Genomic DNA, 288,358 nt, shown 5'->3' on the forward strand with positions numbered 1-288,358 from the left:
TTCCTAAGTTGTTGTTACCTTAAGAGGTGATTCTACTGTACTTTCCTAAGTTGTTGTTACCTTTAGAGGTGAATCTGCTGTACTTTCCTAAGTTGTTGTTACCTTTAGAGGTGCTTGTAGCCTCTCATACCGGTTGCCCTTTTACATCTGCAACTTCTAAAAATCATGTACCCTCCTGGGTCAGACACTAAGGAGAAAACAGAAACGTGTTTCTCACTAATGCCCAGTGCTGGATTAAACCGCGTGGAGGCCCCTAGTCAGATTGTCTCCTAATACATTTTTAATTTACCAACCACGAGTCTATGGTCGATGTGAAAACTGTAATGTGAATCTGATGTCTATAGTTTATGTACTTTAAGTTGTTAATGGGTGCATTACATTAATACAGTATTTTCTCTATGGAGTCTTTAATGTAAAGTTTTTGTTTCTTTGAGTTTATTCAGTTTTTCTGTCATTTGGAAACAATGTAAAAAAGCTTCATTGTAATTTTCTTTTAAGGTCAAATCAATATTATTTTGATCCATTGACACGGGCCTATAGGCTGGCACTGCTAATTCCCCTTGTTGCATTATTTATTAATTTATTTATAGATTTATTTTTAAATAGACAATTCTTTGGTGATGTACATTGTTAGTGGTCTCTTGTACAATGAGAGCTTGAGTTCCATGGCTTATCTTTGGTCAAGACTCAAACTGGCAGTGATGCATCACCATCCTCTGTGCATCTTGTGGTACATTCCTCGACATCTAGATCCATGATTGAGACCACTGAGGTCACAGCAGGGTCACTGCCTCCAGAATGTATGAAACACTTTCTTTGATTCATCTTGTGACATCTGTGTGTTTCTGGGCTTCCGCAATCATACCTGTTGGACTAGGGTCAAGTCATTAAAATGTATTTGAAAACAGTTAATTGGTTAAATTGGTGACACCTTCATTAGGCCATGATCTGAAGAGGAGTAAGTCAGGAACTTCAAACTGGTCTTTACATGATATTGACATTATATTGGTCAGAAGCAGTGACATTTTTTTTATCACCTTTAAATATAATTTATTTTATCAAAATGTATTTTTGAATACAATGTTTCAAGTTTGTTTTTTTCCAAAAATGTTATTAAAATAATGGTACACGAGCCTGCGTAGCATCAGTTTAAAACCAATGGTACAGGTGTTGCTTGGTTCTCACCAATAGAAAGAGGTGATTCTGCTGTACTTTCCTAAATTGTTGTTACCTTTAGAGGTGATTCTGCTGTACTTTCCTAAGTTGTTGTTACCTTTAGAGGTGATTCTACTGTACTTTCCTAAGTTGTTGTTACCTTTAGAGGTGAATCTGCTGTACTTTCCTAAGTTGTTGTTACCTTTAGAGGTGCTTGTAGCCTCTCATACCGGTTGCCCTTTTACATCTGCAACCTCTAAAAATCATGTACCCTCCTGGGTCAGACACTAAGGAGAAAACAGAAACGTGTTTCTCACTAATGCCCAGTGCTGGATTAAACCGCGTGGAGGCCCCTAGTCAGATTGTCTCCTAATACATTTTTAATTTACCAACCACGAGTCTATGGTCGATGTGAAAACTGTAATGTGAATCTGATGTCTATGGTTTATGTACTTTAAGTTGTTAATGGGTACATTACATTAATACAGTATTTTCTCTATGGAGTCTTTAATGTAAAGTTTTTGTTTCTTTGAGTTTATTCAGTTTTTCTGTCATTTGGAAACAATGTAAAAAAGCTTCATTGTAATTTTCTTTTAAGGTCAAATCAATATTATTTTGATCCATTGACACGGGCCTATAGGCTGGCACTGCTAATTCCCCTTGTTGCATTATTTATTAATTTATTTATATATTTATTTTTAAATAGACAATTCTTTGGTGATGTACATTGTTAGTGGTCTCTTGTACAATGAGAGCTTGAGTTCCATGAAAAGGCTGGAAGGGGTTGGGTATGGGATTCCGGCGCTTGGGATGCTGGTGGTCAGAAGACCTACAGCGACATCCTGACGTGCAGAATGCTGACAACTGCTGGGTAAAGTATTCTAACTCTCTTCCCCTACCCTAATCCTTCCCCTGCAGCCTAGCCCTAACTGTGCCCCCTTAGTGCCTAACCCTAACCCTCCCTTTTTAGTGCCTAACATTCCCCCTCATGCAGCCTGAGCCTTACCTCCCCTGTACTGCCTAAACCTAACACTCCCTTTCCCCGCGGCCCTAACCAGCACCGGCATACTTACATCAGGGATGCCAACAGTTTGGGATTCAAGCATCGGCATTGTGACCGGTGTCGGAGTTCCGGTGCCGGTTTTCTGACCAGTGCCAGGATTCCGGCTTCGGTATTCAGACTACCAGCATACCGAAAACTGGTATCTCGAGCATTTCCCGCTGAAGCTGTTTTTGAGCTTTGCCTTTAAAATAGTACGTGAATCATTTTTTGCTACATTTGCTATGGAGAATATTGTGCTGCCATAAATCCATTAAGCTAAAAATTTTGAGGTAAATTTAGGCATTATGAGATTTATCAATTTGCTGCAACTCTCTTGGAAAGAACTTATCACAACATTTTATCACTGTACTATGTAGTGGATTGTGCACCATGTATTTAGCCAAATTAAAACAGTGCTCCCATACAGATGAGAGCATTATATACAGAATTCCTGAACTATGTTCTCTTCCAGGCCGGGTTCTAAGGAGAGCTAAACTCTGATGAGATGCTTTAAATCCACCACTCGTACCACTTGCACATTATTACAAGGGCCGGGGTAGATATATTCTGCTTGGCTCCTTTCTCAAAAGTTTTCATAAGAAGAAAACAATGTCTGCCGAGTCCAACCTGAAGCTCTGGATACCAATCAGATAGGCTTATTGCCAGTAAAATAAGCAATGCAGCGGCTAGTGATGACCACCTAGATTTTTCTAAATAAAATTACTGTGAATGCTTATTAAATGGTTTTCATTTCAATGAAAACTTAAAATCTCACAATAAGTATGTTACTACTAAAAACTGTCCATACAGAAGATCTACAGCAATAGTATTACACTAAATTCAAGTACGGTTACTCAATCATCAGTAAGTGTCCAGTACAAGATCAGTAAAATGTTTAAGATAACCAATCTCTTTTCTGGAAACAAAGCCTTCTAAGCCGCAATTAAATATGCACAAAGGGCCACATTGCCTGGTGTAGAAACAAATGTGGATCTCTGCCTGTATTCACAGTTGGCCTCTGGCGTGCGGGAGATCTAGAGTGCGCACTGGGTGTCACCACTTCCCAGCCCTCTGGGTGACACCTCTGCCCAGCCCTCGACGATATCAGATGGATTTCTGTGTACAGTACGTACAACTCTGCATAGCTCACTATTCTGCCATCATGTCCAAGACACTCCTTTACTCAACTCAGCCTAAATGCAAAACCCCTTTTACACCCATTCAGCAGCAGTTGCAAAAAACAAATAACAGCTTGTAGTGAATACAATCGTTGCACTTGGTGAACCTTGACATGTCATTTGTTATATGTATACAAGAAACATATATATATATATATATATATTTCTGTGTTTGCTCCTTAATGAATAAGTGTTTAATCATTAAAGAGCAAACACAGAAATATATATATATATATATATATATATGTTTCTTCTATACATATAACTATTTACATTTCAAGGTTCACCAAGTGCAGTGATTATATTCACTACTATTTTTGTTGTCTTGTATTGGGACCCTTGGAAGGCCCTATTTTCATTTGCAGCTGGTGATACTCTGATTTAATATTTATTACCTGATTACTAGCGAGAGGTGATGGTTAATTCCACTACTTTAATTTTTGATAAGTGCTTGTAGTGACCCTAGATTCAATAATAGATTGATTAATAGACTAATAATGAGTCAAATAATTAAATCATATTCATTCACATGTTTATTAATATCTATCTATCTATATATCTATCTAGTATCTATCTAGTATCTATCTAATAATACTACAGAAAATATACATGCCGAAAGCACACTGTAACTAAGGACCCAATTCAGTATGGCTCACATCTAAGATGTAATCACATACTGACTATCTTGAAGCTATTGTGCACGTGCAGTGCCCGATTTGCACGTCCGCAAGCCCAGCAATGCGTTTGCATCACATTGATGCGAACGCCACTGCCTCAGTGACAGGCAGAGGTGTGGGGTGGTCGGGGGCAGTGATGCAGTGTAGCGGGGCGGTGATGTGGTGTTGGGCAGGCATGGCGTCGGAAACGGGGGCAGGTTTGGGGCAGCCAACTAACATTGCATGCGGCAGCTGCAACCTGAAAATGGCTGCTCTGTACCTGGCTGTGGAGGCAGCCACAATTTAGCGATGTACTTGCCCTGTGCTAGGCCGCCCCCAGCATGCGATCGCAGCCAGTTGCAGTAAAATAGCAAAACTGCAATTGAAGTTGAGTAAGGTCCTAAGTATTTTAAAAGTCCTATCACCAGTCTAAACTAGGGAAAACTTTAGAGGCGTAAATCCAAGCTCTGCGATCACAGCCCAGAATTAGGAAAGGTATCCAGTTGGTATATATGATTGTGACTTACTGATTCATCTCCAAACAGTTAACGAGTGGTGGACATGCATAGAACTGTCTAGCAGTCACCCATAGGGGGTGAGTCAGACCTGATCGCTGGGCTGCTAACTTTGCTGTCCTGCGATCAGATAGTCGCCGCCCCCAGGGGGACTGTAAATTCGCCGTGCAAATGTGTACACCGAGCTGCAAAAATGCACTGTGTGCAGTCTCTGCGCAGCCCAGGACTTACTCCTACAGTGCGATGAGAACAGGGTGATCGGGGCCGGAGCTGACGTCACACACCCTCCCTGAAAACGCTTGGGGACGCCTGCGTTTTTCCAGACACTCCCTGAAAACGTATATATTGGTAGATGCTCAATTAGCTTAGTGATATCATTCAGGTGCTCGAAAGGGAGGGGTATTTCTAAGCAAGAAAAAAAGGCATTTGTTTCCCCCAGCACCCTGAATGATAACCGTAACCAGATATAAATTCCACATGATAATAGAATTCAGAGATCTTCGTTACACATATTTGCGCAAATGTGTGAATAAGCCCCAAAGCCGCATCAAGGCGTCTCTGTATATTTGGGGTCCCTAGAGCTATATCTAGGTGCAGGGTGTGGCACCCCAAAACACCAGCATAAGCCAGAAAGCCCAGCGTAGCATACCAGTGAAAAAACTATAGTATTAATAAATTAGTATTTAGGAAGCCGAAGCTATAGAGAAAGTGATAAAAAAATGAAATGCAATTAAAATAGAGAAATAGTGTTAAAAAATTAATAAGTGAAAAGTGTTAATAGAATGTAAAGGTATGCCACACTAAGGCCATCCAGCTCAGCCAGTCCAGAGGCACCACACCTCACACCTCCATTACCCTAATCTGGGTCTAAGATTAACCAGCAAGGAGCCACATGATAATGGCTCCTTACTACAATATGTCTAAGCTAAGAGCTACCTACCTTGGAGCAACCCCATAATGCTCCATGTGGCATGTCAGGGCCTGCACCTCCTCCTAATGCAGGAACCTCTCTGCCTCTCACAACAAACATATATATTGGTAGATGCTCAATTAGCTTAGTGATATCATTCAGGTGCTCAAAAGGGAGGGGTATTTCTAAGCAAGAAAAAAAGGCATTTGTTTCCCCCAGCACCCTGAATGATAACCGTAACCAGATAAAAATTCCACATAATAATAGAATTCAGAGATCTTCGTTACACATATTTGCGCAAATGTGTGAATAAGCCCCAAAGCCGCATCAAGGTGTCTCTGTATATTTGGGGTCCCTAGAGCTATATCTAGGTGCAGGGTGTGGCACCCCAAAACACCAGCATAAGCCAGAAAGCCCAGCGTATCATACCAGTGAAAAAACTATAGTGTTAATAAATTAGTATTTAGGAAGCAGAAGCTATAGAGAAAATGATACAAAAATGAAATGCAATTAAAATAGAGAAATAGTGTTAAAAAATTAATAAGTGAAAAGTGTTAATAGAATGTAAAGGTATGCCACACTAAGGCCATCCAGCTCAGCCAGTCCAGAGGCACCACACCTCACTCCCTGAAAACGGTCAGTTCCCACCCAGAGACGGCCTCTTCCTGTCAATCACCTTGCGAACACCTGTGCGATCGGATTTTTCGTACCATCCTGTTGCTGACTGGCAATGCCTGTTGTTGTTTTCTCATGCGCATGCGCATTGCGGCGCATATGCATGCGCAGTTAGGATCTGATCGCCAGCTGTGCGAAAATGCACAGCAGCGATCAGGTCTGAAACACCCCGATAGTCATTTAATATTCAGACAATGCAGATAATACAAAAATGGTAGTTCCCCCACAACTAGTATTTGAATGATGCAGAAAGATATGTGCAGATAATTCATAAACAGCAGTGGTCAGTATTGCTGTTGTCCTTACCAGCAACTTGATATTCAAACAGTGCAGAGAGATAAGAGGATATAACCAACAGGTTCAGACATGAAGCAAACTGGAGTGGGATCGTTGGGTCGACACTCATTAGGTCAACCATTATTGGTTGACAGGCACTGGGTCGACACCTGGAAAAGGTCGACATGGTCATCAGGTCAACATGGAAAAGGTTGACATGTGAAAAGGTCGACATGAGTTTTTAAAAAAAATTGTGTCATTTTCTTCGTACAGTAACCGGGAACCCCAATTAGTGCACCATGTTGGTCATTCCGAGTTGTTCGCTAGCTGTTTTCATTCGCAGCGCAGCGTTTAGTCAAAAAAGCGGCACTTCTGGGCATGCGTAAGCGGCGCAATGCGCACGCGCAACGTACTTTCACAACAGCCGATGTAGTTTCACACAAGGTCTAGCAACGCTTTTCAGTCGCACTGCTGGCCGCAGAGTGATTGACATGAAGTGGGCATTTCTGGGAGGTAACTGACCGTTTTCGGGGAGTGTGTGGAAAAATGCAGGCGTGTCAGATACAAACGCAGGCGTGCCGGGGGAAACGCAGGCATGGCTGTCCGAACGCAGGGCGTGTTCATGACGTCAACACAGGAACTAAATAGTCTGAAGTGATCGCAAGCTAGGAGTAGGTCTGGAGCTGCTGAAAAACTACACAATCTCTTTTTTTTGTAGTCGGACTGCGATCCTTTCGTTCGCACTTCTGCTAAGCTAAGATACACTCCCAAAGGGCAGCGGCTTAGCGTTTGCATGGCTGCTAAAAGCAGCTAGCGAGCGATCAACTCGGAATGAGGGCCCATGTCCCCTCGTGCTTCGGGCAAGGTTACTATTCCCAATTGTAGTCTACGTGAATCGTAAAGTATAAAAAAGTTCATGAAATGAAAAACATTGTGAAAAACTCATGTCGACCTTTTCATGTGTCGACCTTTGCCATGTCGACCTACTGGCCATGTTGATCTAATGCATGTAGACCAACAGTGGTCAACCTAATGACTGTTGACCTAAGGACCGTATCCCAAGCAAACTAGTTTATTGAAGTCTGATGCATTTTATCATGACACACATGATTTTGTCAAGAAAAAAGATTCATACGATACAAATTAAAAAGAAATACATTACATATCAACTCACTGATTAGCATTTGTATAACATTATAATAAGTATAATAAAGAAAACCTTTTTAAATAAGTTTTATTATGCATTAGATACGTATTATAAGAAACATTAACAAACAAGGGGGTAATTCAGACCTGATTGCTGCGTTTTCGCACAGCAGGCAATCAGGTACAAACTGCGCATGCGTATGCACCACAATGCGCAGGCGCATCGCACGGGCACAAAGCGGATCGCCGCTCAGCAATGGGTTTGTGCGACAGATCCGTTCGCACAGGTGATCGCAAGGAGATGGACAGGAAGAAGGCGTTTGTGGGTGTCAACTGAACGTTTTCAGGGTGTTTCTGGAAAAACGCAGGCGTGTCCATGGGTCTGCAGGGAGGGTTCCTGCAGCAGCTGAGTAAGTCCTGGGGTGCGCAGAGACTGCATTTGTACAGCTCTGCTACACATGGGTTCGCACACTTGCACAGCTAAAATACACTCCCCCTGTAGGCGTGACTATCTGATTGCAGCAGTGCAAAAATCGCTTGCTAGCGATCAGGTTAGGCTCTAAAATCAAGTGCATCAATGCTTGATGCTCCCCTTCCAGAAAAAATATAATAGGGATAACTGCTACTGGTAATGCAGATGAACCACACTAATAAATAAGAATTGAACCCAGTTTTCAGCAAACACAAGAGTCAATCAAACGTACAACCAATTGAGAATCAGTAGAAGAGTGTAATGTAACAAACTGGTTTGTGAGAGGTCTCCGACGAGCTGACCAAAGCTGTCAGGGCCTCAGGGGGATGAAAACGAGGAGGCCGGATGTAGTTCTTCCTCATGGACCTTAAGCGTCCCTGGAAGCACGTGAGGGCTTGAGTGACTACAGCTGGAGAGAATTATGGAAAAGTAGTCTGGATACCGAATAACTGTCACTTGGAAACACAGACTGCTAAAGACTGGTTACTGGATAGTTGTGACTGAGAACACGTACTGCAGAAGACTGGGTACTAGATAGCTGAGACTGGAAACACGGATTGCAAAAGACTGAGTATTGGATAACTGGTTTGAAAACATGAACAGCAGAAGACTGAGTACTGGATAACTGTGTCTTGAAAACACAAAGTGATGACTGGGTACTTGATAATTGTGGCTTGAAAACACAGAATGCAGAAGACTGAGTACTGGGTATCTGTAACTGGAACCGATGGAGCCACCAGCAGTGCCATACCACCGACGAAACCCACCCACTATGTGGGTGGTCTGTGAGGAGTGCCACTGACCCCATGCTCCAGACTGGAGTTCAGCAGGGAGCACAGCAAGGCACTGAAATAAGAGCAGCAGGAGCACAGAGATGAGATGTTTGCCTCTGAGAAGCAACTTAAAGCACTGGCAGCAGATGAGGAACAGGGATTGGCTGAGAAGCCAGGGTGAGCTTCCATTGGCTAACAGTGCTCATTTTCGTCTACAATATGGGGGCGCCCATTCCCCACCACCTCTCACCAGGAACGGAGACCAGCCGCCTACCACCACAACACCAACAGCACCCGAAAGGGTGGTCTCACGGACCCAACGCCGCAAGTAAATTCCCAGACCCTGACACTGGCAGACTGCAGCTCCTACTTACTGAGTCTGTTCACTGGCTCCTACTTTCGTAGTAACAAGGGTTGCCAAACTTCGATTCTTGTGCACCACCATCATGCTTTCACTTCCATGTGCAACTAATCAGTCCCATTCCTGTATGTCTGGACAGCTGAGTGTTATCAACCAATCTTGCCAGGCATATTAGATGAGGCCTATTTAAACTAGTGATGAGCGGGTTCGGTTCCTCGGAAACTAAACCCCCCCGAACTTCACCCATTTTACACGGGTCCGAGGCATACTCGGATTCTCCCGTATGGTTCGGTTAATCCGAGCGCGCCCGAACTTCATCATCCCGCTGTCGAATTCTCGCGAGATTCGGATTCTATATAAGCAGCCGCGCGTCGCCGTCATTTTCACTCGTGCATTGGAAATGTTAGGGAGAGGACGTGGCTGGCGTCCTCTCCGTTTATTAATAATATTTGTGCTGCTTATTGCTTAATTGTGGGGACTGGGGAGCAGCTGTATTATATAGGAGGAGTACAGTGCAGAGTTTTGCTGAACAGTGACCACCAGTATACGTTGTCTGCCTGAAAAACACTCCATATCTGTGCTCAGTGTGCTGCATATATCTGTGCTCACACTGCTTAATTGTGGGGACTGGGGAGCAGCTGTATTATATAGGAGGAGTACAGTGCAGAGTTTTGCTGACCAGTGACCACCAGTATACGTTGTCTGCCTGAAAAACACTCCATATCTGGGCTCAGTGTGCTGCATATATCTGTGCTCACATTGCTTAATTGTGGGGACTGGGGAGCAGCTGTATTATATAGGAGGAGTACAGTGCAGAGTTTTGCTGACCAGTGACCACCAGTATACGTTGTCTGCCTGAAAAACACTCCATATCTGGGCTCAGTGTGCTGCATATATCTGTGCTCACATTGCTTAATTGTGGGGACTGGGGAGCAGCTGTATTATATAGGAGGAGTACAGTGCAGAGTTTTGCTGACCAGTGACCACCAGTATACGTTGTCTGCCTGAAAAACACTCCATATCTGGGCTCAGTGTGCTGCATATATCTGTGCTCACATTGCTTAATTGTGGGGACTGGGGAGCAGCTGTATTATATAGGAGGAGTACAGTGCAGAGATTTGCTGACCAGTGACCACCAGTATACGTTGCCTGCCTGAAAAACACTCCATATCTGTGCTCAGTGTGCTGCATATATCTGTGCTCACACTGCTTAATTGTGGGGACTGGGGAGCAGCTGTATTATATAGGAGGAGTACAGTGCAGAGTTTTGCTGACCAGTGACCACCAGTATACGTTGTCTGCCTGAAAAACACTCCATATCTGTGCTCAGTGTGCTGCATATATCTGTGCTCACACTGCTTTATTGTGGGCACTGGGGACCACCAGTATATTATATAGGAGGAGTACAGTGCAGAGTTTTGCTGACAGTGACCACCAGTATATATAGCAGTACGGTACGGAAGGCCACTGCTCTACCTACCTCTGTGTCGTCAAGTAACCTATCCATCCATACCTGTGGTGCATTTCAGTTGTGCGCAGTATGCTATTGATACTGGCATATAATTCCACACATTAAAAAATGGAGAACAAAAATGTGGAGGTAAAGGGAAATATGGAGGTAATAGGGAAAGATCAAGATCCACTTCCACCTCGTGCTGAAGCTGCTGCCACTAGTCATGGCCGAGACGATGAAATGCCATCAACGTCGTCTGCCAAGTCCGATGCCCAATGTCATAGTAGAGAGCATGTAAAATCCAAAAAACAAAAGTTTAGTAAAATGACCCAAAAATCAAAATTTAAAGCGTCTGTTGAGAAGCGTAAACTTGCCAATATGCCATTTACGACACGGAGTGGCAAGGAACGGCTGAGGCCCTGGCCTATGTTCATGGCTAGTGGTTCAGATTCACATGAGGATGGAAGCACTCATCCTCTCGCTAGAAAAATGAAAAGATTTAAGCTGGCAAAAGCACAGCAAAGAACTGTGCGTTCTTCTAAATCACAAATCCCCAAGGAGAGTCCAATTGTGTCGGTTGCGATGCCTGACCTTCCCAACACTGGACGGGAAGAGCTTGCGCCTTCCACCATTTGCACGCCCCCTGCAAGTGCTGGAAGGAGCACCCGCAGTCCTGTTCCTGATAGTCAAATTGAAGATGTCACTGTTGAAGTACACCAGGATGAGGATATGGGTGTTGCTGGCGCTGGGGAGGAAATTGACAAGGAGGATTCTGATGGTGAGGTGGTTTGTTTAAGTCAGGCACCCGGGGAGACACCTGTTGTCCGTGGGACGAATATGGCCATTGACATGCCTGGTAAAAATTGTTATGCACACCAGTGCCTGCAGGAAAGTACTGGTGTCAGGACTGTTATGCACTCCAGTGCCTGCAGGAATGTACTGGTGTTTGAACTGTTATGCAAAACAAATGGACTTACAGACAGACTGGGGAATATGACATAACGTACACAGAAGGTGATAGGGTAACAAAATACACACAAAGTGAACAGAGAAGCCCAGAGGCTAAGGAACTGGGTATCTCCCTTGTATTAGAACTGCTCAGATGAGAAAAGCAAGATGTTGTGTTTTAATACGTAGAGAACCCGAAATGCTGTTGCTAAGGGCAACAGCAAAACCCTAAAGGGTTACCAACGGGTGTGGCAGTAAACTCCTTGGTCAGAGATGGAATGATAGACACAAGGAGAGTCTCCACAATCCTAATTCTCACTTGCAGTGCACAGGTTCAGCTTACTGCCACTAAACTGACCCCTGACACCTAGCAAAGTGAGACAGGATTAGACAGGCAAGTCTTAGAATACAGCCGCAAACTTGCTAAGTTCACAGAGTAGTAACAGAACCCCAGCAAGCTAAACGACTGACTCCAGTCTTACTGCTAGGTCTGGATTGGCAGAGTGTAATACCAAATCCCCAGGCCTATTTGCAGTAAGCAACAAACAAATACAAAGCTACACAGTACTGGCTAACTTTCAGAAACTGACTAACCAACAAAGATTCAGCAGCATCTGCTTACCCTGAGAAGAGGCCTTATAAAGCAGGTGCTGTCCACGCCCCACTCAGACCTCACAGACTGTGAGCACAAAAACCAGCACCGGATCCCCTGCCATGCACAGAGCCTATAACCACTGCACAGCAAAAGACCCGAACCGGAGTATCAGCTGCGCTCAGGTCACTCCGCTAGCACTTGTCTCCCGGTTGCCATGACGACGTGGCAGCACAGGGCCCGAGACCCTAACAGTACCCCCCCTCTGACGAGGGGTCAAAGAACCCCTACCACCGGGTTTATCGGGGAACTGCGAGAAGAAAGAGCGTATCAGTCTGGGGGCATGAAGATCACAACTGCGCACCCACGACCGCTCCTCCGGGCCATACCCCTTCCAGTGCACCAAAAATGACAGCCGACCCCGAACCACCTTGGAGTCAAGAATCCTTTCAACAACAAACTCCCTCTGGCCACGTATCAGAAGAGGGGAAGGTCTTCCACTGGAAGAAGGATTACTAATCGCCCGTTTTAAAAGGGAACAATGAAATGTTTTATTGATACCCAAAGAACGGGGCAGATCTAACTGAAATGCCACCGGATTGATAACCCTGGTGATCTTATAAGGGCCGATGAACCGGGGGCCTAACTTATGAGATGGCTGTCTCAACTTCAAATTCTTGGTAGACAACCAGACGAAGTCTCCTAATTTGAAGCTGCAGGGTCTTTTCCGCTTATCAAAAACCCTTTTGGTCACTAATGACACAGACACAAGGGCTTTCTTCACTTTCCGCCAAATACCTCTAAGGACCGAAACCACAGAGGAACCACCAGGCGTGGAGTCCAGGGGGTCAAAAGAATTGGCCTTAGGATGATGCCCATACACACAAAGGAAGGGAGAGATCCCTGTAGCAGAGTGAGCCGCGTTGTTATAGGCAAACTCCGCCATGGACAGATGAGCAACCCAGTCAGTCTGACACTTGGAGACATAACACCTGAGGAACTGCTTCAAGGACTGGTTCACCCTTTCAGTCTGCCCATTAGACTGCGGATGGTAGCCCGACGACAAGCTGACAGAAATCTTGAGATCGGAACAAAATGCCCTCCAGAATTTGGCCACAAACTGGGATCCGCGGTCAGAGACCACATCAAGTGGCAACCCGTGGAGACGCACAACATGCAGCATAAATAATTCAGACAGGCGTCTGGCCGATGGCAGCCCAACCAGTGGAACGAAGTGCGCCATCTTCGAAAACCTGTCAACGACAACCCAGATGGCTGTCATCCCCGAGGATTTGGGCAAGTCCACCACAAAATCCATTGAAATGTGGGTCCATGGCTTAGATGGGATAGAGAGTGGATGTAATGGGCCAACAGGAACCCCTCTAGGAGTCTTATTTCGGGCACAGATGTCACATGCCCGAACCCACTGATCCACATCCTTAGCCACCGAGGGCCACCACACCGCCCTAGATAGCAACTCCCGAGTTCTGGCAATACCCGGGTGACCTGCCGACTTCTTGGCATGGAATTCCAGGAACACTCGCTGTCTTAACCTAGGAGGCACAAACAAAAGACCTACCGGAAGGTCTGGAGGAGCCTGTTCCTGTGCTCTAAGGACTAATGATAAGAGGTCCTGGGTAATGCCCACTTTAATACATGATGGGGAAACAATGGGCAACGGCTCCTCGGTGGTCTCCTGGATTGGAGCAAAACTCCGCGAGAGCGCATCAGCCTTGATGTTTTTTGACCCAGGGCGATATGTTATCAAAAAATTAAAGCGAGCAAAAAACAAAGCCCATCGTGCCTGCCTGGCATTGAGACGCTTCGCTGACTCTAAATATGCCAGATTCTTATGGTCAGTGAGAATTGAGACCACAAACTTAGCCCCCTCAAGCCAGTGTCTCCACTCCTCGAGTGCATCCTTAATAGCCAACAATTCCCGGTAACCCACGTCATAATTCATCTCGGCAGGCGAAAATTTACGGGAAAAGTAAGCACAGGGATGAAGGCGATTATCAGACACTCCCATCTGAGAAAGCACTGCCCCAATACCCATCTCAGAGGCATCCACCTCCACCAAAAAAGGACGCTCTGGATCTGGGTGTCGCAGCACCTTGGCCGAAACAAATGCCCTTTTGAGACGGGCAAAAGCCGCTTTAGCCTCACAAGACCAGTGAGCAACATCCGCCCCTTTCTTAGTGAGTGCCACCAAGGGCGCCACTATAGACGAAAATCCAGCGATAAATCGTCTATAAAAATTCTCAAAGCCCAGGAAACGCTGAAGCGCCTTCAAACTAGTGGGCTGCACCCAATCCAGGACTGCCTGTACCTTGGAACCCTCCATTTGGAAACCTTCTGGGGAGATAATATATCCTAGAAATGCGATTTGCTGAACTTCAAATTCGCACTTCTCCAGCTTCGCCCCAAGCCGGTGGTCTCTGAGTTTCTGGAGGACTAAGCGTACATGCTTCCGATGTTCCTCCAGGGAATGGGAGAAGATTAGGATGTCATCTAAGTATACAACTAAGAATCTATCCAAATATTCCCTGAGCACATCATTCATGAAATCCTGGAAGACTGCCGGGGCATTACAGAGCCCAAAAGGCATCACCAAATATTCATAATGCCCTGAGTGGGTATTAAAGGCAGTCTTCCATTCATCCCCCTCTCTTATTCGGATTAGATTGTATGCACCGCGTAGGTCAATCTTAGAAAAAATGGTGGCAGTACGAAGCTGGTCAAACAAGACCGAAATGAGAGGCAGTGGGTATGAGTTTTTAATCGTGATACGGTTCAATTCCCTGAAGTCGATGCAGGGACGCAACGAACCGTCCTTTTTACCCACGAAGAAGAACCCCGACCCAACTGGAGACTGTGAAGGTCTGATAAATCCCTTAGCCAAGTTCTCCTGAATGTACTCTGCCATAGTGTTAGGGTCTCCTGCCCTGTGCTGCCACGTCGTCATGGCAACCGGGAGACAAGTGCTAGTGGAGTAACCTGAGCGCAGCTGATACTCCGGTTCGGGTCTTTTGCTGTGCAGTGGTTATAGGCTCTGTGCACGGCAGGGGATCCGGTGCTGGTTTTTGTGCTCACAGTCTGTGAGGTCTGTGTGGGGCGTGGACAGCACCTGCTTTATAAGGCCTCTTTTCAGGGTAAGCAGATGCTGCTGAATCTTTGTTGGTTAGTCAGTTCATGAAAGTTAGCCAGTACTGTGTAGCTTTGTATTTGTTTGTTGCTTACTGCAAATAGGCCTGGGGATTTGGTATTACACTCTGCCAATCCAGACCTAGCAGTAAGACTGGAGTCAGTCGTTTAGCTTGCTGGGGTTCTGTTACTACTCTGTGAACTTAGCAAGTTTGCGGCTGTATTCTAAGACTTGCCTGTCTAATCCTGTCTCACTGTGCTAGGTGTCAGGGGTCAGTTTAGTGGCAGTAAGCTAAAACCTGTGCACTGCAAGTGAGAATTAGGATTGTGGAGATTCTCCTTGTGTCTATCATTCCATCTCTGACCAAGGAGTTTACTGCCACACCCGTTGGTAACCCTTTAGGGTTTTGCTGTTGCCCTTAGCAACAGCATTTCGGGTTCTCTACGTATTAAAACACAACATCTTGCTTTTCCATCTGAGCAGTTCTAATACAAGGGAGATACCCAGTTCCTTAGCCTCTGGGCTTCTCTGTTCACTTTGTGTGTATTTTGTTACCCTATCACCTTCTGTGTACATTATGTCATATCCCCCAGTTTGTCTGTGAGTCCATCTGTTTTGCATAACAGTTCAAACACCAGTACTTTCCTGCAGGCACTGGTGTGCATAACATATTCAGCAGCCTAATACTCCTGTTGAAATTTTGTGGGAATATGGAGCATACCCCTCAAAATACGTTGCAACAGGTGGTCGATCAGGTGCAGGTCCTGACTCGACAATTTAATGATTTGTCCATTAAAATGCACACCTCCCAGGCTGCTGGCGGAGCTCCCGCAGCAGCAGCACCTGCAGGGGTTAAGGAGCCGAAAGTAAATCTCCCGGATCGTTTTTCTGGAGATCGCTCGCAGTTCTTTTGTTTCAAGGAGAGCTGCAAGCTATACTTCCGGCTTAGGCCTCAGTCTTCTGGGTCGGAGATTCAGCGGGTGGGCATAGTGATTTCCTTGCTACAAGGAGACCCACAGGTCTGGGCATATGGGTTGCAGCCTGACTGTCCGTCGCTTAAAAGTGTTGATGCTTTTTTTACGGCACTGGGCATGTTGTATGATGACCCTGACAAGACGGCCTCAGCCGAGGCTCAGATTTCGATCCTTAAGCAAGGGCGAAGGCCAGTTGAGGTTTACTGTACGGAGTTTCGGAGGTTGGCCCATGATACCCAGTGGAATGACCCAGCCCTGAGACACCAGTACCGAAGAGGTCTTTCTAACCAGATAAAGGACCAACTGGTACAATATCCCTTGCCTGATAGCTTGGATCAGCTCATGCAGTTATCCATCCGGGTGGATAGACGGCTGAGAGAGCGTAGGCTTGAAAGGGAGACTGAGATTTCCTTCCTTCCCAAGGGAACCTCAGACTCTGAGGAATTTTCTGAGGAGCCTATGCAGATTGGGGCTACCCGCCTCTCCTCGCGTGAGAAGACGCGGAGGAGACAGCAGGGGTTGTGTTTGTACTGTGGGAATAAAGGTCATGTGGAAGTATCATGCCCAGAAAAGCCGGAAAACTTCAGGGCCTGAGGGTGATGGGAAATATCCTGTCAGGCCAGAAGTCAGAATTTCCCAAGAAGACTTTTATCATTCCGGTGACCTTGAAGATCCTCGGTCAAACTGTCAAGACTGAGGCCTTTGTGGACAGTGGGGCCGACAGGGTTTTTATGGACCGCCAATTCGCCCTGAAACACTCTGTTCCCTTAGTACCCTTGGCATCGGAAATTGAGATTTGTGGGTTAAACGGGGAACCATTATCCCAAGGTAAAATTACCTCTTGCACTAGCCAGATTTCTTTGTTTATTGGAGCCACACACTCTGAAAAATTGTCCTTTTATGTGACTGTTTGTACTTTTGCCCCATTGGTGTTGGGGTTACCCTGGTTAAGGGCCCACAATCCTCAATTTGACTGGGTCTCTGGGGAGATTCTTAGTTGGGGTACTGATTGTTTCAGGAGTTGCTTGAGCCTTCCAGTCAGGCTCTCGCAGCTAAGTTTGCCAGGATTGCCAGGGTGTTATGCAGATTTTGCGGACGTGTTCTCCAAAAAAGTTGCAGAGGTACTACCTCCCCATCGCCCCTATGACTGTGCCATTGATTTGTTGCCAAATGCTAAGCTTCCCAAGAGCAGGTTGTACTCCCTGTCACGTCCTGAGACTCAGGCTATGGCAGAGTACATTCAGGAGAACTTGGCTAAGGGATTTATCAGACCTTCACAGTCTCCAGTTGGGTCGGGGTTCTTCTTCGTGGGTAAAAAGGACGGTTCGTTGCGACCCTGCATCGACTTCAGGGAATTGAACCGTATCACGATTAAAAACTCATACCCACTGCCTCTCATTTCGGTCTTGTTTGACCAGCTTCGTACTGCCACCATTTTTTCTAAGATTGACCTACGCGGTGCGTACAATCTAATCCGAATAAGAGAGGGGGATGAATGGAAGACTGCCTTTAATACCCACTCAGGGCATTATGAATATTTGGTGATGCCTTTTGGGCTCTGTAATGCCCCGGCAGTCTTCCAGGATTTCATGAATGATGTGCTCAGGGAATATTTGGATAGATTCTTAGTTGTATACTTAGATGACATCCTAATCTTCTCCCATTCCCTGGAGGAACATCGGAAGCATGTACGCTTAGTCCTCCAGAAACTCAGAGACCACCGGCTTGGGGCGAAGCTGGAGAAGTGCGAATTTGAAGTTCAGCAAATCGCATTTCTAGGATATATTATCTCCCCAGAAGGTTTCCAAATGGAGGGTTCCAAGGTACAGGCAGTCCTGGATTGGGTGCAGCCCACTAGTTTGAAGGTGCTTCAGCGTTTCCTGGGCTTTGCAAATTTTTATAGACGATTTATCGCTGGATTTTCGTCTATAGTGGCGCCCTTGGTGGCACTCACTAAGAAAGGGGCGGATGTTGCTCACTGGTCTTGTGAGGCTAAAGCGGATTTTGCCCGTCTCAAAAGGGCATTTGTTTCGGCCAAGGTGCTGCGACACCCAGATCCAGAGCGTCCTTTTGTGGTGGAGGTGGATGCCTCTGAGATGGGTATTGGGGCAGTGCTTTCTCAGATGGGAGTGTCTGATAATCGCCTTCATCCCTGTGCTTACTTTTCCCGTAAATTTTCGCCTGCCGAGATGAATTATGACGTGGGTAACCGGGAATTGTTGGCTATTAAGGATGCACTCGAGGAGTGGAGACACTGGCTTGAGGGGGCTAAGTTTGTGGTCTCAATTCTCACTGACCATAAGAATCTGGCATATTTAGAGTCAGCGAAGCGTCTCAATGCCAGGCAGGCACGATGGGCTTTGTTTTTTGCTCGCTTTAATTTTTTGATAACATATCGCCCTGGGTCAAAAAACATCAAGGCTGATGCGCTCTCGCGGAGTTTTGCTCCAATCCAGGAGACCACCGAGGAGCCGTTGCCCATTGTTTCCCCATCATGTATTAAAGTGGGCATTACCCAGGACCTCTTATCATTAGTCCTTAGAGCACAGGAGCAGGCTCCTCCAGACCTTCCGGTAGGTCTTTTGTTTGTGCCTCCTAGGTTAAGACAGCGAGTGTTCCTGGAATTCCATGCCAAGAAGTCGGCAGGTCACCCGGGTATTGCCAGAACTCGGGAGTTGCTATCTAGGGCGGTGTGGTGGCCCTCGGTGGCTAAGGATGTGGATCAGTTGGTTCGGGCATGTGACATCTGTGCCCGAAATAAGACTCCTAGAGGGGTTCCTGTTGGCCCATTACATCCACTCTCTATCCCATCTAAGCCATGGACCCACATTTCTATGGATTTTGTGGTGGACTTGCCCAAATCCTCGGGGATGACAGCCATCTGGGTTGTCGTTGACAGGTTTTCGAAGATGGCGCACTTCGTTCCACTGGTTGGGCTGCCATCAGCCAGACGCCTGTCTGAATTATTTATGCTGCATGTTGTGCGTCTCCACGGGTTGCCACTTGATGTGGTCTCTGACCGCGGATCCCAGTTTGTGGCCAAATTCTGGAGGGCATTTTGTTCCGATCTCCAGATTTCTGTCAGCTTGTCGTCAGGCTACCATCCGCAGTCTAATGGGCAGACTGAAAGGGTGAACCAGTCCTTGGAGCAGTTCCTCAGGTGTTATGTCTCCAAGTGTCAGACTGACTGGGTTGCTCATCTGTCCATGGCGGAGTTTGCCTATAACAACGCGGCTCACTCTGCTACAGGGATCTCTCCCTTCCTTTGTGTGTATGGGCATCATCCTAAGGCCAATTCTTTTGACCCCCTGGACTCCACGCCTGGTGGTTCCTCTGTGGTTTCGGTCCTTAGAGGTATTTGGCGGAAAGTGAAGAAAGCCCTTGTGTCTGTGTCATTAGTGACCAAAGGGGTTTTTGATAAGCGGAAAAGACCCTGCAGCTTCAAATTAGGAGACTTCGTCTGGTTGTCTACCAAGAATTTGAAGTTGAGACAGCCATCTCATAAGTTAGGGCCCCGGTTCATCGGCCCTTATAAGATCACCAGGGTTATCAATCCGGTGGCATTTCAGTTAGATCTGCCCCGTTCTTTGGGTATCAATAAAACATTCCATTGTTCCCTTTTAAAACGGGCGATTAGTAATCCTTCTTCCAGTGGAAGACCTTCCCCTCTTCTGATACGTGGCCAGAGGGAGTTTGTTGTTGAAAGGATTCTTGACTCCAAGGTGGTTCGGGGTCGGCTGTCATTTTTGGTGCACTGGAAGGGGTATGGCCCGGAGGAGCGGTCGTGGGTGCGCAGTTGTGATCTTCATGCCCCCAGACTGATACGCTCTTTCTTCTCGCAGTTCCCCGATAAACCCGGTGGTAGGGGTTCTTTGACCCCTCGTCAGAGGGGGGGTACTGTTAGGGTCTCCTGCCCTGTGCTGCCACGTCGTCATGGCAACCGGGAGACAAGTGCTAGTGGAGTAACCTGAGCGCAGCTGATACTCCGGTTCGGGTCTTTTGCTGTGCAGTGGTTATAGGCTCTGTGCACGGCAGGGGATCCGGTGCTGGTTTTTGTGCTCACAGTCTGTGAGGTCTGAGTGGGGCGTGGACAGCACCTGCTTTATAAGGCCTCTTTTCAGGGTAAGCAGATGCTGCTGAATCTTTGTTGGTTAGTCAGTTCATGAAAGTTAGCCAGTACTGTGTAGCTTTGTATTTGTTTGTTGCTTACTGCAAATAGGCCTGGGGATTTGGTATTACACTCTGCCAATCCAGACCTAGCAGTAAGACTGGAGTCAGTCGTTTAGCTTGCTGGGGTTCTGTTACTACTCTGTGAACTTAGCAAGTTTGCGGCTGTATTCTAAGACTTGCCTGTCTAATCCTGTCTCACTGTGCTAGGTGTCAGGGGTCAGTTTAGTGGCAGTAAGCTAAAACCTGTGCACTGCAAGTGAGAATTAGGATTGTGGAGATTCTCCTTGTGTCTATCATTCCATCTCTGACCAAGGAGTTTACTGCCACACCCGTTGGTAACCCTTTAGGGTTTTGCTGTTGCCCTTAGCAACAGCATTTCGGGTTCTCTACGTATTAAAACACAACATCTTGCTTTTCCATCTGAGCAGTTCAAATACAAGGGAGATACCCAGTTCCTTAGCCTCTGGGCTTCTCTGTTCACTTTGTGTGTATTTTGTTACCCTATCACCTTCTGTGTACATTATGTCATATCCCCCAGTTTGTCTGTGAGTCCATCTGTTTTGCATAACAGTTCAAACACCAGTACTTTCCTGCAGGCACTGGTGTGCATAACACATAGCCTGAGTCTCAGGACGTGACAGGGAGTACAACCTGCTCTTGGGAAGCTTAGCATTTGGCAACAAATCAATGGCACAGTCATAGGGGCGATGGGGAGGTAGTACCTCTGCAACTTTTTTGGAGAACACGTCCGCAAAATCTGCATAACACCCTGGCAATCCTGGCAAACTTAGCTGCGAGAGCCTGACTGGAAGGCTCAAGCAACTCCTGAAACAATCAGTACCCCAACTAAGAATCTCCCCAGAGACCCAGTCAAATTGAGGATTGTGGGCCCTTAACCAGGGTAACTCCAACACCAATGGGGCAAAAGTACAGACAGTCACATAAAAGGACAATTTTTCAGAGTGTGTGGCTCCAATAAACAAAGAAATCTGGCTAGTGCAAGAGGTAATTTTACCTTGGGATAATGGTTCCCCGTTTAACCCACAAATCTCAATTTCCGATGCCAAGGGTACTAAGGGAACAGAGTGTTTCAGGGCGAATTGGCGGTCCATAAAAACCCCGTCGGCCCCACTGTCCACAAAGGCCTCAGTCTTGACAGTTTGACCGAGGATCTTCAAGGTCACCGGAATGATAAAAGTCTTCTTGGGAAATTCTGACTTCTGGCCTGACAGGATATTTCCTATCACCCTCAGGCCCTGAAGTTTTCTGGCTTTTCTGGGCATGATACTACCACATGACCTTTATTCCCACAGTACAAACACAACCCCTGCTGTCTCCTCCGCGTCTTCTCACGCGAGGAGAGGTGGGTAGCCCCAATCTGCATAGGCTCCTCGGAAAATTCCTCGGAGTCTGAGGATCCCTTGGGAAGGAAGGAAATCTCAGTCTCCCTTTCAAGCCTACGCTCTCTCAGCCGTCTATCCACCCGGATGGATAACTGCATGAGCTGATCCAAGCTATCAGGCAAGGGATATTGTACCAGTTGGTCCTTTATCTGGTTAGAAAGACCTCTTCGGTACTGGTGTCTCAGGGCTGGGTCATTCCACTGGGTATCATGGGCCAACCTCCGAAACTCCGTTCAGTAAACCTCAACTGGCCTTCGCCCTTGCTTAAGGATCGAAATCTGAGCCTCGGCTGAGGCCGTCTTGTCAGGGTCATCATACAACATGCCCAGTGCCGTAAAAAAAGCATCAACACTTTTAAGCGACGGACAGTCAGGCTGCAACCCATATGCCCAGACCTGTGGGTCTCCTTGTAGCAAGGAAATCACTATGCCCACCCGCTGAATCTCCGACCCAGAAGACTGAGGCCTAAGCCGGAAGTATAGCTTGCAGCTCTCCTTGAAACAAAAGAACTGCGAGCGATCTCCAGAAAAACGATCCGGGAGATTTACTTTCGGCTCCTTAACCCCTGCAGGTGCTGCTGCTGCGGGAGCTCCGCCAGCAGCCTGGGAGGTGTGCATTTTAATGGACAAATCATTAAATTGTCGAGTCAGGACCTGCACCTGATCGACCACCTGTTGCAACGTATTTTGAGGGGTATGCTCCATATTCCCACAAAATTTCAACAGGAGTATTAGGCTGCTGAATATGTTATGCACACCAGTGCCTGCAGGAAAGTACTGGTGTCAGGACTGTTATGCACTCCAGTGCCTGCAGGAATGTACTGGTGTTTGAACTGTTATGCAAAACAAATGGACTTACAGACAGACTGGGGAATATGACATAACGTACACAGAAGGTGATAGGGTAACAAAATACACACAAAGTGAACAGAGAAGCCCAGAGGCTAAGGAACTGGGTATCTCCCTTGTATTAGAACTGCTCAGATGAGAAAAGCAAGATGTTGTGTTTTAATACGTAGAGAACCCGAAATGCTGTTGCTAAGGGCAACAGCAAAACCCTAAAGGGTTACCAACGGGTGTGGCAGTAAACTCCTTGGTCAGAGATGGAATGATAGACACAAGGAGAGTCTCCACAATCCTAATTCTCACTTGCAGTGCACAGGTTCAGCTTACTGCCACTAAACTGACCCCTGACACCTAGCAAAGTGAGACAGGATTAGACAGGCAAGTCTTAGAATACAGCCGCAAACTTGCTAAGTTCACAGAGTAGTAACAGAACCCCAGCAAGCTAAACGACTGATTCCAGTCTTACTGCTAGGTCTGGATTGGCAGAGTGTAATACCAAATCCCCAGGCCTATTTGCAGTAAGCAACAAACAAATACAAAGCTACACAGTACTGGCTAACTTTCAGAAACTGACTAACCAACAAAGATTCAGCAGCATCTGCTTACCCTGAGAAGAGGCCTTATAAAGCAGGTGCTGTCCACGCCCCACTCAGACCTCACAGACTGTGAGCACAAAAACCAGCACCGGATCCCCTGCCATGCACAGAGCCTATAACCACTGCACAGCAAAAGACCCGAACCGGAGTATCAGCTGCGCTCAGGTCACTCCGCTAGCACTTGTCTCCCGGTTGCCATGACGACGTGGCAGCACAGGGCAGGAGACCCTAACAAAAATACAAAAAAAATTACCGCTTCGGTGTGGAATTATTTCAACACAAATGCGGACAACTGGTGTCAAGCCATGTGTTGCCTTTGTCAAGCTGTAATAAGTAGGGGTAAGGACGTTAACCACCTAGGAACATCCTCCCTTATACGTCACCTGGACCGCATTCATCAGAAGTCAGTGACAAGTTCAAAAACTTTGGATGACAGCGGAAGCAGTCCACTGACCACTAAATCCCTTCCTCTTGTAACCAAGCTCCTGCAAACCACACCACCAACTCCCTCAGTGTCAATTTCCACCTTACACAGGAAAGCCAATAGTCCTGCAGGCCATGTCACTGGCAAGTCTGACGAGTCCTCTCCTGCCTGGGATTCCTCCGATGCATCCTTGAGTGTAATGCCTACTGCTGCTGGCGCTGCTGTTGTTGCTGCTGGGAGTCGATCGGCATCCCAGAGGGGAAGTCGGAAGACAACTTGTACTACTTCCAGTTAGCAATTGACTGTCCAACAGTCCTTTGCGAGGAAGATGAAATATCACAGCAGTCATCCTGCTGCAAAGCGGATAACTCAGGTCTTGTCAGCCTGGGTGGTGAGAAACGTGGTTCCGGTATCCACCGTTAATTCAGAGGCAACTAGAGACTTGATTGAGGTACTGTGTCCCCGGTACCAAATACCATCTAGGTTCCATTTCTCTAGGCAGGCGATACCGAAAATGTACACAGACCTCAGAAAAAGAGTCACCAATGTCCTAAAAAATGCATTTGTACCCAATATCCACTTAACCACGGACATGTGGACAAGTGGAGCAGGGCAGACTCAGGACTATATGACTGTGACAGCCCACTGGGTAGATGTATTGCCTCCCGCAGCAAGAACAGCAGCGGCGGCACTAGTAGCAGCATCTCGCAAACGCCAACTCGTTCCTAGGCAGGCTACGCTTTGTATCACCGCTTTCCATAAGAGGCACACAGCTGACAACCTCTTACGGAAACTGAGGAACATCATCGCAGAATGGCTTACCCCAATTCGACTCTCCTGGGGATTTGTGACATCCGACAACGCCACCAATATTGTGCGTGCATTATATCTGGGCAAATTCCAGCACGTCCCATGTTTTGCACATACATTGTATTTGGTGGTGCAGAATTATTTAAAAAATGACAGGGGCGTGCAAGAGATGCTGTCGGTGGCCCGAAGAATTGCGGGCCACTTTCGGCATTCAGCAACCTGCCCTGCCATCATCTGAAGAAAGAGGTGGTAACGAGGTGGAATTCAACCCTCTATATGCTTCAGAGGATGGAGGAGCAGCAAAAGGCCATTCAAGCCTATACATCTGCCCACGATATAGGCAAAGGAGGGGGAATGCACCTGACTCAAGCGCAGTGGAGAATGATTTCAACGTTGTGCAAGGTTCTGCAACCCTTTGAACTTGCCACACGTGAAGTCAGTTCAGACACTGCTAGCCTGAGTCAGGTCATTCCCCTCATCAGGCTTTTGCAGAAGAAGCCTACAGACATTGAAGTAGGAGCTAAAACAGAGCGATTCCGCTAGGCATGTGGGACTTGTGGATGGAGCCCTAAATTTGCTTAACCAGGATTCACGGGTGGTCAATCTGTTGAAATCAGAGCACTACATTTTGGCCACCGTGCTCGATCCTAGATTTAAAACCTACGTTGTATCTCTCTTTCTGGCAGACACAAGTCTGCAGAGGTTCAAAGACCTGCTGGTGAGAAAATTGTCAAGTCAAGCGGAACGTGACCCGTCAACAGCTTCTCCTTCACATTCTCCCGCAACTGGGGGTGCGAGGAAAGGGCTAAGAATTCCGAGCCCACCCACTGGCGGTGATGCAGGGCAGTCTGGAGCGAGTGCTGACATCTGGTCCGGACTGAAGGACCTGCCAACGATTACTGACATGTCGTCTACTGTCACTGCATATGATTCTGTCACCATTGAAAGAATGGTGGAGGATTATATGAGTGACCGCATCCAAGTAGGCACGTACGTATACTGGCAGGAAAAAGAGGCAATTTGGATGCCCTTGCACAAACTGGCTTTATTTTACCTAGGTTGCCCCCCCTCCAGTGTGTACTCCGAAAGAGTGTTTAGTGCAGCCGCTCACCTTGTCAGCAATCGGCGTACGAGGTTACTTCCAGAAAATGTGGAGAAGATGATGTTCATCAAAATTAATTATAATCAATTCCTCCGTGGAGACATTCATCAGCAATTGCCTCCAGAAAGTACACAGGGACCTGAGATGGTGGATTCCAGTGGGGACGAATTAATAATCTGTGAGGAGGGGGATGTACACAGTGAAAGGGGTGAGGAATCGGAGGATGATGATGAGGTGGACATCTTGCCTCTGTAGAGCCAGTTTGTGCAAGGAGAGATTGAGTGCTTCTTTTTTGGTGGGGGCCCAAACCAACCAGTCATTTCAGTCACAGTCGTGTGGCAGACCCTGTCGCTGAAATGATGGGTTCGTTAAAGTGTGCATGTCCTGTTTATACAACATAAGGGTGGGAGGGCCCAAGGACAATTCCATCTTGCACCTCTTTTTTCTTTCATTTTTCTTTGCATCATGTGCTGTTTGGGGACAATTTTTTTGAAGTGCCATCCTGCCTGACACTGCAGTGTCACTCCTAGATGGGCCAGGTGTTTGTGTCGGCCACTTGTGTCGCTTAGCTTAGTCACACAGCGACCTTGGTGCACCTCTTTTTTTCTTTGCATCATGTGCTGTTTGGGGACAATTTTTTTGAAGTGCCATCCTGCCTGACACTGCAGTGCCACTCCTAGATGGGCCAGGTGTTTGTGTCGGCCACTTTTGTCGCTTAGCTTAGTCACACAGCGACCTTGGTGCGCCTCTTTTTTTCTTTGCATCATGTGCTGTTTGGGGACAATTTTTTTGAAGTGCCATCCTGCCTGACACTGCAGTGCCACTCCTAGATGGGCCAGGTGTTTGTGTCGGCCACTTGTGTCGCTTAGCTTAGTCACACAGCGACCTTGGTGCGCCTCTTTTTTTCTTTGCATCATGTGCTGTTTGGGGACAATTTTTTTGAAGTGCCATCCTGCCTGACACTGCAGTGCCACTCCTAGATGGGCCAGGTGTTTGTGTCGGCCACTTGGGTCGCTTAGCTTAGTCACACAGCGACCTTGGTGCGCCTCTTTTTTTCTTTGCATCATGTGCTGTTTGGGGACAATTTTTTTGAAGTGCCATCCTGCCTGACACTGCAGTGCTACTCCTAGATGGGCCAGGTGTTTGTGTCGGCCACTTGTGTCGCTTAGCTTAGCCATCCAGCGACCTCGGTGCAAATTTTAGGATTAAAAATAATATTGTGAGGTGTGAGGTGTTCAGAATAGACTGAAAATTAGTGGAAATTATGGTTATTGAGGTTAATAATACTATGGGATCAAAATGACCCCCAAATTCTATGATTTAAGCTGTTTTTGAGGGTTTTTTGTAAAAAAACACCCGAATCCGACAAAAAATTTTCAGGGAGGTTTTGCCAAAACGCGTCCGAATACAAAACACGGCCGCGAAACCGAATCCAAAACCAAAACCCGAAAAATTTCCGGTGCACATCACTAATTTAAACAGCTCAATTGCACTTACTCATTGTCTGAACTTCAACTAGCTTGCATGGTCAGTAGAACTATGACTACTGCTCCCTGGATAACCTTAGTGCTCCATTGCTACTATATTTTTCGTCTGGAATCCACATCAAAGTTTTGAAGCATTATTCTATTTCTGGCTTCCTTGTGTTTCCAGAATCACTTCTGCCTCCTCCTGGAAATCTCCTTGTGAGTCTTCCAGTGTCTACTCCAGGAACAATCCCAGTGCATGGTCTCTCTCACTGCTCCTGCAGTTCAGCAGCTGCACCTGTGTTTTAACCCTTGCATATATAGTGCATAGTCTCTACCTGCTCCTGCAGTCCTGCAGCTACATCAGAGATTATTTCCTTGGTCTACTCTCCTGCGCCTCTCCATCTCTAGTATACTTTCAGTGACTCTCACAAGAGTATGTGTTCTATTTCTCACAGCAATTTCATCATGTGGTAGTCTAGGGGGCTGCGACCATTAGACTCCACACCTCCAGTGTAGACATGCTTATCAGGTTAGATTGGGTCACCTGACCACTTGAAATCCCTGTGCTGTGATAAAAAAATGAAACCATAAAATCTGAAACTATCAGATATAAATGAGAAATTCATTACATTTTAAATTCTCATTCAAGCCTAAACCCCCCCCCCCCCCCCCTTCTCATTTACTGCAGACTCAATAAGTTAAATTCCCATTTATATTAACTCAGTGGGTTCACTATCTGCAGCAAGATAGCAATGTTATAGCATCCCAGTCCCACCAAGGGGTTTCCTGCTCTGGTGCCTTCCTTAAGAGGACAGCTCCCCCAAATATACTGCCGCAGGGGAAGGCGGAACTCAGAGTCTGTAGTAACGGTGCAAAAAACTATGATTTATTTATCAATGTTTTGGGCATGTGCTCCCCTTCTTCAGGGCATAAGTGACGCAGCAAACAAAAAAACACTGAAATAAGTGTACCTCCAAACATCCCATCAGCGGTCTTCATGGCCAAGCCATGTGGGTTTCCGGTCAATGGAAGTGATGTCATCCAGACCCAATGTGCGGCCTTGGGAGCACTGTCTACAAACACTAACCATTAAAAAAACAAAATACACTGTGCAGGCAGGTCAATTTTATCTATAATGTGTCCAATATAGTACATTGTATAGTCAAAACTGATCAAAGCAAAGATTGCCCAGGATCAAAATCGCATCGTGTGTATAGTCAATAACAGTGGTTCGGGGCTCTGGGGAAATTGCATAGTGCAAATCTGCCACAAAGGCAGAATCGCACCGTGTGTATGTGTACCATTACATATAGTCCACATACAGTAACAAACGTGATGTGTATATAAAAAAAATCTTCTACATAAACACAGAAATGTATAAAGTACTATATTGGTAAATATATACATACATATATCCTAAAAGAAATTGCATGTGCTACAACAAGAAGGTTATACTAAGCACTGTGACATATACAATAAATAGTGCAAATTACTAAATAAAATATGTGAAAGAAGCTGTCGCATACCTGGCATAATAAAATATGTGAGCTCCGGAATATAACATACAATAGATCATTTTAAAAACTCTACGCTTCACATGAGGTGCAGCTTTATTCTTGGTGTTCTTTAAGAGAATAAATGTTAGGGTCTCCTGCCCTGTGCTGCCACGTCGTCATGGCAACCGGGAGACAAGTACTAGCGGAGTAACCTGAGCGCAGCTGATACTCCGGTTCGGGTCTTTTGCTGTGCAGTGGTTATAGGCTCTGTGCACGGCAGGGGATCCGGTGCTGGTTTTTGTACTCACAGTCTGTGAGGTCTGAGTGGGGCGTGGACAGCACCTGCTTTATAAGGCCTCTTTCCAGGTTAAGCAGATGCTGCTGAATCTTTGTTGGTTAGTCAGTTCTGAAAGTTAGCCAGTACTGTGTAGCTTTGTATTTGTTTGTTGCTTACTGCAAATAGGCCTGGGGATTTGGTATTACACTCTGCCAATCCAGACCTAGCAGTAAGACTGGAGTCAGTCGTTTAGCTTGCTGGGGTTCTGTTACTACTCTGTGAACTTAGCAAGTTTGCGGCTGTATTCTAAGACTTGCCTGTCTAATCCTGTCTCACTGTGCTAGGTGTCAGGGGTCAGTTTAGTGGCAGTAAACTGAACCTGTGCACTGCAAGTGAGAATTAGGATTGTGGAGACTCTCCTTGTGTCTATCATTCCATCTCTGACCAAGGAGTTTACTGCCACACCCGTTGGTAACCCTTTAGGGTTTTGCTGTTGCCCTTAGCAACAGCATTTCGGGTTCTCTATGTATTAAAACACAACATCTTGCTTTTCCCATCTGAGCATTTCTAATACAAGGGAGATACCCAGTTCCTTAGCCTCTGGGCTTCTCTGTTCACTTTGTGTGTATTTTGTTACCCTATCACCTTCTGTGTACGTTATGTCATATTCCCCAGTCTGTCTGTGAGTCCATTTGTTGTGCATAACAGTTCTGACACCAGTACTTTCCTGCAGGCACTGGTGTACATAACAGTTCTGACACCAGTACTTTCCTGCAGGCACTGGTGTACATAACATATTCAGCAGCCTAATACTCCTGTTGAAATTTTGTGGGAATATGGAGCATACCCCTCAAAATACGTTGCAACAGGTGGTCGATCAGGTGCAGGTCCTGACTCGACAATTTAATGATCTGTCCATTAAAATGCACACCTCCCAGGCTGCTGGCGGAGCTCCCGCAGCAGCAGCACCTGCAGGGGTTAAGGAGCCGAAAGTAAATCTCCCGGATCGTTTTTCTGGAGATCGCTCGCAGTTCTTTTGTTTCAAGGAGAGCTGCAAGCTATACTTCCGGCTTAGGCCTCAGTCTTCTGGGTCGGAGATTCAGCGGGTGGGCATAGTGATTTCCTTGCTACAAGGAGACCCACAGGTCTGGGCATATGGGTTGCAGCCTGACTGTCCGTCGCTTAAAAGTGTTGATGCTTTTTTTACGGCACTGGGCATGTTGTATGATGACCCTGACAAGACGGCCTCAGCCGAGGCTCAGATTTCGATCCTTAAGCAAGGGCGAAGACCAGTTGAGGTTTACTGTACGGAGTTTCGGAGGTTGGCCCATGATACCCAGTGGAATGACCCAGCCCTGAGACACCAGTACCGAAGAGGTCTTTCTAACCAGATAAAGGACCAACTGGTACAATATCCCTTGCCTGATAGCTTGGATCAGCTCATGCAGTTATCCATCCGGGTGGATAGACGGCTGAGAGAGCGTAGGCTTGAAAGGGAGACTGAGATTTCCTTCCTTCCCAAGGGAACCTCAGACTCTGAGGAATTTTCCGAGGAGCCTATGCAGATTGGGGCTACCCGCCTCTCCTCGCGTGAGAAGACGCGGAGGAGACAGCAGGGGTTGTGTTTGTACTGTGGGAATAAAGGTCATGTGGTAGTATCATGCCCAGAAAAGCCGGAAAACTTCAGGGCCTGAGGGTGATGGGAAATATCCTGTCAGGCCAGAAGTCAGAATTTCCCAAGAAGACTTTTATCATTCCGGTGACCTTGAAGATCCTCGGTCAAATTGTCAAGACTGAGGCCTTTGTGGACAGTGGGGCCGACGGGGTTTTTATGGACCGCCAATTCGCCCTGAAACACTCTGTTCCCTTAGTACCCTTGGCATCGGAAATTGAGATTTGTGGGTTAAACGGGGAACCATTATCCCAAGGTAAAATTACCTCTTGCACTAGCCAGATTTCTTTGTTTATTGGAGCCACACACTCTGAAAAATTGTCCTTTTATGTGACTGTCTGTACTTTTGCCCCATTGGTGTTGGGGTTACCCTGGTTAAGGGCCCACAATCCTCAATTTGACTGGGTCTCTGGGGAGATTCTTAGTTGGGGTACTGATTGTTTCAGGAGTTGCTTGAGCCTTCCAGCCAGGCTCTCGCAGCTAAGTTTGCCAGGATTGCCAGGGTGTTATGCAGATTTTGCGGACGTGTTCTCCAAAAAAGTTGCAGAGGTACTACCTCCCCATCGCCCCTATGACTGTGCCATTGATTTGTTGCCAAATGCTAAGCTTCCCAAGAGCAGGTTGTACTCCCTGTCACTTCCTGAGACTCAGGCTATGGCAGAGTACATTCAGGAGAACTTGGCTAAGGGATTTATCAGACCTTCACAGTCTCCAGTTGGGTCGGGGTTCTTCTTCGTGGGTAAAAAGGACGGTTCGTTGCGACCCTGCATCGACTTCAGGGAATTGAACCGTATCACGATTAAAAACTCATACCCACTGCCTCTCATTTCGGTCTTGTTTGACCAGCTTCGTACTGCCACCATTTTTTCTAAGATTGACCTACGCGGTGCGTACAATCTAATCCGAATAAGAGAGGGGGATAAATGGAAGACTGCCTTTAATACCCACTCAGGGCATTATGAATATTTGGTGATGTCTTTTGGGCTCTGTAATGCCCCGGCAGTCTTCCAGGATTTCATGAATGATGTGCTCAGGGAATATTTGGATAGATTCTTAGTTGTATACTTAGATGACATCCTAATCTTCTCCCATTCCCTGGAGGAACATCGGAAGCATGTACGCTTAGTCCTCCAGAAACTCAGAGACCACCGGCTTGGGGCGAAGCTGGAGAAGCGCGAATTTGAAGTTCAGCAAATCGCATTTCTAGGATATATTATCTCCCCAGAAGGTTTCCAAATGGAGGGTTCCAAGGTACAGGCAGTCCTGGATTGGGTGCAACCCACTAGTTTGAAGGCGCTTCAGCGTTTCCTGGGCTTTGCAAATTTTTATAGACGATTTATCGCTGGATTTTCGTCTATAGTGGCGCCCTTGGTGGCACTCACTAAGAAAGGGGCGGATGTTGCTCACTGGTCTTGTGAGGCTAAAGCGGCTTTTGCCCGTCTCAAAAGGGCATTTGTTTCGGCCAAGGTGCTGCGACACCCAGATCCAGAGCATCCTTTTGTGGTGGAGGTGGATGCCTCTGAGATGGGTATTGGGGCAGTGCTTTCTCAGATGGGAGTGTCTGATAATCGCCTTCATCCCTGTGCTTACTTTTCCCGTAAATTTTCGCCTGCCGAGATGAATTATGACGTGGGTAACCGGGAATTGTTGGCTATTAAGGATGCACTCGAGGAGTGGAGACACTGGCTTGAGGGGGCTAAGTTTGTGGTCTCAATTCTCACTGACCATAAGAATCTGGCATATTTAGAGTCAGCGAAGCGTCTCAATGCCAGGCAGGCACGATGGGCTTTGTTTTTTGCTCGCTTTAATTTTTTGATAACATATCGCCTAGGGTCAAAAAACATCAAGGCTGATGCGCTCTCGCGGAGTTTTGCTCCAATCCAGGAGACCACCGAGGAGCCGTTGCCCATTGTTTCCCCATCATGTATTAAAGTGGGCATTACCCAGGACCTCTTATCATTAGTCCTTAGAGCACAGGAGCAGGCTCCTCCAGACCTTCCGGTAGGTCTTTTGTTTGTGCCTCCTAGGTTAAGACAGCGAGTGTTCCTGGAATTCCATGCCAAGAAGTCGGCAGGTCACCCGGGTATTGCCAGAACTCGGGAGTTGCTATCTAGGGCGGTGTGGTGGCCCTCGGTGGCTAAGGATGTGGATCAGTGGGTTCGGGCATGTGACATCTGTGCCCGAAATAAGACTCCTAGAGGGGTTCCTGTTGGCCCATTACATCCACTCTCTATCCCATCTAAGCCATGGACCCACATTTCAATGGATTTTGTGGTGGACTTGCCCAAATCCTCGGGGATGACAGCCATCTGGGTTGTCGTTGACAGGTTTTCGAAGATGGCGCACTTCGTTCCACTGGTTGGGCTGCCATCGGCCAGACGCCTGTCTGAATTATTTATGCTGCATGTTGTGCGTCTCCACGGGTTGCCACTTGATGTGGTCTCTGACCGCGGATCCCAGTTTGTGGCCAAATTCTGGAGGACATTTTGTTCCGATCTCCAGATTTCTGTCAGCTTGTCGTCAGGCTACCATCCGCAGTCTAATGGGCAGACTGAAAGGGTGAACCAGTCCTTGGAGCAGTTCCTCAGGTGTTATGTCTCCAAGTGTCAGACTGACTGGGTTGCTCATCTGTCCATGGCGGAGTTTGCCTATAACAACGCGGCTCACTCTGCTACAGGGATCTCTCCCTTCCTTTGTGTGTATGGGCATCATCCTAAGGCCAATTCTTTTGACCCCCTGGACTCCACGCCTGGTGGTTCCTCTGTGGTTTCGGTCCTTAGAGGTATTTGGCGGAAAGTGAAGAAAGCCCTTGTGTCTGTGTCATTAGTGACCAAAAGGGTTTTTGATAAGCGGAAAAGACCCTGCAGCTTCAAATTAGGAGACTTCGTCTGGTTGTCTACCAAGAATTTGAAGTTGAGACAGCCATCTCATAAGTTAGGCCCCCGGTTCATCGGCCCTTATAAGATCACCAGGGTTATCAATCCGGTGGCATTTCAGTTAGATCTGCCCCGTTCTTTGGGTATCAATAAAACATGTCATTGTTCCCTTTTAAAACGGGCGATTAGGAATCCTTCTTCCAGTGGAAGACCTTCCCCTCTTCTGATATGTGGCCAGAGGGAGTTTGTTGTTGAAAGGATTCTTGACTCCAAGGTGGTTCGGGGTCGGCTGTCATTTTTGGTGCACTGGAAGGGGTATGGCCCGGAGGAGCGGTCGTGGGTGCGCAGTTGTGATCTTCATGCCCCCAGACTGATACGCTCTTTCTTCTCGCAGTTCCCCGATAAACCCGGTGGTAGGGGTTCTTTGACCCCTCGTCAGAGGGGGGGTACTGTTAGGGTCTCCTGCCCTGTGCTGCCACGTCGTCATGGCAACCGGGAGACAAGTACTAGCGGAGTAACCTGAGCGCAGCTGATACTCCGGTTCGGGTCTTTTGCTGTGCAGTGGTTATAGGCTCTGTGCACGGCAGGGGATCCGGTGCTGGTTTTTGTACTCACAGTCTGTGAGGTCTGAGTGGGGCGTGGACAGCACCTGCTTTATAAGGCCTCTTTCCAGGTTAAGCAGATGCTGCTGAATCTTTGTTGGTTAGTCAGTTCCTGAAAGTTAGCCAGTACTGTGTAGCTTTGTATTTGTTTGTTGCTTACTGCAAATAGGCCTGGGGATTTGGTATTACACTCTGCCAATCCAGACCTAGCAGTAAGACTGGAGTCAGTCATTTAGCTTGCTGGGGTTCTGTTACTACTCTGTGAACTTAGCAAGTTTACGGCTGTATTCTAAGACTTGCCTGTCTAATCCTGTCTCACTGTGCTAGGTGTCAGGGGTCAGTTTAGTGGCAGTAAACTGAACCTGTGCACTGCAAGTGAGAATTAGGATTGTGGAGACTCTCCTTGTGTCTATCATTCCATCTCTAACCAAGGAGTTTACTGCCACACCCGTTGGTAACCCTTTAGGGTTTTGCTGTTGCCCTTAGCAACAGCATTTCGGGTTCTCTATGTATTAAAACACAACATCTTGCTTTTCCCATCTGAGCATTTCTAATACAAGGGAGATACCCAGTTCCTTAGCCTCTGGGCTTCTCTGTTCACTTTGTGTGTATTTTGTTACCCTATCACCTTCTGTGTACGTTATGTCATATTCCCCAGTCTGTCTGTGAGTCCATTTGTTGTGCATAACAGTTCTGACACCAGTACTTTCCTGCAGGCACTGGTGTACATAACAATAAAATAGCGATTGTGGGTGTCATTCCGAGATGATTGTAGCTGTGCTAAATTTAGCACAGCTACGATCAGTCACACTGACATGCGGGGGGACGCCCAGCACAGGGCTAGTCCGCCCCGCATGTCAGTGCCGCCCCCCCAGAGAAGTGCAAAGGTATCGCACAGCGGCGATGCTTTTGCACTTCAAGAGTAGCTATCGACCAGCGCAGCTGTAGCACGCTGGCCAGGAGCTACTCATCTCTCCTCGGGCCGCGGCAGCTGCGTGTGACGTCACGCAGCCACTGCGGCCCGCCCCCCCCCCCCCCCCCGTTTAGTCCGGCCATGCCTGCGTTGGCCGGATCGTGCCCACGAAACGGCGGCCAAACGCTGCTGTTCCGCTCCCCGCCCAGCGATTGTAGCGGCCCCACGGCCTTCGGACGTCTGGCATGCACCGGTGCATGTGCAGTTTTGACCCGATCGCACCGCTGCGATAAACTGCAGCGTGCGATCGGGTCAGAATGACCCCCGTGTTCTCTAGCAATGCAATGCATAGACAGCGCAAGACGGAAGGAGCAGTGATGCACTTCCAGACACGGCACAGGAAGTAAGACAGAGCGTTCCAGGATAGATGGAACACAAGAAAGATTAAGTGGTGTCCGGCAGAGGATACCAATAGAAAGACCTGCAGTAAGTATGTACTTCTGGTAGCAGAAATGGGAAGTATAATGAATAAAGAACCACTGTGGAATGCAATTAACCTTTATCTATTGAACCAAGTTGGATCTAGAGATCAAGGAAGGATTAATATGATCACTGCGGTTAGGTAGAAAGATTAAAGAGATTTATAAAAAAAAAAAAAATCTAGGGGAATTTGATGTGTTTTAAGATGTTTACTGGAAAGGTCACTCCCCCGAACAAATCCACCAATGTGTGATCAGAAGGGGGCATAACTATAACCATAAGCCCAGCAGTCCAATTAGAGCCGAAATGAGTTGGTGAGAGACAGGAGGGAAACAGTCAATCCAGACTAGGAAATTCATGGTGGATTTCCATTCTCGGGAGGTACCTGACTATTGTCATTAAACGTGTATAGCTTAAATTTTCTTACTGAATTTTCTTGAATAAACAATGCTGTACTATATTGCCATTTTTGTCTCCCTTTGAATATATGGGTAATGAAAATTTGCCACAAAGACGAGCAATCCACAGCGTAGCCGGATTTATTCAAGTGACTGACTGGCATGGAATTTATGGTCTTTTTGCGACCATTGGAGCTTGGAGGAAGTAACCACAGTGGTATTGTACATATAAGACTAAAAAAATAAAACACCTTTTTTCTGGACTATTTCGTATTGAGATACTGAGAAAGAAGGTATAATAATTGATATTGGGAACCTCAAACCTACTCCCATTAGAGGTTGCACTTTTTTCTACATATTTTGTTCAGGAATAAAACATGTACAGGTCATGTCACTGTGACCTTAGTAGAATAACATCAATTTGTACAATAAAAAAACCTAGTTAAAAAATGGGAAACATTGGATCTAGCCACTGTTTTGTTAACTCTTGCATGTGAGGAGTGGAGCGTGAGTAATTTTTTGTTAATTAGAACAAAGCTCAGGTAATATTTGTGATGTTATCACTACATGGATGATTTGATAAGTTGGGTGATGAGAAAATGTCAGCATCAGTGACTGGGGCCCAAAATGATTCCTCTAGCCCCATCAGCCTGACTATGGTGACCAGCCATACAGATATGTGTTTTCTGGATATACACATAAAAGTACATGAGGCTATAATACAGACTACCCTATACACTAAACCCACAGGCAGAAACACATTGCTCAGACCCAACAGTTTTCACCCGCTAGCTACTATCAAGGGTTTATCCCACTCTCAATTTTTGAGGGTTTGTAGAGTTACAAGTGATGTACAGGAAACGAAGAGACAGATATTATGTTGGAGAACATTATACAGAAAGGGAACCCTAGAAATCAGCTATTAAGGGCTAAGGTTCAGCATATAAGTGGTTTAAAGCATGTCTCTAGGCGAGATGAGACCGTCCGGCATCACTCTAGTAAATGAGGCGGAGATAAATTATGACACTTACTTACAAATGTCACTTACCAAGCTGTGATGTTTGGCACAATTGTAACATCATATGTTGGTGCTGAAATGGAAGATGCCCCAAAAGTGGTATACTACACTGGGGAGGAAGAAGAAGAGGCTGTCACCAGTGAGACGAGCTCCGATAGTTATTACCCAATCGTCTATACTGGTGATGACAATGATGAGGATGATGGCAGAGAGGCAGACACACCTGATGGGGATACAGATTACATCAGTGCAGAAGAAGACATCTGCAATACTGAGAGCTATGACACCGTTATCATACTCCATGACAGCGATGAGGAAGACATCATTGAGGCAGATAATTACTACCCAAAAGTAAAATGTTATGTGTGGGACGGATGGCTGGATAACACCAACAAGAAAACATCTCTAGACAAGAAAAGACCTCCCGGCCTCACTCACATAGAAGAAGCTGAGCCACACATAAATGATTGTCATGAGGTTCTGGACAACACCACCCAGAAAACATCTCTAGGCTGGAGAAGGCCTTCCAGCCTAAATCTCATGGAAGTGGCCGAGCCACATACAAACATCTCCCATGAATGTCTTGACACCACCACCCAGAAAACATCTCCAGGTGAAAAAAGACCTCCCCACTTCACTATTATAGAAGAGGCCAAGCCGCACACAAGCGCCTGCCATGAATTTCCAGACAAAACCACCACGGGTGTTAAAAATAAAAAGCCCAAATCCAATGTCAGGACCTGGATTCAAAGCATGCTGGGGAGAGGATTTAAGAGGGAAGACACCGAGATAGTCAACAGTACAGAGAAAAAATCCAAGAGAAATGTTTTCCAATGGATCAGAACAAAGCTGGGCAGAAAACCAAAGAGCTCTAACTAGCCTACTTACAGCGAGATACTTACATCAGCTCACCATCTTACAGATGTAAGTAACAACTTACTTATTATTTACCATCCTAAAATACCAACTGTTTAACATCAAAAAATAACATCTATATCCAACTATAATATAACAACTTCTAACAGCAATAAATAAAAATAACAACTACAATCGTGTTTCAGTGTTTATGCTTTGTGACCTTTACTACCATGTATGTGGTTTTGGCTCCAATTGCCACTCTGTTATTTGGGTATAAATGCAGAAGTCTGGTAAGGTGACAGGGTGATAGCTGCCCTGATGCTATGTAAGCACGCTGTCATATGGGGGAAATCATTTTCCAGATTCACCTTTGATGTAGGCAGTGTCTGGTCTGAGGCTTTATGGAGGTCACATTTGTGACTGGCAGACGTAAGACAATGCACATACTGCATGACCTGCATTAATACTATAATGAATATAGTGTATTCTTTTAAATGGTCTCATATTAATTTCTAAGCACAATCTCTGTTGCTTTTATCATAACGTGGAGTTCTGCAACAAATTACAGTGGTGAGACTATTATATTAATCATAGTATTCATCTGACATATTATATAGCTGCAGAAGTTCATTTGAACATTTTTAGTTACTGGTTGACTTCATAATGATTCCATAATTTATTATTACACACATGGCTTTATTAAATAGTAACAAATCTTTATAAATCACAGTTTTATGTATTTATTACCATATTGTCGTCTTGTGTATGTGATGGGTATGTGAGGGGCACGGTACAATAATAAGGGTGATTGCAGGGATTACAGGTAACGCACTGCAGACAGTGCCATGGAGGATATAATGGTATGTGGGACAGATGTCAGGGTGGTACATGCAGAGCCACCCCCATTTTTCCATTAGGGACATAAGGCACATGCCTTGTGGGGAAGAGGCATGACAAAATTGATCCCAGAGAGCGCATTATATATATATATATATATATATATATATATATATGGGGTTGGGGGGTGGGGGGTTGAGGGTTAGGTTTAGCCATTAAAAGGGAGGTTAGGGTTCAGGTATGAGAGGGTTAGGGTTAGGTACCATGGAGGGAGGATAGGGTTAGGCACCAAGTGGGGAGGGTTAGGTTTAGCGCATTATATATATATATATATGTATATGTATATATATATGTGTGTGTGTGTGTGTGTGTGTGTGTGTGTGTGTGTGTGTGTGTGTGTGTGTGTGTGTATATATATATATATATATATATATATATATCTGCTTTCTTATGGGCGGCACTCAGAGACTTGTATCAAACGGATTAAGTGAAAAAAAGACCCTACCGGGCAGTTTTATTGGTAACGTTTCGGGGTATAATTCCCTTCCTCAGACCAGAGGAAGGGGTCTGAGGAGGGGGATTATACCCCGAAACGTTACCAATAAAACAGCCCGGTAGGGTCTTTTTTTCACTTAATCCGTTTGATACAAGTCTCTGAGTGCCGCCCGTAAGAAAGGAGATATCTACAGATGCTGATCTGAGGGGAGGGCACCGAAGCAAGGTATACGTAAGACCGGAGTGCCAGGGACCCTGTATGCATTGCTATATATATATATATATATATATATATATATATATAAATTGGGAGAGGTAAGGCACTCCATACAACTTACTCACACAACACCGGTGCCCCCATATAGCGTAGTAAGTAAATCAGGAAGAGGACGTGGCACTCGTAGCATAAAATAAAAGTTGCGCACCACATTTCAGTGGACATACCACTGTCGTCAGGCTTTCAGGAAAGCCTGATGACAGTGGTGTGTCCACTTAAACGTTGTTTATCACATTTGAGTGAGCAACTTTTATTTTATGATACAAGTGCCACGTCCTCTTCCTGATTTATATATATATAATCAAGCAGATCCATGCAGTGTTCAGCCACACATCCAATCCCTGTGCAGCCACACACTACATAGATCTGCCCAGCTGTAACACTGATGACACCTTTACAAAGTACAAGGTAAACTTCAAATTGTTAGAACTCTCCAGCTTGGAATTCTCTAGCTTTCTATGCAAAGGCAGATAGGTCAATGAATAGAGTGTCTGACTGCAATGTCATAGGCAGCGGGTTTGTATCCTGGGCACATCAGCATCCCAAAATGTAATAAAGGACAGTGCAACTGTACAACAAGGAGCTCTGAAGTCCATGATTGCTGTATAGGTATTAGCAACAAAAGGGGTAGGGGCAGGAGACAGGGGCGGTCAGGAGATGCTGGGCTTTAAAAAGGGTGGAAGCTGCAAGTGAAATGAATTAGATAATTTATAATTGACAAGTGCTGCCAACAGCGCCCCCTACCCTGCAGCACTATGTGCGGCGCACACTCCGTACACATCTAGTTACGGCCCTGGGTATAGGTGTATGCTCACTGACACAAGTTGGAGCCTTGTGTATGTCATGCTTATGTGAAGGGTATGGTATAATCATAAGGAAAATTGCTGGGATTGCAGGTAAAGCACTGCGGACAGCCACGTGGGATACATGTTAGGGTGGTACAGGTGCAGTCTCACTAAAATATATTGGAGTCTTGTGTATGTGATGAGTATGTGAGAGGCCTGGTACAATGATAAGGCTGATTGCTGGGCTTACAGGTAATGCAACGCGGACAGCGCCATGCAGGATATACAGATACATGGGAAACATGTCAGGGGAAAGCAATCAGCTTCCCGATGGACGGGAGCCCGACGCTCAAAATAACGATGCTGGAATCTCATCCGCCGCAGTAACACCGGCATCTAAAGCCAGACAGGACTCGGGATCCCAGCATCCATATACCGATGCCCAGAATCCTGATCCTTCTTTTAGCGGGATGCGCTTGAATCCCACCGGTGGGGTTGGAGGGTTAGGTTTAGCAATTAATAGGCAGGTTAGGGTTCAGGGATGAGAAGGTTAGGTACTGGGGAGGGAGGGTTAGGGTTAGGCACTTAGCAGGGGAGGTTAGGGTTAGGCAGTTAGCAGGGGAGGTTAGGGTTAGGCACCAAGCGGGGAGGGTTAGGATTAAGCAGCGGGGAAGGGAGGTTAGTATTAGGCACCATGAGGGAAGGGTTAGGGTTAGGCACCCACAAGGGAGTGTTAGGGTAGGGAATAGGTGAGGGTTAGGGGGCTTACTGGAGGGCTGTTGGGATTCTGATGGACGGGATGCCACTGTTGGTATTCTGACCGCTGGCATCCCGTCCATCGGGAAATCATATTAAACCCACGTCAGGGTGGTGTAAATGTATTCTCACTAGCACATATTGGAGCCTTGTGTATGTAAAGGTTATGTGAGGGGCACGGTACAATGATATGGGCGATTGCTGGGATTACAGCGCCGAGCAGGATATACAGGTACGTGGGACAGCTGTCAGGGTGGTGTAGGTGTATTCTCATGAACACATATCTGAGAATTTGGTAATTGGAAAAAGCAGGTAATTGAAGCATTCCCCCCTGATTTATGCTATGAAATGGTCACAGCACCTATGGTGATACGGGGATTGCCACAATAATGACTAAAAGCAGACAATCTGAAGAGGGATAGGCCTCCAGAGAGGAAGGTATGATGGACAGGAAGATACGGAGTAATGGACAAGCCTACACACAAAGATAGTGGATAGTCCCAACCTTCTGGATAGAATTGGTCAGTCACGATCACTTTACTTTCTGCTAGAACTTCTCCCAACCCCCTCTTCTCCATACCTGAGTATTAGACTTGCATCGCTTCTACTCTGGGCCCTTCACCTGCATGCCTAGAAGAGAGACACCAGCCGTCAGGACGTTACATCATATAAGCCCCACAGACAGCAGAATGGACATAGTATGGAAGAGGCAATACATATATCACAGAATTGCTGGGGCTTTTCAGATGGACAGTGCACCCACTATTCAGAACAACCCCACCACAAACAACAGAGATACAGGGGCCACATGCCCAGACCCCCGCAGATAGGGAGATTATCCAGGACACACGGCACTAATCAGGGTGGTCAGACAGGTTACCACAAAGTATATTTGTCTCCTGCCCCCTCCAGTGCCACTCCATCTTATTGTAGTTCTATAGCCCCAGCATGCACTGTTGCCCTGTACAACTCTCACCTTCCCGGTGCTCCAGCTCCCCTAACTTCCCTCCATTTTCACTAAAGCCACAACCCCCTACTCTAGTTCCCTCATTCTCCTCCCTTATCATTCCAGACCACCTATTGTACCCAGACAGCTCTCCCTTCCAACCACAATTATCCCCACTACAACCCCACAACCAATCACCTCACCCTTCCTCTATTATCGCCAATTCACCTCCTTCATCCACCCTCTATTAACTCCACTGTCATTCCTTTTACACTCCTGTCCCCTGTACCAACCTCAAAAGTGTAATTACCCTCCATCACCCCACTACCCTGACCATCCTTCTCTTAACCCTTCATCCTTTATTACCTCAACTCCTGTTCCAGACACCTCCCCCCACCAAAAAAAAACACCTCACCCAGCCTACTCTATTACCCCAATGTACTCCACTCTAATTCTTCCATGGCACCACTACAACCTACGTCCCATTGTCTCAATTTCCCTTATTTATCTTTCCAAAAATCCAAGACCCAACCTCTAGTTCCTCCATTACCCTTCCCAGACATTACAGAGCCCAGTTCCCTTCTACTACTGCTCCAACCTCCTTTACCCCACACTTATTATACCATTCTCCCTCTTTTACCCCTCTAATACCCCACTCACTGCCCTTTCTGCTGCTCCATGTCACAACTGAGGGCCTGAGCTGACGGGAGGCAGCCTCAGTTGTAGGGGCTGAGATGTACCGGAACCTGGGAGGTTGTATCAGACCCCTGGACATGTAAGTAACATGAATAATAACTGCCCGAAGGCGTGACCACGACAACTTGGATAAAAGTCAATGATGTTTATTATGACAACTCCGCAACACAGCAGCAGTAAAAGAAAACGTAAAAGTCAGCAAATAATAAATACAGTTCCTGGGTACTACAGGATGGCAGGAGCCACAGGGCACTGGTAGTGTGAGATAGTTCTTATGATCTTCTAGATGGAAAGTCCTTACCAGGCCCGACTGTAGCAATGGAGATAACCCAGGATTGTGCCAGCTGGTGTTCCAGGAAAAGCTGGGTTGCTGAAGGTAAAACAGCTGCTGTGGATACTGGCTGGAACCAGACTGTTGTTAGCACGGAGTGGATACTGGCTGGAACCAGTTAAATAATAAATGAACTTGGGAGCGATGAAATATGAACTGAAATGTAGAACTTGAGAGCGGAGAAATAATAATACCGGTGGAGAGTGGTAAAGTGTAGAAAGGACACCGGCCCTTTAAGGGAAGCTGTAATCTGCTGGAAGCTGAGCTGGAAGCAGGTAATGTTGTAGCTGGAAACCTGGAAGACAATCACAGGAGAGAGACAAACAGGAACTAGGTTTGACAACCAAAGCACTGACGCCTTCCTTGCTCAGGCACAGTGTATTTATACCTGCAGCAAGGAAGGGATTGGCTAGGCAATTATGCAGATTATCAATACTGAGAACAGATTGGTGGAAATGATCAGCTGACAGAATCCAAGATGGCTGCGCCCATGCAGACACTTGGAGGGAAGTTTGGTTTGTAATCCATGTGGTAATGAAAACAGTAATGGCGGCGCCGGCCACCGGAGACAGGAGGCGCCAGGCTGACAGATGCACATCCAACCACGCGGACACAGCGGAGGCCGCGGCTGACGTAATCGCCACTCAGACACTCTGCATGCAGAAGTTCAGGGACGGCGGCGGAGGCCGCGGGAGACGCCATGCCAGGTGTAATATGGCGTTTACTGTGACAGCGTCCCAGAGTGACAGGAGAGGATACAGGAATGTACACATCAGGATAACAGATGGGATCCGGTCCTGGAGCGCTGAGCCAGCCTTAGGAGGCATCTGATGGGTAAGAAATGGCGTCCAGATACCCGGATCGTGACAGCACCCCCCCCTTTAGGAGTGGCCCCAGGACACTTCTTTGGCTTTTGAGGAAACTTGGAATGGAATCTCCGGACCAAGGCAGGAGCATGGACATCAGAAGCATTGGTCCATGAACGTTCCTCAGGACCATAACCCTTCCAGTCAATAAGATATTGTAGTTGACCGTAACGGTGACGTGAGTCCAGGATCTTGGCCACTTCATACTCAACGCCTCGTTGAGTTTGGACTTTCGGAGTTGGAGGAAGTGAGGAATGAAACCGATTCAAGATCAGCGGTTTCAACAGGGAAACATGGAATGTCCTGGGTATTTTTAAGAAGGGAGGCAACTGGAGTCTGTAAGCAACAGGATTGATGACTTGTTCAATCTTGAAAGGACCGATATAGCGAGGTGCAAACTTCATACTGGGAACTCTTAACCTCAAATTCTTCGTGGATAACCATACCCGATCACCCACCTTGAGAGCAGGAACTGCTCGACGCTTCTTATCCGCAAACTTCTTGTACCTGAACGATGCCTTGAGCAGAGCTGATCGTACGCTCTTCCAGATATTGGCAAACTGATGCAAGGTTCCAGCAACTTCTGTTCCACTGCGGGAACAGAAGTTGCTGGAAGCGGTTGGAACTCAGGGACTTTAGGGTGGAATCCAAAGTTAGTGAAGAATGGTGTTGAAGCAGATGAAGAATGATACTGGTTGTTATGACAGAACTCGGCCCAGGGAAGTAATTGAACCCAGTCATCTTGAGAGGAGGACACATAGATGCGGAGGAAGGCCTCCAAGTCCTGATTCACCCTCTCGGTTTGACCATTGGTCTGAGGATGGTAAGCCGTGGAAAACTTTAGCTTGACTTGGAGGACTTGACATAAACTTCGCCAGAATTTGGCTGTGAATTGAACTCCTCGATCTGAGATAATTTCTTCAGGAAGACCGTGGAGTCGGAAGATCTCTTGTATGAATACTTGAGCCAACTTGGAAGCTGACGGAAGACCGGTGAGAGGAATGAAGTGTGCCATCTTGGTGAACCGGTCAACTACCACCCAGATGGTATTGAACTTGTTGCACATGGGTAAGTCTGTAATGAAATCCATCGACAAGTGGGTCCATGGTCGACGGGGAACGGATAGTGGAACCAGTTGCCCCGCAGGCGACTGGCGGGATACTTTATGTTGGGCACACTTTGGGCAAGATGCAATAAACTCCAAGACGTCTTTTTTCAGAGTTGGCCACCAATAGGACCTAGAGATAAACTCCAGGGTTTTTTGGATACCTGTATGTCCGGCAAAACGGGAAGCATGGGCCCAATGCATGAGCTTCTTCCTTAGCATCGGCTTCACAAAACTTTTCCCTGATGGGGGCGTAGAGTCCATCCCTACCGTGGAGAATGCCAACGGATTTATAATAGGATGCTTGTCTGAAGACTCTGACTCATTTTCTTGCTCCCATGAGCGGGAAAGGGCATCGGCCTTGCGATTCTGAGAGCCCGGACAGAACTGGAGTTTAAAGTCGAACCTGGAAAAGAAAAGTGCCCATCTGGCCTGACGAGGGTTGAGACATTGTGCGCCCTTCAGGTATAAAAGGTTCTTGTGGTCTGTAAGTATGGTGATTAAATGAGAAGCTCCCTCCAACAGATACCTCCACTCTTCTAGAGCGAGCTTGATGGCTAGCAACTCCTGGTCGCCAATGGCATAGTTGCGCTCAGCTGGGGAGAACTTCCGGGAGAAGAAACTGCAAGGATGTAAATGGCCATCTTTAGCCCTCTGAGATAACACCGCTCCTACTCCAACGGAGGAGGCATCCACCTCTAGGATGAAAGGAGAGTCGATGTCAGGCTGTTTCAGGACAGGTGCAGAGATGAACCTCTGTTTTAAAAGATGAAAAGCTTGCATGGCTTCTTCAGACCACTTGGACGGGTTAGCACCCTTCTTGGTGAAAGCAGTAATAGGCGCCACAATGGTGGAAAAGTCTCGTATAAACTTTCGGTAATAATTGGCGAACCCTAAGAACCTCTGGACCCCTTTGAGGGTTAAGGGTACCGGCCAATTCTGAATTGCTTGTAGTTTCTCAGGATCCATCTCTAGTCCGGAACCGGACACAATGTACCCTAGAAACGGAATGGACTTGACTTCAAAGACGCATTTTTCTAATTTGCAATAGAGATGATTGACACGGAGACGGGACAGAACCTCTTTAACCCAAAAACGATGTTCCTCTAAATCGTTGGCAAAAATGAGGATATCGTCTAGATAGACCACGACATGACGGTATAGAATGTCTCTGAAGATCTCATTGACAAAATGCTGGAAGACAGCTGGAGCATTGCTCAATCCGAAGGGCATGACGAGGTACTCATAATGTCCGTCACAGGTGTTAAAGGCGGTCTTCCACTCGTCACCCTCACGGATCCGGATGAGATTGTATGCACCTCGCAAGTCCAGCTTTGTAAAGATGGTAGCTCCGCTAACTCTGTCAAAGAGCTCAGTAATCAGGGGTAAAGGATAACGGTTCTTGATGGTAATGTCATTCAAACCTCTGTAGTCGATGCACGGCCGCAGACCACCATCTTTCTTTTTTACAAAAAAGAAGCCTGCGCCGGCTGGGGAAGAAGAAGGTCGAATGAACCCCTTTGCTAGGTTCTCTTTAATGTATTCCTCCATAGAATGCGTCTCAGGCAGAGACAACGGATAAGTTCGGCCTCGAGGTGGAACCTTCCCTGGAACGAGATCAATCGGGCAGTCCCATTCTCTATGAGGAGGAAGGATATCAGCAGAAGCTTTACTGAACACATCCGTGAAATCTTGATATGGAGGAGGTGGAACATCAGACGACCTGGGGGAGGAAGAACAGACAGGCAATACTTTAAACAAACATGTCTCTGCACAGGAGGAACCCCATGCCAGGATTTGCGTAGTCGTCCAATCAATTGTAGGATTGTGAAGACGGAGCCATGGAAGGCCCAGGACCACAGGATGTGTGGCTCTTGGAATCACTAAAAGTGAAATAAGTTCGGAATGAAGAACTCCCACTCTCAGACGAACTGGTAGAGTCCTTAGAGCAATAACAGTATCAAAAATTTTACTGCCATCCACGGCAGTTAAGGAAAAGGAGGAAGGAAGTCTCTCGGTGGGTAGGGACCACCGTTTAACATAGGCTTCAGTAATAAAGTTCCCAGCTGCTCCGGAATCAAGGAGGGCAATGACGTTCCGATAACGTTGAGCAACTTGAAGCGAGACTGGGAGATTACAATCATGAGGAGATGGAGAGGAGATCATTACTCCTAGCCGGCCCTCTCCTGGGCGAGCTAGGGTTTGGAGTTTTCCCGGACGTTCGGGACAGGCATTGATGGTGTGAGACGGAGCTGCACAGTAAAGACAAAGAGACTCAGAGAGACGTCTTCGGCGCTCAGCAGGAGTTAAACGGGAACGGCCAATTTGCATGGGCTCATCTTTAGATGGTGACAGTTGACGAGGAGGAGGAGCAGAAGATTTTGGAGCAGATGATCTTCCACGCTCAGTTGCTCTCTCTCTGAAACGTAAATCAACTTTCGTGCAGAGTGAGATTAGCTCATCTAACTTAGAAGGTAAGTCTCTGGTAGCTAACTCATCTTTAATAAGCTCAGATAAGCCATGCCAGAATGCAGCATACAGGGCCTCGTCGTTCCATGCCAGTTCGGATGCCAGGATCTGGAACTGTATCAGATATTGTCCTACAGTACGTGACCCCTGGCGTAAACGGAGAATCTCGGATGAAGCTGAGGTTACCCGGCCTGGCTCGTCGAAGATGCGCCTGAATGTTGACACGAATGCAGTGTAAGAAGATAGCAGGGTGTCGGACCTCTCCCATAACGGTGATGCCCAGTCAAGGGCGGAGCCACTGAGAAGAGAGATGATGTAGGCAATTTTTGTACGGTCACTGGGAAAATTGCCAGGTTGTAGCTCAAACTGAATCTCACACTGGTTGAGAAATCCCCTGCAGAATCTTGGAGATCCGTCAAATTTTGCTGGCGTTGGAAGATGAAGACGTGGAGCAGAAATGGGTAAGGTGGGTGGGGTTATAGCTGGAGTCACTGTGGTTGACGCACCAGATGCGCCTGATCCACGGAGAGTTGTCTGAATCCCATCCAGCCGAGTAGAGAGATCCTGGAGACAGCGGATGATGTGGCCCTGTGCAGCCTCCTGATGTTCTAGTCGGGCTGCCAGTTCTTGCATCGGCCTGGCCGCTTGATCCTGGTCTCCGGCTGGATTCATTTGGTCAGTGCTTACTGTCACAACTGAGGGCCTGAGCTGACGGGAGGCAGCCTCAGTTGTAGGGGCTGAGATGTACCGGAACCTGGGAGGTTGTATCAGACCCCTGGACATGTAAGTAACATGAATAATAACTGCCCGAAGGCGTGACCACGACAACTTGGATAAAAGTCAATGATGTTTATTATGACAACTCCGCAACACAGCAGCAGTAAAAGAAAACGTAAAAGTCAGCAAATAATAAATACAGTTCCTGGGTACTACAGGATGGCAGGAGCCACACGGCACTGGTAGTGTGAGATAGTTCTTATGATCTTCTAGATGGAAAGTCCTTACCAGGCCCGACTGTAGCAATGGAGATAACCCAGGATTGTGCCAGCTGGTGTTCCAGGAAAAGCTGGGTTGCTGAAGGTAAAACAGCTGCTGTGGATACTGGCTGGAACCAGACTGTTGTTAGCACGGAGTGGATACTGGCTGGAACCAGTTAAATAATAAATGAACTTGGGAGCGATGAAATATGAACTGAAATGTAGAACTTGAGAGCGGAGAAATAATAATACCGGTGGAGAGTGGTAAAGTGTAGAAAGGACACCGGCCCTTTAAGGGAAGCTGTAATCTGCTGGAAGCTGAGCTGGAAGCAGGTAATGTTGTAGCTGGAAACCTGGAAGACAATCACAGGAGAGAGACAAACAGGAACTAGGTTTGACAACCAAAGCACTGACGCCTTCCTTGCTCAGGCACAGTGTATTTATACCTGCAGCAAGGAAGGGATTGGCTAGGCAATTATGCAGATTATCAATACTGAGAACAGATTGGTGGAAATGATCAGCTGACAGAATCCAAGATGGCTGCGCCCATGCAGACACTTGGAGGGAAGTTTGGTTTGTAATCCATGTGGTAATGAAAACAGTAATGGCGGCGCCGGCCACCGGAGACAGGAGGCGCCAGGCTGACAGATGCACATCCAACCACGCGGACACAGCGGAGGCCGCGGCTGACGTAATCGCCACTCAGACACTCTGCATGCAGAAGTTCAGGGACGGCGGCGGAGGCCGCGGGAGACGCCATGCCAGGTGTAATATGGCGTTTACTGTGACAGCGTCCCAGAGTGACAGGAGAGGATACAGGAATGTACACATCAGGATAACAGATGGGATCCGGTCCTGGAGCGCTGAGCCAGCCTTAGGAGGCATCTGATGGGTAAGAAATGGCGTCCAGATACCCGGATCGTGACACTCCAGTCCCATTTACCCCACACATCCTCATCTCATCCTCTCTCCATTACCACCTCAATTACAGTTTACTGCTAAAAAATGCAAAATCATGCACTTGGGTCTCAAAAATCCAAAGGCTAAATATAGTATTAATGACACTATATTGGAAACAACTGAAGAGGAAAGGGATCTAGGAGTCATTATTTCAGGTGACTTAAAGGCAGGTAAGCAATGTAACAAGGCAATGAGGAAGGATAGGCAGATGCTTGGTTGCATAGGGAGAGGAATCAGCAGCAGAAAGAAGTAATAATGCCACTGTATAGGTCATTGATATGGCCTCATCTAGAATACTGTGTCCAGTTCTGGAGGCCGTATCTTCAGAAGGATATTAATACAAGAGACTGTACAAAGAAGGGCAACTAAAATGGTGCATGGCCTACATCACACAACTTACCCAGAAAGACTAAAAAATATCAATACAGTATGTACAGTGTGGGGCAGAGAATTGAAAGGGGGGACATGATAGAAACTTTCACATATATCAAGGGTTTTACCGCTGTACAGGAGGGAGACATTCTTCAAATGAAGAGAAGCAATAGGACACGAGGACATGCACTGACACTGGAGGAGGGGAGGTTTTCATTATTATTATCCTTTATTTATATGGCGCCACAAGGGTTCCGCAGCACCCAATTACAGAGTACATAAACAAATAATCAAACAGGAAAACAGCAACTTACAGTTGATGACAGTATAGGACAAGTACAGGGTAAATGAACATAGTTACATCAGCAGATGACACTGGAATAAGTATCAGGTGGCAGAAGACTGCTGGGTTTGGTGCAGTTGAAGATTATTAAAGTAAGAAAGGATAAGCACATGAAGGAAGAGGGCCCTGCTCGTGAGAGCTTACATTCTAAAGGGGAGGGCTAGACAGACAGGGGTGACACAGATGGGGTACATAGAGAGCGTAGAACAGAGGGTTAGGATGAGATTTGGCTGGGTTTGGTGAAGAAGTGGGTCTTGAGAGCCCGTTTGAAGTTTTGTAGAGAGGTGGAGAGTCTGAGGGGGAGAGGTAGGGAATTCCAGAGAAGTGGTGCAGCACGTGAAAAATCTTGGAGGTAGGAGGGGGAGGAAGTAATCCGTAGGCAGGAGAGTCGGCGTGCATTAGCAGAGCGAAGAGGACAGGTGGGAGTGTAAAGGGAGATAAGGTCAGAGATGTAGATGGGAGAGGAGTGGGTGAGGGCTTTGTAAGCGAGTGTGAGAAGCTTGAAATGGATTCTGAAAGGGAAGGGGAGCCAGTGAAGGTCTAGTAAGAGAGGAGAGGTGGACGTAGTGCGTTTGGTGAGGAAGATGAACCGGGCAGCAGCATTGAGGATAGATTGAAGTGGAGAGAGGTATTTGTCAGGAATGCCAGTCAGGAGGAGATTACAGTAGTCCAGTCTGGAGATGACCAGTGAGTGGATAAAAGTCTTAGTAGCATCCTGGGTCAGAAAGGGTCTGATCCTGGAAATATTTTTTAGATGAAAACGGCAGGTTTGTGAGAGGTGCTGAATGTGTGGTTTGAAGGAGAGGGAGGAGTCAAGGATTACTCCAAGACAGCGCACTTGGGGGCTAGAGGAGATAGTAGTGCCGTCAATAGATAATGAGGTTTAAGGTAAGGTTGAGGAAAAATTACTTCACAGAAAGGGTAGTGGACAAGTGGAATAGCCTCCCATCAGGGGTGGTTGAGGCTAAGACAGTAGAGCAATTTAAACATGAATGGGATAGACATAAGGATATCCTCACACAGACGTTAGGATCAAATAGGGCTCCTGGTCAGAGGCGTAACTAGGGTTTTTGGAGCCCAGGGCAAGATGTAAAATGGTGCCCCCCCCCCAAAAAAAGCACACAAAAAGAGGCATGTGCGCTGAAAAGGGGTGTGGCCACTGAAAATGGCCCACAGTGCCAGTTACATTGCCCCACAGTGCCAGATACATGCCCCGCAGTGCCGGATACATGCCCCACAGTGCCAGTTACATTGCCCCACTGTGCCAGATAGATGCCCCACAGTGTCAGTTACATTGCCCCACTGTGCCAGATACATGCCCCACAGTGCCAGTTACATTGCCCCACTGTGTCAGATACATGCCCCACAGTGCCAGTTACATTGCCCCACTGTGTCAGATACATGCCCCACAGTGCCAGTTACATTGCCCCACTGTGTCAGATACATGCCCCGCAGTGCCGGATACATGCTCCACAGTGCCAGTTACATTGCCCCACTGTGCCAGATACATGCCCCACAGTGCCAGTTACATTGCCCCACTGTGCCAGATACATGCCCCACTGTGCCAGTTACATTGCCCCACTGTGCCAGATACATGCCCCACAGTGCCAGTTACATTGCCCCACTGTGTCAGATACATGCCCCACAGTGCCAGTTACATTGCCCCACTGTGCCAGATACATGCCCCACAGTGCCAGTTACATGCCCCACAGTGCCAGATACATGCCCCACAGTGCCAGGCCCCACTCAGTGCCAGTTACATGCCACATTTTGTGCCAGTTACATTGCCCCACTGTGCCAGATACATGCCCCACAGTGCCAGTTACATTGCCCCACTGTGCCAGATACATGCCCCACAGTGCCAGTTACATGCCCCACAGTGCCAGTTACATGCCCCACAGTGCCAGATACATGCCCCACAGTGCCAGATACATGCCCCACAGTGCCAGGCCCCACTCAGTGCCAGTTACATGCCCCATTTGGTGCCAGATAAATGCCCCACTGTGCCTGTGCCCCCCCCCCTGTTCACTCACCGGCCGCTTATGTGAGGGGAGGAGAGCGCAGCGCAGCGCCTCTCCTTCCCCTCACCGCCTCTCCTTCCCCTCACCGCTCCGTCCAGGTCTCCCGTCCCGTGTCCGGCGGCTGTGTCTAGCGCCGGTTCGCAGCCAATCAGAGCTCGCGGACCGGCAGCCAATCAGGAGCCAGTCCGCAAGCTCTGATTGGCTAACGCCGGAGACCGGACACAGCAGCGCTGCTGGCAGCGCTGCTAGTGCTGGCAGCGGCGGTGAGGGGAGGGAGAGACGCTGCGCTCTCCTCCCCTCACATTTAGGATTGACGGGGGCGAGTGGGGCATGACGCCCTGGCCGCCGGCGGCACCCCCCTCTCCTGGGCCTGCCAAGGTGCCCAGGGCACGTGCCCCACTCGCCCTACCCTAGATACGCCTCTGCTCCTGGTCACCCTGCCAGCTCCATATGTGCAGTGATATAGCAGTTTTACATCACCTCAGCGCTCCTGGTCACCCTGCCAGCTCCATACATGCATTGATATAGCAGTGTTACATCACATCAGCGCTCCTGGTCACCCTGCCAGGTCCATACGTGCAGTGATATAGCAGTGTTACATCACATCAGCGCTCCTGGTCACCCTGTCAGCTCCATACGTGCAGTGATATAGCAGTGTTACATCACATCAGCGCTCCTGGTCACCCTGCCAGCTCCATACGTGCAGTGATATAGCAGTATTACATCACATCAGCGCTCCTGGTCACCCTGTCAGCTCCATACGTGCAGTGATATAGCAGTGTTACATCACATCAGCGCTCCTGATCACCCTGCCAGCTCCATACGTGCAGTGATATAGCAGTGTTACATCACATCAGTGCTCCTGGTCACTCTGCCAGCTCCGTACGTGCAGTGATATAGCAGTGTTACATCACATCAGCGCTCCAGGTCACCCTGCCAGCTCCGTACGTGCAGTGATATAGCAGTGTTACATCACATCAGTGCTCCAGGTCACCCTGCCAGCTCCGTACGTGCAGTGATATAGCAGTGTTACATCACATCAGCGCTCCTGGTCACCCTGTCAGCTCCATAGGTGCAGTGATATAGCAGTGTTACATCACATCAGCGCTCCTGATCACCCTGCCAGCTCCATACGTGCAGTGATATAGCAGTGTTACATCACATCAGCGCTCCTGGTCACCCTGCCAGCTCCATACGTGCAGTGATATAGCAGTGTTACATCAGATCAGCGCTCCTGGTCACTCTGCCAGCTCCATACATGCAGTGATATAGCAGTGTTACATCACATCAGCGCTCCTGGTCACCCTGCCAGCTCCATTCGTGCAGTGGTATAGCAGTGTTACATCACATCAGCGCTCCTGGGCACCCTGCCAGCTCCATACGTGCAGTGATATAGCAGTGTTACATCACATCAGCGCTCCTGGTCACCCTGCCAGCTCCATACGTGCAGTGATATAGCAGTATTACATCACATCAGCGCTCCTGGTCACCCTGCCAGCTCCATACGTGCAGTGATATAGCAGTGTTACATCACATCAGCGCTCCTGGTCACCCTGCCAGCTCCATACGTGCAGTGATCTAGCAGTGTTACATCACATCAGCGCTCCTGGTCACCCTGTCAGCTCCGTACGTGCAGTGATATAGCAGTGTTACATCACATCAGCGCTCTTGGTCACCCTGTCAGCTCCATACGTGCAGTGATATAGCAGTGTTACATCACATCAGTGCTCCTGGGCACCCTGCCAGCTCCATACGTGCAGTGATATAGCAGTGTTACATCACATCAGCGCTCCTGGTCACCCTGCCAGCTCCGTACGTGCAGTGATATAGCAGTGTTACATCACATCAGCTCTCCTGGTCACCCTGCCAGCTCCATACGTGCAGTGATATAGCAGTGTTACATCACATCAGCTCTCTTGGTCACCCTGTCAGCTCCATACGTGCAGTGATATGGCAGTATTACATCACATCAGCGCTCCTGGTCACCCTGCCAGCTCCATACGTGCAATGATATAGCAGTATGACATCACATCAGCGCTCCTGGTCACCCTGTCAGCTCCATACGTGCAGTGATATAGCAGTGTTACATCACATCAGCGCTCCTGGTCACCCTGCCAGCTCCATACGTGCAGTGATATAAGAGTGTTACATCACATCAGCGCTCCTGGTCACCCTGTCAGCTCCATACGTGCAGTGATATAGCAGTGTTACATCACATCAGCGCTCCTGGTCACCCTGTCAGCTCCATACGTGCAGTGATATAGCAGTGTTACATCACATCAGCGCTCCTGGTCACCCTGTCAGCTCCATACGTGTAGTGATATAGCAGTGTTACATCACATCAGCGCTCCTGGTCACCCTGCCAGCTCCATACGTGCAGTGATATAAGAGTGTTACATCACATCAGCGCTCCTGGTCACCCTGTCAGCTCCATACGTGCAGTGATATAGCAGTATTACATCACATCAGCGCTCCTGGTCACCCTGCCAGCTCCATACGTGCAGTGATATAGCAGTGTTACATCACATCAGCGCTCCTGGTCACCCTGCCAGCTCCATAAGTGCAGTGATATAGCAGTGTTACATAGAGATGAGCGGGTTCGGTTTCTCTGAATCCGAACCCGCACGAACTTCATGTTTTTTTCCACGGGTCCGAGCGACTCGGATCTTCCCGCCTTGCTCGGTTAACCCGAGCGCGCCCGAACGTCATCATGACGCTGTCGGATTCTCGCGAGACTCGGATTCTATATAAGGAGCCGCGCGTCGCCGCCATTTTCACACGTGCATTGAGATTGATAGGGAGAGGACGTGGCTGGCGTCCTCTCCATTTAGATTAGGAGAGAGAGAGAGAGATTGACCTGAGGCTGATACTGTAGAAGAGAGTGCAGAGTTTAGTGACTGACCACAGTGACCACCAGCAGTGCAGTTGTTTTATTTAATATATCCGTTCTCTGCCTGAAAAAAACGGTACACACAGTGACTCAGTCACATACCATATCTGTGTGCACTGCTCAGCCCAGTGTGCTGCATGCCTGCATCATCTATGTATATATTATATATCTGACTGTGCTCAGCTCACACAGCTTATAATTGTGGGGGAGACTGGGGAGCACTGCAGTGCCAGTTATAGGTTATAGCAGGAGCCAGGAGTACAAGACAGTCACATACCATATCTGTGTGCACTGCTCAGCCCAGTGTGCTGCATCATCTATGTATATATTATATATCTGACTGTGCTCAGCTCACACAGCTTATAATTGTGGGGGAGACTGGGGAGCACTGCAGTGCCAGTTATAGGTTATAGCAGGAGCCAGGAGTACATATTATATTAAAATTAAACAGTGCACACTTTTGCTGCAGGAGTGCCACTGCCAGTGTGACTGACCAGTGACCTGACCACACTGACCACCAGTATAGTTAGTAGTATACTATATTGTGATTGCCTGAAAAAGTTAAACACTCGTCGTGTGACTTCACTTGTGTGGTGTTTTTTTTTTTATTCTATAAAAAACTCATTCTGCTGACAGACAGTGTCCAGCAGGTCCGTCATTATATAATATATATACCTGTCCGGCTGCAGTAGTGATATATATATATTTTTTATATCATTATTGATCATCCAGTCGCAGCAGACACAGTACGGTAGTTCACGGCTGTAGCTACCTCTGTGTCGGCACTCGGCAGTCCATCCATAATTGTATACCACCTACCCGTGTTTTTTTTTTCTTTCTTCTTTATACATACATACTACTACATCTCTTTATCAACCAGTCTATATTAGCAGCAGACACAGTACAGTACGGTAGTTCACGGCTGTGGCTACCTCTGTGTCGGCACTCGGCAGTCCGTCCATAATTGTATACCACCTAACCGTGGTTTTTTTTTCTTTCTTCTTCATACATACATACTACGACATCTCTTTATCAACCAGTCTATATTAGCAGCAGACACAGTACAGTACGGTAGTTCACGGCTGTGGCTACCTCTGTGTCGGCACTCGGCAGTCCGTCCATAATTGTATACCACCTAACCGTGGTTTTTTTTTCTTTCTTCTTTATACATACATACTACGACATCTCTTTATCAACCAGTCTATATTAGCAGCAGACACAGTACAGTACGGTAGTTCACGGCTGTGGCTACCTCTGTGTCGGCACTCGGCAGTCCGTCCATAATTGTATACCACCTAACCGTGGTTTTTTTTTCTTTCTTCTTCATACATACATACATACTACGACATCTCTTTATCAACCAGTCTATATTAGCAGCAGACACAGTACAGTACGGTAGTTCACGGCTGTGGCTACCTCTGTGTCGGCACTCGGCAGTCCGTCCATAATTGTATACCACCTAACCGTGGTTTTTTTTTCTTTCTTCTTTATACATACATACTACGACATCTCTTTATCAACCAGTCTATATTAGCAGCAGACACAGTACAGTACGGTAGTTCACGGCTGTGGCTACCTCTGTGTCGGCACTCGGCAGTCCGTCCATAATTGTATACCACCTAACCGTGGTTTTTTTTTCTTTCTTCTTCATACATACATACTACGACATCTCTTTATCAACCAGTCTATATTAGCAGCAGACACAGTACGGTAGTTCACGGCTGTAGCTACCTCTGTGTCGGCACTCGGCAGTCCGTCCATAATTGTATACTAGTATCCATCCATCTCCATTGTTTACCTGAGGTGCCTTTTAGTTGTGCCTATTAAAATATGGAGAACAAAAATGTTGAGGTTCCAAAATTAGGGAAAGATCAAGATCCACTTCCACCTCGTGCTGAAGCTGCTGCCACTAGTCATGGCCGAGACGATGAAATGCCAGCAACGTCGTCTGCCAAGGCCGATGCCCAATGTCATAGTACAGAGCATGTCAAATCCAAAACACCAAATATCAGTAAAAAAAGGATTCCAAAACCTAAAATAAAATTGTCGGAGGAGAAGCGTAAACTTGCCAATATGCCATTTACCACACGGAGTGGCAAGGAACGGCTGAGGCCCTGGCCTATGTTCATGGCTAGTGGTTCAGCTTCACATGAGGATGGAGGCACTCAGCCTCTCGCTAGAAAAATGAAAAGACTCAAGCTGGCAAAAGCAGTAGCACCGCAAAGAACTGTGCGTTCTTCGAAATCCCAAATCCACAAGGAGAGTCCAATTGTGTCGGTTGCGATGCCTGACCTTCCCAACACTGGACGTGAAGAGCATGCGCCTTCCACCATTTGCACGCCCCCTGCAAGTGCTGGAAGGAGCACCCGCAGTCCAGTTCCTGATAGTCAGATTGAAGATGTCAGTGTTGAAGTACACCAGGATGAGGAGGATATGGGTGTTGCTGGCGCTGGGGAGGAAATTGACCAGGAGGATTCTGATGGTGAGGTGGTTTGTTTAAGTCAGGCACCCGGGGAGACACCTGTTGTCCGTGGGAGGAATATGGCCGTTGACATGCCTGGTGAAAATACCAAAAAAATCAGCTCTTCGGTGTGGAACTATTTCAACAGAAATGCGGACAACAGGTGTCAAGCCGTGTGTTCCCTTTGTCAAGCTGTAATAAGTAGGGGTAAGGACGTTAACCACCTCGGAACATCCTCCCTTATACGTCACCTGCAGCGCATTCATAATAAGTCAGTGACAAGTTCAAAAACTTTGGGTGACAGCGGAAGCAGTCCACTGACCAGTAAATCCCTTCCTCTTGTAACCAAGCTCACGCAAACCACCCCACCAACTCCCTCAGTGTCAATTTCCTCCTTCCCCAGGAATGCCAATAGTCCTGCAGGCAATGTCACTGGCAATTCTGACGAGTCCTCTCCTGCCTGGCATTCCTCCGATGCATCCTTGCGTGTAACGCCTACTGCTGCTGGCGCTGCTGTTGTTGCTGCTGGGAGTCGATGGTCATCCCAGAGGGGAAGTCGTAAGCCCACTTGTACTACTTCCAGTAAGCAATTGACTGTTCAACAGTCCTTTGCGAGGAAGATGAAATATCACAGCAGTCATCCTGCTGCAAAGCGGATAACTGAGGCCTTGACAACTATGTTGGTGTTAGACGTGCGTCCGGTATCCGCCGTTAGTTCACAGGGAACTAGACAATTTATTGAGGCAGTGTGCCCCCGTTACCAAATACCATCTAGGTTCCACTTCTCTAGGCAGGCGATACCGAGAATGTACACGGACGTCAGAAAAAGACTCACCAGTGTCCTAAAAAATGCAGTTGTACCCAATGTCCACTTAACCACGGACATGTGGATAAGTGGAGCAGGGCAGGGTCAGGACTATATGACTGTGACAGCCCACTGGGTAGATGTATGGACTCCCGCCGCAAGAACAGCAGCGGCGGCACCAGTAGCAGCATCTCGCAAACGCCAACTCTTTCCTAGGCAGGCTACGCTTTGTATCACCGGTTTCCAGAATACGCACACAGCTGAAAACCTCTTACGGCAACTGAGGAAGATCATCGCGGAATGGCTTACCCCAATTGGACTCTCCTGTGGATTTGTGGCATCGGACAACGCCAGCAATATTGTGTGTGCATTAAATATGGGCAAATTCCAGCACGTCCCATGTTTTGCACATACCTTGAATTTGGTGGTGCAGAATTATTTAAAAAACGACAGGGGCGTGCAAGAGATGCTGTCGGTGGCCAGAAAAATTGCGGGACACTTTCGGCGTACAGGCACCACGTACAGAAGACTGGAGCACCACCAAAAACTACTGAACCTGCCCTGCCATCATCTGAAGCAAGAAGTGGTAACGAGGTGGAATTCAACCCTCTATATGCTTCAGAGGTTGGAGGAGCAGCAAAAGGCCATTCAAGCCTATACAATTGAGCACGATATAGGAGGTGGAATGCACCTGTCTCAAGCGCAGTGGAGAATGATTTCAACGTTGTGCAAGGTTCTGATGCCCTTTGAACTTGCCACACGTGAAGTCAGTTCAGACACTGCCAGCCTGAGTCAGGTCATTCCCCTCATCAGGCTTTTGCAGAAGAAGCTGGAGACATTGAAGGAGGAGCTAACACGGAGCGATTCCGCTAGGCATGTGGGACTTGTGGATGGAGCCCTTAATTCGCTTAACAAGGATTCACGGGTGGTCAATCTGTTGAAATCAGAGCACTACATTTTGGCCACCGTGCTCGATCCTAGATTTAAAGCCTACCTTGGATCTCTCTTTCCGGCAGACACAAGTCTGCTGGGGTTGAAAGACCTGCTGGTGAGAAAATTGTCAAGTCAAGCGGAACGCGACCTGTCAACATCTCCTCCTTCACATTCTCCCGCAACTGGGGGTGCGAGGAAAAGGCTCAGAATTCCGAGCCCACCCGCTGGCGGTGATGCAGGGCAGTCTGGAGCGACTGCTGATGCTGACATCTGGTCCGGACTGAAGGACCTGACAACGATTACGGACATGTCGTCTACTGTCACTGCATATGATTCTCTCACCATTGAAAGAATGGTGGAGGATTATATGAGTGACCGCATCCAAGTAGGCACGTCACACAGTCCATACTTATACTGGCAGGAAAAAGAGGCAATTTGGAGGCCATTGCACAAACTGGCTTTATTCTACCTAAGTTGCCCTCCCACAAGTGTGTACTCCGAAAGAGTGTTTAGTGCCGCCGCTCACCTTGTCAGCAATCGGCGTACGAGGTTACATCCAGAAAATGTGGAGAAGATGATGTTCATTAAAATGAATTATAATCAATTCCTCCGCGGAGACATTGACCAGCAGCAATTGCCTCCACAAAGTACACAGGGAGCTGAGATGGTGGATTCCAGTGGGGACGAATTGATAATCTGTGAGGAGGGGGATGTACACGGTGATATATCGGAGGGTGATGATGAGGTGGACATCTTGCCTCTGTAGAGCCAGTTTGTGCAAGGAGAGATTAATTGCTTCTTTTTTGGGGGGGGTCCAAACCAACCCGTCATATCAGTCACAGTCGTGTGGCAGACCCTGTCACTGAAATGATGGGTTGGTTAAAGTGTGCATGTCCTGTTTTGTTTATACAACATAAGGGTGGGTGGGAGGGCCCAAGGACAATTCCATCTTGCACCTCTTTTTTCTTTTCTTTTTCTTTGCGTCATGTGCTGATTGGGGAGGGTTTTTTGGAAGGGACATCCTGCGTGACACTGCAGTGCCACTCCTAAATGGGCCCGGTGTTTGTGTCGGCCACTAGGGTCGCTAATCTTACTCACACAGTCAGCTACCTCATTGCGCCTCTTTTTTTCTTTGCGTCATGTGCTGATTGGGGAGGGTTTTTTGGAAGGGACATCCTGCGTGACACTGCAGTGCCACTCCTAAATGGGCCCGGTGTTTGTGTCGGCCACTAGGGTCGCTAATCTTACTCACACAGTCAGCTACCTCATTGCGCCTCTTTTTTTCTTTGCGTCATGTGCTGATTGGGGAGGGTTTTTTGGAAGGGACATCCTGCGTGACACTGCAGTGCCACTCCTAAATGGGCCCGGTGTTTGTGTCGGCCACTAGGGTCGCTAATCTTACTCACACAGTCAGCTACCTCATTGCGCCTCTTTTTTTCTTTGCGTCATGTGCTGATTGGGGAGGGTTTTTTGGAAGGGACATCCTGCGTGACACTGCAGTGCCACTCCTAAATGGGCCCGGTGTTTGTGTCGGCCACTAGGGTCGCTAATCTTACTCACACAGTCAGCTACCTCATTGCGCCTCTTTTTTTCTTTGCGTCATGTGCTGATTGGGGAGGGTTTTTTGGAAGGGACATCCTGCGTGACACTGCAGTGCCACTCCTAAATGGGCCCGGTGTTTGTGTCGGCCACTAGGGTCGCTTATCTTACTCACACAGTCAGCTACCTCATTGCGCCTCTTTTTTTCTTTGCGTCATGTGCTGATTGGGGAGGGTTTTTTGGAAGGGACATCCTGCGTGACACTGCAGTGCCACTCCTAGATGGGCCAGGTGTTTGTGTCGGCCACTAGTGTCGCTTAGCTTAGTCATCCAGCGACCTTGGTGCAAATTTTAGGACTAAAAATAATATTGTGAGGTGTGAGGTATTCAGAATAGACTGAAAATGAGTGGAAATTATGGTTTTTGAGGTTAATAATAATATGGGATCAAAATGACCCCCAAATTCTATGATTTAAGCTGTTTTTTAGTGTTTTTTTTAAAAAACACCCGAATCCAAAACACACCCGAATCCGACAAAAAAAATTCGGTGAGGTTTTGCCAAAACGCGGTCGAACCCAAAACACGGCCGCGGAACCGAACCCAAAACCAAAACACAAAACCCGAAAAATTTCAGGCGCTCATCTCTAGCATCACATCAGCGCTCCTGGGCACTCTGCCAGCTCCATAAGTGCACTGATATTCCAACTTCTTCTGGGGTCAGCACTCTATGTGGCTTTGTGTTCCACCCCACATAGATTAAGGGGTCTATTTACTAAGCCTTTTATGGAAATAAAGTGGATGGAGCTATAGTACCAGCCAATCAGCTCCTAACTGCCATGTCACAGGCTGGGTTTCAAAAATGACAGTTAGGAGCCGATTGGCTGGTATTTTAATTTAGTCCACTTTATTTCCGTCCAAGGCTTAGTAAATAGACCCCTAAATCACATGTACACTTCAAAATATATACCAAGAACTCAATTACAATTAATGAAAACCCAGTTGTAGCACCCCACCACTTTTGAAAGTAACCAACCTAATCTAACACCCTGAACCTGGGATGAATGCCATGTTATGCCCCGTACACACAGGGGAGATGTGTGCTGAGCGATCTAGCACAGACCGTTCAGCACACATCTCTCCCCCCGCTCAGCACTCATATTGATGTGTGCTGAGTGAGGGGGGGGGGGGGGGGGGACGACAGGAGGCCGCTCATTTCACCCAGCGGTGAAATGAGCAATCTCATGCATGCCTAATCTAGAGCTGGCAATAGCGATGTGCGGGGCCGCGCATCGCTGGCTCCAGCACCCTATACACGGAGAGTATACCTAATTTCTAAGCATTAAGCAAGGATCTCTCCGTGTGTACCCCCTTAAGTGACACAAACATTGTTCATTCCCAGGGAGTCAACGATCAGATTGAAAGGTTATCCTATTCTTCAAGACGTTTTCTTCTGTTTTTGTTTGTTTTTGTTTTTTTTACCTTATAAGAGATATGTGTGCCAATTATCCAATTATATTAATTTGTAATTTTTTTCACTGCTGTTTTGCGCTTAAGCAATCTGGATATTTTTCCATATTGAATATTCCATAACTTTTTATAATGTTACGAGACACAAGTCGAATGCTAGGGTTTTTTTTTTTATTTACACTACATAGTTTTGTTTTTATTTATAAACACTTTCTTTAGTTAATGACGGGAGTGTGTTTGGGTATTATCTTTGGTTTAAATAACTTGTGGAGCAGAGGGAGAACTGAAAACTTTTCTGTGATTCAAGTCTAAAGGTGCATACACACAGTGAGATTTTGACTAAAGGTGCACACACACACGGGGTCATTCTGAGTTGATCGCTCGCTAGCAGTTTTTAGCAGCCGTGCAAACGCATAGTTGCCGCCCACGGGGGAGTGTATTTTCACTTTGCAGGAGTGCGAACGCTTGTGCAGCAGAGCGCCTGCAAACACATTTTGTGCAAAACAAGACCAGCCTTGTAGTTACTTATCCTGTGCGATGATTGCTGCGATGAGTGACATGGTTATGACCAGGGCCGTTTCTTGGGGCAGGCGAGCAGTGCAACCGCACTGGGCGCCCGCCGCGGCACTAACTGTGGCTCCATGCTTCCCCCTCCTATTTCTCCTCGAGTAACCCGCTCGGGGGGCGGAGTTTCACGGAATGACGCTGTTGCGTCGTTACGTCACGACGCAACCCCGTCACTCCGCGAAACTCCCCCCCCGAGCGGAGTACAGAGGGGGATCCAAGTTAGGAAGAGGGAAAGGCCTGCGCGAGGAGCGACTGGTGAGGCGGGCCGAAGAGCGGCAAACGCCTCTGTAAGTATTCTCTCTCTCTCTTAATGTGTAAAATGGGGACACCTGCCGTAATGTGTGAAATGGGGACTCTTGCCTGCCGTAGTGTGGGGATTTAATGTATCAAGGGCATTGCAGTGTGTGGTATAATATGGTGCAGGGGGCATTACTGTGTGGGGCTTAATATGGTAGAATTTAGAATGCCCATTTAAATGAGGCCACACCCATTTAGATGAGGCCACGCCCCTTGCCGGGTGCGCGCGCACGTTTTTTTTTATCTAGGTGTGTGTGTGGGGGGGGCACATTTTTTAATGTCATTTTTAAATCTCGCACTGGGAGCCAAATTGGCTAGAAACAGCCCTGGTTATGACATCAGATACCCGCCCAGCAAACGTCCGACCACGCTTGCGTTTTTCCAAACACTCCCAGAAAACGGTCAGTTGACATCCATAAACGCCCTCTTCCTGTCAATCTCCTTGCGTTTGGCTGTGCGATTGGAATCGTCGCTAGAACCAGTGTAAAACCGCAATGGACTTTGTACCCGTATGACGTGCGTGCGCATTGCGTTGCATACGTAAGCGCAGATTAGCCGTTTTCTTTCACTGATTGCTATGCAGCGAACAACGGCACCTAGCGATCATCTCGGAATGACCCCCACAGTGCGATGTGTGCTATATAGTCAAAATCATAAGTAGACATCGCAACGTGTGTATTCACCTTTAGTGGTGACGGCGCAGGTAACATTAGTCATTGTGGGATAGTAAAGAGAGATCTTAATAATTTTTAGACAGATCAAGTGGTTGTTTTTGATTAACCCTTTGTCACACAAGTGTCATAACAGTCACAGGTAAACCCTGAACGTGACAGTACTTTTATAATGCAAATCATTTTGAACATCAAACCGCTAGGTGTTCAAAAGTTTGTCTTTGTTATGTTGGAACATTTCCATTGCTTCCCCTCTCCATATTTCCTTTTCTTTGCTTTGTTTTACCAATTGTCCTTGTTGTTTCTTTTGTCTTTTTAACGTTCAACGGTAAGATGTTATTTGTACTTTATGATTGTTTGTATTTCCTTATGTTTTGAAAAATGTATTAAAATTTAATAAAGACCTATAAAAAACAATATTCCCCCTAGCCAACATAAATTGCATACCATCCCTGTTTCTGTTGACAACACAACAATATATCGTACCCATCAAAACATAAAACTATATAGATAATGCCAGCAGTTTTTAGGAAGGAGACACACTCATTGCGGATATTCTCACACCTGGTCAATGCCTTGCAGCTGCGCATACATCTTAGGGGTCTATTTTCTAAGCCTTGGATGGAGATAAAGTCGCTGTAGATAATGTACCAGCCAATCGGCTCCTAACTTTTGTAATTTTTCAAACACAGCCTGTGACATGGCAGTTAGGAGCCGATTGGCTGGCACTTTATCTCCAGCGGCTTTATCTCCATCCAACTCTTAGTAAATAGACCCCTTAGTCACTAACAAGTCCCGCGGTGTGTGAGCACAGTCACATTAGATGTGCTGAGTTGCACACTTGAGACATGCATTGGAAATGTATTAGTTCCAGGGTGGTGACTGGGAGGTGGCTATCAGACGCACAGAGATACAATGACTGATCTGCGCCTTATGGGAGTGTCCCATAACTGGCTACAAACTCAGACACTGAATAGCTTACATTGGAGGCCATACTCTGATGGAGAACCTGCACTTAGAATGGGACTGGTGCAAATTTCTAAAGACGCACAAAGATTGATTGTTGTGTCTGTAGACACACAAAGTGACTATTCCAGTTCTTGCACATCCAGACCGCTGGTACACCAGGGGGACAGCTGATACTAGCATTAGAATAAAGTCACACATGACTATGGCAAAAGATGCTAAAGCAGTTGCAACAGCGCGAGACTCAGAATCAGCAGCTAATAAGATATGCTCTCTCACAGGCCAGCTTCCGGCAAATGTGGGCTATAAAGGAAGCTGAAGCAGGGGATGATTTGAATGGGCTTGTGTTATACCGCAGGACTGCAAATGCAAACAACTTTGACAAATGGTAGAAAGACACAGCTGAAAATCATAGAAGTAAGGTAGAAGGAAAAGTATAATCAAGATCTTAAGGATGTCTGAAAGCAGATAACTTCTTTAAGTGGTGCTAAGAAGGGTGGGGGGTGGGGGGGCATGCCCATTACCCAGGCCTGGGCTTGTGGAGGGGGACATTGTCATCCTTTGCAGAGCTGTTTGGTATGATTTACCGCCTACTGGGATGCCGAATGTCAGTATCCCGACATTAGCATCCTGAGCAGTAGAATGCCAGCAGGGGGGCGAGTGCAACAAATGCCAGCAGGGGGGCGAGTGCAACAATGCCCCTTGCGGGCACAGGTTCTATTCTCCCTCAAAAGGTGTTGTGGACACCCGTAGAGTTGGAATTGCCTACCTCGCCGGTATACCAGCGGCGATATGGTGCCCCAGTCGGAATCCCGGTGGCGGTATTGTGGCAGCCGGGATCCCAGCAAGCGGTATGCTAACCGCATACCCTCTTTGCAGCACTTGGTGCCCCCTGTGTCTGATTGGTTAGCAGATTCTGCAGTTTTTGTTCAGGTCCACTAATACCTCCTAACCTACTGTATTGCAAACATTTAAGTATGGACCTTTCACCAATCAAAGCGAATGTCTGGGATTTGCCTCTGCATGGTCTTTTTTTTAATCAAGTATGTTTGTTGTTGTTTTCCAAAATTTCAAACAAACTCAAATAAAAAGCAAAATAACAATCATTAGTAAATCAAAATAGCAATTAGAAGAGCATATGTATAGATTAACTAACATGATCGTCAGAAAATACAAGTTGAAATTGAGCAAAAGGAAATGTCACAACATCAGACCAGGTGCGTTTTAACAGAAGGGGCCCCTGTGCAGACGCCGGGAGGGCCCTTTCCTCTGCTCAGCGCAGTAGTCGGAGTCCCCGGCATTGTTCCAGAGACCAATTTCATTACTGTGCATGCGCAGCAGCCATTTTTGCCGTGGCCGCAGAGATTTTCGCTGTGGCTGCAGCATCTGATGCGGGACACCAGGAAGGTAAGTATTAAAATATGGGTGCAGTGTGTGTGGTGTGGGTCCCCCCTGGAGCCATGGGCCTCTGTGCACTACACACATTGCTCCAATTATAGAAACGTCATTGCATCAGACATAATCACTAAAATTGTATACAATAAGCGTAGGCTGATGAAGGGATATAAGCAAAACAGAGGCCTAAGGTTCAATCAAAAGGTCACTAGTGGGATCATCAAGAGCATACTGCGAGCTTTGCCACATCGACCAGATGCTCAAATTTTGAGGGGTACTTTCTATTCTGATAACCTCATGAGAAGCAGTAATATTAACTAATGCTATCCAGGAGGAAAGCAAGTGGGAATCAGATGCACCCAGCTATGAGCAATGCAAACCCTGGCCAACACTAAAAGGTAATTATCATATAGACATAAAGGAGCATTAAGTGATTCCTAGAGGGGCCGAGACCAAAAATACAAATACATTGGTCTAATTAAGGGAAGGTACAACCATTTCAGCCCAAAAGGAGGCCACTCTAGGACAAATCCACAGAAGATGCCAGAAGTCAGCAGAGGGAGCAGAACATTTAGGACATAGGTCAGAAGAAGAACCACCAAAGACACATAGGTGAGATGGGGACCAGTAGACCCTATGCAAAATATATCTGTATCTGCTGAATCCTGGCAAATGCAGTGGCACCCCGAAGAGAATCCACATAAAATTCCACTCCTCATCAGCAAGAGAACCTAGATCTACAACCCAATGAAGGTTTGGCGAGTTCCCCTTTCCCAGAAGAAGATAGGAGAGAAGATGTAGGCCAAAGAGACAGAGAGGCACACAGGCATTGTAGGCACTAATAAATAAACTGGGATTCAGAAAGGACAGGTGCAGTACTCCCCCACTGTGCACACAGAGCTTGACGAAGTTGTAGGTATCTATAAAATAAATGTGCTGGAAGGCCATATGAGGAGGACAAAGAAGGATATTTATATAGAACCCCATCCTGATAGAGTTGACCAGTAGAGGCCACAACAAAGGACAACCATACAGAACTACCCTCTAATCCTCAGATCTCTGAAAAAGCTAAATTATGCCAGATCGGAGACTAGCGGCGGGATGTAATGCTATCCGAGTCCGGTGGCCATGTGGGATACCAGTCAAACCCTGACTTTTATTTAAAGGAGCACTCACTTATAAGGCAAAGGTTATGGGCAATGTGGGCTCACTTATTCCACCAAATAAAAGAAGTAATACATCTAGTAATAACGGTAAACTGGGAATGAGGAACATAAACTGGAGTCTTATGCAAAATGTACAGGATTTGGGCTACATTACCATCTTGATAAGGTTGACACGACCAGTGACTGAAATAGGAAGTTTCCGCCACACCTGAAATGTAGCCTTAAGATATTCAATTTGAGGGGGGTAAGATTTAAGGGCTTACGGTCATTAGGTCAACAAGACTTAGGTCGACAATCATTAGGTCGACCACTATTGCATGCACTAGGTCGACATGTTCACTAGGTCGATATGGTCATTAGGTCAACATGAACAAGGTCGACATGAAAAAGGGTCGAAGTGGGTTTTTCACAAAAAAATTCAATTTTTTTGAACTTTTTCATATTTAACAATCCACGTGGACTACAATTGGGAACGGTAACCTGTTCCAAGCGTAGGGGTAGCGGAGCGAGGCACCTTGCCCGAAGCATGGCGTGCGAAGCGAGCCATACGAGGGGACACGGTGCACTAATTGGGGTTCTCCATCACTTTATGAAGAAAACAACACCAAAAAAAGTTTAATGAACTCATGTCGACTTTTATCCATGTTGACCTTGTTCATGTCGACCTAATGACCATGTCGACCTAGTGCATGTCGACCAATAGTGGTCGACCTAATGACTGTCAACCTAAATCTTGTCGACCTAATGACCAATACTCGATTAAAGGGTATGAAGGGAGCCATGGAGTGGGAAATTTGAATACCCAAATATTTAAATTGTGGACATCACAAGGTGGGAGTCAAAGGCAGAAAGGGGAGGAAACAACATAGACCAAATGATACGAATACCAGAGTATAAACCAAATACCTCTACCAAATTGAGTAGAGCAGGCAGCGAGGTTCTCATGCTAGTCAGGAAGAAGATCATATCATCTGCATATAAACCAATTTTTTCCTCCATACCCACTATGGTCAAGCCAGAGCAAGCCAGAGATTACCAGAGAAGCTCTGATTGTGCATGCCAAGGGTTTTATAGCAAGGGCAAATAATAAGGGGGGAGCAGGCAGAGCTGGATTAAGGCTTTGGGGGGCCCGGGGTATATAAGACAGGGGGGCCCTAAGGTCTAAAAGTGCCCAGAAGTACATACCCCCAGTCAGGGACAGATCCAGAAGAAAATGATAGGGGGGGGCACCATGGAAGGGGCAAGTACATTTGCGTGCGGCTTCGGTGCATGTGAGGTGGCACTTCTTATACAATGCCCACAGTTGTAGCGCTCATTATGCAATGTGCACTGTACTGGTAGTGCCCCTTATATAGACCCCATAGTAGTGGTGCCCCTCATGCAATGCCCGTATTGTCCCCAGTAGTAATGTTGCCTGTAGTAATGCCCCCAGGCATTTAGCGCCCTAGTAGTTATGCCCCCAGTGGTAATGCCCCTGCAGTTATGACCCCAGTAGTTTACCCTCCCCCCCTTTAGTTTAGTCTCCCAGTGGTAATGCCCCCAGTAGTTTGCCTGCTTGTAGTTTAGCCACCAGTAGTAATGCCCCACTGTAGTTTGCCCCATTGTAGTTTAGCCCCTGTAGTTATGCCCCCCCTTGTAGTTTAGCCCCCAGTAGTAATGCCCCCAGTAGTTTGGCCCCTGTAGTTATCCCCCAGTAGTTTGGCCCCTGTAGTTATGCCCCCCTGTAGTTTAGCCCCCAAGTAGCAATGCCCCTGTAGTTACGCCGCCAGTAGTAATGCCCCTGTAGTTACGCCGCCAGTAGTAATGCCCTCCTGTAGTTTGCCCCCAGTAGTTAGCCCCTTTGTAGTTGGCCCCCAGTAATAATGTCCCCCAGTAGTGTGCCCCCAGTAGATGCCCCCCAGTAATAATGTCCCCCAGTAGTGATGCCCCCTAGGAGTTTGCCCCCAGTAGATGACCTCCCAGTAGTAATGCCCCAGTAGATGCCCCCCAGTAATAATGCCCCCAGTTGTAATACACCCAGTAGATGCCACCAGTAATAATGTTCCACAGTAGTTTGCCCCCAGTAGAGCCCCCCAGTAAAAATGTCCCCCAGTAGCTGCCCCCAGTAGTAATGCCCCCAATAGATGCCCCCCAGTAATAATGCCCCCAGTAGTAATGCCCCCCCAGTAGTAATGCCCCTTGTTGATGCCCCCCAGTAGTAATGCCCCCAGTAGAAATGCCCCCAGTAGATGTTCCCCCAGTAATAATGCCCCCAGTAGTAATGCCCCCCACCCAGTAGTAATGTCCCTTGTTGATGCCCCCCAGTAGTAATGCCCCCAGTAGTAATGCCCCCAGTAGATGCTCCCTCAGTAATAATGCCCCCAGTAGTAATGCCCCCCCACCCAGTAGTAATGTCCCTTGTTGATGCCCCCCAGTAATAATGTGTCCCCCGTAGTTTGCCCCCAGTAGATGCCCCTGCTGCACTGAGGAAGAGAAAACACAACATAGTTACCGAGCCCCGATCCCACTTCCAGACCGCTGCAGTACTCCTCCTCTTGGCGTCCGCTCCTCAGCACTAAGAGAGAGACGTCATGACTGACGTCTCTCCCATAACACACGCCGCACAGTGACAGCGCTGGAGGCAGGAGCTCAGTACTGAGCTCCTGCCTCCGGCTTTCGGTGAGGAGAGACAGGCGCCCGCTGGTAACACAATCTCAGCGGGCGCCCGTCATCTCCCTGTGCGGTGCCGGGGGGGGGGGGGGGGGGGGGAGGACGGAGGCCACAAATGACAGGGGGCACGGGCCTGAGTTCCCCCCCCCCCCTGGATCCGCCACTGCCCCCAGTGTCCCTCCTTAATCCAGCTCTGGGTATGGCGACCTCCACTATAGAAAGATTGACGCGGCACTCTCCAGTCCGGTATAGAATCTATCTATCTATCTAATATATATCTATATATAATATAAACATCTACATATCACCAAGAATTTTTTTTAAATATAGCTAGCCTTCCATTTTTGGTTATGCTGCTGGCAGGCAGTACTGTACAATTGGAGACCGAGAGTCCATTGTTTATGCAAAATTAGCCATTCCATCCTATCAACCATCAGGTCACTAGCCAAATAAACTGCCTCAAGGGCTCTGCTCTTACTCTCAAATTCCTTCTCATGTTTTTTATGAGGAGTGTGACCCTAGAGATCAAGGAACCTCTCAGTGTCACAAGCAATGCGGCTCATGTACCATTCAGGTCCCAGTCATTCCTAGGTGACCGGACAGCCAGGTACTTTCAGCTGGCGGCTTCCTGCTGGTCGCTACGCAACGGAGACACCTAGCAGCCATGGTGGGATCTTGGGGCTGTGCGGGCAGGATGCTCAGCGCTGCAGCTGCACAGGATTTCAATCAAACAGGGGCATGGCTGAGTGAGCCTTGTGATTGGCTTCCTTGCCCTTCATCTTGCATTAAGCCCTGCTTGCTAGGACCTGCCGGTTATAGTTCATGCCTGCAGCATAAGCCCCTTGTCTTCGGTTCCTGGTTCCAGAAGCCTGGTCCTTGTCAGTACTCAAGCTGGTCCCTGGGACGTTCTGCATTCCTGGCCTGCTGACATCTGCCTGAACCCTGTACGGCTGGAGTCGCAACCTCACAGTCATATCTTGAATTCCTTACATGCTGACATCTGCCAGAACCCTGTACAGCTGGAATCACAACCTCACAGTTATATCCTGCATTCCAGGCCTGCTTTCATCTGCTAAAACCCTACACGGCTGGAGCAGCAAGTCTTTTCCTGTCCAAGATGGCGCCATGGTGTCCAGTCCAGCTCAGGCAGGAGTGCGGGGTACAGGACAATCCAGGGGGCAGCCAAAGAGAGTCAGGAACACCCCAGCAGGGTTATTGAAATGCAGGATAGCTGAAGGAGGCAGAGGATACTGCGTGAAGCCATGGGAGATCTAGGGCTTCGATTCCAAGATGGTGCTATGGTGTCCAAGCCAGCCCAGGCAGCAGAGCGGGTTGCAGGTATAACAAGGGACACAGAGTCTCCAGAGGTCCCAAACTGAAGCCTAGATATCAGAGTGGCTTCATGTAGCAGTAGGGACTTTGAAAATCCCCCAAGTGGCAGCAGGATTAGCGACTCAGTGTGCGCAGGCAGGAGAACTCTGGGATCCCCATCAAACTCCTTGCCCAGTTTAGCCACACCCTGCCTCTGCAAGGTCTTTGATTGGTTACTGGCAGTGGCTGCAGTGGCAGGGCTGACAACAGAAATCCCCCACCCCTCGACATACATATAACATATATATTTTTATTTATTTATATGTATATACACACATATACTGTATATCTATCTCTATCTCTATCTATCTATCTATCTATCTCTATCTCTATCTATCTATCTATCATTGCGAACCAGACATATGGGCGGGATGTACTAATGTACATCGCCGCCCATCGCCGCCCTGTGCAACGATGCTGATCGCATATGTACTTACATATGCGGTCAGCATTGCGGAGGACAGCTCTTCCGATAAGAGCTGTCCTCCGCGATGCACAGCGGCAGCCTGACTTCCGGGATTCGGCCCCAAGAGTCAGTCTGCGCATGCGCAGTGTGACGGGGTGGCCGCAAGGCATGCTGGTAGGGATCTGATCGGATCCCTCACACAGCGCCGCGGAGAGAAGCCCATAGGCTTCTATGGACTATCGCCAGCTTAGCTGGCGAACCCCGCCGCGGCGCTGACCTGTCGGCGGGGGGATAGTACATCAGGAAAATGCGGTAAACAGGGGGTTTACCGCATTTTCCGCTTAGTACATCCCGCCCATATGTGAGGATGTGAGGACCCAGGAGGGACTCACTCACCACAGCCAGTCTCTGTGTATGTATGTACAGCGGTGGGGCTGCAGGCGGTTGCTGCTGTGTGTATGCCCCCACAGACTGAGTCTATCAAATACTCGTTCACGGAGACGGTGGGAGGCTGGGCAATGGCATTCCTGCTAGGCTGGCTCATGGCTGCTCCTTGGCGGCAGCTGTGGTGGGAGACAGGGAGACATTCTGGCTTAGCGCAGTACAGCATCAGCTGAGGTGGAGCCGGGAGGGGGGGTGAAGGTTGGTGCGGCCAGCCTGATGGGTTTTTTTATTTAGTTAATTGGCAGGCAAGCATTAGAAAAAGTATCAAAAGGTACTGCAACGCCGTTTTTTCTGTCCCCAATCCATGGGGCCCCCTTCTGGCCCTATATAGTTGTCCCCTGTGACCGGGGTCATTACACCTGGTGCTACCAAGAGCCCCCCGCACTCAAAAGGGGTTGTGGTTTTGTGGACAGGGCATGGCCTCACGGGAGTCCCACTGATGTCAGTAAAGGGGACATGGCCTGATGTGGGAAGCCCCCCGATTACCTCACTCCATCGTTGTGCTGGCTGTCCCCGGAGATTCTTCCAGCACTGCTGACTCCTTCTCAGGGACAGCAGCCGGGTGCTGCAGAATAATGTCACACTGAAGAACCCGGCTCCTGTCACTTCAGAGAAGTCTGCATTTTGGTGTCACCTTTTGGAAAGTATAAATAGAAGTACAGTGCAGAATTTTGGTGACCAACAGTATATAGTTGTACAGTACAGTAGGCCATTGCTGTATCTTGCAGCTCTGTGTAACTGCAAGTATCCATTCCATATCTGTGCTGCATTTTTGTGAGCAGTATATATAGTAGTACAGTGCAGCATTTTGGTGACCAACAGTATATAGTTGTACAGTACAGTAGGCCATTGCTGTATCTTGCAGCTCTGTGTCACTGCAAGTATCCATTCCATATCTGTGCTGCATTTTTGTGAGCAGTATATATAGTAGTACAGTGCAGCATTTTGGTAACCAACAGTATATAGTTGTACAGTACAGTAGGCCATTGCTGTATCTTGCAGCTCCGTGTCACTGCAAGTATCCATTCCATATCTGTGCTGCATATTTGTGAGCAGTATATATAGTAGTACAGTGCAGCATTTTGGTGACCAACAGTATATAGTTGTACAGTACAGTATTGATATAATAATATTACTGGCATATAATTCCACACATTAAAAAATGGAGAACAAAAATGTGGAGGGTGAAATAAGAAAAGATCAAGATCCACTTCCACCTAGTGCCACTAGTCATGTCAGAGATGATTCAATGCCATCAACGTCATCTGCCAAGGCCGATGCCCAATGTCATAGTAGAGAGCATGTAAAATCCAAAAAACAAAAGTTCAGTAAAATGACCCAAAAATCTAAATTAAAAGCGTCTGAGAAGCGTAAATTTGCCAATATGCCATTTACGACACGGAGTGGCAAGGAACGGCTGAGACCCTGGCCTATGTTCATGGCTAGTGGTTCAGCTTCACATGAGGATGGAAGCACTCATCCTCCCGCTAGAAAACTGAAAAGAGTTAAGATGGCAACAGCACAGCAAAGAACTGTGCGTTCTTCTAAATCACAAATCCCCAAGGAGAGTCCAATTGTGTCGGTTGCGATTCCTGACCTTCCCAACACTGGACGGGAAGAGGTGGCTCCTTCCACCATTTGCACGCCCCCTGGAAGTGCTGGAAGGAGCACCCACAGTCCAGTTCCTGATAGTCAAATTGAAGATGTCACTGTTGAAGTACACCAGGATGAGGATATGGGTGTTGCTGGTGCTGAGGAGGAAATTGACAAGGAGGATTCTGATGGTGAGGTGGTTTGTTTAAGTCAGGCACCCGGGGAGACACCTGTTGTCCGTGGGATGAATATGGCCACGCCTGGTCAAATTTAAAAAAAAATCACCTCTTCGGTGTGGAATTATTTTAACAGAAATGCAGACAACAGGTGTCAAGCCGTGTGTTGCCTTTGTCAAGCTGTAATAAGTAGGGGTAAGGACGTTAACCACCTAGGAACATCCTCCCTTATACATCACCTGGAGCGCATTCATCAGAAGTCATTGACAAGTTCAAAAACTTTGGGTGACAGCGGAAGCAGTCCACTGACAACTAAATCCCTTCCTCTTGTACCCAAGCTACTGCAAGCCACTCCACCAACTCCATCAGTGTCAATTTCCTCCTTAGACAGGAAAGCCAATAGTCCTGCAGGCCATGTCACTGGCAAGTCTGACGAGTCCTCTCCTGACTGGGATTCCTCCGATGGATCCTTGAGTGTAACGTCTACTGCTGCTGGTGCTGCTGTTGTTGCTGCTGGGAGTCGATCATCATCCCAGAGGGGAAGTCGGAAGACCACTTGTACTACTTCCAGTAAGCAACTGACTGTCCAACAGTTCTTTGCGAGGAAGATGAAATATCACAGCAGTCATCCTGTTGCAAAGCGGATAACTCAGGCCTTGGCAGCTGTGTTGGTGTTAGACGTGCATCCGGTATCCAGCGTTAGTTCACAGGGACTTAGAGAATTTCTTGAGGTAGTGTGTCCCCGGTACCAAATACCATCTAGGTTCCACTTCTCTAGGCAGGCGATACCGAGAATGTACACATACATCAGAAAAAGACTCTCCAGTGTCCTAAAAAATGCAGTTGTACCCAATGTCCACTTATCGACGGACATGTGAACAAGTGGAGCAGGGCAGACTCAGGACTATATGACTGTGACAGCCCACTGGGTAGATGTATTGCCTCCCGCAGCAAGAACAGTAGCGGCGGCACCAGTAGCAGCATCTCGCAAATGCCAACTCGTTCCTAGGCAGGCTACGCTTTGTATCACCGCTTTCCATAAGAGGCACACAGCTGACAACCTCTTACGGAAACTGAGGAACATCATCGCAGAATGGCTTACCTCAATTGGACTCTCCTGGAGATTTGTGACATCGGACAACGCCACAATATTGTGCGTGCATTACATGTAGGCAAATTCCAGCACGTCCCATGTTTTGCACATACATTGAATTTGGTGGTGCAGAATTTTTTTTTTAAAGTATAACTTTTTTTATTAAAACATTGCTTCACGTTACAGAGTTGGTTGCATTGGCAATAAACAAATACATATAGATAGCGTCACAACATGATGAAAAGAGAACATCAAATGATCATTAGTGGATCTTCTCCCACATGTTACGCAATCTCACAGACATCATGTGAAAGAAAATGCAAATCAAAAGTATATACTAAAGACCTGCCAGTCTAATCGTAGCAGAGATATGAGGAGGCTGAGGCCCCGCGGCACCCCCAACCCCTAATCTGTCAGTACTATGGGAGGATCTCCAATTGCCATTCTTGTTTCGAACCATTCAGTGTTTTTTAGTGAAGTTTGGATTCTAGTTTGGAAATCTACCGGAAGAGTAGCCACATAGCTTTCCCAAGATTCAAAAAATAGCTCTACTAGCTTGTCTTTTTGCAAAAATGTTTCTATCCAGTGCATCTGAAATATATGATGCAGCTTCCCTTTGAATAACGATAGAGTAGGAGGATCCTTATGTATCCAGGATTGTAGGATTGCTTTACGTGCTGCTGCACTAATTGCTAGCAGCAATCGTCTACCCCCCTTCGTTATTCTTTGCCCAGTTGGGATTATTCCAAACAATGCCCATTCTGCTGTAAAAGGGATCAAATTTACCAGATGCTCCATAGCATATTGGCATATCAGAAGCCAAAAGCGACGAAGAAGTGGGCACGACCAGAAACAATGCAATAGGTCCGCTTTGGCAGCGTGACATTTCAGACAATTGTCCGAATCCGTCATACCCGCCTTATATTGTTTATATGGGCAGAAATAAGCTCTGTGAATCTGTGAACTATGTTATAAAACATCTCTTGGTATTGTGCTGAGGGCAAAAGTTTGCAAGAGTGCAGCAAACTTTGTAGTCGTATATCACATGTCAGGTCAGGGAAGTCTGATATCCATTTGTGTATTCCTGAGTCTGAATGAGAGTGATCTAGCCGAGTGCTTAAACGTTTATAATGCAGTGAACGGCCCTCTTCGTGGCTGGAGGTGTGCGCAACAGGGTATCTAGTGTGTTATTCAAGGTCTCCTTCGACAATGTCCTAAGAACCGAACAGGTATAATGTTGCAACTGGAGAAAGGCCAACGGATAATCTCGTAGGAATGGAAAATTTTCTTGCGATAGAGTAAATGTGAGAGGCTTCCCTGTGTCTGAGAGGCTTCACAATGACACTGATGGAGCTCACAAGCTTTCCTGCACTGAGAGGATTATTTAACCACATATGACTCAGCAAGCTGCATGTACTAGCAACATTGTAGCAAGACTAAGATACACTGCTTAATGTAGCAGCTGAGACATCTCTACAGCACTGCTTGTTACTTTACAAGTATAGAACAATTATCTAGCAATGTTTATGTGCTACTCAGGTTAAATGCTGTTTATTTTATATAGGTTTCCATCACACAGCTCATAATTACAAAATAGCCAGTTAGGATATACTGCTATTAACAGCTGATGGAGTGTTCCAGTGTACGGCATTAGTGCAATACTCAAACAGCTCACTAAACCCTGTGCCTCACAGCTATGATCTATATTCCACTATAATAGTAGTGAATATTGTGGAAAACTGTCAGTTTATATGCATTCTTGGACATTACAGTGTCTCTCATTAACTATATCACTAATGAACATTGTGATTACTCACTTAAAGTGATATTGACTTTATTAATTACCTGCTGTAAATCGACTGAGAACAGCTAATTATATTGAGATCACTAGTGGGGAGAAGCACTGATCTATAGCTGTATAAGCATATACAGATGTAGCCACCTTTGTCTTGACCGATTCTCCGCCTAGACGTCCGTTTAGTCACGCTAAGGCGATAGCTGAGTTTAATCACAGGCAGGCGCGTTGAGGCGATCTAGATACTCAGCATGCATTACACATCTCCACCACTGGGTGGCTAATGCTCCACTAATCCAGTACTTTCGATCGTACAGTATAGCGGCTGATTGATCTACCTGTACCTGTACAGCTCTGGCAATTGGTCAGTGACGACTGTAATGTTAATACTGTAGGCGTAACGGGAGGCGGTGGAAAAAGATGGTGACCTACTGTAGAGTACTGTATGTGTATGGAGACGCAACTAATTGTGTAAAAGGAAGAATGTACAGTACAATGTATAAACACCGTGCTTTTAAAATACATGAGCGTCTGAGTTCCCTAAGGCATAATGGGAATGGAGGGCTAGCAGGAGGCGGTGGAAAATACTGTGCTTTACAAATGCGAGTGTCCGAGTCCTCTAAGGCATAAACCAACACCAATGGGGTGGGGGCCGGGCACTGTTTGCAGTACTTTTACACATGAAATTGGGAATCTCTCATGAGGCATCGTGGGCTAGGGGTGAAGGCTCCCACCTCCCACGCAGAGGGTCCAGGGTTCGAGACCTGATGTGCCTTCTTTTTTTTTTTATTGTAATAATACACTGTATTATTTTATTTTCATTGTAAGACAGTCAATGGAAAGGTGCACACAAGTTACATTATATATCAGATTACATCTGCAGGAGCGATTCTTTACGCTAAATGCAACTACACAGCGGCAATGAGTAGAAATGAGTGTATTCTGACGCAACAAATTGAGCAAAACAGTACAGTAGATCTTCGGCGTTTGTGTATTGCACAGGACCTGAATTCCCTCCCTGTCTACTGCATGATCTGTGCAAGCTCCCAGGGGGGAAGGGCGATGGAGGTAGGGGGAGACGATGGAAAATACCGTGCCTTTGAAATGCAATTATATGAGCGTCCGAGTCCCCTACGGCATAAACCAACACCAATGGGAAGGAAGTGCCAACCTTTTTTTTTTATATGTTCCCGTGACATTCACTTTAATATTTTTTTTCTCTCTCTAATACATCCAATGGAAGGATGCACACAAGTTTCATATAAATCAGAGTAGATCTGCAGGAGCGATTCTTTACGCTAAATGCATCTACACAGCGGTAATGAGTAGAAATGAGTGTATTCTGAGTGAGCAAAACAGTACAGTAGATCTTCGGCGTTTGTGTATAGCACAGGACCTGAATTCCCTCCCTGTCCACTGCATGATCTGTGCAGGCTCCCAGGGGGGAAGGGCGATGGGCTAGCAGGAGGCTACAGGGGACTCAGATTCATACAGTACTTGCATTTCAAAAGCACAGTATTTTCCACCGCCTCCCGCTTGCCCATCGCCCTTCCCCCCTGGGATCCTGCACAGGTCATGCAGTAGACAGGGAGGGAGTTATTCACATAAACTAGGGCAAAGCTGCAGGAGCAGTTGTACTGTTTAGGGTCTATGCACCATATGGTATACATACAATTCTGTAGCAGGGCAGACTCAATTGAAATGGCTACCGCCTGTGACTCCTCGCCCAATGGAGGCCCTCGGCTATGGAGCAAGTAACAGCACAGGTCACGGGGCAATGCTGAAGGAGCGTCAGAATCCCCTAGCTAAAATACACAGGGGTGATAGGGATAAGTTAGGTCTTTGCGCATAACGATACACCGCAAAGTTCCCCATGGTTTTGATTATGCCTTTTCTTTGAACACGGTATTTTCCACTGCCTCACCCTACCCCCATCCCACTTTCCCCTTCCCCTCCTGGGAGCCTGCAAAGTACATGCAGTAGACAGGTAGGGAGTTCCGATCAGGTTACAAAACATGTGCAACAGTATACTACTGTATGTAGGAAAATCCACCGCCCACTCTGATTTATGTGAAACCTGTGTGCACCCGTCCATTGAATGTATAACAAAGAAAAATAATAATAATAATAAAGTGAATGTTACAGGAACACATTAAAAAAAGATTGGCACTTCCTTCCCATTGGTGTTGGTTTATGCCTTAGGGGACTCGGACGTTAATACTTGTATTTCAAAAGCATAGTGTTTTCCACCGCCTCTCCCTACCCCCATCGCCCTTCCCCCCTGGGAGCCTGCACAGGTCATGCAGTGGACAGGGAGGGAGTTCAGGTCAGGTACAATACACAAATGCTGACGATCTACAGTACTGTGTTGCTCAGTTAGTTGCGTCGGAATACACTAATTTATACTCATTACCGCTGTGTATTTGTATATAGGGGAATGAATCGCTGCTGCAGATTTACTTTGATTTATGTGAAACCTGTGTGCACCCTTTCATTGAATGTACAACAAAGAAAAAAAATAATAAAGTGAATGTCACGGGAACATAGAAAAAAAAGGTTGGCACTTTGTGACTCTCAGCATGGGAGGTGGGAGCCTTCATCACTAGGTTGGTATGGAAGGGGAGACAATTATCTACCGGAGGGTACCAACCCCAAGTTTCTGTGACCCCCACAAGGCTCATGGCAAGCGTCGGAACCTATGGTGGGTCTGAATTAACTGTCCCATTATAGTCTATGGGAAAATGGGTCCACTTTGCGTACTGATATCTCTAGTTCTGGGTGTACCAGAGACTCAGGACTTGTACCATACAAAAGAGGAGACTCTTGGCTTTCGGGGCAGACCAACCACTAGTTTATGTGACACTGGGAAGGGAAACGGGAAGCAACCGTGTTTCGGGTCCCCTCCAGTTGTCCGCCTAGCTTGCACAGGATACAGGGTTTCTGGCTAGATAGGAAATACTGTACAGAAATGCTAAGCATGGTAATTTGACATCCAGGAACATAGGGAGGAGTTTTTATCTCACTCCATTATACTTAGAAAAATTACACTTGCCACTGTACGTTACAAGCTGTTTGTGCTAATTAATACACTAGTAGAACATACTGTACAGAGATACTAAGGACAGTGATTTGGCATCCACGAACTTAGGGAGGAGCTTTTATCTCTCTCCATTGTAATCTTTCTAAGTATAATGGAGAGAGATATAAGCTCCTCCCTAAATTCCTGGGTGCCAAATTACCGTCTTTAGTATCTCTGTATAGTATTTTCTATTAGGGTACTAATTAGCACGGACAGCTTGTAAAGTACAGCGGCAAGTTTAATCTTTCTATGTAAAATGGAGAGAGATAAAAGCTCCTCTGGAAGTTCCCAGATGCCAAATCACCATTCTTAGTATCTCTGTACAGTATTGTTCTACTAGTATACTAATTAGCATGAACAGCTTTTAACTGGATGCCAAATCACCATACTTCATATCTCTGTACAGTATGTTCTATTAGGGTACTAATTAGCACAAACAGCTTGTAACGTACAGCGGCAAGTTTAATCTTTCTATGTATAATGGAGAGAGATAAAAGCTCCTCAATAAGTTCCTGGATACAAAATCACCATACTTAGTATCTCTGTACAGTATGTTCTATTAGGGTACCAATTAGCTGTTTGTGCTAATTAGTACCCTAATAGAAAATACCATGCAGAGATACTAAGGATGGTGATTTGGCAACCAGGAACTTAGGGAGGAGCTTTTATCTCTCTATATTATACATAGTAAGATTAAAATTGCCACTATACGTTACAAGCTGTTTGTGCTAATTAGTACCCTAATAGAAAATACTATGCAAAGATACTAAGGATGGTGATTTGGCAACCAGGAACTTAGGGAGGAGCTTTTATCTCTCTATATTATACATAGAAAGATTAAAATTGCCACTGTACGTTACAAGCTGTTCGTGCTAATTAGTACACTAGTAGAACATACTGTACAGAGATACTAAGTACAGTGATTTGGCATCCACGAACTTAGGGAGGAGCTTTAATCTCTCCATTGTAATCTATCTAAGTATAATGGAGAGAGATAAAAGCTCCTCCCTAAATTCCTGGATGCCAAATTACTGTCCTTAGTATCTCTGTACTCTATGTTCTACTAGTGTACTAATTAGCACGAACAGCTTGTAACGTAGAGTGGCAAGTTTAATCTTTCTATGTATAATGGAGAGAGATAAAAGCTCCTCAATAAGTTCCTGGATACAAAATCACCATACTTAGTATCTCTGTACAGTATGTTCTATTAGGATACCAATTAGCTGTTTGTGCTAATTAGAACCCTAATAGAAAATACTATGCAGAGATACTAAGGATGGTGATTTGGCAACCAGGAACTTAGGGAGGAGCTTTTATCTCTCTATATTATACATAGTAAGATTAAAATTGCCACTGTACGTTACAAGCTGTTTGTGCTAATTAGTATCCTAATAGAAAATACTATGCAAAGATACTAAGGATGGTGATTTGGCAACCAGGAACTTAGGGAGGAGCTTTTATCTCTCTATATTATACATAGAAAGATTAAAATTGCCACTGTACGTTACAAGCTGTTCATGCTAATTAGTACACTAGTAGAACATACTGTACAGAGATACTAAGTATAGTGATTTGGCATCCACGAATTTAGGGAGGAGCTTTAATCTCTCCATTGTAATCTATCTAAGTATAATGGAGAGAGATAAAAGCTCCTCCCTAAATTCCTGGATGCCAAATTACTGTCCTTAGTATCTCTGTACTCTATGTTCTACTAGTGTACTAATTAGCACAAACAGCTTGTAACGTAGAGTGGCAAGTTTAATCTTTCTATGTATAATGGAGAGAGATAAAAGCTCCTCAGTAAGTTCCTAGATGCCAAATCACCATCCTTAGTATCTCTGTACAGTATGTTCTACTAGTGTATTAATTAGCACAAACAGCTTGTAACGTACAGTTGCAAGTTTAATCTTTCTATGTATAATGGAGAGAGATAAAAGCTCCTCAGTAAGTTCCTGGATGCCAAATCACCGTCCTTAGTATCTCTGTACAGTATGTTTTACTAGTGTACTAATTAGCACGAACAGCTTGTAACGTACAGCGGCAAGTTTAATCTTTCTATGTATAATGGAGAGAGATAAAAGCTCCTCAGTAAGTTCCTGGATGCCAAATCACCGTACTTAGTATCTCTGTACAGTATGTTCTATTAGGGTACTAATTAGCTGTTTGTGCTAATTAGTACCCTAATAGAAAATACTATGCAGAGATACTAAGTTTGGTGATTTGGCAACCAGGAACTTAGGGAGAAGCTTTTATCTCTCAATATTATACATAGAAAGATTAAAATTGCCACTGTGTGTTACATGCTGTTCGTGCTAATTAGTACACTAGTAGAACATACTGTACATAGATACTAAGTACAGTGATTTGGCATACAGGAACTTAGGGAGGAGCTTTTATCTCTCTCCATTGTAATCTTTCTAAGTATAATGGAGAGAGATAAAAGCTCCTCCCTAAGTTCGTGGATGCCAAATCACTGTCCGTAGTATCTCTGTACAGCATGTTCTTCTAGTGTACTAATTAGCACGAGCAGCTTGTAACATACAGTGGCAGGTTTGATCTTTCTCCTCCGTAAATTCCTGGTTGCCAAATCACCGTCTTTAGTATCTCTGTATAGTATTTTCTATTAGGGTACTAGTTAGCACGAACAGCTAATTAGTACCCTAATAGAACATACTGTACAGAGATACTAAGTACGGTGATTTGGCATTCAGGAACTTACTGAGGAGCTTTTATCTCTCTCCATTATACATAGAAAGATTAAACCTGCCATGTACGTTACAAGCTGTTCATGCTAATTAGTACCCTAATAGGACATACTGTACAGAGATACTAAGTTCGGTGATTTGGTATTCCGTTAATAGCCGTTTGTGCTAATTAGTACACTAGTAGAACATACTGTACAGAGATACTAAGGATGGTGATTTGGCATCTAGGAACTTTCAGAGGAGCTTTTATCTCTCTCCATTTTACATAGAAATATTAAACTTGCCACTGTACGTTACAAGCTGTTCATGCTAATTAGTACACTAGTAGAACATAGAATACAGAGATACTAAAGACTGTAATTTGGCACCCAGGAACTTAGGGAGGAGCTTTTATCTCTCTCCATTATACTTAGAAAGATTACAATGGAGAGAGATTAAAGCTCCTCCCTAAGTTCGTGGATGCCAAATCACTGTCCTTAGTATCTCTGTACAGTATGTTCTACTAGTGTACTAATTAGCACGAAAAGCTTGTAACGTACAGTGGCAAGTGTAATTTTTCTAAGTATAATGGAGAGAGATAAAAACTCCTCCCTATGTTCCTGGATGTCAAATTACCATGCTTAGCATTTCTGTACAGTATTTCCTATCTAGCCAGAAACCCTGCATCCTGTGCAAGCTAGGCGGACAACTGGAGGGGACCCGGTACACGGTTGCTTCCCCTTTCCCTTTCCAGTGTCACATAAACTAGTGGTTGGTCTGCCCCGAAAGCCAAGAGTCTCCTCTTTTGTATGGTACCAGTCCTGAGTCTCTGGGACACCCAGAACCAGAGATATCAGTATGCAAAGTGGACCCATTTTCCCATAGACTATAATGGGCCCGTTAATTCAGACCCACCATGGGTTCCGACGCTTGCCATGAGCCTTGTGGGGGTTACAGAAACTTGGGGTTAATACCCTCCGGTAGCTAATTGTCTCCCCTTCCATACCAACCTAGCGATGAAGGCTCCCACCTCCCACGCTGAGAGTCCCAAAGTGCCAACCTTTGTTTTCTATGTTCCCGTGACATTCACTTTATTATTATTTTTTCTTTGTTATACATTCAATGAAAGGGTGCACACAGGTTTCACATAAATCAGAGTAGGTGGAGGATTTTCCTACATACAGTAGTATACTGTTGCACATGTCTTGTAACCTGATCGGAACTCCCTCCCTGTCTACTGCATGTACTTTGCAGGCTCCCAGGGGGGAAGGGGAAAGTGGGATGGGGGTAGGGCGAGGCAGTGGAAAATACCGTGTTCAAAGAAAAGGCATAATCAAAACCATGGGGTACTTTGCGGTGTATCGTTATGTGCATTGACCTCGCTTATCCCTATCACCCCTGTGTATTTTAGCTAGGGGATTCTGACGCTCCTTCAGCATTGCCTCAAATCTGTGCTGTTACTTGCTCCATAGCCGAGTGCCTCCATGGAGCTAGGAGTCACAGGCGGTAGCCATTTCAATTGAGTTTGCCCTGCTATAGAATTGTATGTGTACCGTAAAGTGCATAGAACCTTGACAGTAGAAACTCTCCTGCAGCTTTGCCCTGCTTTATGTAAAACTTGTGTTTTGTCAGTTTGCCATGCGATCGAGCCCGGTGTAACGTAATGTGCATAGACCTCACTTATCTCTATCGCCCCTGTGTATTTTAGCTAGGGGATTGTGACGCTCCTTCAGCATTGCCCCATAGCCTGTAAAATCTGGACTGTTACTTGCTCCGTAGCCTAGGGCCTCTGTGGGTCAAGGAGTCATAGGTGGTAGCCATTTCTATTGAGTCTGCCCAGCTACAGAATTGTATGTGTACTGTACGGTGCATAGAACCTTAACAGTAGAACTGCTCATGCAGCTTTGCCCTGGTTTATGTGAATAAAAAAAATAATAAAGTGTCTGGAAAAAACTAACATGCATTTGTACTTTAGGAATCGAACTCAGGACTCTGAGTATTGGAAGCGGAACACTTCACCACTTCGCCACAGACAGATGAATAAATCCATTGGTTTTGATTATGCTGTAATGACTACGGGATTAGGACGCTAACATACTGTACAAAATTCCTAATCTCAAGAGGCAATAGTGAACTTCTAACACGTCCATTTGCGACAGTGTACACTACTGGTTTTCTGTTGTTTTGTCTGCGGGACTTGGACGCTCACATATTCATAAAGTACTGTAGATGGATCATATACTGTATGCTGTACTATCTGTGTCTGTATCGTATATACTGTATTAAATAATGCAGCGTAATGAGTATTTACTGTATGCAGCGTAATGAGACGCCTTAGTAAAGTAGTCCTTATTATATATTTCAGTATTGTATTTTACGGGAGACCACACGCATGCTCAGTGGTGATTGTAAAAAGCGACATCTGGTGGCTGATCGCAGGTATTACACGTAAAGGTAACGCCAAACGCTCTGTCTGCCTCCGTGCGATTAGGTACGCCTCTCTGTGACTAGGCGCGCCTCCCTACGCTGCGTATGCTCGATCGGGACAAACGCCTCAGCCAGTCAAGATAAAGGTGGCTACATCTGTAAGTGAACATCAATTATCATTCACTTAAAGTGACACTGACTTCAGGTATTACCTGCTGTAAATTGATTAATGAACAGCCAATTACATTGAGATCACTAGTGAGGAGAAACACGGATTCATAGCTGTATAAGTATATGAATGCATATAAGTGAGGGGTCATAGCGCCCAAACAGATTATTCACTTAAAGTGATACTGACTTCAGATATTACCTGCTGTAAATTGATTGAGAACAGCTAATTACATTGAGATCACTAGTGAGGATAAACACTGACTCATAGCTGTACAAGCATATGATTGCACATAAGTGAGGGGTCACAGCGCCCAAACTGAGGGGGAGCTTTCTATTGGAATATTGCACTTTATAGTACCCTCAGTAAGCCTATCTAGTACAACTGATCAGTGACTTCAAAGCGCCATTGGGCACTCAGCCTAACAACACATATAAATTTGATTCAAGGGTCATAGTACCTATAATATATTATATATGTGTAGCACTACACAGTTAGCACAGTGTGTGTTTTTATTCACACATATCACACTTTGTTTTGTCAATTTATATGTTTTTGGTTTTAATATTTCACAGCTACAGGTCTTTTTAACAAATATACTTTAATAAAAGTTATAATTTATGTATCAATTTAATGTTTAAGTGCGCCACTTCAAGTCCAATCCTTCTCTGTTTCTTTTTGTCTGTATCGTTTAACCAGTCTCTCAAGAACCTCAATAAAGATGCGTGGTTATAAAGCAAAACGTTCGGGAAGTTAATTCCGCCATTAGATTTTGGTTGTTGTAGCTTATGCATGGCAATACGAGCTCTCTTACCTTTCCATATAAACTGTCGGAACAGTTTAATTATGTGGGACAGATCTGATCTACTAAGTAGTATCAGGAGGGATTGTAAAATATATAATAATCGTGGAAATGTACACATTTTTATCAAGGCAGCTCTCCCTAAATACGAAAGCATTAAATGGTTCCATCCTTCAAGTTCCTTCGTAATGAGAGTTATTGTCGTCTTAACATTCAGCCTATGTAGTTCCAAAGGATATTTCAGAAGGTTAATGCCCAGATATGTTATGTAAGTGTTAGCCCAGTTTATAGGGATCCGTTTCCCCCATCCCGGGCGCCTTACCCCGTGTTTCAAATATAGCCCTATAGATTTTGAAAGATTAATCTGGAAACCCGAAATTTGTCCAAAGTTGTCCAATAAAGCTAAAATGTCCTGCAAGGAATCTTTGGGGTTCCCAATATAAACTAACACATCATCCGCGAATGCTGACAGTTTTATCTCTTTATCCCCAATTGGGATACCTTGATAGATCATCGAGTTCTGTAGTACCCGGAAGAGAGGGTCTATGGATAAGTTAAATAGAAGGGGTGACAGGGGACACCCCTGTCTTGTACCTCTTTGCATCGAAATCCGAGGACCCCGTTTGCCGTTGACCAGCAAAGAGGTCGTCGGAGCGGTATAGAGATATTTAATAATATCTATAAAATTCTCTGTAAACCCCCTGTAATGTAACACGTTAAACAGATGATGCCATGACACGGTGTCAAAGGCCTTGTGTGTGTCTAAGCTTAAGAGCATGTATTCCGAATTAGGGGCATTTCTGGACGCCACTGTCGCCGCAATGGCTGTACGAATTGCCTTGACTGATTGGCGACCACGTACAAAACCATACTGATGTTCCGTTAGTAAATCAGGGAGAATTAGTTGAAGTCTATTTGCTATAATCTTTGTGAAAATTTAAAAATCAGAGTTCAAAAGAGAAATGGGTCTATAAGAATCCGCTAACAGTGGATCTTTGTCTGGTTTAAGAATAAGAGTAGTGTACGCTTGAGAGAATGTCGTATATATGGGATGTTCCCGATAGATTTTGTTATAAAGTTCCAATAACGTCGGCATGAGTTCTTGCTGCAGTAGTTTATAATAAGTCCCAGTAAACCCATCGGGTCCCGGTGACTTGTTGGGTTGCAGTGACTTTATAACCGTTGTAATTTCGTCCTCCTGAATGTCCCCTTCTAATGTTTCTTTCTGTTCTGAGCTAAGTGTCGGTAAATTTGCCAGAGTCAGAAAAACCCTTTGCAACTCCTCCTGTGGGGCGATAGGATTATATAATTCAGTGTAGAAGTCACTGAGATGTGTCAAGATATCAGTAGTTTTAGTGTGGGTTATATTCCGAGTGCTATCTTTTAGGGCCGTAATAAAGGAACGCTTCCTTCTAGCTTTGGACATAGTGGCCAGCAACTTCCCAGTTCTATTTCCCCATTTGTAATAGTGAATCTTAGTAAAGTCTAAACGTTGTTGTGCCTGGGCCGTTAAAAAAGCATCAAGTAATTTTCTATCACGCAGATATATTTCCAAGAGATTCTCAGAAGGGTCAGCTTTGTAAGCGTTAAAGCTATGGGACATGGCTGCATATAATGCATGATACTGTTTGGAACTTTCTTTCCTTTTTTTCGCTACCAATTATATGACCTCGTAGCACCGCATTTGACGTCTCCCAGAACAGCACAGAGTTATCCCAATGCTCTATATTATCGTCCACGAAATTATTCCAAGAGTGCAGTAGAAATTTCATGAATTCATCCGAAGTGGACAAATAGTCGGGGAAATGCCAAAGGCAGTCCACACCTGCACGGGAGCCAGTATATATCTCCAATCGCACCGGCGCATGGTCCGAGATGAGTATGTCATCTAAAGCAGCGTCTTTGGTCTGATCTAGAAAGTGGTCTGCCAGGAGAATGTAGTCTATCCTTGACAATGAACCATGTACTCTGGATAAATGGCTATAGGATCTGTCCGTCTGATGTAATAGGCGCCACGGATCACTCAAATGCAGAACCTCCCTCATTTCCCATAAGTATTGCCAGCATGGGGAGGATGGCCTCGAGATGTGAAACGATTTATCCAATGCAGGGTCATCTACTGTATTGAAATCCCCACCCACCACTAGGGTGAAGTTAACCCTGCTAGCCAAGACCTGAGTGAGATGGCGTAAAAATTCTCCAGTTGCCACATTGGGTGCGTATAGGTTTACTAGTGTAAATTTGTTGCCCTCGATCAGTGTATCTAGTATTAAGTAGCGACCCTCAGGATCCGCTATAGATTGTAGGATTTCATATCTCAAATGTTTGTGAAATACAATCGCCACCCCTCTGGATTTAGAAGAGTAAGAGGCTTGTACACACTCCGCTATCCAGGGGGCGCGTAGTGTAGATCCATCCCCCAGTCTCCAATGAGTCTCCTGTAAGAAGGCTATAGAGGGGCGTTTCCTACGGAGGTGAGTAAGAATCTTTTTTCTTTTAATTGGGGTGTTCAGTCCTCCCACGTTCCAGGATAGTATGGAACAATGGGAGTCATCCCTAACGTTAGGGATGTCAGAGGTATCACCCGCCATCAGTATCAAATAAGGTAGAGAAATAGCCACGACCCAACCTCCCTCTCGTAGTCACAAGAAAAAACTTCCCCACATCTAGGAGGGGTATTGGGTAGGTCTGAAGTGTCAGGGGGCACGGGTCCCAGCCTCCCCCCTCCACCTCATATCTTCGAGTCCCTAACACAGAAAAAAGGCAGGTCAGTACAATTCGGCAGTGAAATTGAAGCAATACATCAACTTTTTTTGTATAAACATCTGAAATTGGGCCAATTAACAGACCCAGACTAAACCACTGAGGATCCCCAACTCCATCGGAGGGGATGCTCTGGTCCGTCAATAACCTTAATACAAGTAATAAAAATCGTATCAACATATTTTGAAAGTGACAAGACAATATCAAATTAGAGTAAAAGAATAAAAACGAATTAGAAAACAGAAACATTCAAGGTCATATATTATGACTTAGTTGTATAATAAGATTCAAGAACAGGGGTTTGAGGATTCATTCGGAAACCTCTCAGGGAACCATTTGGAGGACCTGGTAGATCAGAACTAGTGGCAGCAATAAGGGTAACTCTCCCCGAGTAATAGGCCTTAGTACACCCAGACCCCCTTCAATTAGTAACATTTTCATATGTTAGGGAAAACCCATGTAATCAGTTATAAGCACTAACGTCAGAACGAGCCGGTGAAGGAGGGCCGTCCCTTAAGAAGTGTGATTTCGCTTGTTGAAGGTCAGTGAATAACTGAGTACGGCCATTCTCAACAACCCTCAGTTTTGCTGGGTATAGCAGTGCGAATTTAATCTTTTTGTTTACCAAGAACTTACAAACCTCCGAGAAGGCCTTGCGTTTTTGAGAGACCATGACTGAAAAGTCTTGGAACACTAAGATTTTTTTGCCCTCCACCCTAAGTTCAGAGGTAGCGCGATATGCCTGCAACAGTCGCTCTTTGTCCCTATAGTCGAGGAATTTGGCAATAGTCGGTCTGGGTTGTGCACCCCTGTCCCTGCGTTGCGCACCCAATCTATGTGCTCTTTCCACCGGCACCGGAGGGTCCGTATCTGGAAACCCCAGCGCCACCGGAACAAGAGTGCTGATGTAAGCCTGCAGCTGTGTATCCGATACCGACTCAGAAATGCCTATAAAGCGTAAATTACATCTTCTATTTCTATTTTCTAAATCATCAAGTTTCTCCATCATAACGTGGATAGTTTGAGACTTAGTGGCAAGTTCCTGTTGCAAAGCATGCATCGAGTCCTCTGTGTCACTGGTCCTCTGTTCCAGAGTGTCAAGTCTAGCTGTGTTTGCTTCTATCTTAGCCAAAGAAGTGTCCAGTCTAGCATGTAAGTCCTCAAATTTCTTATCTATAAGGGGCATTAGCATGTTAATAACCTCCTTAGCATTCTCAGCCGGTGATGGGAAGGTAATATTGCAAGGATATGACTGAGAAGTAGAGTCCTCCCCTCCGGATACTGGAGTGGGAGGAGCAGGCAGATGAGATGCATTTCCTTTTTGGGCGGTTTGGTGTTTATAGGTTGATTTCGCATTAGACGTAGGCTTGTCTACTGAGTTTTGATGTTTTTCTAGAAATTTGTCCATAACACTATGGACCCAAACAAAAAAAAGTCGTAGGGCAGGCCCACACTCACAGTTAGGTGGAAGAGCCCTAAGGAATGCGTTATAGTCTTACTAAAATGTGCAGAATAGACCTTGTTGTTTCACTCTAATATCTACATTTCACATAAAGAAATAAATTAACAGTGAGCAGTATCTCTCAGAATAGCATAATAGAAGAGAAATCGCTCACTGCTTTCTAGATTATCTTAACACTTACATCTCACATAAAATATCAAGTTGTCAATGAGCGGTACCTTGTTGAAAAAGTGATGTGGAAGGGGGCAAACCCCAGCTCTTCAGAGCACAGCAAGGGTCGTATATAACTCAACACACCATCAAATGTATCTCACTGAAACACAGTACGCTATAAACACATTAACGATGACATTAGCAATCGATTCGTTAGAGTTAATACCTAAATGAGGTGCTGATAAAACAAAACAAAAACAAAAAAAAACAATTTTCAATCTAACCACAAGGTGGCAGTGTAGTTACATATAAAGAAATCCCTAGACTCCTGAAGAGAGGGAATATACGTGTAGAAAAGCAAATAATAAAGTCACTGTAATACGAATAAGTTTTGCAGGGAAAAAAATAAAATAAAAAAGTGTCCAATTTAGAATAGCACCAGCGTTTTCTCCAAGATGCCGGAGGGCCTGTCCATGCAAGAGACGTGCTTGGGTGGGTAATTGATAATACCGAAGTCCCTTTGTGAACAGTTCATGAGCAGCCCAAGGATGGCTACCCTGCAGCCTCCTTTAAACACAGTAGAGAAAGTTCAGGGACAAATCAAGCAGCCAAGTCCATAACCGATATCTCACCCGTCTAATCAGTGATTTAAGTGTGAATACGAGTACCCCCAAATGCAGCTGGGGTGTAACTGATTAGGTGCAAGCAAGTAGAGAAGTAGGATCAGCGTAGAGAGGATGAAAATGGAATGGAGAGGGGTGAGAAGCAATGTGGGGAAGGGAGACACACTAGGAGGGAATGGATTGAAGCACAAGGAAAGAATAAATGTCAGAGCCTGTTAGTAAAGGAGAAAGGAAGGCAGACACACAACGTTAGTACCTGGGGGAGGGAGAGCACGCCATCTCATGGAAACAAACGGGAGCCGCGTTGATGTAGCGTTAGGAGACTACCACGAGTTGGAAAAGGCTCAAGGTTTGTCACCTCACCGACAGCAGAATAGATGATCCAGGCAGGAACAGATCTGTTGTGACAAACGATATGCGGTGTGCAGCTGCACAGCGCTAGGACTCTGGACCCCGAAGGAGTAGGCCCGTTTGCCAGCCGCTGTTTATATGCCAGTCAAACAAGTGAGAGGTGCGGCGTCCCCCGTATGTGGTCCGTGGAGCATACCTCCCCCAATCTTTTAGTGGAGTGCACAGATTGCCACAGGACACCAAGAGGCGGCGAGTCACTCCTGGAGACGCGGCTCCGTCTCAACAAGCTCCCAGCCACCCTACACGGCACGGCGCGGGGTGTCTTCTCCCGCTGTAGCCTCACGCACCGGAGCAGCCGCGGGTCTCCGCGGCTCCTTGCAGATACCAGCGGACAGGCAGCGCTCGTCCACCGCCGGCAGGACACAGCGGGGGTCACAGGCAGAAGTGAGCCCGCGGCAGTGCAGACCCGTACTCCAGTGAAGTGTAATGTCCCCACGGATCCACACCGACTGAAGCGGGCGTGGAATCAGGCACCTTTAGCCCTCAGTTTAGCAGTGGCAGCGCTCGTCTTGTGTCGGGAGCTCACAGCAGGGGTTACAGGCGGGGGTGAATTCGCGCCAACGCCAAGTTGGCAGTCACGCTAGCCATCTCATCCGATGGCCTGACTCCGGGGCAATACTCGGTCCTCCTCCAAAATGCAGATATCCCCGATATCAGGAGAGTCCCAGCAACAATAGGGCATAAGTTTTTTGTTAGTGGGTCCTGCTAAAAGGGAGGATTGTGATGGATTCCTTGTGTAGTCTGGAGGAGCTATATTAAAAGCGGCCATGCTAGCTGGCCCCGCCCCCGGAAGTCCCGGTGCAGAATTTTTAAAAAAACGACAGGGGCGTGCAAGAGATGCTGTCGGTGGCCCGAAGAATTGCGGGCCACTTTCGGCATTCAGCCACCGCGTGCCGAAGACTGGAGCACCAGCAAACACTCCTGAACCTGCCCCGCCATCATCTGAAGCAAGAGGTGGTAACGAGGTGGAATTCAACCCTCTATATGCTTCAGAGGATGGAGGAGCAGCAAAAGGCCATTAAAGCCTATACATCTGCCTACGATATAGGCAAAGGAGGGGGAATGCACCTGACTCAAGCGCAGTGGAGAATGATTTCAACGTTGTGCAAGGTTCTGCAACCCTTTGAACATGCCACACGTGAAGTCAGTTCAGACACTGCCAGCCTGAGTCAGGTCATTCCCCTCATCAGGCTTTTGCAGAAGCAGCTGGAGAGATTGAAGGAGCAGCTAAAATGGAGCGATTCCGCTAGGCATGTGGGACTTGTGGATGGAGCCCTTAATTCGCTTAACCAGGATTCATGGGTGGTCAATCTGTTGAAATCAGAGCACTACATTTTGGCCACCGTGCTCGATCCTAGGTTTAAAGCCTACGTTGTATCTCTCTTTCCGGCAGACACAAGTCTGCAGAGGTTCAAAGACCTGCTGGTGAGAAAATTGTCAAGTCAAGCGAACGTGACCTGTCAAAAGCTCCTCCTCCGTACGCCGATCGCTGACAAGGTTACCGGCTGCACTAAACACTCTTTCGGAGTACACACTGGAGGGGGGCAACTTAGGTAAAGTAAAGCCAGTTTGTGCAAGGGCCTCCAAATTGCCTCTTTATCCTGCCAGTATACATATGGACTGTCTGACATGCCTACTTGGATGCTGTAACTGATATAATCCTCCACCATTCTTTCAATGGCGATAGCATCATATGCAGTGACTGTAGTCATGTCAGTAATCGTTGGCAGGTCCTTCAGTCGGGACCAGATGTCAGCACTTGCTCCTGACTGCCCTGCATCCCCGCCAGCGGGTGGGCTTGGAAATTTTATCCTTTTCCTCACAGCCCCAGTTGTGGGAGAAAATGAAGGAGGAGCTGTTGACGGGTCACGTTCCGCTTGAGTTGACAATTTTCTCACCAGCAGGTCTTTGCACCTGTGCAGACTTGTGTCTGCCGGAAAGAGAGATACAATGTAGGCTTTAAATCTAGGATCGAGCACGGTGGCCAAAATGTAGTGCTCTGATTTCAACAGACTGACCACCCTTGAATCTTGGCAAAGCGAATGTAGGGCTCCATCCACAAGTCCCAAATACTTAGCGGAATCGCTCCATTTTAGCTCCTCCTTTAATTTCTCCAGCTGCTTCTGCAAAAACCTGATGAAGCGAATGACCTGACTCAAGCTGGCATTGTCTGAACTGGCTTCACGTGTGGCAAGTTAGAAGGGTTGGAGAAACTTGCACAAGACGGAAATCATTCTCCACTGCGCTTGAGTCAGGTGCATTCCCCCTCCTTTGCCTATATTGTAGGTGGATGGATAGGCTTGAATGGCCTTTTGCTGCTCCTCCATCCTCTGAAGCATATACAGTAGAGTGTTGAATTCCACCTCATTACCACCTCTTGCTTCAGGTGATGGCATGGCAGGTTCAGGAGTGTTTGCTGGCGCTCCAGTCTTCGGCACGCAGTGGCTGAATGTCGAAAGTGGCCCTCAATTGTTTGTGCCAACGACAGCATTCTGCACCACCAAATTAATTGTATGTGCAAAACATGGGACGTGCTGGAATTTGCCCAGATGTAATGCATGCAAAATATTGGTGGCATTGTCCGAAATCACAAATCCCCAGGAGAGTCTAAGTGGGGTAAGCCATTGTGCAATGATGTCCCTCATTTTCCGTAAGAGGTTGTCAGCAGTGTGCCTCTTACAGAAACCGGTGATACACAGCGTAGCCTGACTAGGATTGAGCTGGCGTTTGTGAGATGATGCTACTGGTGCCGCCGCTGCTGCTGTGGAAGGCAATACATCTACCGAGTGGGCTGTCACAGTCATGTAGTCCTTAGTTTGCCCTGCTCCACTTGTCCACATGTCCGTGGTTAACTAGACACTGGGTACAACCGCATTTTTTAGGACACTGAGGACACTTTTCTTAATTTCCCTGTACAGTTCGGGAATCTCTTTCCTAGTGAAGTAGAATCTAGATGGGATTTGGTACCGGGGACACACTACCTCCATCAATTGACGAAATCCCACTGCACTAATGGCGGATACTGGACGCACGTCTAACACCAACATAGCTGCTAAGGCCTCAGTTATCCGCTTTGCAACAGGATGACTGCTGTCATATTTCATCTTCCTCGCAAAGGACTGTTGGATAGTCAATTGCTTAGTTGAAGTAGTACAAGTGGTCTTCCGACTTCCCCTCTGGGATGACGATTGACTCCCAGCTGCAACAACAGCAGCAGCAGTAGGCGTACCACTCAAGGATCCTCCGGAGGAATCCCGGTTAGGAGAGGACTCGTCAGTCATGCCAGTGACATGGCTTGCAGGACTATTGACGTTCCTGACTGAGGAGGAAATGGACGTTGAGGAAGTTGGTGGTGTGGCTTGCAGGAGCTTGGGTACAAGAGGAAGAAGGGATTTAGGTGACAGTGGACTGCTTACGCTCTTACCAAAAGTTTCTGAACTTGACAAAGACTTCTGATTAATGCCCCGCAGGTGACGTATAAGGGAGGATGTTCCTAGGTGGTTAACGTTCTTACCCCTACTTATCACGGATTGACAAAGACAACACATGGCTTGACACCTGTTGTCCGGATTTGTGGAGAAATAATTACACACCGAAGAGGTGTCTTTTTTGGTATTTTGCCCAGGCATGACAATGGGCTTCTTCATCCCACGGACAACAACTGTCTCCCCCGGTGCCTGATTTAAACAAACCACATCACCATCAGAATCCTTATCGTCAACTTCCTCCTCAGTGCCAGCAACACCCATATCCTCATCCTGGTGTACTTCAACAGTGACATCTTCAATTTGAATATCAGAAACTGGACTGTGGGTGCTCCTTCCAGCATTTGCAGAGGGCGTGCAAATGGTGGAAGGAGCCACCTCTTCCCGTCCAGTGTTGGTAAGGACCGGTACACTTGGACTCTCCTTGGGGATTTGTGATACCATCTTAGAACGCACAGTTATTTGCTGTGCTTTTGCCAGCTTAACTCTTTTCATTTTTCTAGCGGGAGGATGAGGGCTTCCATCACCATGGGAAGCTGAACCACTAGTCATGAATATAGGCCAGGGCCTTAGCCGTTCCTCCGTGTCATAAATGGTATATTGGCAAGTTTACGTTTCTCCTCAGATGATTGAAATTTATTTTTTTGGGTCATTTTACTGAACTTTGGCTTTTTGGAATTTACATGCCCTCTAATATGACATTGGGCATCGGCCTTGGCAGACGATGTTGATGGCATTTAATCGTTTTGGTCATGGCTAGTGGCAGCAGCTTCAGCACTAGGAGGAAGTGGTTCTTGATATTTCCCTATTATATCATCCAAATTTTTGTTCTCCATTATTTTTCTGGAGTTATATAAAAATATACGGCACATGAGAGCGTACCCCTACACCACACAGGGCAAACCCTGTAAAAATTATTTGGATTAAATATTAATAACCCCTTTATTTGGAGTAAATAATATACAGCACCACTGGATTTATATGCCAGTACCCCTAGACTTATATGCCAGTACCCCTGGACTTATACGGAAGCACAACTGTACTGGACTTATACGACAGTACCCCTGGACTTATACAGCAGCACCACTGGACTGGACTTATATGGCAGTACGCCTGGACTTATACGGCATACCGCTGGAGTTATACGGCAATATTGCTGGACTTATATGCAGTACCCCTGGACTTATACGGCAGTACCCCTGGACTTATACAGCAGTACCGCTGGAGTTATACAGCAGTACCCCTGGACTTATATGGCAGTACCACTGGACTGGATTTATACGGCAGCACCACTTGACTTATAGCAGCACAGGACACCACCACTGGACTTATGGCAGCACAGGACATCACCACTGGACTGATGCAGCACAAGACAGCACCACTGGACTGGACTTATACAGCAGCACTTAACTTATGGCAGCACAGGACACCACCACTGTGACTGGACTGATGCAGCACAAGACACCACCACTGGACTGATGCAGCACAAGACAGCACCACTGGAATGATACAAAAGAGCAGGTCGCCACCCCACGTGCCACGTCACTTTCCCGCACAGACACTGAGGAGACACGTCATCTAACTACACTCTCCAGGACTGGAGTGAAAATGGCGATGATGCGCGGCTCCTTATATGGAATCCAAAACCCGCAAGAATCCGACAGCAGGATGATGACATTTTGCCTCGTCCTAGTTTCCGAGTCTGGCAGGAAAACCCGGGCCGGACTTGGATCCGGACTCGGAGAGTGAAGTTCAGGGGGATTCGGTTCACAGGGAACCGAACCCTCTCATCTCTAGTAAACCTACAGTATAGAGATGTAAGTTAGAGACATCTTAATGTAAGTAAATATTAATCCATGGTTCTTTGGGTTACCCGAGGAGCACCCGTAACAGATACGATAAAAAGTGACAGGACCATTTTTAAAGTTCATTAAATTCTATACACTGGAGGTGCAATCCAAATTTTAATCCGATTGTCCATTTTGGCGTCATCGTTCATGCAACACAAGCCACGCATTGGTAATGATGTCATTATGTCAATCCCCTTTCTCTAACGTCCTAGTGGATGCTGGGGACTCCGTCAGGACCATGGGGATTAGCGGCTCCGCAGGAGACAGGGCACAAAAATAAAGCTTTAGGATCAGGTGGTGTGCACTGGCTCCTCCCCCTATGACCCTCCTCCAAGCCTCAGTTAGGTTTTTGTGCCCGTCCGAGCAGGGTGCAATCTAGGTGGCTCTCCTAAAGAGCTGCTTAGAAAAAGTTTTTAGGTTTTTTATTTTCAGTGAGTCCTGCTGGCAACAGGCTCACTGCAACGAGGGACTTAGGGGAGAAGAAGTGAACTCACCTGCGTGCAGGATGGATTGGCTTCTTAGGCTACTGGACACCATTAGCTCCAGAGGGATCGAACACAGGCCCAGCCATGGAGTCCGGTCCCGGAGCCGCGCCGCCGACCCCCTTACAGATGCCGAAAAGCGAAGAGGTCCAGAAACCGGCGGCAGAAGACTTTTCAGTCTTCATGAGGTAGCGCACAGCACTGCAGCTGTGCGCCATTGTTGTCACACACTTCACACCAGCGGTCACGGAGGGTGCAGGGCGCTGCAGGGGGCGCCCTGGGCAGCAATGAGAATACCTTGTTCTGGCTAAAAAATACATCACATATAGCCCTTGGGGCTATATGGATGTATTTAACCCCTGCCAGGTCTCACAAACTCCGGAGAAGAGCCCGCCGAAATAGGGGGCGGGGCCTATCTCCTCAGCACACAGCGCCATTTTCCTGCTCAGCTCCGCTGCGAGGAAGGCTCCCAGGACTCTCCCCTGTACTGCACTACAGAAACAGGGTAAAAAAGAGAGGGGGGGGCACTTTTTTTGGCGGTTTTGATATATATTAAGCTGCTATAAGGGAGACAACACTTCTATAGGGTTGTTCCTATATATTTATAGCGCTTGGGTGTGTGCAGGCAAACTCTCCCTCTGTCTCCCCAAAGGGCTAGTGGGGTCCTGTCTTCGATAAGAGCATTCCCTGTGTGTCTGCTGTGTGTCGGTACGTGTGTGTCGACATGTATGAGGACGATGTTGGTGTGGAGGCGGAGCAATTGCCGGTAATGGTGATGTCACCCCCTAGGGAGTCGACACCGGAATGGATGGCTTTATTTATGGAATTACGTGATAATGTCAGCACATTACAAAAATCAGTTGACGACATGAGACGGCCGGAAAACCAGTTAGTACCTGTACAGGCGTCTCAGACACCGTCAGGGGCTGTAAAACGCCCTTTACCTCAGTCGGTCGACACAGACCCAGACACGGACACCGAATCTAGTGTCGACGGTGAAGAAACAAACGTATTTTCCAGTAGGGCCACACGTTATATGATCACGGCAATGAAGGAGGCTTTACATATCTCTGATACTGCATGTACCACAAAAAGGGGTATTATGTGGGGTCTGAAAAAACTACCTGTAGTTTTTCCTGAATCAGACGAATTGAATGAAGTGTGTGATGAAGCGTGGGTTAACCCCGATAGAAAACTGCTAATTTCAAAGAAGTTATTGGCATTATATCCTTTCCCGCCAGAGGTTAGGGCGCGCTGGGAAACACCCCCTAGGGTGGATAAGGCGCTCACACGCTTATCAAAACAAGTGGCGTTACCGTCTCCTGAAACGGCCGCCCTCAAGGATCCAGCAGATAGGAGGCTGGAAACTACCCTGAAAAGTATATACACTCATACTGGTGTTATACTGCGACCAGCCATCGCCTCTGCATGGATGTGCAGTGCTGGGGTGGTTTGGTCGGATTCCCTGACTGAAAATATTGATACCCTGGATAGGGACAGTATTTTACTGACTATAGAGCATTTAAAGGATGCATTTCTATATATGCGAGATGCACAGAGGGATATTTGCACTCTGGCATCGAGAGTAAGTGCGATGTCCATATCTGCCAGAAGAAGTTTATGGACGCGACAATGGTCAGGTGATGCGGATTCCAAACGGCATATGGAAGTATTGCCGTATAAGGGGGAGGAATTATTTGGGGTCGGTCTATCGGATTGGTGGCCACGGCAACAGCCGGGAAATCCACCTTTTTACCTCAGGTCCCCTCCCAACAGAAAAAGACACCGTCTTTTCAGCCGCAGTCCTTTCGTTCCTATAGGAACAAGCGGGCGAAAGGACAGTCATATTTGCCCCGAGGCAAAGGAAAGGGTAAGAGAGTGCACCAAGCAGCTTCTTCCCAGGAGCAGAAGCCCCCCCCCGGCTTCTGCAAAGCCCTCAGCATGACGTTGGGGCTTTACAAGCGGACTCAGGGGCGGTGGGGGGTCGACTCAAGAATTTCAGCGCACAGTGGGCTCACTCACAGGTGGACCCCTGGATCCTGCAGATAATATCTCAGGGTTACAGGTTGGAATTCGAGAAGTCTCCCCCTCGCCGGTTCCTAAAGTCTGCTCTGCCAACGTCTCCCTCAGACAGGGCGACGGTATTGGAAGCCATTCACAAGCTGTATTCTCAGCAGGTGATAGTCAAGGTACCCCTCCTACAACAGGGAAAGGGGTATTATTCCACACTATTTGTGGTACCGAAGCCGGACGGCTCGGTAAGACCTATTCTAAATCTGAAATCTTTGAACCTGTACATACAAAAATTCAAGTTCAAGATGGATTCACTCAGAGCAGTGATAGCGAATCTGGAAGAAGGGGACTTTATGGTGTCCCTGGACATCAAGGATGCTTACCTGCATGTCCCAATTTGCCCTTCACATCAAGGGTACCTCAGGTTCGTGGTGCAAAACTGTCATTATCAGTTTCAGACGCTGCCGTTTGGATTGTCCACGGCACCTCGGGTCTTTACCAAGGTAATGGCCGAAATGATGTTTCTTCTACGAAGAAAAGGCGTATTAATTATCCCTTACTTGGACGATCTCCTGATAAGGGCAAGGTCCAGGGAACAGCTGGGGGACGTAGTAGCACTAACCCAAATAATGCTGCAACAGCACGGGTGGATTCTGAATTTTCCAAAATCTCAATTGACCCCGACGACACGTCTGCTGTTCCTGGGAATGATTCTGGACACGGTTCAGAAAAAGGTGTTTCTTCCGGAGGAGAAAGCCAAGGAGTTATCCGAACTTGTCAGGAACCTCCTAAAACCAGGGAAAGTGTCTGTGCATCAATGCACAAGAGTCCTGGGAAAGATGGTGGCTTCTTACGAAGCGATTCCATTCGGCAGATTCCACGCACGAACTTTTCAGTGGGATCTGCTGGACAAATGGTCCGGATCGCATCTGCAGATGCATCAGCGGATAACCTTGTCGCCACGGACAAGGGTGTCTCTTCTGTGGTGGTTGCAGAGTGCTCATCTGTTAGAGGGCCGCAGATTCGGCATACAGGACTGGGTCCTGGTGACCACGGATGCCAGTCTGAGAGGCTGGGGAGCGGTCACACAGGGAAGAAACTTCCAGGGAGTATGGTCAAACCTGGAGATGTCTCTTCACATAAATATACTGGAGCTAAGAGCGATTTACAATGCTCTAAGCCTGGCAAAACCCCTGCTTCAGGGTCAGCCGGTGTTGATCCAGTCGGACAACATCACGGCAGTCGCCCACGTAAACAGACAGGGCGGCACAAGAAGCAGGAGAGCAATGGCAGAAGCTGCAAGGATTCTTCGCTGGGCGGAAGATCATGTGATAGCACTGTCAGCAGTGTTCATTCCGGGAGTGGACAACTGGGAAGCAGACTTCCTCAGCAGACACGATCTACACCCGGGAGAGTGGGGACTTCATCCAGAAGTCTTCCACATGATTGTGAACCGTTGGGAAAAACCAAAGGTGGACATGATGGCGTCTCGCCTCAACAAAAAACTGGACAGGTATTGCGCCAGGTCAAGAGACCCTCAGGCAATAGCTGGGGACGCTCTGGTAACGCCGTGGGTGTTCCAGTCAGTGTATGTGTTTCCTCCTCTGCCTCTCATACCAAAAGTACTGAGAATTATACGGCAAAGGGGAGTAAGAACGATACTCGTGGCTCCGGATTGGCCAAGAAGAACTTGGTACCCGGAACTTCAGGAGATGCTCACGGAAGATCCGTGGCCTCTACCTCTAAGACGGGACCTGCTTCAGCAGGGACCGTGTCTATTCCAAGACTTACCGCGGCTGCGTTTGACGGCATGGCGGTTGAACGCCGAATTCTAAGGGAAAAAGGCATTCCGGAAGAGGTCATTCCTACACTGGTAAAAGCCAGGAAGGAGGTGACTGCACAACATTATCACCGCATTTGGAGAAAATATGTTGCGTGGTGTGAGGCCAGGAAGGCCCCCACGGAGGAATTTCAATTGGGTCGATTCCTACATTTCCTGCAAACAGGATTGTCTATGGGCCTCAAGTTGGGGTCCATTAAGGTTCAAATTTCGGCCCTGTCGATTTTCTTCCAGAAAGAATTGGCTTCAGTTCCTGAAGTCCAGACTTTTGTAAAAGGAGTACTACATATACAGCCCCCGGTTGTGCCCCCAGTGGCTCCGTGGGACCTTAATGTAGTTTTGGATTTTCTCAAATCCCATTGGTTTGAGCCACTCAAATCGGCGGATTTGAAATATCTTACATGGAAAGTAACCATGCTACTGGCCCTGGCTTCAGCCAGGAGAGTGTCAGAATTGGCGGCTTTATCGTATAAAAGCCCATATCTGATTTTCCATTCGGACAGGGCAGAACTGCGGACGCGTCCTCATTTTCTGCCTAAGGTGGTATCAGCGTTTCACCTGAACCAGCCTATTGTGGTGCCTGCGGCTACTAGCGATTTGGAGGATTCCAAGTTGCTGGACGTTGTCAGGGCATTGAAAATATATATTTCAAGGACGGCTGGAGTCAGAAAATCTGACTCGCTGTTTATACTGTATGCACCCAACAAGCTGGGTGCTCCTGCTTCTAAGCAGACGATTGCTCGTTGGATTTGCAGCACAATTCAACTTGCACATTCTGTGGCAGGCCTGCCACAGCCTAAATCTGTCAAGGCCCATTCCACAAGGAAGGTGGGCTCATCCTGGGCGGCTGCCCGAGGGGTCTCGGCATTACAACTCTGCCGAGCAGCTACGTGGTCGGGGGAGAACACGTTTGTAAAATTCTACAAATTTGATACCCTGGCTAAAGAGGACCTGGAGTTCTCTCATTCGGTGCTGCAGAGTCATCCGCACTCTCCCGCCCGTTTGGGAGCTTTGGTATAATCCCCATGGTCCTGACGGAGTCCCCAGCATCCACTAGGACGTTAGAGAAAATAAGATTTTACTTACCGATAAATCTATTTCTCGTAGTCCGTAGTGGATGCTGGGCGCCCATCCCAAGTGCGGATTGTCTGCAATACTTGTACATAGTTATTGTTACAAAGAAATCGGGTTGTTATTGTTGTGAGCCGTCTGTTCAGAGGCTCCTACGTTGTCATACTGTTAACTGGGTTCAGATCACAAGTTGTACGGTGTGATTGGTGTGGCTGGTATGAGTCTTACCCGGGATTCAAAATCCTTCCTTATTGTGTGGAGGAGGGTCATAGGGGAAGGAGCCAGTGCACACCACCTGATCCTAAAGCTTTATTTTTGTGCCCTGTCTCCTGCGGAGCCGCTAATCCCCATGGTCCTGACGGAGTCCCCAGCATCCACTACGGACTACGAGAAATAGATTTATCGGTAAGTAAAATCTTATTTTCCATCCCCTTAGGGGAGGTTTATTAAAAATTCTAACTACGTAGTTTTCCTATCTCCCACCTGAAGAATACCTATGTTAAATTTCAGCTTCATAACATATCGGGAAGTAAGAGAATTAGTGATGAGTCAGTCAGTCAGTCAGTGAGGGCTTTTGCATTAATATACATAGATTTGTATGTGTGTGTGTATGGGGTTACGGTCGTTAGGTCGACACAACTTAGGTCGACACTCCTTAGGTTGACCACTGAAGGTTGACAATGACGTTAGTTCAACATGCATTAGGTCGACATGGCCGTTAGTTCGACATGTACTAGGTTGACAGGTCAAAAGGTCGACATGAGTTTTTCATATTTTTTTTATTTTTTTTCATACTTAATGATCCACGTGGACTACGATTGGAACAGTAATCCGTGCTGAACGAAGCGAGGCACCTTGCCCCAAGCATGGCGAGTGAAGTGAGCCATGCGAGGGGACACGGTGCACTAATTTGGGTTCCCTGTCACTTTACGGAGAAAATGACACCAAAAACAGTCGAAAACCTCCTGTTGTCCTGTCGACCTAGTACACGTCGACCTAATGCCTAGGTCGACCTAATGCATATCAACCTAATGGCAATGTCAACCTTCAGTGGTCAACCTAATGAGTGTCAACCTAAGTTGGGTCGACCCAACGACCCATACCTGTGTGTATGTGTCATATAGTGTTTTATATATATATATATATATATATATATATATATATATATATATATATATATATATATATATATATATATACAAATTTGTGATGCCGGCACTCCGTCTCCAGATCTTTAAGATGCCTCGGTGCCTCCAATACAGTGCTTATGCAGCAAGGTGATATGTAGGACGAAAAGCTGTGGCACTCATACGGACTTCTTAAATCTTTAAATAAACGGGCGCAGCACGCCTCCACTTGGTTAACGTTTCAGTTTTATTTTTCAAAACTGAAACGTTAACCAAGTGGAGGCGTGCTGCGCCCGTTTATTTAAAGATTTAAGAAGTCCGTATGAGTGCCACAGCTTTTCGTCCTATATATATATATATATATATATATATATATATATATATATATATATATATATATATATATATATAATATATACCTTGCAAATCCTGTGTCTGCTCCTGCAAGTGCTCTGTATAATGTTTTACTTATTATCAATGGATTGATGAGAAGGAAGCAGGAAGAGGCCACCCTTCCTACCAGAATTAGGTGAGCAATAAAATTACGATGTGTGCGGGGGAGTAATTTTTTTTTTTACAATGGTGTTTGTAATCACATCTGTCTTATTATACTAAATATTGTACTGCTTTTTGTGTTTATTTTACAATTGATACTGACTCCAGCGAGCTTTGGAGGCAAGGGAATGCTTTGGCACCCATTGGTGTGCATCCTTTTAGTTCTACAAGTGCCTGTGTATCTAGTTAGGCAGAGCTTGTACACAAGCAAAATATATACTTTTACCCTTGTGTAATGATTTATTACCCAAAACCCACCACACCAGGGGTGTAGAATGAGCCCTAGTGCTGTCATCACAGGGGAGAAAGCAGTCCAGTCCATACGGGTCCAATACCTCTCTGAAATTCATACTCATACTGAACAGATTATGGTTCTGATTATGGCAGGATGAGCCTGGCATAGCCTAGGGCTGGTAGGTGCTTGCTCAGCGGGAACCAGGCTTTTCATCATCTGATTTCACTGCTACCAGCCTAGGCTATGAGTGTTAGTGCTGGGGTATGTTTTGGGTGGGGGACATTGCATTTAAATTAAGTACGTTACTTTATGTAATTAAAACAAAATAACAACACATTCACACGCCGAACATCATTGTCAAGTTGATGATTATGATGGTCACCTCTCTATTGCATGATATGCTTAAAGCGTATCTTACACTTTAAGCATTTAATAGGCTTTAGGCATACAGTATATTATCCTCCATTGTATACCTATATGCAGGGCCGGTGCTAGGGTGTTCAGCGCCCTCCTGCAAACTGTACATTTTGCGCCCTCCAACAGCTGCACCATAGTCATTGGCCCACATTTATTAAGCCTTAAAAGGTGATAATGTGTAGACGGCTAAAGAACCAGCCAATCAGCTTCCTAATTGAGATGTTACAGGCTGTGTTTGAAAAATGAGAGTTAAGAGCTGGTTGTCTGGTACTTTATCACTCTTTATCCATCTCCACATAATCACTTTTAAGGCTTAAAACATTTGGGCCTATTAAAATGTAAAAAGAGTGATTGGGTGAGGGTGAGATTCAGTGTGTGACAGAGAGAGGATGACAGGAGAGAGAAGGTGACAGGTATAAGATTAGAGTCAGTGGGTGACAGGAGAGTCAGTGGGTAACAAGAGAGAAGTGACAGGGAGGGGGTAGCGGCAGGGAGAAGCAGTGAGAGATGGGCACAGAGTGACGCTGGGAGAGGCAATGGATGCCAGTGAGAGGCGGAAGGTGACAATGAGAGGTAGAGTGTGAACAGCAGAGGGTGAAAACAGAGGGTGAGGGTGAGAGTCAGTGGGTGACAGGAGAGAGAGGTGACAGGGAAATGGTGAGAATCAATGGGTGACAGGAAAGATAGGTGATGGGGAGGCAGTGATGTGCAGAGAGGTGAGGCAGGAGGGCAGAGTCTTTCCTGTCATACTAACATATAAGACAAAGGTATGACTATACAAAGTACATGAAAAATACAAATAAGATATAAGAAATATCTTTTTGTATTATTCTAAGAATTTTTATAGTCAAAACTCTGAAGTAAAAAGTGACATGTAAGACAGTGCCTCCCCTGCCTACCTTATCCGCACATCTCTGATCAAAACTCACCAAATTTCCAGCAGTATATATTGCTGCACCCGTGTATAATACCCTTGGGCTCATATATTGTGTGTAAACCTCGCTCTGGTATTCAGGGGTGTTTCTACAGAGGAGGGAGCCCGTGTGCACCTCCGGGTGGGCCCCGTCCTCTGAACGGCGCTGTAAACTCTGGCATTGTGCCGGAGTCTACTGCGCATGCGCAGGTTTCCGGAAACATGGCGCCCGCCATGATCCATAGACCAATTTGGCTACTGCCCATGCGCGGCAGTCATTTTGGTGGCGATTTCTGCCGTGAATGCTGCGTCCGCCACTGGACTCCGGTAAGGTAAGTATTTAAATGGGTGCAATGTGTGCGGTGTGGGCCCCCTTGGACTCGGGGCCCATGTGCACCGCACACATTGCACCCATTATAGTAACACCAATGATGGTACTAGCTAGTGCCCCCTGAGCCACATACGGGTGTCAGATTATACACACGAATATGATACTAGCCCCCCTTCCCGCACACACGAACAGGATACTACCTGCCCTCCCCAGACACATGAATAGGATACTACACCCCCCCTCCCCAGACGCATGAATAGGATACTACACCCCCCCCCCCTCCCCAGACGCATGAATAGGATACTACACCCCCCCCCCTCCGCAGACGCATGAATAGGATACTACACACCCCCCCTCCCCAGACACATGAATAGGATACTACACCCCCCCCTCCCCAGACGCATGAATAGGATACTACACCCCTCCCCAGACGCATGAATAGGATACTACACCCCCCCCCTCCCCAGACGCATGAATAGGATACTACACCCCCCCCCCCCTCCCCAGACACATGAATAGGATACTACACCCCCCCCTCCCCAGACGCATGAATAGGATACTACACCCCCCCCCCCCAGATGCATGAATAGGATACTACACCCCCCCTCCCCAGACGCATGAATAGGATACTACACCCCCCCGCCTCCCCAGACACATGAATAGGATACTACACCCCCCCTCCCCAGACGCATGAATAGGATACTACACCCCCCCGCCTCCCCAGACACATGAATAGGATACTACACCCCCCCCTCCCCAGACGCATGAATAGGATACTATACCCCCCCCCTCCCCAGACGCATGAATAGGATACTATACCCCCCCCCCTCCCCAGACGCATGAATAGGATACTACACCCCCCCCCTCCCCAGACACATGAATAGGATACTACACCCCCCCCCCTCCCCAGACGCATGAATAGGATACTACACGCCCCCCCCCCTCCCCAGACACATGAATAGGATACTACACCCCCCCCCTCCCCAGACGCATGAATAGGATGCTATACCCCCCCCTCCCCAGACGCATGAATAGGATACTACACCCCCCCCCTCCCCAGACGCATGAATAGGATACTACACCCCCCCCCCTCCCCAGACACATGAATAGGATACTACACCCCCCCCCTCCCCAGACGCATGAATAGGATGCTATACCCCCCCCCCCCTCCCCAGACGCATGAATAGGATACTACACCCCCCCCCCTCCCCAGACACATGAATAGGATACTACACCCCCAGACGCATGAATAGGATACTACCCCCCCCCCCCCCCCCCGCTCCCCAGATGCATGAATAGGATACTACACCCCCCCCCCCCCCTCCCCAGACACATGAATAGGATACTTCCCCCCCTATCCCCAGACACACAAATAGCATACTATTCCCCCAGGCACATGAATAGGGTATTCCCCCCTCTGTTTATCTGCAGCAAAAGTTACCTGTCTCAGCTCTTCTGTGGCTTGTTGCTAGGGCTACAGGCTGCTACAGGCTGGCTGCTCCTCTTCTCATGATGACAGCTTGCCTTGCTCCTCCAGACAGTGCACACGGCACAGTCACATGTACATCATGTGACTTCCTGTGTCCCCACTCTGAATCCAGCACTGACGGGAGAGGAGAGAGGGGGGCGGTGCTGAAGACTGCCGAGTCTTCAGTGAGGCAGGGGATAGAAGAGAGGAGTTTGGGGAGGCGACGCTGCTGCCTGTGTATCAGCAGACATGGGCAGAGAGGAGGAGCAAGGAGAAGAGAGGGTGGGAGCCTGACTCACGGGAGGAGATCACTCTGTTAGAGTGACAGAAGAGCTGATCACACTTGCGGCGCCGCTGCCTGTCACAGTGTGACAGGTAGTGCGGTAGCCAGCAGAAACACGGCCCCTCAGCAAGGTAGCAGAGTGGGGAGAGCGCCTCTCCAGAGTGGCGCCTCCCTGCTTTGCAGACCTTGCTGAGCGGGTAGCGCCGGCTCTGCCTATATGGCACCATCTCAGATGGAACACACTGCTCTGTATCACTTATCAACTGGATTGGAAACTGCAGTAGCCTGTTTGAAAATAATAGGATTTTAATACCTACCGGTAAATCCTTTTCTCTTAGTCTGTAGAGGATGCTGGGGATGCTACAAGAACCATGGAGTATAGATGGGATCCGCAGGAGACATAGGCACACTTTAAGACTTTGATTGGGTGTGAACTGGCTCCTCCCGCTATGCCCCTCCTCCAGACTCCAGTTTAAGTAACTGTGCCCAGGGAGACGGACATTTCGAGGAAATAATTTTTTGTTAAACCACGGTGAGCATCTTACCAGCTCACACCTCAGTATGCCGCCGAACTTGGCATTCAATAGAACACCATCCGACGGCATGAAGAATATGCAGCAATACGCTGACAGAAAGCGTAACACAACCTGTGTGTGTAAACACAACCAATAACAGCATAACGCATGCCATGGCATGAACACCATCAGCCACAGGCTGACTTAAACAGAACACACCAAGTGTGTACACATACCCAATAACTGCAGATACAGTACGCACTGGGACGGGCGCCCAGCATCCTCTACGGACTAAGAGAAAAGGATTTAATGGTAGGTATTAAAATCCTATTTTCTCATACGTCCTAGAGGATGCTGGGGATGCTTCAAGAACCATGGGGTTTATACCAAAGCTCTAGAACGGGCGGGAGAGTGCGGACGACTCTGCAGCACCGATTGACCAAACAAGAGGTCCTCCTCAGCCAGGGTATCAAACTTGTAACTTCGTAAAGGTGTTTTATCCCGACCAAGTAGCAGCTCAGCAAAGCTGTAATGCCAAGACCACTCAGGCAGCCGCCCAGGATGAGCCCACCTTTCTAGTAGAATGGGCCTTCACCGATTTTGGCAACGGCAATCCTGCTGTAGAATAATCCAGCTGAATCGTATTACAGATCCAGCGCGCAATAGTCTGCTTGGAAGCAGGAGCCCCAATCTTGTTGGGAGCCCACAGGACAAACATAACCTCTGTTTCTCTATCGTCCTAGTGGATGCTGGGGTTCCTGAAAGGACCATGGGGAATAGCGGCTCCGCAGGAGACAGGGCACAAAAAGTAAAGCTTTTTCCGATCAGGTGGTGTGCACTGGCTCCTCCCCCTATGACCCTCCTCCAGACTCCAGTTAGATTTTTGTGCCCGGCCGAGAAGGGTGCAATCTAGGTGGCTCTCCTAAAGAGCTGCTTAGAAAAAGTTTAGCTAGGTTTTTTATTTTACAGTGATTCCTGCTGGCAACAGGATCACTGCAGCGAGGGACTGAGGGGAGAAGGAGTCAACTCACCTGCGTGCAGGATGGATTGGCTTCTTGGCTACTGGACATCAAGCTCCAGAGGGACGATCACGGGTACAGCCTGGATGGTCACCGGAGCCACGCCGCCGGCCCCCTTGCAGATGCTGAAGACAGAAGAGGTCCAGAATCGGCGGCTGAAGACTCCTGCAGTCTTCAAAAGGTAGCGCACAGCACTGCAGCTGTGCGCCATTTTCCTCTCAGCACACTTCACACGGCAGTCACTGAGGGTGCAGGGCGCTGGGAGGGGGGCGCCCTGGGAAGCAAAATGATTACCTATAAAGGCTAAAAATACCTCACATATAGCCCTAGAGGCTATATGGAGATATTTAACCCCTGCCTAATTTCTCTAAATAGCGGGAGACGAGCCCGCCAGAAAAGGGGCGGGGCCTATCTCCTCAGCACACGGCGCCATTTCCTCTCACAGTTCCGCTGGTCAGGACGGCTCCCAAGTCTCTCCCCTGCACTGCACTACAGAAACAGGGTAAAACAGAGAGGGGGGGGCACATTTATGGCGATAATTTGATATAACAAAGCAGCTATAAGGGAGCACTTATTATAAGGCTATCCCTGATATATATATAGCGCTTTTGGTGTGTGCTGGCAAACTCTCCCTCTGTCTCCCCAAAGGGCTAGTGGGTCCTGTCTTCGTTAGGAGCATTCCCTGTGTGTCTGCTGTGTGTCGGTACGTGTGTGTCGACATGTATGAGGACGATATTGGTGTGGAGGCGGAGCAATTGCCAAATATGAGGATGTCACCCCCTAGGGAGTCGACACCGGAATGGATGCCTTTATTTATGGAACTACGGGATAGTGTCAACACGCTAAAGCAGTCGTTTGACGACATGAGGCGGCCGGACAATCAATTAGTGCCTGTCCAGGCGACTCAAACACCGTCAGGGGCTGTGAAACGCCCTTTGCCTCAGTCGGTCGACACAGACCCAGACACAGGCGATGACTCCAGTGGTGACGGTGACGAATCAACCGTATTTTCCAGTAGGGCCACACGTTATATGATTTTGGCAATGAAGGAGGCGTTACATTTAGCTGATACTACAGGTACCACTAAACAGGGTATTATGTGGGGTATGAAAAAACTACCTATAGTTTTTCCTGAATCAGAAGAATTAAATGACGTGTGTAATGAAGCGTGGGTTGCCCCTGATAAAAAACTGATAATTTCAAAGAAATTATTGGCATTATACCCTTTCCCGCCAGAGGTTAGGGAGCGCTGGGAAACACCTCCTAGGGTGGACAAGGCGCTAACACGCTTATCTAAACAAGTGGCGTTACCCTCTCCTGAGACGGCCGCACTTAAAGATCCATCAGATAGGAGGATGGAAAATATCCAAAAAAGTATATACACACATGCAGGTGTTATACTACGACCAGCTGTAGCGACTGCCTGGATGGGCAGTGCTGGGGTAGTTTGGTCAGAGTCCCTGATTGAAAATATTGATACCCTGGACAGGGACAATATTTTACTGTCGTTAGAACAAATAAAGGATGCATTTCTTTATATGCGTGATGCACAGAGGGATATCTGCACACTGGCATCACGGGTAAGTGCTATGTCCATTTCGGCCAGAAGAGCTTTATGGACGCGACAGTGGTCAGGTGATGCGGATTCAAAACGGCATATGGAAGTTTTGCCGTATAAAGGGGAGGAGTTATTTGGAGTCGGTCTATCAGATTTGGTGGCCACGGCTACAGCCGGGAAATCCACCTTTCTACCTCAAGTCACTCCCCCACAGAAAAAGGCACCGACTTTTCAACCGCAGCCCTTTCGTTCCTTTAAAAATAAGAGAGCAAAGGGCTATTCATATCTGCCACGAGGCAAAGGTCGAGGGAAGAGACAGCAACACGCAGCTCCTTCCCAGGAACAGAAGCCCTCCCCGGCTTCTACAAAAGCCTCAGCATGACGCTGGGGCTCCTCAAGCGGACTCGGGGATGGTGGGCGGTCGTCTCAAAAATTACAGCGCGCAGTGGGCTCACTCGCAGGTAGATCCCTGGATCCTGCAGATAATATCTCAAGGGTACAGGTTGGAATTAGAGACGGATCCACCTCGCCGTTTCCTGAAGTCTGCTTTACCAACGTCCCCCTCCGAAAGGGAGACGGTTTTGGAAGCCATTCACAAGCTGTACTCTCAGCAGGTGATAGTCAAGGTACCTCTTCTACAACAAGGGAAGGGGTATTATTCCACTCTTTTTGTGGTACCGAAGCCGGATGGCTCGGTAAGGCCTATTCTAAATCTGAAGTCCTTGAACCTGTACATAAAGAAGTTCAAGTTCAAAATGGAGTCACTCAGAGCAGTGATAGCGAACCTGGAAGAGGGGGACTTTATGGTATCCTTGGACATCAAGGATGCGTATCTCCACGTTCCAATTTACCCCTCACACCAGGGGTACCTCAGGTTCGTTGTACAAAACTGTCACTATCAGTTTCAGACGCTGCCGTTCGGATTGTCCACGGCACCTCGGATCTTTACAAAGGTAATGGCCGAGATGATGATTCTTCTTCGAAGAAAAGGCGTATTAATTATCCCATACTTGGACGATCTCCTAATAAGGGCGAGGTCCAGAGAACAGCTAGAGATGGGATTAGCACTGTCTCAAGAAGTGCTAAAACAGCACGGGTGGATTCTGAATATTCCAAAATCCCAGTTAATGCCGACAACTCGTCTGCTGTTCCTAGGGATGATTCTGGACACGGTTCAGAAAAAGGTTTTTCTCCCGGAGGAAAAAGCCAAGGAGTTATCCGAGCTTGTCAGGAACCTCCTAAAACCAGGAAAGGTGTCTGTACATCAATGCACAAGAGTCCTGGGAAAAATGGTAGCTTCTTACGAAGCAATTCCATTCGGCAGATTCCACGCAAGAATTTTCCAAAGGGATCTGTTGGACAAATGGTCAGGGTCGCATCTTCAGATGCACCTACGGATAACCCTGTCTCCAAGGACAAGGGTGTCTCTTCTGTGGTGGTTGCAGAGTCCTCATCTATTGGAGGGCCGCAGATTCGGCATACAGGATTGGATCCTGGTGACCACGGACGCCAGCCTGAGAGGCTGGGGAGCAGTCACACAAGGAAGAAACTTCCAGGGAGTATGGACGAGCCTGGAAACGTCTCTTCACATAAACATTCTGGAACTAAGAGCAATATACAATGCTCTAAGCCAGGCAGAACCTCTGCTTCAGGGAAAACCGGTGTTGATCCAGTCGGACAACATCACGGCAGTCGCCCATGTGAACAGACAGGGCGGCACAAGAAGCAGGAGTGCAATGGCAGAAGCTGCAAGGATTCTTCGCTGGGCAGAAAATCATGTGATAGCGCTATCAGCAGTGTTCATCCCGGGAGTGGACAACTGGGAAGCAGACTTCCTCAGCAGACACGATCTTCACCCGGGAGAGTGGGGACTTCATCCAGAAGTCTTCCACATGCTGGTAACCCGTTGGGAAAGACCAATGGTGGACATGATGGCGTCTCGCCTCAACAAAAAACTGGACAGGTATTGCGCCAGGTCAAGAGATCCGCAGGCAATAGCTGTGGACGCGCTGGTAACGCCTTGGGTGTACCAGTCGGTGTATGTGTTTCCTCCTCTGCCTCTCATACCAAAAGTATTGAGAATTATACGGCAAAGAGGCGTAAGAACGATACTAGTGGTTCCGGATTGGCCAAGAAGGACTTGGTACCCGGAACTTCAAGAGATGATCACGGAAGATCCGTGGCCTCTACCTCTAAGGAGGGACTTGCTTCAGCAGGGTCCCTGTCTGTTTCAAGACTTACCGCGGCTGCGTTTGACGGCATGGCGGTTGAACGCCGGATCCTAATGGAAAAAGGCATGCCGGAAGAAGTCATTCCTACTTTGATTAAAGCAAGGAAAGAAGTAACCGTGCAACATTATCACCGAATTTGGCGAAAATATGTTGCGTGGTGCGAAGATCGGAGTGCTCCGACGGAGGAATTTCAACTGGGTCGATTCCTACATTTCCTGCAATCAGGATTGTCTATGGGTCTCAAATTGGGATCTATTAAGGTTCAAATTTCGGCCCTGTCGATTTTCTTTCAAAAAGAATTGGCTTCAGTCCCTGAAGTCCAGACCTTTGTGAAGGGAGTGCTGCATATACAGCCTCCTGTGGTGCCTCCAGTGGCACCGTGGGATCTCAATGTAGTTTTGGATTTTCTAAAATCTCATTGGTTTGAACCACTAAATAAGGTGGATTTGAAATATCTCACTTGGAAAGTGACCATGCTTCTAGCCCTGGCTTCTGCCAGGAGAGTGTCAGAATTGGCAGCTTTATCTTACAAAAGCCCATATCTGATTTTCCATTCGGACAGGGCAGAACTGCGGACTCGTCCGCATTTTCTCCCTAAGGTGGTGTCAGCATTTCATCTGAACCAGCCTATTGTAGTGCCTGCGGCTACAAGTGACTTGGAGGACTCCAAGTTACTGGACGTTGTCAGAGCATTAAAAATATATATTGCAAGAACAGCTGGAGTCAGAAAATCTGACTCGTTGTTTATATTGTATGCACCCAACAAGATGGGTGCTCCTGCGTCTAAGCAGACGATTGCTCGTTGGATCTGTAGCACAATCCAACTGGCACATTCTGTGGCAGGCCTGCCACAGCCTAAATCTGTAAAGGCCCACTCCACAAGGAAGGTGGGCTCATCTTGGGCGGCTGCCCGAGGGGTCTCGGCATTACAACTTTGCCGAGCAGCTACGTGGTCAGGGGAGAACACGTTTGTAAAATTTTACAAATTTGATACTCTGGCTAAGGAGGACCTGGAGTTCTCTCATTCGGTGCTGCAGAGTCATCCGCACTCTCCCGCCCGTTTGGGAGCTTTGGTATAATCCCCATGGTCCTTTCAGGAACCCCAGCATCCACTAGGACGATAGAGAAAATAAGATTTTACTTACCGATAAATCTATTTCTCGGAGTCCGTAGTGGATGCTGGGCGCCCATCCCAAGTGCGGATTATCTGCATAAATTGTACATAGTTATTGTTAACTTATTCGGGTTATTGTTGTAGGAAGCCATCTTTCAGAGGCTCCGCTGTTATCATACTGTTAACTGGGTTAAGATCACAAGTTGTACGGTGTGATTGGTGTGGCTGGTATGAGTCTTACCCGGGATTCAAAATCCTCCCTTATTGTGTACGCTCGTCCGGGCACAGTACCTAACTGGAGTCTGGAGGAGGGTCATAGGGGGAGGAGCCAGTGCACACCACCTGATCGGAAAAAGCTTTACTTTTTGTGCCCTGTCTCCTGCGGAGCCGCTATTCCCCATGGTCCTTTCAGGAACCCCAGCATCCACTACGGACTCCGAGAAATAGATTTATCGGTAAGTAAAATCTTATTTTTCCTAATATGAGCCGTTCTGGCGACATATATTTTTAAAGCACATCGAGAGACTTCGATTCCGCCAAGGTGTCAGTAGACACTGGCACCACAATAGGCTGGTTTACGTGAAACCACTTTTGGCAGAAATTGCTGACGAGTTCTTAACTCCGCTCTATCAGCATGGAAGATTAAATAGGGCTTTTGTGAGACAAAGCCGCCAATTCAGATACCCGCCTTGCGGATGCTAAGGCCAACATCATGGCCACTTTCCAAGCAAGAAATTTCTCTGACGTCCTAAGTGGATGCTGGGGACTCCGTCAGGACCATGGGGGGATTAGCGGCTCCGCAGGAGACAGGGCACAAAAGTAAAAGCTTTAGGATCAGGTGGTGTGCACTGGCTCCTCCCCCTATGACCCTCCTCCAAGCCTCAGTTAGATTTTTGTGCCCGGCCGAGAAGGGTGCAATCTAGGTGGCTCTCCTAAAGAGCTGCTTAGAGTAAAAGTTTTGTTAGGTTTTTTATTTTCAGTGAGTCCTGCTGGCAACAGGCTCACTGCTACGAGGGACTTAGGGGAGAAGAAGTGAACTCACCTGCGTGCAGGATGGATTGGCTTCTTAGGCTACTGGACACCATTAGCTCCAGAGGGATCGAACACAGGCCCAGCCATGGAGTCCGGTCCCAGAGCCGCGCCGCCGACCCCCTTGCAGATGCCGAAGAGTGAAGAGGTCCAGAAACCGGCGGCAGAAGACTTTTCAGTCTTCATGAGGTAGCGCACAGCACTGCAGCTGTGCGCCATTGTTGTCAGCACACTTCACACCAGCGGTCACTGAGGGTGCAGGGCGCTGGGGGGGGCGCCCTGGGCAGCAATGAAATACCTATACTGGCTAAAAGATACATCACATATAGCCCCTGGGGCTATATGGATGTATTTAACCCCTGCCAGGTCTCAGAAAAACGGGAGAAGAAGCCCGCCGAAAAGGGGGCGGGGCCTATTCTCCTCAGCACACAGTGCCATTTTCCCTCACAGAAATGCTGGTGGGAAGACTCCCAGGCTCTCCCCTGCACTGCACTACAGAAACAGGGTTAAAACAGAGAGGGGGGGCACTTATTTGGCGATATGATTATATATATTAAGATGCTATAAGGGAAAAACACTTATATAAAGGTTGTCCCTGTATAATTATAGCGTTTTGGTGTGTGCTGGCAAACTCTCCCTCTGTCTCCCCAAAGGGCTAGTGGGGTCCTGTCCTCTATCAGAGCATTCCCTGTGTGTGTGCTGTGTGTCGGTACGTGTGTGTCGACATGTATGAGGACGATGTTGGTGAGGAGGCGGAGCAATTGCCTGTAATGGTGATGTCACTCTCTAGGGAGTCGACACCGGAATGGATGGCTTATTTAGGGAATTACGTGATAATGTCAACACGCTGCAAGGTCAGTTGACGACATGAGACGGCCGGCAAACCAATTAGTACCTGTCCAGGCGTCTCAAACACCGTCAGGGGCTTTAAAACGCCCATTTACCTCAGTCGGTCGACACAGACACGGACACTGACTCCAGTGTCGACGGTGAAGAAACAAACGTATTTTCCATTTGGGCCACACGTTACATGTTAAGGGCAATGAAGGAGGTGTTACATATTTCTGATACTACAAGTACCACAAAAGAGGGTATTATGTGGGGTGTGAAAAAAACTACCTGTAGTTTTTCCTGAATCAGATAAATTAAATGAAGTGTGTGATGATGCGTGGGTTTCCCCCGATAAAAAATTATTGGCGTTATACCCTTTCCCGCCAGAAGTTAGGGCGCGTTGGGAAACACCCCTTAGGGTGGATAAGGCGCTCACACGCTTATCAAAACAAGTGGCGTTACCGTCTCCAGATACGGCCGCCCTCAAGGAGCCAGCTGATAGGAGGCTGGAAAATATCCTAAAAAGTATATACACACATACTGGTGTTATACTGCGACCAGCGATCGCCTCAGCCTGGATGTGCAGCGCTAGGGTGGCTTGGTCGGATTCCCTGACTGAAAATATTGATACCCTTGACAGGGACAGTATTTTATTGACTATAGAGCATTTAAAGGATGCATTTCTATATATGCGAGATGCACAGAGGGATATTTGCACTCTGGCATCAAGAGTAAGTGCGATGTCCATATCTGCCAGAAGATGTTTATGGACACGACAGTGGTCAGGTGATGCAGATTCCAAACGGCACATGGAAGTATTGCCGTATAAAGGGGAGGAGTTATTTGGGGTCGGTCCATCGGACCTGGTGGCCACGGCAACAGCTGGAAAATCCACCTTTTTTACCCCAAGTCACATCTCAGCAGAAAAAGACACCGTCTTTTCAGCCTCAGTCCTTTCGTTCCCATAAGGGCAAGCAGGCAAAAGGCCAGTCATATCTGCCCAGGGATAGAGGAAAGGGAAGAAGACTGCAGCAGGCAGCCCATTCCCAGGAACAGAAGCCCTCCACCGCTTTTGCCAGGTCCTCAGCATGACGCTGGGGCCGTACAAGCGGACTCCGGTGCGGTGGGGGGTCGTCTCAAGAGTTTCAGCGCGCAGTGGGCTCACTCGCAAGTGGACCCCTGGATCCTACAAGTAGTATCCCAGGGGTACAGATTGGAGATTCGAGACGTCTCCCCCTCGCAGGTTCCTGAAGTCTGCTTTACCAACGTCTCCCTCCGACAGGGAGGCAGTATTGGAAACAATTCACAAGCTGTATTCCCAGCAGGTGATAATCAAAGTACCCCTCCTACAACAAGGAAAGGGGTATTATTCCACACTATATTGTGGTACTGAAGCCAGACGGCTCGGTGAGACCTATTCTAAATCTGAAATATTTGAACACTTACATACAAAGGTTCAAATCAAGATGGAGTCACTCAGAGCAGTGATAGCGAACCAGGAAGAAGGGGACTATATGGTGTCCCTGGACATCAAGGATGCTTACCTCCATGTCCCAATTTGCCCTTCTCACCAAGAGTACCTCAGGTTCGTGGTACAAAACTGTCACTATCAGTTTCAGACGCTGCCGTTTGGATTGTCCACGGCACCCCGGGTCTTTACCAAGGTAATGGCCGAAATGATGATTCTTCTTCAAAGAAAAGGCGTCTTAATTATCCCTTACTTGGACGATCTCCTGATAAGGGCAAGGTCCAGAGAACAGTTGGAGGTCGGAGTAGCACTATCTCAAGTAGTTCTACGACAGCACGGGTGGATTCTAAATATTCCAAAATCGCAGCTGTCTCCGACGACACGTCTGCTGTTCCTAGGGATGATTCTGGACACAGTCCAGAAAAAGGTGTTTCTCCCGGAGGAGAAAGCCAGGGAGTTATCCGAGCTAGTCAGGAACCTCCTAAAACCAGGAAAAGTGTCAGTGCATCATTGCACAAGGGTCCTGGGAAAAATGGTGGCTTCTTATGAAGCGATTCCATTCGGCAGATTTCACGCAAGAACTTTTCAGTGGGATCTGCTGGAAAAATGGTCCGGATCGCATCTTCAGATGCATCAGCGGATAACCCTGTCTCCAAGGACAAGGGTGTCTCTTCTGTGGTGGCTGCAGAGTGCTCATCTACTAAAGGGCCTCAGATTCGGCATTCAGGACTGGGTCCTGGTGACCACGGATGCCAGCCTGAAAGGCTGGGGAGCAGTCACACAAGGAAAAAATTTCCAGGGAGTGTGATCAAGTCTGGAGACTTCTCTCCACATAAATATACTGGAGCTAAGAGCAATTTACAATGCTCTAAGCTTAGCAAGACCTCTGCTTCAAGGTCAGCCGGTATTGATCCAGTGGGACAACATCACGGCAGTCGCCCACGTAAACAGACAGGGCGGCACAAGAAGCAGGAGGGCAATGGCAGAAACTGCAAGGATTCTTCGCTGGGCGGAAAATCATGTGATAGCACTGTCAGCAGTGTTCATTCCGGGAGTGGACAACTGGGAAGCAGACTTCCTCAGCACGACCTCCACCCGGGAGAGTGGGGACTTCCACATGATTATGAACCGTTGGGAAAGACCAAAGGTGGACATGATGGCGTCCCGCCTGAACAAAAAACTGGACAGGTATTGCGCCAGGTCAAGAGACCCTCAGGCAATAGCTGTGGACGTTCTGGTAACACCGTGGGTGTACCAGTCGGTGTATGCGTTCCCTCCTCTGCTTCTCATACCTAAGGTACTGAGAATTATAAGACGTAGAGGAGTAAGAACTATACTCGTGGCTCCGGATTGGCCAAGAAGGACTTGGTACCCGGAACTTCAAGAGATGCTCACAGAGGACTCATGGCCTCTGCCGCTAAGAAGGGACTTGCTTCAGCAAGTACCATGTCTGTTCCAAGACTTACCGCGGCTGCGTTTGACGGCATGGCGGTTGAACGCCGGATCCTAAGGGAAAAAGGCATTCCGGAAGAGGTCATTCCTACCCTGGTCAAAGCCAGGAAGGAGGTGACCGCACAACATTATCACCACATGTGGCGAAAATATGTTGCGTGGTGTGAGGCCAGGAAGGCCCCACGAAGAAATTTCAACTCGGTCGATTCCTGCATTTCCTGCAAACAGAAGTGTCTATGGGCCTCAAATTGGGGTCCATTAAGGTTCAAATTTCGGCCCTGTCGATTTTCTTCCAGAAAGAATTGGCTTCAGTTCCTGAAGTCCAGAAGTTTGTCAAGGGAGTACTGCATATACAACCCCTTTGGTGCCTCCAGTGGCACTGTGGGATCTCAACGTAGTTCTGGGATTCCTCAAATCACATTGGTTTAAACCGCTCAAATCTGTGGATTTGAAATATCTCACATGGAAAGTAACCATGATGTTGGCCCTGGCCTCGGCCAGGCGAGTGTCAGAATTGGCGGCTTTGTCTCACAAAAGCCCATATCTGATTGTCCATTCGGACAGGGCAGAGCTGCGGACTCGTCCCCAGTTTCTCCCTAAGGTGGTCAGCGTTTCACCTGAACCAACTTATTGTGGTACCTGCGGCTACTAGGGACTTGGAGGACTCCAAGTTGCTAGATGTTGTCAGGGCCCTGAAAATATAGGTTTCCAGGACGGCTGGAGTCAGGAAAACTGACTTGCTGTTATCCTGTATGCACCCAAAAAACTGGGTGCTCTTGCTTCTAAGCAGACGATTGCTAGTTGGATGTGTAGTACAATTCAGCTTGCACATTCTGTGGCAGGCCTGCCACAGCCAAAATATGTAAATGCCCATTCCACAAGGAAGGTGGGCTCATCTTGGGCGGCTGCCCGAGGGGTCTCGGCTTTACAACTTTGCCGAGCTGCTACTTGGTCAGGGGCACACCCTGGCTGAGGAGGACCTGGAGTTCTCTCACTCGGTGCTGCAGAGTCATCCGCACTCTCCTGCCCGTTTGGGAGCTTTGGTATAATCCCCATGGTCCTGACGGAGTCCCCAGCATCCACTTAGGACGTCAGAGAAAATAAGAATTTACTTACCGATAATTCTATTTCTCGTAGTCCGTAGTGGATGCTGGGCGCCCATCCCAAGTGCGGATTGTCTGCAATACTTGTACATAGTTATTGTTACAAAAATCGGGTTATTATTGTTGTGAGCCATCTTTTCAGAGGCTCCGCTGTTATCATGCTGTTAACCGGGTTCAGATCACAGGTTGTACAGTGTGATTGGTGTGGCTGGTATGAGTCTTACCCGGGATTCAAAATCCTTCCTTATTGTGTACGCTCGTCCGGGCACAGTATCCTAACTGAGGCTTGGAGGAGGGTCATAGGGGGAGGAGCCAGTGCACACCACCTGATCCTAAAGCTTTTACTTTTGTGCCCTGTCTCCTGCGGAGCCGCTAATCCCCCCATGGTCCTGACGGAGTCCCCAGCATCCACTACGGACTACGAGAAATAGAATTATCGGTAAGTAAATTCTTATTTTTAATGCATCCTTATGAAAAGGTTCAACCCAATGAGATTGCAGGAACTGCAACAGCACATTAAGATCCCATGGAGCCACAGGGGGCACAAAAGGAGGTTGGGTGTGCAACACGGCTTTCAAGAAGGTATGTATTTCTGGAAGGAAGGCCTTTCCTTCTGAAAGAAAATTGATAATGCCAAAATTTGTACTTTAATGGAGCCTAACTTTAGGCCCGCCTCCACACTTGCTTGTAAAATATGGAGCAACCGTCCCAGCTGAAAATCCCCAGTTTTAGGAGTTTTCTTGGATTCACACCAAGACACATATTTCCTCCAAATACGGTGATAACGCTTTGCCATTACTTCTTTCCTAGCCTAAAGAAGTGTGGGAATGACTTCACTGGGAATACCCTTCCGGGCTATGATTTGGCGTTCAACCGCCATGCCGTCAACGCAGCCGTCAACGCAGCCGCGGTAAGTCTTGATACACACACGGCCCCTGTTGTAACAGGACCTCTCGAAGAAGAAGAAGAATTAAAAGAAGAAGAAGAAGAAGAGGCCAGGGATCTTCTATGAGCAACTCCTGAAGATCTGGATACCAGGCCCTCCTTGGCCAGTTTGGAACAAAGAGTATCGCCTGAACCCTTGTTCCTCTTCTGATCTTTATCACCTTGGAATGATTGGAAGTGGAAGGAACACCTAGACCGCCTGAAACACCCACAGTGTCACCAGGTCGTCCACCTCTATTACTTGAGGGTCCCTCGACCTGGAACAATATTTTGAAAGTTTCTTATTGAGGCGAAACGTCAACATGTCTATTTGAGGAATTCCCCCAACGACTTGACACTTCTGCAAAGACCTCTTGATGAAGACCCCACTCTCCTGAATGGAGATCGTGTCTGCTGAAGAAGTCCGTTTCCCAGTTGTCTACCCGAACTGAAGATCGCTGACAGAGCGTTTACATGCCTTTCAGCCCAGCGGAAAACTTTTGTGGCATCTGCCATCTCCGCTCTGCTCTCCGATCTGCTCTGACAGTTTACGTACGCCACTGCTGTATGTAGTCCAACTGAATTAAGATGGGCAGACCACGAACAAGATGTTCCAGAATGTTTATGTGCAGACAAGCTTTCTGGCTTGACCATTTTCCCTGGAAATTCGTTTCCCCCTGAATGACTGCTCCCTGGCCCTGGAGACTTGCATCCCTGGACACCAGCATCCCATCGTGGATCGCGAACCTTCGTCCCTCTAGGAGGTGAGAACTGAGCAGCCACCACAGGAGAGAAATTCTGGTCCTGGAAGATAAGATTATCTTCCGGTGCATGAGCAGGTGAGACCCGGACCACATGTCCAATTGGTCCCGCTAAAAAACTCTCTGGCATTTAACCTGCTCACTGAATGGCCTCGTAGGCCGCAACTCTATTTTCATCAATGGAACGTATTGATGGATTAACACTGTTGTAGATCTGACTCGACTCTGGATCTTCAAAGTTCTTTCCATTGGAAGAAACTAACTCTCAACAGTTCTGTATCTAACATCTTTTTCAACGCCGACAACCGTGTCGTTGGGATCAACCGTGATTCTGGTAAGTTTAGGAGCCAACCACTTTGTTGACGCTCCATCAGGGATAAAAAAACGTTTTGCACCACTTGTTTCTTACCCTCCCCGTATGCCGGAGAGCGTCCCAGTACAGAGTAATAATGACTCTTTACTATTGAAGAAAACCATCATACCGCCATCACCTCAGTGAATTGGCACTGACAATCCTGAATAGCAAAACCAGGTAAGCCTAATGCGGAAGAACCGTATTTAGACCCTCTTTCTCCTTAACAGATTGGAGATTGTGCAGCCCCCCCCCGTTTTCCACTCTGATCCGTGCAGCAGTGTTCAGGAAGGATCAGCGTCTCTGTGAGGAGAAAATGGTGCTGGATAGAGCTATGAGGGCTAAGCCACGCCCCCTCATCGGCGTGCTTCAGTCCCGCTCAAATCTACACATTATACTGGCGGGGGTCCTATATTTAGTGCCTAGGCACTTTTAATACACATTTTTGCCAGTTTACAACTTCAGTGTTCATGCTGCCCAGGGCGCCCCACCCTTCCCTGCGTCCTGCACCCTGTCAGTGCCGCTGTGTGTATGGGAGCACGGCGCGCAGCGCGACCGCTGCGGTACCTCAAAACTGAAGTCTTCTGCCGTCACTGAAGTCTTCTTTTCTTCTTTTACTCACCCGGCTTCTTTCTTCTGGCTCTGTGAGGGGGGTGACGGCGCGGCCCCGGGAACAAGCAGCTAGGCGTACCAAGTGATCGAACCCTCTGGAGCTAATGGTGTCCAGTAGCCTAAGAAGCAGAGCCCTTGAACTCAGAAGAAGTAGATCTGCTTCTCTCCCCTCAGTCCCACGAAGTAGGGAGCCTGTAGCCAGCAGGTCTCCCTGAAAATAATAAACCTAACATAAAGTCTTTTCAGAGAAACTCAGTAGAGCTCCCCTGTGTGTGACCAGTCTCGCTGGGCACAGAATCTAAACTGGAGTCTGGAGGAGGGGCATAGAAGGAGGAGCCAGTTCACAATCAAAGTCTTAAAGTTCACAATCAAAGTCTTAAAGTGTGCCTATGTCTCCTGCGGATCCCGTCTATACCCCATGGTTCTTGAAGCATCCCCAGCATCCTCTAGGACGTATGAGAAAATTAAGTATTAAACATATTAAAAGAGAAGGCGGAAAATGTGCAGTCTCAATCCATGCCCCCTACTCCCAAGCCGGTGGCACAAATGAGCAGACTTTGATGCTGTACCAGAGTCTACTGCACATGCGCAGTTCTCTGGGAACATGGTACCGTGCCAATTTCCCAGTGATTTGTTCTGCAAGGTTCTCACAAATTCCAAAAGTGTTTTATATATCGTTACTAAAACCATTGGTACTCAACCGCTTCTCCTCTTATGTTCTTCCTTCTCCTGTTTTGGTGCAAAATAAATATTAAATTTACAGACTTACTGATTCAAAATCTCAAAAGGAGTGCTTTACTACCTCAATGATTAGAGGAGCTTAATTTCCAAAGAAGGTTCCTGGCTTCAAAAGTGCATGCTCAATGTATTCTGATGGATTTCCATAAGAAATACCCTAAAGACCTTTTATGTCTGTTGATCACTGCTGAGAGAGGCGGGATATATTATTGTTAATCTGCATAGCATAGCACCTACCTTGCTGGGTCCACCTACAGGGTCTCTGTCTTGCTATAGTTTTCCTTTGCCTCATCTGGCCACAGAGCGCTGCTTTCTCCTTACTTGCGCTCTGTGCTTTTGTCCATTCTGTTGCTGGAGCTCCCCCCTTGGCGCATTCATGGCGACATGATCATTCGGGGTCACTGGTGCCAAAGACAAATGAGGCACTGCCTATTTAAGCTTATGCTGTGCACTACCTGTATTAGGTCTCATCCTGTGCTCCAGCAACAGTTACCATCACATGCAACTATGTAATGTTATCCTTTTTATTAGATATGGAAATATTGCAAACGAAACTCAAAGAGATGTTGCTCACCTTTCTTGAGGTTAGAATTGTAGAGAGAAAGGAGGACTCTGGTGCTGGGGCATTCTTACATGAAATTAAATATATTTATAACACAGAATTTTATTAGTATATGTAAAAATCAAGTAATAACCATCACATGCGACCAGTAAGACAATATATAGTGAATATTGGGGGTGATTCCGAGTTGTTCGCTCACTAGCTGCTTTTAGCAGCATTGCACACGCTAAGCCGCCGCCCTCTGGGAGTGTATCTTAGCTTAGCAGAAGTGCGAACGAAAGATTAGCAGAATTGCGAATAGAAATTTCTTAGCAGTTTCTGAGTAGCTCCAGACTTACTCAGCCATTGCGACCAGCTCAGTCCTTTTCGTTCCTGGTTTGACGTCACAAACACACCCAGCGTTTGCCCAACCACTCCCCCGTTTCTCCAGCCACTCCTGCGTTTTGCAACTCGAACGCCTGCGTTTTTCCGCACACTCCCAGGAAACGGCCAGTTTCCGCCAAGAAACACCCACTTCCTGTCAATCACACTCCGATCAGCACAGCAATGAAAAAGCTTCATAATGCCGTGAGTAAAATACCTAACTTTTGTGTAAAATAACTAAGCGCATGCGCTCTGCGAACCTTTCGCATGCGCAGTAAGCGACTAATCGCAATATAGCGAAAATCGGCAACGAGCGAACAACTCGAAATGACCACCATAGTCACAAAAAGTGTGGGTATGTCACAGCCAAGTTTTGAATATTTAGTAATATATAATAGTGTGAATTAATAAAGAAAGGAATTTTTGTAGAAAAAAGTAAGATAAAAGCAAAAACAAAGTGCAATTGAAATCACAGTGGATTATGATCACCATCTGGCAAGTTGAAAATGTGGTGATCCATTTACATACATAAATTATAGGTTGAAATAACCAATAAGGTGGGTCTCCCGAAGGGCATCAATCCTAGTATTACCTGAAAAAACTTCTAATGCGGCTTAACACATAATTGTACCATCCTGCTTGTAGGAAGTAGATATTATGGAAGAAAGAGAATGTCCAGAAAACTGCCGTATTCCGTTTGGTTTCTAAGTACCCAGCTACAGTATGTGTACCTAAGGCAGTGAACGGCTGGATGAGAGACAAAGTCCCCATAAGTGCTTAATGATAATGTGTAAGACTCTTGGGAGCACCCCCAACCTAGCATACTATCCTTAAATCAAGGTTTGATAGATATATTGTATGTTGGTTAATAGAACATTACTTATAACATATGAATGTAATCCCACCCAGGCAAGCACTGTGCAGAATCAAATCTCTTCCTGCCACCTTTCTTGAAGTGTCAGGAAACAAACAATTCTTAGGGGGACATGTACTAAGCAGTGATAAAAGTGGAGAAGTGAGCCAGTGGAGAAGTTGCCCATGGCATCCAATCAGCATTGATGTAACATTTATAATTTGCATATTATAAAAGTATACAGAGCAGTTGATTGGTTGCCATGGTCAGCTTCTCCACTGGCTCACTTCTCCACTTTTATCACTGCTTAGTACATGTCCCCCTAAGTTGGATAGACCAGGGTCAGTAGAGATCATCAGACATGGATTAGCAAAGCTAAGTCCAAAAGCAAGTTTAAAGGTCTGGTACATGGGAAGGCAATAATAGAAGGCAGGAAACCTGTCAAGACCATACCACCTTGCATTGCTTCTTTGTGAAGACTGGGGAATTGACGCTGTCAGCGCCAAGCATAAACTGATGAACAGCAACTATCCTGCCTGTGGTACAACATTAGTGAAGAAAATCTTAACATTACAAATTTGCCCATGCTAATCTCTGATAATAACAAAATGGAAGGTGTATATCTTGGATGAAAGGTCTTAGGAATCCATGTACGCTGCCTGTGTCATGCCTTGTTTTTATTTTGCAAATTGAAGCACCAACAAGTCCTTTTATGAGGGGTGTCCTATCACATTCCACTATTATTATCATAACTATGCTGGCGCTATATAAGTAAATGTTCCAAGTGCACTACTGTGCATGCACGTCACCTTAACGCAACTTCTCTATCTGTCCTCCATTGGAAGAGAACACGCACCTGAGCGCCTTGCTACACTGGAGACTGTGCTACACAGTAGACGGACTACAACCCGCACTGTGTCACCACTGCTTGTTGTTAGGGGGCCACTGCCACTATTGAGAATATACAGGTGTGCACTACTCCATCTATGCACACCACCTGCATTAACCCGTGAGCTCCTGGCTGGATCTGTCTCTAATTGCTGTATGTGCATGCCTGCATTAACCCTTTGTTAGCCTGCAACCTGCTATGTGTCGGTTAATAGACCAATAAACCTGGTTAAGAAATCTGGCGTGTGGACTGATCTCCAACACACACTGCTGACACCCATCAACACCATAGGTTCTGCCAATAATGAGAAGAGACACTGGAATGTGTTATTTAAGAGCAATATGAGCAGAGAGGTTTCAGTGCTGATGAATGGAGCTGTCTAAAGCTGGGTACACATAAGACGATGTATGTACCCAGCGACATCGACAGCGACAGGACCTAGCGGGGGAGCCGGCATTGGCAAGTGCATACACACTTGCCAATGCTGGCAGCATGGATCTCCCTAGCGATGTCTTCCGTTGGTCCTGCATGTAGGGCTGATGGAGGATGTCACTGAAGACACTCGGGAGCGTGCATTGTCAGCAATATAGCAGGTACACACTAGACAATGTGCCCAATATGTTGGCCCACATATCGTGTAGTGTATACCTAGCTTTAGTGATTAAATCTGCTTAACGATAAGGGTCTACTTAGTGAGTGTGTACATGACTAGAGACTAGGAGGCACACTAGCGCTTCCAACAAACTGAAACCTCAGGACAACTACACTTAAAGTTCAGCTGTCAATACTCTGTAACTATGCCCTCTAGTAGCTTTTCTCTTGTCATCATGGCAGTCCTAAAATGGGGTCTGTAATTAAAGAAGTGGACAGTCTTTGTAACCAAGGGCGTAGCTACCATTGGTGCAGCGAGTGCAGTTGCTATGGGGCCTAGAAAAGTAGAAATATAATGACCCTTAAGGCGCCAGCAAAAAATAATGGTTTGAATTAGAATCTCAAAAATTAAGTCTAGTCACTGCAGCAGTCCTCCAGAACCTTTCTGTGAAGGTTCCAATACAAACAAGCATATGAGAACAAAAAATAAAGAGGATAGCGCAAGTGCTTATATATCAAAAAATAAGGACTGCAGTGGTATATATAAATCTTTATATTTGTAACATTATAATTACATTAAAATTGACATGTACAAGAAGAAACAGAATAACCCTATATTTATAGGTGCAGATATTACTAAAATAGACAGTCTCTAGAGTGCCACAGATTTGTATTCAGTTGCAACTGTAGCGATCCTAAAATCACAGCTGTTTTCTACAGAGTTACTGGATACTTTATATCGGTTATGAACAGATTTTCCACACTGAGGTGTTTACCGGATACTTTGTAACAGCCTCTCCACACAGTTACTTTGAAAAGCTGAATATCAGTGATTGAGGGATAAGATGTGAATAAGCCAGCTATTAAGTGTACAGACGGCGCTGTACTCATCTTAGTTGGACTCACGTGTGTGTGATGAAGCTGTTGAACCACATACGTGATCCTGCTGATGGGCAGTGTGAGTAATGGTGGATCCAAACAACGTGCAATCCCACTGATGCTTAAGCAGTCTTAATATCGGTGTATGACCCCTGCGGTAAGCGGTACCTTGTTTGATTGCTGCACGCAGGGCGTCCCTGGCTTCCGCGGTTGCCGCTAATCCCGCTATTGCTATCTCGGGGTATTAAACTCGTTCTGCCGGGAGTCTGTATACACCGATGCTGGCAGTGGGTCCGCAGCTGAAGTAACGTTTCTCCAAGTGCTGGTACAGAGTCCTAAATGCGTTTCGTCACTTCTGGTGACATTTCCAATATGGGGCCTAGAGCTGAGAGGGACCACCTTCCCTTTCTAGGTTAAGTGTTATATACATTTTTCACCATTGGCTGGTAGATAGAGGCCCTTAAAAACTTTCCTTGGGGCTTACAATATATCTAGTTATGCCCCTGGACCTGTTCATTGTAATGTGGTATAAAATTAACTGAAGGACATTATAATGTTACATAATATGAACTGGGGCACTGTATGTCATAATGTGAATTGGGGGTACTATGTTGCATAATATGTACTGGGCCTGGCAGTCCTACAATGTGACATAACGTGAAGTAAGGCACTACTAGGGTTCATAAGATAAACTAGGGCACTATTATGAAGCAAAAAACTAACAACTTGCGGAGAGATGTTTCTCTAGAAGCATTGGGTCAGGGGCCCCTGCAAAATGTTGCTATGGGGCTCACAAAGTTAGAGCTACGATCATACTGCACACTGCAATAATCTCCTATGTATATTGCAAATTATTGCGCAATTACAATTGGATCTTCTGGCTGCTAAATATATATTAAACCAACTTTAATGGCTGTCTAATTTTTGCAGCAACCGTAGAACAAACATATTACAGGTTGAGTATCCCATATCCAAATATTCCGAAATACGGAATATTCCGAAATACGGACTTTTTTGAGTGAGAGTGAGATAGTGAAACCTTTGTTTTTTGATGGCTCAATCTACACAAACTTTGTTTAATACACAAAGTTATAAAAAATATTGTATTAAATGACCTTCTGGCTGTGTGTATAAGGTGTATATGAAACATAAATGAATTGTGTGAATGTAGACACACTTTGTTTAATGCACAAAGTTATTAAAAATATTGGCTAAAATTACCTTCAGGCTGTGTGTATAAGGTGTATATGTAACATAAATGCATTCTGTGCTTAGACTTGGGTCCCATCACCATGATATCTCATTATGGTATGCAATTATTCCAAAATACGGAAAAATCCCATATCCAAAATACCTCTGGTCCCAAGCATTTTGGATAAGGGATACTCAACCTGTATTTATTAAAATTTAATTGGAGGAGACAATATAACACATAGGAATTATCTTGATTGCTCTATGAAAGTCAGAATCTGGGACACTCAGTCACCTTGTGTCATTTGCTTTACATGAATTGTGACTTCAGTGCTGAATACACAATGGTACTGTTAGGACAGATTGCAAAGCCACTGATTGTGTAATGAATTTTGTCACTCTGAGGGCACAATTACACAAACAGGAAATTCTCACAAAGGATAAAGCTGACAACCTGAATGAAGTTTAAAGGGAGAACTACTCAGAAATGAATAACATGCTGTTTGTTCAGTGTTAAGATTAAATATGTACAGATGAAGATTTAGATACAACTAAGTTTCGGCTACATAAAGAAGACTTTGGCTATGGTGGGAAGTCAGAAAGTACATCATGTAACAGGAAGAGGTGGCTGTGCGTTAAGAGTAACTTTTGCTATCCCCAATACAAATTCACATTTGAGAAGTAAAACATTTGACAGGAAAGTGCAATAACTAGAAACCTGATTGCAACATATATTTATTGTATGTACATCCCAAACAAGTTACCAGAAGGAAGTGATGTAACTAATCTTGCTTCCTAATTAACGTTAATAATAATTGTTAATAATTCCAAGAAAGTAAGTATGAGATGATGCAAGAGAAGATCTATTGATCAGTGAGGGAGAGACCGGCTGTTATTATTGATACACTGTAGTGCACATGTATTACACAGCAATTTACAGAGAATGTTTCAGTCATTCGCATCAGTCCCTGTAGCCCTGGAGCTTACAATCCATATTCCCTATCACATGGCACACACACTCTAGCATACCTCCCAACTGTCCTGATTTTCACAGTACAGTCCTGTTTTTTGGACATTGTCCCGCTGTCCCACCCGCGAGCCGTAGGTTTCCGCAGTGGGGGGCAGTTAGAAACCATCTATTCATGGGAGTCAGAGGGACTAGGGCAGGGGTGGGCAACATGTGGCCCGTGAACCGATCCTGCCTGGCCCGCTGTCTCCCATCAGTGTGCAATGACAAGCGGCCCGACTGGCTGAGCCGCTTGTCATTGTGCTACACTGCTGCCAGACGTGACGCCGCTGAGGAAATCCCGGTCACGTCACAGGTTCTGCTGACCGGGATTTCCTCTGTGATGTCATGTGCTGGGCGGCACGGGGGGAGGAGCCACAGCAGGAGCGGCGGGCAGCAACAATGACTCTGGGGAGCGGACAGCAGCAGTGGCTCCGGGCAGCGGGCAGCAGCAGCGACTCCGTGAAGCACGGGCAGCGGGGATCAGGCAGCGGATCATCTTCCACTGTGAAAAAAAGGTAAACCCCCTGCCCAGCCAGTACCTGAAATGGATCTCTACTTAAGCTGCAATATGGGTTCAGGGGAGGGGGGGAGATAAAAACTGCTATATAGGTAGGGGGGTAGGGACTGCTATATAGGTTCCAGGAAGGGGGGTAGGGACTGCTATATAGGTTCAGGGGAGGGGGGTAGGGGGGTAGGGACTGCTATATAGGTTCAGGGGAAGGGGGTAGGGACTGCTATATAGGATCAGGGGAAGGGGGTAGGGACTGCGGTGCATGTGCAGTTCAGACCCGATTTACAAGATATTTTGTGTGTGGCCCTCGACTATTAACTGGAAGTGTTAAGCGCCCCCCCATCCCCAGCTGAAATAATTGCCCACCCCTGGACTAAGGGCATGTCAGCAGCTCACAGAGCACTGGGCATACCCCCTTAGTAATGAAATTGGGGGGGGGGTGGCTTGCGATCGCGTTATCTCCACCACGCAGAAGTCCCGACTCCCACTTCATCAATGTTGGGAGGTATGACTCTAGGGTAATTTTTTTTTTTTCTCTCAGAAACTAATTAACCCACCAGTATGTTTTCTGGAGTGTCAGAGGAATCCGAAGTACACTGAGGAGACAATGCAAACACAGGGAGGACATACAAACTTCACACAAATAGTGCATAGGTCACAAATTGAACTGCTAGTGTCCCATAATAAATTATCTGTCAACATTAGCACATTTCCTGCATAATTCAATTTCTGTCACACCTAAGCTAAAGTCACTAGTTATTTGTAAAAGAGAGGCTTCTACATACAGATAATTTCCCTGGGTCTTCATTATTAGAGGGTGTAGACATACAAACCAATACAAAGCAACTCCAAGCTGTGGCTTCTTACTGGTGGTCCAAGCGGCCACAACACAGGAGCCATTTTAGAATGACAAACAAGCAGCGCGGTTACATTATCCCCAAAAGAAAACACTGGCCTAACTGAAACTTCCATACTTTTTGGTTGATCAGCTTGAGAAAAATGAAATACTTTTAGGGGGTGATTCCGAGTTGTTCGCTCTCTAGCTGCTTTTAGCAGCATTGCACACGCTAGGCCGCCGCCCTCTGGGAGTGTATCTTAGCTTAGCAGAATTGCAAACGAAAGATTCGCAGGATAGCGAAAAGAAATTTCTTAGCAGTTTCTGAGTAGCTCCAGACCTACTCACAAATAGCGATCAGCTCAGGCCGTTTCGTTCCTGGTTTGACGTCACACACACGCCCAGCGTCCGGCCAGCCACTCCCCCGTTTCTCCAGACACTCCCGCGTTTTTCCCTGGCACGCCTGTGTTTTTCCGCACACACCCAGAAAACGGCCAGTTTCCGCCCAGAAACACCCACTTCCTGTCAATCACACTACGATCACTTCAACAATGAAAAATCTTTGTTCAGGCGTGAGTAAATCTACTAAGTTTTGTGGTAAAATACTAACCGCATGCGCACTGCAAACCATGCGCATGCGCATTTTTGCCTTAATCGCTCTGTTGCGAAAATCAGCAATGAGCGAACAACTCGGAATGACCCCCTTAGTGCAGTGAACTTACAAATAGATTGTAATTCTGTAAATGTTTAGCCATGTGCTTTCATACATTGCTGTGATAGTGCAGAACAGTCATAATGATAGCATTTGTCTACTGATCTGAGAAGGAGATAGATGATCAGGGAATGCAAGGACACAACTTACATTGCACCAACAACGACAGAGGGTGAATAGAACACAATAAAAGGAATTCTGGTTTTAGTGAGTGGCCACGGAGTCTTTTCCACTACAAACATATTGATTTTGACACATTCTATTAGATGATTGTTATCTGGCTTCAGCATATGCTTTTAAAGTGATGCCTTTTACACCTTCCGGGCAATATTTATACTGGAAAGTGCAAGGATAGGACCAACATTTTCATTATAGTAAACATATTATAATGTTAATTTGTGAGACATGAACTAAAGCAATGGCTATGTCCCTAGGAGATTTGATGAGCCATTCTACTTTCTATGGGCAACTGAAATGAAGTCCTTCCCATTCCCAAATGAGATTTGCATGCATCAATAGATTTTCTTTCCATTTTGAGTATTATTAGATATGGCAAAACTAAGTAAAACTAATTTAGGCTTTTAAATTTAATTTATTTTATTAATTTCTTTAATTTTGCTGCCCTTTAAAACTTGATATCTCAGGTTGCCTCAATATAGGTTCATTCTTAAATGTCCCTTTACCTATTTAAGCATTAATGCAAGGCTGTATCAAGATTTGTGGATGCACCAGGTCAAATAAACTGACCTGAATGCACTCAGCTGTATGGTGGGTATCTATTAGTTTCTGGGGAACCTGTAATGTAATCTATGTAGAATTGAGGCTCTGGCAAGCACCTACTTTAGAAAACAATAGGATATATTATAGTTAGGGAGTTGGGGGATAAGGTAGTAGTCCAAAAGTGATTTTTAGCCTGCATTCTAAAGTAATGCTTTGTGCTTATCACGATTTCCTGGGAATCCAGTCAGGATCCCATTGGTCCAGATCCCGGCAGTCGAAATACCAACTTCGAAATACAGATACTGCTCAGAATGCCAGCACCGGCATCCCGAATGAGATCACAATCCTTGCGCCGGCATATCGACAGCTGGAATCCCGAACGAGTAACTTCCTGGCCCTTGGGAGGGTAGTTCTAGGCTGCAGGGAGGAAGGTTAGGTCTAGGCTGGGGTAAGGGAGGGTTAGGGGGCAAGGGGCGGAGGGTTAGCATACTTACCCAACCTCGGTTGGGATTCTAACCGTCGGGATACCTTTGTTGGTATTCTGACCACCGGCACCCCGAACACCGGAATTTCAGACCCAACCTGTTTCCGGGATCTGCAGACTGGGCCAATGATCCTATACAAATTATATACAATAGGAGCCTTGCAAGAGGTAAAAGAAGGCAAAATAATCAAATGAGTGCATTTGGCAAAAATTAAATGTGCAGCATACTGGAATACTTGGTAAATAGTCCTGATATTTGTATTATACTGTAAGAGTAGACTAACCTAAGGAGGAGTTACTTACTATGAAGGCTAAAACTTTACCGCAGCATAACTTTTTTAGGACTGACTGCCCCCTACATTTTATATATTTTCCTATGATTGCATTGGTATAATGCATTAAGCCGCTATGCTACAGCAAAAGTTGACACGTTTTCCAATGTGCGAGTCCTAACGTGTTCCCTTACACAACACAAACTGAAGACAGCCATTTTATGTGCTGAGCCATTATTTATATACAGCGTATTCCTAGGAACTGTAACAAATTCGGCCAAATTCAATAAAGTGAAAAAAGTAACTTTTCTAAATAAAGAAATTACTGATTAACACAAACATTTACCCTTGTGAATGTCAAGCTCAAAAGTCAAACCATGAGCATATCTAGAGTATGGTTCTAATTCTTGTCAATTTGTGAATTCTTGTTGTGACAACATGGTTTTATTTTAGAGGTAGGTGCCAAAGTGCTTTATAATGGTGAGACTAAACAGTTTCAAGTGCAAATGATAACAGATTAAATAATTGTATTATGGTATATACATGGGATGCAGTCAAAATGCCATCTGTCAGGATCCTGGCGTTCAGGAGACTGACGCAGCAATCCCGACAGATGGCAACTAACTGACGGGTGGAATACTGACACCCGCCTGTAAGTCCCACTTGTTTGGTGGTCCATGCCACCAACCGAGTGGAAATAGAATCTGTTGCAATCTAAGCTCGCCACTGGGCCCGTTGCAGGGACTCGCTGGCTCGCTGCCGGTATTCCAGCAGACAGATGCTGCTGTCACTATACTGACAGCCAGCATCCCGTATGCCGGTATTACATACCGTATCCATATACACTATATCTTATAAAACTTTCCTCTTTGAATGCTTAGTAAAGGAGGAAAGTTTTCACCTTTGAAACAAATCTTGTAGAAACAGCTTAGCATATCATGTCCAGATTCTGGGGGAGATTTATCAAAGCTTGGTGAGAGATAAAGTACTAACCAGTCAGCTTCTAACTGTAATTTCTCAAACACAGCCTGTAAAATTATTATTTGAAGCTGACTGGTTGATAGTTTATCTCTCTCCAATGTATTTCTTGCCAAGCTTTGATACCACCTCTATGTTCTAAAAGTGATATTTCTAGTACAATTCCTAACCCATAACTACAACTCTAGCTTTATAATTAGCCCAAGCCATATTTCAAAATAAAAACCTAGCACAACCTTAAAGCCTATACTTGCCATTACACCAAGCTCTAAACCTAGAGACACTAAATGGCTGGGCAGTGCTTGGAACTTAAGCATTGTTTTAAAACTCCTTTCTTACCATTTTATACTGTCAATTCTATAACGATCAAGGAATTAAACTGGAAAATCTTTTTGCTCCTCCTTTTAACTACAATAGTTCCTGGTGGTGAGGAATCAGACAATATTCCTGGCCTTCCTTCAGAACAGAACCATGTTGAAACTAGTTTAGGAGTTTCCATGTAAAGTTGTGTCATCCTTTCCTGAGAACCAGAAAATCTGACTTCCTTATGACAATAAAACTATGGTATGAGGTGTTGTACTGGTTGATATCCAGATCAACAGACAGCACAAATAACAAAGAACACTCTCTTTACTGTTCCTCAGATGCCCACTGTCCTAAAGTCTATGCAGGGCAAACAATAGGGTTGCCACCTCATGCATCATGGATTACTGGAGATCCACCCCCTTCCCCAATACCAACCCCCCCCCCCCCCCCCCCCACAGCACCAAGCAATGTCCATGTACATAACATGATGTACCATATTTATAAAATATTTTACATACAAACAATCTATATAAATAGGAATATAATAGTCGCCACTTGGCATTTGGTGCCTTAAATCTTGATTGTGTGAAAGAGGGAAGAACCATGGAAGTGTAAGTGTTGCACAGAACCTAATCAATATCAAGCTTCATCAGGTCAAACAAACAAATGCACTACTAAAAGGTGTCTGTTAGTGATTAAAAAAATATACATATATCTATATATAACTTGAGCCTCTATTTGTTTCATGCATGTTCATTATATTATAAATATTTGTGTGACATGCCTGTCAGCTCTCGTTGCTCTTCTCACATGAGCCGGGCTGGCGTTATTTCCCCACCGCAGCCCGGGGAAACGCTGAGGAATTGCTGCCGATGGCAGCGTCACGGCAGCTTCGGCTCAATCTGTGGTCTGTAGGCGCAGCCCGGGGAAATGCTGAGGAAGAGCTGCTGATGGCAGCGTCACGGCAGCTTCGGCTCAATCTGTTGTCTGCAGGGGCAGCCCGGGGAAATGCTGAGGAAGAGCTGCTGATGGCAGCGTCACGGCAGCTTCGGCTCAATCTGTGGTCTGCAGGGGCAGCCCGGGGAAATGCCGAGGAAGAGCTGCTGATGGCAGCGTCACGGCAGCTTCGGCTCAATCTGTGGTCTGCAGGCGCAGCCCGGGGAAATGCTGAGGATGAGCTGCTGATGGCAGCGTCACGGCAGCTTCGGCTCAATCTGTGGTCTGCAGGCGCAGCCCGGGGAAATGCTGAGGAAGAGCTGCTGATGGCAGCGTCACGGCAGCTTCGGCTCAATCTGTGGTCTGCAGGCGCAGTTCAGGGAAATGCTGAGGAAGAGCTGCTGATGGCAGCGTCACGGCAGCTTCGGCTCAATCTGTGGTCTGCAGGCGCAGTTCGGGGAAATGCTGAGGAAGAGCTGCTGATGGCAGCGTCACGGCAGCTTCGGCTCAATCTGTGGTCTGCAGGCGCAGTTCGGGGAAATGCTGAGGAAGAGCTGCTGATGGCAGCGTCACGGCAGCTTCGGCTCAATCTGTGGTCTGCAGGCGCAGTTCGGGGAAATGCTGAGGAAGAGCTGCTGATGGCAGCGTCACGGCAGCTTCGGCTCAATCTGTGGTCTGCAGGCGCAGCCCGGGGAAATGCTGAGGAAGAGCTGCTGATGGCAGCGTCACGGTAGCTTCGGCTCAGTCTGGGCTGAACACATTTGATTTGATGTCAGCATCTCGCGAGACAGTCACTGTAGTTCACTGAGTTCCCTGGCTACCAAGGAGCACTGCTGGTGCTCCCAGGGTCCTCTTATTCCTGGAGAATCCAGGAATCTGTGGGAAGGGAAAAGCCTCCTGGAGGGTTGCCACCAAATCCTGGAGAATCCAGGAAATCAGGGAGAGGTGGCAACCCTAGCAACCAATAAACTAACCTGTCTCTTCTTTTTTAACACTTGGACTACATATATTAAAATAAGGAGACATTATTTACGGTATCCGGACTCCAGGTCGACAACAAAAAGGTCGATACACCTTAGGTCGCCGCCAATCAGTCGACACACCTTAGGCCGACATGGACAAAGGGTCGACATGGACAAAAGGTCGACAGGAACAAGGTCGACATGGAAAAAGGTTGACATTAGTTTTTCATAATTTATTTCTTTTTTGGAACCTTTTCATATTTAACGATCCACGTGGACTACGATTGGAACGGTAATCTGTGCCGAGCGAAGCGAAGGCACCATGCACAAAGCATGGCGAGCGAAGCGAGCCATGCGAGGGGACGCGGTGCACTAATTGGGGTTCCCGGTCACTCTACGAAGAAAACGACACCAAAAAAACATAAAAAACTCATGTCGACCTTTTTCCATGCCGACCTTGTTCCTGTCGACCTCTTGTCCATGTCAACCATTTGTCCATGTCGACCTAAGGTGTGTCGACCAATTGGTGTCGACCTAAAGTGTGTCGACCTTTTTGTTGTCGACCTGGAGTCCCAGACCCTTATTTACATGGAAAAAGACACAGTGTGTTTAATATGAAGCAAACAGTCGTCCTCTGCCATGCTTTAGCCCAGGAAAATAATATCACAGCACAATTAGTGGCACACATGTACAGTATGTAAACACATATGAGCGTATAAAGCACCCATGTGATGTGACACTATATACTGATTATGATGACATATTCCCTATTCTCTTAGCAGTTGCAAATATGTGACTCAAATCTAAAGATGGTTCCACCACTCACCATGTTTATGTCCTCCAGCACAGAACTTACAGTGTGAGGTGTAAGGAAATAAAATCAGAAGGCTGAAGATGTCTGAGCCCACATCATTGAGGCCAAAAATGTCAACCTCATTGAAGGCTCAGGGGTCAGGGAACAGTGCATGGATTTCTAGTACAAGTAATAGTGGGAGCAGTATACTGTATATGGGAGTAAGGTAATTCTAGAAAAAGAGGTTGATTTTCAGAGTTTTGTACAGTAGGGAGGAATCGCCGGGAAAATGGCTGTTGCACCATTTTTCCAGGATCCTGAGCATGCGCAGTAGACTCTAGCACTACGTTAGAGTCTACTAGTTTCTGGAGTTGTGACACTGGCTACGCTGCCCGGCTGCCGGCGAGAGGAGGGGGCCCCAATTGGAGACTGCACGCTGGCCTCCACCTCTCTTAATATGCCCCTGCTAGCAAGACAGCCTGTGGCTTTAGGAGTAAGGATTTGTTGGATTATAATAAAGTGATCTTGGACATTTTTTTTTAAAGGGGCAAACATTACAAGGCAAAACAATGCCTTGTAAGTGATTGCCCCTTTAAAAAAAACATCCGAGATTGGCCAGCATTCCGCACCTCTGTCGATCTCGCACTCCTTTACATCCTGCCGCATATGTCTTCATTATCGATTTCCCTATATTGGAGATTTGGAAATGATATGAAAGAGATCAGTGGCAGTTATTATTGATGAGTACATGAGAAGAATAATACTGGTACGCTGATTATATTGTTGTTTGGTGAAAGGCAACAGATGGTGTATATATCTTGGGAACTAATTCTTCTGTATAGGAGTTCTCTAATTTACTTTTGTTTGCTGAGCACATTGGAGCTGATATGCATACATTTCAACACTTTTTTTTGTTTGTTTAAGTTGTCAGTATTACACTATTTTATTTTTGTTTTTTATATGCTACAGTATATAGACTACTAAGGAGAAAAATTCTGGTGGTACCTGAGGAATATAAAACATATGCAAGGCACTTTATTCATATATTTATGGTGCATGCGCATCTATGAGAATTCTGAAGTATTCATCCTTCTCACGAAAATACTACACTTAAGGTCCATACACACGTAGCGATATAGCTGAGCTATTTTGACTATATAGTCAAAATCGCTCAGAAAGTTAGTGCATATCGCTCTGTGTGTACACAGCCAGCGATAGTGATGCGCGTCCCCGCCAGGTCGCTATAGCTGCTAAAAATAGACTGCGCAGGCAAGTCAATCTTGGCTAAGTCGCTGGAAAAGAAAAAGCATCCCCTTGCTTAAATGAGTTAGCCAAAATCACCCATAGCCAAAATCTCTTGCCCACTTATACCCCTTTCACACCTATGAGCACGGGTCGCAGCCGGGAGCCTGACACGGGTGCTACCCGGCTGCGGCCCGTGCTCAGCCCCCTTTCCCATCAGCAGTCACCAACCCAGCATACAGTGTAAACGGGAGCCGTGTTGCATCGATACGGCTCCCGTTTACACTACAACCCTACCCGGATCATTCCCGTGTCCTACCCAGGTAGTTACCCGGGTAGGATTCACGGGTCACTTGATCCGGGTTTTTGCAGGGGGACGCTTTTCCACTTGCAAAAAACACGAGTAAATGCGCGCCCCCGTGCATTTACCCGTGTTTTTTGAGCTAGTGGAAAAGGGGTATAAGTCAAAATCGCTGGAAAAGTTAGTCAAAATCTCCTACTGCCAGTTCAAGGGAAAACGCTCAGTCAAAATCTCTCATAGTTAAAATCTCTCCGTGTGTATGCACCTTTAGGAGTCAATCCAATTAGCTGTATTTTACTTGTGGGTAAAGTGTGGCTATTTGCTGCACTCACTGGATTTTGATGGTAGAACTTGAGCCAATTTTTCATCCCTAATAAGATTGGCAAGTGTTTGTGTATTATTTTTTCAAGTGTCTATGAGTTTTTATTATATTTTGTAACAAAAAATACTTCGTTAGATGTTTATTTCTTTTGGGGATTTTAGTAATTTTGAATGGTCTGTGTTCAAAACCTCTTCGTAGTCTTTTTCCAATTCTGTTTCATTGTACCCTTTCCACAAGGATCGCTGTTTAATTTCTTTCACCTGTTTTTCATATTTTTCTTTTTTTGGAACAGTTTCTTTCCATTCTTTTAAATTGCCCCTTTGGAATCCCCTTGAGCCAGATGTGGTGATTACTGCTTCTTTCGAATTAATTGTTGCAGTCAATCTTTTTAATGTGAGTTCTTGTCTCCAGACTGTTTTTGTCTATGTATGTTTCAAGGTCTAGATATGTTCCCTCCTTTTTTGCTAACATGGGATGTGAAGGTGAGGTTCAGATCATTGTTGTTGATATGTGAAACACATGTAAGTTTTCTTTTGATCTGGTTCATATAAAAATGCAGACATCTATATACCTTTTCCACATAAATAGGTAATTTATATCTGGCCCAGGTATTGTGAGGTTCTCCCATTACAACACAAAAAGTTTTGCGGATCCTGGCACAAATTTAGTTCCCATCATGGTTCTTTATAGTAGGTCATAGCCAAAATTAATTATGAGTTAAGATAAATTTGATGCTTTGGTTTGTTGTTATATCACTTTCTTTCATCCATATTTTTGTGATTTATTCATTCTTTCTGCTGATCAACTACAGTGTAAAGTGAAGTGATAGTGAAGTCACATGTGACTAGGGTGTACTTTTGCTTACATTCTATGTTCTCCAGTACTTCTAAGATCTGCATGGTATCTCTCAAATGAATCCATTGTTTGGTTACCAGGGATTGCAGGAATTTATCAATGTATTCTGATAAATTTGCCATTAGGAATTTAACCCTGCAATAATTGGTCTGCCTGGTGGTTTTTTGATGGTTCTTGTGCACCTTAGACAGATAATAAAAAAAAGTGGAAGTAGTGCAATGATAATGTAGTTGAATTCCTTTTTTGAGTATCCCTCACATGAAGGCTTTGTTCGATAGTTTATCTGTTTCCTTCTTGTATTTTTCTGTAGGATCAATGTTGAGAACTTCATACGTGGTTGTGTCGTTTAGAAGTCTCAGATCTTCTTTCATGTAATCTTTGTCTAGAATGACAGATCTTCATCTCTTATCTGCTGGCTGTGTCACTATAGTTTCCAACTTTTGTAGTTCTTCAAGGTCTTTTTCCTGTTGTTTAGATTTGGCTTGTACATTTTTATTGTCATTTCCCTTAAGTCATTTTTCACCATTCTCTGTAAAGGAATCTATATGTGGGCTTTATACTGGCTTTCATAGAGAATGTTGGTGGAGATTTGCATGTATGGACTCATCTTTGTATGTTTTTGTTTAATGTTTCTCTTTTTTTAAATCCTTCATGAAAAAATTCTTCAGAGTGAGTTTTCTAATGAATTTGTGGAGGTTGATATATGGGGTTCAGTATGATTTACCCATGGACACAATAACGACGGTCACAATCATGACAGCCATTGACCTACAGTCAAAATACTGACACAGTAAAATCTCCGTCATTCATTATGCCGACATGTTCAAAATGCCGACATGTGAAATGCCGACATGTCAAAATACCCAAATTAGGTTTTCTGTTTTCCTGTGTCGATGTCGACATAGGTCGACATGGACACCGTCTAAGTGTACAGCGTCCCCTTGAATGGCTTGCACGCTTCGGGCACGGTGCCTCGCTGCGCTCGGATCACTATTATATTCCCCCTGCAGGTCCACTGGGATGGTAAAGTGAACAAGTCTGTTTTGGGGCAAAAATGACTTAAAAATAGTGATGAGCGGGTTCGGTTTCTCGGAAACCGAACCCCCCCGAACTTCACGCTTTTTACACGGGTCCGAGGCAGACTCGGATCTTCCCGCCTTGCTCGGCTAATCTGAGCGCGCCCGAACGTCATCATCCCGCTGTCGGATTCTCGCGAGGCTCGTATTCTATCGCGAGACTCAGATTCTATATAAGGAGCCGCGTGTCGCCGCCATTTTCACACGTGCATTGAGATTGATAGGGAGAGGACGTGGCTGGCGTCCTCTCCGTTTAGAATAGAAATAGATAGTGAGAGTGAGACACTTGATTTACTGGAGCTTAGGAGTACTCAGAGAGTGCAGAGTTTACTAGTGACTGACCAGTGACCACCAGTGCAGTTTTATTATTATTTAATATAATCCGTTCTCTGCCTGAAAAAAAACGATACACAGTGACACAGTATACCATATCTGTGCTCAGCCTCAGTGTGCTGCATCATCTATGTATATCTGACTGTGCTGAGTGCTCACTGCTCACACAGCTTAATTGTGGGGGAGACTGGGGAGCAGTTATAGCAGGAGTACATATATTTAACAGTGCACACTTTTGCTGCCAGAGTGCCACTGCCAGTGTGACTGACCAGTGACCAGTGACCACCAGTATATTGTGATTGTCTGCCTGAAAAAGTTAAACACTCGTCGTGTGGTGTTTTTATTCTATAAACGCATTCTGCTGACAGTGTCCAGCAGGTCCGTCATTATATAATATATACCTGTCCTGCAGTAGTGATATATATATATATTTTTATATCATTATCATCCAGTCTATACTAGCAGCAGACGCAGTACGGTAGTCCACGGCTGTAGCTACCTCTGTGTCAGCAGTCGCTCGTCCATAATTGTATACCTACCTGTGGTGGTTTTTTTTTTTTCTATCTTCTTCATACTAGTAGTTAACTTTAGGAGTCTGCAGTGCTGACAGTGTCCAGCAGGTCCGTCATTATATAATATATACCTGTCCAGCTGCAGTAGTGATAAATATATATATTTTTTATATCATTATCATCCAGTCTATATTAGCAGCAGACGCAGTACGGTAGTCCACGGCTGTAGCTACCTCTGTGTCGGCAGTCGCTCGTCCATCCATAATTGTATACCACCTACCTGTGGTGTTTTTTTTTTCTATCTTCTTGATACTAGTAGCTTACTTTAGGAGTCTACAGTGCTGACAGTGTCCAGCAGGTCCGTCATTATATAATATATACCTGTCCGGCTGCAGTAGTGATATATATATATTTTTATATCATTATCATCCAGTCTATATTAGCAGCAGATGCAGTACGGTAGTCCACGGCTGTAGCTACCTCTGTGTCGGCAGTCGCTCGTCCATAATTGTATACCTACCTGTGGTGGTTTTTTCTTCTTCTATCTTCTTCATACTAGTAGTTAACTTTAGGAGTCTGCAGTGCTGACAGTGTCCAGCAGGTCCGTCATTATATAATATATACCTGTCCGGCTGCAGTAGTGATATATATATATTTTTTATATCATTATCATCCAGTCTATATTAGCAGCAGATGCAGTACGGTAGTCCACGGCTGTAGCTACCTCTGTGTCGGCAGTCGCTCGTCCATCCATAATTGTATACCACCTACCTGTGGTGTTTTTTTTTTTCTATCTTCTTGATACTAGTAGCTTACTTTAGGAGTCTGCAGTGCTGACAGTGTCCAGCAGGTCCGTCATTATATAATATATACCTGTCCGGCTGCAGTAGTGATATATATATATTTTTTATATCATTATCATCCAGTCTATATTAGCAGCAGACGCAGTACGGTAGTCCACGGCTGTAGCTACCTCTGTGTCGGCAGTCGCTCGTCCATCCATAATTGTATACCACCTAACTGTGGTGTTTTTTTTTTTCTATCTTCTTGATACTAGTAGCTTACTTTAGGAGTCTGCAGTGCTGACAGTGTCCAGCAGGTCCGTCATTATATAATATATACCTGTCCGGCTGCAGTAGTGATATATATATATTTTTATATCATTATCATCCAGTCTATATTAGCAGCAGACGCAGTACGGTAGTCCACGGCTGTAGCTACCTCTGTGTCGGCAGTCACTCGTCCATCCATAATTGTATACCACCTACCTGTGGTGTGTTTTTATTTCTATCTTCTTGATACTAGTAGCTTACTTTAGGAGTCTGCAGTGCTGACAGTGTCCAGCAGGTCCGTCATTATATAATATATACCTGTCCGGCTGCAGTAGTGATATATATATATTTTTTATATCATTATCATCCAGTCTATTTTAGCAGCAGACGCAGTACGGTAGTCCACGGCTGTAGCTACCTCTGTGTCGGCAGTCGCTCGTCCATCCATAAGTATACTAGTATCCATCCATCTCCATTGTTTACCTGAGGTGCCTTTTAGTTGTGCCTATTAAAATATGGAGAACAAAAATGTTGAGGTTCCAAAAATAGGGAAAGATCAAGATCGACTTCCACCTCATGCTGAAGCTGCTGCCACTAGTCATGGCCGAGACGATGAAATGCCATCAAAGTCGTCTGCCAAGGCCGATGCCCAATGTCATAGTACAGAGCATGTAAAATCCAAAACACCAAATATCAGTAAAAAAAGGACTCAAAAATCTAAAATAAAATTGTCGGAGGAGAAGCCTAAACTTGCCAATATGCCATTTACCACACGGAGTGGCAAGGAACGGCTGAGGCCCTGGCCTATGTTCATGGCTAGTGGTTCAGCTTCACATGAGGATGGAAGCACTCAGCCTCTCGCTAGAAAAATGAAAAGACTCAAGCTGGCAAAAGCACAGCAAAGAACTGTGCGTTTTTCGAAATCACAAATCCACAAGGAGAGTCCAATTGTATCGTTTGCGATGCCTGACCTTCCCAACACTGGACGTGAAGAGCATGCGCCTTCCACCATTTGCACGCCCCCCTGCAAGTGCTGGAAGGAGCACCCGCAGTCCAGTTCCTGATAGTCAGATTGAAGATGTCAGTGTTGAAGTACACCAGGATGAGGAGGATATGGGTGTTGCTGGCGCTGGGGAGGAAATTGACCAGGAGGATTCTGATGGTGAGGTGGTTTGTTTAAGTCAGGCACCCGGGGAGACACCTGTTGTCCGTGGGAGGAATAGGGCCATTGACATGCCTGGTGAAAATACCAAAAAAATCAGCTCTTCGGTGTGGAAGTATTTCAACAGAAATGCGGACAACATTTGTCAAGCCGTGTGTTGCCTTTGTCAAGCTGCAATAAGTAGGGGTAAGGACGTTAACCACCTCGGAACATCCTCCCTTATACGTCACCTGCAGCGCATTCATAATAAGTCAGTGACAAGTTCAAAAACTTTGGGCGACAGCGGAAGCAGTCCACTGACCAGTAAATCCCTTCCTCTTGTAACAAAGCTCACGCAAACCACCCCACCAACTCCCTCAGTGTCAATTTCCTCCTTCCCCAGGAATACCAATAGTCCTGCAGGCCATGTCACTGGCAATTCTGACGAGTCCTCTCCTGCCTGGGATTCCTCCGATGCATCCTTGCGTGTAACGCCTACTGCTGCTGGCGCTGCTGTTGTTGCTGCTGGGAGTCGATGGTCATCCCAGAGGGGAAGTCGTACTCGTAAGACCACTTTTACTACTTCCACCAAGCAATTGACTGTCCAACAGTCCTTTGCGGGGAAGATGAAATATCACAGCAGTCATCCTGCTGCAAAGCGGATAACTGAGGCCTTGGCATCCTGGGCGGTGAGAAACGTGGTTCCGGTATCCATCATTACTGCAGAGCCAACTAGAGACTTGTTGGAAGTACTGTGTCCCCGGTACCAAATACCATCTAGGTTCCATTTCTCTAGGCAGGCGATACCGAAAATGTACACAGACCTCAGAAAAAGACTCACCAGTGTCCTAAAAAATGCAGTTGTACCCAATGTCCACTTAACCACGGACATGTGGACAAGTGGAGCAGGGCAGGCTCAGGACTATATGACTGTGACAGGCAACTGGGTAGATGTATGGACTCCCGCCGCAAGAACAGCAGCGGCGGCACCAGTAGCAGCATCTCGCAAACGCCAACTCTTTCCTAGGCAGGCTACGCTTTGTATCACCGCTTTCCAGAATACGCACACAGCTAAAAACCTCTTACGGCAACTGAGGAAGATCATCGCAGAATGGCTTACCCCAATTGGACTCTCCTGTGGATTTGTGGCATCGGACAACGCCAGCAATATTGTGTGTGCATTAAATATGGGCAAATTCCAGCACGTCCCATGTTTTGCACATACCTTGAATTTGGTGGTGCAGAATTATTTAAAAAACGAGAGGGGCGTGCAAGAGATGCTGTCGGTGGCCAGAAGAATTGCGGGACACTTTCGGCGTACAGGCACCACGTACAGAAGACTGGAGCACCACCAAAAACGCCTGAACCTGCCCTGCCATCATCTGAAGCAAGAAGTGGTAACGAGGTGGAATTCAACCCTCTATATGCTTCAGAGGTTGGAGGAGCAGCAAAAGGCCATTCAAGCCTATACAACTGAGCACGATATAGGAGGTGGAATGCACCTGTCTCATGCGCAGTGGAGAATGATTTCAACGTTGTGCAAGGTTCTGCAACCTTTTGAACTTGCCACACGTGAAGTCAGTTCAGACACTGCCAGCCTGAGTCAGGTCATTCCCCTCATCAGGCTTTTGCAGAAGAAGCTGGAGACATTGAAGGAGGAGCTAACACAGAGCGATTCCGCTAGGCATGTGGGACTTGTGGATGGAGCCCTTAATTCGCTTAACAAGGATTCACGGGTGGTCAATCTGTTGAAATCAGAGCACTACATTTTGGCCACCGTGCTCGATCCTAGATTTAAAACCTACCTTGGATCTCTCTTTCCGGCAGACACAAGTCTGCTGGGGTTCAAAGAACTGCTGGTGACAAAATTGTCAAGTCAAGCGGAACGCGACCTGTCAACATCTCCTCCTTCACATTCTCCTGCAACTGGGGGTGCGAGGAAAAGGCTCAGAATTCCGAGCCCACCCGCTGGCGGTGATGCAGGGCAGTCTGGAGCGACTGCTGATGCTGACATCTGGTCCGGACTGAAGGACCTGACAACGATTACGGACATGTCGTCTACTGTCACTGCATATGATTCTCTCCCCATTGAAAGAATGGTGGAGGATTATATGAGTGACCGCATCCAAGTAGGCACGTCAGACAGTCCGTACTTATACTGGCAGGAAAAAGAGGCAATTTGGAGGCCCTTGCACAAACTGGCTTTATTCTACCTAAGTTGCCCTCCCACAAGTGTGTACTCCGCTCACCTTGTCAGCAATCGGCGTACGAGGTTACATCCAGAAAATGTGGAGAAGATGATGTTCATTAAAATGAATTATAATCAATTCCTCCGTGGAGACATTGACCAGCAGCAATTGCCTCCACAAAGTACACAGGGAGCTGAGATGGTGGATTCCAGTGGGGACGAATTGATAATCTGTGAGGAGGGGGATGTACACGGTGATATATCGGAGGATGATGATGAGGTGGACATCTTGCCTCTGTAGAGCCAGTTTGTGCAAGGAGAGATTAATTGCTTCTTTTTTGGTGGGGGTCCAAACCAACCCGTCATTTCAGTCACAGTCGTGTGGCAGACCCTGTCACTGAAATGATGGGTTGGTTAAAGTGTGCATGTCCTGTTTATACAACATAAGGGTGGCTGGGAGAGCCCAAGGACAATTCCATCTTGCACCTCTTTTTTCTTTCATTTTTCTTTGCGTCATGTGCTGTTTGGGGAGTAGTTTTTGGAAGGGCCATCCTGCGTGACACTGCAGTGCCACTCCTAGATGGGCCAGGTGTTTGTGTCGGCCACTTGGGTCGCTTATCTTAGTCACACAGCTACCTCATTGCGCCTCTTTTTTTCTTTGCGTCATGTGCTGTTTGGGGGGTGTTTTTTGGAAGGGCCATCCTGCGTGACACTGCAGTGCCACTCCTAGATGGGCCAGGTGTTTGTGTCGGCCACTTGGGTCGCTTATCTTAGTCACACAGCTACCTCATTGCGCCTCTTTTTTTCTTTGCGTCATGTGCTGTTTGGGGGGTGTTTTTTGGAAGGGCCATCCTGCATGACACTGCAGTGCCACTCCTAGATGGGCCAGGTGTTTGTGTCAGCCACTAGGGTCGCTTATCTTAGTCACACAGCTACCTCATTGCGCCTCTTTTTTTTCTTCTTTGCGTCATGTGCTGTTTGGGGAGTAGTTTTTTGAAGGGCCATCCTGCGTGACACTGCAGTGCCACTCCTAGATGGGCCAGGTGTTTGTGTCGGCCACTTGGGTCGCTGAGCTTAGTCATCCAGCGACCTCGGTGCAAATTTTAGGACTAAAAATAATATTGTGAGGTGTGAGGTGTTCAGAATAGACTGAAAATGAGTGGAAATTATGGTTATTGAGGTTAATAATACTTTCGGATCAAAATGACCCCCAAATTCTATGATTTAAGCTGTTTTTTAGGGTTTTTTGAAAAAAACACCCGAATCCAAAACACACCCGAATCCGACAAAAAAAATTTGGTGAGGTTTTGCCAAAACGCGTTCGAACCCAAAACACGGCCGCGGAACCGAACCCAAAACCAAAACACAAAACCCGAAAAATTTCCGGTGCTCATCACTACTTAGAAACACATGTTGCAGGGGCAAAGGCAGGATTTTCAGGCGGGGGTTTCCGTAAAAATATCTATATTATCTATATACACATTATATATATATATATATATATATATACAGACACACACATATACAGTATAATATATGTACATATACACACATATATATTTATATATATATATATACTTGCAAAGCAGTCGGCACTCCACAGCTCTTATCAGCAACTTGCTCCGTGCCAGGACAAAATATTCACATGAATCCAAAGAAGAACGGCACTGGAGACAGCAGTATGCAACAAAAACTTGTATTCACAGGCAACAGCCGTTTCAGGGCATCAGCCCCTTCCTCAGGCCCAATACAAAGTGGTACAAACAAACAAACATAGAACACTTACCCACCTATATACCTCCCGGGCACGCCAGCTGCCTCCTCTCCTCCTCGCGTTTCTGCTTCCGGGTGTCGAGCCGCCGCGTCACTTCCGCCCGGCGCGTCACTGTTGCCATGGAGACCCAACGTTTGCGTGTCAGCCAGGCTCAGCCGCACATCAGTTGGGTGTCACTGGCCTCTTTCCTCGCTGTGAGGTGCTATGTGGAGGTGGGCTGCTGAAACGCCCCCTGTGCAAAAAACAAACAGATACATGGTAACACAATAACATTAACACATGTAATTTAAAACATGTAATTTAAAAACAATACCCATAGTAAAATGGAAACAGCAGACTATGCTCTCTATACTGCAGGTGAAACATCATAGATAATTCATCATGAATAATCTGTCATAAACAATTTATCATAAATGATTAACTGTACTCAAAAGGATCTTTACCAAAGGGATCATGACCTACAAAATCCTCTAAACTGTGGAACAATAAACACAATATCGGAATGTCACTGGTTGTTAGAATACTATATAAACACATTCCAATTAATTTTGTCATTGAGACCCCGAGGCCAGAAAGTATCTAGCCTCATAATCCACTGGGTCTCTTTTTCTAATAGCATCTTGGCCCTGTCACCTCCCCTCAAAGTAGCCGGCACATGTTCTATACCAAAGTATTTTAAGGAATCCATGGTATGTTTAGCTGAATGAAAGTGTCGGGCCACCGGTTGGTCAACCAGTTTGCCCTCCAAAGTTAGTTTTATAGCTGACCGGTGGGCCGCCATACGCTCACTGAGTTTACGCGTAGTCTGCCCAATGTAATAAAGCCCACACGGGCAGACTATCGCATAAACCACATATGACGTGCTGCATGTAATCACTTGTCTAATAGTAAACCTTACATCCCGATACGGATGTTTAAAATCTTTGCATGCAATCATATATTTGCACGTAGCACATTTAGGGCAGCGGTAACACCCCAGAGATTTTTTCTGAATTTTTACCTCATCCAGACCCTTCATACATGAAATATCCGTCTTTACGATCAGATCACGAAGGTTCGCACCTCTCCTAAATGCTGTAACAGGTTTGATTTTTTTTAAAAGATGCCAAATCTGGATCAGAAGCCACTATCGGCCAAAGGGCTTGAGATGCCCTACGAACGATAGGACTGGCTGTAGAAAAATCACTAGGCCAGGGAAAGATATCCCTGGTTCTTTTTTCCGATACTGGGTGCAGTAATTCTTTCCTGGACATTTGGAGAACCCTACTTTTTTGTTTTTGTAGTAATGATTCCTTATACCCTTTAGCCAAAAATTTAGAGATCATGTTATCTAAAAAGTCAGGGATTTTTGTTCTGTCACTTGTGATGCGCGCCACACGCATCATTTGGGACAGAGGCAGACCCCGCTTTAATGGTTCAGGGTGGTGGCTGTAGGCCATCAATAATGTATTCCTATCTGTGGGTTTGGAGAATATTTCTGTAGAGAAAACGCCTTGTTCTAAAGTGATTTTTACATCAAGGAAGGTAGCTTCCCTTTCATCACAGGTATATGTAAATTTAATGGGTGAGGGTGAGGAATTAATATTCACCATAAGATCTTCAAATGCCTCCTTTCCACCACCCCACAGAAGGAAGACATCATCAATATACCTAGTGTACATTATGATATTATCAGCCACTTTATGGTCCAGGAAAAACATCCTGTTCTCTTCCGCAAACATAAAAATGTTAGCATATGAGGGTGCTACCGATGATCCCATCGCGCACCCTCGTAGCTGCAGATAAAACTCACTGTCGAACAAAAAATAATTCCTATAGAGTGTAAGCTCCAAAAGTGTAAGAAACAAAGTGTGATTAAATGCCGTTGTAGCCAAATTTTTATCAAGAAAAACCTGCATCGCCCTCATCCCATCATGATGCGGGATGGAAGTATAAAGGCTACACACATCTAGGCAGCATATTAACGTGCCTGGCGCCAATTTCGGTAAATCCTGTAATTTAATGATAAATGAATTAGTGTCCTTGAGAAATGTTTTTTGAACCGGTAGAAGGGGCTGGAGAATGCTGTCAAGGAGTTGTGACACAGGTTGATATAGAGAATCTCTTGCAGAGATGATCGGTCTTCCCGGGGGTCTTGTTTGATGTTTATGGAGTTTTGGAATTGTATACAGCAATGGGCTTTTTGGATGGGCTACACACAGAGCTTTAAACACCTTTTCTGGTAAATGCCCCTCATCTTTCGCTTTTCCCAAGATGGCAAAGAGTTCCTGCTGATACTCTATAACCGGGTTTCCCCGTAATTTGCGGTATACTCCTTCCTCCATCAATTGTGACAAAGCCTCCTCCCGGTAGTACTTAATATCCAAGATAACTATGGCCCCGCCCTTATCGGCGGGCCGGATAACAATGTCACTATATGATTGCAGATCAATAAGTGCCCGTCTCTCCTCGGTGGATAAATTCCGCTTGATTTTAACAGGAGCTGACACATACTTGTTGATAGAATCATCCATGAGTCTGTTGAATGTTTTGATGGAAGGGTTGGATGAGACAGGGTCAAAGTTTGACCTCGATTTTTTCTTCAAAAAGGTGTCAAAAATGGAGGTTTTCCCAATCTCCTGTGGTGTGTTTTGAAAGAATTCTTTCAACCGAAGTTTTCTTGTGAATCTATGAAGATCACTGGACCAGGCAAATGGGTCATGTAAGTTGGTGGGCACAAAACTAAGTCCCTTACTGAGGACAGAGATTTCATCGGATGTCAATGTTCTTTGAGAAAGGTTGAAAACTAATTGTAAGTCTTCTTTTGGGCCGCCCTTCTGACGCCTTTTGTTCTGGCCACCCCGGCGGGTGGGAGTGCATCGGTTTGTGCCTGCCCTTCTCGGGGGCCCCGTTCCAAAGGGACAGCACTAGTCGGATCATCCGTTTGAGGGAACGCGAAGTCACTGTCGCTACTTGATTTTGCACTTTTATTACCTTGTCTCTGCCTCTGCCAGGGACGGCGTTTCTGGGACGGCCTTGGTCTATCCTGCGAATCCATGCCCGCCAACCACCTATATACTTTATTATCGTCGTAATCTTGATCAACCGTCATTTTTTTATTTCGTTTGAATTTCAATAAATCACGACGGTACTGGTCACATTGGGATGCTAATTTACTCATCCAATCTTGTGATTCATCCTGTTCCAACACTTTTAAGTTTTCCTTCTCAAATGCAACAATCTTATGTCTAATGACCTCTAGTTCTCTATTGGCTTCTTCGATTACGAGGATCATGAGGTCAAAGGCACACCTGTTCAAAATTCCTATCCATTTTCTTACGAAGTCGGGGTTATGTCGCCCAATCGTGGGCACATTCCGAACCCGGAAACCTCTAGGAATCTTATGTTCTTTATAGTATTCAGTAAGTGAGATTCCGTGTAATAAAAAATCGATCTCCCGACGTTTGTACTTCATCAGTTGAAATAAGCAATCTTCAGCTTTCATAATAGAGTCTGTAACAGGAATACTTTCCTTGGATAGGATTTTGTCAATCTGTTCCTGTGTGAAACCAAATGTCTCTCCCGGGGTCATGGCTCCCATAATATGGCATCCCGGGGTGTCAGAATGGGAAGTCATAGTACTGTGTCTCCACTACTAGGATAATAAAAAATCCCCAATACACACACTGAAAACAACCAGGTATATAGGCTTCTGGAATTTAGTAAATTGTAGCAGGTGGTGCCATACAACAGGTGTCACTTGACACTGACATATACTTGCAAAGCAGTCGGCACTCCACAGCTCTTATCAGCAACTTGCTCCGTGCCAGGACAAAATATTCACATGAATCCAAGAAGAACGGCACTGGAGACAGCAGTATGCAACAAAAACTTGTATTCACAGGCAACAGCCGTTTCAGGGCATCAGCCCCTTCCTCAGGCCCAATACAAAGTGTTATGAAAGCTGAAGATTGCTTATTTCAACTGATGAAGTACAAACGTCGGGAGATCGATTTTTTATTACACGGAATCTCACTTACTGAATACTATAAAGAACATAAGATTCCTAGAGGTTTCCGGGTTCGGAATGTGCCCACGATTGGGCGACATAACCCCGACTTCATAAGAAAATGGATAGGAATTTTGAACAGGTGTGCCTTTGACCTCATGATCCTCGTAATCGAAGAAGCCAATAGAGAACTAGAGGTCATTAGACATAAGATTGTTGCATTTGAGAAGGAAAACTTAAAAGTGTTGGAACAGGATGAATCACAAGATTGGATGAGTAAATTAGCATCCCAATGTGACCAGTACCGTCGTGATTTATTGAAATTCAAACGAAATAAAAAAATGACGGTTGATCAAGATTACGACGATAATAAAGTATATAGGTGGTTGGCGGGCATGGATTCGCAGGATAGACCGAGGCCGTCCCAGAAACGCCGTCCCTGGCACAGGCAGAGACAAGGTAATAAAAGTGCAAAATCAAGTAGCGACAGTGACTTCGCGTTCTCTGAAACGGATGATCCGACTAGTGCTGTCCCTTTGGAACGGGGCCCCCGAGAAGGGCAGGCACAAACCGATGCACTCCCACTAGAGATGAGCGGGTTCGGTTCCTCGGAATCCGAACCCGCCCGAACTTCATGTTTTTTTTCACGGGTCCGAGCGACTCGGATCTTCCCGCCTTGCTCGGTTAACCCGTGCGCGCCCGAACGTCATCATGACGCTGTCGGATTCTCGCGAGACTCGGATTCTATATAAGGAGCCGCGCGTCGCCGCCATTTTCACACGTGCATTGAGATTGATAGGGAGAGGACGTTGCTGGCGTCCTCTCCATTTAGATTAGAAGAGAGAGAGAGTGAGATTGATTTGAGACAGAGACACTTGATTTACTGGAGCTTAGGAGTACTGTAGAGAGTGCAGAGTTTAGTAGTGACTGACCACAGTGACCACCAGACAGTGCAGTTTTATTTAATATAATCCGTTCTCTGCCTGAAAAAAACGATACACAGTGACTCAGTCACATACCATATCTGTGTGCACTGCTCAGCCCAGTGTGCTGCATCATCTATGTATATATCTGACTGTGCTCACACAGCTTATAATTGTGGGGGAGACTGGGGAGCAGTGCCAGTTATAGGTTATAGCAGGAGCCAGGAGTACATATTATTAAAATTAAACAGTGCACACTTTTGCTGCAGGAGTGCCACTGCCAGTGTGACTGACCAGTGACCTGACCACACTGACCACCAGTATAGTTAGTAGTATACTATATTGTGATTGCCTGAAAAAGTTAAATACTCGTCGTGTGACTTGTGTGGTGTTTTTTTTTTTATTCTATAAAAAACTCATTCTGCTGACAGACAGTGTCCAGCAGGTCCGTCATTATATAATATATACCTGTCCGGCTGCAGTAGTGATATATATATATTTTTTATATCATTATTTATCATCCAGTCGCAGCAGACACAGTACGGTAGTTCACGGCTGTAGCTACCTCTGTGTCGGCACTCGGCAGTCCATCCATAATTGTATACCACCTACCCGTGGTTTTTTTTTCTTTCTTCTTTATACATACATACTACATCTCTTTATCAACCAGTCTATATTAGCAGCAGACACAGTACAGTAGTCCACGGCTGTAGCTACCTCTGTGTCGGCACTCGGCAGTCCATCCATAATTGTATACCAACTACCCGTGGTTTTTTTTTCTTTCTTCTTTATACATACATACTACATCTCTTTATCAACCAGTCTATATTAGCAGCAGACACAGTACAGTAGTCCACGGCTGTAGCTACCTCTGTGTCGGCACTCGGCAGTCCATCCATAATTGTATACCAACTACCCGTGGTTTTTTTTTCTTTCTTCTTTATACATACATACTACATCTCTTTATCAACCAGTCTATATTAGCAGCAGACACAGTACAGTACGGTAGTCCACGGCTGTAGCTACCTCTGTGTCGGCACTCGGCAGTCCGTCCATAATTGTATACCACCTACCCGTGGTTTTTTTTTCTTTCTTCTTTATACATACATACTACATCTCTTTATCAACCAGTCTATATTAGCAGCAGACACAATACAGTAGTCCACGGCTGTAGCTACCTCTGTGTCGGCACTCGGCAGTCCATCCATAATTGTATACCACCTACCCGTGTTTTTTTTTTCTTTCTTCTTTATACATACATACTACATCTCTTTATCAACCAGTCTATATTAGCAGCAGACACAGTACAGTACGGTAGTCCACGGCTGTAGCTACCTCTGTGTCGGCACTCGGCAGTCCGTCCATAATTGTATACCACCTACCCGTGGTTTTTTTTTCTTTCTTCATTATACATACATACTACATCTCTTTATCAACCAGTCTATATTAGCAGCAGACACAGTACAGTAGTCCACGGCTGTAGCTACCTCTGTGTCGGCACTCGGCAGTCCATCCATAATTGTATACCAACTACCCGTGGTTTTTTTTTCTTTCTTCTTTATACATACATACTACATCTCTTTATCAACCAGTCTATATTAGCAGCAGACACAGTACAGTACGGTAGTCCACGGCTGTAGCTACCTCTGTGTCGGCACTCGGCAGTCCGTCCATAATTGTATACCACCTACCCGTGGTTTTTTTTCTTTCTTCTTTATACATACATACTACATCTCTTTATCAACCAGTCTATATTAGCAGCAGACACAGTACAGTAGTCCACGGCTGTAGCTACCTCTGTGTCGGCACTCGGCAGTCCATCCATAATTGTATACCACCTACCCGTGGTTTTTTTTTTCTTTCTTCTTTATACATACTACATCTCATTATCAACCAGTCTATATTAGCAGCAGACACAGTACGGTAGTCCACGGCTGTAGCTACCTCTGTGTCGGCACTCGGCAGTCCGTCCATAATTGTATACCACCTACCCGTGTTTTTTTTTTCTTTCTTCTTTATACATACTACATCTCATTATCAACCAGTCTATATTAGCAGCAGACACAGTATGGTAGTCCACGGCTGTAGCTACCTCTGTGTCGGCACTCGGCAGTCCATCCATAATTGTATACCACCTACCCGTGTTTTTTTTTCTTTCTTCTTTATACATACTACATCTCATTATCATCCAGTCTATATAAGCAGCAGACACAGTACAGTACGGTAGTCCACGGCTGTAGCTACCTCTGTGTCGGCACTCGGCAGTCCGTCCATAATTGTATACCACCTACCCGTGGTTTTTTTTTTCTTTCTTCTTTATACATACTACGTCTCATTATCAACCAGTCTATATTAGCAGCAGACACAGTACGGTAGTCCACGGCTGTAGCTACCTCTGTGTCGGCACTCGGCAGTCCATCCATAATTGTATACCACCTACCCGTGGTTTTTTTTTCTTTCTTCTTTATACATACATACTACATCTCTTTATCAACCAGTCTATATTAGCAGCAGACACAGTACAGTAGTCCACGGCTGTAGCTACCTCTGTGTCGGCACTCGGCAGTCCATCCATAATTGTATACCACCTACCCGTGGTTTTTTTTTCTTTCTTCTTTATACATACATACTACATCTCATTATCATCCAGTCTATATTAGCAGCAGACACAGTACAGTACAATAGTCCACGGCTGTAGCTACCTCTGTGTCGGCACTCGGCAGTCCATCCATAATTGTATACTAGTATCCATCCATCTCCATTGTTTACCTGAGGTGCCTTTTTAGTTGTGCCTATTAAAATATGGAGAACAAAAATGTTGAGGTTCCAAAATTAGGGAAAGATCAAGATCCACTTCCACCTCGTGCTGAAGCTGCTGCCACTAGTCATGGCCGAGACGATGAAATGCCAGCAACGTCGTCTGCCAAGGCCGATGCCCAATGTCATAGTACAGAGCATGTCAAATCCAAAACACCAAATATCAGTAAAAAAAGGACTCCAAAACCTAAAATAAAATTGTCGGAGGAGAAGCGTAAACTTGCCAATATGCCATTTACCACACGGAGTGGCAAGGAACGGCTGAGGCCCTGGCCTATGTTCATGGCTAGTGGTTCAGCTTCACATGAGGATGGAAGCACTCAGCCTCTCGCTAGAAAACTGAAAAGACTCAAGCTGGCAAAAGCACCGCAAAGAACTGTGCGTTCTTCGAAATCCCAAATCCACAAGGAGAGTCCAATTGTGTCGGTTGCGATGCCTGACCTTCCCAACACTGGACGTGAAGAGCATGCGCCTTCCACCATTTGCACGCCCCCTGCAAGTGCTGGAAGGAGCACCCGCAGTCCAGTTCCTGATAGTCAGATTGAAGATGTCAGTGTTGAAGTACACCAGGATGAGGAGGATATGGGTGTTGCTGGCGCTGGGGAGGAAATTGACCAGGAGGATTCTGATGGTGAGGTGGTTTGTTTAAGTCAGGCACCCGGGAGACACCTGTTGTCCGTGGGAGGAATATGGCCGTTGACATGCCTGGTGAAAATACCAAAAAAATCAGCTCTTCGGTGTGGAAGTATTTCACCAGAAATGCGGACAACATTTGTCAAGCCGTGTGTTCCCTTTGTCAAGCTGTAATAAGTAGGGGTAAGGACGTTAACCACCTCGGAACATCCTCCCTTATACGTCACCTGCAGCGCATTCATAATAAGTCAGTGACAAGTTCAAAAACTTTGGGCGACAGCGGAAGCAGTCCACTGACCAGTAAATCCCTTCCTCTTGTAACCAAGCTCACGCAAACCACCCCACCAACTCCCTCAGTGTCAATTTCCTCCTTCCCCAGGAATGCCAATAGTCCTGCAGGCCATGTCACTGGCAATTCTGACGAGTCCTCTCCTGCCTGGGATTCCTCCGATGCATCCTTGCGTGTAACGCCTACTGCTGCTGGCGCTGCTGTTGTTGCTGCTGGGAGTCGATGGTCATCCCAGAGGGGAAGTCGTAAGCCCACTTGTACTACTTCCAGTAAGCAATTGACTGTCCAACAGTCCTTTGCGAGGAAGATGAAATATCACAGCAGTCATCCTGCTGCAAAGCGGATAACTGAGGCCTTGACAACTATGTTGGTGTTAGACGTGCGTCCGGTATCCGCCGTTAGTTCACAGGGAACTAGACAATTTATTGAGGCAGTGTGCCCCCGTTACCAAATACCATCTAGGTTCCACTTCTGTAGGCAGGCGATACCGAGAATGTACACGGACGTCAGAAAAAGACTCACCAGTGTCCTAAAAAATGCAGTTGTACCCAATGTCCACTTAACCACGGACATGTGGACAAGTGGAGCAGGGCAGGGTCAGGACTATATGACTGTGACAGCCCACTGGGTAGATGTATGGACTCCCGCCGCAAGAACAGCAGCGGCGGCACCAGTAGCAGCATCTCGCAAACGCCAACTCTTTCCTAGGCAGGCTACGCTTTGTATCACCGCTTTCCAGAATACGCACACAGCTAAAAACCTCTTACGGCAACTGAGGAAGATCATCGCAGAATGGCTTACCCCAATTGGACTCTCCTGTGGATTTGTGGCATCGGACAACGCCAGCAATATTGTGTGTGCATTAAATATGGGCAAATTCCAGCACGTCCCATGTTTTGCACATACCTTGAATTTGGTGGTGCAGAATTTTTTAAAAAACGACAGGGGCGTGCAAGAGATGCTGTCGGTGGCCAGAAGAATTGCGGGACACTTTCGGCGTACAGGCACCACGTACAGAAGACTGGAGCACCACCAAAAACTACTGAACCTGCCCTGCCATCATCTGAAGCAAGAAGTGGTAACGAGGTGGAATTCAACCCTCTATATGCTTCAGAGGTTGGAGGAGCAGCAAAAGGCCATTCAAGCCTATACAATTGAGCACGATATAGGAGGTGGAATGCACCTGTCTCAAGTGCAGTGGAGAATGATTTCAACGTTGTGCAAGGTTCTGATGCCCTTTGAACTTGCCACACGTGAAGTCAGTTCAGACACTGCCAGCCTGAGTCAGGTCATTCCCCTCATCAGGCTTTTGCAGAAGAAGCTGGAGACATTGAAGGAGGAGCTAACACGGAGCGATTCCGCTAGGCATGTGGGACTTGTGGATGGAGCCCTTAATTCGCTTAACAAGGATTCACGGGTGGTCAATCTGTTGAAATCAGAGCACTACATTTTGGCCACCGTGCTCGATCCTAGATTTAAAACCTACCTTGGATCTCTCTTTCCGGCAGACACAAGTCTGCTGGGGTTGAAAGACCTGCTGGTGAGAAAATTGTCAAGTCAAGCGGAACGCGACCTGTCAACATCTCCTCCTTCACATTCTCCCGCAACTGGGGGTGCGAGGAAAAGGCTCAGAATTCCGAGCCCACCCGCTGGCGGTGATGCAGGGCAGTCTGGAGCGACTGCTGATGCTGACATCTGGTCCGGACTGATGGACCTGACAACGATTACGGACATGTCGTCTACTGTCACTGCATATGATTCTCTCAACATTGAAAGAATGGTGGAGGATTATATGAGTGACCGCATCCAAGTAGGCACGTCACACAGTCCGTACTTATACTGGCAGGAAAAAGAGGCAATTTGGAGGCCCTTGCACAAACTGGCTTTATTCTACCTAAGTTGCCCTCCCACAAGTGTGTACTCCGAAAGAGTGTTTAGTGCCGCCGCTCACCTTGTCAGCAATCGGCGTACGAGGTTACATCCAGAAAATGTGGAGAAGATGATGTTCATTAAAATGAATTATAATCAATTCCTCCGTGGAGACATTGACCAGCAGCAATTGCCTCCACAAAGTACACAGGGAGCTGAGATGGTGGATTCCAGTGGGGACGAATTGATAATCTGTGAGGAGGGGGATGTACACGGTGATATATCGGAGGATGATGATGAGGTGGACATCTTGCCTCTGTAGAGCCAGTTTGTGCAAGGAGAGATTAATTGCTTCTTTTTTGGGGGGGGTCCAAACCAACCCGTCATATCAGTCACAGTCGTGTGGCAGACCCTGTCACTGAAATGATGGGTTGGTTAAAGTGTGCAACATAAGGGTGGGTGGGAGGGCCCAAGGACAATTCCATCTTGCACCTCTTTTTTCTTTTATTTTTCTTTGCGTCATGTGCTGTTTGGGGAGGGTTTTTTGGAAGGGCCATCCTGCGTGACACTGCAGTGCCACTCCTAGATGGGCCCGGTGTTTGTGTCGGCCACTAGGGTCGCTTATCTTACTCACACAGTCAGCTACCTCATTGCGCCTCTTTTTTTCTTTGCGTCATGTGCTGTTTGGGGAGGGTTTTTTGGAAGGGCCATCCTGCGTGACACTGCAGTGCCACTCCTAGATGGGCCCGGTGTTTGTGTCGGCCACTAGGGTCGCTTATCTTACTCACACAGTCAGCTACCTCATTGCGCCTCTTTTTTTCTTTGCGTCATGTGCTGTTTGGGGAGGGTTTTTTGGAAGGGCCATCCTGCGTGACACTGCAGTGCCACTCCTAGATGGGCCCGGTGTTTGTGTCGGCCACTAGGGTCGCTTATCTTACTCACACAGTCAGCTACCTCATTGCGCCTCTTTTTTTCTTTGCGTCATGTGCTGTTTGGGGAGGGTTTTTTGGAAGGGCCATCCTGCGTGACACTGCAGTGCCACTCCTAGATGGGCCCGGTGTTTGTGTCGGCCACTAGGGTCGCTTATCTTACTCACACAGTCAGCTACCTCATTGCGCCTCTTTTTTTCTTTGCGTCATGTGCTGTTTGGGGAGGGTTTTTTGGAAGGGACATCCTGCGTGACACTGCAGTGCCACTCCTAGATGGGCCCGGTGTTTGTGTCGGCCACTAGGGTCGCTTATCTTACTCACACAGCTACCTCATTGCGCCTCTTTTTTTCTTTGCGTCATGTGCTGTTTGGGGAGGGTTTTTTGGAAGGGACATCCTGCGTGACACTGCAGTGCCACTCCTAGATGGGCCCGGTGTTTGTGTCGGCCACTAGGGTCGCTTATCTTACTCACACAGCGACCTCGGTGCAAATTTTAGGACTAAAAATAATATTGTGAGGTGTGAGGTATTCAGAATAGACTGAAAATGAGTGTAAATTATGGTTTTTGAGGTTAATAATACTTTGGGATCAAAATGACCCCCAAATTCTATGATTTAAGCTGTTTTTTAGGGTTTTTTGAAAAAAACACCCGAATCCAAAACACACCCGAATCCGACAAAAAAAATTCGGTGAGGTTTTGCCAAAACGCGGTCGAACCCAAAACACGGCCGCGGAACCGAACCCAAAACCAAAACACAAAACCCGAAAAATTTCCGGCGCTCATCTCTAACTCCCACCCGCCGGGGTGGCCAGAACAAAAGGCGTCAGAAGGGCGGCCCAAAAGAAGACTTACAATTAGTTTTCAACCTTTCTCAAAGAACATTGACATCCGATGAAATCTCTGTCCTCAGTAAGGGACTTAGTTTTGTGCCCACCAACTTACATGACCCATTTGCCTGGTCCAGGGATCTTCATAGATTCACAAGAAAACTTCGGTTAAAAGAATTCTTTCAAAACACACCACAGGAGATTGGGAAAACCTCCATTTTTGACACCTTTTTGAAGAAAAAATCGAGGTCAAACTTTGACCCTGTCTCATCCAACCCTTCCATCAAAACATTCAACAGACTCATGGATGATTCTATCAACAAGTATGTGTCAGCTCCTGTTAAAATCAAGCGGAATTTATCCACCGAGGAGAGACGGGCACTTATTGATCTGCAATCATATAGTGACATTGTTATCCGGCCCGCCGATAAGGGCGGGGCCATAGTTATCTTGGATATTAAGTACTACCGGGAGGAGGCTTTGTCACAATTGATGGAGGAAGGAGTATACCGCAAATTACGGGGAAACCCGGTTATAGAGTATCAGCAGGAACTCTTTGCCATCTTGGGAAAAGCGAAAGATGAGGGGCATTTACCAGAAAAGGTGTTTAAAGCTCTGTGTGTAGCCCATCCAAAAAGCCCATTGCTGTATACAATTCCAAAACTCCATAAACATCAAACAAGACCCCCGGGAAGACCGATCATCTCTGCAAGAGATTCTCTATATCAACCTGTGTCACAACTCCTCGACAGCATTCTCCAGCCCCTTCTACCGGTTCAAAAAACATTTCTCAAGGACACTAATTCATTTATCATTAAATTACAGGATTTACCGAAATTGGCGCCAGGCACGTTAATATGCTGCCTAGATGTGTGTAGCCTTTATACTTCCATCCCGCATCATGATGGGATGAGGGCGATGCAGGTTTTTCTTGATAAAAATTTGGCTACAACGGCATTTAATCACACTTTGTTTCTTACACTTTTGGAGCTTACACTCTATAGGAATTATTTTTTGTTCGACAGTGACTTTTATCTGCAGCTACGAGGGTGCGCGATGGGATCATCGGTAGCACCCTCGTATGCTAACATTTTTATGTTTGCGGAAGAGAACAGGATGTTTTTCCTGGACCATAAAGTGGCTGATAATATCATAATGTACACTAGGTATATTGATGATGTCTTCCTTCTGTGGGGTGGTGGAAAGGAGGCATTTGAAGATCTTATGGTGAATATTAATTCCTCACCCTCACCCATTAAATTTACATATACCTGTGATGAAAGGGAAGCTACCTTCCTTGATTTAAAAATCACTTTACAACAAGGCGTTTTCTCTACAGAAATATTCTCCAAACCCACAGATAGGAATACATTATTGATGGCCTCCAGCCACCACCCTGAACCATTAAAGCGGGGTCTGCCTCTGTCCCAAATGATGCGTGTGGCGCGCATCACAAGTGACAGAACAAAAATCCCTGACTTTTTAGATAACATGATCTCTAAATTTTTGGCTAGGAGGTATAAGGAATCATTACTACAAAAACAAAAAAGTAGGGTTCTCCAAATGTCCAGGAAAGAATTACTGCACCCAGTATCAGAAAAAAGAACCAGGGATATCTTTCCCTGGCCTAGTGATTTTTCTACAGCCAGTCCTATCGTTCGTAGGGCATCTCAAGCCCTTTGGCCGATAGTGGCTTCTGATCCAGATTTGGCATCTTTTAAAAAAATCAAACCTGTTACAGCATTTAGGAGAGGTGCGAACCTTCGTGATCTGATCGTAAAGACGGATATTTCATGTATGAAGGGTCTGGATGAGGTAAAAATTCAGAAAAAATCTCTGGGGTGTTACCGCTGCCCTAAATGAGCTACGTGCAAATATATGATTGCATGCAAAGATTTTAAACATCCGTATCGGGATGTAAGGTTTACTATTAGACAAGTGATTACATGCAGCACGTCATATGTGGTTTATGCGATAGTCTGCCCGTGTGGGCTTTATTACATTGGGCAGACTACGCGTAAACTCAGTGAGCGTATGGCGGCCCACCGGTCAGCTATAAAACTAACTTTGGAGGGCAAACTGGTTGACCAACCGGTGGCCCGACACTTTCATTCAGCTAAACATACCATGGATTCCTTAAAATACTTTGGTATAGAACATGTGCCGGCTACTTTGAGGGGAGGTGACAGGGCCAAGATGCTATTAGAAAAAGAGACCCGGTGGATTATGAGGCTAGATACTTTCTGGCCTCGGGGTCTCAATGACAAAATTAATTGGAATGTGTTTATATAGTATTCTAACAACCAGTGACATTCCGATATTGTGTTTATTGTTCCACAGTTTAGAGGATTTTGTAGGTCATGATCCCTTTGGTAAAGATCCTTTTGAGTACAGTTAATCATTTATGATAAATTGTTTATGACAGATTATTCAAGATGAATTATCTATGATGTTTCACCTGCAGTATAGAGAGCATAGTCTGCTGTTTCCATTTTACTATGGGTATTGTTTTTAAATTACATGTTTTAAATTACATGTGTTAATGTTATTGTGTTACCATGTATCTGTTTGTTTTTTGCACAGGGGGCGTTTCAGCAGCCCACCTCCACATAGCACCTGACAGCGGGGAAAGAGGCCAGTGACACCAAACTGATGTGCGGCTGAGCCTGGGTGACACGCAAACGTCGGGTCTCCATGGCAACAGTGACGCGCCGGGCGGAAGTGACGCGGCGGCTCGACACCCGGAAGCAGGAACGCGAGGAGGAGAGGAGGCAGCTGGCGTGCCCGGGAGGTATATAGGTGGGTAAGTGTTCTATGTTTGTTTGTTTGTACCACTTTGTATTGGGCCTGAGGAAGGGGCTGATGCCCTGAAACGGCTGTTGCCTGTGAATACAAGTTTTTGTTGCATACTGCTGTCTCCAGTGCCGTTCTTCTTTGGATTCATATATATATATATATATATAGTAAGAGAGTATATGTGTGGCACACAGCATACATACAGCACACACACACACACACACACACACACACACACACACACACACACACACACACCATACTTACAAACACACACACATACATGTAGTATGCACACACACAGCATGCTTGAAAAAAAACAACAGGGCACATACACACACACACACACACACACACACAAAGTATACTTCTTATATACACACACACACACAGGGCCAAACACACGCACGCACCCCCCCCCCCCCCCCCCTCCCCCTGTTTCCCCCATACTTCACACTTCAGACGGAGATTTCTGCTAAAGGAGCTCTTCCGTGATTGCTGGCAGTGCTCGGCAGCACAGAACCTCCCGCTTGCTGTCAGGGTTGTAATTGTGTGCTAGCAGCGTGCTGCCCAGCCACTGTAGGTTCAGCTGTCCGTGCTCCGCGTCAGGTGGTATGGATATGAAAGCCACCTGACGCGGAAGCGCTGACAGCTGAACCAGCAGTGGCAGGGCAGCAGCAAAGGGCTGGGGGTGCGCGACTGACGACGGAGAGGTTGTCTCCGTCTCTGAAAATAATAATTTAGTCGGCCGGGGGGGGGGGGGGTTCTGGGTACTCGGAAACCCCCTCTGCGTGCGCTACTGTGTTGGCATTTTGACATGTCGGCATTGGCTGGTTATCACTGCTTTATCACTTCTTTATCCTTTCTCCAGGCTAAATAGATCTGCCCCCATGTGTAGTGTCTGATTAGGGTATACACTAGTTTTGAATAAGATACGATACATGATATTGTTAGTTGAATATTTTATTATGTAGGATTGGGAATTAACCAATCCGATTGGATAATTTGGTCACGTGATCGGACTCATTGTATTCAGAATGTGAGCGGAAACACGGACTTGTAGAGATCTGCGTTTCATGTTAATGAATACCAATTTTTATGCGAACAGGTGCTAAGTAATTTACCCCGTAAGGTACGACCACGTGACCAAGACCTAAACGAAGAAAGCAGAACATTGTTTATTAGTAGAAGTGCTTTTATTATTAAATTGTGATTTTGAATAAAGGTTTTGCCTCCAGTTTGCACCCCTATACATTTGCTCAGATGTGGACCAGAACTTTATACTGTTTAACGTGATACATTGGTATTAGTTGTTTAATATAAGGCAATTAGCACAGCTATAAAAGGCACTATTGAGCACACTATGGGGTATATTTACTAAGGTCCCGATTTTGACCGAGATGACGTTTTTTCTTCAAAGTGTCATGTCGGGAATTTACTAAGCAAAAATCTCGGCAGTGATGAGGGCATTCGTAATATTTTGGAAGTCCTAGGAAAAAATCACGAATCAATACACCATCGGTCAAATACGCCTGCAATTTGGTAGAAATCGGTAATTTACTAAAAAGTGCAAATCATAAACACTGCCGACAATAGCCAAACACTGCCGTGCTGAAATACAATTCGTGAAAAAGTGCTAAAAAAAAAAACAGACCTGCTTTTTTATCCCGTGTTTGGATAGGCATGCACGGATCCATGAGATCCGTGCATGTTTATCAGTGGGAAGGGGATGGGAAAGTGTTATTTTTTTGTTAAAAAAATGCGTGGGGTCCCCCCTCCTAAGCAAAACCAGCCTCGGGCTCTTTGAGCCGGTCCTGGTTGCAAAAATATGGGGGGGGAAATGATAGGGGTTCCCCCATATTTAAACAACCAGCACCGGGCTCTGCGCCTGGTCCTGGTTCCAAAAATACGGGGGACAAAAAGCGTAGGGTTCCCCCGTATTTCTGAAACCAGCACCGGGCTCCACTAGCCAGATACATAATGCCACAGCCGGGGGACACTTTTATATAGGTCCCGGCGGCCCTGGCATTACATAACCAACTAGTCACCCCTGGCCGGAGTACCCTGGAGGAGTGGGGACCCCTTCAATCAAGGGGTCCCCCCCTCCAGCCACCCAAGGACCAGGGGTGAAGCCCGAGGCTGTCCCCCCCATCCAAGGGCTGCGGATGGGAGGCTGATAGCCGTTTTGTAAAAAAATGAATATTGTTTTTAGTAGCAGTACTACAAGTCCCAGCAAGCCTCCCCGCCCGCAACCTGGTACTTGGAGAACCACAAGTACCAGCATGCGGAGGAAAACCGGGCCCGCTGGTACCTGTAGTACTACTACTAAAAAAATACCCCAATAAAAACATAAGACACACACCTTGAAAGTAAAACTTTAATGCATACATCCACACCTCCATATACACATACTTACCTATGTTCACACGAGGGTCGGTCCTCTTCTCCATGTAGAATCCATGGTGTACCTGTTGAAAAAATTATACTCACAAAATCCAGTGTTGCTGGCTCCTCTTGTAATCCATTTGTAATCCAGGTACTTGGCAAAAAAACAAAACGGATACCCGACCTCGCACTGAAATAAGCAATCTTCAGCTTTCATAACAGAGTCTGTAACAGGAATACTTTCCTTGGATAGGATTTTGTCAATCTGTTCCTGTGTGAAACCAAATGTCTCTCCCGGGGCCATGGCTCCCATAATATGGCATCCCGGGGTGTCAGAATGGGAAGTCATAGTACTGTGTCTCCACTACTAGGATAATAAAAAATCCCCAATACACACACTGAAAACAACCAGGTATATAGGCTTCTGGAATTTAGTAAATTGTAGCAGGTGGTGCCATACAACAGGTGTCACTTGACACTGACATATACTTGCAAAGCAGTCGGCACTCCACAGCTCTTATCAGCAACTTGCTCCGTGCCAGGACAAAATATTCACATGAATCCAAGAAGAACGGCACTGGAGACAGCAGTATGCAACAAAAACTTGTATTCACAGGCAACAGCCGTTTCAGGGCATCAGCCCCTTCCTCAGGCCCAATACAAAGTGTTATGAAAGCTGAAGATTGCTTATTTCAACTGATGAAGTACAAACGTCGGGAGATCGATTTTTTATTACACGGAATCTCACTTACTGAATACTATAAAGAACATAAGATTCCTAGAGGTTTCCGGGTTCGGAATGTGCCCACGATTGGGCGACATAACCCCGACTTCATAAGAAAATGGATAGGAATTTTGAACAGGTGTGCCTTTGACCTCATGATCCTCGTAATCGAAGAAGCCAATAGAGAACTAGAGGTCATTAGACATAAGATTGTTGCATTTGAGAAGGAAAACTTAAAAGTGTTGGAACAGGATGAATCACAAGATTGGATGAGTAAATTAGCATCCCAATGTGACCAGTACCGTCGTGATTTATTGAAATTCAAACGAAATAAAAAAATGACGGTTGATCAAGATTACGACGAAAATAAAGTATATAGGTGGTTGGCGGGCATGGATTCGCAGGATAGACCGAGGCCGTCCCAGAAACGCCGTCCCTAGCAGAGGCAGAGACAAGGTAATAAAAGTGCAAAATCAAGTAGCGACAGTGACTTCGCGTTCTCTGAAACGGATGATCCGACTAGTGCTGTCCCTTTGGAACGGGGCCCCCGAGAAGGGCAGGCACAAACCGATGCACTCCCACCCGCCGGGGTGGCCAGAACAAAAGTCGTCAGAAGGGCGGCCCAAAAGAAGACTTACAATTAGTTTTCAACCTTTCTCAAAGAACATTGACATCCGATGAAATCTCTGTCCTCAGTAAGGGACTTAGTTTTGTGCCCACCAACTTACATGACCCATTTGCCTGGTCCAGGGATCTTCATAGATTCACAAGAAAACTTCGGTTGAAAGAATTCTTTCAAAACACACCACAGGAGATTGGGAAAACCTCCATTTTTGACACCTTTTTGAAGAAAAAATCGAGGTCAAACTTTGACCCTGTCTCATCCAACCCTTCCATCAAAACATTCAACAGACTCATGGATGATTCTATCAACAAGTATGTGTCAGCTCCTGTTAAAATCAAGCGGAATTTATCCACCGAGGAGAGACGGGCACTTATTGATCTGCAATCATATAGTGACATTGTTATCCGGCCCGCCGATAAGGGCGGGGCCATAGTTATCTTGGATATTAAGTACTCCCGGGAGGAGGCTTTGTCACAATTGATGGAGGAAGGAGTATACCGCAAATTACGGGGAAACCCGGTTATAGAGTATCAGCAGGAACTCTTTGCCATCTTGGGAAAAGCGAAAGATGAGGGGCATTTACCAGAAAAGGTGTTTAAAGCTCTGTGTGTAGCCCATCCAAAAAGCCCATTGCTGTATACAATTCCAAAACTCCATAAACATCAAACAAGACCCCCGGGAAGACCGATCATCTCTGCAAGAGATTCTCTATATCAACCTGTGTCACAACTCCTCGACAGCATTCTCCAGCCCCTTCTACCGGTTCAAAAAACATTTCGCAAGGACACTAATTCATTTATCATTAAATTACAGGATTTACCGAAATTGGCGCCAGGCACGTTAATATGCTGCCTAGATGTGTGTAGCCTTTATACTTCCATCCCGCATCATGATGGGATGAGGGCGATGCAGGTTTTTCTTGATAAAAAATTTGGCTACAACGGCATTTAATCACACTTTGTTTCTTACACTTTTGGAGCTTACACTCTATAGGAATTATTTTTTGTTCGACAGTGAGTTTTATCTGCAGCTACGAGGGTGCGCGATGGGATCATCGGTAGCACCCTCGTATGCTAACATTTTTATGTTTGCGGAAGAGAACAGGATGTTTTTCCTGGACCATAAAGTGGCTGATAATATCATAATGTACACTAGGTATATTGATGATGTCTTCCTTCTGTGGGGTGGTGGAAAGGAGGCATTTGAAGATCTTATGGTGAATATTAATTCCTCACCCTCACCCATTAAATTTACATATACCTGTGATGAAAGGGAAGCTACCTTCCTTGATTTAAAAATCACTTTACAACAAGGCGTTTTCTCTACAGAAATATTCTCCAAACCCACAGATAGGAATACATTATTGATGGCCTCCAGCCACCACCCTGAACCATTAAAGCGGGGTCTGCCTCTGTCCCAAATGATGCGTGTGGCGCGCATCACAAGTGACAGAACAAAAATCCCTGACTTTTTAGATAACATGATCTCTAAATTTTTGGCTAGGGGGTATAAGGAATCATTACTACAAAAACAAAAAAGTAGGGTTCTCCAAATGTCCAGGAAAGAATTACTGCACCCAGTATCGGAAAAAAGAACCAGGGATATCTTTCCCTGGCCTAGTGATTTTTCTACAGCCAGTCCTATCGTTCGTAGGGCATCTCAAGCCCTTTGGCCGATAGTGGCTTCTGATCCAGATTTGGCATCTTTTAAAAAAATCAAACCTGTTACAGCATTTAGGAGAGGTGCGAACCTTCGTGATCTGATCGTAAAGACGGATATTTCATGTATGAAGGGTCTGGATGAGGTAAAAATTCAGAAAAAATCTCCGGGGTGTTACCGCTGCCCTAAATGTGCTACGTGCAAATATATGATTGCATGCAAAGATTTTAAACATCCGTATCGGGATGTAAGGTTTACTATTAGACAAGTGATTACATGCAGCACGTCATATGTGGTTTATGCGATAGTCTGCCCGTGTGGGCTTTATTACATTGGGCAGACTACGCGTAAACTCAGTGAGCGTATGGCGGCCCACCGGTCAGCTATAAAACTAACTTTGGAGGGCAAACTGGTTGACCAACCGGTGGCCCGACACTTTCATTCAGCTAAACATACCATGGATTCCTTAAAATACTTTGGTATAGAACATGTGCCGGCTACTTTGAGGGGAGGTGACAGGGCCAAGATGCTATTAGAAAAAGAGACCCGGTGGATTATGAGGCTAGATACTTTCTGGCCTCGGGGTCTCAATGACAAAATTAATTGGAATGTGTTTATATAGTATTCTAACAACCAGTGACATTCCGATATTGTGTTTATTGTTCCACAGTTTAGAGGATTTTGTAGGTCATGATCCCTTTGGTAAAGATCCTTTTGAGTACAGTTAATCATTTATGATAAATTGTTTATGACAGATTATTCATGATGAATTATCTATGATGTTTCACCTGCAGTATAGAGAGCATAGTCTGCTGTTTCCATTTTACTATGGGTATTGTTTTTAAATTACATGTTTTAAATTACATGTGTTAATGTTATTGTGTTACCATGTATCTGTTTGTTTTTTGCACAGGGGGCGTTTCAGCAGCCCACCTCCACATAGCACCTGACAGCGGGGAAAGAGGCCAGTGACACCCAACTGATGTGCGGCTGAGCCTGGCTGACACGCAAACGTCGGGTCTCCATGGCAACAGTGACGCGCCGGGCGGAAGTGACGCGGCGGCTCGACACCCGGAAGCAGGAACGCGAGGAGGAGAGGAGGCAGCTGGCGTGCCCGGGAGGTATATAGGTGGGTAAGTGTTCTATGTTTGTTTGTTTGTACCACTTTGTATTGGGCCTGAGGAAGGGGCTGATGCCCTGAAACGGCTGTTGCCTGTGAATACAAGTTTTTGTTGCATACTGCTGTCTCCAGTGCCGTTCTTCTTTGGATTCATATATATATATATATATATATATATATATAGTAAGAGAGTATATGTGTGGCACACAGCATACATACAGCACACACACACACACACACACACACACACACACACACACACACACACACACACACCATACTTACAAACACACACACATACATGTAGTATGCACACACACAGCATGCTTGAAAAAAAACAACAGGGCACATACAGTGTCGGACTGGGGCATAAAGGGCCCACCAGGGAAATGCAATCACAGGGGCCCACTAAGGGGCGTTGCCATATGCTGGAAGGGGTGTGGCCACCTGGTCAGAGAGGAGTGGCCAGCCATTATGGGCACCACCTAGCATAGTATATATATTATATATATATATATATATATATATATAACCACCCCCCCCCCCCCCCCCCAAAAAAAAAAAAAACTTTCAAATTTGGCCAGATTCACCGATACAATGGTGTTAAAATAATTACAGAGATGGAATGTGTATTAATCAATATAAAAACTTTATTTATTCTGATAAACATATGCATGAATGACTACAAAAATATTATAAATCACAGAAAATGAACCAGCAGCATTTGAATTCCGGCACACATTAACCATCATAGCTGTTGTATTTCACAGTTATGGACATACAGTATCTTTACTTTAACACAGAACATTTGATACAAACATAAAACATATAAATCCAGTTCCTTGATATTGAAACATAACTCTACATATCAATAACTTTATAAATATGTAAACCTTTATACTGACAAGCATGTGCATGAATAAATAAAATAAATATAATTATAAATAACAGAAAATTAAACCTCAATACTTGAGCGATACCACAAATTATAACTGTTGTAATTCACAGTTACAGTATGAACATTTTTTTTTAGGTTTAAGACAGAACGTTTGATGCAGACACAAAATAAAACTCGAGTTCTTGGATATTCGAACTTCACACTACACAACAAATCAGTAAATAACCTTTATCCTGACAAACATGAATAAATGCAAAATATAATTATAAATAACAGAAAATTAAATATCACTGTTTAAATGTCAGCACATACATTAGCCATCATAACTGTTGCAACTCACAGATATGAAGGCATTTTTAAAGTAGTTTAAGACCAAGAACGTTTAATGCAAACAACAGAAGAAAATGTGAATCAACTTCCCTGATATTCAAACTTCAGTTCGGAGTTTAAAATAATGGTAAACAAACATGTACTTCACTACACAGACTAGCTAAATACTGGCATATACTGCCTCCTTCACACACTTAAGTGGTATTGTTGAAGTATTACAAGTAATCAATTAAAAATTAAAGAAGCAGCCTTTCAAGGAGGGAAGATGAATGTGCAAATGTGTCAATGATCTCGTCAAATACGAAGCTGCCTGCAATGTCCCTTTCAGTATTGAGAATCAGAAATGATTCTAGCAGTTCCTGGCCTATCATTGATCTCAGTCGAGTTTTTACAATTTTAAGTTTGGAAAAAACTCTTTCACAAGATACCTGTGTACAAGCTAATGTGAGGAGAGTTTTGTAAACTACAAACAGATTCGTATATGCTGCAGAGTGTAAATTGTGATTATATAAGAGCCGGTAGCAGCAGGTCAGGCAGTTTTCACATGCCTTATTTTTCATATCCAAGGACATTGTGTCCTCATCATCAAATTCTTCTTCAGTAACACTTGTTATCTGAGGAGAATCTGGATTTTTAAGCACAGAATAATTCTGCACAAAATTAACTAGTTCTACTTTAAGTTGAACAATGTCTACCTCGGCCAAATCGGCAACTGTTCTCAGCGCTTCTATTGGGATCTCACTCTGACCCTGCTTCATTTGGGCAAACTGCCTTGGGTCAAAGTAGGTTAAATCCCGAATGAGGCCTTCATTTTTTGAAAACCTTCTATCAATACTCTGTACTGCTTGATCAAGTACAACATAAAATGTCTGAATTTCAAAACCTTTAAGGGGGTCTTCTATAGGCTCATCTTGAGATAACTCACCAGGCATCATTTTTTTCCTAGTTATCCTTTTTCCTGGCAGACTTTTTTGTACTTCTGCACTAACAGAAAGCCTGTCAAGAGAACTATCCACTTTTTCTGTAAATGCATTCACTAATACAATCAGTTTGGAAAATGAAGTTCTAAGCTTTTGAAGCAGACTCTTGGCAGTGGCAACCATTCGCCAAGCCTGTAAAATATCCAAGCCAGCAGTCTGCAGATAATCTGAAACAGGAGTCACAATTTCAAAGATCTGCATGAACAGAAATGAGACAAGTAATGTTTCGTGTCTTGTCCAACCATAGAGCAAGTACTCTGCCTCACTAATGATTTTACTTTCAAACTCTGGAGACAGTGAAATGTACTCCAGGCAATAAAGTAGAGTGCTGTACAATTCATTAGATTGGTCAGAAGCTGACCCAAAAATTGTACTTAATGCCCTAGGCTTGCTCCACCAGCGTGTGTCACCAATTTTCTTTAGTCTGGAAAGTTTTTCCTGTCCATGTCTTTGTTTTGAGACCTGTTCTTTCCACACAGACAATCTTTTGTAAGACTCGGAAAAAAAACATGCTGTTTTCTCTAAGAGCCCAAATAACGACTTCACTGGAGTTACACATTGAGTGATATCTACAATTACCAAATTGAGAATATGAGCATAACACCAGGTGTAGACAGCCTTACAGGATTCACTTTTTATGTGTGCCTGTAATCCATTGTAGCACCCACTCATGTTAGCAGCACCATCAAAAGAACAACCAATAATGTTACTTATGGGCAGAGAGAACATTTCTAGTCGCTCCTTCAGAACTGAAAATAACGCTTCCCCAGTTGTGCTTTTTACATCAACAAGACCAAAGAGTCTTTCAGAAACCATGCCATCTTTGGTGTACCTTAATATAATGCTGCATTGTTCCACAACACCAATATCCTGTGTACTGTCCATTTCCACACTGAATTTCACAGCATCTTTTACATACTGGCTAATTTTCTGCTTTATCATATTTCCCATTATTATTATCAACTTGTTGACTGTTGTTTTACTTAAAAAGGTTACTAGTCCACCCCTTCCTTTACTTTCTTGTTGGCGTCTTTTCCTGGCCTTGCTTTTTGCAACTGCTTGCTCTATCTGTTTTTCAAGAACAGCATCAAATTTGCCCAAAAGGAGAACTAACTCGAGAAAGTTACCGTGGTTGACTTGACTATTCAGTAATGTATGAGCAGCCTCATCCTTCCCTCTGTAAGCAAGGCATTGCTTAGCAATGTATAGTATGATAGCAATCAATCGACTGATTACCATGCGATTGTGCTGTACTATTTCTCTTTTTTTGTTAGCCAAATTTACATTAATTAAAGTTTCTATGTCACTTTTTCTTTCTGCAGATAAATATGCATTCACAGCTGCTTGATGCTGGTTCGATTCCTCATGTTCCCTAACTCTGCCATTCACATGGTCTTTATTAACCTTCCAGCCAAAAATAAAATTACTTTTGCGAATACTACAAAATGCCATACATGTGGAACAAAAGATTTTTTGGCTGTCAACACAATAAGACAGCCATTTCCTCTGAATGGCACTTCCACCAGGTACATGTCGATAGTAGACCTTATGTGCGTGGAATGGCAGCGTGTGAGTAGCATCTGAGGATGGCTGCACAGGATGAGCTTTCATAAAATGTAACTTAACAGAAACACTACATAATGCTTCAGGTGCATGAAAAACATTACATTTTTCAGCTGAAGATGGAAGAGGTGAAAAGGATATTTCACTTTCTGTAGAACTGCCTGTATCTTCACCATGGGTTTCAGTGACGCTGGCACCACCAATATTTTCTGCTGAGTATTCTGGTTCACTTATTACAGTAGACAGGCCTTCATCTGCACTAGATACTGATGCTGCAGCTTCCTGTTGTAGTGTTCCTTCAGGAACATCTTGAACTGTTAAGTCCACTGACTCCACAGGGATATCCTTTGTCTGCCATAGCTTCTTTTGGCCTGGCGCATTCCCTGCTTCTCTCAGACTCTTTTGTAAAGCCTGCGATCTTTTTACAGAGCCACTTTTATATGTTTTTTTCTTTTTAGTCACCTCCTCTCCTTTGTCTTCTGAAGAAGAACTTCTCTTGGAAGACATTTTATAGTGCCTAGCAATAATACAAACAGTATTTTTGTTATATGGAATGCACATTGGAGATTGACTGATGCTTTCTAAACAGATAGTACCAATGCGGTTCCCCACAAAAATGCATATTAATTCTTTATATCTTATAATTGCAATCAGTACAGATGACCAGCGGTCGGGATGCCAGTGGTCAAAAGACCGAAAGCAGCATCTCAATGGTGATAATACCGACAGGGGTCTGGTAAGTATACTTCCCCTCCCTCTCTACCCCCCTTCCTGCTGCCTAACTCTAACCATCCCTCCCACAGCCTAACCATAACTTTCCCTGGTGGTGCCTAAACCTAACCTCCTCACTGCATAACCCTAAACTCCCTCTCCCCCACGGCCTAAGCCTAACCCCTCTATCCGCAGCCTAACCTTAATCCCTCCCCCCAATGCAGCCTAGCCTTCCCCTAATACATAAACCTCCCCCCATGGTCTAGCCCTAACTGTCACCACATACTTACCATCGGGATGCCGGAAGTCGGGATTCCGACCAATGGCATCCTGAACATATCCCTTCTAATCATCCAAATCATGCTGTTTTATTATTTAATTAGTAACAATCTAAATGTAAACAATGCCAACATGCTAGAATCCCAAGAATACTAAAATATCTATACTGTACCTCCATATGATAAAGCAATCCCATGTGATAACCACAGAAAAATTATCACTATGCCACCTACCAGGGTGTAGTACTGGTGACCGGCGGGTCACCTTACCGACGCCGGGATCCCGGCGGGGAGGGGCGAGTGCAGCAAGCCCCTTGTGGGCTTGCTGCGGTCACCACGGGTTCTATTCCCACTCTATGGGTGTCGTGGACACCCACGAGTGGAAATAGTCCCTGTTGGTCGGCATGCCGACCATCAGGATAGTGAGCCGTCGGGCTCACGGAGGAGGTCATGTGACTGTCGGTCAGCTGACCGGCGGTCACATGAATACCACCCCACCTACCATAATAATACACGCCTACCATAATAATACACATACCCGTGCTAACAAGCCATTCCTTCAAATATAATTCAAATTTAACATTCTACGAGGTGACAATATTATTATGAATAAGCAGTCATCATATCTCATAATAATACCATCCTATGATCATGACATTAATTGTTTTAAAAGCCAATACAAAACATTGAATATCTATACATAGAGGAATATATTCCCTACCTGCCACTAATGAGTACTACTGATTCTGGATTCTCAGTCTGTCTGCTTCTGGTCTTCAGCCAGATAAGGTCCAGTGCGTTTTCTATATTGTAATATATAAGAATATTTCTCAGAAATGTTTTCACCAAGATTGTCTACAACCACATATATAAATAAATGGAGCTTTTTTATCAGTACAAAATTCTACCACACTGAGGGGATTATTTAGCATGGATTGCAGAGTCTGCTGAAAAGAAGAATTTGCAATCCTTTCTTTTGCATGCTGGGGGCCGACCATTGCAGGGCAAGGCCGCCCAGCATGCTAATTGGCAGCCCAGCAATGTGATCGCAAAACAATTGCGATTAAATCGTATGCGCAAAAATGAATGATGACCCCTGGCATCTTCAGCTGGGTTGCGTATGCAGGAGGTCCACTGCCATTTTCATGATCAGAGCGGCTGCGTGTGACAACATACAGCCACCCCAAAAACGCAGCTGATCTTCCCTCATTTTCCCCACGCTGTCAATCAGGCAGAGGCGTACGCAGCCAATGCAAAACAATCACATTGGCTGTGCACGCACACACAGGACGGGACCTGCGCGTGCGCAATAGCACCACAAACTGAGTTTTTGTGGTCACCTGAATAACCTCCTTAGTCTTTGCATTACAATTCTACAGTTCCTTCATTTCTGTTGATCAGTCTGGAAAATTTGAACTTGGGACAGGAGTACACAGTATGGGCTCATAGTGCTGCCTGCAATAATAAAGCTGGGTACACACCTAAAGATATAGCTGCAGATCAGCCAATTAGCAGATATATCGCAGATAGTTGTTCAGATATATCTGTTGTTGAGGACATTGGCCAATTAATCTTTCCTCTGTACACACTGGCAGATCATTGTCAGGAAATGTGCCAAATCTTCCTGCAAATTACACAATGAGCTGGCCTTCTACAGAGCACACAGGTAAAGAAAATAGGCCCTCTAGTCTCCTGTTATACTTTGCTTCTGTAACAGCATCTGTGTCCTACAAGTGTGCGTGCAATTTTGTGAGCTTGTGTTCCTACACGCACACCATTAAAGTCTATGGTGCAAATGTCCGTTGCGACCACTCGTACTGTAGTGCATTTGCGCTATGTTGCGATGCATATGCCCGTGCGTACGCATCGCGGCATAGATGAGTGTGGTTACATCTGCAGTACCTCATATTTTGCTAAATAAAAATAAAAGCTATATACTTTTAAATATATATTAAACAATGATTATATGGGTCAGGGGTATGGCTTTGGTGCCCTAAGATGACAGACACATTAGTTTAGCTCTACACCGATGACCACTTCAGCCTGTTGTGCATGTGCCCGGGTTACACCGGGAGAGAGCAGTAGTATACAGTATGTGCCCGGGTTACACCGGGAGAGAGCAGTAGTATACAGTATGTGCCCGGGTTACACCGGGAGAGAGCAGTAGTATACAGTATGTGCCCGTGTTACACCAGGAGAGAGCAGTAGTATACAGTATGTGCCCGTGTTACACCAGGAGAGAGCAGTAGTATACAGTATGTGCCCGGGTTACACCAGGAGAGAGCAGTAGTATACAGTATGTGCCCGGGTTACACCGGGAGAGAGCAGTAGTATAGAGTATGTGCCCGGGTTACACCGGGAGAGAGCAGTAGTATAGAGTATGTGCCCGGGTTACACCGGGAGAGAGCAGTAGTATACAGTATGTGCTCGGGTTACACCAGGAGAGAGCAGTAGTATACAGTATGTGCTCGGGTTACACCAGGAGAGAGCAGTAGTATACAGTATGTGCCCGTGTTACACCAGGAGAGAGCAGTAGTATACAGTATGTGCCCATGTTACACCAGGAGAGAACAGTAGTATAGAGTATGTGACCGGGTTACACTGGGAGAGAGCAGTAGTATACGAGCCTGGGTTACACCGGGAGAGATCAGTAGTATATGTGCCTGGGTTACACCGGGAGAGAGCAGTAGTATATGTGCCTGGGTTACACCGGGAGCGAGCAGTAGTACATGTGCCTGGGTTACATAATAACAATACACACAAAATGCACAATGGTTGGGAAGGGGCAGTGTACAGTGTCCATATATATTTTACATTCACTTCTATTCAGACCTTTCAACCATGCAGTACATCTTCCTCAACACATACTCTCCCAGGGGTATATTTACTAATATACGTGTTTCTGCCGATTTGGTGGGAGTTTGATCTCGATTTTTATCAGACGTATTTTTTTGCAACTTTTTGAATTCATTTTCGGTAATTTACTAAGGTGCCGAGTTTTCGTTTTTCTAATTTGCCAATGTCGATGACAATCGTATTGTTGGGCAGTGTTTTACGGGAGTGATTAGTAAAACACTGCCGGACGGAACACAATGAAGCCCGGCCGGATCAGTGAGATCCGTGCAGAGCTTCATTGTGTATAGTATAGAAAAAGAGTTAAAACTGTAAAAAAAAAAAAAATAATGCATGGGGCCCCCCTCCTAAGCATAACCAGCCTCGGGCTCTTTGAGCCGGTCCTGGTTGTTTTAATACCGGGCAAAAATTGACTGGGGTTCCCCAGTATTTAGACAACCAGCACCGGGCTCTTGGGCCGGCCCTGGTTCCAAAAATATGGGGGACAAAACACATAGGGGTCCCCCATATTTTTAAAACCAGCACCAGGCTCCACTAGCCGAGAAGATAATGCCACAGCCGGGGGACACTTTTATACTGGTCCCTGCGGCCGTGGCATTACCCCCCCAACTAATCACCCCTGGCCGGGGTTCCACGGGGGAGTGGGGACCCCTTAAATCAAGGGGTCCCCCCTCCAGGCACCCAAGGGCCAGGGGTGAAGCCCGAGGCTGTCCCCCCCATCCCTGGGCGGTGGATGGGGGGCTGATAGACTTTTCCAGTGTAAAAAAAGAATATTGTCTTTTGTTTTAGCACTACAAGCCCCAGTAAGCCTCCCCCACTTGCTGGTACTTGGAGAACCGCAAGTAACAGCATGCGGGGAAATAACGGGCCCGCTGGTACCTGTAGTTCTACAACAAAAGAAATACCCAAATAAAAACAAGACACACACACCGTGACAGTACAAATTTATTTAAACACACTTACACACTCACACATACTAACCTACATCCCACGCCGCCAATCGCGTCCCCTTGTCTAGTAGCATCCAATCGTGTACCTATAAAACCAAAGTTCCAATATATACTCACCTATTATCCAGTGATGATCTGTTCTCTTCTTTCCTGAAGTAATCCATGGCCTTGTAAAAAAATAAAATAATTAAAACCCAGTCCACACCACTAAAGGGGTTCTATGTGTACACATGGAACCCCCCCATGACTCCTGTCACTGGAGATCCCAGCAGCCAATCAGGGAGCACCACATCATGGTGCTCTCCTGATTGACAGGCTAGTAGTGCACAGCCAATCGGGAGTAGCGCAGGCTAAAATGGAGGATCGCGTTCCTCCATTCTAGCCTATGATGGGAACTTTGCGGTCTGCGGTTAACAGCAGGGTTAATTGGGGTCACGGGTGCTTCTGTCGGAAACAGGGCCAAATCTGACAGGTTTTGGACACATTTCCGACCATCTCAATATGACTTTAAAAAAATGTTGGATTGAGATGAATGTGCTGAGAAGAGGAGAGTAGCGGGGAGATGGGGGGAGAGCAGCGGCTACAGCAGCGTAGCTGGAGGATGGGGCACCACTGCCAGACCTCACAGAAGCGTCCACCCAGCTCCAGCAAGCGGGTATAGCATGGGATTATAGCGCCCAGAGAAAGTGTATGCTACAGCACCCCCTTCTATTTTCGAGCAGGTGTTAATAGCGATCCTCAGCTTTTTAGCATACCTCCCTGCACATGAAGATGCTCCCTATACATATTCTCCCATGAGTCTGACCATCACCTGCACAGCATGAGCGTGACCAACCCCTGCCCACAAACATGACCCCCCACCTCACTGCTGTATTGGGCGCACTATACAGAGAATCAGGGCCCCCATGCTGCCGTTCACTGTATATTGGCCACACTTTACAGGGAACCGGGCCCTCCCTGCTGCTGTTCACTGTATATTGGCTTCACTACACAGGGAGCCAGGGCCCCCCTGCTGTTCACTGTAGAGCCAGGGCTTGCCTGCTGCCATTCAGTGGATATTGGCGGCACTATACTGGGACCCAGGGCCCCCCTGCTGCCATTCACTGTAGAGCCAGGGCCCCCATGCTGCCGTTCACTGTATATTGGCCGCACTATACAGGGAGCCAGGGCCCCCCTGCTGCCGGTCACTGTATATTGGCCACACTACAGGGAGCCGGGCCCCCCTTGCTGCTGTTCACTGTATATTGGCTGCACTACACAGGGAGCCAGGGCCCCCCTGCCGTTCACTGTAGAGCCAGGGCCCCCCTGCCGTTCACTGTATATTGGCCGCACTATACAGGGAGCCAGGGCCCCCCTGCTGCCGGTCACTGTATATTGGCCACACTACAGGGAGCCGGGCCCCCCTTGCTGCTGTTCACTGTATATTGGCCGCACTATACAGGGAGCCAGGGCCCCCCTGCTGCCGGTCACTGTATATTGGCCACACTACAGGGAGCCGGGCCCCCCTTGCTGCTGTTCACTGTATATTGGCTGCACTACACAGGGAGCCAGGGCCCCCCTGCCGTTCACTGTAGAGCCAGGGCCCCCCTGCCGTTCAGTGAACGTTGGCCGCACTATACTGGGAGCCAGGGCCCCCCTGCTGTTCACTATATATTGGCCGCACTATACTGGGAGCCGGGACCCCAAACGCAGGATTTTCATTGGGGGGGGGTCCAAACACAGCAGACATAACATGTAACACACATACTTAAATACACACACATAACACACAGCATGTATACAATAATAGTGACACACAGTAGCATCTAAACACACTTTGTACACACACACACACACACACACACAATATACATATGATCCCACATGATGAGGTGAGAGAGTGCTCACCCGGCCAGCATAATTAAATAACATATGCCCACATGCATCCCTGATCCCCCAGCCCCAGGTCCCATGCGTGGTGTACCTGCAGGCACTCAGACTGCACCAGACACGGCCAGACACCCAGGAGGAGAAATAAATTTGTTTGATTGTGAGCCGCCGCGACCAGCCCGCTGCCCGCCACTGCACACTGTACGTGCTCACTCACCAACTTGTCACCAGCGCGTGACGGTGTGTTTCCTCCTCTGCGTGCCCTCTCCTCCAGCTCCAGACTGTGGCGGGATCCTCCAGGCAGCGTAAGCGCGTGGTGCGGCGCAGCGTGACGCCATCCGCAGACGCTCCTCATTATCACTGCTGATTGCTGAGCCACGCCCACCGGCAGAAGTGGGCGTGGCTAAAACTATCGTGACCCACCGGTGTAACCCCCGGAACCCCGGCAGGCCAGTCCGAGCCTGAGCACAGCTATAAAAGGCACTATTGAGCACACTATGGGGTATATTTACTAAGGTCCCGATTTTGACCGAGATTACGTTTTTTCTTCAAAGTGTCATGTCGGGAATTTACTAAGCAAAAATCTCGGCAGTGATGAGGGCATTCGTAATATTTTGGAAGTCCTAGGAAAAAATCACGAATCAATACACCATCGGTCAAATACGCCTGCAATTTGGTAGAAATCGGTAATTTACTAAAAAGTGCAAATCACAAACACTGCCGACAATAGCCAAACACTGCCGTGCTGAAATACAATTCGTGAAAAAGTGCTAAAAAAAAAAACAGACCTGCTTTTTTATCCCGTGTTTGGATAGGCATGCACGGATCCATGAGATCCGTGCATGTTTATCAGTGGGAAGGGGATGGGAAAGTGTTATTTTTTTGTTAAAAAAATGCGTGGGGTCCCCCCTCCTAAGCAAAACCAGCCTCGGGCTCTTTGAGCCGGTCCTGGTTGCAAAAATATGGGGGGGGAAATGATAGGGGTTCCCCCATATTTAAACAACCAGCACCGGGCTCTGCGCCTGGTCCTGGTTCCAAAAATACGGGGGACAAAAAGCGTAGGGTTCCCCCGTATTTCTGAAACCAGCACCGGGCTCCACTAGCCAGATACATAATGCCACAGCCGGGGGACACTTTTATATAGGTCCCGGCGGTCCTGGCATTACATAACCAACTAGTCACCCCTGGCCGGAGTACCCTGGAGGAGTGGGGACCCCTTCAATCAAGGGGTCCCCCCCCTCCAGCCACCCAAGGACCAGGGGTGAAGCCCGAGGCTGTCCCCCCCATCCAAGGGCTGCGGATGGGAGGCTGATAGCCGTTTTGTAAAAAAATGAATATTGTTTTTAGTAGCAGTACTACAAGTCCCAGCAAGCCTCCCCGCCTGCAAGCTGGTACTTGGAGAACCACAAGTACCAGCATGCGGAGGAAAACCGGGCCCGCTGGTACCTGTAGTACTACTACTAAAAAAATACCCCAATAAAAACATAAGACACACACCTTGAAAGTAAAACTTTAATGCATACATCCACACCTCCATATACACATACTTACCTATGTTCACACGAGGGTCGGTCCTCTTCTCCATGTAGAATCCATGGTGTACCTGTTGAAAAAATTATACTCACAAAATCCAGTGTTGCTGGCTCCTCTTGTAATCCATTTGTAATCCAGGTACTTGGCAAAAAAACAAAACGGATACCCGACCTCGCACTGAAAGGGGCCCCATGTTTTCACATGGGACCCCTTTCCCCGAATGCCAGAAACCCCCTCTGACTTATGTCTAAGAGGGTTCCATCAGCCAATCAGGGAGCGCCACATTGTGGCACCCTCCTGATTGGCTGTGTGCTCCTGTAGTGTATGACAGGCAGCACCCGGCAGTGTTACAATGTAGCGCCTATGCGCTCCATTGTAACCAATGGTGGGAACTTTGTGGTCAGCGGTGAGGTTACTTTCGGTCAACCGCTGACCACAAAGTTCCCACCATTGGTTATAATGGAGCGCATAGGCGCTACATTGTAACACTGCCGGGTGCTGCCTGTCATACACTACAGGAGCACACAGCCAATCAGGAGGGTGCCACAATGTGGCGCTCCCTGATTGGCTGATGGAACCCTCTTAGACATAAGTCAGAGGGTGTTCCTGGCATTCGGGGAAAGGGGTCCCATGTGAAAACATGGGGCCCCTTTCAGTGCGAGGTCGGGTATCCGTTTTGTTTTTCTGCCAAGTACCTGGATTACAAATGGATTACAAGAGGAGCCATCTACACTGGATTTTGTGAGTATAATTTTTTCAACAGGTACACCATGGATTCTACATGGAGAAGAGGACCGACCCTCGTGTGAACATAGGTAAGTATGTGTATATGGAGGTGTGGATGTATGCATTAAAGTTTTACTTTCAAGGTGTGTGTCTTATGTTTTTATTGGGGTATTTTTTTAGTAGTAGTACTACAGGTACCAGCGGGCCTGGTTTTCCTCCGCATGCTGGTACTTGTGGTTCTCCAAGTACCAGCTTGCGGGGAGGCTTGCTGGGACTTGTAGTACTGCTACTAAAAACAATATTCATTTTTTTACAAAACGGCTATCGGCCTCCCATTCGCAGCCCTTGGATGGGGGGGACAGCCTCGGGCTTCACCCCTGGTCCTTGGGTGGCTGGAGGGGGGGACCCCTTGATTGAAGGGGTCCCCACTCCTCCAGGGTACCCCGGCCAGAGGTGACTAGTTGGTTATGTAATGCCAGGGCCGCCGGGACCTATATAAAAGTGTCCCCCGGCTGTGGCATTATGTATCTGGCTAGTGGAGCCCGGTGCTGGTTTCAGAAATACGGGTGACCCCTACGCTTTTTGTCCCCCGTATTTTTGGAACCAGGACCAGGCGCAGAGCCCGGTGCTGGTTGTTTAAATATGGGGGAACCCCTATCATTTTCCCCCCCATATTTTTGCAACCAGGACCGGCTCAAAGAGCCCGAGGCTGGTTATGCTTAGGAGGGGGGACCCCCTAAATAAATTTAACACTGATTTCATTTTTTACAAAGGTGCACAATGAAGCCCAGCACGGATCTCTCAGATCCGGCCGAGATTCATTGTATTAAAGTCGTCAGTGTTTTACAAGTCACTAACGTAAAACACTGCCTAAAAAAACGAATGACATCGACATCGGTAAAAACGAAAATGCAGAATACGACAGCTTAGTAAATTAGTCGTACTAAATTCAAAAAGTTGCAACTTTACACTTTCGATGTCATTCGTGATTGAACTTTGACCTCAAACGGGAAAATACGAATTTTAGTAAATATACCCCTTTGAATCACCTTGAAAAAGCTGCATATGCACAGTGATAATTGTTGAATAAAGAGCTGTGCACAGGACACTGCACACAAGAACAAGCTGCACATATTCTTTTTCATTATTGGAAATTCCAACCAGTGTCGGACTGGGGCATGTATGGCCCACCGGGGGAATGCAGTGGTAGGGGCCATGTTTAGGGGTGTCGCCAGTCTGCAGAGGGGATGTAGCATGCCACCTCATTGGTTTGACTAATCATTAGAGAGTGCAATGTCTGGACCCCTTCATAAATATATACAGTAAATTCAGCTGCTGCATGCATGATAATGTACCAAACTAATAACAGATTAATAACAGCAATGCACAGTAGAAGAAAATACACCATAGTCCAGTATAAGGTAACATATGTATAATGTATAATTCAAGTGCACAGTCTGGAACCTGATCCTTAGAGCAGGAGGTGGGGGCCCTGGCAGTGGGACCCACCGGTGGTTTCCCCTGTCCCCCTGTGGGCCAGTCCAAGCCTGATTCCAACATCTAAATCCGTACTGTGGTTAAGGATCAAAACTTCAAAACTCTGGGACTTTTATCTTCAGTCCCGCAAATCTAGTTGGCATGAAGGTCCTCATCATCTACCACAGAGCTGGTAATATAACATTTTAGCTGGATACATTAATCTCAGGGCTGAGGCTCGCTTAGATCCTGATTGGTCCGTATAATAAGACTCATGCTCATTTTCCGAACAAGCTGTGCTATCAGTGCCATTCAATTTATATGTTGCAACTTATTATAATTCACATGTTTTTATATATTATAATTTCATTGTTTTTTTCTATGTGTTATTAAATGTTATATGTTTTTGAACCTGCTACAACTGAGCATTAGCGCTGTTTCTTTTACATTTAACTATCTTGAGTTAGACTTCTCTAGCTTAGACTTCTCTAGCTTTCTATGTAAGGGGAGTTAACTCAATAAATAGAGTGTCTGGCTGCAATGCCACAAGCAATGGGTTTGAATCCCGGGTATGTAAGCATCTTGAAATGTAATAAAGGCCAGTGTGATTGAATAACAAAGATCTCTAAAAATAAGTTCATGAATGTTGTATAGGTATTAGGAAGGGGTGGGGGAAGGAGACGCCCCTGTCAGGAGATGCTGGGCTTCAAAAAGGGGGGAAGCTACAAGTGAAATTAATTAAAACAGATAATTGACAAGTGCTGCCAAAAGCGCCCCCTACCCTGTGGCACACTCAGCACATACTTATTTACGGCCCTGACTTGCAGTGATCTGTATATACGTATGTACTATTTTATATGATTATTAATAAATTGCAATTTAAAAAAAACTGAATATTTCCATAGATATCCAAAACTATCATTATCCACATATAAGGCTATGTGTAAGTGTAAAGTGTGCACCAGATCTTGGCAATACATGTCGATTTCTTTCTGTTAGTAAAGTAGGGAAACTTTACCAGGAGATTATAGCGGCAGCATTCACATGATCACTCTAACCTATAAATATACACATGTACGCAGGTGTAATTATCTTTTCATCTATATCTATCCTCCTTACCTGTATTTTTCTTTCTGCAGTCTGTTCTGTATGCCACGGTACCTTCATGTCCACTGCACTATTTCAGGAAATCAGGCCCGCCATCAGGGGGGTGCTGCGGGCACAGTAGTCCCGGGCCCGGCCTCTCTAAAAGAGAGGAGAGGGCCCAGGCCGCTCATGTCGCCACCCACCCGCCTCTTTGCTCCGCCCCCTTTTCGTGCCTGAGATCTGACAGTCACAGGAGGGGGAGAGGACGCTGCTAGCATCAATTGTAAGCGTCCCTCCCAAAATGGCCACCGCCTCATAGGAGACAGTTATTAAACATACTAGAGGAGGCTCCTCTAGTATCTTTAGTAACTGTCTCCTCTGAGGCGGCGGCCATTTTGGGAGGGATGTTTTCAATTGAAGTTTGCAGCATCCTCTCCCCCCCTCCTGTGACAGTGTCAGAGCTCGGGTATGAAAATGGGTGGGGCTACCAGAATGGAGGAGGCGTGGCTACACGGGACCAGCTGGCTGCTACCACAGGTCACAGGAGAATGCTCTGAAACAGCTCCTGTGATAGGTAAGTTAGGGAGAGTAAGAGAGAGAAAGTGTGTGTGTGTGTGTGTGTGTGTGTGTGTGTGTGTGTGTGTGTGTGTGTGTGTGTGTATCTGAGTGTGTGTGTGTATGGGTATGTGTTTATGTGTGTGTGTGTGTGTGTGTGTGTGTGTGTGTGTGTGTGGTCATTATGTGTAAGCGGTGTGGCGCTACTAATGGAGGCATGAATAAGCGCCACAGCTACTGTTCACAGGATTTATTTATTTATTTTAGAATATATATTTATTTTTTTACTATATATATATATATATATATATATATATATATATATATATATATATATATTATTATTATTTTTTCTTTAGTGGGGTGTGGAGGGCCAGCCTATTTTGTCAGTCGCGGGCCCCACAATTTCTGATGGCAGCCCTGCAGGAAATATCTCCCTATTCAATTAATCTAATTCATGCGTTTTACCCTTACCTTCAAAGCCATCATCAACAATGCCAATTCCTACACCTCCCCCTTTTGTCATAAGATACACTCCCTCCTGCTCCCTGCAATCTGCCGCTGACATCTGCTTCTTCTGCCCCTGGCTATCTAATGGATGGTTAGTACGGAAGGTGTAATGGTTAGCATTACTGCCTCACAGCACTGAGGTCATGGGTTCGATTCCCACCATGGCTCTACCTGTGCACAGTTTGTATATTCTCCCTGTACTTGCGTGGATTTCCTCTGGGTACTCCGGTTTCCTCCCACAATCCAAAAATATACTGGTGGGTCAATTGGATCCCAACACAAAATTAACCCTAGTATGAATGTGTGCTTGTGTACATGTGGTAGGGAATATAGATTGTAAGCTCCACTGGGACAAGGACCGATGTGAATGGGCAAATAGTCTCTGTAAAGCGCTGCGGAATATGTGTGCGCTATATAAATAACTGGTAATAAATAAATAACTTTGTCTCTAGCCTCCAAATTTCTCCAATTTTCCTGCCACTTACTGTATGTAATGCTGTACCCTACCTCACCACACTCTCAGTCTTTCAAGCACTCCCTCACTATCCATATACTCACTATGGGTTATTATTTCCCCACCCAATACTACTGCATGATCTACAGTACCATGACTACACCTTTCCCTATAGCTTTTGTTATATCAGCATTGCCCTCTCCTTCTAGACTGTAAGCTTTCTTGAGCCCTCTTTACCCTTTGTCTCATGTTTGCACCTTGTTCGTCAACCTCATTTGGATTTCTTGTCTCTTTATGTGCAATTATACTTTATGAGATTTGTCAATCTCACTATTTGGCACTGCAGTTTTTATTTTTAGACCACCTTTTAAATGTGAATTAGTCCAATTGTGGGACTTCTTAAAGTGTGCCAACACAGTATGTGTGTCCAGGCCGTTTCTAATGTTGTATATGTGTTCATCCAACCGTGTTATTACGGCTCTCGTTGTTTTTCCCACATACCTAAAGCCACAACTACATTCGAACACATATACAACATTACGCGAATTACAGGTGATAAACTGGTTAATTGTATAGAACTTATTGTTAATAGTGAGTTCTTTCATTTTTTCTATCCCTTCCAGGATGAACTCCTTTACTGATTGGTTTCAATTACTTTTATCTAGAAAAAAGGAAACAGTTGTTAGCCCCTTTTCCATTTCAATCACCATTTATAACGTGCTCATATCAGCACTACACATATCAGTGTCCCATAGATCAGTGTCCCAATTAAAATCTCTAAGTTTCCTTAGAACATCACCAGTGTCCTTAAGGGTAGCCTTTTAGTAGTATATACCAGAGGTTGGAGGTAGTAATCAATTAGGGCGGTCAAATCTGAGGTAACACTATTGCAGCCTGATATAATGGGCTGGCCGGGGGAGGGGCAATTGCAATCTTTGTGTACCTTGGGAAGGGATAAATGGGTGGAATGGAAGAATTTTTAATGTTGATGAAATCTAATTCATTTTGCATAATTACCCTTTTTCAAGAGCTCTTTTAGTGAGATCTAAAAGTGCCTTTTCTATTTTGATGGTGGGATCACCTTTTAATTTTTTATAAGTAACTCCATCATTTAATTGCCTATAGATTTCTTCCATATATTTGCTCTTGTCCATCGCCTTTTGTCGGCTGGTTTAATTACCAATTCGGGGTCCTCCTTTAATGATTTAATTGCTTTGAACTCTTTGTTTGTGAGATTCAGGTGCTTATTACCTGCCTTTTTATTATTATTAAGTAGGTTGTCAATCTCACTGCAGATAACTTTGTTAAAGCAATCCACATAACTTCCTCTGCAATAAGTGGGACAGGGCCGATTCTAGGTCTTTTGACGCCCCGGGCGGAGAACAGGGGCGTGGATTCATACAGGGGGCTGAACTTGGACTTAAACAGCATAGGGAGTGTCACTATTCATCTCAGTGACCCAGAAAACTATGGATTTTAACATGTCACCCCCTTCCCACCCCTAGGGGTGCTAGGGGTGTTTTACCCCCACAGTATTTTTTGCCAGATTGTAAGTCATATGTGCACCAAGTTTGGTGTAAATTGCTCCAGGCATTCCAGAGTTATGGCCAAAAACTATGGATTTTTACATGTCACCCTCTTCCCACCCCTAGGGGTGCTAGGGGTGTCTTACCCCACAGTATTTTTTTTTCCAGATTGTAAGTCATATATGTAGCAAGTTTGGTGTAAATTGCTCCGGGCATTCAAGAGTAATGCTGGAACATACATACGCACATTCACACATATATATATATATATATATATATATATATATATATATATAGTGGTCCAAGTGGAAATTTTGAGGTGGGGGTATGAAAAAGTGAAGGCTGTAACATATACGCGTGCACTCCGGAAAAGTGGGCATGGCCACTCAAAATGGGTGTGTCCCTTATACACATTATGCACCACAATAGTAGGACCATTTATATTATCTAGTACTGGCGCAACTTTCACATTGTCACATGGTATGAGCCAAAATTCACATTACGTGACACAGTATGAGCTGAAATTTACATATGCCCTACGGTGTGAGCCGAAATTCACATTAAGCCACACAGTATAAGCCGAAATTTACACTGAATGAGCCAAAATTTACATTATGCCACACGAAATGAGCCAAAATTCACATTATGCCACACAGTATGAGCCACAATTCACACTGAATGAAACAAAATTCACATTATGCCACACTGAATGAGACAAATTTCAAGGACAGGGAGAGTGACAGCAGGGACATACAGACAGGGAAAGTGACAACAGGGACAGGGAGAGTGACAGCAGGTACAGAAAGAGTTACAGCAGGGACATAGGGACAGGGAGAGTGACAGCAGAGACATAGAGACAGGGAAAGTGACAACAGGGTCAGGGAGAGTGACAACAGGGACAGGGAGAGTGACAGCAGGGACAGGGAGAGTGACAGCAGGGACAGAGAGGTAGGGAGAGTGACAGCAGGGACAAGGAGAGTGACAACAGGGACAGGGAGACTGACAGCAGGGACATAGGGACAGGGGGAGTGACAGCATGGACAAGGAGAGCGACAGCAGGGACATACAGACAGGGAAAGTGACAGCAGGAACAGGGAGAGTGACAGCAGGGACAGGGAGAGTGACGGCAGGGTCAGGGAGAGTGACGGCAGGGACATAGGGATAGGGAGAGTGACAGCAGGGACATAGAGACAGGGAAAGTGACAACAGGGATAGGGAGAGTGACAGCAGGGACAGGGAGAGTGACAGCAGGGACAGGGAGAGTGACAGCAGGGACAGGGAGAGTGACAGAGGGACAGGGAAAGTGACAGCAGGGACATAGGGACAGGGACAGTTACAGCAGGAAAAGGGAAAGTGACATCAGGGACAAGGAGAGCGACAGCAGGGACATATAGACAGGGAAAGTGACAGCAGGAACAGGGAGAGTGACAGCAGGGACATAGGGACAGGGAGAGTGACAGCATGGACAAGGAGAGCGACAGCAGGGACATTCAGACAGGGAAAGTGACAGCAGGAACAGGGAGAGTGACAGCAGGGACAGGGAGAGTGACGGCAGGGTCAGGGAGAGTGACGGCAGGGACATAAGGATAGGGAGAGTGACAGCAGGGACATAGAGACAGGGAAAGTGATAACAGGGATAGGGAGAGTGACAGCAGGGACAGGGAGAGTGACAGCAGGGACATAGGGACAGGGAGAGTGACAGCAGGGACAGGGAGAGTGACAGCAGGGACATGGAGAGTGACAGAGGGACAGGGAGAGTGACAGAGGGACAGGGAAAGTGACAGCAGGGACATAGGGACAGGGACAGTGACAGCAGGAAAAGGGAAAGTGACAGCAGGGATAAGGAGAGCGACAGCAGGGACATACAGACAGGGAAAGTGACAGCAGGAACAGGGAGAGTGACAGCAGGGACAGGGAGAGTGACAACAGGGACAGGGAGACTGACAGCAGGGACATAGGGACAGGGAGAGTGACAGCAGGGACAAGGAGAGCGACAGCAGGGACATACAGACAGGGAAAGTGACAGCAGGGACAGGGAGAGTGACAGCAGGGACAGGGAGAGTGACGGCAGGGACATAGGTACAGGGAAAGTGACAGCAGGGACATAGAGACAGGGAAAGTGACAACAGGGACAGGGAGAGTGACAGCAGGGACTTAGGGACAGGGAGAGTGACAGCAGGGACAGGGAAAGTGACAGCAGGGACATAGGTATGGGGAGAGTGACAGCAGGGACCGGGAGAGTGACAGCAGGGACAGGGAGAGTGACAGAGGGACAGGGAAAGTGACAGCAGGGACATAGGGACAGGGAGAGTGACAGCAGGAACAGGTAAAGTGACAGCAGAGACAGGGAGAGTGACAAAGAGAGGGACAGCAAGGACATATAGTACACTAGGGACTAGGGAGAAAGAAAGGCAGCAGGGTAAGAGATTATGAGCAGCGGCGGTGCAGAGGAGGCTGTGGTCAGCGGTGCGGAGGATGAGGAGGCTGTGGGTGGAGGAGGATGTGGCTGTAGGTGTCTGCGGCATGGAGGAGGATGTGGGAGTCTGCGGCGGTGTGGAGGAGGCTGTGGTTGACAGTGCGGTGGACGAGGAGACCCTGGGCCGCGGTGGTGCAAAGGAGGCAGCTGTGGGCTTCTGCGGCATAGAGGAGGCTGTGGGCGGAAGAGACACAATGCTCTGTTTCTGGACTATCTAGATCAGGGGTGGGGAACTTCAGGCCCGAGGGCCATATAAGGCCACTTGATCCGGCCCGGCCAGGCTCACCTAGCCGGGCGCCTGCTGAGATTTTGTTACTAGTGGGCGCCTGGCTTCTTACCTTCAGTAGCAGCCGGAGGCAGGAGCTCACTCCTGAGCTCCGGCTTCCGGCTTTGGCAGTTTGCGTGTGCTGCTGTGCGGTGTTATGGGAGAGATGTCATGACTTCTCTCCCATAGTTCTGAGGAGCGAGCGGCCAGGCGGAGGGCAACAGTCTGGAAGCAGGAGTGGGGCTGGTGAGTATTGTGGGTTTTTTAATGTGTGTGTGTGTAAGTGTCGCTACTAGGGGGCATATCTAATGGGGCATAACAACTTACTGGTGGCATATCTAATGGAGCATAACAACTGACTGGGGGTATGTCTACTGGGGGCATAACTACTGACTGGAGGCATAACTACTGACTGGGGGCATATCTACTGGGGCATAATTACTGGGGGCATATCTACTGGGAGTATATCTACTGAGGGCAGGCTCATTTTTAAGTTGATAATTTGTGTATGGCCCCTAAAGGATTTTATAAATATCCAAATGGCCCTTGGTAGAAAAAAGGTTCCCCACTCCTGATCTAGATAGACAGACAGACAGATAGATAGATAGATAGATAGATAGATAGATAGATAGATAGATAGATCGATAGATCGATAGATAGATAGATTAAGCTGTTACTCTCAAAGCTTTGAGTAGAAACAATTTTCTCCTTCAAAATATTAAAATCATTATGTTTCTTTATTTTCCTCTGAAAATAGCTGTGCTATAACCTGTAAAAATAGTAATGCTAGTAATCCTATGCTAGTTATCTCATGTTAAACAGACTGACACACACCTCTGTAATGTTCTGCATTTGAATCACAAATCAAAGCAACTGCCTCTAATTAATCACCTGTGTCAGAGGAATAGAAATTACGAGATAGCGGAGAGACAAATGCATTTTCCATGGTAGATGAGTCATCTACCCTCCCTTTATTATAATCAAAGAACTGAAAGCCCAAAAGTTTTCAATTTCTGGAGAAATGTGGATGTGTCCACTCTTGTATCTGGCATCAATAATCTCTGAATAATGATATACTGTAGATTATTATTATCCTTTATTTATATGGCCCCTCAAGGCTTCTGCAGCGTCCAATTGCAAAGTACATAATAATCAAAACAGGAAAACATCTACTTACAGTTGACGACAATATAGGACAAGTACAGGGTAAATAAACATAGCTACATCAGCAGATGACACTGGAATAAGTGGCAGAAAACCACGGGATTTGGTGAAGTTGAAGATTATTAAAGTAAGAAAAGGATAAGCACATGAGTTAAGAGGGCGCTACTAGTAAGAGCTTACATTCTAAAGGGGAGGGGCAGACAGACAGACAGTGGTGACACAGAAGGGGTACATAGAGAGCGTGGAACAGAGGATTAGGATAAGATCTGACTGGGTTTGGTGAAGAAGTGAGTCTAGAGAGCCCATTTGAAGTTTTGTAGAGAGGTGGAGAGTCTGAGGGGGAGAAGTAGGGAATTCCAGAGAAAGGGAGCAGCATGTGAAAAATCTTGGAGGTAGGAGTGGGAGGAAGTAATCAGGCAGCATGCATTAGCAGAGCGAAGAGGATGGGTGGGAGTGTAAAGGGAGATAAGGTCAGAGATGTAAATGGGAGAGGATTGGGGGAGAGCTTTGCGAGTGTGAGAAGCTTGAATGGGATTCTGAAAGGGAAGGGGAGCCAGTGAAGGGTTTGTAGGAGAGGGGAGGTAGACGTAGTGCATTTGGTGAGGAAGATTTGCCAGGCTGCAACATTGAGGATAGATTGGAGTGGAAAGAGGCATTTGTCAAGGATGCCAGTCAGGAGGAGATTACAGTAGTCTAGTCTGGAGATGACCAGTGAGTGGATAAGGGTCTTAGTAGCATCCTGGGTCAGAAAGGGTCTGATCCTGGAAATATTTTTTAGATGGAAATGGAAGGTTTGTGAGAGGTGCTGAATGTGTGGTTTGAAGGAGAGGGAGGAGTGAAGGATTACTCCAAGACAGTGCACTTGGGGGCTAGAAGAGATAGTTGTGCCATCAATAGATAATGAGATTGTGGGAGGTGAGGTTGTGCGGGAGGGTGGAAAGATGATCAGCTCAGTCTTAGACATGTTAAGTTTAAGAAAGCGCTGGGACATCCGAGAAGAGATAGCAGAGAGATAGTTGGAGATAAGAGTGAGGAGAGCGGGGGAGAGGTCCGGGGAAAAAAGGCAAATTTGAGTATCATCAACATAGAGATGATATTGGAAGTCAAAAGAACTAATAAGTTCACCTAAATAAGATATATAGAGAGATAAAAGGAGAGGAACAAGAATAGAACCTTAGGGGACACCTACAGTTAGTGAAAGTGGGGGGAGGTGGAGTTATGAGAGGAGACAGAGAATGAACCATCAGAGAGGTAGGAAGACAGCCAAGAGAGGGTAGTATAAAACAGACCAATATAGTGAAGGACTTGCAGAAAGGTGGTCCACAGTGTCAAAAGCAGCAGAGAGGTCAAGAAGAATAAGCAGAGAGTAGTGGCCCTTAGATTTGGCAGCATGCAAGTCATTGGAGACTTTCGTGAGATCAGTTTCAGTGGAGTGGAGAAAAACGGAGCCAGACTGGAATGGGTCTGTCAGGGAAATCTCATAATTTCTCCTGTGAGCTGATCTCAGAGTTGTGTATTGTCAAAAGTATAAATGATATGTGGCCGGGGACCCTGACATGACGTTGTAAAAGGGGATTGTATTTCTACATCAAAAGCAGATATTGCCAGGCTCTTGACACTGAGGTCTGATAAGTCCAATTAGTTTGTTATGTCAACAGGGGGCTCTGTAAACAGACCAGGGAAGTGTGACAAATGTCCAGAAATCCTATTTCCTGACTAGCGTCATAAACCTCTGGAACTTCATTACACAACTCCAGGCTTAGGAAGATGTGACACACAGATCACAGGCCTTCTATAGATATTACAAGAAGAGTGACCCTCCACTGCTGGATATGAATGGGCTCAGCAGAGTAAGGGTTAACTTCTCCAAGAGGCGGGGGCTGATGTGCTGAAGGGCCTGGAAGCCTATATCTACGTGAATCTCTGATAGATCCTTGTTCATTCTGATGGAAGTGGCTACCAGTGCCTGGATGGATGTCTATTTTCTTTGTGAAGCTTCCTCACACAGAACTTAGGGGTGATTCCGAGTTGTTCGCTCGTTATTTTTGTTCGCTACGGAGCGATTAGTCGCAAACTGCGCATGCGCATTGTACACAGCGCGCCTGCGCCAAGTAAATTAGCACAAAAGTTTGGTATTTTACTCATGGCGTAACAAAGTTTTTTCATCGCTCTGCTGATCGTAGTGTGATTGACAGGAAGTGGGTGTTTCTGGGCGGAAACTGGCATTTTTATGGGAGTGTGCGGAAAAACCCAGGCGTGCTAGTTGAAAATGCGGGAGTGTCTGCAAAAACGGGGGAGTGGCTGGGCGAACGCTGGGTGTGTTTGTGACGTCAAACCAGGAACGAAAAGGACTGAGCTCGTCGCACTGGCAGAGTAAGTCTGGAGCTACTCAGAAACTGCGGGGTAATCGTTACGAGAAAATTAGCGAACCCTTCGTTAGCAAATCTGCTATACTAAGATACACTCCCAGTAGGCGTAGGCTTAGCGTGTGAAATGCTGCTAAAAGCAGCTAACAAGCGAACAACTCGGAATCACCCCCTTAATGCACTACGTAAGAGTAATTAGGTTCTGATTTTCTTTATTCCCTTTTTGTTTATTAAGACTGCTAGTAACCTGTATATCTTTTCTAAAACTCCTTATATTCTTTGTCATCTTTTTTCCCTTGTAAACCTGAAGATATTTCTTAATTATAATAAAAATATAATTAGTTCTGACTGCTGTGTTCTTGAACCCAAGCCATGTGAAGTACAGTACGTTACCTATTTTTTTCATGAGATATTGAGATTTGTGGTTACAGGTAAAGCTAAAGACGTCTGCAACATCTGTAATACGTTGAAAAGTCTTTGCTGGTGGAAGAGTAGATTCACACGGCGCTGGCGCAGCTCTCGGATTGGTGTATGAATGTGAGGGGAAAAAGGAAGTAAGGTGGTTGTAGACAATACGCTAAAGGAGTTTGGGGGCAAAAGGGAGGAGAGAGATGGGTCGGTAGTGGGAGAGAGTGTTTGGATTAAGAGTAGGTTTTTTTAAGAATAGGAGAGACAAGTGCATGCTTGAAGGCAGAGGGTGAAGTGCCTGATGAGAGGGAGAGATTGAGAAGGTGGGCAAGATTGGAACAGGCAGAAGGAGAGAGGTAGCAGAGGAGGCGGGAGGGGATAGGGTCAAGTGGGGAGGTGGTGGTGGGGGGAACAGATGAGGGCCATGACTTCCTCACCAGATACATGGGAGAAAGATGTCAGAGTTGGTGAGAGGGATGGGGAGGGTTGGTTAGGGTTAGGAGGTGTCTAGTTGCTGATGGTCTAGTGTGATGTGATGTTCAGACATATGGATATGAAGTAAGTGGCAAAGTCAAGAACAGAGAGTGAGGAGGGGAGACAAGGTGGAGGTGGGAAGAGGAGTGAGTTGAGAGTGACAAAGAAGCACCGGGGGTTGGAAGACTGGTAAGAGATGAAGTTCTTGAAGTATGACTGTTTAATGATGGAAAGGACGAGAACATAAGTTTGAAATGGGGGAAGTCTGCCTTATAGCATGATTTCCGCCACTGTCACTCAGCAGTACGTGAGCATTTTTGCAGATATCTGGTGTATTTGGTGTGCCAGGGTTGAGGTGTTAATTTGCGAGGGTGAATAGTGGTCGGTGGAGTGACAGAGTCAAGAGCAGAAGTAGAGGATGCATTGTATAGGGAAGTGGCTTGTTCAGGGTATTAGAGAGAGAGAATAGGAGAGAGAAGTGAGTCAAACAGGGAGGATAGGGATGTGGTGTCAATAGCCTCAATGTTACGCTTAGTGATGGTAGCCTTAGGATGTAGAGATGAAGGGGTAATTCCGACCTGATCGCACACTAGCTATTTTTTGCAGAGCTGCGATCAGGTCAAAACTCGGCAAAACTGCGCATGCGTATGTACCGCAATGCGCAGAGGCGCGTCGTACGGGTACAAAGTGGATTGGTGCTTGGCAATGGATTTAACGAAAAGTAAGTTCAGACCTACTCAAAAACTGCACAAAACTTTTTTGTACCGCTCGGCTGCACAAGCGTTCGCACACTTGCAAAGCGAAAATACACTCACCCATAGGCGGCAACTATCTGATCGCAGTGCTGCAAAAAATAGCTTGTGAGCGATCAACTTGGAATGAGAGCTAAGCTAAAGTAGAGCACGTGGTGGTCAGAGAGGGGAAATAGGAAGTTGGAGAAATCAGAAATATGAAAACAGTGAGTGAAGACCAGAATCAGTGAGCTCCCATTCACAAGGGAGGGTGAGGAGGTCCACTGGGAGAGACCAAATGAAGATGTGAGGTTAAGGAGTTTAGAGGAAGGGTATTTTGTGGGGATTGTGATTGGCATGTTGAAATCGCATTGGATAATCGAGGGAATGTCAGGAGAGGAAGTGAGGAAGCCAGGAAGCAAAGTTGTCAAAGAATTTGACAACTTTGCCGGGGGGTGTAAATGACAGCTACTCTGAGATGGACAGGTTGGAAGAGGTGTATAGCATGGACCTCAAATGTAGAGAATGTAAGGTGTGGTTCTGGGGGTATGAGTTGGTAGAAGTAACTAGAGGGTAAAGGACCCCAACACCACCACCATGGGGTGTGTGTATGAATGTGAGGCCCACAGCAGAGAGAGCAGCAGTAGTGTCAGAGGGAGTAATCCAGGTTTCAGTAATGGCTAGTAGATGCAGGGAGTTGGAGATGAAAAGGTCATGAGTGAAGCCAGCCCTAACCAATATGATGCCCTAGGCAAGATTTTGGCTGGTGCCCCCTAGCACCACCGCTCTTTCCGCCTCTGACCTTGCACCTCTTTCCCAGCACCATCACCCCTCACCCATAGCAGTCCTTATTTTGGTGTTTGTATCCCCTATATTTTAAATTGGAACAGTTTGCACATTTGGTGCTCAGCCCAGAAAGGGGTGTGTTTTTTCTGGCAAGGGGCATGGCCACACAATAGTAACCCCAATTTCAATCACGCCACACAGTACTGCAACTTTATTCACATTTTATCTTGCGATAGTGTCCATAATTCATATTACATCCAACAGTAGTATTACTTTATCTTATAAACGTTACTCCTCACAGTAGAGCCCCTTATTCACATTACATCAAACTGAATTGTTCCTTATTCACATTACACCACACCCTATTGCTCTTTATTCACATTAGACGACACATTAGTGCCCTTTCTATATGCAACGCCATATAGTAGAGCACCTTATACACATAATGCCACAGAGTAATGCCCCTTACACATATGAGACACATTATTAAAGTCCTTATAAACATAATGCACCTTACACATTATGACAACCTTTATTAATGCCCTTTTACACATAATGTCCCTTACACATGTGCCGCACATTATTAATGCCCTTATACACCTAATGACACACATACAGTAGTACCCTGTTACATATATTCCACACATTATTAATGCCCTTATACACATAATGACACATATGTTGCACATTATTAATGCATTTTTACATGACACACATAATGCTCCTTACACATATTCCGAACACTGCACAACCGACCCACTCACATGCACACAGCACTCACATTGCCACTAACACTGTGACCTCTGCCTCTGATTGGATACAGATGTGTCCTCATAAATCTTACCTCAATGCTAACGTCAGGTGCCTTTTTTAATGAAAATGCAGCTTATTTGCATTGCTATGTGGCTAGGATACACAAGCAGCTTCTGCTGATTAAAAGGATATGCAGCATGCCTATATACTGTGTGAGACTGTGGCTGTATCTGCATATGAAATGCTACACACAGAATATAGGCATGCTGCATATCATTTTAATCAGCAGAAGCTGCTGATGCCCCTAGGCATATCAAATGCCATAGGCAATTGCCTAGTTTGCCTATTCCTATGGCCGGCTCTCAGAGTGGGGACCAGTTTGTTTGAAATAGATTTGGCATTCCAGAGGGCACAGGATAAGGGGTATGAGTTTGTGGGAGAGATTGGAATGTGAATCTTAGGGCTGCTGTAGTGTTGAAGTGAGATTAACTTTGAGGGCAGGTATGATGAGAGAGTAGTGATTGTGTGGGTGCCTGAGCTAGGAAGATAAACTGCAGGGGACGGGCAGGGAAGGAGTTCAGGGGCAGATGTATTAAGCCTGGAGAAGTGATAAAGCAGTGATAAGTGCAAGGTGATATCGTACCAGCCAATCACCTCCAATATGTAAATTGTCAGTTAGGAACTGATTGGCTGGTGCGTTATCACTTTGCATTTATCACTGCTTTATCACTTCTCCAGGCTTAATACATCTGCCCCTCAGTGTGATGTGGATGGGGGTGTTGGGAGATGACAGGGAGAGGAGGGAGGGAGCAGGGCTAACTGGTGGGTAGGTACCATGGGGCAGAGGCAAATGAAAGTGGTTTAACAGGAAAGGAGGGGAAATGAAACAGAGGGATAGAGTGGAGACAAAGGAGGGGAGAACGGAGGAGGTGTAGGAGACTAGGGGGGAGGATAAGATGGGAAAAGGGCAAGATACATGATTAGATAGACACTGAGGTATGTGGGGAGTAGAAGAAAACCTTGACACAGCGTAGAGTAGGTAAATAGGTTGAGGGAAACTGGAACTAGGAGTGGAGGCTGTAGGGGAATCAGAGCAGAAGAATTGCAGGTGAGAAGAGCAGTATAAGCTCAATGGGCGGGATGTACTTATTGACATCGCCGCCAATCATCATGATGCTAATCGCATATGTACTAATATATGCGATTAGTACTGCGAAGGACAGCTCTTCCGATAAGAGCTGTCCTCTGTGATCACCGGCGGCTTCCTGACTTCCGAGTTTCAGCCCCCAGGAGTCAGTCTGTGCATGCGCAGAATAACGTGGTCGGCCCTGGGGCATGCTGGGAGGGATCCGATCGGATCCGTCACACCAGCGCTGCAGAGAGAAGCCCATAAGCTTCTATGGGGTATCGCCAGCAAAAACTGGCGATCCCCTCCGCGGCGCTGACCCAGCGGCCAGGGCTTTGTACATTAGGAAAATGGGGTAAAACGGGGGTTTATCGCATGTTCCACTTAGTACATCCCGCCCAATGGGTGTAAATTTAGTTTCAAGTGAATCAAAAGTGTAGATAAAATGAGTGCAGAAATTGATTTGGACTGTAAGAAATGAGAGGATTGTGAGTAACGGTAAAAAAAACAATGGTAATTTAGACATGACTTTTAAGTGTTTGAAAGTAAAATTGCATTGGTACAGCTGTGCATTAAAAAACAAAAATATACATAAAAACATGTCTTGGTAAAATGGATGATTTTTGAAATGTCCAGGGGGGTCATTCCGACCCGATTGCTGCACTGCGATAAACTGCGGAACTGCGAATGCGCCGGTGCCGCAGTGCGCTGGCACATGCCAGATGGCCGAAGGCCGTCGTTGCCTAGCGATTGCCTCTGGGGCAAAGGCGGTCGCTGGGCGGGAGGAGGCTGGACGGTGGCGTTAAGCCGCCATTTAGGGGGGCGCGGTCTGGCCAACGCAGGCGTGGCCAGACCGTTGGGGGGCGGGCCGCAGCAGCTGCGTGACGTCACACGCAGCCGCTGCGTCCCGGGGTAGCGAAGAAGTTCTCCCGGCCAGCCGCAGGAGCTGCTCTGGCTGGGAGTAACTCCTGAGATGCAAAAGCATCGCCGCTGTGCAATGCTTTTGCATTTTTGCGGCGGGGGGGGGGGGCGGCACTGACATGCGGGGCGGACTAGCCCCGTGCTGGGCGTCCCCCCGCATGTCGTATTGCCTGATCGTAGCTGTGCTAAATTTAGCACAGCTACGATCAACTCGGAATGACCCCCCAAGTCAGGTAGTTTAGTGTTATTTAATCAGATTAAACAATCAGGAGATGAATGAAATGAAGAATAAATTAACTCACATTTGGTTTTAAAAATAGTTCTTCAGTTATCTGATAGATTGGTGTCCTTCTGTTTTCCTTCTGTTTCACTTCGGTTGAACGCTGATGGAACGCTACTGATATGTGTTAGTTTTAGTGATGTGCACCGGAAATTTTTCGGGTTTTGTGTTTTGGTTTTGGATTCGGTTCCCCAGCCGTCTTTTGGATTCGGACGCGTTTTGGCAAAACCTCCCTGAAAATTTTTTGTCGGATTCGGGTGTGTTTTGGATTCTTTTTTTTTTTTTTACAAAAAACCCTCAAAAACAGCTTAAATCAAAGAATTTGGGGGTCATTTTGATCCCATAGTATTATTAACCTCAATAACCATAATTTCCACTCATTTCCAGTGTATTCTGAACACCTCACAATATTATTTTTAGTCCTAAAATTTGCACCGAGGTCGCTGGATGACTAAGCTAAGCGACCCAAGTGGCCGACACAAACACCTGGCCCATCTAGGAGTGGCACTGCAGTATCAGACAGGATGGCCGATTTAAAAAATAGTCCCCAAACAGCACATGATGCAAAAAAAAAGAGGTGCACCAAGGTCGCTGGATGGCTAAGCTAAGCGACCCAAGTGGCCGACACAAACACCTGGCCCATCTAGGAGTGGCACTGCAGTGTCAGACAGGATGGCACTTCAAAAAATAGTCCCCAAACAGCACATGATGCAAAGAAAAAAAGAGGTGCACCAAGGTCGCTGGATGGCTAAGCCTTGCGACCCAAGTGGCCGACACAAACACCTGGCCCATCTAGGAGTGGCACTGCAGTGTCAGACAGGATGGCCGATTTAAAAAATAGTCCGCAAACAGCACATGATTCAAAGAAAAAAAGAGGTGCACCAAGGTCGCTGGATGGCTAAGCTAAACGACCCAAGTGGCTGACACAAACACCTGGCCCATCTAGGAGTTGCACTGCAGTGTCAGACAGGATGGCACTTCAAAAAATAGTCCCCAAACAGCACATGATGCAAAGAAAAAAAGAGGTGCACCAAGGTCGCTGGATGGCTAAGCTAAGCGACCCAAGTGGCCGACACAAACACCTGGCCCATCTAGGAGTGGCACTGCAGTGTCAGACAGGATGGCCGATTTAAAAAATAGTCCCCAAACAGCACATGATTCAAAGAAAAAATGAGGTGCACCAAGGTCGCTGGATGGCTAAGCTAAGCGACCCAAGTGGCTGACACAAACACCTGGCCCATCTAGGAGTGGCACTGCAGTGTCAGACAGGATGGCACTTCAAAAAATTGTCCCCAAACAGCACATGATGCAAAGATAAATGAAAGAAAAAAGAGGTGCAAGATGGAATTGTCCTTGGGCCGTCCCACCCACACTTATGTTGTATAAACAGGACATGCACACTTTAACAAACCCATCATTTCAGCGACAGGGTCTGCCACATGACTGTGACTGAAATGACGGGTTGGTTTGGGCCCCCACCAAAAAAGAAGCAATCAATTTCTCCTTGCACAAACTGGCTCTACAGAGGCAAGATGTCCACCTCCTCCTCATCCTCCGATTCCTCACCCCTTTCACTGTGTACATCCCCCTCCTCACAGATTATTAATTCGTCCCCACTGGAATCCACCATCTCAAGTCCCTGTGTACTTTCTGGAGGCAATTGCTGGTGAATGTCTCGACGGATGAATTGATTATAATTAATTTTGATGAACATCATCTTCTACACATTTTCTGGAAGTAACCTCGTACGCCGATTGCTGACAAGGTGAGCGGCTGCACTAAACACTCTTTCGGAGTACACACTGGAGGGGTGGCAACTTAGGTAAAATAAAGCCAGTTTGTGCAAGGGCCTCCAAATTGCCTCTTTTTCCTGCCAGTATACGTACGGACTGTCTGACGTGCCTACTTGGATGCGGTCACTCATATAATCCTCCACCATTCTTTCAATGGTGACAGAATCATATGCAGTGACAGAAGACGACATGTCAGTAATCGTTGGCAGGTCCTTCAGTCCGGACCAGATGTCAGCACTCGCTCCAGACTGCCCTGCATCACCGCCAGCGGGTGGGCTCGGAATTCTTAGCCTTTTCCTCGCAGCCCCAGATGCAGGAGAATGTGAAGGAGGAGCTGTTGACAGGTCACGTTCAGCTTGACTTGACAAGTGTCTCACCAGCAGGTCTTTGCACCTCTGCAGACTTGTGTCTGCCGGAAAGAGAGATCCAACGTAGGCTTTAAACCTAGGATCGAGCACGGTGGCCAAAATGTAGTGCTCTGATTTCAACAGATTGACCACCCGTGAATCCTGGTTAAGCGAATTAAGGGATCCATCCACAAGTCCCACATGCCTAGCGGAATCGCTCTGTTTTAGCTCCTCCTTCAATCTCTCCAGCTTCTTCTGCAAAAGACTGATGAGGGGAATGACCTGACTCAGGCTGGCAGTGTCTGAACTGACTTCACGTGTGGCAAGTTCAAAGGGTTGCAGAACCTTGCACAACGTTGAACTCATTCTCCACTGCGCTTGAGTCAGGTGCATTCCCCCTCCTTTGCCTATATATCGTAGGTAGCTGTATAGGCTTGAATGGCTTTTGCTGCTCCTCCATCCTCTGAAGCGCATAGAGGGTTGAATTTTACCTCGTTACCACCTCTTGCTTCAGATGATGGCGGGGCAGGTTCAGGAGTGTTTGCTGGTGCTCCAGTCTTCGGCACGCATGGCTGAATGCCAAAAGTGTCCCGCAATTCTTCGGGCCACCCACAGCATCTCTTGCATGCCCCTGTCGTTCTTTAAATAATTCTGGTTTTCACCTGACTGCGCTCATCCCCTACAGTTTGAGTACTCGTGAAATGATGCAAATGGATACTTATATAAAGGTGTGTTTTACTTTCATATGTATCAAATATGACACTCAATATAATGAAACAGTGCAGATAAATATTGTTGAACATGAAAAAGGTGGTAATCACAATGTGTGCTCCACGGGGAGCACCTGTTTAACTCAGTCCTTTAATCACTCAAATTGGTGATTAAATCCTTTAGGTTCTTGGCGTGTGTGTTCTGACACAAAGGCCAATGGGCTGGAAAAAAATATATAAATGTAATGATTAAATCTGGCTTTGTTGCTTTAAAAGTCAAATATAGATTTTCCAGTGGAAATGTCTCTAGTCCTGACCGGACTGTGTGGGCTTTAAAAATCTGTCTTTAGTAATTAGATTCATATAGTTGCAGAGGACGGCGTCCCGTACCTCTGCGTGTGGAAGTCAGGTATTCGTGCACTATCGTTGCGGCCGTACTTGTAAGATGTACAGGTGCGGGGGGCAGCGGGAACCTCCTGGCAGCTCCGGACAGACTCGTCCCTCAGCTCGCGCACCCGCTCTCCGGTTCGTCCTGTTAGGGATCTCCCCGTGTGCCTGCGCCGCTCGCTGGGTTGGTCGTGTTCGCGTGGGGGGGAGCTCAGCCGCAGGATCTAAACAGAGCCTGTGGCAGTGTTGCACCTCCCCACAACGGAGTACTCACCTGTGTGGTCCTCCTGCTGCCCGTCCGTCTGTACTGCTTACCGATGTCTGCACCGTAGGTCCGAGGGTCTCACACCAATCAAAAAACAAAAAACAAAAGTGAACTTCATTTGCATTGCCATGTTTTCAGACTTTCCCTGTTTCTGAAACTCACAAATGGGACAGATTGCAGGAACATGTGATCTGCCCCCTGCAATACTAACAACCTCAACCACCAAAAAAAAAAAAAAAAAACAAAAAAAAAAAAAAGGAATTTCATTTGCATTGCCATGTTTTCATACTTTCCCTGTTTCTGAAACTTACAAATGGGACAGATTGCAGGAACATGTGATCTGCCCCCTGCAATACTGACAACCTCAACCACCAATCAAATCAGTGGAACAAAGGAGGAACTGATGCTGGTCCCGCCCGCAAGCCAATTTAACATCCAATACTGACAACCTCAACCACCAATCAAATCAGTGGAACAAAGGAGGAACTGATGCTGGTCCCGCCCGCAAGCCATTTTAACATCCACCACTATCAGAACACTGCAAAAACTCCCAGAGGAAGACCGATCCGGTTGAAACGCGTTGGAGGAGACGACTAAGAGACATCAAACCATTGGAGGACAGGAGAGTGCTGTGAGACCCTCGGACCTACGGTGCAGACATCGGTAAGCAGTACAGACGGACGGGCAGCAGGAGGACCACACAGGTGAGTACTCCGTTGTGGGGAGGTGCAACACTGCCACAGGCTCTGTTTAGATCCTGCGGCTGAGCTCCCCCCCACGCGAACACGACCAACCCAGCGAGCGGCGCAGGCACACGGGGAGATCCCTAACAGGACGAACCGGAGAGCGGGTGCGCGAGCTGAGGGACGAGTCTGTCCGGAGCTGCCAGGAGGTTCCCGCTGCCCCCCGCACCTGTACATCTTACAAGTACGGCCGCAACGATAGTGCACGAATACCTGACTTCCACACGCAGAGGTACGGGACGCCGTCCTCTGCAACTATATGAATCTAATTACTAAAGACAGATTTTTAAAGCCCACACAGTCCGGTCAGGACTAGAGACATTTCCACTGGAAAATCTATATTTGACTTTTAAAGCAACACAGCCAGATTTAATCATTACATTTATATATTTTTTTCCAGCCCATTGGCCTTTGTGTCAGAACACACACGCCAAGAACCTAAAGGATTTAATCACCAATTTGAGTGATTAAAGGACTGAGTTAAACAGGTGCTCCCCGTGGAGCACACATTGGGATTACCACCTTTTTCATGTTCAACAATATTTATCTGCACTGTTTCATTATATTGAGTGTCATATTTGATACATATGAAAGTAAAACACACCTTTATATAAGTATCCATTTGCATCATTTCACGAGTACTCAAACTGTAGGGGATGAGCGCAGTCAGGTGAAAACCAGATATCCATATTGAACCAAAGGGCAAGGACACCCTTTTGACTAGCAGCACATCCCATACAGTAAAACCACCCCAGTGCGCAGATTACCTCCCTTTTTGTTAATTTAAATAATTCTGCACCACCAAATTCAATGTATGTGCAAAACATGGGACGTGCTGGAATTTGCCCACATGTAATGCAGGCACAATATTGGTGGCGTTGTCCGATGTCACAAATCCCCAGGAGAGTCCAATTGGGGTAAGCCATGCTGCGATGATGTTCCTCAGTTTCCGTAAGAGGTTGTCAGCTGTGTGCCTCTTATGGAAAGCGGTGATACAAAGCGTAGGCTGCCTAGGAACGAGTTGGCGTTTGCGAGATGCTGCTACTGGTGCCGCCACTGCTGTTTTTGCTGCGGGAGGCAATACATCTACCCAGTGGCCTGTCACAGTCATATAGTCCTGAGTCTGCCATGCTCCACTTGTCCACATGTCCGTGGTTAAGTGGACATTGGGTATAACTGCATTTTTTTGGACACTGGTGACTCTTTTTCTGAGGTCTGTGTACATTCTCGGTATCGCCTGCCTAGAGAAGTGGAACCTAGATGGTATTTGGTACCGGGGACACACTAACTCAATAAATTCTCTAATTCCCTGTGAATTAACGGTGGATACCGGACACACGTTTAACACCACCCAGGCTGCCAAGGCCTGAGTTATCTGCTTTGCAGCAGGATGACTGCTGTGATATTTCATCTTCCTCGCAAAGGACTGTTGGACAGTCAATTGCTTACTGGAAGTAGTACAAGTGGTCTTCAGACTTCCCCTCTGGGATGACGATCGACTCCCAGCAGTGCCAGCAGCAGTAGGCATTACACTCAAGGTTGCATCGGAGTAATCCCAGGCAGGAGAGGACTCGTCAGACTTGACAGTGACATGGCCTGCAGGACTATTGGCTTTCCTGTCTAAGGAGGAAATTGACACTGAGGGAGTTGGTGGTTTGGTTTGCAGTAGCTTGGTTACAAGAGGAAGGGATTTAGTTGTCAGTGGACTGCTTCCGCTGTCACCCAAAGTTTTTGAACTTGTCAATGACTTCTGATGAATGCGCTCCAGGTGACGTATAAGGGAGGATGTTCCTAGGTGATTAACGTCCTTACCCCTACTTATTACGGCTTGACAAAGGCAACACACGGCTTGACAAATGTTGTCCGCATTTCTGTTAAAATAATTCCACACCGACGAGGTGATTTTTTTTGTAATTTGACCAGGCATGTCAATGGCCATTTTCGTCCCACGGACAACAGGTGTCTCCCCGGGTGCCTAACTTAAACAAACCACCTCACCATCAGAATCCTCATTGTCAATTTCCTCCTCAGCACTAGCAACACCCATATCCTCATTCTGGTGTACTACAACAGTGACATCTTCAATTTGACTATCAGGAACAAGACTGCGGGTGCTCCCTCCAGCACTTGCAGGGGGCGTGCAAATGGTGGAAGGCGCCACCTCTTCCCGTCCAGTGTTGGGAAGGTCAGGAATCGCAACTAGGGAGGCCAATCCCGGGCCTTTTTTTCAATCCCGGGATTCGGGATTGAAAAACGCTCAATCCCGGGATTCCCGGGATCCCGGGATTGCAGTAGGGATCAGTGAAGAAGGGTGTAGGGAGCAGCACTGGAGGGTAGGTGGTGGTGCGGGAAGGTGTAGGTAGCGGCGCGGAAGGCAGGGAGGGTGTAGGTAGTGGTGCCGGAGGGTGTAGGTAGCTAGGCGGGAGGATGTAGGTAGCGGTGCGGGAGGGTGTAGGTAGCTGGGCGGGAGGATGTAGGTAGCGGTGCGGGAGGGTGTAGGTAGCGGGGAGGGTTGGTAGCGGCGCGGGAGGGAGGCTGGGTGTAAGTAATATCACTTACTATTAGGTGGACGGCAGCCATGGGCACACTGAACGCGGCGGCATTTCAAATGAAGTGCAGGCCGCCAGCCAACCAGAGCTGGCTGGCCGGCAGCCAATCAGGGAAGCGGCCGCAGCAGTCGCTCCTGATTGGCTGCCGCTACTGCGGCAGCTTCCCTGATTGGCTGCCGGTCCGCCGGCTCTGATTGGCTGGCGGCCGGCGCCACATTTGAAGTGCCGCCGCGTTCAGCGTTTGTCTATGGCTGCCGCCCGCCTAATTGTAAGTAGTATTACTTACACACCCACCCTCCCGCGCATGCGCAGTGTAATCCCGTGAATCCCGGGATTGGATGCTCCAATCCCGGGATTCAAATCCCGGCATTTTTAGGCCCAAATCCCGGGATCCCGCCGATCCCGATCCCGGGATTGGCCTCCCTAATCGCGACACAATTGGACTCTCCTTGGGGATTTGTGATTTAGAAGAATGCACAGTTCTTTGCTGTGCTTTTGCCAGCTTAATTCTTTTCATTTTTCTAGCGAGAGGATGAGTGCTTCCATCCTCATGTGAATCTGAACCACTAGCCATGAACATAGGCCAGGGCCTCAGCCGTTCCTTGCCACTCCGTGTCGTAAATGGCATATTGGCAAGTTTACGCTTCTCATCAGACGCTTTTAATTTAGATTTTTGGGTCATTTTACTGAACTTTTGTTTTTTGTATTTTACATGCTCTCTACTATGACATTGGGCATCGGCCTTGGCAGACGACGTTGATGGCATTTCATCGTCTCGGCCATGACTAGTGGCAGCAGCTTCAGCACGAGGTGGAAGTGGATCTTGATCTTTCCCTATTTTACCCTCCACATTTTTGTTCTCCATTTTTTAATGTGTGGAATTAAATGCCAGTAATATATCAATAGCAATGGCCTACTGTACCATACTGCTATATATTATATACTGGTGGTCAGCAAAGTTCTGCACTGTCCTACTACTATATATACTGCTCACAACTAAAATGCACCACAGGTATGGATGGATAGTATACTTGACGACACAGAGGTAGGTAGAGCAGTGGCCTACTGTACCGTACTGCTATATATTATATACTGGTGGTCAGCAAAATTATGCACTGTCCTCCTACTATATAATACTGCGCACCACTAAAATGCACCACAGGTATGGATGGATAGTATACTTGACGACACAGAGGTAGGTAGAGCAGTGGCCTACTGTACCGTACTGCTATATTTTATATACTGGTGGTCAGCAAAATTCTGCACTGTCCTCCTACTATATATACTGCGCACAACTAAAATGCACCACAGGTATGGATGGATAGTATACTTGACGACACAGAGGTAGGTAGAGCAGTGGCCTACTGTACCATACTGCTATATATTATATACTGGTGGTCAGCAAAATTCTGCACTGTCCTCCTACTATATATACTGCGCACAACTAAAATGCACCACAGGTATGGATGGATAGTATACTTGACGACACAGAGGTAGGTAGAGCAGTGGACTACTGTACCATACTGCTATATAATACTGGTGGTCACTGATCAGCAAAATTCTGCACTGTCCTCCTATACTACAATGCAGCACAGATATGGAGCGTTTTTCAGGCACAGAACGTAGATATTTTCAGCACACTGAGCACAGATATTTGCAAGCACACTGAGCACAGATATTTGCAGCACACCGAGCACAGATATTTGCAGCACACTGAACACAGAAAGTGAGAGAACGCTGTACGTCCTCTCCCTATCATCTCCAATGCACGAGTGAAAATGGCGGCGACGCGCGGCTCCTTATATAGAATACGAATCTTGCGAGAATCCGACAGCGGGATGATGACGTTCATGCGCGCTCGGGTTAACCGAGCAAGGCGGGAGGATCCGAGTCTGCCTCGGAACCGTGTAAAATGGGTGAAGTTCGGGGGGGTTCGGATTCCGAGAAACCGAACCCGCTCATCACTAGTTAGTTTTATCACACTTTAATAAAAATGCACACTTCGATAATAAATGCACAGCCTACCGGCTTTGCACAGCCTACAGGAATATACGAAGATATATAAATAAGCAACCTGTGAAGCTCATGTCACAGCACAGCATGTTGGGACTTTTTGATCCAAACCAGATAAACAGTTGCAGGTTGCTGAAGTCTTTTGCTTCCTTAAAAGAATGGAGACAAAGGACATCGACAGCACTGCTCTTCGTGACTATGCCAGGTATGGTTGTTGGCTCCTTTTCTGCACAAATGTGTTTTGTCAGAGTAAGGGACCTATTTATTAACAAGACTTATTACCAGCAATATATTTTGTTTAGTATTGCAATTAACGAACTGCAAGCCCATAGGTATTAAACTTCTAGAAAAGCATAGATGTGTCTGCTTTGTATCTTACATCAATACCTTAGAAAGTGACAAATCCTGATAGGCAGCATGTGGTTCATATGCCCTAGCAGGACATACTGGTACTTCTAATTTCACAATAACTGGAGATCCACAGGTGGCCTAAACCCTATATGGATCTTTAATGAAGAGAAAGCATGTTGAGCTATGGAGTACACTACTGCACAGTCTCTATGTTGTTCCTTTAGGAAAGCTTCAATCTCTTACCAAGATGGCCACTGTTTGGTTTGCCAAGCCTGTATGGTGCCATCTTGTTACTGTGTTGAAGCATAACAGTAGAACACGGATGTGTTCAACTTAGCTCCAGTGAGGCCCTGTGATATACCCAGAGAATACCTGTTATCACCACTTGTATATGCACTGGTACGCACATACATTACCGGCTGGGCTCTGTGTGGTTCCACTCAAGTTTTTCTCCATCTGTATGGTGAGTATACGTAATAGTGTGTACAGCTGTATGAAATTATTACTCTATTTATAACATCTCCAATAGTACACACATATTGAACAGCTTATCGACCCAAGCACACAAGCCCCAAGCATCTAAAACATCCAGCAAGCACACAGACACCATAAGACACATGTAAGCAAAGAGTAAACAGGCACAAAGTGTTTCCAGCACCCAATGTCAGTACAGTGTGTTAACCAAAGAAGTAAAGCAGTGAAGTAACATACAGGCAGGAGCTACATCCATGATGGGGTTCATTAAATTAAAAGGTACAGAAAATTACACCGCATGGAAGTTTGCAATGGAAATGTAATTAAAGTGTGAAAGGTAGTGGAAAAAGTTAACCCGGGTGACAGTCCAAACCCAGATGATATAGATAGAGCCATCAAGCCAATTTGGCTTAATTGCTGAGCAACACCTGCATTTGAACATACATGGCAAGTGTCAGCAAAATACATGCGGACAGCACTGCAGGCAGCATTGAAAATGGGGGTTTAATTCTAAGAATTAATCTGAGACATTTAATACCAAGCTATATGAATGCATGAGTAGGAGTGACTACATTGACAAAATGATGTCTATATCCTAGCAAATAACATCTGAAGGAGTCCAGGTAGATGATGAGGAAATAGCCATAGCAATGCTACAGAACTTTACGTCTGAATTTGATTTAGCGGTAGTAGCATTAGAATGGAACACAGAAAAGGTAACTGCAAAAATTGTCAGAACAAAACTGCTACAGGTCCAAGAACATATGCCAGTTGAATTGAATGCTTAGAATACTGCATTACACACTAACAGCAAGAAGTACAAGTGTTATATACAGTATGTCACAAAATAGGTCACAAAACATTTAAATGTAAAATGAAGAATATACATGCTACGCAGGATGAGTCAGCATAGTGTCCCAGACAGCAGCAGAAAAGATTGTTGGCATATTGACTCAGGAGCTACCAGACATTTCAGCTGCAATGAAGAGTGGTTCATAAAATTTGCCATGTGTGATCTTATAATAATTAAAGAACTTGGAAAACAAGTGCTTGCAACTACAAAAGTTATGACAGTAACTACCCAAATAGGGACTACAACCAAAGTCACAGAAATCTAAGATGTGCTTTATGTACCCGATATGAGAACAAATCTCATAGCCATCATTGGGCCTAATTCAGACCTTATCACAAAATCAAAATCTTTCTCTAATGGGTAAAACCATGGCCCTCATTCCGAGTTGATCGGTCGCAAGGCGAATTTAGCAGAGTTACACACGCTAAGCCGCCGCCTACTGGGAGTGAATCTTAGCTTCTTAAAATTGCGACCGATGTATGCGCAATATTGCGATTACTAACTACTTAGCAGTTTCAGAGTAGCTTCAGACTTACTCTGCCTGTGCGATCAGTTCAGTGCTTGTCGTTCCTGGTTGACGTCACAAACACACCCAGCGTTCGCCCAGGCACTCCCACCGTTTCTCCGGCCACTCCTGCGTTTTTTCCGGAAACGGTAGCGTTTTCAGCCACACGCCCCTGAAACGCCGTGTTTCCGCCCAGTAACACCCATTTCCTGTCAATCACATTACGATCGCCGGAGCGAAGAAAAAGCCGTGAGTAAAAATACTTTCTTCATAGTAAAGTTACTTGGCGCAGTCGCAGTGCGAACTTTGCGCATGCGTACTAAGCGGATTTTCACTGCGATGCGATGAAAAATACCGAGCGAACAACTCGGAATGAGGGCCCATGTGCGATTGCAGGTGGGACAGATATAACATGCAGAGAGAGTTAGATTTGGGTGAGTTATTTTGTTTCTGTGCAGGGTAAATACTGGCTGCTTTATTTTTACACTGCAATTTAGATTTCAGTGTAAACACACCCCACCCACATCTAACTCTCTCTGCAGATGTTATATCTGCCCCACCTGCCCTGCACATGGAGGGTGATACAGACCTGATCATAGATGTGCTAAATTTAGCACATCTACGATCAGCTTCCCTGACATGTGGGGGGATGCCCAGCACAGGGCTAGTCCGCCCCGCATGTCAGGCCCTACCCTGTCGCACAAGTACAAAAGCATTGCACAGCGGCGATGCTTTTGTACTGTAGGCGTAGCTCCCAGCCAGCGCAGCTCCTGCACACTGGCACGGAGCTACTCGTCGTTGCCCGGGTCACAGCGTCTGCGTGTGACGTCACGCAGCCGCGGCCCGCCCCTTCCCCCCCAATGGTCTGCTCGGACTGCGCCCCCTAAATGGCGGCCCGCCCCCTCTCACCCAGTGACCACCTCTGTCTGTCAATCAGCCAGAGGCGATCGCAGGGTAAGCTCATAGCCCTGGCCAGGATTATACTAAATGCCTCTGGTTATTACAGGTCGAGCTAGTGTGAGATAGTGTACCTGCGCCTCTTTTTCCTTGTATACTACTCCTGACATTATCCTGGGAACTCTGGAACTTTAAGATAAGCTACTACTATTTTTGGTGTACAAGCAGTTTATGTATTATTTTATGTGTGGTGTGTTGATCAAATTTTTCTACACCATGGGAGTCTTTCTCTTTTGTTTCTATGTGGGAACCATATGTTAATGGACATCTGAATGTTTTGAGATAATACATTTGGAAACACACTCCCCCATTGATTGTTTGTGGTAACCATAAAGAAGAAGCAAAAATGTTTCCATTGGGTTTCCTGACTTTGTATGGTTATATATTGCTATGCCATTCTACTAATTAGCTCTGGTATGCATAATCAATATCATTTTTATAAGTGAGTGACAAGTACTTTATTTATAATACTAGAAGGCGTTTTTCTCACACATTTTTTCTAGTGGCAATTCATTTGGACTTGATTAAAATGGTGTGTTGGGAGATTATACAGCACCACCTGGAATTAAGGGAATATACTAGATAGAAGACTGAACATTGAAAGACAATATTACATATTGATATTTGGGTGCATTACACATAACAGGTAATATATTAATTCCACAAATACTGTGTCAATTTGCATTCACACTACTACATTAGTATTAAGAGTATTAAAAGATGGTTAGCACAGAAATAAAATGTGTGTTAGTTTCAGTTATGCTCAATTCCAACACAATCACCTTTTTTCAGTAGCTCACTTAGGGCAAGCAATCTGATGTTAATATGAAGTGGTATATGTTCCAAATTTATAATGATTGTCACACAGTTGTTCGCATGCTTTAGCTGTCCCAGCAGCCACAAGAATTAACACTGCTGTCTCAAACACAGTTCTAAAATTGAAGCACAGGTTTATTGAACACTTTAATGTGACAGAAGTGACGGGAGATCACTGGGCGATATTCAATTGTCCCCCGTTATTGGGCATATCGCGCCAATAGTAGTCAGGTTTAGCCGCGTAACGCGACTAAATCCGACTAAAGTAGTGGGCACAATCATGAAAAGTCCCCTTTGGGCACCCAAACGGGTCAATGTTTGCGCATTTCAGTTCGCTACCCCCTGAAATTATGATATTGTGCCCGTCAGCAGAAACAATTGAAAAGCTGCCGGCTGTTGCGAATGGGCACAGGAGGGGGAAAAAAATATTTAAATACCACCCACGGAGACCAATCTTGTTAAATGAAATGTAACAGTGATCGCGCTGAACGAAAAATATTGTGGGCCCCAGGGACCCCTCACTTTACAAAATGTGGGTCCTACTCCACTATTTCTGGGTCCCATTGCATATTATGGGGGGTTAGGGGCAGGCAGTGCTGGGGGTATGGAGAGGTTAAGGGTAAATAGAAGTTTGGACAGTACTGGGGGGAAAAAGGGAGTTGGGGGGCATGCAATACTGGGAGTAGTGATATGGGTGGGGAGGGGGTAAGGGTAGATAACAGTTGGGATAGTGCTGAGGGCAAGGAGGGGATTAGGGGCAGGTAGTACTGTAGGCAGTGTTAGGGGTATGGAGGCATTAGTACCCAAAATACCCGCTCCCCGATTACCTTTTAAGATCAGCTCCTCCGTTGATGCCCTCCCGCTATAGTGCGATCCCTGAGATGTGTGTGTATGCTGAGCACTATGTGTGAATATGGGATTGTATGTATGCTTGGCACTGTGTATGGGGAGAAGAGGGGTGTATAATGAGCATTATGTGGGTATGGAGGCTGTTATGGGCACTGTGGGGTGTGTATTCTGGCAATGTGGGGGTGTACATGTGCTGGGCACTGTATGGGCATGAAGGGTGTATAATAAGCACTGTATGGGTATGAAGGGTGTTATGGGCACTGTGGGGGTGTACATATGCTGGGCACTGTGGGTGTATAATGAGCACTGGGTGGGTATGGAGGGTGTTATGGGCACTGTGGGGGTGTACATATGCTGGGCACTGTGGGTGTATAATGAGCACTGGGTGGGTATGGAGGGTGTTATGGGCACTGTGGGTGTATAATGAGCACTGGGTGGGTATGGAGGGTGTTATGGGTACTTTGGGGGTGTACATATGCTGGGCACTGTGGGTGTATAATGAGCACTGGGTGGGTATGGAGGGTGTTATGGGCACTGTGGAGTGTGTATGCTGGGCACTGTGGTGGAGATGTACATATGCTGGGCACCGTGTGGGTATATGATGTCCACTGGGTGTGTTTATGTTGGGCAGTGTGGTGGCATGAGTGGAGTAAATAATGGGCACTGCCCCATTACCACCATTTCCATCATTAGCCAAATTACACCCACCATCCCGACTCCCTCCTTTAGGTGCTTACAAGTTTAACTTTGTCCCCCATGGAGTACATCCGCATGCAGCCAGAGACACGCCTAGAAGATGGTGAAGCTGTTATCTGCAATACATGCATTGGGTGAGGGGGCGCGTTGCTCACAAGTGACATTTCTACCAGAACAGTCTCCCAGTCCTGCCGTACCTTTAGTTACAGCAATGTTACCCGCTACCAGTAGGTTCCGGAGGTTGGAGGCAGAGAACCTAACCCGCTCCAGCGTCTCCGCTATTTTCCAAGCGACCTCCCACCAGCAACAAGTAGTGTAGTCCCTGGAGCAGCACGCTGGCGGGCAGGGAGGAAGGAGGGACGTCTCAGGCGGGCTTCGTTAGGGAGACACTGTGACTGGATGGGGAAACGCTGCCGGCGGCGATTGGATGAGGAGGCGCTGCCGGCAATGATTGGACGAGGAGCCGCTGCCGGCGGCGATTTGATGAAGAGACAGGCAATGAGGAATTGTATTGGCTGAGGCACACAGGTCGGACACATGCATTTTTAAAAACCGAGTCCCTCACTGCCTGTATCGCGTAAAAATGTGCTATAGCGCTTATTTTGCAATCACTGTGTTATATGAGAAAGTTACTCATAATCCTTAACATATATACAAAATACTTAATAAAAATGACATTGAGGATAGTCTTAGGCAAACAGTATTCTATAAACTAAAAAGATTAAAAAGTACAGTTTCACTTACATAAATTATGTATGAATCTTTTGGGGGAAGATACATGAGACTTTGGAGCAAGTTCCCTATATCAGATAAGCTTTCAAGAAATTGACATGGAATATAAATCGTTAGGTCCTTATAATCCTGAAATGGGCTTTGCTATCACCCCTGCACACACACTTCCTGTGACAATGCAAATTAGCCAAGCCCGCTAGCCATACTTATTCTTTTGGTGGTAGGGATTGTTTTGGTCTAGAATCTGATTCTGCAAGAAGGGGGTTAGACACTCTCTGATCTACACAGGAATTTTAGAAGTGGACTAACATGTCAGAGGGCATTGATATATTCTTATCGAGAGTCACCATCCTCAACTATACGACCTCCTATAAACCGTGATGCAGCTGGACTTGACACATAATAGTTCACCTATAGGTCTCCAGGCTTGATTCATAACATGGGGGACATTTACTAAGCAGTGATAAGAGTGGAGAAGTGAGCCAGTGGAGAAGTTGCCCATGGCAACCAATCAGCACTAAAGTAACATCTATAATATGCATACTATAAAATTATACAGAGCTGCTGATTGGTTGATGGGGCATCTTCTCCATTGGCTCACTTCTCCGCTCTTATCACTGCTTAGTAAATGTCCCCCTCAATCACAACATCATTGTTAACCTATACTTCAGTAGTGCTTGTATTATTCTTTGCAAGTGCACACAGAGGAATTCCTAGTGACCTGACAGCTGCATTGATTACAAACAGCGCCTAACCCATTTTGTGAAGCATAAGCAGATTGGAAGACAGGATATCAGGTTATTGAGACAAGACACAGTTGTATCATGTTGCTCCTCTGAACATCCATGTGAAGGAGCAGTTGCAGTGGAGCAGTTCCCTCACTGTGGGCTTGATTCAAAGGTGCATAGAAATCAAGAGGGGCTGCAAGTTAGAAAATATGCAAATGTCAGTGTCACGGTCCGCTCTGGACGCAGGTCCCGGTCCCGCCTGGCAACCGCACTGGCTGCTGGAGACCTCTGGGTGCTTGGCAACCAGAATGCTGGATGCAGACAGCGTTCCCAGTTGCTGGACAACCAGGAGGCAGAGAGGCTCTCTCTATGAGAAATGTGCAGTTACCCTTTATATCCTCTCCTGGCCTCTCCCTCAGTGCTGGTTCTAGCATATGCCACCCGTGTAAGCCGCTGATCCCGGACACCTTTCCTAGTATTCCTTTGGATACTCTGCTGGTTTCCTTGTCCACTTATGCTCCGAGTACTGCCTTGCCTGCTCCAACTAACCCACTAGGTAATCCTTCACTTGTCATTTCTGTGCTCCAGTTCACCTCCTGCAATCCATCTTTCCAGTGTACTCCTGGCCCGGCTGGGACACCTACCCAACTCTGTTCTCCAGCCTACTGCTGGGGGTAGATGTCCAGGGGGCCCCTAAGTACTGCTGTGCACTTCCAACACTAAGGGGACAGCGTGGGCTTGCTATTGATGAAGACCCTCTTGAGGGCTCCAGGGGACCTCACACCAATAGTGCTGGGGTTCAACAATATTGGGCAAGTCCAAGTGTATACACACTCATCAAGTCCAAGTGTCTATACACTCAACCAATCCAAGAGTCCACACACTTATCAAGTCCAGGAGTCCACACACTCATCAAGTCCAAGAAGTGTAACAGGCAGCTTGGGCATTCCCCTTGTTTACTTCCATGTGTCAGGCTGAGCAAATATAATGATCACTTTGCATATCTGAGCTATGCTCAACTGCGCTCCACCATCCAAGCAACATCGGTCGCAGCATCAATTCCTCTAGCAAACGTTGCCTGACGTATTGCCTCCCTTGTAACTTTCTTAAAATATGGCCACTGTGGCTGCAGTGCTTCGAAAGAGCACAGCCGCATGCCAAAACACACCCATGGCACTCCCATATCAAACCCAAGACACCTCCTCTTTTTGAGATCACTTTAGGTCACCACCCAGTCTCCAGCCCGAAATACCCATGGAAGTCATATTCAAATGCACACATTGGTTTGTGCATGTACAGTAAGTGTTTCTTAGGCTTTTTGCACAGTAGTAAATAATCAATCAACTGCGCAAACATCGGCATTTCTTGCATCTCTTAATCAGCTACTGTACAGTAGTGGCTCTTGCCACGGGCAAGCAGGCTTTTTGCCCGGGGCCGCATACTAATCCCCCTTCGTCCCCGGCTGCAGCAGGCGTCGTGGGTGCCCGCTGCAGCCGGCATTGCTGACTGACACTAGAGGTCATAATTGACGTCTTGACGTCTCTCCCATAGTAGAGAGGAGCTGGCGACTGGAGACGGAGGGCAGCGCAGCAGGAGCAGTAAGTATTGTGTGTGTGTGTGTGTGTGTTTTTGTGTGTGTGTGTGTGCACTGTGCAGTGCTACTGGGGAACAACTACTGGGGGCACTGGCACAGCTACAGGGGGCACAGCTACTGGGGGCACTGGCACAGCTACAGGGGGCACAACTACTGGGGGCACTGGTACAGCTACAGGGGGCACAACTACAGGGGGCACAACTACTGGGGGCACAGCTAGGGTGCACAGGTACTGGGGGCAAAGTTACTGGGGGCACAGCTACAAGGGGTAAAGCTAGGGGCACAGGTAGAGGGGGCACAGCTACTGGGTGAGATATTTTCTTTTGATTTTGACTATATAGTCAAAATCTCAAGAAAAGTTAGTGCAGATCGCAAGGTGAAAGTCACCTTGCGATCCCGATTCGATCCCGATTCGATCCTGATGCGCGGTCCCGCCAGGTCGGCATCGCAAGAAAAACAGGATTTTAATACCTAACTGTAAATCCTTTTCTCCTAATCCGTAGAGGATGCTGGGCTCCACTTCAGTACCATGGGGTATAGACAGTTCCGCAGGAGCCATGGGCACTTTAAGACTTTTTCAGAGTGTGAACTGGCTCCTCCCTCTATGCCCCTCCCCCAGACCTCAGTATAGGAACTGTGCCCAGGGAGACGGACATTTCGAGAAAAGGATTTACTTTTAAGTTAATGGTGAGATTCATACCAGCTCACACTTCAACCATGCCGCACAACATGGCATTCAACAAAACACATGCCAAGGGGCATGAACATTACAACAAATTAACAACTGCAAGTAAAGTACGCACTGGGCTGGGTGCCCAGCATCCTCTACGGACTAGGAGAAAAGGATTTACCGGTAGGTATTAAAATCCTGTTTTCTCATACGTCCTAGAGGATGCTGGGGTCCAATTCAGTACCATGGGGTTATACCAAAGCTCCAGTACGGGCGGGAGAGTGCGGATGTCCCTGCAGCACCGATTGACCAAACTTTAGGTCCTCATCAGCCAAGGTGTCAAACTTGTAAAACTTAGCAAACGTGTTTGTCCCCAACCAAGTAGCTGCTCGGCAAAGTTGTAATGCCGATACCCCCCGGGCAGCCGCCCAGGATGAGCCCACCTTTCTAGTAGAATGGACAGTCACTGAATTCGGTATCGGCAATCCTGCCGTGGAATGAGCGTACTGAATCGTACCTCTGATCCAGCGCGCAATAGTCTGCTTAGAAGCAGGACACCCAATCTTGTTGGGAGCATACAGGACAAACAGAGCCTCTGTTTTCCGTATCCGAGCTGTTCTTGCGACATAAATTCTCAAAGCCCTGACCACATCCAGAGACTTTGAAGCAGCGAAGGTGTCAGTAGCCACTGGCACCACAATAGGTTGGTTTATATGGAAAGAAGAAACCACCTTTGGAAGAAATTGCTGACGAGTTCTTAGCTCAGCCCTATCTTTATGGAAAATCAAGTAAGGGCTCTTGTGAGACAAGGCCCCTAACTCAGATACCCTCCTTGCGGATGCCAAGGCCAACAGAATGACCACTTTCCAAGTGAGAAACTTCAACTCTATCTCCTGGAGAGGTTCAAACCAATCTGATTGAAGGAACTGCAACACCACGTTAAAATCCCATGGTGCCACAGGAGGCACAAATGGAGGTTGGATGTGCAGAACCCCTTTCACGAATGTCTGAACTTCTGGAAGGGAAGCCAATTGTTTCTGAAAGAAAACGGACAAGGCCGAAATCTGGACCTTGATTGAACCCAATCGTAGGCCCGCATCCACACCCGCCTGAAGAAAATGGAGAAAACGTTCTAACTGAAACTCTTCCATTGGAGCCTTCTTGGTTTCACACCAAGACACATATTTTCTCCAAATACGGTGGTAATGTCTAGACGTTACTCCTTTCCTGGCCTGAATAAGAGTGGGAATGACTTCTTTGGGAATACCTTTCCGGGCTAGGATCCGGCGCTCAACAGCCATGCCGTCAAACGTAGCCGCGGTAAGTCTTGATACACGCACGGCCCCTGCTGCAGAAGGTCCTCGCGAGGAGGAAGAGGCCGAGGATCTTCTATGAGCAACTCCTGAAGATCTGGATACCAAGCCCTCCTTGGCCAGTCTGGGACAATGAGGATCGCTCGGACCGCTGTTCTTCTTATGATCTTGAGAACTTTCGGTATGAGTGGAAGTGGAGGGAAGACATATACCGACCAAAACACCCACAGTGCATCCACTGCTATTGCTTGAGGGTCTCTCGAGCTGGAACAATATCTCTGAAGCTTCTTGTTGAGACGAGATGCCATCATGTCTACTTGAGGAACCCCCCAAAGACTTGTCACCTCTGCGAAGACTTCTTGGTGGAGGCCCCATTCTCCTGGATGGAGATCATGTCTGCTGAGGAAGTCTGCTTCCCAGTTGTCCACTCCCGGAATGAAAATTGCAGACAGAGCTCTTGCATGTCTTTCTGCCCAGAGGAGATTCTTTGTCACCTCTGCCATTGCCGCTCTGCTTTTCATTCCGCCCTGACGGTTTATGTACGCGACTGCTGTTACATTGTCCGACTGGATCTGTACGGGTTGATCTTGAAGAAGATGCCCCGCTTGTAGAAGGCCGTTGTAAGTGGCTCTCAAATCCAGAACGTTTATGTGAAGACAAGTTTCTTGACTTGACCATCTTCCTTGGAAGCTTTCCCCCTGTGTGACTACTCCCCAGCCTCGGAGACTTGCATCCGTGGTTACTAGGACCCAGTCCTGAATCCCGAACCTGCGTCCCTCTAGTAGGTGAGAACTGTGTAGCCACCACAGGAGCAAAATTCTGGCTTTGGATGACAGGATTATCCTCTGATGCATGTGTAGATGGGATCCGGACCACTTGTCCAACAGGTCCCACTGGAATACTATGGCATGGAATTGGCCAAACTGTATGGCCTCGTAGGCCGCTACCATCTTTCCCAACAACCAAATGCATTGATGAATCGACACTCTTGTTGGTTTCAGAATTTGTTTGACCATTCTCTGGATTTCCAGAGCCTTTTCTACTGGAAGAAATACCTTCTGTACCTCTGTGTCCAGTATCATCCCCAGAAAGGACAATCTTGTTGTCAGTTCCAACTGTGACTTTGGAAAATTTATGATCCAACCGTGTTGTTGAAGTATTGTCAAGGAGAGTGCAATGTTCTGCACCAACCTTTCTCTGGACCTCGCTTTTATCAGGAGATCGTCCACGTAAGGAATTATATTGACTCCTTGCTGTCGAAGGAGGACCATCATTTCCGCCATCACCTTGGTGAACACCCTCGGTGCCGTGGAGAGTCCGAACGGCAATGTCTGAAATTGGTAATGACAATTTTGTATTGCGAATCTCAGATAAGCTTGATGTGGAGGATAAATGGGAACATGTAAGTAGGCATCTTTTATGTCCACTGACACCATGAAGTCCCCCTCCTCTAGGCTGGAAATCACTGCCCTCAGAGATTCCATCTTGAACTTGAACCTTTGCAGGTAGAGATTCAGAGTTTTCAGGTTTAGAATCGGTCTGACCGAGCCGTCCGGCTTCAGAACTACGAATAGGCTTGAATAAAACCCCTCTACTTGTTGTAACAAGGGAACCAGGACAATGACTTGATCCTGACACAATTTTTGTATTGCTGCTGTCACCACTTCCCTGTCTGGGATAAAAGCTGGTAAGGTCGATTTGAAAAATCGGCATGGGGGAATGTCTTGAAACTCCAGTTTGTACCCGTGGGACACTATTTGTACAACCTACGGGTCCAGGCCAGATTGAACCCAGAACTGACTGAAGAGTTTCAGACGTGCCCCCACCTGCGAGGACTCCTGCAAGGGAGCCCCAGCGTCATACTGAAGATTTGGCAGAAGCAGAGGTTGATTTCTGCTCCTGTGATCCTGGAGACACTGTGGACTTTTTTCCTTTTCCCCTTCCTTTACCCGCAAAGAAAGGGGAACCTTTACCCTTTTTGTATTTATTGGGCCGAAAGGACTGCATCTGAGAGTGATGTGTCTTTTTCGCCGGCGCAGGAGCATTAGGCAAGAATGTCGACTTACCCGCGGTAGCCGCAGAAACTAAAGTATCCAGCCCATCTTCAAACAATGTCTGATGACAAGTTTTCTGACCACTTTTCAATAGCACTACTCACCCACACACAGGCAATGGTATGCCTGAGTAGTGTCTCATTGGCCACATAAATAGATTTTAACGTATTCTCTAACTTGCGGTCTGCCGGCTCCTTAAGTGAAGCCGTCCCAGGCGCAGGGAGAATCACCTTTTTTGTTAACCGCGACAGGGCACTGTCTAAAACAGGGGGTGACTCCCACCTTTCTCTAACGTCCTAAGTGGATGCTGGGGACTCCGTCAGGACCATGGGGAATAGCGGCTCCGCAGGAGACAGGGCACAAAAAGTAAGCTTTTAGGATCACATGGTGTGTACTGGCTCCTCCCCCTATGACCCTCCTCCAAGCCTCTGTTAGGTTTTTGTGCCCGTCCGAGCAGGGTGCAATCTAGGTGGCTCTCCTAAAGAGCTGCTTAGAAAAAGTTTTTTTAGGTTTTTTATTTTCAGTGAGTCCTGCTGGCAACAGGCTCACTGCATCGAGGGACTTAGGGGAGAGAATTTCAACTCACCTGCGTGCAGGATGGATTGGATTCTTAGGCTACTGGACACCATTAGCTCCAGAGGGAGTCGGAACACAGGTCTCACCCTGGGGTTCGTCCCGGAGCCGCGCCGCCGACCACCCTTACAGATGCTGAAGATTGAAGGTCCGGAAACAGGCGGCAGAAGGCTCTTCAGTCTTCATGAAGGTAGCGCACAGCACTGCAGCTGTGCGCCATTGTTGTCACACACTTCACACCAGACGGTCATGGAGGGTGCAGGGCGCTGCTGGGGGCGCCCTGGGCAGCAATATATAATACCTTTTATGGCAAAAGAATACATCACATATAGCCATTAAGGCTATATGTATGTATTTAACCCATGCCAAATGTCTAAAACTCCGGGAGAAAAGCCCGCCGGAATAGGGGGCGGGGCTTATTCTCCTCAGCACACAGCGCCATTTTCCTGCTCAGCTCCGCTGTGAGGAAGGCTCCCAGGACTCTCCCCTGCACTGCACTACAGAAACAGGGTAAAACAGAGAGGGAGGGCATATTTTGGCGATATTTTTATATATTTAAGCGGCTATAAGGAACAACACTTATATAGGGTTGTTCCCATATATATTATAGCGCTTGGGTGTGTGCTGGCAAACTCTCCCTCTGTCTCCCCAAAGGGCTAGTGGGGTCCTGTCTTCGATAAGAGCATTCCCTGTGTGTCTGCTGTGTGTCGGTACGTGTGTGTCGACATGTATGAGGACGATGTTGGCGTGGAGGCAGAGCAATTGCCGATAATGGTGATGTCACCCCCCAGGGAGTCGACACCGGAATGGATGGCTTTGTTTATGGAATTACGTGATAATGTCAGCACATTACAAAAATCAGTTGACGACATGAGACGGCCGGCAAACCAGTTAGTACCTGCCCAGGCGTCTCAGACACCGTCAGGGGCTGTAAAGCGCCCTTTACCTCAGTCGGTCGACACAGACCCAGACACAGACACTGAATCTAGTGTCGACGGTGATGAAACAAACGTATTTTCAAGTAGGGCCACACGTTATATGATCACGGCAATGAAGGAGGCTTTGCATATCTCTGATACTACAAGTACCACAAAAAGGGGTATTATGTGGGGGGTGAAAAAACTACCTGTAGTTTTTCCTGAATCAGAGGAATTAAATGATGTATGTGATGAAGCGTGGGTTAACCCAGATAGAAAAATGCTAATTTCAAAAAAGTTATTAGCATTATACCCTTTCCCGCCAGAGGTTAGGGCGCGCTGGGAAACACCCCCTAGGGTGGATAAGGCGCTCACACGCTTATCGAAACAAGTGGCGTTACCGTCTCCTGATACGGCCGCCCTCAAGGATCCAGCTGATAGGAGGCTGGAAACTACCCTGAAAAGTATATACACTCATACTGGTGTTATACTGCGACCAGCCATCGCCTCAGCCTGGATGTGCAGTGCTGGGGTCGTCTGGTTGGATTCCCTGACTGAAAATATTGATACCCTGGATAGGGACAGTATTTTATTGACTATAGAGCAATTAAAGGATGCTTTCCTTTATATGCGAGATGCGCAGAGAGATATTTGCACTCTGGCATCGAGAGTAAATGCGATGTCCATATCTGCCAGAAGGAGTTTATGGACGCGACAGTGGTCAGGTGATGCGGATTCCAAACGACATATGGAAGTATTGCCGTATAAAGGGGAGGAATTATTTGGCGTCGGTCTATCGGATCTGGTGGCTACGGCAACTGCCGGAAAATCCACTTTTTTACCTCAGACCCCCTCCCAACAGAAAAAGACACCGTCTTTTCAGCCGCAGTCCTTTCGTTCCTATAAGAACAAGCGGACAAAAGGACAGTCATATCTGCCTTGGGGCAGAGGAAGGGGTAAGAGAGGGCAGCAAGCAGCCCCTGCCCAGGAACAGAAGCCCTCCCAGGGTTCTGCAAAGCCCTCAGCATGACGCTGGGGCCTTACAAGCGGACTCAGGAACGGTGGGGGGTCGACTCAAGAATTTCAGCGCACAGTGGGCTTGCTCACAGGTGGACCCCTGGATTCTACAGGTAGTATCTCAGGGTTACAGGTTGGAATTTGAGAAGTCTCCCCCTCGCCGGTTCCTAAAGTCTGCTTTGCCAACGTCTCCCTCGGACAGGGCGACGGTATTGGAAGCCCTTCACAAGCTGTTTGCTCAGCAGGTGATAGTCAAGGTACCCCTCCTACAACAGGGAAAGGGGTATTACTCCACGCTATTTGTGGTACCGAAGCCGGACGGCTCGGTAAGACCTATTCTAAATCTCAAATCTTTGAACCTGTACATACAAAAATTCAAGTTCAAGATGGAGTCACTCAGAGCAGTGATAGCGAATCTGGAAGAAGGGGACTTTATGGTGTCCCTGGACATAAAGGACGCTTACCTGCATGTCCCAATTTGCCCTTCACATCAAGGGTACCTCAGGTTCGTGGTGCAAAACTGTCATTATCAGTTTCAGACGCTGCCGTTTGGATTGTCCACGGCACCTCGGGTCTTTACCAAGGTAATGGCCGAAATGATGATCCTTCTACGAAGAAGAGGCGTATTAATTATCCCTTACTTGGACGATCTCCTGATAAGGGCAAGATCCAGAGAACAGCTGGAAGACGGAGTAGCACTAACCCAACTAGTGCTGCAACAACACGGGTGGATTCTGAATTTTCCAAAATCTCAGTTGACCCCGACGACACGTCTGCTGTTCCTGGGAATGATTCTGGACACGGTTCAGAAAAAGGTGTTTCTTCCGGAGGAGAAAGCCAGGGAGTTATCCGAACTTGTCAGGAACCTCCTAAAACCAGGGACAGTGTCTGTGCATCAATGCACAAGAGTCCTGGGAAAGATGGTGGCTTCTTACGAAGCGATTCCATTCGGCAGATTCCACGCACGAACTTTTCAGTGGGATCTGCTGGACAAATGGTCCGGATCGCATCTGCAGATGCATCAGCGGATAACCTTATCGCCACGGACAAGGGTGTCTCTTCTGTGGTGGTTGCAGGGTGCTCATCTGTTAGAGGGCCGCAGATTCGGCATACAGGACTGGGTCCTGGTGACCACGGATGCCAGTCTGAGAGGCTGGGGAGCGGTCACACAAGGAAGAAACTTCCAGGGAGTATGGTCAAGCCTGGAGATGTCTCTTCACATAAATATACTGGAGCTAAGAGCGATTTACAATGCTCTAAGTCTGGCAAAACCCCTGCTTCAGGGTCAGCCGGTGTTGATCCAGTCGGACAACATCACGGCAGTCGCCCACGTAAACAGACAGGGCGGCACAAGAAGCAGGACAGCAATGGCAGAAGCTGCAAGGATTCTTCGCTGGGCGGAAGATCATGTGATAGCACTGTCAGCAGTATTCATTCCGGGAGTGGACAACTGGGAAGCAGACTTCCTCAGCAGACACGATCTACACCCGGGAGAGTGGGGACTTCATCCAGAAGTCTTCCACATGATTGTGAACCGTTGGGAAAAACCAATGGTGGATATGATGGCGTCCCGCCTCAACAAAAAACTGGACAGGTATTGCGCCAGGTCAAGAGATCCTCAGGCAATAGCTGTGGACGCTCTGGTAACACCGTGGGTGTTCCAGTCAGTGTATGTGTTCCCTCCTCTGCCTCTCATACCAAAAGTACTGAGAATTATACGGCAAAAGGGAGTAAGAACGATACTAGTGGCTCCGGATTGGCCAAGAAGAACTTGGTACCCGGAACTTCAAGAGATGCTCACGGAGGATCCGTGGCCTCTACCTCTAAGACGGGACCTGCTTCAGCAGGGACCGTGTCTATTCCAAGACTTACCGCGGCTGCGTTTGACGGCATGGCGGTTGAACGCCGAATTCTAAAGGAAAAAGGCATTCCGGAAGAGGTCATTCCTACACTGGTAAAGGCCAGGAAGGAGGTGACTGCACAACATTATCACCGCATTTGGAGGAAATATGTTGCGTGGTGTGAGGCCAGGAAGGCCCCCACGGAGGAATTTCAACTGGGTCGATTCCTACATTTCCTGCAAACAGGATTGTCTATGGGCCTCAAATTGGGGTCCATTAAGGTTCAAATTTCGGCCCTGTCGATTTTCTTCCAGAAAGAATTGGCTTCAGTTCCTGAAGTCCAGACTTTTGTAAAAGGAGTACTACATATACAGCCCCCGGTTGTGCCCCCAGTGGCACCGTGGGATCTTAATGTAGTCTTGGATTTTCTAAAATCCCATTGGTTTGAGCCGCTCAAATCGGTGGAGATGAAGTATCTTACATGGAAAGTAACCATGCTACTGGCCCTGGCTTCAGCCAGGAGAGTATCAGAATTGGCGGCTTTATCATATAAGAGCCCATATCTGATTTTCCATACGGACAGGGCAGAACTGCGGACGCGTCCTCATTTTCTGCCTAAGGTGGTGTCAGCGTTTCACCTGAACCAGCCTATTGTAGTGCCTGCGGCTACTAACGAGTTGGAGGATTCCAAGTTGTTGGACGTGGTCCGGGCATTGAAAATATATATTTCAAGAACGGCTGGAGTCAGAAAGTCTGACTCACTGCTTATATTGTATGCACCCAACAGGATGGGTGCTCCTGCTTCTAAGCAGACGATTGCTCGTTGGATTTGTAGCACAATTCAACTTGCACATTCTGTGGCAGGCTTGCCACAACCTAAATCTGTCAAGGCCCATTCCACAAGGAAAGTGGGTTCATCCTGGGCGGCTGCCCGGGGAGTCTCGGCATTACAACTCTGCCGAGCTGCTACTTGGTCAGGGGCAAACACGTTTGCAAAATTCTACAAATTTGATACCCTGGCTGTGGAGGACCTTGAGTTCTCTCATTCGGTGCTGCAGAGTCATCCGCACTCTCCCGCCCGTTTGGGAGCTTTGGTATAATCCCCATGGTCCTGACGGAGTCCCCAGCATCCACTTAGGACGTTAGAGAAAATAAGAATTTACTTACCGATAATTCTATTTCTCGTAGTCCGTAGTGGATGCTGGGCGCCCATCCCAAGTGCGGATTGTCTGCAATACTTGTACATAGTTATTGTTACAAAAAAATCGGGTTGTTATTTGTTGTGAGCCGTCTGTTCAGAGGCTCCTACGTTTGTCATACTGTTAACTGGGTTCAGATCACAAGTTATACGGTGTGATTGGTGTGGCTGGTATGAGTCTTACCCGGGGTTCAATATCCTTCCTTATTGTGTACGCTCGTCCGGGCACAGTACCTAACTGAGGCTTGGAGGAGGGTCATAGGGGGAGGAGCCAGTACACACCATGTGATCCTAAAAGCTTACTTTTTGTGCCCTGTCTCCTGCGGAGCCGCTATTCCCCATGGTCCTGACGGAGTCCCCAGCATCCACTACGGACTACGAGAAATAGAATTATCGGTAAGTAAATTCTTATTTTTCCTGTCCTCTGCAGGGAAAGGGTAAGCTACCTGAATTCTTTTCGGAACCTGAAATTTATTTTCAGGATTTGTCTATACTCCCTCAAAGAGACTGTTCAGCTCATGAGATGGAGGAAAAGTTACATTAATTTTATTTTCTTTACAAAAGTAAGCCTTCTCCTGTGGTAAAGGAGGGGGCTCCGTAACTTCTAACACCTCCTTTATAGCAACAATCATGCATTGAATGTTTTTTGCTAATTTTGGATCTATTCCCCTGGAATCACTAGTGTCGACACAGGAATCAGAGTCCGTGTCGGTATCAGTTTGTACTATTTGTGCAAATTACCTTTTATGTGACCCAGAGGGGTCCCCTGTGGATGAAAAGGCAGAACTATTAAAAATCACATCTTCGATGACTTCCGGTTCCGGCGCCCATGTGAGGAGAAGCTGATTGCTGCAGCTCTCCTGCACCCTCGGTAACCGGAGCACACAGCGCCTCCCACTCGCGGCTTTTCTCCGCGCCTGGCGCACACTACCTGTGGGAAGGTGCTGGGGATTGGATGGAAAGGTTTCTGTCCTCCCCCATGCCCCCTAAAGCCCAGAGATCGAGGTCTGAAAAACGGCCGGGGGAATCCAAGATGGCTGCCGCACCTAACTCACAAACGAGTCTGCAGGCTGCTGGCAGCATTAAACAGGCTTCTGCAAAACACATTTCTCCCTCAGGTGAGCCTGACTGTTCCCCTGCCTCTCCAGTGACTTATGCTGATGTAGTGAGAGCTGTTAGGGATGCCATGGAGCCTATCATGGATGCACATGCTGCTAAAATGCAGCAGGTAGTAAAAGATCTAAAATCCCAAATTAAGCAGTTATCTAAGACTGTTCTTACAAATGAACAAAGGCTGGGGGAGACTTTTCAGGATGTTGGGGATCTTAAGCACAGATATGATGAGCTCCAGAAATCTCACTTCCAGCTGCTGAACAAGGTTGACGATCTTGAAAATAGATCGAGGAGATCGAATCTTCGGGTGCCGGGGCTCCCTGAGTCACTGAAAGGTCCTGATTTGACTCTTTTTTTTACAAACGTCCCTCCTTGATTTACTGCATATCCAAGATGAATGCACTGGCTTAGTTATCGAGAGAGCCCACAGACTGGGCCCCCCACGTTCTTCACCTAATAGCAGACCACGTGTGGTTATATTTAAATGTCTGAACTTTCTCCATAAGGAGGCAATATGGACGGCATCCAGGAGGCATAGGAATTTACAATGGGAGGGAGCTCGTTTGGCCATTTTCCAGGACTACTCCACGGAGGTTTCCCGGGCACGTCGGGAATTTACCCCTTTGCTCCCGTTTGGTAAAGGCGAATAAAAAATTTGCTCTGCTCTTCCCTGCAAGACTACGCCTGTTTGATGGAAATTCTTTCCGGGACTTTACAAATCTTGCAGATGCAGAGGCTTATGTTTCTGAGGCATCCAAGGCAGATGACGACTCCTCTCAGGCGGATGACACCCTGGATCGAGATGGCTGAGTATTGCTCCTGGACTTCTCTGTTTCCGGTTATGTCTGCCAATTTAATTATTGCTGTAGAATCTGCTGCAGGTGTTTTTTCCCCCAAAAGAGACTTTGGTCTTATACAGCGGGCTGAACCTTTTTGCCTTGTTTTATGTTTTAGATTTTTCTTATTCATCTGTTGTCTTTTTGTGGCTATGTAATCTTTCTAGAATGCTTATATATGCTTAGCGGAGATATCTCCCCCTTCTTCTTATGTGACAGGCTGCGTTTTTCTTTTTCTGTAACATGCTCTGTGTGCTCTGATACTTTCTTGTTATTTTTGCTATGTATATTTTCATATATTATGTTGCGGAGGGTGGGTAGGGGCGCCCCCTCCCTCATTTTTTCCTCAGGTTTTAAAATTCTGGCTGGCTCATTGGCGGTCTATGACGGCCTCTGTGCTTGCTTGAACCGGTTGTTCTCGTTTTCTGAAGTTATGATTGTCCTTAGCAGGACATTCTTTCACAATGTTAATGTTATATTTTGTGTGTTTTCTATGTTTCTGTCCCTCTTTTCTTCTCCCCCTCCCCTTCTTCTCCTTATGTGTCCACCCCGGTATGTTTTGTATCCATTTTTTGGCGGCTGTAGATATTATGGTTACTGCGCAGGTTTTCAGGTTTTCCCAGTTCATTTGATGCACGGCTAGTTTGAGTGTCGGCACGTGGAATGTGGGAGGGATCAACTCCCCAGCTAAGTGCAGAAAGATTTTGCTCTATCTTCGGAAGGTGGGGATGGATGTTGTTTTCATTCAGGAATCTCACCTTATGCCAAATGAGGTGGTAAAACTGAACACTATGGGTTGGTCTGTGGTAGCCTCTTCCTCCTTCTCTTCTAAGGCTAGGGGAGTGATTATTTTAGCACGGCACACGGTCCCTATCTCTGTCCATGCGATTTTAGATGACACTCAGGGTCGGTATGTACTGGCAGATGTCACATTGTATGCATCCAGGTTCCTACTTTGTAATATTTATGCTCCCAATCAGTACTCTAAGCAATTTTATACGAACATGGTCACTAAGCTACTAAGCTACTCTAAAAATTCCCATAATCCTGGGTGGAGATTTTAATTTATATTCTTCTCCAACCTTGGATAAATCCCCCCCCCTTGCGCTCCCCCCTCGTTACCACGTATTGGTATCCCCTATATTTGCTCGCAGTTGTCCTTAGTGGATGTGTGGCGTGCATGCTACCCATTAGAAAGGGAATTTACATGCCTCTCAGCTGCGCACCACACGTTCTCGAGGATTGATTATCTGCTGTTATCTGACTCCTTTTTCTCAAAAGTGGCTGACTCTAAAATTGAAGATATCTGTATTTCGGACCATGCTTTATGCTGGATGAAATTGATGCTCCTCTCAGAAAAATCCCCTTTTCGCTCCTGGCACTTCCCCTCTCATTTAAGTGGCTCTCTGAAATTCCGCTCCTCATTAGATGCAGCGTGGCTGGATTATCATACGCACAATGGAGAAACTCTGAGCGATGATCCTGCTCTTTCCTGGCAGGCGTCAAAATCAGTTATTCGGGGGCACATTATGTCCTATAGTAAAAAAAGGGATTTAGATTTAAACTCACAATATTTGGAAGCCCAGGCGGCTCTTACTCACTCTTTTCAGGAATTTAAATCCTCCCCCTCACCTTCTACTAGGGACCGGTACCTTACACATAAAACACTGTTTGATACCCTCCTTTCTCAAATGGAAGCTAAATATTCATTTTCAAGAGACTGTGGCATTTACAGATATGGCAACAAGTCTGGCAAACTGTTATCCCGTTTGTTAAAAGGTAGACACCCTAAAGTGGTCATTCACTCTCTGCTCACCCAAGGTGGGGACAGAGTACGGACCTCGGCCGAGATTGCTGAGGTGCTACAGTCTTTTTATACCACTCTTTATGCACGTCCTGTTATTAACCAGACCCACAAGCTTTTGGTCTTCTACTGATCTGCCTCAAATGTCGGAGTCGCACTGTACCTCTCTTCTTGCACCTATCACCACTGAGGAAGTTTCTTTAGCAATAGCTGGATTGAAGACTGGGAAGACTCCGGGCCCTGACGGTTTCGCCAATGACTACTATAAAATTCTATCTACTAGACTGTGCGAACCTCTTTCTGTCTTATTTAATTCTTTTATGCAGGGTGCTTCCTTGCCCCAATATTTTAATTCCGCAGTCATAAAGGTTATCCCGAAGCCTGGCCGGGATCCTGAGTCTCCCAGTTCTTATCGTCCGATCTCCCTTCTAAACACGGATTATAAATTGTTCACTAAAATCCTCTCTAATAGACTCAAATTCATAGTCCCTGATATAGTTCATACAGACCAGACTGGATTTGTCTGGGGTCGGCAATCAGTGAGCAATATCCGAAAGGTCTTGACTGTTATGCAGGCCTTTCAGCTTTCCAAACCCACTGACACTAATGTATTATTGTCACTTGATGCCGAAAAGGCGTTCGACCTGGTCACCTGCGACCAACTGTATGAAACGCTCCACCGCTTTGGTGCACCTGAGGACTTTGTCTCTCTTATTTCCCGATTATATGAATCTCCCTCCACTCAAGTTTTGGGGAATGGTATCCTCTCTTCCCCTTTTCTTATCCAGAGTGGCACACGTCAGGGCTGCCCCTTGTCACCTTTATTATTTGCCTTAGCTTTAGAACCCCTAGCTGTTTCCCTGAGAAATTCTCCCAGATTTACAGGCATAAAAATAATGGACACCACGGTAAAATTATCACTGTATGCTGACGACATGCTTCTATTTATTTCTCATCCTGATACATCCATCCCTGCGATTGTCTCCCTGATTGAACAATTTAGTTCCTTTGCGGGATACAAAATTAATATATCTAAATCCGAGCTTCTCCTCCTTTCAGGAGACTCTTCCCTCTTTCCATTACACCCGGTCCTGTCTCGATTTCCAGTGGCTCGAGATAGTCTTAGATATTTAGGGGTTCAGATCCCTACTTCCCTCCTGGATCTATATGCGGTTAATTTTGGTCCTATTTTGTCCAAGGTGTCTAAAATCCTTACAGACTGGGGGTCTCTGCCCTTGTCTCTTATGGGTCGCGCAGAAGTTATTAAATCTGTTGTTTTTCCCAAGATTGCTTATTTTCTTCTTATGCTCCCTATGCCCTTGTTGAGAAAGATATCCTTTTTCTTAAACAGTGTTTCACTAGATTTCTATGGGCGGGTAAACGACCAAGAGTCCCCTACGCTAGGTTGCAGCTATTACGTGAAGAGGGAGGTATGGGAATCCTGGATCCTGTCCTATTTAGTAGAGCAGCGATGTACCGGTATATCACAGACTGGCTTTGGGGCAGATCAGTATTTATGAACTTGCCACTTGAACTGGGCGTATTCCATCCTTTCTCCCCTGCTGCACTCTTACACACCCCAAACTCCCGTCTCCCATCTGAGATAAAACATAATATTTTATTTTGGCATACATATCGAGCATGGCAGGCCACTCACACTAAAGCCCAGAGAAAACCTGACACCTCTCTTCACACAACGTTTTGGGGTAACCCATGTTTCCTTCCTGGCCTTGATAACGCACATTTTTTGAGTTGGAGAGAAAAGGGGATCGCAGCTATTAGAGACATATACGACCCAGGAGGCAACGCAGTGCTTTCTTTCTCTGATATCCAGATAAAATTCGGTATTTCCCACCGGGAATTTTTTATGTACTTGCAGGCTAGACACTTTGCTCAATCCCAGTCTCACCCAATGATTTCTGAGGCTACCACAGACCCGCTGCGCACCTTAATGGTGCTTACTAAAGATTGTCCTTACCATCTTAGTTACTTCAGAAACACCTTTAGGGTCTCATATAGAGACCGGCTCTGGGATTCCGCGTTGTCTTCATGGTCCAGAGATATCCCCAATATGGGATCGTGCACTGAATTGTTAGATAACATTTTACCCACTTTTAGGTTCTTATACTCTGCCTCTTTGCAAGAGGTTCACTTGAAGACGCTCCAAAGGGCATATATAGCACCTAATCAGAGGGCACACATGGTCCCAGACGACACTGGCTGTTGCATCAAATGTACTGCGCAGAGTGCCACCTTGTACCACAATATGTGGTCTTGCCGGAAAATATCTAAGTTTTGGTACAAGGTGGTGGCTTATCTCAACACAGTATTTAACTTACGTTTAATAAAACGCCCGAAGGCTTGTTTGCTACTTGATTTTAGGGAGTGGTCTCTTGGGCCTGAAGATAGAGATATTGTTCCGGTACTCTCTGTTATCCTGACAATTGCCAAGAAACAAATTCTTAATAATTGGATCAAACCGTCTACCCCTTCTTTGATGGCTGTGAAACACATGACCCTCCGGATTATTTATTTTGAGAGGCGTGCTACTCTTCTTGATATTGAATTGGGGGTCAGGCGGTTTGCCAAGAAGTGGGAGAAGTATATTGATACTCTAGACCCGGATGTACAGTCGTTCATCTATAAACTTTTTGAGACCACAACGTGGTATCTATATAGACAAATCGATAGGGCCTCTTGACAACTTAGGCCCATGTACTGTTCCTTTGGGACCTCCTGCTGTTTTCTTAGGAAATGTAATTATATTCATTTTAATACCCCATGCTGTATGTTTAGTCTGATGCCATATGGGTACTGAACCTTCTCTTTGGTTAGAATGGCTAACCATGCCTGAATTGCTTCTTTAATATTTTTACTTAAGACTTCTTTGGCCGCTACTCATTCATGATATGATTATACTTGTATTGTTTTCCCCATTTGTTTCTCCCCCCCCCCTCCCCCCCTCCTGTCTGTCTTCTTTACTGACCTCTCGGGTATACTGATGTCCTGTGAATCCTCAGGTAGAATTGTATGCTTAGCCTTAGGTATATGGTGATTTCTTATGCTGAGACGCACGTCGGTAATGTCTTCATCATTTCCTAGACCTCATGTAGGTTAAGATTGTTTATCCTTTACCTCTTACTCAAGCCTACAATTACCGACTATGTATCTGTGATTTCACTGATGTGGCTTAAAAGCACTTTACGTTGGATTATTGTAACTATACCGGTTTCTCTCCGGTTTTTGGTATGTCTGTATCATGAAGGTCTTCCCTGTTCTTGTATTTCTATAAAAAATAAGAATTTACTTACCGATAATTCTATTTCTCGTAGTCCGTAGTGGATGCTGGGGACTCCGTAAGGACCATGGGGAATAGCGGCTCCGCAGGAGACTGGGCACATCTAAAGAAAGCTTTAGGACTATCTGGTGTGCACTGGCTCCTCCCCCTATGACCCTCCTCCAAGCCTCAGTTAGGATACTGTGCCCGGACGAGCGTACACAATAAGGAAGGATTTTGAATCCCGGGTAAGACTCATACCAGCCACACCAATCACACTGTACAACTTGTGATCTGAACCCAGTTAACAGCATGATAACAGAGGAGCCTCTAGAAAAGATTGCTCACTACAGCAATAACCCGATTTTTTGGTAACAATAACTATGTACCAGTATTGCAGACAATCCGCACTTGGGATGGGCGCCCAGCATCCACTACGGACTACGAGAAATAGAATTATCGGTAAGTAAATTCTTATTTTCTCTAACGTCCTAAGTGGATGCTGGGGACTCCGTCAGGACCATGGGGATTATACCAAAGCTCCCAAACGGGCGGGAGAGTGCGGATGACTCTGCAGCACCAAATGAGAGAACTCCAGGTCCTCCTCAGCCAGGGTATCAATTTTGTAGAATTTTACAAACGTATTTGCTCCTGACCAAGTAGCTGCTCGGCAAAGTTGTAAAGCCGAGACCCCTCGGGCAGCCGCCCAAGATGAGCCCCCTTCCTTGTGGAGTGGGCATTTACAGATTTTTGGCTGTGGCAGGCCTGCCACAGAATGTGCAAGCTGAATTGTACTACAAATCCAACGAGCAATAGTCTGCTTAGAAGCAGGAGCACCCAGCTTGTTGGGTGCATACAGGATAAACAGCGAGTCAGTTTTCCTGTTCCAGCCGTCCTGGAAACATATATTTTCAGGGCCCTGACAACGTCTAACAACTTGGAGTCCTCCAAGTCCCTAGTAGCCGCAGGCACCACAATAGGTTGGTTCAGGTGAAACGCTGAAACCACCTTAGGGAGAAACTGAGGACGAGTCCTCAATTCCGCCCTGTCCGAATGGAAAATCAGATAAGGGCCTTTACAGGATAAAGCCGCCAATTCTGACACGCGCCTGGCCCAGGCCAGGGCCAACAGCATGACCACTTTCCATGTGAGATATTTTAACTCCACAGATTTAAGTGGTTCAACCAATGTGGCTTTTGGAACCTAAAAACTACATTGAGATCCCAAAGTGCCACTGGAGGCACAAAAGGAGGCTGTATATGCAGTACCCCTTTTACAAACGTCTGAACTTCAGGGACTGAAGCTAGTTCTTTTTGGAAGAAAATTGACAGGGCCGAAATTTGAACCTTAATGGACCCCAATTTCAGGCCCATAGACACTCCTGTTTGCAGGAAATGTAGGAATCGACCCAGTTGAATTTCCTCCGTCGGGCCTTACTGGCCTCGCACCACGCAACATATTTTCGCCAAATGCGGTGATAATGTTTTGCGGTTACATCCTTCCTGGCTTTGATCAGGATAGGGATGACTTCATCCGGAATGCCTTTTTTCCTTCAGGATCCGGCGTTCAACCGCCATGCCGTCAAACGCAGCCGCGGTAAGTCTTGGAACAGACAGGGTCCTTGCTGGAGCAGGTCCCTTCTTAGAGGTAGAGGCCACGGATCCTCCGTGAGCATCTCTTGAAGTTCCGGTTACCAAGTCCTTCTTGGCCAATCCGGAGCCACGAATATAGTGCTTACTCCTCTCCATCTTATCAATCTCAGTACCTTGGGTATGAGAGGCAGAGGAGGGAACACATACACTGACTGGTACACCCACGGTGTTACCAGAACGTCTACAGCTATTGCCTGAGGGTCCCTTGACCTGGCGCAATACCTGTCGAGTTTTTCCCAACGGTTTATAATCATGTGGAAGACTTCTGGGTGAAGTCCCCACTCTCCCGGGAGGAGGTCGTGCTGAGGAAGTCTGCTTCCCAGTTGTCCACTCCCGGAATGAATACTGCTGACAGTGCTATCACATGATTTTCCGCCCAGCGAAGAATCCTTGCAGCTTCTGCCATTGCCCTCCTGCTTCTTGTGCCACCCTGTCTGTTTACGTGGGTGACTGCCGTGATGTTGTCCGACTGGATCAACACCGGCTGACCTTGAAGCAGAGGTCTTGCTAAGCGTAGAGCATTGTAAATGGCCCTTAGCTTCAGGATATTTATGTGAAGAGATGTCTCCAGACTTGACCATAAGCCCTGGATATACCTTCCCTGTGTGACTGCTCCCCAGCCTTGCAGGCTGGCATCCGTGGTCACCAGGACCCAGACCTGAATGCCGAATCTGCGGCCCTCTAGAAGATGAGCACTCTGCAACCACCACAGGAGGGACACCCTTGTCCTTGGTGACAGGGTTATCCGCTGATGCATCTGAAGATGCGACCCGGACCATTTGTCCAGCAGGTCCCACTGGAAAGTTCTTGCGTGGAATCTGCCGAATGGGATTGCTTCGTAGGAAGCCACCATTTTACCCAGAACCCTTGTGCATTGATGCACTGAGACTTGGCTCGGTTTTAGGAGGTTCCTGACTAGCTCGGATAACTCCCTGGCTTTCTTCTCCGGGAGAAAAGCCCTTTTCTGGACTGTGTCCAGGATCATCCCTAGGAACAGAAGACAAGTCGTCGGAACCAGCTGCGATTTTGGAATATTGAGAATCCAATCGTGCTGCCGCAACACTACCTGAAATAGTGCTACACCGACCTCCAACTGTTCCCTGGATCTTACCCTTATCAGGGAATCGTCCAAGTAAAGGATAACTAAAATTCCCTTCCCTCGAAGGAATATCATCATTTCGGCCATTACCTTGGTAAAGACCCGGGGTGCCGTGGACCATCCATACGGCAGCGTCTGAACTGATAGTGACAGTTCTGTACCATAAACCTGAAGTACCCTTGATGAGAAGGGTAAATTTTGACATGAAGGTAAGCATCCTTGATGTCCCGAGACATCATGTAGTCCCCTTCTTCCAGGTTCGCAATCACTGCTCTGAGTGACTCAATCTTGAATTTGAACCTCTGTATGTAAGTGTTCAAAGATTTTAGATTTAGAATCGGTCTCACCGAGCCGTCCGGCTTCGGTACCACAACGGTGTGGAATAATACCCCGTTCCCTTTTGCAGGAGGGGTACCTTGTTATCACCTGCTGGGAATACAGCTTGTGAATGGCTTCCAAAACAGTCTCCCTGTCAGAAGGAGACATCGGTAAAGCCGACTTTAGGAAACGGCGAGGGGGAGACGTCTCGAATTCTAATTTGTACCCCTGAGATATCACCTGAAGGATCCAGGGGTCTACTTGCGAGTGAGCCCACTGCGCGCTGAAATTCATTGAGACGGGCCCCCCACCGTGCCTGATTCTGCTTGTAAAGCCCCAGCGTCATACTGAGGGCTTGGCAGAGGCGGGAGAGGGTTTCTGTTCCTGGGAACTGGCTGATATCTGCAGCCTTTTTCCTCTCCCTCTGTCACAGGGCAGAAATGAGGAATCTTTTGCCCGCTTGTCCACGAAAAGACTGCGCCTGATAATACGGCGTCTTCTCATGTTGAGAGGCGACCTGGGGTACAAACGTGGATTTCCCAGCTGTTGCCGTGGCCACCAGGTCTGAAAGACCGACCCCAAATAACTCCTCCCTTTAATAAGGCAATACTTCCAAATGCCGTTTGGAATACGCATCACCTGACCACTGACGTGTCCATAACCCTCTACTGGTAGAAATGGACAACGCACTTAGACTTGATGCCAGTCGGCAAATATTCCGCTGTGCATCACGCATATATAGAAATGCATCTTTTAAATGCTCTATAGGCAAAAATATACTGTCCCTATCTAGGGTATCAATATTTTCAGTCAGGGAATCCGACCACGCCAACCCAGCACTGCACATCCAGGCTGAGGCGATTGCTGGTCGCAGTATAACACCAGTATGTGTGTAAATACATTTTAGGATACCCTTCTGCTTTCTATCAGCAGGATCCTTAAGGGCAGCCATCTCAGGAGAGGGTAGAGCCCTTACAAGCGTGTGAGCGCTTTATCCACCCTAGGGGGTGTTTCCCAACGCACCCTAACCTCTAGCGGGAAAGGATATAATGCCAATAACATTTTAGAAATTATCAGTTGTTATCGGGGGAAAACCACGCATCATCACACACCTCATTTAATTTCTCAGATTCAGGAAAACTACAGGTAGTTTTTCCTCACCGAACATAATACCCCTTTTTGGTGGTACTCGTATTATCAGAAATGTGTAAAAACATTTTTCATTGCCTCAATCATGTAACGTGTGGCCCTACTGGAAGTCACATTTGTCTCTTCACCGTCGACACTGGAGTCAGTATCCGTGTCGGCGTCTATATCTGCCATCTGAGGTAACGGGCGCTTTAGAGCCCCTGACGGCCTATGAGACGTCTGGACAGGCACAAGCTGAGTAGCCGGCTGTCTCATGTCAACCACTGTCTTTTATACAGAGCTGACACTGTCATGTAATTCCTTCCAACAGTTCATCCACTCAGGTGTCGACCCCCTAGGGGGTGACATCACTATTACAGGCAATCTGCTCCGTCTCCACATCATTTTTCTCCTCATACATGTCGACACAAATGTACCGACATACAGCACACACACAGGGAATGCTCTGATAGAGGACAGGACCCCACTAGCCCTTTGGGGAGACAGAGGGAGAGTTTGCCAGCACACACCAGAGCGCTATATATATACAGGGATAACCTTATATAAGTGTTTTTCCCCTTATAGCTGCTGTATATTTAATACTGCGCGTAATTAGTGCCCCCCCTCTCTTTTATAACCCTTTCTGTAGTGTAGTGACTGCAGGGGAGAGCCAGGGAGCTTCCCTCCAAAGGAGCTGTGAGGGAAAATGGCGCCAGTGTGCTGAGGAGATAGGCTCCGCCCCCTTATCGGCGGCCTTATCTCCCGTTTTTCTATGTATTTTGGCAGGGGTTAAATGCATCCATATAGCCCAGGAGCTATATGTGATGCATTTTTTTTGCCATCCAAGGTGTTTATTATTGCGTCTCAGGGCGCTCCCCCCCAGCGCCCTGCACCCTCAGTGACCGGAGTGTGAAGTGTGCTGAGAGCAATGGCGCACAGCTGCAGTGCTGTGCGCTACCTTGTTGAAGACAGGACGTCTTCTGCCGCCGATTTTCCGGACCTCTTCTGCCTTCTGGCTCTGTAAGGGTGCCGGCGGCGCGGCTCTGGGACCCATCCAGGCTGGGCCTGTGATCGTCCCTCTGGAGCTAATGTCCAGTAGCCTAAGAAGCCCAATCCACTCTGCACGCAGGTGAGTTCGCTTCTTCTCCCCTTAGTCCCTCGATGCAGTGAGCCTGTTGCCAGCAGGTCTCACTGAAAATAAAAAACCTAAACTAAAACTTTCACTAAGAAGCTCAGGAGAGCCCCTAGTGTGCACCCTTCTCGTTCGGGCACAGAGATCTAACTGAGGCTTGGAGGAGGGTCATAGGGGGAGGAGCCAGTGCACACCAGATAGTCCTAAAGCTTTCTTTAGATGTGCCCAGTCTCCTGCGGAGCCGCTATTCCCCATGGTCCTTACGGAGTCCCCAGCATCCACTTAGGACGTTAGAGAAAAAATCTAATAAAAATTGTTGAATTAACAAAAAAAAAAATCACATCTTCGACAGATTTTCTCCAGTTTTTTGCACGAGACTCAGACTTATCCAATCTCTTACTGATATGATTCACACTATCATGTAATTCTTTCACCCATTCAGGTTCTTGGTGTGACGGCAGCGCCACCACATTACAACGCTGTGTCCCTAAAATGGCTCCCTCAGGGGAAGAGCTCCCTGCCTCAGACATGTCACACACGTGCACAATCACACCAGAGTCACTCCGGGGCTTATAGGGGACAGACACACAGTAAAGTCTGTCAGAGGGACACAGAGAGGAATTGCCAGTCCACAACTCAGCGCCTAAAGAAAAAATCCCTGTGTTGTGTACTTTGTACACAGAGACTTTCCGCGCTATATATTTTGTCAGTAATAGGTTATAGTACCACAATATACACTCCCCCCCCCCCCCTTTTTTTCCCCTGATACTTGAGTGCTGAATACTTTCCCCTGCTGTCTGCTGGAAGACAATGGCGCTGAGCAGTGTGCTGGCTGCCTGAGGAAGAAGCCCCGCCCCCTGCAATGGCGCGTTTTTCCTCAGCTATTGAACTAGATAATTATACTGGCGGGGGTGTAGGACTGTGCCACAGCATCATATGCCACCTTTTGCCAGTGAGAGTAGGTTTCATGCTGCTCAAGGCGCCTCCCCCCCCACCCCCCGCCGCGCCCTGCACCCTGCTGTGCACTGTGTCATGGAGAGCATGTTCGTGCAGCGTTCCCGCTCGCTGCGCGGTACCTTAAGCCATCACGATGATCAGAGATCCCTCTCTGCTGACCTCCGGTAATACTACTCACCAGTCTTCTGACTTCTGGCTCTGTTAGGGGGGTGACGGCATGCTGTGGGAGTGAGCACATAGCCGCAGCTAGTGTTCAGTACCCTTCAGGAGCTAATGGTGTCCTGTCAGCAGAAGTAGAGCCATGAAACTCTTTAGGAAGTTAGTTCCTACTTCTTCCCCCTAAGTCCCAAGAAGCAGGGAGACTGTTGCCAGCAGTCTCCCTGAAAATAAAAAACCTAACATAAAGTCTTTTAGTGAGCTCCACTAGAGTGCGACCAGTCTGCCTGGGCAGTGGGCACATTTTCTAAACTGAGGTCTGGAGGAGGGGCATAGAGGGAGGACCCAGTTCACACTCTGAAAAAGCCTTAAAGTGCCCATGGCTCCTGTGGAACCGTCTATACCCCATGGTACTGAAGTGGACCCCAGCATCCTCTAGGACGTATGAGAAAGATAGACTGTGCAGGCAATTCAATCCTTGCTAGATCGGTGTACTATCTAGTTCATCTCACATGTCAATGGCATTTCACATAAGCCAAAATCTCACATAAGCCAAAATCGTAAGCACACATAGGGGTACATGCAATTAGCGGCGAATCGCTGCAATTTTTCGCCCGTTTTTTAATTCGACACAATTCGACCGTCAAATTCCGGCAAGTGGGTGCCGAAATTTACCATATTCAATAAAAAACGGATTCGACAGTCCCGCTGTCGAAAAACGGCCGATTTGACGGATTTTGATCCGATTTTTTAAAAACGGGAAAAAACGGTAAAAAAAACGGAAAAAAATTGCGTGGGGTCCCCCCTCCAAAGCATAACCAGCCTCGGGCTCTTCGAGCCGGTCCTGGTTCTAAAAATCCGGGGGGGGGGGGGGGGGGGGAATGACAGGGGATCCCCCGTATTTTTAAAACCAGCACTGGGCTCTGCGCCTGGTGCTGGTGCAAAAAATACGGGGGACAAAAAGAGTAGGGGTCCCCCGTATTTTTTACACCAGCATCGGGCTCCACTAGCTGGACAGATAATGCCACAGCCGGGGGTCACTTTTATACATCGCCCTGCGGCCGTGGCATTAAATATCCAACTAGTCACCCCTGGCCGGGGTACCCTGGGGGAGTGGGGACCCCTTCAATCAAGGGGTCCCCCCCCAGCCACCCAAGGGCCAGGGGTGAAGCCCGAGGCTGTCCCCTCCATCCAAGGGCTGCGGATGGGGGGCTGGTAGCCTTGAGAAATTTGAAAGAATATTGTTTTTTCCAGTAGTACTACAAGTCCCAGCAAGCCTCCCCCACAAGCTGGTACTTGGAGAACCACAAGTACCAGCATGCGGGTGGAAAAATTGGCCCGCTGGTACCTGTAGTTCTACTGAAAAAAAAATACCCAAATAAAAACAGGAGACGCACACCGTGAAAGTAAAACTTTATTTCATACATGCCGACACATACATACTTACCTATGTTGACCTGTCGACTGCCACGCCCCCCTCGTCACTGAAGAATCCGGGGTACCTGTGAAAAAAATTATACTCACCTCAATCCAGTGTCCGGATCTTTTAAAATAATCCTCGTACTTGGCAAAAAAAAAAAACGAACAACCGAACCAAACGGACTGAAAGGGGTCCCATGTTTACACATGGGACCCCTTTCCCCGAATGCAGAGACCCCCCCGTGACTTCTGTCACAGAAAGGTCTCTTCAGCCAATCAGCGAGCGCAACGTCCTGGCACTCTGCTGATTGGCTGTATGCGCGTCTGAGCTGTCAGACAGCGCATCGCAAAGCCTCTCCATTATATTCAATGGTGGGAACTTTGCATCAGCGGTGAGGTCACCCGCGGTCAGCGGCTGACCGCGGGTAACCCCACCGCTACCCGCAAAGTTCCCACCATTGAAACTAATGGAGGGAGCTGTGCGATGCGCTGTCTGACAGCAGACGCGCATAGCATACAGCCAATCAGGTGAGTGCCACGAAGTAGCGCTTCCTGATTGGCTGAAGGGACCTTCTGTGACAGCAGTCACGTGGGGTCCCGGCATTCGTGGAAAGGGGTCCCATGTGTAAACATGGGACCCCTTTCAGTCCGTTTGGTCCGGGTGTTCGTTTTGTTGTTTTGCCAATTACGAGGATTATAATCTGGACACTGGATTGTGGTGAGTATAATTTTATTCACAGGTACACGTGGATTCTACTTGGTCAAGTGGACAGAGGTCGGCGTGTAAACATAGGTAAGTATGTGTGTGTCGACATGTGTGTAATAAAGTTTTAGTATCACGGTGTGCGTGTCCTGTTTTTATTTGGGTATTTTTTTCCAGTAGAACTACAGGTAATAGCTGCCCGTTTTTCTCCCGCATGCTGGTACTTGTGGTTCTCCAAGTACCAGCTTGCGGGGGAGGCTTGCTGGGACTTGTAGTACTACTGGAAAAAAACAATATTCTTTCAAATTTCTCAAGGCTATCAGCCCCCCATCCGCAGCCCTTGGATGGGGGGGACAGCCTCGGGCTTCACCCCTGGCCCTTGGGTGGCTGGGGGGGACCCCTTGATTGAAGGGGTCCCCACTCCCCCAGGGTACCCCGTCCAGGGGTGACTAGTTGGATATTTAATGCCACGGCCGCAGGGCGCTGTATAAAAGTGACCCCCGGCTGTGGCATTATCTGTCCAGCTAGTGGAGCCCGATGCTGGTGTAAAAAATATGGGGGACCCCTACGCTTTTTGTCCCCCGTATTTTTTGCACCAGCACCAGGTGCAGAGTCCGGTGCTGGTTTTAAAAATACGGGGGATCCCCTGTCATTTTTTCCCCGGATTTTTAGAACCAGGACCGGCTCGAAGAGCCCGAGGCTGGTTATGCTTTGGAGGGGGGACCCCACGCCATTTTTTTTCGGGATTTTACCATTCCATTTAAAAAAATATATATTTATATATTTTTAAAAATATATAAATAATACTTGTGTCTTTTCAAAATAGACAAACCAATTACCTAATCCTTTCTAATATAAATAGATATGCTGTTACCAATAAAAAAAAACACCAAAAAAAACATGTTTTAAATTTTTTTTATTAGATTCCCCCACCAAAGTGTGGCGGATTGAAAATGACGAATTTACTGTCTAAAAGCACTGTTGTCGAATTTCCAAACTTCAATTGAATATACTTTTGGCGAATTGCTGCATTTGTACCATTGCAGAAATGTCGAATTTGACAAATGTCGAATTTCAAAAAGTCGAATTTTGAAAGTCCGTTTTTTTGACGGAAAGTACTAAATTGCATTGTCGATTATTTTTTTGGGGGCGAAAAAGTCCAGTTTTTCGACAATTTCGGGAATTCGACCGCAATTGCATATACCCCATAGTCCATATCTCAAGAAAAGTAGTCAAAATCGGTGGTGCTGGGGAGATCAAGGGAAATAGCATAGTCAAAATCGGCCATAGCAAGGATCTCACCGTGTGATCTCACCGTGTGTACACACCTTAACTGATATGAATATACACTGGTATAAATTTACTAAGATGGGAGTTCTATTTAAGATGGGATGTTGCCCATAGCAACCAATCAGATTCCAGGTATTATCTTCTAGAAGGTGGTAGATAAATGAGAAGTAGAATCTGATTGGTTGCCATGGGCAACATCCCATCTTAAATAGAACTCCCATCTTAGTAAATTTACACCAGTTTCTACCTCTCTACATTTTCTACATTTTCCTAACCTTAATTGAGAGAACGAAAGCCGCTGCCCACATCCTAAGAAAAAACTGAGCAGTATCGTTAAATACTACAAAATGTGACGATAATTGCAAATTTACTTTGAGAACAACAACAAAATAGGACTAAAGGTGCATTAAATCAAAAGATATAACACATCTATAAAATAACCATATTAAGGGGCCTTAGACGAATAAGTATTATCAAAAAGAGAATGGACGACTAAGTCTAAGCGAGAGATATGTTAGAGAGCCATATCCAAAAAGGGTGCAAAATAAAAATGATTTTACATGTAGGGGTGAATAATATATTCGTCAGCATATAAGATTTGATGGAATTACTATGGGGGGGCCGAGGCATATGTATATAATAACTATGGGGAGGGGGAGGGGCAGGTGTATGGAATCATTATGGGGGGCAGGAGTGTAGAATTACTATGGGGGCATGTGTATATAATTACTATGGGGGCAGGTGTGTGGAATCACAATGGGGGCATGTGTATATTATTACTATGGGGGCAGATGTGTGGAATCACTATGGGGCAGATGTGTGGCATTACTATGAGGGCAGGTGTGTAGAATTACTATGGGGGCATGTGTATATAATTACTATGGGGAATGTGTATATAATTACTATGGGGGCAGGTGTGTGGAATCACTATGGGGCATGTGTATATAATTACTATGGGGGCAGGTGTGTGGAATCACTATGGGGCAGATGTGTGGCATTACTATGAGGGCAGGTGTATATAATTACTATGGGGCAGGTGTGTGGAATCACTATGGGGCATGTGTATATAATTACTATGGGGGCAGGTGTGTGGAATCACTATGGGGGCAGATGTGTGGCATTACTATGGGGGGCAGGTGTGTGGAATTACTATGGGGGCATGTGTATATAATTACTATGGGGGCAGGTGTGTGGAATCACTATGGGGCAGATGTGTGGCATTACTATGGGGCAGGTGTGTAGAATTACTATAGGGGCATGTGTATATAATTACTATGGGGCAGGTGTGTGGAATCACTATGGGGGCATGTGTATATTATTACTATATGGGCAGGTGTGTGGAATCACTATGGGGGCAGATGTGTGGCATTACTATGGGGGCAGGTGTGTAGAATTACTATGGGGGCATGTGTATATAATTACTATGGGGCAGGTGTGTGGAATCACTATCGGGGCATGTGTATATAATTACTATGGGGCATGTGTATATAATTACTATGGGGAGGGGGAGGGGCAGGTGTATGGAATCATTATGGGGCAGGAGTGTAGAATTACTATGGGGCATGTGTATATAATTACTATGGGGCAGGTGTGTGGAATCACTATGGGGGCATGTGTATATTATTACTATAGCGGCAGGTGTGTGGAATCACTATGGGAACAGATGTGTGGCATTACTATGGGGGCAGGTGTGTAGAATTACTATGGGGGCATGTGTATATAATTACTATGGGGGCAGGTGTGTAGAATCACTATGGGGGCATGTGTATATAATTACTATGGGGCATGTGTATATCATTACTATGGGGCAGGTGTGTGGAATCACTATGGGGGCAGATGTGTGGCATTACTATGGGGCAGGTGTGTAGAATTACTATGGGGGCATGTGTATATAATTACTATGGGGCAGGTGTGTGGAATCACTATCGGGGCATGTGTATATAATTACTATGGGGCATGTGTATATAATTACTATGGGGAGGGGGAGGGGCAGGTGTATGGAATCATTATGGGGGCAGGAGTGTAGAATTACTATGGGGCATGTGTATATAATTACTATGGGGCAGGTGTGTGGAATCACTATGGGGGCATGTGTATATTATTACTATAGCGGCAGGTGTGTGGAATCACTATGGGGGCAGATGTGTGGCATTACTATGGGGGCAGGTGTGTAGAATTACTATGGGGGCATGTGTATATAATTACTATGGGGGCAGGTGTGTGGAATCACTATGGGGGCATGTGTATATAATTACTATGGGGCATGTGTATATAATTACTATGGGGGCAGGTGTGTGGAATCACTATGGGGGCATGTATATATAATTACTATGGGGCAGGTGTGTGGAATCACTATGGGGGCAGATGTGTGGCATTACTATGGGGGGCAGGTGTGTAGAATTACTATGGGGGCATGTGTATATAATTACTATGGGGGCAGGTGTGTGGAATCACTATGGGGCAGGTGTGTGGCATTACTATGGGGGGCAGGTGTGTGGAATTACTATGGAAGCATGTGTATATAATTACTATGGGGGCTGGTGTGTGGAATCACTATGGGGCAGGTGTGTGGCATTACTCTGGGGGGGGCATGTGTGTAGAATTACTATGGGGGCATGTGTATATAATTACTATGGGGGGCAGGTGTGTGGCATTACTATGAGGGCATGTGTATATTAAAAAAAAATGGGGTTCCCCATATTTAACAAAAAACAGCACCAGGCTGAACCAGCCAGGGGGAGTAATGCCATAGCAGGTGGGACACTCAGTGTTGGGTCCCCCTGCCATCACATTAAACTCCCCCTAAACCAGTCAGACCAGGGCTGGAATTCCTCTGAAAGTGGGGACCCCAGAAAAAAATGTATGGAGTCCCCCCTCCCGAGCAACAACCAGTATTGGGCTGAAAGCTCAGGTTTCTTACTTTAATAATCCTCAACTGCCCAAATCAGTTTTCGGCCACCTTGATACTTATCTCAGTGTCGTCTATGCTTAGTTACCCTGTACTTGTCCTATATTGTCTGCAACCGTAAGTCACTGTTTTCCTGTTTTGATTATGTACATATGTACTCTGTAATGTGTATATTATTACTATGGGGGCAGGTGTGTGGAATCACTATGATGGCAGATGTGTGGCATTACTATGGGGGCAGGTGTGTAGAATTACTATGGGGGCATGTGTATATAATTACTATGGGGCAGGTGTGCGGAATCACTATGGGGGCATGTGTATATAATTACTATGGGGGTAGGTGTCTGGAATCACTATGGGGGCATGTGTATATAATTACTATGGGGGCAGGTGTGTGGAATCACTATGGGGGCAGATGTGTGGCATTACTATGGGGCAGGTGTGTAGAATTACTATGGGGGCATGTGTATATAATTACTATGGGGGCAGGTGTGTGGAATCACTATGGGGGCAGGTGTGTGGCATTACTGTGGGGGGGGGCAGGTGTGTATAATTACTATGGGGGCATGTGTATATAATTACTATGGGGGGCAGGTGTGTGGCATTACTATGGGGGCATGTGTATATAATTACTATGGGAGCAGGTGTGTGGAATCACTATGGGCGCAGATGTGTGGCATTACTAAGGGGCAGGTGTGTAGAATTACTATGGGGGCACGTGTATATAATTACTATGGGGGCAGGTGTGTGGAATCACTATGGGGGCAGATGTGTGGCATTACTATGGAGAGCAGGTGTGTAGAATTACTATGGGGGCATGTGTATATAATTACTATGGGGCAGGTGTGTGGAATCACTATGGGGCAGATGTGTGGCATTACTATGGGGGGCAGGTGTGTGGCATTACTATGGGGGACAGGTGTGTAGAATTACTATGGGGGCATGTGTATATAATTACTATGGGGGCAGGTGCGTGGAATCACTATGGGGGCAGGTGTGTGGCATTACTCAGGGGGGCAGGTGTGTAGAATTACTATGGGGGCATGTGTATATAATTACTATGGGGGGCAGGTGTGTGGCATTACTATGGGGGCATGTGTATATAATTACTATGGAGGGCAGGTGTGTGGAATTACTATGGGGGCATCTGTATATAATTACTATGGGGGGCAGGTGTGTGGAATTACTATGGGGGCAGATGTGTGGCATTACTATGGGGCAGGTGTGTAGAATTACTATGGGGCATGTGTATATAATTACTATGGGGCAGGTGTGTAGAATTACTATGTGGCATGTGTATATAATTACTATGGGGGCAGGTGTGTGGAATCACTATGGGAACAGATGTGTGGCATTACTATGGGGGCAGGTGTGTAGAATTACTATGGGGGCATGTGTATATAATTACTATGGGGGCAGGTGTGTAGAATCACTATGGGGGCATGTGTATATAATTACTATGGGGCATGTGTATATCATTACTATGGGGCAGGTGTGTGGAATCACTATGGGGGCAGATGTGTGGCATTACTATGGGGCAGGTGTGTAGAATTACTATGGGGGCATGTGTATATAATTACTATGGGGCAGGTGTGTGGAATCACTATCGGGGCATGTGTATATAATTACTATGGGGCATGTGTATATAATTACTATGGGGAGGGGGAGGGGCAGGTGTATGGAATCATTATGGGGGCAGGAGTGTAGAATTACTATGGGGCATGTGTATATAATTACTATGGGGCAGGTGTGTGGAATCACTATGGGGGCATGTGTATATTATTACTATAGCGGCAGGTGTGTGGAATCACTATGGGGGCAGATGTGTGGCATTACTATGGGGGCAGGTGTGTAGAATTACTATGGGGGCATGTGTATATTATTACTATGGGGGCAGGTGTGTGGAATCACTATGGGGGCATGTGTATATAATTACTATGGGGCATGTGTATATAATTACTATGGGGGCAGGTGTGTGGAATCACTATGGGGGCATGTATATATAATTACTATGGGGCAGGTGTGTGGAATCACTATGGGGCAGATGTGTGGCATTATTATGGGGGGCAGGTGTGTAGAATTACTATGGGGGCATGTGTATATAATTACTATGGGGGCAGGTGTGTGGAATCACTATGGGGCAGGTGTGTGGCATTACTATGGGGGGCAGGTGTGTGGAATTACTATGGAAGCATGTGTATATAATTACTATGGGGGCTGGTGTGTGGAATCACTATGGGGCAGGTGTGTGGCATTACTCTGGGGGGGGCATGTGTGTAGAATTACTATGGGGGCATGTGTATATAATTACTATGGGGGGCAGGTGTGTGGCATTACTATGAGGGCATGTGTATATTAAAAAAAAATGGGGTTCCCCATATTTAACAAAAAACAGCACCAGGCTGAACCAGCGAGGGGGAGTAATGCCATAGCAGGTGGGACACTCAGTGTTGGGTCCCCCTGCCATCACATTAAACTCCCCCTAAACCAGTCAGACCAGGGCTGGAATTCCTCTGAAAGTGGGGACCCCAGAAAAAAATGTATGGAGTCCCCCCTCCCGAGCAACAACCAGTATTGGGCTGAAAGCTCAGGTTTCTTACTTTAATAATCCTCAACTGCCCAAATCAGTTTTCGGCCACCTTGATACTTATCTCAGTGTCGTCTATGCTTAGTTACCCTGTACTTGTCCTATATTGTCTGCAACCGTAAGTCACTGTTTTCCTGTTTTGATTATGTACATATGTACTCTGTAATGTGTATATTATTACTATGGGGGCAGGTGTGTGGAATCACTATGATGGCAGATGTGTGGCATTACTATGGGGGCAGGTGTGTAGAATTACTCTGGGGGCATGTGTATATAATTACTATGGGGCAGGTGTGCGGAATCACTATGGGGGCATGTGTATATAATTACTATGGGGGTAGGTGTCTGGAATCACTATGGGGGCATGTGTATATAATTACTATGGGGGCAGGTGTGTGGAATCACTATGGGGGCAGATGTGTGGCATTACTATGGGGCAGGTGTGTAGAATTACTATGGGGGCATGTGTATATAATTACTATGGGGGCAGGTGTGTGGAATCACTATGGGGGCAGGTGTGTGGCATTACTGTGGGGGGGGGGCAGGTGTGTATAATTACTATGGGGGCATGTGTATATAATTACTATGGGGGGCAGGTGTGTGGCATTACTATGGGGGCATGTGTATATAATTACTATGGGAGCAGGTGTGTGGAATCACTATGGGCGCAGATGTGTGGCATTACTAAGGGGCAGGTGTGTAGAATTACTATGGGGGCACGTGTATATAATTACTATGGGGGCAGGTGTGTGGAATCACTATGGGGGCAGATGTGTGGCATTACTATGGAGAGCAGGTGTGTAGAATTACTATGGGGGCATGTGTATATAATTACTATGGGGCAGGTGTGTGGAATCACTATGGGGCAGATGTGTGGCATTACTATGGGGGGCAGGTGTGTGGCATTACTATGGGGGACAGGTGTGTAGAATTACTATGGGGGCATGTGTATATAATTACTATGGGGGCAGGTGCGTGGAATCACTATGGGGGCAGGTGTGTGGCATTACTCAGGGGGGCAGGTGTGTAGAATTACTATGGGGGCATGTGTATATAATTACTATGGGGGGCAGGTGTGTGGCATTACTATGGGGGCATGTGTATATAATTACTATGGAGGGCAGGTGTGTGGAATTACTATGGGGGCATCTGTATATAATTACTATGGGGGGCAGGTGTGTGGAATTACTATGGGGGCAGATGTGTGGCATTACTATGGGGCAGGTGTGTAGAATTACTATGGGGCATGTGTATATAATTACTATGGGGCAGGTGTGTAGAATTACTATGTGGCATGTGTATATAATTACTATGGGGGCAGGTGTGTGGAATCACTATGGGGGCAGATGTGTGGCATTACTATGGAGGGCAGGTGTGTAGAATTACTATGGGGGCATGTGTATATAATTACTATGGGGCAGGTGTGTGGAATCACTATGGGGCAGATGTGTGCACTTGAAATTTTTCGGGTTTTGTGTTTTGGTTTTGGGTTAGGTTCCGCGGCCGTGTTTTGGGTTCGACCGCGTTTTGGCAAAACCTCACCGAATTTTTTTTGTCGGATTCGGGTGTGTTTTGGATTCGGGTGTTTTTTTCAAAAAACACTAAAAAACAGCTTAAATCATAGAATTTTGGGGTCATTTTGATCCCAAAGTATTATTAACCTCAAAAACCATAATTTCCACTCATTTTCAGTCTATTCTGAACACCTCACACCTCACAATATTATTTTTAGTCCTAAAATTTGCACCGAGGTCGCTGGATGACTAAGCTAAGCGACCCTAGTGGCCGACACAAACACCTGGCCCATCTAGGAGTGGCACTGCAGTGTCACGCAGGATGGCCCTTCCAAAAAACACTCCCCAAACAGCACATGACGCAAAGAAAAAAAGAGGCGCAATGAGGTAGCTGTGTGAGTAAGATAAGCGACCCTAGTGGCCGACACAAACACCTGGCCCATCTAGGAGTGGCACTGCAGTGTCACGCAGGATGGCCCTTCCAAAAAACACTCCCCAAACAGCACATGACGCAAAGAAAAAAAGAGGCGCAATAAGGTAGCTGTGTGAGTAAGATAAGCGACCCTAGTGGCCGACACAAACACCTGGCCCATCTAGGAGTGGCACTGCAGTGTCACGCAGGATGGCCCTTCCAAAAAACACTCCCCAAACAGCACATGACGCAAAGAAAAAAAGAGGCGCAATGAGGTAGCTGTGTGAGTAAGATAAGCGACCCTAGTGGCCGACACAAACACCTGGCCCATCTAGGAGTGGCACTGCAGTGTCACGCAGGATGGCTCTTCCAAAAAACACTCCCCAAACAGCACATGACGCAAAGAAAAAAAGAGGCGCAATGAGGTAGCTGTGTGAGTAAGATAAGCGACCCTAGTGGCCGACACAAACACCTGGCCCATCTAGGAGTGGCACTGCAGTGTCACGCAGGATGGCCCTTCAAAAAAATACTCCCCAAACAGCACATGACGCAAAGAAAAATTAAAGAAAAAAGAGGTGCAAGATGGAATTGTCCTTGCGCCCTCCCACCCACCCTTATGTTGTATAAACAGGACATGCACACTTTAACCAACCCATCATTTCAGTGACAGGGTCTGCCACACGACTGTGACTGAAATGACGGGTTGGTTTGGACCCCCACCAAAAAAGAAGCAATTAATCTCTCCTTGCACAAACTGGCTCTACAGAGGCAAGATGTCCACCTCATCATCATCCTCCGATATATCACCGTGTACATCCCCCTCCTCACAGATTATCAATTCGTCCCCACTGGAATCCACCATCTCAGCTCCCTGTGTACTTTGTGGAGGCAATTGCTGCTGGTCAATGTCTCCACGGAGGAATTGATTATAATTCATTTTAATGAACATCATCTTCTCCACATTTTCTGGAAGTAACCTCGTACGCCGATTGCTGACAAGGTGAGCGGCGGCACTAAACACTCTTTCGGAGTACACACTTGTGGGAGGGCAACTTAGGTAGAATAAAGCCAGTTTGTGCAAGGGCCTCCAAATTGCCTCTTTTTCCTGCCAGTATAAGTACGGACTGTCTGACGTGCCTACTTGGATGCGGTCACTCATATAATCCTCCACCATTCTTTCAATGGGGAGAGAATCATATGCAGTGCCAGTAGATGACATGTCCGTAATCGTTGGCAGGTCCTTCAGTCCGGACCAGATGTCAGCATCAGCATTCGCTCCAGACTGCCCTGCATCACCGCCAGCGGGTGGGCTCGGAATTCTGAGCCTTTTCCTCGCACCCCCAGTTGCGGGAGAATGTGAAGGAGGAGATGTTGACAGGTCGCGTTCCGCTTGACTTGACAATTTTCTCACCAGCAGGTCTTTGAACCCCAGCAGACTTGTGTGTGCCGGAAAGAGAGATCCAAGGTAGGTTTTAAATCTAGGATCGAGCACGGTGGCCAAAATGTAGTGCTCTGATTTCAACAGATTGACCACCCGTGAATCCTTGTTAAGCGAATTAAGGGCTCCATCCACAAGTCCCACATGCCTAGCGGAATCGCTCTGTGTTAGCTCCTCCTTCAATGTCTCCAACTTCTTCTGCAAAAGCCTGATGAGGGGAATGACCTGACTCAGGCTGGCAGTGTCTGAACTGACTTCACGTGTGGCAAGTTCAAAGGGCAGCAGAACCTTGCACAACGTTGAAATCATTCTCCACTGCGCTTGAGACAGGTGCATTCCACCTCCTATATCGTGCTCAATTGTATAGGCTTGAATGGCCTTTTGCTGCTCCTCCAACCTCTGAAGCATATATAGGGTTGAATTCCACCTCGTTACCACTTCTTGCTTCAGATGATGGCAGGGCAGGTTCAGGCGTTTTTGGTGGTGCTCCAGTCTTCTGTACGTGGTGCCTGTACGCCGAAAGTGTCCCGCAATTCTTCTGGCCACTGACAGCATCTCTTGCACGCCCCTCTCGTTTTTTAAATAATTCTGCACCACCAAATTCAAGGTATGTACAAAACATGGGACGTGCTGGAATTTGCCCATATTTAATGCACACACAATATTGCTGGCGTTGTCCGATGCCACAAATCCACGGGAGAGTCCAATTGGGGTAAGCCATTCCGCGATGATCTTCCTCAGTTGCCGTAAGATGTTTTCAGCTGTGTGCGTATTCTGGAAACCGGTGATACAAAGCGTAGCCTGCCTAGGAAAGAGTTGGCGTTTGCGAGATGCTGCTACTGGTGCCGCCGCTGCTGTTCTTGCGGCGGGAGTCCATACATCTACCCAGTGGGCTGTCACAGTCATATAGTCCTGACCCTGCCCTGCTCCACTTGTCCACATGTCCGTGGTTAAGTGGACATTGGGTACAACTGCATTTTTTAGGACACTGGTGAGTCTTTTTCTGACGTCCGTGTACATTCTCGGTATCGCCTGCCTAGAGAAGTGGAACCTAGATGGTATTTGGTAACGGGGGCACACTACCTCAAGAAATTGTCTAGTTCCCTGTGAACTAACGGCGGATACCGGACGCACGTCTAACACCAACATAGTTGTCAAGGCCTCAGTTATCCGCTTTGCAACAGGATGACTGCTGTGATATTTCATCGTCCTCGTAAAGGACTGTTGGACAGTCAATTGCTTGGTGGAAGTAGTAAAAGTGGGCTTACGACTTCCCCTCTGGGATGACCATCGACTCCCAGCAGCAACAACAGCAGCGCCAGCAGCAGTAGGCGTTACACGCAAGGATGCATCGGAGGAATCCCAGGCAGGAGAGGACTCGTCAGAATTGCCAGTGACATGGCCTGCAGGACTATTGGCATTCCTGGGGAAGGAGGAAATTGACACTGAGGGAGTTGGTGGGGTGGTTTGCGTGAGCTTGGTTACAAGAGGAAGGGATTTACTGGTCAGTGGACTGCTTCCGCTGTCGCCCAAAGTTTTTGAACTTGTCACTGACTTATTATGAATGCGCTGCAGGTGACGTATAAGGGAGGATGTTCCGAGGTGGTTAACGTCCTTACCCCTACTTATTACAGCTTGACAAAGGCAACACACGGCTTGACAAATGTTGTCCGCATTTCTGTTGAAATACTTCCACACCGAAGAGCTGATTTTTTTGGTATTTTCACCAGGCATGTCAATGGCCATATTCCTCCCACGGACAACAGGTGTCTCCCCGGGTGCCTGACTTAAACAAACCACCTCACCATCAGAATCCTCCTTGTCAATTTCCTCCCCAGCGCCAGCAACACCCATATCCTCCTCATCCTGGTGTACTTCAACACTGACATCTTCAATCTGACTATCAGGAACTGGACTGCGGGTGCTCCTTCCAGCACTTGCAGGGGGCGTGCAAATGGTGGAAGGCGCATGCTCTTCACGTCCAGTGTTGGGAAGGTCAGGCATCGCAACCGACACAATTGGACTCTCCTTGTGGATTTGGGATTTCGAAGAACGCACAGTTCTTTGCTGTGCTTTTGCCAGCTTGAGTCTTTTCATTTTTCTAGCGAGAGGCTGAGTGCTTCCATCCTCATGTGAAGCTGAACCACTAGCCATGAACATAGGCCAGGGCCTCAGCCGTTCCTTGCCACTCCGTGTGGTAAATGGCATATTGGCAAGTTTACGCTTCTCCTCCGACAATTTTATTTTAGATTTTTGAGTCCTTTTTTTACTGATATTTGGTGTTTTGGATTTTACATGCTCTGTACTATGACATTGGGCATCGGCCTTGGCAGACGACGTTGCTGGCATTTCATCGTCTCGGCCATGACTAGTGGCAGCAGCTTCAGCACGAGGTGGAAGTCGATCTTGATCTTTCCCTATTTTTGGAACCTCAACATTTTTGTTCTCCATATTTTAATAGGCACAACTAAAAGGCACCTCAGGTAAACAATGGAGATGGATGGATACTAGTATACTTATGGATGACGAGCGACTGCCGACACAGAGGTAGCTACAGCCGTGGACTACCGTACTGTGTCTGCTGCTAATATAGACTGGATGATAATGAGATAAAATTAAAATATATATATATATATATCACACTAGTACTGCAGCCGGACAGGTATATATTATGTAATGACGGACCTGCTGGACACTGTCTGTCAGACTCAGCACTGCAGACTCCTAAAGTAAGCTACTAGTATCAAGAAGATAGAAAAAAAACCACGGGTAGGTGGTATACAATTATGGATGGACGAGCGACTGCCGACACAGAGGTAGCTACAGCCGTGGACTACCGTACTGTGTCTGCTGCTAATATAGACTGGATGATAATGAGATAAAATTAAAATATATATATATCACACTAGTACTGCAGCCGGACAGGTATATATTATGTAATGACGGACCTGCTGGACACTGTCTGTCAGCACTGCAGACTCCTAAAGTAAGCTACTAGTATCAAGAAGATAGAAAAAAAAAACCACGGGTAGGTGGTATACAATTATGGATGGACGAGCGACTGCCGACACAGAGGTAGCTACAGCCGTGGACTACCGTACTGTGTCTGCTGCTAATATAGACTGGATGATAATGAGATAAAATTAAAATATATATATATCACACTAGTACTGCAGCCGGACAGGTATATATTATGTAATGACGGACCTGCTGGACACTGTCTGTCAGCACTGCAGACTCCTAAAGTAAGCTACTAGTATCAAGAAGATAGAAAAAAAGAAAACCACGGGTAGGTGGTATACAATTATGGATGGACGAGCGACTGCCGACACAGAGGTAGCTACAGCCGTGGACTACCGTACTGTGTCTGCTGCTAATATAGACTGGATGATAATGAGATAAAATTAAAATATATATATATCACACTAGTACTGCAGCCGGACAGGTATATATTATGTAATGACGGACCTGCTGGACACTGTCTGCAGAATGCGTTTATAAAAACACCACACGACGAGTGTTTAACTTTTTCAGGCAGACAATCACAATATACTGGTGGTCAGCAGACAATCACAATACTGGTGGTCAGTGGTCACTGGTCAGTCACACTGGCAGTGGCACTCTGGCAGCAAAAGTGTGCACTGTACTTAAAATATGTACTCCTGCTATAACTGCTCCCCAGTCTCCCCCACAATTAAGCTGTGTGAGCAGTGAGCACTCAGCACAGTCAGATAATGATATACAGTATTACATATGATGCAGCACACTGGGCTGAGCACAGATATGGTATGTGACTGTGTCACACTGTGTATCGTTTTTTTTCAGGCAGAGAACGGATTAATTAAACTGGTGGTCACTGGTCACACTATCAGCAGCAAGTAGTACTCCTCCTAATAATATGCTCCCCAAAATTTGTGTCTCTCTCTAGTACTCTAGTCTAAACGGAGAGGACGCCAGCCACGTCCTCTCCCTATCAATTTCAATGCACGTGTGAAAATGGCGGCGACGCGCGGCTCCTTATATAGAATCCGAGTCTCGCGATAGAATACGAGCCTCGCGAGAATCCGACAGCGGGATGATGACGTTCGGGCGCGCTCGGGTTAACCGAGCAAGGCGGGAAGATCCGAGTCGCTCGGCCCCGTGTAAAAAAACCTGAAGTTCGGGCGGGTTCGGATTCCGAGGAACCGAACCCGCTCATCTCTAGCAGATGTGTGGCATTACTCTGGGGGGGGCAGGTGTGGTGTGGCATTACTATGGGGGGCAGGTGTGTGGAATCACTATGGGGGCAGGTGTGTGGCATTACTCTGGGGGGGCAGGTGTGTAGAATTACTATGGGGCATGTGTATATAATTACTATGGGGGGCAGGTGTGTGGCATTACTATGGGGGCATGTGTATATAATTACTATGGGGGGCAGGTGTGTGGAATTACTATGGGGGCAGATGTGTGGCATTACTAAGGGGGGGGGCAGGTGTGTGGAATTACTATGTGGGGGGCAAGTGTGTGGAATTACTATGGGTGGGGGGCAGTGAGACGAATTGTATACAAGGAGTAAATACTGACCAGGTTAAGTTGGAGGTGAAATAACTGGTGGGACAGTGTGTAGCATTTTTATAAATCTTTATTATTACTGTGGGGTGAAAGCATTTGTTTTACTACCGTGGGGTCCAATATGTTTGTATTACTGAGGGGGCCAAAGTGTTTGCATTACTGTGGGGCAGTGCTGTGCGGTGAGGTCTGTGACTGGGGAGGCACTGGACAATTCACTCTCTCCCATATTAAAAAAAAAAAAAAAATTGGGGTTCCCCATATTTAACAAAAAACAGCACCAGGTTGAACCAGCCAGGGGGAGTAATGCCATAGCAGGTGGGACACTCAGTGTTGGATCCCCCTGCCATCACATTAAACTCCCCCCAAACCAGTCAGCCCAGGGCTGGAATTCCTCGGAAAGTGGGGACCCCAGAAAAAATGAATGGAGTCCCCCCTCCCGAGCAACAACCAGTATTAGGCTGAAAGCTCAGTTTTCTTACTTTAATAATCCTCAACTGCCCAAATCAGTTTTCGGCCACCTTGATACTTATCTCAGTGTCGTCTATGCTTAGTTACCCTGTACTTGTCCTATATTGTCTGCAACCGTAAGTCACTGTTTTCCTGTTTTGATTATGTACATATGTACTCTGTAATGTGTATATTATTACGATGGGGGCAGGTGTGTGGAATCACTATGATGGCAGATGTGTGGCATTACTATGGGGGCAGGTGTGTAGAATTACTATGGGGGCATGTGTATATAATTACTATGGGGCAGGTGTGCGGAATCACTATGGGGGCATGTGTATATAATTACTATGGGGGTAGGTGTCTGGAATCACTATGGGGGCATGTGTATATAATTACTATGGGGGCAGGTGTGTGGAATCACTATGGGGGCAGCAGGGCCGGCTCTAGGCATGTTCGAATAGAGCGGCCGCGCAGGGCGCCACCCTTAATGGGCGCCGCGCGCTGGCACCGCCATATTCGAAGCTGGAGCCGGCCCTGTGTGTGCAGCGTTGTCCCGTCCGTGTGTGCGCTATGCGCGCTGCGCGGCGCCGGTGTCTAACGTCAGACGCCGGCGCCGCGCATAGCGCACACAAGTGGCCGCCCGCCCACCCGCACCCGGACCCTCACTCGGACCCTCACTCTCCCGCCCGCCAGCACTCCCGCCAGCACTCCTCCTCCCCCTCTCAGCGCCTCAGGTATTTGGTGGGGGGGGGTCGCACATTTATGGATCGCACTGTGGGGGCATTTATCTGGCACTGTGGGGGGCATTTCTGGCACACTGGGGGCATATCTGGCTCTGTGGGGGCATTTCTGGCACTGTGGGGGGCATATCTGGCTCACTGGGGGCATATCTGGCTCACTGGGGGCATATCTGGCTCTGTGGAGGCATATCTGGCACTGTGGGGTCATTTATCTGACACTTTGGATGCATTTATCTGATACTGTGGGGGCATTTCTGGCACCGTGGGGGCATTTCTGGCACACTGGGGGCATTTCTGGCACTGTCGGGGGCATATCTGGCACTGTCGGGGGCATATCTGGCACTGTCGGGGGCATTTCTGGCACTGTCGGGGGCATTTTTGGCACTGTCGGGGGCATATCTGGCACTGTGGGGGCATTTATCTGGCACTGTGGGGGCATTTATCTGGCACTGTGGGGGGCATTCATTTATCTGGCACTGTGGGGGGCATTCATTTATCTGGCACTGCGGGGGGGGACATTTATCTGTGCACTGTGAGGGGGCATTAATGTATCTGGCACTGTGGGGGCATTTCTGGCACTGTGGGGGCATATCTGCGCTGTGGGGGCATTTATGTATCTGCACTGTGGGGGCATGTATGTATCTGGCACTGTGGGGGCATTTCTGTATCTGGCACTGGGGGGGGGCATATCGGCACTGTGGGGGTATTTATGTATCTGGCACTGTGGGGGTATATCTGCACTGTGGGGGCACTTATTTATCTGGCACTGGGGGCATTTATTTATCTGGCACTGTGGGGGGCATTTATTTATCTGGCACTGTGGGGGCATATCTGGCACTGGGGGCATTAATGTATCTGGCACTGTGGGGGCATATCTGGCACTGGGGGCATTAATGTATCTGACACTGTGGGGGGCAATAATTAGAGATGAGCGCCTGAAATTTTTCGGGTTTTGTGTTTTGGTTTTGGGTTCGGTTCCGCGGCCGTGTTTTGGGTTCGAACGCGTTTTGGCAAAACCTCACCGAATTTTTTTTGTCGGATTCGGGTGTGTTTTGGATTCGGGTGTTTTTTTCCAAAAACACTAAAAAACAGCTTAAATCATAGAATTTGGGGGTCATTTTGATCCCAAAGTAATATTAACCTCAAAAACCATAATTTACACTCATTTTCAGTCTATTCTGAATACCTCACACCTCACAATATTATTTTTAGTCCTAAAATTTGCACCGAGGTCGCTGTGTGAGTAAGATAAGCGACCCTAGTGGCCGACACAAACACCGGGCCCATCTAGGAGTGGCACTGCAGTGTCACGCAGGATGTCCCTTCCAAAAAACCCTCCCAAAACAGCACATGACGCAAAGAAAAAAAGAGGCGCAATGAGGTAGCTGTGTGAGTAAGATTAGCGACCCTAGTGGCCGACACAAACACCGGGCCCATCTAGGAGTGGCACTGCAGTGTCACGCAGGATGGCCCTTCCAAAAAACCCTCCCCAAACAGCACATGACGCAAAGAAAAAAAGAGGCGCAATGAGGTAGCTGTGTGAGTAAGATTAGCGACCCTAGTGGCCGACACAAACACCGGGCCCATCTAGGAGTGGCACTGCAGTGTCACGCAGGATGGCCCTTCCAAAAAACCCTCCCCAAACAGCACATGACGCAAAGAAAAAAAGAGGCGCAATGAGGTAGCTGACTGTGTGAGTAAGATTAGCGACCCTAGTGGCCGACACAAACACCGGGCCCATCTAGGAGTGGCACTGCAGTGTCACGCAGGATGTCCCTTCCAAAAAACCCTCCCCAAACAGCACATGACGCAAAGAAAAAAAGAGGCGCAATGAGGTAGCTGTGTGAGTAAGATTAGCGACCCTAGTGGCCGACACAAACACCGGGCCCATCTAGGAGTGGCACTGCAGTGTCACGCAGGATGGCCCTTCCAAAAAACCCTCCCCAAACAGCACATGACGCAAAGAAAAAAAGAGGTGCAATGAGGTAGCTGTGTGAGTAAGATTAGCGACCCTAGTGGCCGACACAAACACCGGGCCCATCTAGGAGTGGCACTGCAGTGTCACGCAGGATGTCCCTTCCAAAAAACCCTCCCCAAACAGCACATGACGCAAAGAAAAAAAGAGGCGCAATGAGGTAGCTGTGTGAGTAAGATTAGCGACCCTAGTGGCCGACACAAACACCGGGCCCATCTAGGAGTGGCACTGCAGTGTCACGCAGGATGGCCCTTCCAAAAAACCCTCCCCAAACAGCACATGACGCAAAGAAAAAAAGAGGCGCAATGAGGTAGCTGTGTGAGTAAGATTAGCGACCCTAGTGGCCGACACAAACACCGGGCCCATCTAGGAGTGGCACTGCAGTGTCACGCAGGATGGCCCTTCCAAAAAACCCTCCCCAAACAGCACATGACGCAAAGAAAAAAAGAGGCGCAATGAGGTAGCTGACTGTGTGAGTAAGATTAGCGACCCTAGTGGCCGACACAAACACCGGGCCCATCTAGGAGTGGCACTGCAGTGTCACGCAGGATGTCCCTTCCAAAAAACCCTCCCCAAACAGCACATGACGCAAAGAAAAAAAGAGGCGCAATGAGGTAGCTGACTGTGTGAGTAAGATTAGCGACCCTAGTGGCCGACACAAACACCGGGCCCATCTAGGAGTGGTACTGCAGTGTCACGCAGGATGTCCCTTCAAAAAACCCTCCCCAATCAGCACATGATGCAAAGAAAAAGAAAAGAAAAAAGAGGTGCAAGATGGAATTGTCCTTGGGCCCTCCCACCCACCCTTATGTTGTATAAACAAAACAGGACATGCACACTTTAAACAACCCATCATTTCAGTGACAGGGTCTGCCACACGACTGTGACTGATATGACGGGTTGGTTTGGACCCCCCCCAAAAAAGAAGCAATTAATCTCTCCTTGCACAAACTGGCTCTACAGAGGCAAGATGTCCACCTCATCTTCACCCTCCGATATATCACCGTGTACATCCCCCTCCTCACAGATTATCAATTCGTCCCCACTGGAATCCACCATCTCAGCTCCCTGTGTACTTTGTGGAGGCAATTGCTGCTGGTCAATGTCTCCGCGGAGGAATTGATTATAATTCATTTTAATGAACATCATCTTCTCCACATTTTCTGGATGTAACCTCGTACGCCGATTGCTGACAAGGTGAGCGGCGGCACTAAACACTCTTTCGGAGTACACACTTGTGGGAGGGCAACTTAGGTAGAATAAAGCCAGTTTGTGCAAGGGCCTCCAAATTGCCTCTTTTTCCTGCCAGTATAAGTACGGACTGTGTGACGTGCCTACTTGGATGCGGTCACTCATATAATCCTCCACCATTCTATCAATGTTGAGAGAATCATATGCAGTGACAGTAGACGACATGTCCGTAATCGTTGTCAGGTCCTTCAGTCCGGACCAGATGTCAGCATCAGCAGTCGCTCCAGACTGCCCTGCATCACCGCCAGTGGGTGGGCTCGGAATTCTGAGCCTTTTCCTCGCACCCCCAGTTGCGGGAGAATGTGAAGGAGGAGATGTTGACAGGTCGCGTTCCGCTTGACTTGACAATTTTGTCACCAGCAGGTCTTTCAACCCCAGCAGACCTGTGTCTGCCGGAAAGAGAGATCCAAGGTAGGCTTTAAATCTAGGATCGAGCACGGTGGCCAAAATGTAGTGCTCTGATTTCAACAGATTGACCACCCGTGAATCCTTGTTAAGCGAATTAAGGGCTGCATCCACAAGTCCCACATGCCTAGCGGAATCGCTCCCTTTTAGCTCCTTCTTCAATGCCTCCAGCTTCTTCTGCAAAAGCCTGATGAGGGGAATGACCTGACTCAGGCTGGCAGTGTCTGAACTGACTTCACGTGTGGCAAGTTCAAAGGGCATCAGAACCTTGCACAACGTTGAAATCATTCTCCACTGCACTTGAGACAGGTGCATTCCACCTACTATATCGTGCTCAATTGTATAGGCTTGAATGGCCTTTTGCTGCTCCTCCAACCTCTGAAGCATATAGAGGGTTGAATTCCACCTCGTTACCACTTCTTGCTTCAGATGATGGCAGGGCAGGTTCAGTAGTTTTTGGTGGTGCTCCAGTCTTCTGTACGTGGTGCCTGTACGCCGAAAGTGTCCCGCAATTTTTCTGGCCACCGACAGCATCTCTTGCACGCCCCTGTCGTTTTTTAAAAAATTCTGCACCACCAAATTCAAGGTATGTGCAAAACATGGGACGTGCTGGAATTTGCCCATATTTAATGCACACACAATATTGCTGGCGTTGTCCGATGCCACAAATCCACAGGAGAGTCCAATTGGGGTAAGCCATTCCGCGATGATCTTCCTCAGTTGCCGTAAGAGGTTTTCAGCTGTGTGCGTATTCTGGAAAGCGGTGATACAAAGCGTAGCCTGCCTAGGAAAGAGTTGGCGTTTGCGAGATGCTGCTACTGGTGCCGCCGCTGCTGTTCTTGCGGCGGGAGTCCATACATCTACCCAGTGGGCTGTCACAGTCATATAGTCCTGACCCTGCCCTGCTCCACTTGTCCACATGTCCGTGGTTAAGTGGACATTGGGTACAACTGCATTTTTTAGGACACTGGTGAGTCTTTTTCTGACGTCCGTGTACATTCTCGGTATCGCCTGCCTAGAGAAGTGGAACCTAGATGGTATTTGGTAACGGGGGCACACTGCCTCAATAAATTGTCTAGTTCCCTGTGAACTAACGGCGGATACCGGACGCACGTCTAACACCAACATAGTTGTCAAGGACTCAGTTATCCGCTTTGCAGTAGGATGACTGCTGTGATATTTCATCTTCCTCGCAAAGGACTGTTGAACAGTCAGTTGCTTACTGGAAGTAGTACAAGTGGGCTTACGACTTCCCCTCTGGGATGACCATCGACTCCCAGCGGCAACAACAGCAGCGCCAGCAGCAGTAGGCGTTACACGCAAGGATGCATCGGAGGAATCCCAGGCAGGAGAGGACTCGTCAGAATTGCCAGTGACATGGCCTGCAGGACTATTGGCATTCCTGGGGAAGGAGGAAATTGACACTGAGGGAGTTGGTGGGGTGGTTTGCGTGAGCTTGGTTACAAGAGGAAGGGATTTACTGGTCAGTGGACTGCTTCCGCTGTCACCCAAAGTTTTTGAACTTGTCACTGACTTATTATGAATGCGCTGCAGGTGACGTATAAGGGAGGATGTTCCGAGGTGGTTAACGTCCTTACCCCTACTTATTACAGCTTGACAAAGGGAACACACGGCTTGACACCTGTTGTCCGCATTTCTGGTGAAATACCTCCACACCGAAGAGCTGATTTTTTTGGTATTTTCACCTGGCATGTCAACGGCCATATTCCTCCCACGGACAACAGGTGTCTCCCCGGGTGCCTGACTTAAACAAACCACCTCACCATCAGAATCCTCCTGGTCAATTTCCTCCCCAGCGCCAGCAACACCCATATCCTCCTCATCCTGGTGTACTTCAACACTGACATCTTCAATCTGACTATCAGGAACTGGACTGCGGGTGCTCCTTCCAGCACTTGCAGGGGGCGTGCAAATGGTGGAAGGCGCATGCTCTTCACGTCCAGTGTTGGGAAGGTCAGGCATCGCAACCGACACAATTGGACTCTCCTTGTGGATTTGGGATTTCAAAGAACGCACAGTTCTTTGCGGTGCTTTTGCCAGCTTGAGTCTTTTCAGTTTTCTAGCGAGAGGCTGAGTGCTTCCATCCTCATGTGAAGCTGAACCACTAGCCATGAACATAGGCCAGGGCCTCAGCCGTTCCTTGCCACTCCGTGTGGTAAATGGCATATTGGCAAGTTTACGCTTCTCCTCCGACAATTTTATTTTAGGTTTTGGAGTCCTTTTTTTTCTGATATTTGGTGTTTTGGTTTTGACATGCTCTGTACTATGCCATTGGGCATCGGCCTTGGCAGACGACGTTGCTGGCATTTCATCGTCTCGGCCATGACTAGTGGCAGCAGCTTCAGCACGAGGTGGAAGTGGATCTTGATCTTTCCCTAATTTTGGAACCTCAACATTTTTGTTCTCCATATTTTAATAGGCACAACTAAAAGGCACCTCAGGTAAACAATGGAGGTGGATGGATTGGATACTAGTATACAATTATGGACGGGCTGCCGAGTGCCGACACAGAGGTAGCCACAGCCGTGAACTACCGCACTGTACTGTGTCTGCTGCTAATATATAAACTGGTTGATAAAGAGATAGTATACTCGTAACTAGTATGTATGTATAAAGAAAGAAAAAAAAACCACGGTTAGGTGGTATATACAATTATGGACGGGCTGCCGAGTGCCGACACAGAGGTAGCCACAGCCGTGAACTACCGCACTGTACTGTGTCTGCTGCTAATATATAGACTGGTTGATAAAGAGATAGTATACTCGTAACTAGTATGTATGTATAAAGAAAGAAAAAAAAACCACGGTTAGGTGGTATATACAATTATGGACGGGCTGCCGAGTGCCGACACAGAGGTAGCCACAGCCGTGAACTACCGCACTGTACTGTGTCTGCTGCTAATATATAGACTGGTTGATAAAGAGATAGTATACTCGTAACTAGTATGTATGTATAAAGAAAGAAAAAAAAACCACGGTTAGGTGGTATATACAATTATGGACGGGCTGCCGAGTGCCGACACAGAGGTAGCCACAGCCGTGAACTACCGCACTGTACTGTGTCTGCTGCTAATATATAGACTGGTTGATAAAGAGATAGTATACTCGTAACTAGTATGTATGTATAAAGAAAGAAAGAAAAACCACGGTTAGGTGGTATATACAATTATGGACGGGCTGCCGAGTGCCGACACAGAGGTAGCCACAGCCGTGAACTACCGCACTGTACTGTGTCTGCTGCTAATATATAGACTGGTTGATAAAGAGATAGTATACTCGTAACTAGTATGTATGTATAAAGAAAGAAAAAAAAACCACGGTTAGGTGGTATATACAATTATGGACGGGCTGCCGAGTGCTGACACAGAGGTAGCCACAGCCGTGAACTACCGCACTGTACTGTGTCTGCTGCTAATATATAGACTGGTTGATAAAGAGATAGTATACTCGTAACTAGTATGTATGTATAAAGAAAGAAAAAAAAACCACGGTTAGGTGGTATATACAATTATGGACGGGCTGCCGAGTGCCGACACAGAGGTAGCCACAGCCGTGAACTACCGCACTGTACTGTGTCTGCTGCTAATATATAGACTGGTTGATAAAGAGATAGTATACTCGTAACTAGTATGTATGTATAAAGAAAGAAAAAAAAACCACGGTTAGGTGGTATATACAATTATGGACGGGCTGCCGAGTGCCGACACAGAGGTAGCCACAGCCGTGAACTACCGCACTGTACTGTGTCTGCTGCTAATATATAGACTGGTTGATAAAGAGATAGTATACTCGTAACTAGTATGTATGTATAAAGAAAGAAAAAAAAACCACGGTTAGGTGGTATATACAATTATGGACGGGCTGCCGAGTGCCGACACAGAGGTAGCCACAGCCGTGAACTACCGCACTGTACTGTGTCTGCTGCTAATATATAGACTGGTTGATAAAGAGATAGTATACTCGTAACTAGTATGTATGTATAAAGAAAGAAAAAAAAACCACGGTTAGGTGGTATATACAATTATGGACGGGCTGCCGAGTGCCGACACAGAGGTAGCCACAGCCGTGAACTACCGCACTGTACTGTGTCTGCTGCTAATATATAGACTGGTTGATAAAGAGATAGTATACTCGTAACTAGTATGTATGTATAAAGAAAGAAAAAAAAAACACGGTTAGGTGGTATATACAATTATGGACGGGCTGCCGAGTGCCGACACAGAGGTAGCCACAGCCGTGAACTACCGCACTGTACTGTGTCTGCTGCTAATATATAGACTGGTTGATAAAGAGATAGTATACTCGTAACTAGTATGTATGTATAAAGAAAGAAAAAAAAACCACGGTTAGGTGGTATATACAATTATGGACAGGCTGCCGAGTGCCGACACAGAGGTAGCCACAGCCGTGAACTACCGCACTGTACTGTGTCTGCTGCTAATATATAGACTGGTTGATAAAGAGATAGTATACTCGTAACTAGTATGTATGTATAAAGAAAGAAAAAAAAACCACGGTTAGGTCACTGGTATATACAATTATGGACGGGCTGCCGAGTGCCGACACAGAGGTAGCCACAGCCGTGAACTACCGCACTGTACTGTGTCTGCTGCTAATATAGACTGGTTGATAAAGAGATAGTATACTACTAATATTATATACTGGTGGTCAGGTCACTGGTCACTAGTCACACTGGCAGTGGCACTCCTGCAGCAAAAGTGTGCACTGTTTAATTTTAATATAATATTATGTACTCCTGGCTCCTGCTATAACCTATAACTGGCACTGCAGTAGTGCTTCCCAGTCTCCCCCACAATTATAAGCTGTGTGAGCTGAGCAGTCAGACAGATATATAATATATATAGATGATGCAGCACACTGGCCTGAGCCTGAGCAGTGCACACAGATATGGTATGTGACTGACTGAGTCACTGTGTGTATCGCTTTTTTCAGGCAGAGAACGGATATATTAAATAAACTGCACTGTGTGTCTGGTGGTCACTCACTATATAATATATTATGTACTCCTGGCTCCTGCTATAACCTATAACTGCCACTGCAGTAGTGCTCCCCAGTCTCCCCCACAATTATAAGCTGTGTGAGCTGAGCAGTCAGACAGATATATATAATATTATATATAGATAATAGATGATGCAGCACACTGGCCTGAGCCTGAGCAGTGCACACAGATATGGTATGTGACTGAGTCACTGTGTGCTGTGTATCGCTTTTTTCAGGCAGAGAACGGATTATATTATGTACTCCTGGCTCCTGCTATAACCTATAACTGGCACTGCAGTAGTGCTCCCCAGTCTCCCCCACAATTATAAGCTGTGTGAGCTGAGCAGTCAGACAGATATATATAATATTATATATAGATAATAGATGATGCAGCACACTGGCCTGAGCCTGAGCAGTGCACACAGATATGGTATGTGACTGAGTCACTGTGTGCTGTGTATCGCTTTTTTCAGGCAGAGAACGGATTATAAATAAAAGTGGTGGTCACTGGTCACTATCAGCAAAACTCTGCACTGTACACTACTGAGTACTCCTAATGCTCCCCAAAATTAGTAAATCAAGTGTCTCTCTAATCTATTCTAATTCTAAACGGAGAGGACGCCAGCCACGTCCTCTCCCTATCAATCTCAATGCACGTGTGAAAATGGCGGCGACGCGCGGCTCCTTATATAGAATCCGAGTCTCGCGATAGAATCCGAGCCTCGCGAGAATCCGACAGCGTCATGATGGCGTTCGGGCGCGCTCGGGTTAACCGAGCAAGGCGGGAAGATCCGAGTCGCTCGGACCCGTGAAAAAAAACATGAAGTTCTGGCGGGTTCAGATTCAGAGAAACCGAACCCGCTCATCTCTAGCAATAATGCATCTGGCACTGTGTGGGCACTTATGCATCTGGCACTGGGGGCATTTATGCATCTGGCACTGGGGGCATTTATGCATCTGGCAATGTGTGGGCATTTATGTATCTGGCACTGGGGGCATTTATGTATCTGGCCCTGTGGGGGCATATCTGGCACTGTGGGGGCAATTTTATATATGGCACTGTGGGGACATATCTGGCACTGTGTGGGCATTTTTATATCTGGCACTGTGGGGGCACTTATGTATCTGGCACTGTGTGGGCATTTATGAATCTGGCACTGTGGGGGGCATATCTGCACTGTGGAGGCATTTATGTATCTGGCACTTTGGGGGCATTTATGTATCTGAACTGTGGGTGCATATCTGGCACTGTGGCCATTTATGTAGCTGGCACTGCTGGGGGGCATGTCACGTGTAGCTGGCACTGCTGGGGGGGGCATGTCGCATTTAGCTGGCACTGCTGGGGAGCATGTCGCGTGTAGCTGGCACTGCTGGGGGGCATGTCACGTGTAGCTGGCACTGCTGGGGGGCATGTCACGTGTAGCTGGCACTGCTGGGGGGCATGTCACGTGTAGCTGGCACTGCTGGGGAGCATGTCATGTAGTGTTCCCGCAAGGCGTCTGTGGCTAGGCAATGTGTCTCAGTGCTCTCCCTGGTGCAATGCGTCTCAGTGCTGTGCCTGGTGCAGTGTGTATTAGCTGCACTACTGTGTGGTGTAATGCAAATTGCCACTATTATGTGGCCACGTACCTTCCCCACGAAGTAACTCCCCTTAATTTTTGCTGCGCGCCTTCGGCGCGCACTGTCCATTCTTTGACATGTAGGTATGGGAACAACAAGCAGTATGTACATCATTTTGCCCTCCTAACTTAAAAATGTGCCCTCCCTGTGATCAGCACCATGCCCTAAAAAGTGAACACTATCATGTGTAGCTGGCACTGCTGGGGGGCATGTCATGTGTAGCTGGCACTGCTGCGGGGCATGTCATGTGTAGCTGGCTAGCTGGCACTGCTGCGGGGCATGTCATGTGTAGCTGGCACTGCTGCGGGGCATGTCATGTGTAGCTGGCACTGCTGCGGGGCATGTCATGTGTAGCTGGCACTGCTGCGGGGCATGTCATGTGTAGCTGGCACTGCTGCGGGGCATGTCATGTGTAGCTGGCACTGCTGGGGGGCATGTCATGTCTATCTGGCACTGCACATTATGTGTATCTGTCATTATACTGGAGACATTGTGTGTAAGGAACACTACTGTGGCTATGTGTAAGGCTGCTAATTGTGTGAAAATATGTTTATAGTTTGATGATATGAAGTTATGAGGCCACGCCCATTTTTCCAGAGGCCACACTCACTTTTCCGGGAGCGGGGGGGGGGGGGGGGGGGGGCAGGTGTGTAGAATTACTATGGGGGCATGTGTATATAATTACTATGGGGGGCAGGTGTGTGGCATTACTATGGGGGCATGTGTATATAATTACTATGGGGGGCAGGTGTGTGGAATTACTATGGGGCAGATGTGTGGCATTACTAAGGGGGGGGGGGGGCAGGTGTGTGGAATTACTATGTGGGGGGCAAGTGTGTGGAATTACTATGGGTGGGGGGCAGTGAGACGAATTGTATACAAGGAGTAAATACTGACCAGGTTAAGTTGGAGGTGAAATAACTGGTGGGACAGTGTGTAGCATTTTTATAAATCTTTATTATTACTGTGGGGTGAAAGCATTTGTTTTACTACCGTGGGGTCCAATATGTTTGTATTACTGAGGGGGCCAAAGTGTTTGCATTACTGTGGGGCAGTGCTGTGCGGTGAGGTCTGTGACTGGGGAGGCACTGGACGATTCACTCCCTCCCATATTAAAAATAAAAATAGGGGTTCCCCATATTTAACAAAAAACAGCACCAGGCTGAACCAGCCAGGGGGAGTAATGCCATAGCAGGTGGGACACTCAGTGTTGGATCCCCCTGCCATCACATTAAACTCCCCCCAAACCAGTCAGCCCAGGGCTGGAATTCCTCGGAAAGCGGGGACCCCAGAAAAAATGAATGGAGTCCCCCCTCCCGAGCAACAACCAGTATTAGGCTGAAAGCTCAGTTTTCTTACTTTAATAATCCTCAACTGCCCAAATCCGTTTTCGGCCACCTTGATACTTATCTCAGTGTCGTCTATGCTTAGTTACCCTGTACTTGTCCTATATTGTCTGCAACCGTAAGTCACTGTTTTCCTGTTTTGATTATGTACATATGTACTCTGTAATTGGGCGCTGCGGAACCATTGTGGCGCCCTATAAATAAAGGATAATAATAATAATAACCCCGCACCCCTGGTGGCGGTGAGTGCGGGGTTCATGGTATACTAATATTGTTCTTTACAGGCAGCCTATGGGTCCCAGCAAGCCTGCCCAAGCATGCCGGCACTTGGAGTACCACAAGTGCCTGCATGCCCGGACAATCAGGGCACGCTGGCACCTGTAGTCCTCCTGTAAAGAAAATCTAAAAATAAATACGACACATTTAAAAAAAAAGTTTATTATACAGCGTCCTTTGGTGGCGGCCTTTGGGCAGCTCTTTTCCATGGCCGCCACCTCCCCTGGGCTTTGTGGCGTCTTCTGTCTTTGGGAGCTCTTGCGCGCTGGCGTACTGACAGCCGCCATCTCGCGCTGGATTCTTTAAGCCAGCAACAAGGGGCGGGGCGATGACGCGGCGAGCCAAGATTGGCTCACGGTGGCCATCTTAGATTTCAAAAATTACGCTATAGGCGCCATTTTTTAAATTGGAACCACTCCGCTCCACTGCGGAACCCTGCAAAATGACAGGCAGGCCTGCCGTCGTGCCAGCTATCCCTGTCGGGTCCCGCCGCCGCTAACGCCCACACCTCCACTGCACATCCCGCTGCCCAACCAGTGATGACTGCAGATCTATCACTGAACAGCTATATCCAGTAACAGATCCGCTGTCCAATCACATCTGCCTGACTGACAGGGGTGTGCTTTCATGTGCAGTGAAAGCACGCCTCTGTCACCGAGGCACTTAAACTAGTGCCGCTTTTAATGTTAATGTTTATGTTTTAACCTAATTTTAATGTAGAAATGGTTATTATAATACAAAGCAGATATTTATGACACAAAACGTGTGTCATAAGTATCTTCTTTGTATTATTTTAACCACTAATGACAGGGGAAGCACTGCCTCCCCTGACTACACGTCCCTGCTGTGGGGGCCAGTTGTTTGTTTAATTACTGTGGGGCCAATGTGTGTGTGTTTTGTATGTTTTTTCCCCGTGGGGCACTGATGGTGTGCCTTGGCAATTTTAAAATCTTGTCGGTGTGCAGCGAGTTGAAAAAGGTTGAAAATCACTGCTCTACAGACTGCAATTAAAGTATTATCCACTAGATGGTAGTATGAGGCCTTATTTGTAAATTATAGAACACAATTAAGAACACTGGGCTATGAAACAAAGGGTTCCGGTATGAATGGTCGACCATGTTATGGTCGACAGCCATTAGGTCGACCACTATTGGTCGACATTGACATGGTCGACATAGACACATGGTCGACACATGAAAATGGTCAACACATGAAAGGTCGACATATGAAAAGGTCGACATGAGTTTTTTTACTTTTTTTGGTGTCGTTTTTTGCGTAAAGTGACTGGGAACCCCAATTAGTGCACCGCGTCCCCTCGCATGGCTCGCTTCGCTCGCCATGCTTCGGGCATGGTGCCTTCACTCCGCTACCGCTTCGCTCGGCACACTTTACCGTTCCAATCGTAGTCCATGTGGATCGTAAAGTATGGAAAAGTTCCCCAAAAGAATAAAAAGTTAAAAAACTCATGTCGACCTTTTCATATGTCGACCTTTCATGTGTCGACCATTTTCATGTGTCGACCATGTGTCCATGTCGACCATGTCAATGTCGACCAATAGTGGTCGACCTAATGACTGTCGACCATAACATGGTCGACCATGTGAACGGATACCGAAACGGTTCCGGTATGAATGGTCGACCATGTGTCCATGTCGACCATGTCAATGTCGACCAATAGTGGTCGACCTAATGACTGTCGACCATAACATGGTCGACCATGTGAACGGATACCAAAACAAAGAGGGTCATGCAGTAGATAGTAGAAAATCAGAAGGTCAATAATAATATTAACAGATAACAGTAGTAGGATAGGCAGACAAGCTCCTTGTCAGGAGAAATAGTTTTCACACTGTGATCTTGGAACTTCAGCTACCACACTGTGATCCTGGAACTTTAGCTACCGGCCGCCGACTGTCTCAGCGGCAGCTGACTGAGGCAGCTCAAGCTCAGTCCAGACAGACAGAGTGTAGCAGTCCCTGCAGCAGACCCATCCAAAGCAGCCTCAGAAGATGTGTCTCCACTGTTGCAGGGAGTGAGAACCCCACCAGATAATGCAGAAAAATAGTAGTATGCAGGAAAGGGCAGCGCCTCAGCACTCCACATGATGCTAAGGGTGAGTGGTCACGTCAAAGGCTGCACTCAGCAAAACAGGGGGTAAATAAAGGCTCTCCAGACTGGGTTTTTGGATCAAAATCCCCACAGAAATGTTGAGGCAATTGTGTCCCACAATTCAGGGTAATTCCTAGGGTACAGGCCTAGTTGCAGAGCAATATGGATGATCAAAGTGCGGAGCCCGGGTAAAATGCTGCCATGCTGGGTGCCCCGCACACTGCTAGTCTGAGGTGCGAATTTTACCATTTTAATCTCTATATTTCTATTTGTTTCTTGATAGTGGGGTAGCAGTAAGTGTTACTTACATGTTGGCTACCATCTGGTGCGCCATCACAAAATCCGGGCAGTTGAGAAATAAATGGGTTTCTGAGATGATGTATGACCAATTATGGGAGGCATGGTCACACTCTCTGAAAAAAAAAGCAATAATACTTTTATTTATATAGCACTTTTCTCAAGTAGAATGCAAAGTCGCTTTACAGACAACAGAAACATGGTACATTGTACAAACATTTGGCATTACAGAAAGTAGAAAACACACACAGAAATAATTAAAAACAACAGAGCACAATAAGCATAATGCAGGGTTGGTGCAGACATTTAATTACTTCCACAGGTTATATATTCCACCCACAAAAGGTACCAGATGAAGCAGCCATGGTGGGTGCACTACATAAGATTACCCTGGGTGACACCAAGAAGAGATGGCACAAAATGTGCGGTTGCAGCATTTAAAAGCTCAGGGTAGGGTCCCACCATGACTATCAGGTCCATGTATTTTTCACCCCATACAAGAGCGTACCAGGTGATGCAGACATGTTGGGCGCACCACGAAAGTTACACTGTGGGAGATAAGCCATACAAAAACCCAAGGCACACAAACCAATACTCATCGTAACCCTCTGTTCCACTCTCACTGTCTACCCCATCTGTGTCACCCATGTCTGTCTGCCCCTGCCCTTTAGAATGTAAGCTCTCATGAGCAGGGCCCTCTTCCCTCATGTGCCTTTAATTCTCTTATTTTAACCATCTCCTAATTTTTAAGGCACCAAATCCGTTGGTTTTCGGTCACCCTAATACTTATTTCAGTGTCATCTGCTGATGCAGATATATTTATATACCCTGTACTTGTCCTATGTTGGGGGAATCCAATTAGCCACAATAATGCTGCGGACGCAAAAATGTATATATTTTTTTTAAATTATCTCACTAATGATTTTTCACCAGTATGCAATTATATCACCCCCTTTTTTTCTCGCAAAAATACAGAGGGTCCGCAAAATGCTGCAGACTTATGTATTTTCGCGGCACTTATCGCAGCAAAAACAGTCACTTATCAGAGATTTGGCTTCACCTGCCTGAGGCAGACATAACCAATCCCCGCTAATAGGATAGTCCCCTGCAAACCAAATAGCTGTGGTAACTTGTCTTGAACAGTAAGTCACTGTTTTCTCGTTCTGCTTATTTGTTTATATACTCTGTTACTGGGCGCTGCGGATCCCTTGTGGCGCCATATAAATAAAGGATAATAGTAATAATCATAACACGGGAAAACTGACACATGTGGCTCTATGATATACCCTGTATGAATAGATGTAAAATACAACTGCGGCACTGCAAAGGGTGAAAATATAACCCTCAGTAGCTGGCACAGGCCCCTGCCAGTCACTCCTAAAGCCTCTGGCAATTAGTGCTTACCCCCCGCCTCTCAGCGCCACTGTCATATTATATTGTAGGGAGTTGACTTTGTTTATGGGTATTGTATACAGCTTTATACAACGCTGTGTTGTTATTATTATTCTTTATTTATATGCCGCCACCTAGGGTCTTCAGCACCTTACAGAGTCTGTATAAAAAAAAGAATGAACAAAACAAGAAAGAAGTTACAGTACAGAACATTGCAGGACATTGACGAAGTTTATAAACATTTCTGCAGCAGCAAACATAGGGGGTCATTCAGACCCGATCGCTCGCTGCAGTTTGTTGCAGCGCAGCGATCGGGTCGGAACTGCGCATGCGCCGACGCCGCAGTGCGCCAGCGCATGGCAGTCGTCAGTGCCCAGTTATCGCCTCTGAGACAGAGGCGGTCGCTGGGCGGGAGGGGGCTGAACGGCGGCATGAAGCCGCCGCTTAGGGGGAGCGGTCCGGTCTACGCAGGCGTGGCCGGACCGTTGGGGGGGCGGCCCACGGCGGCTGCGTGACGTGTCACGCAGCCACGGCGGCCAGTGGGAGCGACGAGTAACTCCCGGCCAGCCGCAGGAGCTGCGCTGGCCGGGTGTTACTCCTCAAATACAAAGGCATCGTCGCTGTGCGATGCTTTTGTATTTGTGCGGGGGGGCCGGCACAGACATGCGAGGCGGGCTAGCCCTGTGCTGGGCGTCCGCCCGCATGTCTGAGTTTACGATCGTAGCTGTGCTAAATTTAGCACAGCTACGATCAACTCGGAATGACCCTCATAATACCCAATGAGCAGCAGGGAAGTAAAACCCAAAGGTTTGGTACTGTTGTAGGCAGTGGGAAGGAGATGATGGCATAAATGAAGGAAGGAAGAGCACATGAGGGAAGAGGGTCCTGATCATGAGAGCTAACAATATAATGGGGAGTAAGAGGCTGACAGGGGTGACACAGGGGGTAGATACCATAATCAAGGAGCAAGGATTGGTGGGTGTGGGAGGTCTTTCCAGTTTCCTGACCCGTGTTTCTCCAGCCTTCTGCCCCCTGTCACTCCAGCCTCTTGTGCACCTCAAGAGCAAACCCCTTCTCCAGTCCCCTCCTATTAACCATCTTCTTTGACAGTCTGCATGCTTTTATTCGCGATTCTCTTCAAGTAAACCACACAGTGCCGCACAGCGTAAATCCCGGGACATGGATCGGTGGTGGCTGCTGACAAGCAGCACTGCCCAGTACAAATGATCAGAGCCGGCCATAGGCATAGGCAAACTAGGCAATTGCCTAGGGCATTTGATATGCCTAGGGGCATCAGCAGCTTCTGCTGATTAAAATGATATGCGGCATGCCTATATTCTGTGTGTAGCATTTCATATGCAGATACAGCCACAGTCTCACACAGTATATAGGCATGCTGCATATCATTTTAATCAGCAAAAGCTGCTTGTGCATACTAGCCACTTAGCAATGCAAATAAGATGCCTTTTCATAAAAAAAGGTGCCCGACGTTAGCATTGAGGCAAGATTTATGAGGACACATCTGTATCCAAGCAGAGACAGAGGTCACAGTGTTAGTGGCAGTGTAAGTGTTGTGTGCATGTGAGTGGGTTGGTTGTGCAGTAGTGTTCAGAATATGTGTAAGGAGTATTATGTGTGTCATGTAAAAATGCATTAATAATGTGCAACATATGTGTAAGGGGCACTATGTGTGTCATTATGTGTATAAGGGCACTAATAATGTGCGGCATATGTGTAACAGGGTACTACTGTATGTGTGTCATTATGTGTATAGGGGCACTGATAATGTGCAGCAAATGTGTAGGGGGCACTATGTGTCATTATGTGTATAAGGGCATTAATAATGTGCGGCATATGTGTAAGGGACATTATGTGTAAAAGGGCATTAATAATGTGTCTCATATGTGTAAGGGGCATTACTCTGTGGCATTATGTGTATAAGGTGCTCTACTATGTGTCATTGCGTATAGAAAGAGCACTACTGTGTCATCTAATGTGAATAAAAAGCAATAGGGTGTGGTGTAATGTGAATAAAGAGCAATTCAGTGTGATGGAGTGTGAATAAGGGGCACTACTGTGAGGAGTAACATATATAAGGTAAATTGGTATTACTGTGTGATGCTATGTGAATTAGGGACACTATCGCATGATCAAATGTGAATAAAGTTGCAGTACTGTGTGGCGTAATTGGAATTGGGGTTACTATTGTGTGGCCATGCCCCTTGCCAGCAAAAACACACCCCTTTTTGGGCTGTGTGCCAAATATGCGAACTTTTCCTATTTAAAATATAGGGGGTACAAACACCAAAATAAGGACTGCAATGGGTGAGGGGTGATGATGCTGGGAAAGAGGTGCGAGGTCCGAGGCGGAGCCAGCGGTGGTGCTAGGGGGCACCAGCCAAAATCTTGCCTAGGGCATCATATTGGTTAGGGCCGGCTCTGCAAATGATCATGCGGTGGCGCTACTGCTTGCCGGCTAGAGGCAACCTACAATCAACAGAAGGAACTTTTACCCTGTCTGCATTGTGCAGGCAGATGGCAACAATGGCTATGTACCCAGGCTACAGTGCTCTAGGCAGTGACTGTCAGCCCATCAGTCTAAGCACCTCTGATAACATCCCCTGAATGTAATATTGTTTTAGTGTGACTGACAGTCTGGGCATTACCACATATTATAAAAATGTGTTTCCCCACACAGAAATTATGTATTCTTCTATACACCCCATATTAAAGTTCACATTTGGAAGAATAAACACAACACTCAGTCTGTGTCAGTGCAGCAGAGAAGGATGGTAAGTCAAAATTCCATAAAGACAAATATTTTTATTATACCTACTGGTACAGATTGGTATTAATACAGATTGATGTTACAGCTATCATTTTGTCACAGGCCAGGCATAAGGGGGTGGGGTCACCAGCGCTCTCTCTCAGCTGGGGTTCCAAAATTTCTAGTTACAGCTCTGAGCCTGAAGAAGATATATCATTGAACTCTCCTACATTACTTTTATAATGAATGGGTCTTTTACCTTGGGTTCAGGGCCGGACTGCCCATCTGGCACTGCTGGCAAATGTCAGAAGGGCGGATGGGCTTGTGGACCCATCCTGTCCGGCTCTCTGCTGTGGCCGCTCCCCCGTCTCCCCTCCCGTCGCCATAGAAATGGAGGCGTGCCACGAGTCCACGCCCCCACGACTCGCAGCACGCCCCTCTGTGTGCTGGTCGCATGCCCAGGCCCCCCACCCAACTCCATGGAAACGGGGGGGTGGCCCTGACTTTAGTGCCCGCGCTCCCCCGTACACGGCGCGCGTGTGCACGCACATGCCAGGGCCGAATTCGGACCCCAGTCCGTCCCAGCTTGGATATGATGTATCAAAGTGAAGACAGTGATGTTGGCCAGCAGAGAAGTTGCCCATAGCAACCAATCATCTTTGAGGTCGCACTTATCAAGTACATTATAATATGATAGGCAGAAGCTAGTTGGTTGCTATGGGCAACTTCTCTACTGGTCCACTTCTCTACCCTCTTCGCTGCTTGATACATCAACCCTCTTTTGCCTTCAGAAGTAGGTGAAAAATAATCTTTTCTCCTACTTAAGGGAATGATGAATGGGCACATCGGTAAAGGAAGCAAACCCACAGTACTATACACACATACACATACACACACAGACAGACGTGCAGTCTGGGTAGGCAGAACCTCATATGTCATACTCCAGTATACTCCAGAGTTTTGATTATAAAATGATTATTATTATTATAATAATAATAATAATAACTTAAAGGTGCATACACACTAGGCAATACAATCCATGAGCGATATCGCTTAGTGTTTTTCCTACCCTGCCGGGCAGCCGATACAGGAGGTCATTCCGACCCGATCGCAGCATGCTTTCGTTCGCACAGCTGTGACCGGGTCACTACTGTGCACACGTGGGGGCCGTAATGCACAGGCGCGTCGTTGCCCGGCGACAACGACGCTGACAGCGGAAAAAGCGGTAGCAGCGGCGATCACAAGAAGATTGACTGCAGTAAGGCGTTTCGGGGAGCATCAACTGACCGTTGGACACCGTTTTCGGGGAGTGGTAAGAAAAACGCAGGCGTGTCCAGGCGAACGGAGGGCGGATGTCTGACGTCAAAGCCGAGCCCATCATCGCTAGATCCGCTGCACAGGGTATGTCCAGGGCTGGTCTTGTTTTGCAGGAAACTTTTTTAGCATAGCAGGCCTGCACAAGCGATCGCATCCCTGCTATGCTAAAATACACTCCCCCATAGGCAGAGATTAGTTGATTGCACCAGCAGCAAAAAGTTGCTTGGTGTGATCAACTCGGAATGAGGGCCATAGTGCGTACACACTGAACGATAGCGCTGGCGATATCGTTCAGTGATGTCACGCCGCTGCCGGGCCATACATGCAGCTTTGGACGATGAGTCCAAATTGAGCTGCATGCACAGTCAACACAGGGGCACAATAACAATGCGCAGGACTGCACATCGTTCGTTTGCAGCATACACACTGGACGATATTGTCAACAATATCGCTCAGGAGGGTAAATTGAGCAATATTGTTGACAGTATCATCTAGTGTGTATGCACCTTTAGAAATATCATCTTTGTATTATTCTAATAAATTGTATAGTGAAAGCTCAGTGTGTGTGAGAGAATCTGGCTCTGATACTAGCCAGTGCCTCCCCAGCCACTGACCTCACCGCACGTCACTGAACACACAACACACAGAGCAGTAATATCAGGAAGAGTGTGTGTCTCACTCTGCAGCTGAGCCAGCAGCAGCAGCACACACTATGCCCGCCCTCTCTGCACACTGACTGAGCTGCAGCAGCTGGGAGTGATGACGTCACGTTGCCATGGCATCACGTTGCTACAAGCTGGGAGACGTCCCATCAGCACTGTGTACATATATAAGGCGGTTCCCGGCAGTGACAGCCCAGATCTTCAGTCACTTACCTGGGGGAGGCAGAGCAGATGGAGTATATGCTGCTGGGTATGCAGAGATAGGGTGTACTGTGGCCGGAGAGAGAAAGGATCTCACCTGCTGCTGCTGGCTGCTAATAAATGCCCATATCTGCTAACTGCATCTGAGCAGCTTCTTGAACTGAACTTTCAGCATACTCCACACACAGGCTGTGACTGGCTTGTGCAGGAGCTGTGTGACCTGCCCTAGGCTGGGAGCTGGCTGCACCAAGGATTCATGAGTAACTTTCCTGATACTGCAGTTCCTCCCAGGCACCCAACCCCTGACCTCCTATCACTGCACAGCCCCATCCTGTACGGCTAAACAATCGTAGAGAACCCTGACTAGTGCTGAGGGTGTACAGTTAAGGGAGAGCGAGGGGAGGACCTTAACCTGTTCAGTGGAAGATTCGCTGCAGAGACAGATGATCAAGGAGTCAGACGGACTGTGCTAGGGAGGGCGATCGCTCCAATTGCACCCCATACCCCCCGCCCCCCTCTCTGGATTCACCACTGGTATATAGTGTCTACCACAGGACTTGGAGAACCAGAAGAAAGCTATCCAGCCATCAATCCATCTGGAAGCATCTGAGATTCACTAGCTACAGTAGATACCGCTAATAAGGTAAGCACGCTACATACATACATAAAATATCGCCACTGATCACATGCGTATTGGCATTTATTAACACTTTATGCATGAATATTTCAGCAAAGGACAGCTCTCCCAATGAGAGTTGTCCTTTGCGGTGTGTGGACTTCTATGTTTAGTACCTGGGAGTCTGTCTGCACATGCGTAGAGTGACACACACACACACACACACACACACACACACACACACACACACACACACACACACACACACACACATATCCTCTTGGATCTCTCTCAGGGGGAGTGACAGAAGCCCATAGGCTTCTATAGGGTAACACCATCTACAGATTTCTTTGCCCACCGCATCCAGGATACATACACACTTGGTGCATATGCGCTAAGTGGCCAAACCACAGAAAATGGCATTTTTGGAGTTTTGGCCACACTTTTAGTGGTGCCTCATCCCACTCTGTATCTGTAGTCCTATAGTTTTACTAGACTATAATTTTGTTTAAATGAGCAATAGACGTTACATTTACCCATGTGTGTTTTTTTTGTTTTTTTGTTTTTTTTTTTTCTATACAAGACAGTCCTAATAAAATAAATAATAAACTTTTGTTCTCATTAAACTCCCTTCACCCCTGTTAAGTTGGGCTTTTTTTGTGGATTGGTTTGGACTTGTTTTTCACTCATCAGTTGCTTGTTTCATTTCAGAGTTGGCAACACTGCCTCAGATCTGAGCCGAGCCAGAGTACAAAGTGTGCGGGGAGGCCAGCGAGAGCCCCCGATTGCCCCATGCATCGCCTGCTACCTTGGGACCCATCAGGATGTGCAGCCATTAGATCCATGGAAGCAACTAATTTCTACTACGACTCCATTGGCAGTGCGGAGTGCCTGGGAGCCAAATTGCAGCGCCGGGGGCCCCGCCCGGAGTCAGCTACCATCGGGGACCACGAGAGAGCCATAGACTTCAGCCCATACCTGGAGACAACGGAGTGTGGGGAGTTCCTGTGTGAGCTGGGGGCGCCGCACTACAAGCCGAGCATGCTGGGGGACCCCAAGGCAGAGCCCGTCCTGCACCCCCTGGACAGTTACCGCGACCTCAACAAGGAGGAGCCCTCTGCGATGCGGTCCTTCCTCAGCTTCCACGCTGTGCCCTCTGGCAGCAGTGGCAACCTGAGCAGTGCCTCTTCCTGCAGCCCACCCGGCACCCCCAGCCCGGCTTCCCACACCAAGGGTGCCCCCAGCGGCAAGCACAAGAAGTCGCTGGACAAGCACAGTGATGAGTACAAGGTGCGCCGGGAGCGCAACAACATCGCAGTGAGGAAGAGCCGGGACAAGGCCAAGATCCGCAACATGGAGACGCAGCACAAGGTTCTGGAGCTGACGGCAGAGAATGAGCGGCTGCAGAAGCGGGTAGAGCAGTTGTCCCGGGAGCTGGGAACCCTCCGCAACCTCTTCAAGCAGCTGCCACCTGAGGCCACGGGGAGGTGCTAGGGACACCCGGGAGCACTGTTTGCCCGGCGAGAGCACTGCCACCCACACCACTGGGGGTCTGGCACCAAATGGGACTTGCAGCACCAGTGCTGGGAAAGGAGAGTACACCTGCAGTGCTGCCGCCTGGTGGCCTGATGACGGGGCTGCACAAATCAGGGGAGAGGGATCCCCCATGGACAACCACCAGCCCACCATTTCAATAAACAACTGGTGATTGTGCTGAAACAGGGACCTGTCAGGCAGATACATATTGTACATAGGAGCTGCGCACCTGGCTGGGAGACCCTGCTCATTCATGCTAGTGCTGCAGAGACTGCAGCATCAGGTGCAGCCGGTGCATATATTATTCTGGTGTGTAGTAACACTGATAGCCTGGAAAGACTTGTCGTTTATCCAAGCCAAGGAGGATTCTGAGGGATATTTATTTTATTGCCCCAAGATTGTATGACCGCTGCTGCAGAACCTCCTTAGAAATGGGTTGGTTGGAGGGACAAGATGACACAGGAGCCAGAGTGACAGGGAGGAAGTTTTGCAGCAGTCATCTGCTTGTCTTGCTGTCTGGAAGGACAAAGGCCAGATGTGTAACCTTTGTAGGTTGCTACCTGGGCCAGACTGATGGTACTCTGTGGTGCAGCTGCCAAACCATGTGTTGCTTTTACCTAGGAACTAGGTGGAATATCTTGTTTTTATATGTTTTCCACTTGGGACACTTGGAATAGAAGACTTTATTGTTCTGCCTGTGGCCTTACTCACAAAAATTGCCTTATGCAAAGAAGTTGCTTAATCACTTTCTGGCAGTCCATGTGTAAGTGGTGATTTGGAGATGAGTGGATTTCCTGTTGGAGGGGGGGGGCAGGGGGGGGAGGGGCTGTTACAGCTACATACAGCACTTCTGTATAGGATAATATTTACTGTAATTCACCTCAGCCTGTCCTGTGTATTAACTGATGTGTCCTGCAGCCTTACAGTTTCGGCATATATATACCTCCTTCCAAAACCTGATCCACATCAAGACGGAGCTCTCCAAAAACATACATTCTAACCTAGAAAACTTTTTGCACCCGCTAAATATATAAATGTAATATTTCGAATTCATTCAGCAGGTAATCATGTCACTCGGATCAACATTGGTCACATTCTGTTGTACCTATAAAAGTCTATGAAGTTTTAATGTTTACACTTAATCTTGACCCAGCAGCATGGTACTGATATAGCACACAATGCTTGTTGCAAGAACTGCACTTAATGTTGACAGGTACAGTTGGAAACCATTAATTGGAATATTAATACTGCCCCCTTCCCCCATGACCTGCACACAGCACTAGAGATCTGCTTTGGGAATTCATATAGCAGATCATGAAATTGCACATAAAACATGCTTATATTAAGATGTCAGCACTTTTATTTGGGAGTGTAACTTGTTTTATAGTGCAGAGTGCAGGTTGGCACACAGGAGATGAGTAACTGGGCATTTGCGAAATCTTCATTGCAGACTAGGGAAATTATGCAAGAACTAGAATAAATTGAGGACATTCCCATGGGTCTATGCAACTTGTATGGCACATATTTCTTATGCAAATCCTATGTAGTGTGTGGTTCTCTTGCAACATCAAATGTACACGAGAAGTCTGATACACAGATAAAAGTGCAGCATCTCCCTCCTGTCTCTAATAACATCTGTCCTTACAGCCTGGTGCTATTATACTGGCACTGTGCCTCTGCCTTTAAACCTTTGTTAATGTAATTTGTTTTAATTTTAACCTTGAAGGTTAAGTGTTATAGTGTGAGCACTCTTTTCTACCCACAGTGATGCAATAGTTTAAAACATGTCTGGGGCAGATGTTTTTACACCTGATGCAATCTGCTGTAACCCAGCCATGGACTGTGTAATCTGTTAAAGATATTAATTGTTTTTATATTATAAAGATTTATAAAAAATAAAATGATTTCAATATGAAACTTTGTATATTTTGGGATATATATATATATAAATATCGGAAGCATTAAAAGTGATTATAATAAAATGTTTTGCTTGCTAAATCATACGTTTGTTTTGAAATTATTCTCAAGGGCTTTTTACAAATACCTATACGCCAAGTGTTTTTAAACTTGGACATTGATCTAATGAGATATTTTCTAAATAGGGAACTTGTGTATAATGAATGGTCGTTAATGTATCTAACAAATGATGGGGTCTATTTACTAAGCCTCGTAGAGAGATAAAGTGGACGTAGATAAAGTATCAACGAGCCAGCTACTAGCTGTCATTTTTCAAACCTAGCCTGTAACATGCAGTTAGGAGCTGATTGGCTGGTACTTTATCTCTCTCCAAGGCTTAGTAAATAGACCCTTATTTCTCCTTTTTCAACTGTAGAAATAAGTATTTCTGTAACATCAGCCATCACATACACTCAAGGCAGTACAGCAATGAATACCCAGTATCCAGAAGAATTCAGTCTAAGGGGTATATTTACAAAGGTGTGTGTTTGTTTTTTAGAAGTAGAGCGTTACCCATAGCAACCGATCAGATTCTAACTATAATCTTCTAGAAGCAGCTAAATAAATGTTAAGTGGAATCTGGCTACTTATGGGTAACATCTCCACTTTAAAAAAAAAACAAAAAACTCACACCTTAGTAAATATACCCCTGAGCTCACTAGAAATCGGTGATGTTAATGAGACTTCAGAAATTGCATGATATTCAATAAATCCAAAAAGATTTCTATTACTGGGACTTTTACCTACAGTATATACACTTCACGTATACAAGGATTGTTCAGGATAACCTTCAGGAGCTGGCGGTAGCTCCTGGGGCAAGCACCTTCTCCCCCTTTTCAACTCCAAATTCAATGTGTGCCATCCATAGGGATTTTTTTTCATTTTCTGTTTGGTGTTAATCAAATGAATCCCTTCACTATTGTCTTAGACAAGGTGCAATCCATGAGTAGTGTGGCACATAATTGACACATTTTTGTTAATTTTGTTCACGCAAATGAACACCAGTGATTGGAAAGTTCTGGAGGAAAAAGAAAAACTATAGTTTTGCATGGATGGTGGCCATCTGACATATCCAATATTTTAGGTATACTTATTGCTTAAGTCAGAGGTTCCCTAAAAGCGGTCCTCAAGGCACCTGCAACGGTCCTGGTTTTAAATGTATCCATGCTTTGCCACAGGTGACTTAATTATCACCTTTGTCAATTTGATTTAACCATCTATGCTGAGCCATAGATATACCTGAAACCGGGACTGTTGGGGTGCCTTGAGGACCGCGTTTGAGAACCTCATGGCTTAAGTCATTAATTTTGGTAATTAAAAAACACTTTAACACTGTTCACTAATGATTATTAATTATTTAAGAGCTGCCTCAAATTGTGTGGTCAATAAGAATGCAGAGAGTAAACAAGACATTCCTTCACATATTAGATAGACCCTAATCTGTATTTGTGTATTCCCCCACATTGCTTGTAATTCATTACTTACTACTTTATTATTAGCAAATGCTATCACTGGAAGTTTCTTCTTTAACACATGATCTATTTAGAATAACCCATACCTCCCAACATGACCCTCTCCAGGAGGGACACAATGCTCTGCTCCTGGACTTCCCTCTTAAAGTATGATTGCCGGCACCTGCGTTGAACAGGGTAATGGATAAGAAAGGTGTTTCAGCACAGGTGCTGGCAATCATATATTAAGAGGGAAGTCCAGGAGCAGAGTATTCTGTCCCTCCTGGAGGGGGTCATGTTGGGAGGTATGGAATAACCTGAGATGCCTTCAGAAGAAAAATGTACGTATGCAAACATTTGACATACACTTCAGATATGTCATGTTTGCTGAACACTTGTAAATCTATCCTGAAACCTTGATAAAGGTAAATAGTGAAACTTACATTCTGTAACTGTATTGTGTAATTTAATTACAGGTGTCTGCATCTTTACACCACACATGCCTGCCAAATTGCCATACACAATTTTCTGGCTTGCCAAATGAGACCCACTTACGACTCATTGGGTGAAGTGAGTTGGCCAAAGTACAATAAGGGTGTGTGTTGATTCAAAAAGCATACTATGCACCAAACCATTATACAGGGCCATAACTAGGTACAGTATGTGCGGAGTGTGTCACCACACATAGTGCTGCAGGGTAGGGGGCGCTGTTGGTGGCACTTGTCAATAATCTGTTTTAATTACTTTCACTTGCAGCTTACCCCATTTTGAAGCCCAACACCTCCTGACCGCCGGTCTCCTACCTCCACCCTTTCTGTCGTTACCTATACAACATTCATGAACTTAACGTGAGAGCGCTTTGTTATTCAGTCACATTGTCCTTTATTACACTTGAAGATGCTGACATACCCCCGGGATTCAAACCAATTGCCTGTATACCCATTTTACTCTATTCATTGAGCCGTTGCATAGAAAGCTGGAGAATTCTAAGATAGAGAATTCTATTTGAAGCTTACCTTGTACTTTGTGAAAAAAATTATCAGCATTGCAGCTGAGCAGAATTATCTAGTGTATGGCTGCACACTACATAAATCTACTCAATTGCAATGCTCATTATTTTTTTACGAAGTACAAGTAGCTTCATATAGTTTTTATGCAGGATCAAATAGCTTAATGAGTGCCATGTTTGACTGGAATGCAACAGGTTATAGGTTTGAATCCTGGGTATGGCAGTATATTGAAAATAGATATTTAATAAAAGCTATTGTAAAGGGGGGTACACACGGAGAGATCCGTGTTTAAATCTAAGCAATCTGACTAGATTTCAAGCAGGGATCTGTTGTGTGTATGCCCCCCAGCGATAGCAATGTGCAGCCCCGCGCATCGCTATTGCCGGTGCTAGATTGAGCCTGCATGCAGGCTCAATCTAGCGGGTCGCTCAATTCACTACTGTGTGAAGTGAGCAGCCCCCCGTCCGTCCCCTCGCTCAGCACAACGCGCTGTGCTGAGCGGGAGGAGAGATGTGTGCTGAGTGGTCTGTGTTAAGATTGCTCAGCACACATCTCTCCCGTCAGTACCTCCCTTAACTGAATAACAACAAGCTCTCAAGTTAAGTGCATGTGGTAAAAAGAGACTTTGTGTCCAAGTCCTTTTTCTTGCAGTGTTCTATAAATGTGTGTGTGTGTGTGTGTGTTTGTGTGTGTGTGTGTGTGTGTGTATATATATATATATATATATATATACACACACATACACACACACACACACACATACACATACACATACACACACACTCAGCTCCGGTAATCTCAGAGCTATTGATTTTGCCCCCTTGCCTATTCAATTGTGGCTGTTTTCACCCATTTTTTAGGGAAATTTTTTGCCCTAAAAATAGTGCAAATTTACCTAATTGCATACCCCCCATAGTATGGTAAGCCTACTTATGGGTATGCTTATGAGACAGTTACAATCGGCATACGGCAGGTTAAATTCCTGCCAACCTCCTACAAATAGGGACAATTTTACATATTACAGGACAGTTCCCTCAGAATATATAATCAGGTAATTTTATAGCAAAATATGTTGCTCGGCTTTTTGTTCACTGAAAGCAAACACAATGGTAATGGTCCACAAAATAAGTAGATCACTTTATGAGGACTGCATGGCCAGTGTTTACTGCAAAACAATGTATGGACCAGAAGTGCAACTTGCTGTGTCCTAATGCCTGAGAGTATGAGCTCTTAGGGAGCCCAGTCTGCCATATCTCTGTGTGTTTAGCTGATGAGACTTATTTCAAATCCAGTTCAAGGCTCTTTATGTATGCAACTCAGTTAATAATTACAGAACTGCTCTAAAGTTTACAGCATTTTTACAGTGGTGTATGTCTGTGCATTAAACTTATTTTATTACTACACTCGTTATTTAAATATCATTTTTTTTGCACTCTGCACATGGAATAAAAATTGACAGAAACAGATTGATTTTTGAAGCAGTTGCACAGATCATGATCAGCAATGGGTATATTATAATAAGGCAACATGTGTGTCAGTGTATTCTATCAATTAAACCTGTTGTTCTAAAACTCAACTCTTAAGGATCCCCAACAGGTGATGTTTTGAAGGGATGTAGTTATGTGACCGGCGGTCGGGAAGCCGCCGGTCACTATACCGACGCCGGCATGCCGACTCTCAGGGGCGATTCCCACTCGTGGTTGTCCACGACACCCATAGAGAGTGAATAGAACCTGTGGCGAGCGCAGCCTGCTGCGTAGTGAGCACAGTGAGCATCTGCAATCTGAATCTCGGGATCCCAGCGTCGGAATGCGGACCGATGGGATCATAAACGCCGGTCACCCATACCCAACCCGTTTTGAGGATTTCTGTCTGTGGAAGCAGGTGGGATAATTACTGAGCCAGCAACATAGTATAATTCACCTGTGCATGATTAAAGATAGCCACAAAACATGGCCTGTTGGGGGTACTAGGACTAGAATTGAGGGGTTGGGTATGAGTGACCGGCGGTCAGGAGACCGCTGGTCAGCATACTTTCGTCGGGATCCTGGCTGTGGAGTGCCGGCGGGGGGAGGCAAGCACAACAAACCTCTTGCGGGCACAGACAGCTCACCACAGGTTCTATTCCCACTCTATGGTGTAGTGGACACATGAGTGGGAATAGAACCTGCTAGTCGGCATGCCGACTGTCGGGATTCTGATGGGGAGAGGTATTGTGACCGGCGGTCTATAACTACATCCCGAGTTGAGAACCCCTGAATTGAAGCATGCCTGTTATGTATGAAGTGGAAGCAGCTATTTTAGGAAAACAACAAACAAAGCAGACAAGAGACAAAAAATCATATGGTGGAATTACATAGCACATATCAACCAACTTTGGCAATTTTGAACAAGTAAAGGGGGTGATGAGGGACAGATTTAGGGGTGAGGGTACCCCTAGGCACAACAGTAACAGTCGTCCCCCGCCTAGTTTTATTATTTTTATTGATTTGGTATAAGCCTTTTTTTAATGATAGCCAATTTAATAGGACAGCAAAAAAAAAAAAAAAAGCCCCTAACTATGACATTTTAATTATGTATGCATATTTACTAGTACCGTTTTTATACTAAAATAACGGGTCGCACCTGGGAGCTGTACATGGGTGTGACCATGGGCAAAAGCAGGGGGGGGGGGTTCCGGTTGCCTGGGAACCCCCCTCCTTTTGGCCAGTGACTTAGATTATGACAACAATAGCAATAGAATATAGGGGGCAATTCTGAGTTGATCGCAGCAGGATTTTTGTTAGCAGTTGGGCAAAACCATGTGGACTGCAGGGGGAGGCAGATATAACATGTGCAGAGAGAGTTAGATTTGGGTGTGGTGTGTTCAATCTGCAATCTAAATTGCAGTGTAAAAATAAAGCAGCCAGTATTTACCCTGCACAGAAACAAAATAACCCACCCAAATCTAACTCTCTCTGCACATGTTATATCTGCCTCCCCTGCAGTGCACATGGTTTTGCCCAACTGCTAACAAAAATCCTGCTGTGATCAACTCAGAATTACCCCCATAATACGATTACGAGAGCTGTCAACACAACCTGCAGTTTAAGGGACAGAGCTGCTGCACATGCCCATTGGTAGCTGCTGCTTCTACCAATTTTCTGTGTGTGTGTGGATCTGACCCCTCAGCCACTGCAGTGGACCAGAGAGTAGCTACCAGGAAGAAGAGACAGGCACCTTATCATGAGATGGAAGAATGCGTGCTTAGAAAGTACAGTTCTGTCTCCTACTGGATCTCTAATGTTTGTGTATTTATTCATTATGGGATGTTTAACCTTTATCTGACTACTTATTTTATTTATCTTAGTTAAATATGTTTGATACAGCTTTTAAATTAGACCACCTATAGTGTTAAATATTAATATTGTATTCAATATGGTATCCAGTGTATAAAAAGACCAATGTGTACATTAATGTCCAGGGTTGGTACTAGGTCCTTCTACCACTTGCCCAAAC

The 288,358-nt window shown here is 46.6% G+C and overlaps 1 protein-coding gene and 1 long non-coding RNA gene across 2 annotated transcripts; one reads left to right on the plus strand and one right to left on the minus strand.

Annotated features, from left to right (window-relative positions):
• Window positions 1-331: 331 nt before the first annotated feature.
• LOC135057650 (uncharacterized) lies at window positions 332-107,438 on the minus strand. The gene is made up of 3 exons (XR_010244264.1): window positions 106,933-107,438; window positions 41,411-41,460; window positions 332-865 (listed from the first exon to the last, which is right to left on the minus strand). It is a non-coding gene; the product is annotated as an uncharacterized LOC135057650 (long non-coding RNA).
• Window positions 107,439-278,269: 170,831 nt separating this feature from the next.
• CEBPB (CCAAT enhancer binding protein beta) lies at window positions 278,270-282,360 on the plus strand. The gene is made up of 2 exons (XM_063958948.1): window positions 278,270-278,934; window positions 279,619-282,360. Exon 2 carries the CDS (start codon window positions 279,700-279,702, stop codon window positions 280,399-280,401), a length of 702 nt encoding a protein of 233 aa, XP_063815018.1. The 5' UTR covers window positions 278,270-278,934; window positions 279,619-279,699; the 3' UTR covers window positions 280,402-282,360.
• Window positions 282,361-288,358: the final 5,998 nt, after the last annotated feature.

Source organism: Pseudophryne corroboree, chromosome 3 (genome assembly GCF_028390025.1).
Source record: "Pseudophryne corroboree isolate aPseCor3 chromosome 3, aPseCor3.hap2, whole genome shotgun sequence".
NCBI classification, from domain to species: domain Eukaryota; kingdom Metazoa; phylum Chordata; class Amphibia; order Anura; family Myobatrachidae; genus Pseudophryne; species Pseudophryne corroboree.

What these genes read in the sequence shown, in the direction of transcription:
- CEBPB (XM_063958948.1), top strand. Translation starts at nt 279,700, where the DNA reads ATGCATCGCCTGCTACCTTGGGACCCATCAGGATGTGCAGCCATTAGA.